Source organism: Stylophora pistillata, chromosome 6 (assembly GCF_964205215.1).
Source record: "Stylophora pistillata chromosome 6, jaStyPist1.2, whole genome shotgun sequence".
In the NCBI taxonomy this organism is placed as follows: domain Eukaryota; kingdom Metazoa; phylum Cnidaria; class Anthozoa; order Scleractinia; family Pocilloporidae; genus Stylophora; species Stylophora pistillata.
This window is the reverse complement of record NC_142524.1, coordinates 14,672,075-14,924,574: the sequence shown is the minus strand read 5'-3', so window position 1 is coordinate 14,924,574 and position 252,500 is coordinate 14,672,075. Positions and strand designations below refer to the sequence as shown.

Genomic DNA, 252,500 nt, shown 5'->3' with positions numbered 1-252,500 from the left:
CACAATCTGAAGTTTCACATGCTTATGACTAGGCCAACTGTGACTTGTCCATCATAACCTGAAGAGACTTTGTATGCAACTCTTATCTAAAATCATCCCTACAAACCTTCACACACTTACTTCTCGTGCATTTATGCACAGGAGTGGTAGCACTGGGGGCACATCATGTGCTACCATTAGTTTTCTTAGAAGCTGTAAATCATAGGCTGGTCCACATCTTGGGTCTAACAATAAGAATGTAGAATCAATTGAGCACATAACTTCTTTGCAGGACCAGATTAAGATGATTCATTTCAAGTCTTTACTTACTCGCTTCTGCACCAACCAGATGATCCACCTCCTCTTCCACTGTTCCTACTGAAAAACATTACACGTCTTTTTTTAACTTAATCCCCATTTCTTCTATTACATTATTTTACAATATTCACGTTCAAAACCTATCATTTGAAATATAATTTGAACTAGGATTGACAAGCCAATATTTGACCTTTAAAATTTGTATATAATTATTGGATTACACTATTACCTTCTACTGCCTGTACAGCCAAAATGTGGCCATCCATTGCCATAGGACAGCATGTGACTACTGACTCTAGGAAATTGAGAACTTAGGGTGAATGATTACAAAGACTATAAACAGCATGAATTGACTAGTTTCAGGTATAAGTTTTGTCTTTGAAGTTATTACAACTCTCATGGTCTTTGCAAGTGGGTATTGCATTCTTAATATCTCTTTGTGCAATATAATTATGCCCATCCCGTTTGTAACTCAACTCCAGAAATAATTACATATTGAACTTCCTTCATCTTTACCATATAGGGTTTCAACAAACATCTCTGCTCTTTTTTGGTCACCTAATTGAAAGGAAAAAAAAAAAAGGAAAACAAGTTCATTAAAGCTGCAAGAGCAATGCTAACCTACACCTTACTTCTCCAGACAGAAAAAGTGTGGAAAGTATACCTACATGTACCTGGTACAATGGGTACTTAATGTACTATTGGTGATGAAGTAAAGATAGGTCTACCAAGTTCCTCATCACTTGCGTTTTCATCTAAAGTAAAAAAAATAGGCAGTTAAGACTGGATATGGCTACTACTATTACATCCCACATCTTTTTGAGTACCCATAGATGGTAACAAATAGTCATATTCATAATAATAAATTAATGATTATATCCTTTCGAATTCTACAGTCACACTCACTCACTCACTCACTCAACCAAGTCAACATTATGGCTTCACCTCCATAGGAGGCAGTGGCCATAAAAATTATTTGAAATCAAATAATATATGGATGGCTATTTTAGGGTCCACCTAAATTAAATATTAACACAAGTTTTTCCGTGTTTGTATACTCTCATCTAAACACCAGTTGACATATTTGCGTTACAGCCCCATTTATTGGTACCAAATCAAGTTTCATTTCTGACTATCCTAGAAGTTATTAATCATAACACATAATGCAATGTACCTTCTGGAGGGTCTACCACAACCACCTCGTTGGGGGCTCTCGCTACCCCTATTCCAACATTTCCAGTTCCTGATGTTGATTGCCCTGTTGTATCAAACATTAAAGAAAAGAACGATCGGGTTGAAAGAAAGTGATTCTCTTGGAAAGTATTCTAGGTTACTCAACATCATCTTTTCACAGAAACTGCAATTACTAATGATAACATCACAGTCAATTAAGCTAAGAACGAATTTCAATCGGTAAGGAATGTTCTCCAATTACCGGTAATTGGCGGGTGCTCGATCGTCTAAGAAAAACCTTTAATGCTTAAATATGATATGAACTTTTCGTTAATAATCACCTGCTGCACCATCTTGATCTTGATTCGTGTTATCTGAAAAAGAGAGAACGACGTTATTAAGTTATGAATTTAAAAGAAACTGAATGATGTAGTTTAGCCGAGTGCAGGTTCAGCACATCATAAATCACTTAAGATCATCTTTTCATGGAAACTGCAATCACTATCAGAAAATCACAATCAATTAAGCAAGGAATGAATTTCAATCACGTCCTTGGCAAGGAGGCAAGGAAAGTTCTACAATTATCGGTATATGGCGGATGCTCGATCGTCTTCGAAAAACCTTTAATGCTCAAATATGATATTGATCTTTTCATTAATTAATAATCCCTACTTCGCCATCCTGATATTGATTCGTGCTATCTGAAAAAGAGAGAACGACGACGTTATTCATTAAATTTAAAAGACACTCTCTGATGTGTAGTTGAGCCGAGTGCAGACATAGTTAAATATGGTGCAGAGTAACATGAGTACTCCTTGAATGAGACAGGTATTCGTAACCATAATTCTACTAGACATGGTTGTTCTTCAGTCCTGTGAATAAACGAGCTTTTCTGAATACACTGTAAAAATGTATTTTCTACGTTGTAAGTAAAAGATCTCTTCAGCACTTGTACCGTGCACGAGTCAAGACTCGATTCAACTCGGGCCAGACCCCGCCCCTTGCGCATCGTCGCTCGCTTGTCATCCTCTCGCGGGTTGAAGCATGAGGTACCGCAACGTGCTCAATCTCCAAACTTCAGCATACTTGTCAAAATTATGTCGGAAAACTTGATTCGAATTTTCCAGTAATCCTCGTTAAAAGTTTATCGGGACTGCTGTTGCGGCTTAGACATGTCTTGTCGTTATGCAAATGTTTTTTTTTCCCTGGGGCCTTTTCTAGCTATGAAGATTACTTGCCCTTTTTGTTAAGAGTTATCTTACCTCGATCTAATCGCATGAACACTCTACAGCGGCTTTTGAACATTGCCTTCATTGTATCCCCGCACATATCATCCCATGTGCCAGCCAGGGTCAACAGGTTAGAACCACTGACAGTTCGATAAAAGAGCAATCTAAAAATAAAAACGGTTAACCGCTATACAATGCATATTTATAGGCCAGAAATCTGTTACTTCCTTTTAACTATTTGTCAGCTTTACTTCGACGCCTCCCTACTATTTAGATGCTGCCTGAAACCATTCAATACGATCTCTTACAGATTAGCTGTACTGGAGTCGTTCGGAAATACCAGCTGGGTGACTCTTCCACTACTTTCCAACACCCGCTGGATGTTGGGACGCGGTACCTCCAGCTGATCGCAGTAGCGTAGCAATATGAAAGAACGTTTCATACTTCTTGATCGTCTTGTCCTGTCCCTCGACATTGCTGCTTGAGTACTTTATCAACAAAAACGGTCGAAATAAATTAAAAATTAAAGAGTCGAAGCCCTTTAAATGTACTCACCGGTAAATGACATGACATTTGAAAACTTACATCTCATAATTGCTAATTAATATTTTTCTCACTTTGACGGCTATCTGGATCCATTGGGATCACATATAGACGTTCCATTGTGAACAATTACCTTTAAATGGGCCGTTTAATAAAATAAAACTGCAATCAGTTTGGATAATAATTATTGTGATCCACATTATTGAATGCATTTTTGATCAAGGAGGGGTCGAGAAACAAGCTCCTTTTAAGGATGCACATCATATAAAATTTGCCACTTTCAAACGAGAACATACGATTGATAGTCTTCATATTTTAATGAATTATGATACACCGTCAGTTGTTTCCGATGAGAATTTTTATAAGTTCAATCCTTCACGTATCAACATTTTTTTTTTCCATCATCGGATGGAATATACGGTCCTCCCTCAATTTTGGTGCATTCCTTATTCACCTGGCTCTTTAATTCGAGTCTCTATTCAACTTTCAACATTTTAGAACACAATTGATTCTCGGATGGTATGGCCAAATGTCAAATTATTCAGCTTCATAGGATCGTGAAAAAGGTGTTTGAAGGGGTGTTTTGTCGCAATTTTGCAACAATTGTCACACTTTGCTATATCTGTCGCACTTTGTAATAACACTTCTCGCAATTTATAATCACACTTGTCACACTTTGTAATGAAAATGCTATTGCACTTTGTTGTAACAGACTATTACATCGCCTGCAGCGCTAGTGGGCAAGATGAAGTGAACCTTGTGTTCTGATTGGCTACCGGAGCGGGCAAGATGAGCCTATCTTGCTCGGTTGGGATTGCCTGCATTGATCTCGCGCATGAAATAAAAAAATAATTATAACTATTTTCGTAATTCTTGGACTATTTCGGCGATGGAAACGCAAAAACTGCTAGGTGATAATCGAAAAAATGCAAACAGAAACGACTTTCGTGTGCTACCAATGGCTTTCTTTCCAGGCTCTTGAATTGAAGTAAGCGGCCGACCATTTAACTTTTCGGGGGAGGGGGGGGGGGGGTGATTTCTGGTCATGAAAAATTTTTTTTCTAGCAATCTGCTGGGCAGGATATTTTTCCATTCTAAATGCTCTGCAGGATATTTTTTCCCTCCTGATTTCTCTGCAGGATTCTTTTTCCTCAAAGAAAAGGGTAATGTGTTTACATATACAAAATGTATTTACATTTACATTGTGGTCATTGCAGCAATAGTTCTAATATAGCTATGTTTTCGGAAAGTAATTCTTTACAATCATTTTATATTAAGTGAAATAAAGTGACGCACCACAGGCAGATGTGAAAACGTTTAGTTTCTTAATTAACAAAATTGATAATGTCAAAAAAACATTTCTGGCACTATGACAATCATAAAACTGTTTCATTTGCTGATAACAGATATAGTTTGCAGTTTTCAGTCATGTTCATCATTGCTGTAAATTTTTATCTTGCAGCACAATTGTTATTCATGAAATATACAGCTACTGTTGATACACCTATCAATGCTTTGCCCCAACAGGGGGAGTGTGGAACTAGGTGGTAAGAACAGACCATCGCACTTTGTAATAAACGAAAAGATGTAGCTCCTTGTGATCACACTTGGTAAATGGTACTACAGGATATAGCCATTCTTATGTATAAGGTAAAGAACAATTTATCTCCTAATTACATATGTAGCCTTTTTCAAATTCCACAACTTAGGTACACACTGCGTAATAATGATTTTGGTATACCTAGATTTAATACTGTCACTTTTGGAAAACATTCGCTTAGATATATGGGACCCAAAATATGGGCAATTGTACCAAGAAATGTAAGAGAACTGACATCCATATCATCTTTTAAATGTAACATACGTAGAATAGACCTTGTTTCTAAATTGACTGATAGTAAATGTGAAAACTGCCTTTTATGTAAGACTTAGGTTAGATTTTAAATTGTACATATATATTGTTTTATTTTTAAATTTCTCAAATTTTTAGGTAGTATTTAGTGTCCCCAGTTAGTGGTTGTATAACTGCTATTTTAGATTTGACACATAAATAAAGGTTGTTGTTGGACAAACTAAGCCTGTCTCGATTGGGTTAGTAAAATTGCCGGAAAGTCCCTCATTGAAATGCCGAAAACTTTCTAAAAAATTGTCCGGCTACCTAAATCTCAAAATTCGCCACATAAATGTTTGATACTTTTATATCAACGTTAAAATAAAACTTTAGTTTTCGTTCATTACAATAACTTTTAACAACAGTCATGAAAAATAGCTTGGAACTTAGACAGAGCTGTTCGCACTGACATGGGCGAAATTGGAATTGGTTCTTGTTGGGGGTGAAACTATTCAATCCTCCTCTTCTGTTTGTAATCTTGGACTGATACTCGATCCCAGTGCTGAAATGGAAGACCACATTAAAAATATTTTCGAAGAATTTCATTTCCATCTAACTGATATCAGTAAGATCAGTACATATTTGGATCGTGAATCTGCTTAAGCAATTATTCATCCTTTTGTGACCACTAACTTGGACTACTCTCTCTACTGCTATTTTATATGGATTACCTAAAGTTCTCTTAAACCTCCTACAGCTAGTGCAAAATAGGGCAGCGCGCATTGTAACATTTACAAAGAAGTTTGAACATATAACTCCCATTTTAATAGATAAAAATAAAGATAAATAGAAATCCCAACATCAGGGTAGTCCCATCAGAACTTAAAGCTCTGCTATCAATAGGAGCCCTGGTGAATAGGGTCCAAAAATAAATATAAAATAATAAAAAGTCTTATTCAATATAATATTACAGAAAATTCTAATTAACGTGACTATTATAAACAACATATCCATGATAAAAAAAGATTGCTTGGCTGTTTAAGTTCTAATCCGAGGCAAATAAAGCAAATTTCCCTGTCTTGTTCTGGTATTATTAGGGTTTGGGTTGGGTTTAGAGGACAATTACCAGAAATACATATATTAACCAGTTTAAAAGTATGTTCGTCTCTTCTCGACTGTAATAACATTTACTGTAAGGCCATTTAAGATCCATTAAAGCTTGACCACTATCCTTAGATTTTGAAACAATTTTTGATGCCCGTCTTTGAAAATTATCCCGAAGTCTGGCATTGCTAACAACTTGGGCGCGGCCAGACAGATAGTTTTCAAATCGGTTCAGTTCTTTGCTTTTGTTTCCAAAATAGCGCAGTTTCCTCAACAAAATAAAATGATCTATTGTGTTGCATGCCTTACGCGAGTCCACAAAAGCCAGTCGTCAGGAACTTTGCTCTGAGACAGTAAAGCATTAATTATTACTGTTAATAGGTTTTGTGACTATTGCAGAAGCGTCCTTTAGAAGTCTTGGTGGAATGTTATCTAAGCCCACTGCTTTGCCTGATTTAAGTCGTCGGCCTTCCGACTGAACAGCAGTTTCAGAACTATCCGTAAACAGAAAAGTAGCGTTCGTAGCTTCTGTTAAAGATATACTTCACGAGAGTTTCGATGCAGCATTTACAAACGATTTGCAAAGGTTGACAGCTGTATTTACGAATGTATTGTTGAAATAATTTGCGATTGAGCTCTTTTCAGTTATTACTTGACCGTCGACTTTGAGTTTTGGAGATGGTTCATTGCTTTCGGAGGGAAGGATTTTCTTAACTGTAGTAATCTAGTAGTGGTAGATACTTTTATTTAGCTAGGGTAATTCCTACAGTTACAAAAACTGATATCCTTAGAGGCCCTTGGAGTTTCACCAAGAAATATATCCAATTTTATCTGCTTTTTTACCAGCTCCTACTCTTTGCGTTCTTGTTCGAATAAGTTTCTCCAGGACCTAAATTATGGAACAGCATACCCGCATCTTTAAGAAAGGCCGATTCCTTGAATTCTTTCAAAAAAGACATATTTAATTCGCCAAGCTATTTTGATTTGTAAATATATTATTTCTGTTTAATTTCCATGTTTATATAATGTAGCTGTTAGATTTTTCAGTGTTTTAGATACATTTTGTGATACTAGAGCAATTAGTGATATAGACGCTATATAGATAAAGTTTATTATTATATTATTATTATTATTATCATTGTTGTTATTATTATTAGTAGTTGATAAATATTCAAGAAATTCGCATAAATTTAAGTTTTCCATGAACGTTGACGTTTCCGCGCTTGATATGTGCTCTAAACCTATATTTTGAGCACAATCTATGTAGAAATAGATTATTATCTCTTAGGTACAGTTAATGCGCCAAGGTTTTCCAAAAATCACCCTCACGTGACATGATCGATCGTTGCTTTTTTCAAGTGTGTGTTGTTGACAGTGTAACCAAAGAGGCGATGAGACTCACCACCTCGTGTTAAGTAGTGAATTGATTGAATATTTTACCCTGAATTTTGTTATCACCCACTTCATTTTTATTTTTGTGCCCTTCACTTCGGCATCTCTAAGTATTTTCACAAGGTCGCCCTCTTTCCTCCTCGCGAACCGAGAACCGGCACTTTTTTACTGAAAATTTTCTTTCGCCACGTACTTCTTTCACTTCGACAAGTTCCTCTTAAAAAATTTCTCCGAGTATGCCAATCTTGGAACTCGGACACTCGTCAGTGTCCATATTTCAGAAATGTGCATTTGTTTCACGAGAGAAATGGTTTAGCCTTCGTGGCGAAGATTGAAAATGACTCTCGACCAATGAGGGCATGAGAATTTCTATGGTTATTGTGAAAAGGCCACAAAAAAAGTGCGAAAATTTTATTTCAAAGAACGACAAAACAAGGGGCTGCAGCTCCGCCTCTCATTTTCGCAGCAGTAGCGGTTTCTTAGCAGTCACAAAATAAGTGGTAAAATACAGCAAATCAAGCATCCGAAGAGCATCAAGATGAATCTCATGGACATTAACAGGCTTACTGATGATCCAGTCCTCAATGTAATAACTTGGCTACAGCGGCAGAACTTGATAGCTAGTCCTCTGAGATGCGTGCCATGCAATAGAGAAATGGAATTAGTAGAGAGAAATCTAGACCACGTAGATGGATATGTGTGGTAAGAATGGACAGTACCAATACTAAACTTTTTTTAAATACCTACTTTCTATCACTGACATACTACTAGGTAGTTTAGCATTGAAATAAGTGATCATCATAAATCGGAATCTTAATGAGTTAGACCCCTGCTTTCCCTTTTCCAAATTTAAGCAAAATGACTAACAATCAATCCTTGTCTATAAATATTTTTCTTTATAAGGAGATGCAAAGGCTGTAGAGGCAAAAAGTTTCTGAGAGAAGGCAGTTTTTTCGCCGAGTTTCCCCGGATTCCTCTGAAAAAACTCCTAATCGTGATCTATCTGTGGAGTCAGCGCGAGTTGCGCTCTAGAGTTTCTTCCATGGTTGGATTGACGGAAAACACCGTTGGACGTGTGTTTGCCACGCTCCGCTTCATTTGTAAGACAGATATAGAAGATAGACCAGTCACCCCATTTGGCGGGCGTGTGTACGTGGTCAAGTGTGACGAAAGTCAATTCGAGCACAAATCGAAGGTGAGAAAGTGCACTGTCATTTTCATTTCAAACGGAGGCCTCTGTTTGAAAACTTAGTTTTGTAGCAAATTCTTGACAACTTTTAAAGGAAATCCATCAATTTCCGGGCTCGCCAAGTCTCATTTATTTATCTGCTTATGGTTTGACAGAGGTTACGCCCCCTTTTAAGATTGCCCCCCTGTAATACGCCCGCCTCTACTAGCTTAGAACATCCCAGAATCAGAGTAGTCTTTAGAATTGCCGCCAAGTATCACACACATCCAACTCTCCGTACGGAAAAATTATTTTACCACGAAATATTAAAAGGGTTTGATCCGCAAGCATTTTTTCCTGCTGCAAGTTATACATATGCTCGCGAGCACAGCTAGGTTGAAGAATTGTCCGTTTTTCTGGCTACCGTGCCCATAATACAAAAACGCCTAACACCCGCCATTAAATCTGGTAAGGAGGGTTTATATGCCAGGAGAGTGCTTTATTTCGCAAGCATCAAATCAAAGTTAATCGTTATTTTGACAAGCATGAGTGCCAATGTAAATCTCCGTTTTAAAAAATTTAATCGTTATAGTATCAAAGAGGTCGCAGGGCCAGCGATGAAGTGTGGGTGTTTGGCTTGATCTCTACGGAACACAGTCCTTGTCGGGGCTACTTTCAAGTTGTGAGGAGAAGAGACCGCCGAACATTGTCCAATATTCTTCAAAGGGTCCTCCTGCTTGGGAGAGTAGTGCACACTGACGACTGGGCTGCGTACAGGAACCTTCATCTGTACGTTCCTAACGTGAACATGCACAGAATAGTTGTCCATCAGAACAACTTCGTTGATCCCGTTACTGGCGTACATACGCAAGAGGCAGAGTCGGCGTGGGCGCGCGTCAAGTACCACGTAAAGAGGGAGAAAGGAATCCGCCAAGGGGACATCCAGGATTTCCTTGACGAACACATGTGGCGAGATTGGCGCGGGCTGGAAGCCGTTTTCGAAAATTTTCTGGCAATAGTACCAACGTACTATACCTTATAAATAATAGCAACTCCATGAAAACTCCAGTATGCCCCTTGAAAAGTGGAAAAACCATCGCTTTTCCTAAACTTGCAACACAGCAAGGGGCAGTTTCCTTTATATATTTACTCAGCGAGGCTAAGCAATCTTGGAATTGTGAACACTTTCCGTACCGACACTTTCGGATTAATTTTTCGCTTTTTTTTTCGCGCACATCGCCTTTAAATGAATAGTTGAAATAAAGTGCATCTCGCGACTTAATAAACTGACATAGCCAGAAGGTGATGATTATTGCCAATGTGACACAAAGTAAGGAATCATTCGTTGAAAGCAAAACGGATGGGTTAGCTCAATGATACTCTGAAAGGCTCGCACTTGCTTAATTAATGGTTTATTTCATCCATTTATTTCTTTTGTGATAATCGATGGGTTTTCACAACTTATTTAAACAATAGCCTATTTTCTGTGACTCCACCCACACAAAGGAAATACTGTTGGCGGTTTTTACATAATTTTGATTTCAGTATCAACAAGATGCGAACAATTATACCCATCAAATGAAATGAAAAGTCCTTTTCGTCGATAGGTAATGGTGGCCCTAATAATTTCTACTTTTATACACTGTAAAGGTTCTAGAGAAAGGAATCGTTTATTCAAAGCGAAACTGATTTCGATAGGTTTGCTCATCCAAACAATAAAGGTTCGCACTCCCTTAGTTAATAGTTGATTTTATCCATTCATTCTTTTCTGACCATTAATATTGGTTCTCACAACTTATTTAAACAATACCCCCCTTCCTGTTAATCCAGCCACACCTAACCGCAAATACTGTCGGCGGTTATCACAATTTTAGATAAGCAATTTTGATTTCAGTAGAAACAGAACTTTATACAACAGAGCGAAGCACTTGTCAAACTTGAAAAGTAGTATTGTGGTAATGAAATCGACAATAACTCAAGAATTAATGTCATTCCAAAATTAAGCAAGGTATAATTCGAAATCTGCAGACGTGCTCTACGTATTCTTGAATGACTTTTTCGACATGATTTTTTAACATAACTTAAATGGTGTAAAATATGCAGACATTGGAGATCTCAGCCTGTGGAAAATGTTTATCTAAACAAAATGCAATCTTCCCATTTATAAGTGCAGTACCAGAAAGTATCTCTTAAAATAATCTTTGTCCCATGAACACTTTTTGTCATTCAATAAGGTGTGGAAATACAACTTTAATATACCTGTTATCAAAGTGCGCGAGTACTTGTCGAGAGTCACTGTGGTTTACTTTCCTATTCGTTGTTGAAGGGAAGTTGTTTCCTGTGAATTTTGATATTCCACCACGTAGGCAGTTTATTCCTTCACACTCCTAACAAAAGCTAGAGAGAGAGAGAGAGAGCCTCCGAGCGAAGAGAAACGACAAGCCATTTTAAACTGACCTGACATGAGTCACCCTCGTTCGATTTTTGACTGCATCGCATTCAGCGATTCTATCAACAACAACATTGACTTTATTTTTTAAAATGAAAGAAATAAAGGCTTTTGTAGCCCGCAGTTAGCAAAGCTATTCTAGGCGGGCTACCTAAACAGACACTGTATAGGCTCTCTCTCTCTCACACACACACACACACACACACACACACACACACACACACACACACACACACACACACACACACACACACACACAGACACACACACGCACGCACGCACACACACGCACACACACCACGCACCAATGAAATGAATAAATAAATGAGCAAATAAAAATAAATAATAAATAATAGTAGTGATAATCATGTTAAAGGTTTTAACTGAGCCAGTCACACAAGGGAGTTTTTAACAGGTCAAAGAGAAAGCTAATCAGTTGAAATACAAATATAAGCTAGAAAGGTCAAGGTAGCGCAAGTCAACATTCATCTCCTCAATTTCAAGAATTTTCAAAAGCAAGTGAGTTAGCTCACGTTTAAAAGGTGCTTTCTTTAGCTTACGAATTTCAGGGGGGATGCCATTCCATATTTTCGCACCAACTCTAGAAAAGTTTGGATATATCAACAAAGTTGAAATGGTAAATTGGCCACCGTAATGATTACAAAAGCTGACGTTTCGAGCGTTAGCCCTTCGTCGGAGCGAATAGAGGAATTGTGGGTTGTGTGTGCTTTTAAAGGCAGAAAATGGAGCTACGTTATTGGTGGGTGCATGGCAACGAGAAAAACATGAATAAATTAGTGGAATGAAAAGCGTTCATTGATCCCTGTGGGATTTAGACTGCCGGTTTGAAAGATGAGCTTTTGTTCAAGATTTTTACGGCTTTCCGTGCCACCTAAGTGCAAGGAAAGACCGCAGATTGCCATATGTTGCTTAGAATGATTGGGTAAATTATAATGTCTAGCGACTGGTTTCGATGTGTCCTTGTCATTCCTTTCCACGTCTCGAAGGTGTTCTCGGAAGACGTCAAAGTTTCAATTGAAGGTAACGGTTTATGCACTAGTGTGTATTACAAACCTACAGACTCGCATAATTACTTGTTATATTCGTCTTCTCATCCATCTCACGTTAAGAATTCCATTCCTTTTTCTCAGTTTCTAAGACTTCGTCGTTTATGTAGTAATGACTCTGATTTTCACCACAAATCAGAGTCAATGTGCCAGTTCTTCGATGAACGTGGTTACCCTGTTTCCGTCGTTCAAGCGGGTTACCACCGCGCTCAACTTATTGATCGACATTCAGCACTACAAACGTCGCATAAGGAAGATTCCGACCGCATTCCATTCACTCTCACGTTTCACCCTCACAACCACTCAGTTAAATCCATCATTCTTAAAAACTTCAAATTACTTCAAAACGATCCAGAGACAGGCACTATCTTTTCGCAGCCTCCGCTCATTTCATTCAAACGCGACAAAAACTTAGGCAATTTTTTGGTCAGAAGTTCTTTTCAGACTAATGAGCAACCAGGCACTTTTAAATGCGCTCGTGCACGATGCAAAACGTGTCCTTTCATTCACAACACTGATAAAATATCGGGACCTAAACGATCCATTAAGATCACCGATCACTTCACGTGCACCTCCGCTAATGTAATCTATTGCATAACTTGCACTTATTGCAAAAAGATATACATCGGCGAAACAGGCAGAAGACTAGGTGACCGATTCCGAGAACACCTTCGAGACGTGGAAAGGAATGACAAGGACACATCGAAACCAGTCGCTAGACATTTTAATTTACCCAATCATTCTAAGCAACATATGGCAATCTGCGGTCTTTCCTTGCACTTAGGTGGCACGGAAAGCCGTAAAAATCTTGAACAAAAGCTCATCTTTCAAACCGGCAGTCTAAATCCCACAGGGATCAATGAACGCTTTTCATTCCACTAATTTATTCATGTTTTTCTCGTTGCCATGCACCCACCAATAACGTAGCTCCATTTTCTGCCTTTAAAAGCACACACAACCCACAATTCCTCTATTCGCTCCGACGAAGGGCTAACACTCGAAACGTCAGCTTTTGTAATCATTACGGTGGCCAATTTACCATTTCAACTTTGTTGATATATCCAAATTATTTCGTTACTCCCACCGACGCAGCCCCAAACAGTTTCTTTCGAAACTATCAGCCTTTATCAACTCTAGAAAAGGAAAACAACTGATGATTTGTTCTCGCCTGTTTTATATAAAAGCTTCCAGCTACTGAGAAACGAGTAGAGTAGGAATGAACCTGTTCAGAGTGAGTAAAAAGTTCAGAAATATTGAGAGGAGCACAGCGACTTTTGATGTCATGTAACAGAGAGGCAACCAATTTGAAGTAAAGCATTTTTATCGGTAGAATTCCCGAACGACTAAAAAGAGGAGCACTGTGAGATGTATAATCGGAAAAGTACATTAGACGAAGAACCCGCTTTTGTAAAATGACGATTTTGTTTAGATGAGTATTCGCGGCTTAGCCCCAAGCAACGAGACCATAGGAAATATACGGTTCAATGAGCGAGCGGTAAATGTTTATAAGAGTAGTGAGCGGTACCAAGTGTCTTAGCCTTGCAGCAATACCGATACCTTTGCTTATTTTCGTGGAAATGTAGTTAATATGATGCTTCCAGGAGAGATTACCGTCAATTAGAACACCTAGGTATTTAACATATGTCTTACGTTCAAGAGATACCAATTGCTCCGAGTTATTATCAAGTTATTATCGAGTTATTATCTATCCCAGCTGAATACCTTTGTAATGTTTGGTAAGTTGAAGTTATTACCATTTGCTGTAAATATTTAACTTGTGACTTGAATGGATATTATAGTTCACGCCATTTTCGGAAGAACATGCCAGCCTGGAGCTATTTTCCTGACCTTACTCCGCCTTCTCTTTTACAGCAAGAATCCCATTCTAGACGCAGAACTAGCAACACCTTGTGGCCATTCCTTTTGTGGTTTCTGCGTGGATATGTTTAAGAAAACAAGCCAAGGGCAATCCAGCACATGCGAGATGTGCCGTCAGCCTGTGACGGCGTTCTACTCAAACCGCCTCGCGAATACCATGCTTGGGATGGTCCATGGGCAGTGCAAGTGCTGCGGAGAGAATATTGCGCTAAACCGGGCCAAAGATCACCTAGAACGGTGTCCGGAGTTAGACTTAAATTGTCAAGAATGCCAAGAAAGCATGAAAAGGAAACAACTAGACGCACACAAAGCGACGTGTCCAATGGTGGAAGTCCTCTGCAAATGTGGCATCAGCTTCAAAAGAAAAGATAAAAAGAAACACGGAGATCTAACTTGTAGTGTTACAGAGGTGCCTTGCCCACTTAAATGTGGACAAAATATCACGAGGAAATTTCAAATAGGACTTTTGGAAGATACGTGAGTTAAGCCTTGTATTTTCGCAAAACTTGCAACGTGATACCAACTTTTTTTTTATCACCTTGTGGTATCAGAAGGGCAGATTCTAATTATGGGTATCTTTTGATTTCTATAATTCCTTTACGTACCTCAGGAGCAATCATATAAAGAGAATATCTTAGCTGATTTCTTTATGTAATCATGATATCGTTATTGTTTTGCCTAATTTCATATAGTTCCCTTCACCACGCTAAAGTATACTTTAAATTATGATGATCCAAAGAGTAACCTATCCTGTTAAAAATTATCCTTAAATGCGCTTACGATGGAATCATATCATCCGATGTTTCCGAGTAACCTGATTGCTTAAAGGTTATGTAACGTATTAATCATTCAACTCTCAAACAGCCTGGTGTTGCAAGCTGTACCAGTAAGAAGCAAAACACGGCATAAGGATGTGAGATGATTAATACTACATGTCATTTTTGACATGGTTTCTTTTTGTTTCAAAAGGAGTTTAATACCATCTCATTCGATTGATTGTGGAGAAAGAGTGTGTATCTGCCCTATGAAAGGTTGCGAAAAGGCAAAACGAAGGAAAAACAAGGAGGAACACATGGAGGGAAATCAAAGAAAACATTTGTCCCTAGTGACCAAGGAACGCCAGAAACTTCTCTGGAACGTCCTCGCTAAGGTCGGTGGATGATAAAATGTGCAGATAAAGGAGGGGTGGGTATCGGCTGTTAGCTTTCTTTTCTTTTTTCTTTTTTCTGTTTGCTCTTAACTTAAAAAAAAGCCATAATTTGGGTTGGAGTTTTTTAATGCAATAGAAATTTGTTTCCTTTAAATGTATCATATATAATTAAACAGTTTCAGAGTTTCAGTCACTTTTAACAAAGCTCGCGTTGCAATAGCCTTCTACGCAGACGTTCTTTGGGCACGTCACGCAATCTTCCTCCCCCACGAACTAAGAAATAAAATAGCTATACTCTTAAGGATCAAGTTTTGCCCCCGTTTCTTTAGAATTCGCTTTTGTAAGCAACGAGCCGTTTCGTTGGCCATTTTTTTTACCATAATAACGTGGTTTTGTGCGTGTCGTTTTCGTCTTTCGCCCACGCCCTAGGCGATCGATGCAATACTGCAAAAAGGCTTAGGGTTTTATTACGAGAACTATAGCCAAAGTACTGGTTTGAAATAATGATAGAAGAATTCATCCATTATTCCATGGTGTAACATGTGGTACATTTTGCTCATCGCTCTAGATTTTCCTCGCCTTTAAGTCTACGGAGCTCGTAAAAATAGTGAGCGCCTGGGAACATACGAAAATCCTTACGAAACTCGCTAGGCACATTACTTTACATTAAATGTTTTTCATATGTTTTATCTCAAAAGTATGTATATTATTTTCTTTTTTCAGGTACCACAAAACATAAAACCAACACCAAATGGAATGGTTACTGCATTCACCTGGACATTACCCGCAGTAAAGCCGAATGCAGTAATGCGCTCTCCAATATTTGAAAAGTGGGAGAGACAGTGGTGTATCCTTGTCGACACCAATGATTGCACTTATCTTCAGTACTCCCAAGGTGCTGATTCAGCGTACGTATCTGTAAGGTAAGTTTCTAAATCTTGACAATGAACATATCAGAGTCAGTTGCTGCTGCAGAGTGGACCCTATGTATCCTAGTTTCATTACTGAGAGCAAATAAACTTCTGTCAGAGGGTGTGGATAAAACGTGGCCTAGGCCATGGCCTACCCTGTGGCCTACCCTATTGCCTAACGTATGGCCTATCGGTAGGCAGATTTTTAAGAACATAAAAATAAAATCAGTAAGAGTCGAACGAATACGCTGGCGTACAAAAGGGTATACTAAGAGGTCACTAAGACGATTTTCAACGTCCGAGGGAACGAAACACTACAAATATCACAGCACTCAACTGTACCGGTAGGTTAAGGGGGAGGGGAGAGAAGGGGCCAATATATTGCGTGGTCGCAAAGGCGTATTTTCCTTCGTAAACCGCCGTTGCCATTTGAAACGGTCAATTTTGCCATTTTGAAACGGTCGTTGTCATTTGTCGAAACAGTCGTTGCCATTTTGTAATGAATGGAAACGACTGTTCCCGGAAATGGCAACGACCGTTTCAAAATGGCAACGGTCGTTTACGAAATAGAAAATTGCGTCGCAGAGGATATGCAAAATGGCGGTCAATTGGTGACATATAGTGGAGTGCTAGTGTAAAAATGTAATCAGGAACGGCGTTATATCGGAGAGCGTATACGGGTAAGAAAAAGCAAACATAACGTGCCAGGCCAATTTTTTAAGTGCCTCTTAAGTGCTGTAGAGTATTGAATTTGCAACGAGCACCCCGGGACACGCACGCATCGCCGTCGTAAACATTTCGCAAACTTTACTTGCTTTTTCCAAAGAAAGGGCCAGTATTGCACTAATTTGAAAGGAGAGCTGATATGATGACGTTTGCCCAAAAGTTGCGTTTAACCGGCTTCTGTTCCTCGATTTCGTTATTCTAGCAGAAGGTTAAGAAATTTTGATAGGAATGTGGCCCCCAAAACAGCAGAAGAAAGTCGTTGGTAGGATAGTACTCAGGAAAACGTTGAAAGGTTCCAGCAATGCTATCCTTTTAAAGATCTGACCACCGGTAGGCCATAGGGTAAGCCACAGGGTAGGCCACGTTTTGTCCACACCCTTTCTCAGAATGATGTTAAGACACCAAGAGAAATGGGCTCCAAACCTTGTTTGTTTGCAAGCAGCAAAAAAGGGACTTTAATGTCTTCCTCTTATCCCTAGAAGATTTTACGTTAATTCTCTTATAACCAGTATCAAATGTGATTGATCGAATGAAAATAAAATTGACATATCCAAAATTTGAACTTCAGGAATTGCAGTTATTTAATTAAAACAGGTTGAGTTTATTATCTGAATATATCAACAAAGTCGAAATGGTAAATTGGCCACCGTTACGATTACGTTACTTTTACCTAATCATTCTAAGCAACACATGGCAATCTGCGGTCTTTCCTTACACTTAGGTAGCACGGAAAGCCAGAAAACTCTTGAACAAAAGCTCATCTTTCAAACCGGCAGTCTAAATCCCACAGGTATCAACGAACGCTTTTCATTCCACTAATTTATTCGTGTTTTTCTCGTTGCCATGTTCCCACCAATCCTGTAACTTTACTGCCTTCAAAAGCACACACAACCCACAATTCCTCTATTCACTCCGACGAAGTGCTAATGCTCGAAACGTCGGCTTTTATAATCATAATGGTGGCCAATTTACCATTTCAACTTTGTTGATATATTCAAATTATTTCGTTGCCCCCACCAACGCAGCCCCAAACAGTCTCCTTAGAAACTTTCAGCCTTTATGAGTTTATTATCAACGACTTGAAAACCTTGATATTGTTGAAGAACATCAGATACATTAGGAGACTTGGGGAGGGAGAGGGCCCCCAACTGACCTTAGTGCCATATTTACGAATACATTTCATTTTTGTCTCTCAAAAAGGGTAACATGTTGTTAGATAATTGCCTGGTAAGCAGAGCAAAATTAGACTTGAGAATACACAATCTCTTACTCCTGATCTGTTTATTCGTAATATATAGATTTAGCCAAGCCTAAAAGCGGAGCTCCCAAGCTCGTAATATTAATGATAACATAAAAGATGTGCGTTTGCCAAAACTCGCCTGAGACACCTCTCCCTTCGTTTTGATAGTCTCCCCTACCCTACCTGTGGAAGCTGAAGGCACGTATGCATGTACGTAAGTACGCTCGGTCAGTCACGTGAAAAACAAACGAAAAGAGGTTAACCATATTCCATGGGTATGGGGGTCTGCCCCACACGTGCTTCGTGCATGTGGGAGCCCTGCTATGAATTAAACTTCACAGTATTAGATAGTGGTTAAGGTATGTGCAACAAATAAAACTGTAGACATAAATTGAAGCGAGGAGCACTGATTTGCCCGAAAATATGCTCAGAATTGGGAGAAATAAGTAGAGCACTTTTGTGCTAAGGGATGGGTGCGGATTTGTGCCCTGGTTTGTTCAAAAGGTGGCTTGTTAGGAATGAGTGTAATCACTTAAATACCCTGTTTTCAAGACAATTAATTGACAGACTATGTCATTAGGAACGTTTCATACACTTGTTCCATTGCCAGGTAACGGCATTTATCTCGTTTATCAACGGTTGTACCTTGAGGAAAGCTGGTGACAAGGCAAGAATTTACATAGTGCCTGTGGTGAAACTGTCAGAAGGCAAGATGGTGAGGCTTGCCAATAAAATGCCTCAAAACACAACACATGCAACAATGAAATTGGAGATGCTAGTACCCGAAATTGTTGAGGATTGAAGAAATTTCATCCTAAAGTTGTAATACTATTTGAATTGAAGCTTGTATACTATTTGAATTGAAGCTTGTATACTATTTGAATTGAAGCTTGTAATACTATTTGAATTAAAGCTTGTAATACTATTTGAATTGAAGCTTGTAATACTATTTGAATTGAATTGAATTGAATTTCTTCACTCCTCAATTTTAGAAAGTGCTACTATAGGAAAATTAATTACCTGATGAGGGAATTTGAAATTTGTGCAATATTAGTTTTTGGCATGCAATTTGATGTGGAATTGGTGAGTCAAGTATGGCTTTTCCTTGAATCATATGGATGAATAACAGTCAATCAGAAGTAAAGAAAACAGCAATGATATGCCTTTTTTTAACCTGAGTGCAAAACAAAAGATGCAAAACAGTATCACTGAGCCTCGTTTTCCACTCACAATGCCACGCTAAATCCCTCGCTTTATGAACCATAAAATGCAAGTTTTTATTGAATTATGCAATTCTATAATGAGACTGCATCCCTCTATGAAATCTTAAAAAAATTGAAAACAAAATATTGAGCTGATGTCAAAAGCCTAACAAAATTTTTGCATCAAATTTAATAAGTAAGATTTGTCTCCAGAATGTGAGCATGATGATTTGGCTGGATTAATTGGCAATACACTAAGCTAATTCATACCTTCCTGACATGATTGAATTTAAAGAGAGGAATGGAAATTATGTGTATTGTAAATAACTGCAAATGTGCTAAACTCAGAAATACTTGTTGATAAAGTCTATATATCACATAGACAGAGACTGAGCTTTTTATCCATAACTGATGTAAAAACTAGGAACTTAAGTCTCCAGAATCAATAAATACATACGAAGAATAGAAGCAAATTTTTAATCTATCATAAAGGTCTCTCATGGTACTCCTATAATTTCAAAGATTGGAAATTTGATTATAGTGGAAAATATGCTAAAGAAGTTGTCAATTTTTTATTTTGATTAATCGTTGTACTTCTTTTTAATGAAATATTTATTCAATACCCATATTGTAATTCACACATCTTTTTAAAGCATTAACTGTTTACCTCTTGCTTATTTTTTAATGACATGAATTTCAGATGTAAGGAGTTTGTTGAGTGTCTTAAAGAATGAGTGGCTCATAGGTTCTTCGGAAGTAGGCACTATGCCTATATTGAGTGTCATCATCTCAATATTAATCTGTAGAAAACATCAAACTCTATTTGTTTATATTGCATGGATAAATTTTTCAAACAAACTGAGTTGTAATGCAAGTGGTAGATCAGTGTTTTATCCAAGTTAAACTTCATTTCCCTTCCTTTCTTCAAAAAAGTGATGAGATATAATATCAATAGTTTGTCTATTTGCATGTATTTTAATGCTTTCAATACAAATATAATCAAAGTGAATGAAGTCCAGGTTTAGCACTAGGCAAAGTGTATTCAATATCTGTAATTTTTTTAATAAATTTCGAATAAACTTTGGAAACTTATTTGCAGTAACCTTTTTAATTACTTACTAGGTTTATTCCAATCTCTTTGCCTTTTTCCTTTAGTTATAGACTGTTGGAATGAGCAGGTTTGCTACTGACAATAGTTATGATCTCAAATCAGTTTCTGTGCTTTTCAATATTACAAACAATGGATTCGAATATGCAACATTTTCATATGCATTTTAAACTATTGTTAACCCTAAACCTTGACCTCTCAACAAATACATGAAAAGTGATTGTATTTAAACCATTGGTCCTAAAATGTGTACCATATTTTCAGGGTTTTATGTTTGATTCACATCTTCAAGGGTCTTAATATATATATCATAAAAGAGTTGTAAATTTCTGGTTTATGTTCGGGCTTCTAATTCATACCTTACAACAAGATCAAAGCCTTCCACTCAGAGATTGCCTTACATTTAGGGGTCTTATAATCAGGGGCTCTTACAATCAGGGGTCTTACAATCAGGGGTTCTTACAATCAGGGGTCTTACAGTCAGGGGTTCTTACCAACGGGGCGAAGCACTTGTCAAACTTGGAAAGTAGTATTTCCGTAATGAAATTGACAGTAACACAAGAATTAACATCATTCCAAAGTTAATCAAAGTTGAATTCAAAATCTGTCGACGTTCTCTACGAATTCTCGGATGACTTATTCGCTCCACATGATTTTTTAAATACCAGCATAGGAAAGGCAAATGTTGTCTTTCCATATATTTTTTATGCAGAGATATATCCGTTGATAAGAGAAAAAAAAAGAATAAATGCTGTGCACTGTAGGAGTTGAACTCACAACCTCTCGCTTTATGGGCTACCAGCTAGTTTTACATTCAGGGGTTCATACAGTCAGGGGTCTTAAAATCAGGGGGTCTTACAGTCAGGGGTTCTTCCAATCAGGGATTCTTACAATCAGGGGTCTTACAATCAGGGGTTCTTACAATCAGGGATTCTTACAATCAGGGGTCTTAAAATCAGGGGTTCTTCCAATCAGGGGTTCTTCCAATCAGGGATTCTTACAATCAGGGGTCTTAAAATCAGGGGTTCTTACAATCAGGGGTTCTTCCAATCAGGGATTCTTACAATCAGGGGTCTTACAATCAGGGGTTCTTACAATCAGGGATTCTTACAATCAGGGGTCTTACAATCAGGGGTTCTTACAATCAGGGATTCTTACAACCAGGGGTCTTACAATCAGGGGTTCTTACAATCAGGGGTCCTACAGTCAGGGGTTTTTACAATCAGGGGTTCTTACAAACAGGGGCTCTTACAATCAGGGGTTCTTAAAATCAGGGGTTCTTACAATCAGGGGTCTTACAGTCAGGGGTTCTTAAAAGCAGGGGTTCTTACAATCAGGGGTCTTAAAATCAGGGGTCTTACAGTCAGGGGTTTTTACAATCAGGGGCTCTTACAAACAGGGGTTCTTACAATCAGGGGTTCTTAAATTCAGGGGTTCTTACAATCAGGGGTCTTACAGTCGGGTTCATAAAAGCAGGGGTTCTTACAATCAGGGGTCTTAAAATCAAGGGTTCTTACAATCAGGGGTCTTACAGTAAGGGGTTCTTACAATCAGGGGTCTTACAGTCAGGGGTTCTTACAATCAGGGCTTCTTACAAGCAGGGGTTCTTACAGTCAGGGGTCTTAAAATCAAGGGGTCTTACAGTCAGGGGTTCTTAAAATCAGGGGTTTTTACAAACAGGGGTTCTTACAATCAGGGGTTCTTACAACAGGCGTTCTTACAAACGGGTTCTGACAATCAGGGGTTCTTAAAATCAGGGGTTCTTACAATCAGGGGTCTTACAGTCAGGGGTTCTTACAATCAGGGGTTCTTACGATCAAGGGTTCTTACAATCAGGGGTTCTTACAATCAGGGCTTCTTACAATCAGGGGTCTTACAAACAGGGGTTCTTACAGTCAGGGGTTCTTACAAGCAGGGGTTCTTACAATCAGGGGTTCTTAAAATCAGGGGTTCTTACAATGAGGGGTCTTACAAACAGGGGTTCTTACAATCAGGGTTTCTTACAATCAGGGGTCTTACAAACAGGGGTTCTTACAATCAGGGGTTCTTAAAATCAGGAGTTCGTACAATCAGGGGTTCTTAAAATCAGGGGTCTTGCATTCAGGGGTTTATATCAGTGTGTTTTATATGAAGGAATGTGCCCAGATGTTGATATTGATCGTTGTTCCTTACGTTCAGGGGTTTATATCCATGTGTCTTACACGAATGGGCTGTGCCCCGATGTTGATATTGATCGTTGGTCCTTACGTTAAGGGGTTTATATCAGTGTGTCTTACACGAATGGGCTGTGCCCAGATGTTAATATTGTTCGTTGTTTCTTACATCCATGGGTTTTAATCAATGTGTATTACATGATGGGCTGTAGGCAGATGTTGCTACTTATCTTAGTATCTTACGGTTAGGGGTCTGTGTTGATCGTAACTCTTTATATACAGGGTGTATTCTATGCCCAGATGTTGATATTGATTAATTGAACTTAAAATGTCACATCTATGTTAAACCTGTGTCCAGTTGTTTATTGCGATGGTAAAATGTTACATCTAGGGATCTGCGCGCAGATGTTGATATCGATCGTCGATCATCGATCGTGAAGGTCAGAACCGTACTTGACATCCAGGGGTTTTATATTTGTACCTCTATGTTGTCGCTATGTAGCGATGATGATTTACATAAGGGGGTTTTGAATAAAATGTCATGGTAGTTTTATATAAGGGTCTGTTCCCAGCTATTGATAATGATCCAATATCTATTCTTAGACAAGTATTTGGTATTGGTATACTGCTTGTTATACTGTGTGTTTATTTCTTTTTATCTTTCATCTTTGTCTAAGATTAAGTATTTAGTGTTGATATGCTGTTTGTATAATAAGGATAAGAATATTTTATGAAGATGCATTTTATACCACAGATAATTAAGCAGTTTTATTATTTGCAATTAACTTACATCTACTACTTGTGTTTTTTAACATGGATATGGAATATTTTTAGTAAACAGTTGTGGTAAAAAAAACTTTCGGCACTCTTCACTTGGAAGAAGCACGCGTCCCACTTGTAAAAGGGTTGTTTACTTTGCGCAATGTTATTAAACGTTTGTTTATTTAGAGAGAAAAAAATTGTTGTTTTGGTGTGTTTATTCCATGTTATCTTTCACTTCAGTCTTAGAATAAGTATTTGATAATGTAGATGCGAATCGCTCATAAGTTATCGGTTGATTGCATTGCATTAAGAACAACAAAAACATTTCGTTAAAAATAATTTTCTCGTTTCAAAGGACTATCCATTTTTAGTTCCACCCATTTCACCAAGATTGTTATTCGATTTGTTACCACAGTTAAACGGGTATCTTTTATTGCACGATCATATACATATAGATCACCTCAGAGGTAAAAATGTTCCACCAATGCACCATTTCCGCGAGGGAATTGAATGATAGACCTGAAATTTTAGATAATATTTTTTCATTGGACTATTCCCGAAATAGTGTTTGATTACACTCGCATTTTCGTGAACATTGAAAGAGGTGGACAAGAACTCGTTGCTGGTCTCTGGTTTTGATTTTATTTTTATTTTTCAAAGGGTTGCACTGGTTCACCTTTGGTTCCGTGAAGAAAATTATTCCAAAGAATAGTTAACTTGATACGGCAGTTACATGATTTAATCAAATTTTGCAACGTTGCACTCATGAGAGAACGAGGCATTAAATTAATTATCAGTTTAAGAGATTACACTTATCAGGTTTCTCAAAGTAAATGATTTCATATGTGGTTTAATTACCGATGTTGTATTAAATTGTACGAGAGCAATCGTTTGCGTCGAAAGAGGGGCAAACGAAATACAGACTTGCCTCATAATTCAATTTTTTTTTTTTTTAAAGTGGTCACTCTCGCTCGGAGTAATGTCTGAAGAGATACCAAGGCGAATGTTAGAATATGTGAAAGCTCATTGCTTCATATCACAAGAACTGTTAATAAACATAAACTTAACGGTAGCTTCATCTTCGTTTTCATATCGTGCTTTAACAAGTTTTAATATTACTTTCACTACAGAATTCTTACCATCCGGAGTGTAATGAGTTTTTTTTAACAATTTTTCACCTGGATATTATTCCTGGAACTAACTTTCTACCTGGACCAACTCCACCAAGACCCATAACTCATTTTGCACGTTTTGTTCAGGAATGCACTTAATGGGCGATTTTCGATATATCAAAATTCTAACATGGCTCTGAGGCAAAACAGAAGAAATTAATTATTCATCTCTCAACTTCGATGTAATTTCTTTTCTTTTATTCCTTCTAGCCTCGGAGCCGTGATTGAATTTTAATGTATCGAAAATAGCCTATTCATCTTTTTCTCGTTTAAAGTGGTCAAACACTCTCGTAGGAATGACTTAGGACATACCAAAACGGTTGTTACAGTGTATACCATTGCATTGCATTGAAGAATTCAACATTCAATACCTAACCCTACGGTTACTTTTAAAAATATCCCTAACAGACTGTAAGTAAATCGGTTCACATGATGCTAGAGTACTTTTTCATCGCACTTTCACGCACCTATTCGTTCCACCCATTCGTTCCACCCATAATTGATGGAGGTTTTTTCTTCTTACAGCTTTAGGGTATACTTATCATTTCTACCTGATAACGAAGAACAAAGAACAATTCAATTTTTTGCGTTTGTCTCGCCGGTGCAGTTAATTGATTTTTCTTTTTCTCAAAATGGTCATACACATACCAAGAAAGTTATTGCGATGTCTAATAATACATTGTGATCCTTCAGCCGTAATTATTGATCTACACATAAGAATATACAATTCCTCATTCAACTATGACAATGTTAGGATCAGGGTTGGTAAAGCACTTTTCGATCATAATTTCATTTTTTGTTCCACGCATAATAAAAAGACTTTTTTGATATCTTTACGTTAATAATTAAATTTTGACCAGGCACAGATGAACGAAGAACCATACTTCTTTTGCACCTCTCACACGACTGTAGCTAATTCACTTTTTAGGTAGTTCGTGTACAATGGTTAGGAGTAGATGAAACATTAACTAGAACTTCGGAAAGTATGCTGTATTGGTATAACGACGTAAGATCCATGACTATTGATCTCGCAGGGACTTTTTGTACTCCTACGAATAGAAGAGAATCCCCCGATGAAGAACTGGAACTTTGCAAAGTGTGCGGTATTTCATTTAAAAGGAATGGTACAACAACATAAACTCGAAGGGACTCTTTATACACCTGAAAAAAGGAAAGAATCTTCCGATGACGAACGTCATCGATCATCCATTTTTATAAAGAATGTTTGTTAAGTTTTTTTTCCTATTTTTTTATACTGTTTGCAAGGATAAGAATAATTTGTGAAGATGCATTTTTTACCATAGATAATTATGCAGTTTTATTTCGTACCATTAATCTTAGATGTAATACTTATTTTAATGTGGATGGAATATATATCGTTGACAGTTATGATAAAAAAACTTTGGGCGCTCTTCACTTGGAGGAAGCACACGTCCCACTTGTAAAAGGATCGTTTACTTTTTGCAATGTTATTGAACGGTTGTTTATTCGGAGAAAAAAATTTTTGTCTTAATGTGTTTATTTCTCTTCCCTTTGCCTGACTCTCATCCCATGCGTGACACCAGGACTCCCGTGACGTCATACCAATGTTGTAGCTTGACATTTCAAGTTTAGGGGTCAGTAGCCACTCCTGTAATATTATTGGTTGAAACCAATAATTGGTTATTACCCATTCCATTGTATATTACTACTGTCACTATTTCGTTCAAGTGTATATACTCGATTGCAAAAACGCCGACCCTTAAAAGCGTAAGCACATTTAAATGATAACCACAATTAGTTGTGTGTGGTATATAGAAGCCATCCATGCTTTCCTGAAGGAAAAGAATTGTAAACAAAGATTTCAATTTAGTGCTTGTGTTTGAGCAGACAAAAATGGAAAAGGGTACAATACAGAGATATAAACACTCGCTTACAAAAACGTTGAAACCTAAGAAGCGTTTAAGATGAACGATGATACCCAATGGCTTTATGGGTCAGATGTGCGTGATAACCAACATTAGTTGCACGTGGTGATTAACGGAAGCCATTTAAACTCTCATGAAAGAAAAGGATCATCATACAAAAAGATTTTACACGAATAATGAGAAAAGTGAATCACTTATTATGCACCTTTATTATAAATCCAACGAAAGCCCTTGATAGAACAAAAAACGAAAAAAAAATCATACATATAGATTAGATATACTGAAAAACTGTTACTATCATACATGTTCCCACCTTTGCACATTAATGACAATTGTGAGATGGCAGAAGAAGTTTGGTTTACTAATTTACATGTATGAGGCAGACACACGGGTTCATGGGCATAATGAGCATATAAAAGGTTGAACAGACACATTAAACACTGCATGGACCTAAGCTTTATTTTATATTTTAGAAAACTCTCTCAAGAATTTCTTTCTCCCGAAATTCTGATTCTCATGGGTGAGGCATCTCTAAGCGATACTAAAAATCGTTTCCAATGGGAAAATTTTCCCGTTTCACTCAAGAGAACTGCATACTGATGTAACGAGATCCGGTTTCTTCACCACCTCAATTTACTTCCATTGGGGGAAAACCAACACTAAACTGCACTAGCTGGACCGCCTAACTATTCAACTAATAGCCATTATTAATAGAAAAAACGCGTTAATTGGGCAGTAGTGTAGCTGTTACTACTGCTAGCAGTTTTCTGTTCTTAATGTTTTAAAATGCTGGCAACATTGTAATGCTCTTTTGATGTATTTCGTGGATTTTTATTTTAAGGTTCCAAAGGAAATTATTTAACATGACTGAGAACAACCCAAGGTATCCCTTAAAATCTTACCACTTTCTCACTAACCCACGCTACTAAGTTTTCTCGCTAATCGCCTTTTGAGCTGTAAACACGATCTAAAAGGGCGCATGGAAAAATTTGACCACACATATGTAAATCATCAGTCCATCAGCACCTTATTTGCATACTCACCCATTCTAAAGAACTAAACCCCAGAAGGTATATGTAAAGAGCTGTTTTAAGCTTAAAGCACTTAAATGGCTTCTTTATCTGTGTGAAGGGCTTGTTTGTTGGTATAAAATTTTCCTTCCTCTTGGTGATCGTCAAAATGACCCTTGATTCTATGAAGCTCGAAGTCGCCGTCTTCGTTGTTGGCAACCCTTTTCTCGGGCGTCACTCGTTTTGAATTGCAGTTTCTGCAACGTTATAAGCCGACAGAATATAAATGTGATTGTTTACATGTTTCCTTTTTCCTAGACCTATACGAAATTCCAAGGCCTTACTTTGTCGGTATCGGTTGGAGTTACATTTTCGACTAGTAATTCATATATTATACAGGTTCAAAAGCATAGACATACGAAAGATAAATCGGAAAAGGGCCAATATGATTATAGTAAGACAGAAGATAATTTAACGTATACAAGTGACAGCAAGGTTGAGGTAAGTATTATCGTCAATTTGCTTCTCTGTTAGTGATCATCATTCAACAATAAGACAGTTTACAATCCTTAAAACATTTTTTCTCGCACGCGATTGTTCAAAAGGCACCATGTGGCCGAATATGCCCCAGCTAAAACTGGGTCAAAAGGTCTCGTTTTACACTGGTGTCAAAGAAGGTGCAAAAGTGGCAAAAGTGAACAAAACTCACCTGCGACATCCCAGAACACAAAGTATGATGATCAATATAGCCCCAGCTGTTGCTCCTCCAATAATGAAATACCGTTTTGATATTTCATGATCAATTTTTGGAGTCTCAGTGAAACTGCTTTCGGTAGAAGAGTCGAGGAATGCAATTGTTAGGCTAACTACTGTCATGTTCAGGGCTTTTTCCAACTTTTCGCGAGATGTCTTGATGACTGTCAACAAAATGTTTTTATCCAGGGCAGAAGCTGAATCAGTAGCAACTCCAGGAGGGAACTGGACGTAGATTGCAACTCGAATCTGAAAAAGATCCGTGGTTCTCTCTGGATAACCTGGAAGAAGGTGAACTTGATCTGATGTGAAAAGGACGTAGTCTAGTGCCCTCCTGAAATCAAAACCAATCAGTTCTTCCTTTAGCTTGAAACAGTCAGAGCACCCATTGAGCCCGGAGAAAGTCATCAAAAAAATTCATCTTATTTTATTCATAATAAAATATATATTTTTTGTCATCTTTCAATAAAACTGAAAGTGCAATTTATGTCCAATTCTGGGCCCAGTTGTTCGAAGGCCGACCAGTGTTAACCCAGTAAAAGTGTAAGCTGTGTTTCTTTATACCTTTCCCTTTTTTTCTTATTTTTAAAATCTCTTCTTTGGATAATTTTCTATATTCTTTTTAAATCATTAAAGCATCAAATTGTAGTCGAAAGGAATTATAGAGAATTTTCTCTTAAAGCTTTCAGACCTTTTGCCCTGGGTTATCTTAAAATAGCTTTGAAGAACCCAATTAAACCAGCGTTAACCAATTATTGGTCAATAGTAAATTTCATGTGTATTTTCTACTTGCGAAGTGTTCATGGTTTCTGGAGCATAAATACGTCTTTTACGGACAAAACGAAATGTACTGAGAAAATTTAGTTATGACTAGGCTTGGTAATGATGTAGTAACCTTTTTCGAAGTCTTGTGGTTATACAGTGTTTGCTTTCCCCACAGAAATTGGTCACAGAATCTGCAACTGCTCCTTTGAAGACTTGCTCCACAGGCAGGGTCCACTAAATAATTGGGAAAGAACAAGGTTTTTATGTGGTCTTTATAAAATACTCACTTTCGAAAAAAACACTTAAATTATATTCTGGGTGTTTTAATTATAATGGTTAATTCGATACGATGCCAACTTAGAGGAGAGAAAAGGTTTTATTCTGCCTTGTTCAAAATAGAAGACTTCTTTATTTCTAAAAACTAGTAATTTTTCAGTATTAACTTTCCTGAAGGCTATTTAACGTGTTTAACCCTTTCAAATTAAATCTATAGTCACAGCCAGACAGGCCTGGAAACGACTTTTCTTCTTTTGCCCTACTTGAAGTTAATTATTGTCATTTAAAACACCAGTTTAGATTCGTGCTTTTCATAAATTTTTCAAACCTCTTCCCCTCTAACCACAAGCAGTAAAATGTACGAGAACAAATGAAGTATCCTCATTGTCTTTCTATGATGTAAAGAATTAAATATGGACGCGAGAAGATACGAAATGTCTCATCTCACTGAAAAATTTTCGCCATTGACATCCTCTGTCTTTATGACTTTAATAATATATTATTCGCGTCACATTCGAGTGAAAGGCATTACCTGAGATAAGTTCATTCCTTTAAATGCGATTATAATCGCTTGACGTTTTTCAATCAAGGACGGGATTCTTGGAGTCGGTGCGGGCGCTGGAGGAGGTGGTTTTTCATCCTTATCAAGGCCTTGAGTAAAAATGAAAATAAGTAAGTGACATAGTCACCAGAGAAGACGAGTCCGCATTCGAAAGTTGAAAGGTGACTCTTGGAATGAAATGATCTGGGCTAGATATATATCCGTCGACTAATTAGAGGAAGTAAGTTTTAAATTTTCTCAACGAATAGTAATTTTAAATTACCAATGCTTCCAAAGAGGTCCTATCCACTTTAGTCCAACTTCTCTTGCGATGTTACTTACACAGCATTCACACCAAAGCTTAAACATTTTTTTAAGCCGCTTTGTTAATAATAATAATAAAATAATAAAAATATTTATATAGCGCATATACTTTTCAGAGCTAAGCGCTTTACAATGCTTCAAAAAGGACTAAAATCATATACGTATATATATAAATTACATTTGTTAAACACTGTTGAAAACTTTTGTCTTCATAGAAGCAACTTTAAACCGATGTTTGTCGACTTTAAATTAAGCACATTGAAAATGCAAGTTAGTTACAACTTGAAACCTATGGAAAATTCGGATTTTAAGTTCTCTGCTTCTGATGTCCAGTTTAACTAAAAATGGTTTGTTGGCGTAAATGGGATTTAAGGTTTTTTTATAAAGTATTAAGTATGTTTTGTAAGGGTGATGTGTATACATACGGTCCCACCTTTGCAAGTATTGTCAATCCAATAGAGTCCCTCTTCACAGACGCATTTGTAAGACCCTTGAGTATTTTCGCAACGCTGTAACGAATCCTGACATTTAAAGGTCCATTCCAAGCACTCGTCTATATCTAAGATGATAAACTAATGTCGGTCAATTGAAACCAAGTAGCCTTACATGTATGTAGGTATGTATGTATGTATGTAGGTAGGTAGGTAGGTAGGTACGTACGTACGTACGTACATAGGTAGATAGGTAGGTAGGCAGGTAGGTTGGTAGGTAGGTAGGTAGGTAGGTAGGTTGGTAGGCAGGTAGGTAGGTAGGTAGGTAGGTAGGTACGTATGTATGTATTTACGAATATTTATACAGGGTAGCCCAGTTTAGCAAATAGCTAGTTTAAATGGGGCCCTGTGAAACAATAGCACCCACCCATCCCACCTCAGGGAAAGACATCCATCACACAGTAATCTTGTGCATGGAAAATTAACGTCTCCTATCCCTAACCCTGCAGGAGACGGGGCCTACGGTTTATACGTCCTTATCCGCGAAGACTAAAATATCTATCCATTTCTTGATAGTATAGAAAGGTAGCAAATTCTCCTCAATTATTTTAAAACGAGTATACTCTAAGGTTTCTCTACGCACGCTTAGCATTTTTTTTGTATAGTTTTTGGAAGTTTTTTATTTGTTGACTGGTGTAAGCTGTTCAGTGTGTTAAGTGTTTTCCTTTTTCGTTTTTCTGGTCATCATTGCCACTTTAATTGTTGCTGTTATTGTTGTTGCTGTTGTTGTTGTTCTCAATCAGCTTATGGAGAATACTTGTCCATCCAAATAATGTAGTCGTTAGTTTTCCGTTCCTATCTTTTTCGTTATGGATAGAAGTAGTATCTTACTCGTTATCCGTGGCTCACACATTGAAACATTGATAATCGACAAATTCCGACGAACGCACCATCATATCTCAAATGGAAAAGCAGGTTAACTCTTATAAACACAGTATCTCTCTTAATCTGTCCGACATTACCAGATTATGTTCCAGTTTAGTTACACTTAGTAAGTTTTATAGAGTGAGAAAGTGATTTACTTACAAGAATTATTTTAATGTGTTAGCCTAGAAAATTTTGTACAGTACAATAAGATTTCACGATTTAGAGGTAAGTTGACTCACTTCAAAGAGCTCCTCTTGGATGGGATGAGAAATTGAAAAATTAAACTGGTAAATAAGTTTCTAAGTATCTTTTTGGCCAGAATTAATGTTATAGAGAAAGAGAGAGAGGGGGGAGGGGAGGGGAAGGAGAGGGGAGGGAGAGAGAGAGAGAGAGAGAGAGAGAGAGAGAGAGAGAGAGAGAGAGAGAGAGAGAGAGAGAGAGAGAGAGGAACAGTAACATTTTTCTCCGTGGTGATGCCCCAATTCCCCCTTTACACTACCTATGCAAGTAACATTATCAGCGTCTAGTCTAAAGCCATCCACACAAGAACATGTATAGCTTCCTTCTGTGTTGCTGCATTTATGGTTACATCTATCCTTGTTCGTTGCACATTCATCAATATCTGATAGGAAAGTGGAGAAAATGTAAGCTGTATTAAAATCACTTGCAACCTTCCAGTCTAACACAAGGCATTAAGACAAAACGATGCCAGTCAAAAACCTTTCATCAGAGAAAGAAAACATAGACTTTAAAAAACGTTTTTCATTGCACAGACAAGGTACTCAAGACACTCTCTTCCTTTTAAATGCTTTTGTAGATCATTTGGTTTCAGATAACTTCTCATTTCCCCTAGTAATACCAAACACAGCCTTCCGTCTTTTCAGGTACTACAAAATGAAAATTTAAAAGCTAAAATCCTTGCTCAAGATTGTGTGATCATGTTTGGCATGTACGCTGGTTAAAGTGATCTAGCCATAAATTTAATTTTAAGTAGAGCTGTTCCAGCCCTCATTACGGAATTGGCCCTGAAGAAAACAAGTTGTACTTTCTGAAAGTACATTTATACTTTACTTATCAGTTTCTGGCCACTCTTTTCAAAAATGCACAGCTTGCAACATGATTTTAAATTTAAGTTAAAAGGATAACGTTTTTGAATGAGAAACACAGTCCGCCGTTATCTTAAACTCGACTGACTATACATTATACGCACCATTGCTCTCTTTCTTTCTTTAAACGAAGTGTCGTGAAATTCAACTGAGGTCGTTCACTCTCTATTAGTATACTTAATGGGCTTCTATAGTTTTTCTGCATGTTTAAACAGTTACACCTACCTTTGCAAGTGTTCCCATCGCCTCCAAGAAGATAGCCTCGTCTACAAGCGCATTGTTGAACTTTGTTTAAACCAAGATAACAGATGTGCTGACAACTATGTTTATCATTCTGACAAGGAGAATCAGCTGAAATTAAATGGTTCATACTAATTATATATATATTTTTTTCATAAAATACATTTTGTGTGACAAAAAATAAAACATGCACAGAATCAAACAATTCGCAAAACATGAGAGAAAGATTATTTTTCGTCTTTTCACAAGCGCGGGACAAAGAAAAAAAATGCTAAGTGACAAAGAGGAATCAAAACCGCAGACCTTCGGAATCTGCGCTCCGATGCTTTCTACCACTGAGCCATAGAGACCCTCTGGTGAGCAAGGGTCACCACGAAGTTTATGTATGACACGCGTCCTGCATACTGCTAGGATCAACAGTTTCGATAGCTTTGCCACTGAGACACAGGGACTCTGTGTTGAGCAAGGGTCAACACGAAGTTCATGTTTCACACGCGTCCTACATACTGCTAGGATCAGCAGTTTCAATAGCTCTATCAATGAGACACAGGGACTCTGTGGTGAGCAAGAGTCACCACGAAGTTCACGTATGACAAGCGTAGGGCATACTGCTAAGAGCAGCAATTTCGATTGCTCTACCACTGAGACACAGGGATTCTGTGGTGGGCAAGAGTCACCACGAAGTTCATGTATGACACGCGTCCTGCATACTGCTAGGATCAGCAGTTTCAATAGCTCTACCACTGAGACACAGGGATTCTGTGGTGAGCAAGAGTCACCACGAAGTTCATGTATGACACGCGTCCTGCATACTGCTAGGATCAGCAGTTTCAATAGCTCTACCACTGAGACACAGGGATTCTGTGGTGAGCAAGAGTCACCACGAAGTTCATGTATGACAAGCGTCCTGCATACTGCTAGGATCAGCAATTTCGATAACGTCGTGTTTTATGAAATTCGCAATGGACCTTGCTCACCAGAGTCTTTGGGAATTTTTTCTTCGTCCCAAGCTCGAGACAGGACGCAAAACATATTTCTCTGTTTTGTTTTCCGAGTTCAAAGTTACCATCTTTCTTATTCTATTTTCACGCAATTATAAACTACGATCAGTAATCATATACCATGAGTATTTGAATGTCCAACACATGCTGTAATTCAACCCCAACTTTGAGTACAGCTAGTTTAAATTAACTTACGTAAACAGTTTTTGGGATTTGAAGGGTCCATTTTGAAGAAATTATCGCAGCTACAGTGGTATCCACCGTTAGTATTTTCGCACTTGTGCATACAGTCGCTGACAGGAATGCATTCATCGACGTCTGATTGGAAAAAAAAAAAAACGTGAATAATGAGATATATCTAAGCGGATGGTACATTTTACTTCAACCAAGCAGTAGTCCACTAAAATAACCACTATGCATTAGAGCTTACTCAGGGATGTAATAAGAAAAAACGTGGGGGTCTAGTGCTTTTTACCATCACATTTCTTCTGGTCAATGTTGAGCAAATATCCTTTTGTACAGTCGCATGTGAACGAGCCTGGTGTGTTAATACAGACTTGACTGCATCCTCCGTTCGAACCAAGTGAACATTCGTCAAAGTCTGAAAAAAAAGGAATAATTATAAGATAATATTCAGTTGTATTATCTGTGAGCTGCACGAGAATAAATTTCTTCAACATCAGAACCTTCGTCTCTACTATATATTTTCGGGTAATGTGATATTATTTCGCAAGTTGGTGGTTTGTTATCGCTGTCAGGATGCTCTGAATTTCTTACCCTTATTTTGAATTGCTGAGAGGCTTTAATGGTTTCACAATTTCGACTTCCTCATATTTAAGTAGCCTGGGGTGGTATTTACTAATTGGAATCGATTCTCGTGAGAAAAGGTCGAGCTGGAATTAGGTCGATGGTGCTGCCATGTATTGTAGCAACACTACACAAACACAGGGTCAAGGTTAGCTGAGTAGTAGACACAATCTTCACGATTTCCTCCTCAAAATTTATTTTCTCTCTTAAAGTTAATTTTTAAATTATTATTTTTCCCCTCGCAAATTTTTTATATTCTTTCAGGTACTTATGCCCTGCTTTTATCTTAAATTTAAGCAGAACTGACGTCTACTTTGAAATTGGACCATGGATATGTTTGCCTCTTCGCAAATACGTATGAATTGAGCTATGATAGCAATCCACTAAAGATGAAACACTCATACCTCGACATTTGGATCCATCTCCTGTGAATCCACTAGGACAAGGTCCACATTTGTAGCCAGATATATTTGCTGGAGGGGGAAGGTCGATGCATTCTACACCGGGGTAGCATGGGTTGAGATTTGCTTCACATGCGTCAAGATCACTTTCGCAGAACGTTCCTGTATACCCATTTAAACAACCACACTCAAGCACATTCATCTTGTTGCTTCCATACGTTGAGTTTTTGTTGCTGGCTGACTGAAGGCAAACGCCATCATTATGACAAGCACAGAGATTAATGATGGGCCTCAAGAATGCTTTTGCTCCCTGATCGTCTGTTACTACGAATTCTAATTCAATCTGCAAAAAAGGAAGCCTTAGTGGGTAAGACGTCCTTTTCTTCGCATAGGAGAGACAGAAACGCAGCCAGACACTATTCCACGAGCCATAGCCACCATGATTTGTAACCATGCAATACGATTAACAAGGGTAATACATATAGTTGAATGCTTTAGCATCGTATGGTAGAATTTTAAATAATGCTGCATTGTAAATAAAGTTAGTATTGCTAGAATGAAAATAAAATAAAGAAACAAAAAAAAACTGGTGATAGTAGTAAGTGGAAACCAATTCGGTTTATAATTAGTGATGACAATAGGACCATATAGAGTCCAGTTCAGTCTGTAATCATACGAGTGATTGACCAAAGCAGATGAACGCAAAGCGGGAGTCCCATTTGTCAATCATGAGTACAATTACAGACCGAATTGGACGACACGAGGTAACGTTACCAATTAATCATAACCATAACAATTTCCGATTTAGAGAAAGACTTGTTGGAGAATTATCTCCCGTTGAGATAATGTGCAAAGTAGAAAAATTCCTCCATTTTGGAAATTCTCTAGTTTTTTAGGATAATTAGTTGTTGCTATGGTTACTGTGATCAGTTCTGCGACAGGTGGATTTAGTGATCTCAGGTGTCTGATTACAGCCAACTGTCCGATTTCATTGTCCGATTACAAATCTACAGAATAATTTGTGAAATATAAAGCAGCTAATGCTCTGATCAGACTTGAGGGAATTGTAATGGTTATGATTATAAAGGTACCAATACTTGGAATGACTAATCACGGAATCATACGATTAAATAAGTGCCCACAAACATAAATTTTCATCTAAATGTATTTTCAGAGGAGAAAATTCGAAATTCAATAAAAGAATACCTGTTCGTTTGTTCCGTTCCACGAAACTGACACAGAGTTGGAAGTGTTCTGTAGAATAGCTGCACGGGGTAGAACGCCGAAAACAGAGAATACCAAGGTGTCGTTGTTTGGGTCTTCTGCAACCACAGTCACACTTATACTCTGATTCACGGTGACGTTAACCTGAGAGAGTCGTGTAACGAACAAGGGTGGGTAATTTTCTGTCAAAAAGAAAAGATGGCATTGGTTCTCTTACGAGATTGTTACATTAAAAGTAAAACTTCGTTAAACTTAATGCTCGGTCTAGTATCAAAACTGGCAGCTAGCAGTTCGTCGGAAAGCCCATTTCGCAAGGTCCTGCACTTGAAATCTTGAACAAGGGAAAAGAGAACTTGAATTCCGGCGACCTTTTGCGCACTCTGAATGAAGTAACTTACTTAGAGAAGATGACTCTTCTTCAAGTGTAGACGACAGTGCTTTTGTGCTTGCACCCATTGAAACATCCTTTGTAGAGGCGGAATCAAATAGGCAGTTGACATCTCCTTGGCAAGCTTCTTCTGCTTGTTTGCGTAAGGTGTCATTTGGGAAGGAAAGATCTTCCAGAAACATTGGGACAAAAGATGTATTTTCGAAAGTTTTCAGGCTCTCTCCTGGTTTGTATGTAAATAGTGTGGACTTGTTGTCTACCTGCCCTATTAAAGAGAAAAGGAAGAAAATTGTCTTTACGACCAATTTTTCATTTTTCTTTCCAATTTAACGATTTCAACAGAGGCCAGACGGATTACCTAACCTACCTTGAACTCCTCGACGGCAGTCAATTGCGACATAAAGAACATTACTGACTCCGTAATCAAATACTGAACTTGTTTGATCATTGCCGGTGCTAATTTGGAAACTTTGAATGCACACTTTCTTAGAACCGGATAACCACGGTAGTGATAGTCAGATTAGAAGTACGTTGGCTTTGATGAAAAAAACTTTAAAACTTGTCTTTTATAGTATAGTGCTTGCCTTTGCCTCACTGACTAAGCTTAAAGTGCGCTGATACTTGGTGCCAAAGCGCAAATTTTCATCAAAGTTTGAATCGCGAAGATACATAAAACTCAATCAAAGTGGTGTAAGTGAACTGTAAGGAAATAATTTTTCAAACAAAGAAGTAATACTAACGTCAACTATGATGGGCACTTTACAAATTACGATAACAGCATTATCAAAACAAATAAACCTTATAACTGTACAAGAAAACTTTACTCACAAAGGAGACCAAAATTGTAATGAATGTCCTTGCTCTTTGCGCTTGAGGGCAAAACGGTCCCATTGGGAGTCAAAAAGTCGTCTTCAGGATCATCATTCCATGTTCCTAGCAGGCCTTTTGTTTGGTTTTTGAAGCTCTTTGGTGCAGCAAGTACAATTGAAAGTGCTCCTGAAACAGCTTTCACTGTGACTGATATTCCCGATGAAAAAACCATTAAGAAGGAGTTGTTGTCAGGTTTGGCAACAGCAACAGAGCCATTGAGTGTAACAGATTCGTTTGAAAGGCTAGTGTAATTAAAGGACTCTCCACCGACTAGCACGCTTATTCCTGTTGACAGAATAAGTCGATAAGGTCTATGAGAAGCAAGCGCGCCAAGAGAACAGTTTATTTTCACTTACTTCGAAGAATTAGTACACGAGCGAAAGTGAAAAGTTGCGATAAAATTGACGAAACCTTCTGATGGCAGAGGATTTGACAATCCATACAAACCATTGCATTGTGTTTAGTTACTGACCTGTATCGTTCAATTCAACCTGAACAACACTAGAATTGCCTTCCTTGGCAGCTGCAGCAGAAAACACTGTCGCTGTTCCATCGCCTTTAGCCAGTTTTGTCCGAGCTTGTAATTGAAATAATCCATTACGAGCATCGGCCATTATGTATTCACCAAGACCATTAAACGTGTAGTTTTTACCATCTAGAGTGACAAAATGAGGGTCACCCCAAAGCCAACCTAAAAGTAGAGAAGTCATCTGAAATATTTTCTTGATTTCAATTATATCTTGATAAAAGCTCCTTGAAGACGAGCAGAATGAGCAGGGACAGTTTTAAGTAAAAGTTGTATGTGTGGCACTCAGTTTATCGATTAAAAGGAATTTAAAACAATAGAAGACTATCCCCAAACACCCATTATTTCGCTGGGAAAAAATGTTCTGATTTCTCCAAGACATTTTGTCATGTTTTAAACTAATTTATGTTCACAAAACCACACACTATATATATCGGCATAGCGTTTTCCCCCAGTAGAAGAAACCTTCAAAGCCATACCAATGGAGTTTGTTATCATAGATTGTCGATAATATCCTTACTCCATTCTGGAACCACATAATCTCCACAATCGTCGGATGGACGCCTCCTGTAATATAGGTCGCACAAGTCTGAGTTGACACAGCACTTTTGATAGCCTCGTACATCGCTTGAGTCGTATTTAGCCCTCAATTCCTTCGTCAACTTGTGGTATCGATGTGCAGAACCTCCTCCATGACTTCCCACAAGCAGAGCACCCCAGCTTTGCCAGTTAGTGGAATAACAACATTCCTGGCCCCAACCAGCTGATGAGGGGAACTGAGCGTAACCACACATTCTCGGCCAGTCTCTCCAATTGACTGTGAACCTTTCGTCCCACCTTGCTTGTCTCAATATACAAGGGCAAGGTTCGAGGTATTCAGTGTAGAATCGAGGATCTGGTTGCGCTTTGAACCAGTCAATGCACTCCTGCCTTGCGCTCAGTTTTCCGAGGGAATCTTCCAGTCTGAAGAACCACTTTCCAACCATGTCAGCGTTGCCTCTTATTCCGTCAATTGTTTCTATGTTGACGGTACCCGATCTAGAAGGTAGACAAATGGGAAAATTTCCCATAGATCAGATTTTCTTCCAGCCATTTAAAGATAAAGTCCTTAGCAGCACAACCTACCGTGGCATGTTATATTTCCTTTCTCCTTTGTCTCCAGCATTCCAACCAACCACAGGCAAACCGCGCGCTTTAGAATAATACCTGTAGTACATTCTGCAATAGACATACAGATAGATATTAGGTTCATCTGATGAAGAGAAACCTGAACACAACTCTTGCACAATTTCATAATTAGTTAAAGGCAGTCGTAGAGGCATTGAGCCATGATAAGACGGCTCATTGAGTGACATTTTATATTAACAGAAGCTTATAACCCTGAAGCGAGGTTGTATGTCCGAGAGCCGAGGTTTACTAGAGTATGAGACTAGAATTTTCTTCATGTGTGGATTGTTTACCTTTAATGATTACTGAATGCGTAATGACTGAAATTGTACCACGGTTCTAACTGGGTATACATTGCAGTTTTCGGAATGCAAACTCCACCATAGTTTAGAGAATCGACAAATTATATTTATAATAGGAAAGAAACCACAAAGTTATTATTTGAAACGCTTTGCACGCTCGGCTAGTTCAATTCATGGCCAAGTTTGATGTTATCTTCAACATTTGGAAACTATTATAGTATTCAAACAACGGGTAATAAACTCTGCAAGCGTGTCAGAGCAGAGCTAAACGTCAAAATTGCTGCAAACTAATGACATTTAACATATGAGAGCTCTTATAGTGAACTCTCAACAGTTGAAGTCAAAGACAGTTATTTCGAGCTCAGGAGGACTTATGAATCACATCAAAGTGCTAGTGCGCAAATAACGCAACTTATGAGTTATTCTCCCTTGGACACCATTTTTCAAGTTAGTCTGAACTAGGTAGACCTCTACACTAAACAAACCTCTGGATGGGAGCAGACCACTGCAGGCCGTTGTTTGGATAATTGTACATTGTGAAGGAGTACACTCCATCTGTGATCAAAACCAACTGAAATGTATTTCCCTATGGATTCAATGCGATGAGTGTTAACCAATAATTGGTATGGTAAGCTAAATTATTCACGCTTTATGAATGGTTCTTACTTATGATCTATTGGAGGACAGACGAGTATATGACGTCACAATTAACAACAGTTTGTTTCTTTATCATATAAAATAAGTAGATTTCATGCTACCTTGATAAGTATAAGAACAGTTGTGAAAAATTCATATTTTAAACGAGTTATCAGAAGGTTAATAGCCTCGAACACAGTATCAAAACTTCTGAGCAAAGATCTGGATTTTCCTTAGAAATCTCTCCACATCAGGAAATCACACTAAGTTGCTTTTCTGTAAAACTTCTTTGTTATTTTACATACTCTTGATTCTCCGTGAAACCAGTTTGCAAAAATTCTAGATAAGGGTATTTTTTTAAAACGTGAATGTACCGCTCTTGCTACAGTCATAGCAAAGCCATGTTAAATGTAGCGTATTGGGAACATGGTAAAGGTACTTTTACTAGTGTTAGTAATATCACTGAAGGATTAGTGAGTGTTGTGAAAGCAATTTAAGCAATTAAGATGATTGTACCAGCTTATTAGATACTTGATCGATGAATAAAGACAGAAAATTGAAAGTAATTGAAGAGTGTGTCTCTCTACCAAATGAATACACAACATTAATACCCGTGGAACGTTTTACCCTTTCGTACTATAAACTATATTTGTACCTGGTTTGCCATATTGACAGGATACTGATACGGACGTAAATTCTTCCACGTTACCACCAGCACCCATGATGCCCTGAAAGCGGTCGGCAAAGGGGTCGACAACAGCTTGTTGGTGTCAGAAGAGGCCCTCTTCAACATAGGAGTAGAACTTGGGTCGGAATCTGAATACACGTGATAGTAGACTTTAGAAAAGCCCTGAATCACAAAAGAATCGTCCGTATCCGTCAAAGACCAATAAGGCGCCAACATTGCCTTTTTCTTTAGCCACCAACGTTCCCCGAAATTGTATGGCCACCACGGAAGCCATTGTGAATCAAATTGCAGCAATCCGTTGCGACAGATCTTAAAGAGAGAATAGGTATGGGTCAGTCGGCACTTGAAGATCGTTTATCGGTTACTTTATTCTTTATGTTTATTTATGTAAATTTACAGGTTTAACTCTTTTCAACTCTCTCTTTTCATTTATTCCTTGATAATAGTGTCATAATGATGAGATCGCCAAAACGTCCGAACATTATAACGTTAGTTTTTACTTGCTTGTATACTTTAATACACACAATTAAGCTCAGAAAAGAATATGACTGTCGAAGAAATCGTGAAAAAGACCTGATAGATTAGATCAAGTATCATTTTGCACACGCAAATGTGCTTTGAACACTTTGAGTTGTTCACAAAATAATCGACGAGTCGAGAAAAACTCAGCTTGTTTTAACTTCATAGAAAAGGTTAACAGAAAAACTTCATATCTTCAAGAAAATGGCAACAGTGCTAGTGACATCACAATCCACAACCATGTTACAGTTTTCAATCAATCAATCAATACTTTATTTACCCACGTAGCGTCAAGGAGCTCGTAGAGCTCATTAAAAATTCATCTGTGCCCCTAAGATTAAGAATCCAAAAAGCCTAATACATACTGTCGAGACCCAATAGACTAGAAATTGCAGTAACTTAAAATTAACATTAAAATTTAAGTTTGTACAATATAATTCAGAGTCACTTGAATACAGGTATAATATGATGAAGTAGCTAAAATTTCAATGTTCGCAATAGTTTCTTAAAAAGGTTGATATCATTGGCCAGTTTCACACTTGTAGGTAATCCAATCCACAGCTGCGCATAGGGTTGTCCACATTATGCTCACAATTTTCACTATTATGGTAATTCTTTATGCTCAAAAAATCTTACTATTATGCTCAAAAAGTTCCACTATTATGCTCAGAATTTTTTCCCCGGATCACTCATTTTTTTACCTAAAATACGATCGCTTGATATGCTTATATGGAGGATTTTATAGACAACATATAGTGTAAGTATTCCCTTTATGTGATCATCTTTGGTCATACTGAAGCATGATGGAGGCTTCAATATAGTCCTCCATAGCACATGCTTGGTTGTCCCGAAAGGAATTTTCTAGCAAGGAGAAGACCCTCTCCGAGGCTGCAGATGACGGTTGGATAAGCAAGATTTTCTTGCATGCTTTTGCCCAACTTGGAATCTCTTGTTCGTGAATCTCCCACCAGGTTAGAACATTAATATAAGGATTGACATCAGTAGCCGCAGCAATGTAAGTTGGTAGTTCCTTTTGGAGGCCATCAATGCATGCATCATTGTTCAAGAAAGGAACTTTCCTTAATTGATCACTTAAAATTGCAGCAGTGGCCTGAATTTCTGCAATTTTGGTTGGGTTGAACAGGCGTGCAGCCTTGAATACTTCAACAGCTGGCTGTAACTGATCTCCATTATTCAAAAATGTCGATGTGAAGTAATCATATGCTGGTTGAATACAGGCCATTGCATAGCCCTCTGACTGTCGCTGAAGAGCAATGTTGCCATTAGCAATGTTTCTTATAACAGCACAGCAGTTTGGGAAGTGTAGATTTCTCATCTCTGCCTCCAACTTTCTTACTATCTGGTATGCTTGCAAGCATAGAGAGCCATCACCTTCAAGCTGATAGGTAGACTGAACAAATGGTTTCATGGCATCGACTGTAATTGCAAACTCGACTTTGAGTGAGGCCAGCTTCTGTTGGTCATTCAATATATCCTGCAGTTTACGTGCAGTCACTTCTGGTATCTGATCTCCTTTGACAAAGGCTATTGTATCACCAAAGAGGTCATGCACTTGCACCATCATCTCATACTTGGACCACCATCTGGTCTCTAAGTAGGAGTTAGGGAACTGTCCAGTTGTTGCTTTGAAAGCATTTCTTGAGCGGGCACTGTGTGCAAAAAGGCCGACCCATGACTTCATGAACTTCTAAAGGTTTGGTGTAGCCATCTTTTCACTAACATGATCAAGAGTATGCCTGAAACAGCCAATGTCCACCAGGTTTGGGTACAAGATCTTGCCCTACTGCTTCATTTTTGACAGATGCACGATCTCTTGCAGCAGCAAGGAGAGAGCTAGGTGGAATGGAAAAGTCTACAGACAGAGTACTTAATAGTTGGTGTGCTAACTCCTCCCCATTCATAGGTTTTGTAACTAAAAGAAGCCGAATCAATTGCTGGTGAACTTTCCATTCAGTAACAAATCGCAAAATAATATTCAGGGCCTTGGCAACATGAGTTGTCCCATCAAAAATGATACTCACATCCCTTCCTTCGATTTCTTCTTTTACTTTCTTCCTTTCATCTTTGGCAATAACATCTATAAAGTCTGAAAGATGTCTACTCGAAGTCAGAGAAAATGCTTCCTCTTCTAGTAACTCCCGAAAGCAGTCAATCTTATGTAATGGAACTCCTGCTTTCATAAATGATCTTACAACCTTAACTGTGTAAACTCTGAGTGCAACAGATAAGCTCTCACCCTTCGGAAGAAACTGATTATCATACTCCTTTAAACTCTTTGCAATGTCTCTCTCCCTTGCTTCCTTCTTTTCAAGGCGTTCTTTTCCAGAAGCATGCTTTGACGATTTCACATGATTCTCTATTAATGTCTTTTTGAGACCAATTTGTTCGCAACAAGCATTGCAAAACGCTTGACCATTTGACTTCGAAACGGTAAAGTTTTCACCTGGAAACTCTGTAACTCTGGCAGAAGCTGTCACATTTTTTGGGTTAGACTTTGATTTAGGTGGATGAAAGCGTTTGCCATGTTTCGGGAGATTGCATTGCACCTTCCTTTTCCTCGCTAAATCTGACGCTGTCGGGGAATTAAGTCTGTTTAGTATTGTGGGTGTAGCTGATGCCTCTCTCGACTCTCGTCCACTAGCACAACTTCATCTGCTGATAGTCCGGATGGTTCACCCAAATAGCCACTGGAAGTTGAAGAACTAGTGTAAGCGGTGGCGTTGCCGTCTTCCGCCATTTAGAAATTGGAATATAAATGAGTCCCAGACTCCAAGTCGCCCCACGTGGCCACGTCCGTTTCCTGTGGTGAAGGGCAGTCTAGGCCCTGGTCTATTGTCACGTATATTTCTCCACAGGAAATCAGGAATCCCAATTTCGAGATTGTACCTAACTCCGATGTATTTATTTATTTTCGATATTTTGACATATTTCTGGGAATTGTTCTTACTATTATGCTGGCATAATACTCGATGCTGATTCCTCACTATTATGCTCAAAATTATGCCAGAATAATGTGGACAACCCTAGCTGCTCACACGTATAAGTGAAAGATTTTTTCATAAAATTTAAATTAGATTTAGGTGCTCACAAATTAATACCGGTTCCTCTCAGATTGTACATTGTTTCCCTAAAACTGAGAAAAATCTCTGATATACTTGGGACCGTCGTTATGAAAACATTTATACAACAGAACAAGGGATTGTCGTGTCCTTCTCTCCTTCCTTCTCGTTGTCAAACGATTTTAGACTACATTAAATTAAATGGAAGAGGATATATACGTACATAAACTTTATAGTGACGCTTGCCAAAGAATTGCATTCCATCGTCCGGAATATCGATCTTGAAACATTGCCACGAGTACTCATACGTGTTTGGGATTTCCGAATCACCGGCGGAAGGACCGTAGGGGTACATGAGTTGCATCGGTACTATTATGAAGAAATTTAAGTAAAGGGTTTTAAAGAACACCATTTTTTCAATAACAATTGTCGCAAACTATCTACCGTTTGAAGAGCCACCAGTTTTCTTTCACACAAATAAAATACTACAAAATAAATGCTACTATGTGATTGCTATTACTACTTGCTAGTTATTCAACAATTAGATTATGACCTGGAGACTTCTATTGTCGGGTGGTTGATGAGGGCGTAACACACACAGAAATCGAAAGCAAATAAATTAATTGTTTGAATATAGATCTACTACCAGCCTAAAACTTAACCGCAACATAGGGTAATGTCCTTTTTTTTTTTTTTCCTTTTTTACAAATGCACACAGTTAGGCCACTCACTTCCCTTGATTTTTATCAAGGGATAGGCAACAGGTGGCCTAGCCAATCGGATTGCTGTGTTTGTGATAGAACGCAATTAGATTTGTGCTTGTCCGTGATAGATGTTGATTGAAGCGAGTAGTCTAGCAGAGTCCAGTTGTAGACAAAATAATTGAATAAACAAAAAGATAAACCTGTCTTTTTAAATTTTGAGAGGCTCTTAGATTTCAATTCGACTATTTTCCCACGATTTTCATGTGCTACACGATAGAAATATTGAGATTAACGTCACCCTTCAAGCATGGAGCCATTAAATACCTTTTTACTTATTTTTAGCCAGGATGTTTGGGGGTATTTTTCCTGATGGGCATGGTCTGTATCGAAAGCTTTAGTCATGGCGAACGAGCTCTTGACGGTCGTGTAAGCTGTGTTTTGCATTTTGAAAACCGCACAATTTTTTCCGTCAGCGTATTCCAATTTTTTCCACTCGTCCATAAAAATTCACGAAAATAGTTTTAAAACAATACAACAAATGTAAATGCTCCGTCGAAAACGCCGTTTACGTTTGAAAGGATGACTAAAACGGATAAAAACAAATTCACCGTTTTCAAACATGGGCGTTGACGGGGCTTCGAACGCAGTATTTGAACTTTTTCGATGCTCTTTGTTAATTCATTATCGTTTCATCTACGTAAAGATCCTTTGAGGGCCAATTGTCATCGCATCATTTCAATGGTAAAAGAAACATTCGTCAACGTTATTGCAATAAATAATACTTTCTTGACTGTGAACTAAACCAATTCTAATTGCATTTTTACCTTCTGCTGTAGGACTCGGTGTATTTGTTGGCTCCCCAGTAGTTTGCACTGAGTCAAGAGAGAGAAAGGAAGTATAATAATAAAAATGAAAAAGATAAATTGAAGAATTCAACTTTTAAATAGTGTTATATTTCACGTCCTAATAGTTTCCCAAGTTTGACATTGCTCCCTCATTCCAAGAAGTTGAGTTTATAAGAAAATAAATCTCATATTTTAATTGCAGTCTCAGCGATATACATATTTATCACACCGCTGGCAGTGCCCATGGGCAATATGAAGCGAATCTTGCGTTCTGATGGGTTAACCGAGCGAGCAAGATGGGCCCATCTTGCCCGCTTAGGATTACCCGCTGCGATCCCGCGCAAGAAAAGAAAATTGCTTGGAGCAGACTTTCAAAGTTCGTAGTTTTTGAACATTTAAAGCGATGGAGTCGCAAAAAGCGGCAGAAGACATTCAAAGCAAAGATAACTCTCTTTGGCAAAGAAGGCTCTCGTTGGTTTTGTTTGCCACAAACACATTGGGCTGGCTTTCTTTCCCGCCTCTTGACAAAATCAAGTCTTCCTTGATTCTTGATAAAGCGAAATCTTTGTGCTTGATAATATATCCCTTACTGACCCAGCTTGTAAGCTCAAGAAGGATGGACATTGGTCTCGTCCCTTTTTTTCATCTTTATGGAACTTGACCTCGTCTCGGTCCATAAAAGCGCAAAGAAAAAACTGGACAAATATCCAAAAATCTTGACTTGACGCGTGGTTTTACATATACATATAAATGTTTGTGGAGGAAAGAAACAAATAAACTACGCTTTCATCCCGACAAGCCTGTTTCGTGGTTGTCCACTCATCAGGCGATTCGATGAGTGGTTGCCATTGATTGTACAACATTGAAAGGGGGAAGGGAGGATATTTTTGCGATAGCGCTCCATTTAAAAAATTTAATTTTTTTTCATAATTCGTTGAAAGTGGCGACATATGTTTGACGTAACAATTAATGTTTCCACGAATAGCAATTGAACCGATTGGAGTCACCTAGATTAAGATCTCCTGAACTGTTAACACTCTTTGGAAACTTACCTACGCCAGTTTCTAGGGTGAACGTTCGACTAATGTAAGTGACGTTTGACTTGGCTGAGAGTAGCACTCTGACAGTATACTCTTTTCTTGGCTGAATGTTATTGATCGATACTTGAGTACCATTTGTCCGTATGACATTCCAATACGTCGATGACTGAGACAACTTGTACAATACAATGTAACCCTTCAATTCACCAACATTTTGCGTCTTTTTCCACTCTAATACGGCTGATGCTGAATTCGTGTTCTCCTCTTTTATCGCTATATCTGGAGTGTGAATGAAAAATCATCAACTCATGCCCAGCCCACTGACCAATGTGCTTCAAGGCTATGGCTGCCATCAAGAAAACTAAACAATAAAGTTAGGTATCATGCAGTTGGATACCGTTTGAAAAAGGAAAAGGAAGGAGAATTCTATGGTATGTACAACATGATTTCAAACTGAGATAGAGGCTACGAATTAACTGCCACTTTCAATCCCCCTAGCCATGTGAGAGCACAGAACTTGCTATGCTGTTGAAGACTCTGAAACACTTTCGAAATATACCTTTTGTTTCAGTGTTTCGGAACGCATGACAATAATTATTTTCATCCATAAAGTAATGTGGAAATTAGATATGAATAAATAATGTAAAATTGGCTCTTAAAATGACGTTTGCGTTAAAAAAAGTTCCCTTGGTTTGCAGAATAATATGTCTATCTCAGGATTTTGAAAGCGATTGCGCCTCTTATCCTTACCAAGATCTATTTCATGTTTCACCAAAAGATATCGAGCGTAGAAGCCCTTTTCCTCTATTCCATTGTCTGAATACAGACGCACTGTAAAGGAACTTTCAGTGAAGGTGACAGCAAATGGAGGCTGCTTTCCACAAAATTTCCATTTTATACTCTGAGATTTGTCGCTCACTTGAATATAATCCGAGCTGCAAGTATTACCAACAAGAACAGAGAAGATTACAACCAAACGGGGCAATTAAAGTAAACTAGATGGACATTTATTCATGACTGTCCTTAAAACTCGAGATTTAGAAGTTTAGCCGCAATTTTGTTCATTGTTTTTAAATTTTGGCTTTTTCTTTAAAATAAAATCTTAACAACTTCAAAGCGGTCTTCGTGCTTACAAACTGGATGACTTACTTCACAAAAAATTTTTTTTTATGAAGGGTACTCTTCATTGGACATGGCCTACCACTTACCAACCTTGGGCACCTTAGGCAGAGGATGTTGTTAGCCTCTCGATTTTTTAGGGAAGAGGTGGCTTTTTCATCCAACGAAATTTAGCTTCTTTTTTTATTTCCCCTACGTTCGTGTTAACCTTGGATTATTACAGCTTTAAGAGCGACTTTCTGTAAACACCACGGATAGGCGTGCAAGATGGAAAAATCGAAATCTCCCAAACTTTGTCACATTAAAGCCCTAGTTTAGAAAATGCAAGATTCAGTTTCTTGCGATTGATATTTTCCAAAAAAAAAATAATTATTTTTAATTTTCACTTCCGAGAGGCCCTTAAACCACCCAAAAATGTGCTCCGCATCCTCGTGTGCTAAAAAGAAACAGAATCAAATACCATGACTATTGCGATATAAGATGATTTTATAACCCTTTCTTTGTATGAAAACGTTGTTGTAATTTCAAAAGATTCCAATCTGAATTTTAATTTTTTTCAAAATTACCCTAATATTAAAACAGTTCATCGCGACCATCAATTTTGCCATTTTTGAACGGCAAAAAACCCCTCCTGATGCATGGCTTTCGTTGTGCAAATGCTGTTCCAGAGAAAGAGCAATCCTTATTCTTTCAATTTATGAAATAAAATTTTGGGGCAATTCAAAGGGCAAGTTTTGAGAACTGAAAACATCAACGGTACTTGCGTGAAATTTACAACTTTTAAACTTGCGGTTGCAATGACGAATACAAACAGTACAAGAGTGAACTTGAACAGCAGTTTAAATACTTCGAGAATTCGATCCTTTTCCACTAGTTCAAAAACTAAACAAATGATTATGACTTCGTAGTGGCAATTGTCTGAAAGGAAAAGCACTTTTATCGCGCGAAATTTAGCCGTAAACCTCTTGACAACACTTCCCGTACCTGCGCATTTGTTTACTGTGAAGCCTGACTTGTACCAGTTATCTAAGTATGAAAAGTATTCATCAAAATGTTCGCATTTCGTCTGAAAAAAATCGTACAAGCAATGATGGAAGAATAGGACAAACATTTACTTACCTCAAATACATATATTGTTGAAAAAGGACCAAAATCCCTCAGCTAAACTAGAATATGTGACATCCTCTTTGACTACACCAAGGTAGGAGTGTGGGGGTGGGGGGTTTGGACTTGGGCTTGGGCTTGGGTCCAAAGCAGACAAAAACATTCCCTAGTTAATCCCGTAATCGCTGAAAAAAAAAGCTGTGTAAGGTTTTCAAAAAAAGAAAACAAACAAAATCAATCTTGAGACAGGAGCCAATCTCCTGTTGGGAATTAAAATAGTGACGCTGATTCATCTTAACGCAACCCTCGTGCGAACAAGAAAACATAGCGCTGAGGTCTTGGTCCTTTTCCTTCTTATGGGTTTTGGCTTATCGATCGTCTAAGATACTTCTGTGAAGTCCCCTGAGGAAAACTAGCACTCAAAGCTGAGCGGATGTGAATAATCTGGAGCTAAAAGACCAAATGAAAATGTAACAAAATGATACAAGTTTCCGCTCCGCAAGTGGATAGTGTTTTTTTTTGGTTGTTGTTTTTGTTGTTTAGGGTTAATTTTCAAGAAGAATAAGTAATAGGTGGTAAAATAGACTGTAGAGCATAAGTATAACTTCAATAAGAGAGAAAGAGTTTCTTTTCTTGTCCACTGTTTTTCTTTTCTTTTAAAAAAAATTCATGCCGTGGACACAGCGTGACCGTGTACTCAACATTTTAAAGCGTCACTCTTCTTTTGAAAATCACTTATTATATGGGCAATGTGAGTTTCTAACGGTCAGAGAAAGTCATATGGACAAGGTCAAAGTATTATACCATGATAAACTACTTTGTGAGGCGAAAAACCAGCCATCCGTGAAGGCTGTGTCAAGTCGATGCCCGGTAGAAAAGCAACGAGGTTTTTTGATTCCCAGCGACAGTACTTAGACGCGAAATTTAAAGTAGGGCAAGCAACAGGAGTGAAACTTTATCCAGTGGATGTTGCACGTGACATGCGTTACGCGCGAAACCAGGGAGGGGAAAAACTGTTCACAGTAACTGAATTTTTGACCGAACAGGAAATTCAGTCATACTTTTAAAGACGAGCCTCTGAACTCCTGCATTCTCATTCGGACGATCCAGGATCTGATCAAGACGAAGATATTATGGCCACTGAAGAGGAAATCGCGTACGAAAATGTTCGCGCAGTTGTGTTAGAGGAGGTGGGCCTAAGGCACCCAATTGTTTTCGAAACTTTCAACTTATGTGACAGGCACAAGGCAGGTAAACTGCGACAGCTAAGTGTTTCCATGCTGCATTCCATTTGCAAACATTTTGACATTGAGGTGATGAACATCAAAGGACGACGCAAAGCTCCTTACTTGTCCGTACTGAAGAACGTCTGGTAGCATGTAGTTGTAGTAACAGTTAGGGTCTATACCAAACAATTAAATGAACATACACTTCTTTTATAAATGGCTAACGGATTGATATTTTTTTGTTTGAATTCAAATTAGCCTCACTAGCCTCGCTTGAGATAATGCATTCTTTTGAATTTTGAACTGGAGAACGAGGCAGAAAGGCTAATTTAAATTTAAACAAAAGAATATCAATCCGGCAGCCATTTATGAAAGTGGTCAATTCCAACAGCAACATTCTTTGATTTTATGTTTCGAAGCAAAAAACTTATAATTGGCATGGAAATACGGCTTAATGCGGGAAATCACGCATTCGACTTTTATCAACTTTGTACGTTCTCACTAAAGTATAGAATATTACGCCTGATGCCAAAATTGTACCTGCCAGGATCATATGCCGGCAAAATCTTTTAGATCCTAGGCTGTCTGGTTTTTAGCTATAAATATTTTTTATTTCATCACGGAGGTTTAAAGTTTTCTTCCCGGGTAATAAGCACCTGATGGGAGGGAGGTTTGGGATTTGGTGAGATGGAAGGATTTTCATTTTATTTATTTATTTATTTTTTAATTTCCAGGAGATCGGCACCTGTCCCAAGATTGTTTGTTTCTTTTTTCTTTTTTCGAAAAGCCTACACAGCTTATTATGGGATTTACCTGGGAATGTTTTTGTCTGCTTTGGACCCAAGTCCAAGCACAAGCCTGAGACCAAAATCCCTCAGCTAAACTAGATTACGTGACATCCTCTTTGATTACAGACCCAGATAAGGGGGTGGGGGTGGGGGTGGGGACTTGGGCTTTCTCTGACCGGCAGAAACTCACATTGCCCACACGATAAGTGATTTTCCAAAGAATAGTGACGCTTTAAAAATGTTGAGTAAACGGTTCTATGCTGCCGTGACGCTGTGTCCACGGCATGAATTTTTTTTAAAAGAAAAGAAAAACAGTGGACAAGAAAAGAAACTCTTTTTCTCTTATTGAAGTTATACTCATGCTCTACAGTCTAGTTTACCACCTATTACTTATACCTCGTGGGAATTAACCTTAAACAACAAAAACAACAACCAAAAAAAAAAAAAACACTATCTATTTACGGAGCGGAAACTTGTGTCATTTTATTACATTTTCATTTGGTCTTTTAGTTCCAGATTATTCACAGCCGCTCAGCCTTGAGTGCCAGTTTTCCTCAGGGGACTTCACAGAAGTATCTCAGACGGTCGATAAGCCAAAACTAGTGGAAAAGGATCGAATTCTGGAATTAAATAAACTGCTGTCCAAGTTCACAGTTGTACTGCTTCTATTCGTCATTGCAATCGCAAGTTCAAAAGTTGTAAATTTCACGTTGATGTCTCAGAACTTGCCCTTTGAATTGCCCCAAAATTTTATTTCATAAATTGAAAGAATAAAGATTGCTCTTTCTCTGGAAAAGCATTTGCACAACGAAAGCCATGTACCAGGAAGGATTTTTTGCAATTGAAAAATGACAAAATTGATAGTCGCGATGAAGCTGTTTTAGAGGGTAATGTTGAAAAAAAATTGAAAATTCAGATTGGAATCTTTTGAAATTATAACAACATCTTCATACAAAGGAAGGGTCATTAAATCATCTTATATCGCAACGGTCATGGTATTTGATTCCGTTTCTTTTCACCACGTGAGGATGCGAAGCACATTTTTCGGTGGTTTTAGGGCCTCTGGGGGGTGAAAATTCCAAAAAATTATTTTTTTGGAAGATATCAATCACAAGAAACTGAATCTTGCATTTCCTGAACTAGTTTCATAAGGGCTTTAATGTGTCGGACAAAGTTTGGAAGATTTCGATTTTTCCATCTTAAACAACAGAACCTTTAACAACAGAAAGTCGCTCTTAAGATTCCTTTGTTTCAAATTGGTAAATCCTTCTTTTTTACTTTTGATGTAACGTTTAGACTATGTAAGCAACTCAGATGATTTTTTCATTCAGTTATTTCTTTCACCTATTTCACGGAGTTTCATGCTCGTTTCGATATATTAAGCAAGTAACCGGCAATAATCTTGTCTTTTCATTTGTAGATCGAGGTGCCCGATCAAAGGAGAAACGACGAATTTCTTTTTTTCTTTTCAATAAAATCTACCTCCACATGAAATTTGTGTGTGTGCTATACAATGGCAGTCTTACAAGTGATTGCCCGTAGAATACGCCCATTATCTGTCACTAAGTATAAAAATTCATTTGCTGTTATGCTGCACAATCTACTACAAGAATTCTTCAGTTTCCATAGAAAATTAGAGATTTTTTAAAATTTTATTTACGTTGTAAAGAAAGGCAAATTCATTTCCTTTTATGACACCTTTGTAACAGCTAACCAAAACTAACGTGCTTTTTCCTTAAGCTTAACGTAATCTTGCCGAATGCCGCACAATGCAAAGGACCGCTAAGCTTTATTATTGATTTTGAAAAATTATTACCAATACTTTTGCGGCAAAACTCGCAGCGGTGCCTCATTGAACAAGCTTAGCTTAAACAATGGTAAAACGCTGTCGCGATTGCTACTCAGAGCCATTCTATTATCGCACTTTCATTGCTCTTCCTTGAAAAAAAATCTGCTGCAGTAAGGTGTCTTCTACAATGCAAGCTTTCAAATTAATGATTACCTGCATGGAGTACCAAAACCTTCTGTATGCAAATGATCGAAGAACAGTATGATCTTCGTTTCCTTCAATTCCATTCCTTGACCTATCACCCAAGTGCAGTTGGCGTTACTTGGATAATTACTGGGGAAGTTAGGACTGGCGAAGTCTGTAACATCGCTGGGTACAATAAACAGGCAACCTAGGCAACAACGGAATATAAAGTTAAACGAAAGTGATTGGAATTTCTTTAGTGTTGGACTCCATGAAATGGGTGGGGAAGGCACAATAAATAGAGACGTTAACGAATTATTCGAGTGAAGAGGAGAGCCTTATTTAAGCAAACAGTGTTAGCAAATGGTTTACCATTTTAACCTCCTCACAAGTGCTGAAACGAATCAGAGTTTTCATATCCCAATTGTTTTTTCACATACCCGTTTTGGGGAAATGTGGTTGACTTTGAAACCCAACACCAGCTCTTGTAAACCCAGCGAGGTAGATTCTGTACAGTGTGAAAACTTTCAGGCCTTTTAGTAGAACGGACGAAACTAGAGGCCCAACAGACATATTGTGATAGCTCTCTTGTGTCCAAGCCTCCTTATACTGAACCAGGTAACCTTGCAGTTCTCCTCGGATGTCAGGTTCATTTATGGGAGACCATGTAAGCCGTATAGTTGTAGAATTTGTCGCGTATGCCGTGATGTTACTTGGTGGCTTTGAAGGAACTACAAATTTAACAAACGATCATCATAAAAAGCTTCATTGAAATAGTACGACCCCCTAGACTTTTACCAACGATCAGCTTAAGCGTAACGTCTTTGGCAATGGTCGAGTTATAGTGCAAACATCGACTGCTACGTGTTAACCCACGTTCTTTGACTGTTAAAATATTGTTATTCCTCACCGTCTTCCTTTGTCCTGAGTACCACAACACCGCTGCTTCCCATTGAAACGGATTCATTACTTTGACTTTTGGATAAGGCAATCATTTGAACCTTGTATTCTGTATAAGGCAAGAGCCTCTGCACCAAAGTTCTGAAGGACGAAGAATTCGCTGCAGCTAGACGTAAGGTACCTTTGATTTCAGTTGCGGTGCAAGCTGCAATGAAGCCGATAATATCCTTCATCGAAAGGGCAAGAGTGTTATCCGGCCATGTCACCAACACTGTTGTAGAGGAGGTACTCTCAGCCGTTATATTCCAGCCTTGTATACGAGGGGCTACATATATATCATAAAACAAAATTGCAACCATAAAGATTGAGTTTAGATATAATAAAGAATAGTTATCATAGACCTTACACGAAGGTCTTGCATTAATGTTTTGGTTGAAATTTACACTCACCTTCGGTTAATGACTTATTAAGTACGTGATATTGGGCCCTGAAACCAGTTGCCAAAGATGTCCAGCGTCGCGAGTGATAACGCAACTGCAAGGAAGGACCCTCCCAAACAATTGTTAATCCGTCCCTTCTGCCACAAATCCTCTCGACGTCCAGTCCTTTATTGATCTCCATGTGAAAACGACTGTAAAAAAAGATCTCTTACATTCCATAACCCATACATCCGTACGCTTTAAAAATGCTCGTAAAAAGCAATTGCAACAAGCAACTCATCTTATCCATAACAATTATTTCAAGCGATTTACAAGTTTTGAAGCTGGTCAGATAAACCTTTTTAGGAGCATATTGAGTTTCTTGAGAAAATACCATTATCCAGTTTTAGAAAATATCGTCTGAGCTTTATCTTTTTGAAGACCTGAATGAGGTGAAAGATGGCTTTTGGAATAAACACATACCTAATGCACGTTTTTAAGCATTGTGTAAACTATCCAACCGCCTTAGTTTTTTTGAGGAAGGGACCCTCTTGTAGTTAAATAGGCTCACACAAGAGTAAAAGATATCTGCTTTCTTGGCCTATGTAACTCCTTACCTGCAGTCCCATGTAAACGGTAAATCCAAGCGTTGAAATGTGAGAAAGAACACTGAGTTATTGTCAGGAGCGGTGTAGTTCCAAATACATTCATCCCGATCGATGTAATGAGGAAACCCGGCACTTGAAATAACTCCAAAGTGACCGGAAAGGAGTTCACCACACACTTAAAATATACATAAATAAATCAAGAAGATCGTTATGGTTTAAATCCCAGTAACCTTTATCTGCAATATTCAAATGCGATGCATCTTTCCATGTCTAAGTAAAGTACGGATAACAATTTTGTGAATAAAATACAACGAATAAGTTTAAGCATAAATAGAGGGAGAAATATAGGGGAAAGGTCTCACTCAAAAGCCAAAACAAATTGTAATTCAACTAAGCATATGAGTCTGAGAAAATTTGCAAAACATTACATACTACTACTACTACTACTACTACTACTACTACTACTACTACTACTACTACTTCTACTACTAATAATAATTATAATAATTATACTAATAACAAGTTTACTCACAAAAAATACTCATCAAATAAAATAATCTAAGCCAGAAATCAAATATATGCAAAAAGCTACGCTTAAACATCGTATAACACGTACATGATAGTAACAATAACAATAATAATGATAATAATAAATATGATAATAATAATAATGATAATAATAATAATAATAATAATAATAATAATAATAATGGTGATGATGATGATGATGATAACAGGTACGTATATACCACATGGGTAAATAGTGCCTCCGCGCGTGCTGGTGGCTTGTTTGGAAGTATTTGGTAAGATTTATTCACCTCCACGCAGCGCGTGAATTGTCTAATTTCAGACCATTGTTTGGCAGAAATAGACAAACCTTTTTGTTATCTGCATGTGGGGTATATACTAAGAACAGTTGTTCCCTCAGTGACGGTGAAAGCGAGGTATATCAGCTACTCCTAGTCACCTTCACTTTAGCAAACAAGTTAATTATAGTAAGAACACTACTGCTATAACTGTAATAATAATAACAGTAACACAAGTAATAAACCGAGGAGATAAAAACATATCGGCGAGACTTGTCTTTGGTTTCGAGACTGTACGAACTAATACTAGCAAAAAGGACATGAATTCTATATGTAAACACCAAAGACTAATGGCATGTATCCCATACGTGTTCTGATCCGATAAGAGCTCCTTGGACCTTCACCCTTAGCTGTAAACGCAGTGACAGCAATGATGTAATCCGTTCCTGGCTCAAAATTAGTCAGGATAACCTGCCGCTGCTCTGGTCCCACAGTAACATTTTTGATTTGCTGGGTCCGGTATTCTTGGTAAAACACTCTGTATCCTCGCAGAAAGCCACCACTATCCTCCTGAGGCAATGCATACCAACTCACAAAAACACTCTGATAATCCAATGCAAAGACCCTGTTGTACGAAGGTCTACGAAAGGGTGCTGTAAAATAATACAATACTTGTTTCTTAGAAGGGCGGATGTAAAAATACCTTAGACAATGTATGCCAAATAATGATTCTTGCTTCCTTGTTGACCAACCTAATACAGGGGTTTTCTCGTTTTCCATAACATGAAGCAACTAGGAGTGCTGGTATTCTCTAAGGTGAGGGAGGAGGGGGGAAGGGGGGCAAGATACCGATTTGAGAACAAACGCGACTTTTAGCTCTGGGGATGATTTAAAATGATCAGCGTCGAGAAGCCAATTACTAGGAGGATAGCACTGCACGACGCAACGAGCACAATTTTTCTATTAAGATTAACCACATTCAATTTGGCGTTTGTAAAATGATAGTGAACAGACAACCACATAACTTGAAAAAAAAAAAAACAAGAAATAATGTTATTGTTTAGGTTAGGGCTCGGAGGAATCTTTCTCGTTGTTTCTTGTTTCTTGTTTCATATGTCCCCGAAAACAATCTTTTTTGTCTGCTTAAAATGTAGAGCTTTTTGCATGGAGTGAAAGCTACATAGAAAATTTTTTTGAAGGTATTTTATCTCCATTGTCCTCTCTATCAAGGTCTTAGAAAGTTGCAAAATTGTCTGTTAAACTGACACCTTGGCTTCCTAGGGAATCAACAAACGCCTCCCATTTAACTAGTTAAGTTTTTAATGTATCATCGTTACCATATAACTAGAAGCCATTCTGAACTTTATGAACACAATTGCAATAGCTCTTATTCCAGTTCTGCGTGCGTGGTTTAGTTGGACTGCGGTTTCCTTATATCAGCGTACGCGAAAGCGAGGCTATTAAGTCAAGCTTTCCGAAGATTATAAGACTTGCGAAGTCAACTATAAGCATGGGCGTCGAAAATGTTAAATTATTTCCAAAATCAGCGTTTTTATCAGCCGTGGAGAAAGTGGAAATATTAGGTGGTAATTTTTAAGTGATTTTACAAGGAAAGGCCGAAGGAATGGCCTTCGTATCGGAAAGGAACTGCCAAAGATGGCTGTGCTCGATTGACAGCTTCGAAACCCGTACTAGCTCAAAGGCGAGTTCATAATATTTTTTTAAATTTTGGCCTTTTTACCCTGGTGACAAATTATTTCAAAATCTTAATGTCTGTGTACCTTTTATTTTAAACAGGGTTATGAACTACATCAAGAACGAATGAGAAGACGATTTTCCGAGAAAAGTGGTAGCACTTAGCTTGGCATGTACACAAGTGAACGGAGCGAACAAAAGAACTACTACCACCGTAGCTGTTACAAGCACTGGTCTTGCTGATTGTCCAGAATGGTCATCACTGGTACATGGGGGAGACAACCTCCCTGTTTGTAGTAGGCAAAACGTTGTCTACTATTTCATCGGAAGAAAAGCTCAAGATGACGAAACAAATGAAGATAATAAGAACGTAAAAAATAAAGCATTTGCCTTATTTAGACATGGTCATGTGCAAAAAATCGAACCAGCTTCAGAAACCGATAGAACACACTTTCGTTGTGAATGTCTGCCTGATAGCTTCCGGTTTTAGTCGTATTCGCTGTTCTCCTCGTGACTTCACAAAGCATATAGGCTCAAAATGGTTGCTGCATAATAATTTTTTTGCTTAAAGTTCTCTCTTCGAATTTTTACCAGGCACTTCTGGAGATGATCTATGTTTGATAGCGGAAACTTCAGCTCGAACAACCAAAGACTATACCGTGTCTAACCATGATGTTTTACCTAAACTTTCACGACGTTTTAACTTTTTATATACTTCTAGTTGTCTTCAGAGGTGCTTGACCCGAGAGCCTCTCTTTCGCGTACGCTAATATAAAAAACCGCTGTTCAACTAAACCAAGCACTCGGATCTGGAATAAGAGCTATTGACAATCCCTTATTTTCTCCGACGCAGGTGTAACCCCTATAGCCATTTAGATAGCCTCTTTCAGTTTTTTAGCTGATAAGGAGCTCAGCGTTTTTACCAAAAAATACCAGCAAAAAGAAATTAGTTACCCTCCCTAAAGTAGCTTTACCCGAAGACAAACAGAAGTAGCTGACCTGAAAATGCGATGGGTCCTTTCCACACCATTTAGTGATATTTCACGAAATAGAACGAAGCATGGATCACGTTTTAGGTGTAATTGAATAGACTGAAAATTACTCACCCCCCTCTGCAGTTTGAATTTCAGCAATTTCGCTGGTTTTCAAGGATAATTTACCACTGATACGATCCTTGAGAAAAGCAACAACTTCTACTTGGTATTTCACGTAGGCTCTCAGTCCACTCACCACTGTGCTCAAGGAAGTAAAATTTGCTTCTTCCTGTACAAGTATGTCCCCCATACCATTTGAAAGCATGCGAACGAAAACTACATAGCCATATATATAAGTGGAGTTTAAGCTGGTGGTACTTAGTGGAGGCCAACTGACACCAATTGCTCTGGAGCTGACGTTACTTATTGTGACATTCCAACCACGTTGATAGACTACTTGAACATTAAATAATAAAAGATTTGATCAGCCAATGGCTCCAATTTCGCTTAATATTGGATATAACGATTAATATCGCCATTTTGAAGTTCAGTTTTATGCTCATATATTGAAATGTGTGGAAAAAAATCGTCATCGACTGTCCGAGGCTCGATAATGACGTCATTCTTAATTTTTTTCTAATTCAGTTACAGTACACTCTTAATTCCTCTGATTCCCCAAATTATTGACCAAACTCCTCCAAAATGTAATTTGTGATAATCCTGATTAGCATAAATTAACTTTTTGCCGGCACGTATCGGAGGACTGGGGGTGGCTGCTGGGTACGCGGAGAGTTATGGGATCGTGGTTTGTAAGTAGAGGTCGTTAGTAGAGCAAGGCATTCTATGGTCAGCCTTCACCGTGTGTAGCTTTTCGTTTTCGTTTTCGTCTTTTGTATAAATTTACAGCGGTACTTGCAAAGTACCTTAAGTAACTATGTGTAAATGTCATTCATAGGATACCCTAAAACCCCAAGGGTGGCACCGCTGCCTTGGTCGGGTCGATGTTTCTCTGTATGGCTGTGCTTCGTTTGGGCATCTAGGCGCGATATTTTGACAGTTGGTTATTTTGTTTTGTCAAAATACCTGTTTACCCCGTCGGGGGCGCGTGCCACGTTTCTTCATCTGCTTTTCCCATCTTATAAGAAGTTTGCATCAAATAAAGCATTTGATTATAAATAACTTACTGGACGTTTAGGTGTAAAATATCGCTGTGAAAATTTACTCGTTTTTCGTATCTTGGCTCTTCCTACGGGCTCTTCAAAATACGGCACATCTCGTTAAAATACTCAGCGATTTTTTAACCCTGACAATCAGATAACTTTTTGCCAAAACTGATTGAAATTGATCCATTTTTAATTCACTTACCATCGGAGCGCGAGTTGTTCATAATAAAATAGTGAGCTTTCAGTAGATAGTTATTACTTCTTTTGTAAATGCGGACTGTCACAAAGCTGTCCAACACCAAAACTGCCGAAGGCACAATTTGATATCTGTCCAGCCACTTTCCTTCCCTCGCACTTCTGATATAGACTTCTGTCCTAGACGTTAACACCAGTGAAAAATGATTACTAAATTTACGCTAAACCACAAAACCAGCAATCTAGCCTGTTAACAAGCTTCAATACAGGAAAGCGTGATCGCAAGAAAAGAAGCGCGCGACATTGACCTAGTCGATGTTTCTAACAAGACGAAAATGTTGACGTCAAATCACGTGAAATCTAGTACTAACATCTTGTCACATGCTTTACATCTACTTACTCGGTTGAGAGGTCTCCATAAACTTTTAATCGCACTAGCTAATCGATATCGAGCTAAATGGGCAATTAAGATCTCAGCCTCGTTTCCATCTTGAAATATAGAGCGCGTGACAAGAAAGCCCTGTATTTGAAATCTATACCACAATTCAACTCTAAGAACTACATCATATTTATCAGGTCGGTATCTGCTCCCTACCTATAAATTAAGAATTACAAGTCTTACCAGTCTTCACCAGGTCGGTATTCTTCAAAAAGAAGAAGGATGCTTGAATTCGCAACCGGAGATCCAATTGACCAAGTACAACGTCTATAATAATAGAACTGGGATCCACTGTTGATACTGAGTTCACCTGATGGCTTATCAAAGTTCTCTCCACACTCTGAAACAAAGAACTTATCGAGTTGGGCCTCTTCCTTATAGTGATGTTTTCTCGGATTTCCCTGAAATCCTGAGGTCAAGGAAACGTGACCTGAAAACTACCAACGATGCCTTTTGCGGTTGTCGCGTGTACTTTTGTTTTTCCGACAACATTTCTGCGTACAGCAGTAAATATACATAGATACTCTCCCACATGTATACCTTCTTGCATACAAAACTTTATTATAACATAGCACACTTGCAAAGCCTACCCATTTCCCCAAGGAGATACTAAGGTAAAGATCTTTGTGTACTGCGCGCCGCATATCCATAACATCACGTGTGCGGTTTCACTTCGGCTGAGAGTTCCTGTCGAGTTTAGCTGCGAGGCTTCAGAACTTTCAAGATTGTTTCTCCGTTCTATTCCAATGGTGTTCTATGGAGGAGTTTGCTTTGAAATCGTATATTTTTCAGAATTTCAACAAAAAGCTACGCTAATTTCTGGTCGTAAATTCTAGTCAATTCCAATTCAAGGAGGGTAAAATCTACTTCACGGGTCTCGTAAAAGCGAGAAGCTCGTAAGTTTTTCGCTTTTTTTTTCGAATGGCTGATATTACCTTTAAGTGTTGATATTTCTAAATATATTTTCTGGGAAATTTCTGGCCGTGATTTCTGGCGATCAACGATTCAAGCATGCTGAATCTACTATGTAGTCTCGTACATGCAAGGAATTCGTTGTTTTTTTCGCTTTTGAGGAGAAAATTGTTAATTCTTTGAATGAAGATTTTATTAGTCGTATTGCTATGTTCTTTATTCATAGTTTTCGGGTAGATCAAGATTACCGGGTTAATTTCATGGCTGGAAGTTAATCTGAAATTTTCAGGATAGCTGTTCTTTTTTAATCATTAGAACCGTCCAATTAAGGAGTAATTTGACGGTTTTTTGACAATTTGACTAAACTGATCCTTAAAGTGCAAAAGCTTGACTGAGCAATGCCTAATTACGACTAACAGGTTATATAATGATTAATTTGTAAGAGGACTACATGCATATAGGGGTTATAGTGGCTGATGATAGGTAAACTTGCGAGATTTAGTACACTTTAGCCTTCAGTTTCATAACCGCCGCCTAGTTAGCCCTATGGATAGTGTGCTGGACTGTTGTGCGGGAGGTCGAAGGTTCGAGCCCCGGACGGACCAATACTCAAGGTCTTAAAATAATTGAGAAGAATTTGCTACCTTTCTAACATCAAGAAATGGTTAGATATTCTAGTCTTCTCGGATAGGGAGGAATAAATGGAGGTCCCGTCTCCTGCTGGGTTTGGGGTAGGAGACGTTAATTTCCCACACACGAGATTACTATATGGTGGATGTCCTCCCCTGGGGTGGGATGAGTTGGTTTACTGGGCCCACAGTAATTGGAGCTAAGCTGTTGCGGTGTCCCCGCCTTGTTGGCGAATCTAATAAATTAAATAATTGAATAAAATCTCGCATTCTGATTGATTAATGACGCGTGGTATTTGGCGTGGAATTGCGAAATGAAAACAAGGCTAAATGATACTGCTTCGCATCACCTGTTTTGCGCTCAGGATGAAAACAAACATTATTGCGTTTCAATTTTTTTTTTCCAAGGAAAATCCATTACCTAAACCGTGAATTCCGCGTTAAACTACACTTGAAACCGATATCACACTCATCGCTACGCGAAATTAGTATCGTGCGATATCAGTATCGTGCGATACCAATATCGTAAGATATCAGTTTTCGCGTGTAATTTTTTACGCGAAATTCCCTCGTCAAGCAATGAATTTTCCTATATATTTTCCCAGCAATCCTGAAAATTAAAACTTGCGAAATTCGGCTGTAAACGTCTGTAAACGATCTGATGTTTACAGACGTTTACTGCTAAGAAAATCATTAAACAGCTGTCAAAGACAGCCTCCCGGGCTCATCTTCAAAATCCTACACACGCGTTCTGGCTATATCATATCATTTTCCTTTAAGTTTCAAAGTCTTCTTCCACTTCAGGTAGACTATCCTTCACTTGAGTTCTTTTTTTTTCGCCGTCGCAAGATTTCATATTGATTGAATATTTCTTTTAAATGTGAAGTGAAGCAGCCTTTACTTCTCCGAAAATCGTCTTCTTTATCAATTAATATGGGGCAATACCAAATTCCTCCACGACTATGGCCTTAATTAGCATGTTACATAATTGGTCTATTAACACTGAATGAAATGGCGCTACCGTAAGAACAATCTTATTTGATTATCAAAAGGCCTTTGATTTTATCGACCATGAAATTCTGATTAGAAAATTGCGTACTAAGTGTAAATTGCCAGTTAGTATTACTAAATGGATAGTTGATTGTCTTTCTGATAGATTACAAAGAATTAAGCTGGCTGCGGAGTGCTTTTCGGAGTGGGGATCTGTGCCCTCCGGTGTACCGCAGGGCACAAAATTGGGCCCATGGTTATCTGTGCTTATGATGAATGACCTCGAAATCGCGTATCCACTATGGAAATACGTTGATGATACAACAGCCTCGGAGATGGTACCAAAAGAGAGTGAAAGTCACGCCCAAAATATAGCAGATTGTGTTATTGAGTGGTCACGAGAAAATAGAGTTCATTATGTTTTTGAATTTTAAATTTAAATTTTAAATTTCTTGGATTGTAAAAATGTGTAATTCAGCCCTTGGGCTGCGAATGCCTTTGAGATTAAACTATCTATCGATCTATCTTATCTTAGTTTCTATCTCCTGCATTCACAGTGGCCACTCAACACATCAAATACAAGCTCTTAGGTAAACTTCTCACATAAGTAGAAAAAAATCCTCTCACCGCCATCTTTGTTTTAAATTTTTGTCTTTTAATCTCGCGCTCCTTTGGCACGTTTCTCTCGCGCGTGACACAAGAGTTATCTGTTCCCCGCGCGAGGAAACTAGTATGAGCCACCTTAAGAGAAATAGCTTTACTGAGCAATGCCCAATTACAACCAACTGGCTATATAATTAATTAGTAAGAGGAATTCATGCATATAGTGGTTATAGTGACTGATGGCAGGCAAATTTGCGAGATTTAGTACACTTTAGCCTGGAGTCGCATAATTGTGTAAAATCTCGCATTCTGATTGGTTAACGAAGCGAGGTATTCAACGTGGAATTGCGAGTTGAAAACGAGGCTTACTGGTACTGTTTGGCATCTCATGTTCGCGCTCAGGATAACAAAAACTATAATGTTGAGGTTTTATTTTTTTCGTATTTATATTCTGTCATGCGATTCAAGGATAGTCCATTATCTGACCCTGAATTCCGTGTTGAATTGTACTGGAAACCGATATCACACTCGTTGCTACGCGATGTCAGTATCGTGCGATATCGGTTTCTGCGTGCAATTTTACGCGAAATTCCCACGTCATGCCATAAATTTTCCTATTTAATTTCCCAGCAATCCTGAAATTAAAACTCGCGTAAAATTCGGCTTCCATATTTTCCAGAAATTGATTACAGGCGAAATTTAGTGAGAAAAAGGTACGACCCCCTTGGTTTTTCATATATTGAAATTTAAATATGGAACATTAAATTTAGAAATCAGATACCTGTTTGAGCATATGTAAAACGTTCCGCACCTTCCCCAACGGATGTACGACCGGTAACTCTGATCTCATATCCTGTAGCATTTTTCAGACCGGTTATAGTTATAGCATCCACGTTAATATTCACACTAATATTCGTGAAGCTGTCGTTTGAATTATAAGGTCTGTAGTACACTGTGTAGCCAAGAAGAATTCCATTTGCCTCTTCGCTAGATATTGAAACCCACCTAATCCAGAGACTGTTGAAACCTTGGCTCCTAGCATACAGCCGTGGAACAGCACTGGGAACTAAGGAAATAGAAAGTAAATGTAATGTGGTTAACAGCAACTTAATGCAACGCACCATGTGTGCCTCACTCCAACCCACCCATTTCCAAAGATTCTGTAGCATGCCCTTTTTTACGTATTTTAGGGAGATGGGGGGAAAGAAAAAAAACACGATTCAATCCTTCTTTCAGATAATTTTATGCCATCGAAATTAGTCTATTGATAGGCAAGATATTATTGTTAACTGCATACAATCGTTTACGGTTATGTAAATACTGCAGCTTCAACCGCATTATTGCTGATCAGGGTTGTAAAACTAAGGGCAGTTACTGACTCACCGCTCTCGAGAGTCTGAACCTCAACAACTGTGCCGCTTTTTGGTGAAATTTTACCAGTCATGTGGTTTCTGAGAAGGGCCAGAACTTTCACTCGGTATTTTGTGTAGGGTCTAAGTCCTCTCACCACCGTACTCAAGAAGGAGGAACTTGTGTTTGAGGAGGAAGCATTTTCCACATTCATCAGAAGTATGTCACTGGTATGAAGTATGTCACTCCATAGCATGTGCAAGGTAGCAACATAACCAAATATGGAGTAGGAATTTGAGCCGTCAGTATTCGACCTAGACCAACTGAGTTCGATCTCTGTGGAGCTAACTTTTACGACTGTTACATTCCATTCAGGTTGGTGAAGAGCTTCAAAGTTAAGAAATACAAAGCAAACTTAATTGACGCTAATGGGTAGAAAGTAGTTCGTGGTGACCCTATTCTCAACAGTACTTACGACAGTGAAAAGCGAAATAAAATAATTTCATCTATTAGTATGTGCATAGAAATGAGCCTCCGGCACAGTTTTTCCTAATGCAGACCTGCCAGCTGATGAATAACAGAATTTCTCGACTAGAATTCCCCAAACTGCTCGCCGAGAAGGAAAGTTGGCTTGTTTTTGCTTCAAGAAAGTTGTAGCGGCAAACGAACTGGATTCTTATTCAAATATTTACTGAAAATTTTCTTTACATGAGAACAAAAATCACCTTTGCTGTTCGCGATTTCAGCTTACATTCGATGGTTTTTGTGGCCAAGTTTGAGCGATTTAAACACTTTCTGTAATTTTTAACGAGGACTCCACGAAAGCTTTAATTAGAGCTTAGGCGATTGAAACAAATTTGTTTGAAGGAAAATGTGTAAAGCGAGTAAACGAAACAGCTGGACGGTGTTTGAATCAGTGCACACGGCTCGGCTTATCGTTATATTTATGTATTTTTTGCTAAGTTCTCGTAGTCGAAAAACATTTCACCAGTTTAAGTTCTATAACTGACCTTCCTAGGCTTAATAATAATGACTGTTATTAATGTTATCATTATTATTATTATTATTAATATTATTATTATTATCTTCATCATCGTGTTCATTATATCATTTTATTATACGGCATAGGCTTGTGGCCGATATAACGCGCGCTCCGATTGGTTAAGAGCGAGATCAGAGCAGAGCATTCTACAGCGGTAATGCCCACGGGCCCATTATGGATTATGCAAATCAGAAAGTTATTAGAAGAACAGCTAGGTTACAGTTTTGAATTACCGATGAGATTGCGCTGGAAGGGACGAAGTAAACAAACAAGAATACATTCACGCTCACATCTAACACAAGAAACCGTAAAAGAATTGCGCTTTAGAAAATTGTCATTGACATGATTACATTTCAGTGAAATTTCCCCTAAATAAGTTTTGTGAAGAGGCCACTTTTGACTCATCAGCCGGTAACTTTGGAGGGCACAACTGAAGAACGACCATAGTTTGCCGTGTCGTATATAAAGCTTAAATCGCTAGGTGGAAAACACCATTCATGGGTCTGTCATGCATCCCTAGCAGAATACCGAAAAAAAATCTAGTAGTCCCAACCATTACCGAAAGTTTAAATTTTTTCATAGTTAGCTTAGTAGTTCTCATCAATGGATTCACCCGCCATTAATCAACCAAGTTTAATCAATTTCCAGGAATATCAGAGGTAGAGACACTCGAGCGGTCTTTAACGGAAACCGCAGCAGCATTTATGACTACTTCATGCAGTTTCAGATTTTCAAAAGACTTGTAAAGTTCAGTTCATCCATAAATCTCCCAGAACGCGGAGATATGTTGTCGAAAGCGAAGGAGAAGATTGAAATATTGTGCACAGTGCATTCCGAAGCATTTTTTCCCAAAAGGCCGGGCGTGTTTGAACTATTTTGAAGCACTTTTCTGTCTTTCTGCATCCACTCCAGTTGATGTCTTGCCTTGAAAATCGGACAAAATTTCTACCGTCAAATTTTGACACGAATTGCTATTTTCAGGCTTTGAGAATCGTTTCTTACCGAGAAAAAATGTGTTACGCTTGACGGATTACGTGATACAGTGGTGTAGTTCCCTGATTGCGTAGTTTTATTGTGGGTTTTATTCGATGAATAAAAAGGAAAAGGCGCGCATCGCCGGATTTAAATTGACGACTTCCGTTAGAATAAAGTTTTCGTTTCTTCAGGTTATAAGCCATATAATAAACACTTAAATAACCTCGACCGTTCGGCCATGAGAGGAAAATCTCAAACTTCAGCCTAGCCGTATTGACCTCGCTATCACTCGGTCATTACGGCAAGGCCTCAGTTTGAAATGTCATATTTCATAAACGAGGGCGAGTGTTTCATCAGGGTTTTCAAACACGAGAAAACTGCTTTTAATGTTATCGAGTGTTTCGGCTTTTTTAGTAGAAGCAGTCACACTTTGCACTGGTGTCCTCAGTTGCAATTTTGGGAAATGGAAGAAGCAGCTATGGAAAGGACTTCCCGGTTTACCACCAAAAAGTTGCAAAGAGGAAATTTCTTTGCTTGAACGTTCAAAGCCTAAAAGTACTCAGTACATAGTAATTTGGTTTTAACAACTAAGTTGATAATGTAAATTGGCCACCGTAAAGAGTTTCAAAGCTGACGTTTCGAGCAATAGCCCTTCGTAAGAGCGAATGGAGGAATTGTGGGTTGGGTGTGTGTTTCTATGCAGAAAGTGGAGCTACGCTATTGGTGGGAACATGGTGACGAGATGATTACATTAGTAGAATGAAAAAAGGTTCGTTGATATGTATGGGATTAAGGTTGCTGATTTGAAAGATATTAATCTTTTGTTCAGAGTTTTAGGGCTTTCCGCGCTATCTAAATGGAAGGAAAGACCGCAGTCTGCTCAGAATGATAAGGTAGTTTAAAGTGTCTGGCGACTGATTTTGATGCGTCCTTTTCATTCCTTTCTACGTCGCGAAGGTGTTCTCGGAATCGGTCACCTAGTCGTCTTCCTCTATCACCAGTGCATACCTTTCTGCAATAAGTGCAAGTTATGCAGTAGATAACATTGGCAGAGGTGCACGTGAAGTGATCATTAATCTTAATGGAGCGTTTGGGTCCCGATATTTTCTCAACGTTGTGAATGAAAGGGCAAGTTTTGCATCGTGCGCGAACGCATTAAAAATTTCGGGTTGGTCATTAGTTTGAAGTGAACTTCTGACCAAAAAGTTGCCTATTTTTTTTTTTGTCGCGTTTGAATGAAGTAAGTGGAGGTTGCGAAAAGATAGTGCCAGTCTCTGGATCGTTTTGAAGTAATTCAAAGTTTTTAAGAATAATGAATTTAACTGCGTGGTTGTGAGGGTGAAATGTGAGAGTGAATGGAATTTTTCTCCTGTGACGTTTGTAGTGCTGACTGTCGATCAATAAGTTGGGCCCGGTGGTGACCCGCTTAAACGAGAGAAACAGGATATTTGAACCCACGACCCTCCGTGATCTAGTCGGATGCTCTAACTACTGAGCTACAGGAGACTCTATGGTGAGCAAGGGTCAATTAGTGGGTATTGACTGGAACTGCATCACGCGGCTACACAGCCAAACATCAGCTAGCGCATAGAAGCTCACTAACAGCATCACGCCGTCACATTAAAGCATCACATGCATTAAAGCATCACATGCAGCCAACCAGCCTCCAAAGTGAGCATGTAAAGATGAAATAAACAATTTTTAAAAATCGAGTTTCCAGATGGGATTTCCGTGATGCGGTTCCAGTTAATACCCACTAATTGACCCTTGCTTACCATAGAGTCTCCTGTAGCTCAGTAGTTAGAGCATCCGACTAGATCACGGAGGGTCGTGGGTTCGAATCCCATCTGGAAACTCGATTTTTAAAAATTGTTATTTCATCTGTACAGAAACAGGATAACCACGTTTTTCGAAAAACTGGCACATTGACTTGTCGAAAAAATCAGAGTTATTATTAGATAAACGACGAAGTCTTAGTACTAAGGAAAGGGAATGGAATATTTGACATGAGATGGATGCGGAGATGAATACAACAAGTAACTATGTGAGTCTGTAGGTTTGTAATACACACTAGTGACTAGTGCATAAGCCATTGCCTTCAATTGAAACTCTGATGTCTAAAAGGAGTAAAGAATTGTCGGAAATTCCTCAGGTATATTTTATAGCCGGGTGAAAGGAATTGACTGCGGTTATAAATTGACTTAGTGCCTCTCTGGTGGAGGAGGTAGCGCTGATACAGTCGTCAATGTAGCGACCGTAGACCGTTGTATTGACCGAAAAATTGGTGTTCGACAAAACATACAAAAAGAGTGGCGTAGCTGGGTTCCGTTTTGGTACCCATGGCTACGCCATTAATTTGTTTGTAATTTGAATTAGTCGGAAGAAAATCGTATGTCTATCTTGAAACAAAATTTCAACATAGACAGGGGTTATTGCGTGATAACTGTCCGAAGATTTTTCACCACATGATGGAGTAGCCAATAGAATTGCGAGGGAATTAATGGGTGGCTTATAAACAGCTATATTTCTTGATAACACTGCTAGATATCTGTAAATATCGTTGACATACTGGCTCATGGTGAGCTTCTCGGCCTTCAAGTTTTCTTATTGACGGTTCGTGTTTCATAATCCCGCAATTTTGTAATAGATGATTTTGATTTTTTATAGCAACAATTATACAACAATCCACAACTCTTACTCTTTTCACTTACCTTCTGGTGTATTGTTCAGCGCAAAATAATGGACCTTTAATCTAAAATAAGAACTGTGCGAGAAAAGACTGACTGTGACATTCCCGCCCAACACCAAAATTGCAAATGGGTCCCCTCCTTGGCAAAGATCCTTGCTTTGTCTCCAGGTCCGTATCGAAGTCCACGAGTTCCTATGTAAAAATGGGAAAATCGTTCAACAGATATATGAATAAAGGCTAAAAGTTTCTAAAGAAACTGTGGTGCTGCGTCGATGGGGATAACAAGGTAATTTGGTTATATCAACTAAGTTGTAGTTGTATACTGGCCACCGTGACAAATAAAAAAGCTGACGTTTCGAGCGTTAGCCCTTCGTCAGAGCGTTAGCCCTTCGCTCTGACGAAGGGCTAACGTTCGAAACGTCAGCTTTTTTTGTTCGTTACGGTGGCCAATTTACAATTTCAACTTAGTTGATATAACCAAATTACAACAGATATATGACAGATTAACCGCCTCCTGGTTAGCTCAATGGATAGAGCGCTGGACTGTTGTGCGGGAGGTCAAGGGTTCGAGCCTCGACCGGACCAACACTCAATGTCTTAAAATTATTGAGAAGAATTTGCTACCTTTCTATAACATCAAGAAATGGTTAGATATTCTAGTCTTCTCGGATAGGGACGAATAAATGGAGGTCCCGTCTCCTGCAGAGTTGGGGTAGGAGACGTTAATTTCCCACACACGAAATTACTGTGTGATGGATGTCCTCCCCTGGGGTGGGATGGGTGGGAAAGACTGAAGATCTGATCGATAGGCTGAAGCGGCTGCCAGAGACGCCTGATATGCTGACGTCTGTTCTCAACCTTACACTGCACCCGTAATTCAGCCTCTGGGCTGCAAGTGGTCAGATATAAACTATATTCATATTCATCAAACGAAATTAATTGATAATATTAACGTAGTTGCCATGTACTTATTACATACTCCAACGCTGTGAAGGACACTAATTCATTTAATTGACTAATTCATCATTTCAGCGCTATAGATAGTTTGATGAATGAAAAAGAGGAAGATACAAAAATAGTCGTTAGAGTGAAAGAACCAATTTAAATACGCTTCTGTTGACATGAAAAAGTGGATGTCATTCTACCTTTTAACTGGATAAACGCGAATCTAGACAAGAACTATCAGACATGGGGTGCTGACGGGCCTCACCTTTTTCCTTCAACAAGTTGCAAACTATTGAATGCAAAACAGCAATTGCAGGAATTCAACAGAAGTTGAAATACAACCCAAGGTCGTTTTAAAAGGCCCGTTGGTGTTTCAAATGCGTCAAACACCTGTTTTTGAAATCTATGCCAATTGACGAATTCAAGAAAAAAATCTCCAGAAAATAAATTTGTTACAGTGCCTCTGAGAATTTAAAGAAAATCATTTGCATGGAGGACATCTAAAACTCTCTCTACTTGACAACACAATTAGTCTTTTCTTACCAGCAATTGACGGTATGATTTTCAAAAACCAGAAGTATGGTGGAGTCCTCAACTGGTGTATAAATCATCCAGTTACAAGTTTTGTAGTATGATGGGCTGCCAGCTTCATCAATTACACCAGTTTTTTCAGTCATCGTACTTCCGCATACTGTTAAGTCGAAAGAGGATAAAACATAGTTGAATTTGAAATCCATCGCTTTTAACAGTGTGACATTGAAAACAGGTCATCACTTCGGAAGTGATGACCTGATTTCAATGCTACACATAATCCTCGAAACGGCGTTTCAAGGGTTTTGGCTTTACAAAAATACAATAGACGACCTTGCGAAAAAACCTATGAAAATGTCCCTCTCCAACCCCCAGCTGCTGAAAAAGGTTTCTTTGTGAATATACGTGGGGTAAATGAGACAGTTAACTAAGAAGCCATGCTATCATAAGTATCATTATCAATATTATTATTATCATTGTTTTAATCATTGTTATCCTTATTATTAGTATAATTATTAGAGCCTGCCCGAGTCAATCTTTTTTTTTACGGAATAAGAGATTAATTTCTTTTTAACTTGTTTCTTTCAATACCAGAGACGAATAATTTTATTTGTCATGACTTACTTTGAAAATACCGGACTCCCTTCAAGAGTTACTGATGGTATCTGAACCACAAGGAATGTATTTGGGAAATCGTTATTAACACTATCATTAAATTTTTTGTTATTTATATGATTCTTAATGTTCTATAGTGCGTAACTCTTCAAATTTTCTGTAAATTATGTACATATTTTAAGAGTTTAATAAAGTTGTTGTTATCATTATCATTAATTATCATTATTATAATCATTATTATTGCCATCATCATTATCATCATTGTTATGACCACTATTATCGTTAATGTCATTAGGATCAATGTTTTGTTTTCTTTTTTCAGTGATAAATCATTATTGTTATCGAAATTGTCATCCTCTCATCATTATGGTCATTATCATCATTCACATCATTTGCATCATTCGTTATCATCACTATTGTTACTACCATCATTATTTATATTTTATTTTATTTTTGGTAGAGAGTCTATCGTGATCATTTCCCTACTCACTCGTCCTGATTTTTTATCTTGAACTTTTATGGAACCACTAACAACGTGCTGGATAGCAAGGAAGATTAACACTTTTTTGTTGATTGAAAATTCTACATTTAGGCTTTGAACTAAAGTTGAAGCTTGCGAATAAGACGACAAACCACTGAGCTAATAGGACGTAACCGAGATAAAAATATAACTATGTACAGTTGACTCTATCTATAAAGGGAACAAAATAAAAATTACCTGACGATGCAACAGCAACAACAGATGATGATGTAGGCCAAATGGCACTTGGTGGATTTGCAAGGCCTAGATTGAAACAGGAAACTTGAACGGTGAGCCTTTGCTTGTCTCATTTTCCTGTGAAGTTGAGCCTTTTGAACGCTATTTGGACAAAGTATCGCTCAGGTTCAAGAATCATTCATCAGCTTTTGAAAGGTGGTTTTTTTCAAATGTTTGTCTTAGGGTAGCTCAAGGTGACGGATGTAAGCAAATTGCTCAAAGTACTCCATCATTTCAAGTTATTTTCGTACCTGAGTTGTGCGAATATCGAGAATTGATTGGCAGTCTCATAGGATTTTCCTTTGGAATAATATATAAATTAAGGGAAATAGTAGTCAAGAATTAAGTCGAGTTATTTTAATGGACAATAAGAGGAAGCGTCTCAGAGGTTTTAAGCAGATTGAAAATAAAAATTATGGCGCTTCCTTCGTTCATCAACGAGGACGTAAACCTTCGCTCAAATAGTATTCTTCCTGGTGGCAACTAGAATTTGTATTTCTATTTATTGCCAAGCAACTGCGAAATAATTTTATATTGTTTTTCTTGCTACGGCAATACTGTTTTAATTGTCCTGTTTTTATTCAATTAAGTTTGCTTTTTTGCGTGAGGTTCTGTAAGAATACGTAACGCCGGTAGCAATTTAGTTTCGCCAGCACGTACGTTGTTTTGGTTAGATAAATTCCATTGCTAGTTGAGTTCAACTAGGTCAGTCGTTTCGTTAGTTTTTTTCTGGCGCTGTGTTGCTAAGGGTTTTATTGTCGGAACTGGTTACGCCGCAAACTGTAAGTTCATTTCTATTCAATTTATATTTTGTCGTTGTTTTTGTCGTTGTCATATTCTGTACTTAGATTTTAGAATAAATAATTTATTTTTTCAGTTCGTGAGCGGGTGGGATTCTACAAATCCTACGATCTGATTGGTTTCGAGAGCAGGCAGTATTTTCCCATCAGGCCTGCTCTCAGCGGGCGGTATCCGTTTCGTGGTGAGTCGTTTTACAGAACATCTCTAGCTTCGTTGCAATTTTTCATAAACATATCTTGTTTTACCGGCTGGGTAGCACTTTTAAGGAAAGACTTCTGTCACGACCTTTTGCCAACAAATAACATCAATTCGCTCCTCTATCTCTCTGTCTTTCAAATCACTTAAGTTTTTCCGCAAAAATTGATTTCGAATTGAATTTGTAGTACTAAATTTTTTTGAAAGATTGAAACGCGGCCTAAAATCAACCATTTGTAATTTAATAATCCTGCACAAAAAGTAACTCAGAAAGTTAAAACGAAAGATATATGCAGGTAACAATTATATTTATCAATGTGACTCTCATTCGTCTTAATACCTGAATTCTCCGAAGTAATTTGTTCGTTTATGAAACGTTGAGCGAAGTTCATTTGAGATCTATGAATGCCCTTTCGCTTATCCTTTGCAAATCCCTTCAATTTGGACATTTCTACCATAAATTTCACAACAGAAACCAAACGAATTCGATGAGTGAAAGTCGCATTAAATCCCCTTGTGTCCAGCTAGAAAAAGCTTCTCATTTGACTTCAGTTTTCGGTGGAAGAAAGACAAGATTTACTTACGCCATTCCAGAAAACAACGAGCGGACTTTCAAAGCTCCAAATTCACTCACGATTTCACTTTCTGTGACATTTAAAACTGATCAGAGGTAAATCTTCGTAGATTAATCGTCGTTGGAAGTAAGATGTCTGAGTGTTTTTTAGCAGAGGATCGTCGGTGTGGTCATTTAACTCGAGTTTATCTGCCATACCAGTACTGTTGTTCATACAAGTGTGCATGCACTTTTTTCCCTCTCCAATTGACAGATGTGAGATTTTGACAGATCCTTTTTAAAAAATGCTTTGAAAGTTAGCTTGGAATCCTTTTAAATAACCTGGCCATTAAGTAAATAAAAATCTTTTTGTAGCCAAGTTCTTTTGGCAAGCATTATTTAAGTGTTAGAAAAAAGTACCAAGTACCAAGACCTTGGGCACAGTTTTTCCCAATACGGACTCCCCCGTCTGGTGGATAACGTATTCTTATTTTCGGTTGAATCTCACACATCTACAAATCTTTGCAACTAAACACACGTCCATCTGGCAAATAAACTATATGTGCATTCGCTTCGTGGAGTTTGGATCGACTTTTTCGAATATCCTTATTATTATACTTGTCATCATGAAAGTGCTTTATAGATAAGTATGTTGTCAGGATAAAGCAAAGACTGATTATGTGTATTAAAGCCAATCGTGAGAACCCTACCTGATATAGATGAAGAAGGCAAAGAGCGAGAGACAAACGTCCATGAAGGCGTCAATTCAGGCAATGATGATGAATGTGACTTTGAAAATGATGACGACGACGACGACGGCGATGCTGAAGAAGACAAGGCTTCTGCAGAGCTTGATGGAGTGATGTCTGATGAAAAAAATAAAACAGCAAGATGCAAGTTACACATCAGAAGGAAATAGATGAGGAGTGCAAGTTTCTAAAGAAACTGGTGCTGCGTCGGTGGGAGTACAGTATTAAAATACAAGTTGGTTTTATCATCTGAGTTGACAATGTAAACTAGCCACCGTAGAGAGCTGATTTTTCGCGTCGGCAGGGTGAATGTCATATTTCCATCAGTTACTGTTAAACATTTTGAACTGCAACTTGTATTTCGGTGTAGCTGGGTCTAGTTTATTCGATTCCAGTTCAAAGAATTTGTTAAATAAGAGGTTACTTTGGGTAAAAACAGAATTGTGACATTGGTTTAGTGAGAATTCGCAGTCTGAGTCCATTACTTCTAGAATTCGCTCATGACAGTCAAATTCAGAAAAATCGAGTCGATACAAGTTTTTCCCCCTTATTATTCCCTCTGCGTTTGGTGGAAGACGAGTGAAAGACAATAGACCTTTCACTTGAATAGTCGGAAACAAGTAGGACATAGATTTACGTCCGTGAGTTCATTCTGCGATATTTTCTGCATTTACCAAGGTCTGCTACTATTTTTATCGCTTTTCGTTTCTGCAAGGCACAAATTGGATCTTTGTATTGTATGTTTCGGTTTGCCGTTAAGATTTGACAAGATAATGAAACTTAGGCTTTTAGTTTGCATTCGCTGGATTGCTTCGATGAGTTAATTTGCCGGAGGTTAATGACCCATTCAAACAATGGTGAACGTGTAGCCCATTGTGCGCCGAAGACTCTTGTTAGAAGGCAAATCATGTTGGCGCCGGAAATGACAAACGAATGTCAGTCAAAGAAAGCTTTACTTTGATTTAACCACTGTAGCCCGCGGGCATCATTAAAACTTTGACAGTGCCCGCCAGCCATGATATTAAAAGGATGATGGAAGAAAATTAACAACTAGATCGAGTTACACATCTAGACGAGTATAATTTTGTGACGTTTCCATCAAGATTCATTTTGGTAATTGTGCCTCGGGAGGGCTATGCGTAGCTTATCTGTACCATCTCTTGTTAAATGAAGCGGATTCATTTATGCAAAGTCTCATACGAGAACAATGCATATGCTCCTCGAGAAACATGGACCGAGGAATCGAATCTATATTTCAACAGTTTTTGTACAATAGATAGAATGCTAAAGGAAATCTGTACTGAATGATAACATACTCTAGTGATAGATTACTCCTATATCAAATCTTTGCCATCGAAAGCTGGATTTGTACTTGACCTAAATGATCTAGTTTAAAGAGCAAACGCTCGCGTGATCGAACTAGCAAGCCCTGTTTCACATTTGACATTTTGGCTGCACCTAAATATTCAAATGCAGTTTTGAAGTGGACATAGATGAAAATTGCGATGCAGAAAACAAGCCCTTGGTAGGAGACGCCGGCTGAAGGCGGTCTTGTCAGCCGGGTATTATTTGAGTTTCCTATATGTTCTTGTGCACGCTTAAAGTTCAGTTCTTTGGTAGGTGTCTTGATGATGCAAAATGTAGTATTGCATTTAAAATGTATAGTGATGTTCACCAGCGTTAGTTCACGAGTCGCGTCCTTTCCATTGCCAATAAACGAGGACCGTGGGGAATCACATTTTTGAATAAGAATGTATATTGCATTCCCGTCAAAACTCAAAACTAAAGATAAGAAGAGTGCTTACTTTGGGACGAACCGTAGATTATCAGAAAAAGTGACAGCATCAGGACCAGCATCTTCATAGAGGTGGCTGTTACTGTTCAAAATGATAAGCATCTGCATTCCTCTGATGACGTAGGATGGGCGCACTAAAAGGGACAGTGTCAAGGTTAGGCCACAGGCCTAAACAACAAGAAAATAGGCTAAGTCCATTTTATTTCAAAACAAGACATTTTTTTCTCTCTTTTAAGGCAAACCGATAACATCCCATACAAACCTTTATAAATATAAAACATTGCGCAACACTGTAAGAGTCACGTCCGCTTTTCTTGTAGTGAGCTTGGGATGCCTGTGGTTAGGCATGTGCATTGAAATACAACAATTCTAAGCTTTGATATATATGCGTTATTAACCAAGCGTGAGGTCAAGGTAGCTGAATATTGGCCCAGTGAAGTCGTGGTACACAAAATGTGCGAAAAAATAACGACGTTTACATCCAGCCATCTTGACCGAACAAGCTTGGTAAATAAAGGATTTCTTATATTGCAAAAAGATTTCGCTTTATTAAGAGCTAAGAATGACTTGTTTACTTAGAGAGCCGGGAAAGAAAGTCGATCATGTTCGTAGCACATTAAAATCACGAGATACGTTTCCGTTTTCCTTGTTTTGACTATCTTCTGCCCTCTTTTGCGTTTCCATCACCGACATTATTCAGAACGTAGTTCAACTTCAATTGTTTTCATGCGCAGGATTAATGCAGGCAATCCTGAGCCCTGTCCGTTCGGGTAGCCAATCAGAACACAGGATTCGCTTCATCGTGCACGGGCGCTGCGACCGATGTAATAAGTAGATTTAACCAAGCCTAAAAGCCGAGCTCCAGTTATTTTAAGTTTTGGTCTTCATTTCGTTGAAAATCCTTGGCACTTCCTGTTACAACTTCGTTCCCAGGGCCTTTTCCCTTAGTTGGGGACCCAACTAAGGGAAAAGGCCCTGGGAACGAAGCTGTGTTAAATATGCTATTCGTTTTCAAGGGGATTTAGGGACCAGTCCGGGTGGAGGAAGGGGAGGGAGGAAAATTGACGGGGACTGGCACCGAGGGACGATATCATGCTCATCAGCGGTATTTTCAAGCAGCTGAAGACCTTTGTCAATGTACCTGATGTTTTGAACGAATTTTTTCAAGGATAAGGAATATATTCTTCTTCAGATACAGTGTACGATGTTAGTGTTAGTTAAATTCATATTCTATTGAGCGTGAATGATGACTTCGGTCAGGGAAAATGAGCCAAAATTAAAGGAAACGATGGTAAACGACTTCGAGTTAAGATATCACCGGTCGATCAAAGGGTTCACATGTGAGTACAGTGAGTGAAATACACACCGGAAACGTATGGGCTTCTTTTTTTTCTTCTGTTGATGTCGCCGATATTCCTGTAACGTGTCAATCTCCTCTGGTAAGCGTAGAAAATTAAAAAAAATTGCCACTTTCAACTCGAGGCTAATCCTGTTATTTTGTAACTTCTCTTTGGACTATTCGCCTTTTTAGGGTCTTCTGAAATACACGGCGTCTTTTCGAGAATTTCTGCTATTTAATTCGGTAAACTGCTGTAACTGCACATAACATCGGTGTCTTTACACCGTCCATGATCTTGACAACTCACACTACTGAAATACGAAATTTGTCTAGCATGTTTCCTTCGCTGCGAAAGTCTGATTCACAGCTGTGACAGACAAGCTTGAAATAGCGTCAGCTTTTGTAATCATTACGGTGGCTAATTTACCATTTCAACTTTGTTGATATATCCAAATCATTTCGTTACTCCCACCGACGCAGCCCCAAACAGTTTCTTTCGAAACTATCAGCCTTTATTCATTTATATGATGAAAGGAAGACTTAGGATTCGACAATGATGTTTTTAGAAACCTACGTGTACAGAAAAAATATCTGAGTTATAGTTGTAAATTACAGAAATTAATTCCAAACATCAATCATGTTTTACCTTTGATTTTAAAAGTTAGTTAATATTGTTATTGGCCTCATTAAAGAGGTTGAAGAGTTTTAAATGGTTGTCTCTCATGAAGGCAAGTAAACGAGTTTGTTGGAAATTGGGATTTGGCAACATTTCAACATGAAATTTAATATGATCTAAAAACAGTGTGCATTCGACCATCTAGTAAGACTTTCACTGGTTTGCTATGACAAAATGTTTACATCTAAGTTTTTTACTCAGGTTATGTATTGAATGCACAGTTTTGTCCATTTTCCCACTAATGCTGTAACAAGCTGGAGCATCTATGTAATATATTTCAACCCAACCATTTTCCACAATTTGTAAACACCATTATGCAATAATTATGCAGGGAGATGGAAAATTTGTGGCATGTATGCCATGCCTGAAATGTTATGTTATGTTATTGAGGATGATGTATATCGGACTTGGCTTGGCAGTTCAATTTTCTTCCCACTCCGGTTGTTGACTTAACTCAATGAGGTTGGGCTGTCAGGGCAAGGGGCTGAGGATTAAAGCAGGCCAACAGAGTTAGAAGTAATTATGAGGAAAGTGACTTTTTATTAAATCTGGAAACTATCATTGTGAAAAGCCATATTTGTGCTAGGTGACTCATTCTTAGTCTTATAAACTAGTTTTAGGAAGGATACAATATTTTATGACATAAACTTGATGTATAGGCTGTGCACAAAACTTTAATTTGACAAAAACTTTATAGCCATATACATGTATATTAATAAACCATTAAAGGGTTAGGGGAGGAACTGACGTGCCAGGCAGCTGCAAGATTTCATTTAATAGTAATGTATCAAGAATGAGTGTGTGTCTCATCATGGGTTCCAAACACTGAGAATAAAATGAAAACAGGAGGCTTTTATTGCTTTTTATTGTTTTGAGGTGTTTGGGCCCCCCTAAAGAAACACAAAGCACAATTTTTTAGGTATAGCTTCTCAAACAATTATTTATTATTATTTATTTATTGAGTCTTGTTGTTTTTTGTTTTGTTAATTAAACAATAGCTGTGTGATACAAATGATTTGAATGGAATGAATGTGTCATTTAGGAGTTATCCAACTTAATTTAGTGGTTATCATATTCATTGTTTTGTGCAACATGGATGAGTCAAGTTCAAGGTTTTGGATGCCCAAAATGTTTGAAGAGGAAAAGGAGCGTGTTATCAATTCTGTTACCAAATCTATGGTTTACAAGAACAAATGGGTTTTACAGATTTTTCGAGAATGGCAAAACTAAAGAACACTCAAGACTGTTTAAAGCTGAAGACATCGGTGTGGATGTGGAAGAGTTGACTGAAAGCAGTTCGGTATTGCAGAGTGTAACTTTGGATGACTGTATGTTGAATTCATTATAAATTCCAAGAACTGCCATAATATGTGAAATACCCAACTATTCTGTTACACTCTTTGAAGGAAATAAAGGTTTTGTTGTTTACATGAGACATTTAGTCGGAATTTATTCATGTCACATGAGTTTGGTAGAATCAGTAGACATTTGGATATTGTATCCAAATTATCAACCAATTTGATACGACATCCAAATATTAAACGATTTTCATTGGGTAACCAAACACATCCGCTCGATTTGGTATACAGTTGTTGATTGGTGGGCTCAAGTTATGAATTATTAATGAGTATGAGACTGAAGTAATTACTATATGTTAAAGTTTTAAAAAGACCTGTTGATAGCTAATAATAGGAGGTCTATGAATAATCAAACAAATGTTTGATTATTCATAGACATCAGCTTGTTGCGGACAGCACGTTTAAATAGCAATATCGCAGGGGCTGTGCCAGTGGTTCCGTGTGGCGTTGTGCTATAGTTACGTAAGAATCCTTGTAGTTTCTTCCTCCAATTTTTCCCATCACCTCTTGAGGCCTTGATACTTTTCTTGAGCGTTTCTACGAATCTTTGAACTTCACCATTGGCCCTAGGCCAGAGCGCTGAGACTTTGCGATGTTTGAAACCAAGCACCTGCGAAAACTTGGCGAAGTCTTCTCCATTGAATGGAGGACCATTATCTGTCTTGACCAACCGATGGTGGCAAACAGCTGATCAAGCTTAGGTATAACAGCGCTAGCGGATGTAGAGGACACTGGTACAACGAATGGAAACCTTGGGAAATCATCAACCGATAGGTGGAGGTTTTCACCATCGACGTAGGCGAAATCAACACTTACTTCATCGAAAGGGTTATTAGGTAATATTGACATTTGAAGCGGTTCTCTGGTGAATACTGCTGTCACAACTTGACATGGTAAGCACGTTTTAATCTTCATTTCGACCATTTTATCCATGTAAGGGAACCACACCTTTTCTCTTAGGAGGGCTTTGGTCTTTACTATGCCCAAGTGACCTTCATGTACAATCCACAATTCGTTCCTGCAGGGTGACAGGTACCACGAGACGATTGGATTTCAGTAGGACGGTGTCTGTACAGGTTAGTTGCTCCTTTATTTGCTCATATCGTGATAGCTCAGAAAGAGACACATTGGGAGGTGCCTTGTGCCAGCAACCGGACTTGACTGCGGCAATAACGGCTTGAAGGATTAGATCCTTTTCAGTTGCCAATTCTATCTCGGAAAGTGTAATAGCCTTTGGTACAGCATTCCTCGCGACATACGCAATATGTTCCTCAGATTCTGTTTCATAGTTCTGAGATTCAGGATCTCCAACTGGGTGTCTGGAAGCCTAGTCGGCTGGGTTAGCAGCGCCTGGGCGATACTCCACAGTGAAGCGAACTGCTGTAACTCCATGAGCCAGCGTTCGATTCTAGCTGATGGTTTAAATACTGGGTTGTTAAACAGAGTAACCAGAGGCTTGTGATCAGTAACGACTTTGAACTCATTACCATAAACAAACAGGTGGAAACGTTTAACCGCCCAGTATATTGATAGAGCTTGTGGATATCTTGCCTGGGCAGGGGTGAGCGGACAACTGGCATAATGCAGCGGCCTTACTGCATTGGTGGACTCATCTTTCTGGGTTAAGACAGCACCTACGCCTATAGGGCATCCATCGAAAAATATGGAGGTTGGTTTTCTGGGATCAAAATATGCGAGCGTAGTCTTGGTTGATTATGCAGCTTTGAGGCGTTCAAACGATGATTGTTCTGCTTCTGTCCACTGCCACTTTAGTCCCTCGCAGGTGAGCTGACGAAGGGGTCTGGTGACTACTGCGAAGTCCTTTATAAACCTTGAGCACAAAGCTGCAGAACTTAGGAAGCTGCGCACTTCTGAGATGCTGGTTGGAAGAACGACATGTTGAGGAGCATTAACTTTTCTTGGATCGGGTGACATCCCCTTTTCGGAAAACACATGACCGAAGAAGAGCATGGTAGGTACTTGAAACTCACATTTTGGCAAATTGATGGTTAGTCCATTTGTGTGGAGCTGGTGAAACACCTGTTTTAGGCGTCGGTCATGATCTTCCTTGTCTACACCACCAATGTAGATATTATCGCTGATATTCTTAACTGCGGGCATACCACAGATTGCATCACTAACCTTCTTTTGGAAGATTTCTGCTGCACACGAGAGATCAAAATTCAAGCGTTTATATCTAAAAAGCCCAACATGGGTTGAAAATGTGGTAAGTGGTCTCGAGTCAGGGTGAAGCGGGATTTGATGATAGCCTTGGTTTAAATCAATCTTGCATAATATTTTGCAACCATTGAGATTAGACACTACATCGTCAATAGTGGGAATGATGTGCCGTTCCCTGACAATGGCTTTGCTTAGGTAACGCATATCAACGCAGATTCTTACTTCATTTGGTTTGTTAGGCTTTGGTACTACAACGATTGGTGATACCCATGGGGTTGGACCTTTGGCACGTTCAATCTTCCTCTAGTTGCTTAGACTTCTTTTCCACTTGCTTTCTAACATGGAATGGGATGCGACGATGCGGTTGAGTCAATAGCTTGACAGATTTATCTATATGTATTTGAACTGGTTCCCCTTTGTATTCACCCATTCCACGAGTTAGGCCAGGATAGTTTTTCAAGAAGTCAGGAGCGTTAGGAGGTAGAGCAGGAGATAGTTGATCAACTGTGTTTATAACCCTTATAAGATTCAATTTCTGTGATGTCATCCAGCTGAGTATAGAGTTTGATGAACCTTTGGCAACATAGAATGTTTCCTCTGATAAACCATAATCGCTTGTAATCTTAGCCTTGAACTTTCCATAAAGATCTAGCGGTTTGGCAGTCATGTATGGATACACCTTAGTGCGGGTAGGTGACAGTTGCGGCTTCTGATTTAGGATATCAAAGTCCTTGAAACTTAAAACATTGACAGTTGCTCCAGAATCAGCTAACACTCGGATGGGTGATTGTAAGATTTTAACTTGAAAGATGGGCTGGGTACCCTGTGGTTCCTGTGAAATGGTGCGAAACGTGTATTCTTTACCGTTGTCACTATCAGCACTTGTCAAGGTAGAAGTTTCATTATCTGGGGACCCTCCGACATCTGCAGACCTATTATGGAAAGTTCAAGGCTGGTATGGTGTTTATTTTTCGAAGATTTCTTTGGGCGTGCAAATCTTGAGCGATTACGGCTGGGCTTGCTGCGGCAAACTTTGGAGAAGTGGTTCGTCTTACCGCAACTCAAACATTCTTTACCTTGAGCGGGGCATTTCCCTTGATGTGGGTAACCCCCGCCACACAAACCACACTTTTTGCTGCGAGGTCTAGATTTTATTTGACCCCGATGGTTCTCCTTTTGTCGATCGTCGCTTACTTTACATCGACCATCGCTCACTGCGTGTGATAACTGTTTTCCCATCTCTGTAGTTTGTTCATCAGCTGTTTCCATGGCGCAAGCGGCCTTGAGAATATTTTCGAGGCTAAGGCTTTGTTCGATGGCTTTACGTCTCAGGCGAAGGGATAAGGTTTCCTGGATAATTGCTGCTTGATCTCCAAATCTGTATCAGCAAATTCACACTTACGGGCAAGCAACTGAAGGCGTGTGAAGAATTCGGTTATGTTTTCACCTGATTTTTGCGTTTCTTGTCAAAAGACATAGACGTGATGATCGACACATTTTTGAGGCTCGAAATACTCAGTAAGCGCTTTGACAGCGGTCTTATATTCGTCGCTTCCTTCTGGCGGTTCTGGAACTGTGAGAGTCTCAAATATATCGCAGGTATCTTCTCCCACATAATGTAATAGCATTGCTTTCTTTTGGGATGCTTGGTTGACATTCATTGCTGCAAACATGTTGTTCAGACGCTTGACATATTTTTCAAAGCGAACGGGTATCGTGTCCCGTGGTTGAAGCTCAAATTCGGGAAAAGAAGGCAGATTAATCGCCATTGTGGTAGCTGCTGAGGGTGCCGTAGCTGCTGCGGTCGCAGAAGCTGTTGAGGACTGTGAAGGTGCTGAGGTCGACGAAGATTCCGTTTCATTCATTGAGCACAAAACTGATTGGTTGGTTTCGGGTCGATTCCACATTTGTAATTCAAGGATTTTTGTCTTCGATTATCGGCATCCCATCCTCGTCGCCATTTGTGATGTTTCTCATTGATTCAGACTCATGATGTATATGATTAAAAAAGATTTAATAAAAGACTAAAAGAATACATCAGCCTCATGGCAACCATGATAGTTTTCGATCCAGAATCCTTAGCGTGTTAATATATACATAGGACGACTTCCGGTAGATGACATAAACAATACAGTAACTATGATGATCATTCTAATTGACACAAACCAATCGCAGAGCCCAAATGATATCTCTTATAATCAATATAGCCACTTCAGTGTGAGGGATTTTTTTTAAGATGATTATGTATCTTCTTCTTATAGGGATCTATTTTTAATATTTATCTTTCACCAGCTGACATCTGAGAGATCAGGACTGTAATGAAAGAGATGTTCAGTGTTTGCATAATTGAGGCTTTATTAAACAAAACCTCCTGCTTACATACAGAACAACATAAATATGGCTGGCTAACAAAAAAAAGGGTCCACTGACAGATGTACACTAACAAGTCTGCTGACATTTGTGCGGGCACTAAACTACACAGGGAGCCTAGTAAACAACATAATAATTAAATTCAAGTGCCAGTTAAATTGTCGCATTGTCACTACAAAGACCGCACTGGTAATTTGCCAAATTTTAGGCAAACCCTACAACTAATGAAATCTTTATTGATTAAAAACATGCAAGGCATTGGAGGAAATAAGCTGGCACAGTTCAAGTTCCATTAAAGTTCTTAAGTTTTCTGTGGTATTTTTTTGTATTAAATGGTGAAGTTTATTAAGTTTCTCTAAATTCCAATGTCTTCCATTCATTTGTTTGTTTGCTTTCCTAGCAGTCTTAACTATGGTTACCAAGAAATGCTATAAATAGGAAGCAAATAAAATGTGTACAGTTAAAAAGGAGATTATGTTATCAGGTACATATAATGAAGAGTATTGCTTGAATGTATCACTGTAATAAGTGCAATTGCCTAGTAAACACTATTCTATTCTTCCACCTTGGAGGAAGCCTTGTGTACACAAAATTTGAAGTTCAGTGCTTTAACTAGCTTTTTGGGTACAAAGAAAGATTAAAAGAGAACAAAAGCAATGTATCAAATAATTTCTTTAAAGACACCTCTAATATGTTAAGTATACACAACCGACATGAAATAGTAAAGCATGGCAAGCATTGGGGCATGATTGTTGATTTGCATTTAAATATTCTAACAGATTATTGTGAGTGTACTTTGCAGGACTGAATTTAATTAAGAACCCAATCAAAGTTTTTAAATCAACGGTTAGAAACTGCTGTAAAATTTACTATTATTGTTTACAGCAAGAATTATGAGAGGGTTTGAAGAGATCACATCCTTCTCTCTGACAGTTTAGAAAACTTGTGTATCTCTGTTTTCAAAGAATAATGTTTCTCATGAAAACTTGAAGTGCCTATGACACTTATTTTTTTCTATTCTACATCAAAATATAATGACTCTTAAACATGTTTTCGCAACATTTGTGGTATTTTGCCCTTTTGTGAATTCTTTATCAAGCTCTATAATCCGCAGATAAAATGTCTGGCCGAGCAAAGAGGGACTGGGCGCCATCACGTCACAGTAGGAATCTTGTGGAGAGAAATATTCTTCATCGAGTCAAGGGTATTCGAAAAACCCCAAGCTACACATTGAAATGCATTTTTTGGCTAAAAAGATTGTAAACAGTAGCTTCCACACTCACTTGGCTTCTTTGATAAAATTGGTGTTACTGCCATTACGTCACGGGTTCTAGTACTCTTTAAAGCGGCCAAAGAGATACGGGGAGCCTAAGTTCGATACAATTTCGGACTTTTATCGCCTCGTAAAATAACAAAGACGCATCAGAATCACCCTTAGATCCTACCAGACACCCTCTACATACTTCTACTTTTATAATTTAATGCTAAAAAATAGGTGTCATAGGCACTTTAAAAATTAGACATTAACTACCACTAACAGGTTTTCCCATCATAAATGTTTCATAAGAACAGATTTTCATCACATTAAGTTCTATTTTATATATTTGAAAGGATAATTATATTTTAATACATATAAATTAAGACAGATAAATGTAGAAGAATGATAAAATAAATTATGACTTCCTATATAATTCAGGTTTTAAATAAGGAAATATGTAATACCTCTTAACAAGAATAAAAGGCCATGCCATTTATGACTGTTCAAACAGTTTATGTAAAAACAAAGATGGAATTTAAGAAAAATACTAAAACATGGCATATCCCTTTACTGACATTGGCTAGCACACACAGATGAGAAAGAGGCTCTAAAAAACAGAGTAATAAATTAAGGGTTCAGGAGAATCACATTCAGGGGCAGATCAAGGGGGAGGATGCAGGGGGTGCGCACCCCCCCCCCCCGAGATGACTTGCGGCTTTCTAAGTGGTATTCTGCACAAAAAAATAATATGTGGTTTATTGGTGTTGAAGTAGAGCAAGAAACGTGGTTGAAGAATTTATGTTAAACGGCGTAAAAATGGTATGTTATTGCCTAGGCAAAAGCCTTCTTCGTATTCGCTATTACAATTTGTTTACGTCCGGTCACCAGTCAGTTACGCCATTCTTTAGTGGTGCACCCTCTCTTCAAAAAATCCTGGATCCGCTCCTGACATTAAGTTCTATTTTGACACTTGCTAACCAAGTCACATTTTCAGTGCTCACTCTGGTAAGTCACTCGAGCTCTGCAAGTTACTCGAGCTAAGTTCAGAAATTTTAATTTTACCTTCCCACACTTGAATTAAAACATAAATTCATCATTTGTAGGCAGTTTAGTGGGGAAATTAAAGGTCAAATGTGACATAAAAAGAAGCGCATTACAACAAAATAAAGCAGAAGGATTTTACGTATTGCATGCTTCTGAATACAGCTATGAAAGGAAGTCTTAGTCTACGTTTTACCGCAGATGTCGGGCGAAGAGAAAGTCGCACCAAATTTTGCAAGGCAATTAATCCTTTTCCCCCCGTTCGAACGAATTGAGTAGGAAGCTTAAAAACATAGGACTACGACCAAACAATGCTGTTCAAACTTTTTTGCAAAGGAAATAATTCCATGAAACCAGCGTGTTTGTTTGTATCACACCTTTGATGGATTCTCACATAACAATAGTCTCAATCGAATTACCGCGACAAACGTACTTGAAACATGAACATCGCTGACTCAACCTCATTTACATTTTAATTTTCGGAAAGGCGATTTATTCAAATGCTAGGGTAAACCACGTATTTTCGACGTAGGAACGAATCTTTTAAATGAATAACAGTAACTGAAGAGTCAATGATAAAAGTTTGCTTAATTTCGCTGCTCGCAATTTTTTCCCCTCAACACCAAGACTGAATTAAATATTCCAAACGCAAGGAAAATAAATAATTTGGCGAATACGAACACTCTGAAATGTTGTTTGAACGATTAGCCGGCGCGGAGGTTCCTAAACGACGATACCAAATAATTTTACTGCAAAGTCATTTAAATTTTGGCCCGAATGAAAACTATGAGTTATAAACCAAGAATCGTATCAAACTAAACATTTCGCATTTCGAATTTTCCTGGGCATCAGCTTGAGAAAAACTCAGATAAGACTCATCTTACCTCCTAGCTTTTCCTCGTCCTTTCTCGGCTCCTTCATAGTTCGCTTTCACCGCATTTACCTTTTTTCAGTCTATTTTCTGGAGCTCTTTCTCTTTCCTTCTCACTTTACTCTCCATCAGACGAAAACCTTTTTCTCAAGTTCTTTCTTGTTTCCCTTCGCTTTCCTTTTACCCGTCTTTCTGCCTCTTTGGTCAAGTCCTTTCTCACTCTCTTTCGCGTCGGTCACGACCCGCTGTATGCTTTGGCTTCTTTTCTCTTCTTCCTGCCTCGGTTCACTTCAACCCAGTCTCCCCAGAGTTGAATTAAAGTAAATTCTTCCTGGCCTGTTGTCATGGCTTTTTCTACCTGTATTGTTACTTTGGAAGATGATATGAAATCGCAAATTACTGAAAAATAATGTTTTCAATGTGTTCTCAATCAGCATGATTTCCCGCTCAAACCAACATACACTGTACCTGGAGAGTGCATTCAGTGCGTACACCTCATCAGGCTGCTCATATATTTTACTAGCGCAAGCGCGCCCGATTTCCAAGTCATACACATAAGTACGTATAATTAATGTATAATTAATGTATAATTAATGCCCAGGAATGGTCGTACGGTCACATAAAAACGAAAGTTTTCGGCTGGATTGGTTACTAATTTTGGAAATAATGATTCTTAGCTGCGCGCGTTGCGAGCTCCGCTATTGTAATCGTCCGCCATCTTGGATTTCATAATTCATCTAGGTATACGGCTTTAAACACATCAGAGCGGATTAGAATACCCCTGTTTAGTGATCGATCAAGTTTCCACTCTCTATATTTTGAACATACGAACCTCTTTACGCGGGTAATTTTAAGTTGTGGACACTGAAGCTGGACAGATTTTATACAGCAACGATGAGAGTTCACTCGCGGCGATAATTTTACTTTTCGTATCTGTTTTGAAGTAAGTTAATTGCGAGAAAACGCTCTTTACAAAGTTATGCCTCTTTCTAACAGAGGCATAACAGAGGACACTAGTGCCTCCGATAATTCGTGACTCGTTTTAATTTTTATCCGTGATGTGTATATGAAAACTTTAAGTAAATTACACCGTGTGACTCTGAACTTGTCTTTTTTGTTTAACATGTAGTTCATCTCTTTTCTCCTAATTATTGTGGCCTTGTTTAATCATGTGAACAGGAGTTGGATGGTGAATGTTGTCATCTTTAGTCATGCATGCGATCCACACCCTTAAAAAATCTTTGAATGAGAGTGCTGTATTTGCTTCATAAAGATAACTACGCAAAATTATTATCCTTTGTTTCAATCCCATGCGGTTACCCATCTTCTCTTCAATCGACAGACCTTTCCATTACTATGTCACTGTGACTTTATCTTTTAGTTACATGCCACTTTTAATTTTCAGGCAGCACCTAGCATCGTCGCAAATTTTGAGTTAAGAGTGTTTTTATTTGCCAAACTGCTCTGTTTTGCGAGGGATCATAAACAAAATCCTTGATTATCCATTGTTGCAAACAATGTCTGTTGCGCTTTTTTTCTCCTGTTTTTAATACTGTTTGTACAGAAAGATGCATTTTGTAACCATTGATAGCTATGCCATTTTATTACATGCCATTAATCTTAGATCTCATACTTCAGTTATGGATAAGGAATTTAAAAAAACTTTAAGCACTGGTCACTTGGAGGAAGCACACGTCCCACCTCTAAAAGGATTGTTTACCTTTTGCAATGTTATTGAATGTTTGTTTATTCAGAGAAAACAATGTTGCCTTGGTGTGTTTATTTCTCTCCGCGTTGCTTGATTTCTCATCCCGCGCGTGATATCGTGACTCTCATGACCTCATTCCAATGTTGTTGCGTGACATTTCAATCTTAGGGGTTAATTTTTTTTTCTCGTTGCCATGCACCCACCAATAACGTAGCTCCATTTTCTGCCTTTAAAAGCACACACAACCCACAATTCCTCTATTCGCTCCGACGAAGGGCTAACGCTCGAAACGTCAGCTTTTGTCATCATTACGGTGGCCAATTTACCATTTCAACTTTGTTGATATATCCAAATTATTAGGGGTTAATTGCTAAGCCTGCAATATGATTGGTACAAATTACTCTTCTCTCATTGGTTACTACCCATTCCACCGCATATTGTTATTATCACTGTTTATTTCAAATGTATACAATCGATTGCAAAAACGCTGACTCCTAAAGAGAGTAAGGTGTTTGAGCAGACAATGATGGAGAAGAGTAAAATTAAAAAATATAATATTGGATTGGATGGATTGCAAAAACGTTAAAACCAAAGAAGCGTATAAGACGAATGATGAGACCCCATGGCTTTATGGGTCGGATGCGCATGATAACCACCATTAATATACAATCTCTTACGTCATACCTACAGACAATAGATTTTATCTATGTAGATGTGACATCATACCTACAGACAATAGTTTTATGAGCTCTTGTCTTTACAAGTGCGACTCAGGAATATGCATAATAAAACAATTGTTGGATTCGGTTTCCCCATAATAGCGATAATTATCAAGGCCTCAGTTTATGTTATCCGTCTCAGCCTTCAGCCTCCGCAGGTAACACAAACCTTGGTCTTGATAGTCATCGCTATCATGCTCAATCTCATCCGATAATTGCTAGTTAGTTGCACTTGGTGAATAACGGAAGCCATGTAAGCTTTCATGAAAGAGACGGATCATCATGCAAAACGATTATACATGAATAATGAGAAAAGTGAGTCACTGATTATGTATCTGTGTAAACATTTCCTATAAGGCCATTTGATTTCATGTTTCATGTTTTTCAGGTGTCAACGACTGTCAACGCTTTTCCAATCGAGTATTGTAATTCCTGTTACAAGACATAAACTTTTGGAACACCCGGCACTAACCAGCAAGGTCCAGCGTTTCTTTAGTTTGTTTGCGTCTGTTCTTTACCTCTTAGATTGGGTTGTAATGATATGACTCTAGACTTAACGTAATAGGCACCTTTATTAAAAATCCATCCAAAGCCCTAGATGCAGCAAAAAGCGGGAAAACACCATCACACACAAAGATTAGACGTACCGAAAAACCATTACTCGTACATGTTCCCACCTTTGCACCTTAATGACAATTGTGAGATGGCAGAAGAAGTTTTGTTTATTAATTTACATTATTTTATGACGCAGACACACGTATTCATGGACAAAATAAGCATATGAAAGGTTGAACAGACAGATTAAACACTGCATTTACCCATGCTTTATCTTAAATTTTAAAAAAATTCTCTGGAGAATTTCCCTCTCATGGGTGAGGTATCTCTAAACGATACGAAATTGGCAAACTTTTCCGTTTCACACCGTAAAACTACCTTAGGTTGATTTGCATACCGATCTAACGAGATCCGTTTTCTCCACTACTCTTATTTCATTTCATTGGGGGGACACCAACACTGACACTTGCACTAACTGGACCGCCTTACCATTCAACTAATATTGTAAGCCATTGTTAGCAGCAAAAATTAGTTAATTGATTAATACAGCAGTTGTTACCACTGTTAGCAGATTTCTGTTCTTAATATCTTTAAATGTTGGCAAGATTGTGATGCTATTTTGATGTATTTTTTGGATATTTAAGGATTAAAGATAGATGACTTAAGATGATTAAGAAGAGCTCAAGGTATCCCTTAAAATCTTACCACTCTCTCTTTAATCCAGTTCATCAAATTTTCTCGCTAATCGCCCGTTGAGCTATAAACACGATCTAGAAGGCTGCATAGAAAAATTCGCTCCGACGAAGGGCTAACGCTCGAAACGTCAGCTTTTGTAATCATTACGGTGGCCAATTTACCATTTCAACTTTTGTTGATATATCCAAATTATTGCATAGAAAAATGTTAGCACATATATGTAAATGATCAGTCCATTATAAACAACTAGACCCCAGAAGATATATGTAAAGAGCTGTTCACGCTCAATACACTTTTTAAATGCCTTCGTTGTCCGTGTCAAGGCCTGGTAGTTGGTTTAACATTTTTTCTTCCTCTTCCTTTCTTCCTCGGATATTGTCAAAATGACCCTTGAATCTATGAAGCTCGACGTCTGCGTCTTCGTTGTAGGCAACCGTTGTCCCTTTCGGCACTTGATTTGAATTGCATTTTCTGAAAGGTTAGAAGAAGACAGAATATAAATATGATTATTTACATGTTATCCTCTTTCCTAGATCTCTACGAAATTCCAAGGCTTTACTTTGTCGGTATCGGGTGGTGTCACATTTTCAACAACTAATTTATGTTCTACAGGTTCAAAAACATAAAAAAACGGAAAAGAGCTGACGTGATTATAGTAAGACAGAAAATAATTTAGCGGAAGGATATAAATGACAGTAAGGTCGAGGTAAGTATTATTGCCAATTTCCTTCTCTGGTGGTGATTTTCATATCACAATAAGATAGCTTACAACCCTTTAAACATTTTTTCTCGCACGCGATTAGTCAAAACGCACCATGTGGCCGAATATGCCCCGGCTAAAATTGGGTCAAAGGGTCTCGTTTTACTCTGGTGTCAAAGAGGGTGCAAAAGTGGCAAAAGTGAACAAAACTCACCTGCGACATCCCAGAACACAAAGTGTGATGATCAATATAGCCCCAGCTGTTGCTCCCCCAATAATGAAATACCGTTTTGGTATTTCTTCATGATTAACTTTCGGAGTCTCTGTAAAACTGCTTTTAGTAGAAGGGTCGAGGAATGCAATTGATAGGCTAACTACTGTCACGTTTAGGGCTTTTTCCAACTTTTCACGTGATGTTTCGATGACTGTCAACAAAATGTTTTTATCCAGGGCAGAAGGAGAATCAGCAGCCACTCCAGGTGGGAACTGGACGTAGATCGCAACTCGAATCTGAAAGATATGCGTGGTTCTCTCTGGATAACCTGGAAGAAGGTGAACTTGATCTGATGTGAAAAGGATGTAGTGTGGTGCCCTCCTGAAATCAAAACCAAAGAGCTATTTATTTAACTTGAAATAGATAGAGCACCCGTTGAGCTTCGCAAAACAAATTCATCTTATGTTAAAAATAAAATATGTTTATATCGTCTTTCAATAAAGCTGAATTCTGTTGTCCTGAGTCCTGGTACTTATCCTTTCGTATGGTTATAAGTTTGTTTTTATTTACATGCAAATTAAACTTATTTTATACGAATGGTTAAGCACAAGGCCTCGTTTTTAAAGAGAGGCCAAAGTTAATTCGGAAATAATCTGGATATATCAACAAAGTTGAAATGGTAAATTAGCCACCGTCACGATTACAAAGGCTGACGTTTCGAGCGTTAGCCCTTCGTCGGAGCGAATAGAGGAATTGAGGGTTATGTGTGCTTTTAAAGGCAGAAAATGGAGCTACGTTATTGGTGGGAACATGACAACGAGAAAAACACGAATAAATTAGTGGAATGAATAGCGTTCGTTGATACCTGTGGGATTTAGACTGCCGGTTTGAAAGATGAGCTTTACCTAATCAATCTAAGCAACATATGGCAATCTGCGGTCTTTCCCTACACTTAGGTAGCACGGAAAGCCGTAAAACTCTTGAACAAAAGCTTTTAAAACGGCAGTCTAAATCCCACAGGTATCAACGAACGGTTTTCATTCCACTAATTTATTCGTGTTTTTCTCGTTGCCATGTTCCCACCAATAACGTAACTCCATTTTCTGCCTTTAAAAGCACACACAAACCACAATTCCTCTATTCACTACGACGAAGGGCTAACACTCGAAACGTTAGCTGTTGTAATCGTTACGGTGGCCAATTTACCATTTCAACTTTGTTGATATTTCCAAATTATTTCGTTACCCCCACCGACGCAGCCCCAAACAGTTTCTTTTGAAACTATCAGCCTTTATTAATTCGGAAATAGCCTAATTAGTTATGACTAGGCTTGGTAATGATGCAGTCACCTTTTTCGAAGTCTTCTGGTTATGCAGTCTCTGCTTTCCCCACAGAAAGTGGTCACAGAATCTGCAACTGCTCCTTTGAAGACTTGCTCTACGGGTAGGGTCCACTAAATAATTGTGAAGCATGAAAGTTTTTTTGTGGTTTATAATATACTCATTAAATCAAATTCTGTGTTTCATAATCATAATGGTTAATTCGATAAGATTCTTCCTTTGAAGAAAAAAAGTTTTTCCGCCCTTTTCAAAATACTAGAGGTTCCTTTTTTGTAAATTTTTTTCACTATTGATTTTCCTGAAGGCTATTCAACGTTTTAAACCTCTCAAATTAAACCTACACTCCTGCACCCAGAACGGCCTCGTAACAACTTTTCTTCTTTTGGCCGGAAAAGTTAATTTTTTCATCCAAACCACTGGCGATAACGGTGATCATTGCAGTTTAAAATCTGGTTTTTCATAAATTCTTCAAACCTCTGTTTATAACTTTGATAATATAATTTTCGTATCACATTCGAATGAAAGGCCCTACCTGAGATAAGTTCAGTCCTTCAAGTGCGATAATAATCGCTTGACGTTTTTCAATTAAGGACGGGATTCTTGGAGTTGGTGCGGGCGGCGGAGGAGGTGGTTTCTCATTCTTATCAAGGCCTTGAGTTAAAATTAAAATAAGTCGGTAACATCATCACCAGGGAGGTCGAGTCGACATTCAAAGCTGAAAGATGACTCTTTGGAATGATCTAGGTTCAGTATGTATCCGCAGGCTAGTTACAGGAAATATATGGAGATAAATTTCCTCAACGAATAATAAATTTATATTACCGAGTGCATCCAAATAGGTCCTATCCACTTTGTTTTAACTTCTCTTGCGATGTCTCAGAAATTTGAGTTACTTATGCAGCACTCACACCGAAGCTTAAACATGTTTTAAAGCTGCTTCGTTAAACACGGTTTAAAATCTTTTTCTTCCTAGAAGATGCTTTAAGCCGATGTTTGTCGAATTCAAATTAGGCACGTTGAAAATAAAAGTTAGTGGCTTCTTGAAACCAATGGAAAAATCCAGTTTTTCAGTTCTCTATTTCTGATTTTCAATCAGTTAAACCTAGTTTAACTAAAAATGTTTTGTTGGTGTAAATGAGGTACAAGCCACACTTCATCATTTTATTAGGGTGATATGAATACGTGCGGTCTCACCTTTGCAGGTATTGTCAATCCAATAGAGTCCCTCTTCACAGACGCATATGTAAGAACCTTGAGTATTTTTGCAACGCTGTGACGAATCCTGACATTTAAAGGTCCATTCCAAGCATTCGTCTATGTCTAAGATGATAAACTAGTGTCGGTCATGTTTTTAAATAGAATAAGAAAAACGGTGAATTTTGAGCTCGGTAAAGAAATAGAAGAAGATGCTGTTCGACTTGTCGAGTGGGACAAACAGCTATTCTATTTACAAACAAGACGCTATCGAAATTACCGATCCTAGCAGTGTTCAGGACAAGTGTCATATTTGAACTTCGTAATGGGCCTTGCTCACCATAAGGTCTCTGTGGTTCAGTGGTAGAGCATCGGAGCGTGGAATTCGAAGGTCTGAGGTTCGATTCCTCATGGTACTCAGAATTTGTTCGTTGACGCTCGTGACGAGACGAACAACATCTTTCTCTAATGTCGGTCAATTAAGACCAAGTGGCCTAAGATACTTTTTAAGTCGTCTCTACGTATGCTTAGCATTTTTGGATATTTCCCTGGACTTTTTTCTTTTCTGGCTGGCCTTAGCAGTTCAGTGCGTCGCTCAATGATTGGCATATCGATAATCGACAACTTCATTGAACGCGCCATTAATTCTCAATTCGAAACGCAAATAAGTTATTATAACCAAAGTGTCTTGGTCAATATGTCCGACATTAGCAGCTTATGTTCCAGTTTAGTCGCACTGTATAGGGTGAGAAAGTGATTTACCCACAAGAATTATTTTAGAATGTGCGAGCCTAGAAATGTTGTACTATACAAGAGAATTTCATGATTAAGAGGTAAGTTGACTTACCTGAAAGAACTCCTCTTGGATGGGATGATAAGTTTAAAAATTAAACTGGTAAATAAGTTACTAAATATCTTTTTAGCCCGAAATGACGTTAGAGAGAAAGAGAGAAAGAGAAAATAGAAGGAACGCTTTCTCTCTAGGATGATGCCTAAATTCTGCCTTTACTCTACCTATGCAAGTAACATTATCAGCGTCCAGTCTAAAGCCGTCCACACAGGAACATGTATAGCTTCCTTCCGTATTGCTGCATTTATGGTTACATCTTTCTTCATTCGTTGCACATTCATCAATATCTAATGGAAAAATGGTGAAAAGGTAAACTGTAGTTGAATCACTTGCAACCCTCCAGTATAACACCCGGCTTTGAGAGTAAACGATGCCAGTCAAAAGCCATACATAAGGGGAGAAAACACAGCATTGCCAGAAATTTGGGACAAAATGGCGCAGGCTGTTCTCGTGTCGCAAGCAAGATGGCGCCGAAACAGTATAAGAAAATGTATGGGAAAAGATTGTTTTTTCAAAATAGCTGTCTAAGGATGGGATATTCTTTCGCTGCGTAGTTGGAAATGCAGCCTGCATCGGTTAAAGCGTCCATCGCTACGAAGAAGAAATATTCAAATTCAAGCCTACCTTTTCCCAAGGTATATGAGTAAACTCATAATGCTGACTCATACAAACCCACACAAACTCTTAAAATCTGCCACGACTTGGGTGTTATAATTCTTTTGTCGCGGGAACAACCTTGTGAAGATTCGCAACTGCGCAGTTCGATATGCATTCTGCAGAAGTTTGTTCAACTAAATCGCTCGTAAACGGTTGAATATGTTGGCCCACATTTTCCTGGAGCCGGGAGACTCTTCGCATTTTCACAGAGCTCAAAAGCCCAATACGCCATTTTTAAATACCCCAATTTTATGAAGGAAGATTACGAAAGATACAAGTCCCTGTAACTGCACAATTTCGCCGCCATTTTCCTTGTTTTTCCGTCTCCTTTGGCTTTCTGGGATAGTAAGGTACCAGGCTTTTCTCTGGCGGGGTTTTACGAAAATAGAAAGTTACGTGTTCACTTCACTTCAACCGCCGCCATACTGAATTGTCTGTAATACGATATACTGCTGACATTTCGTAACGGGCTCGAAATGTCGCCGATTTCTGGTGATGGACTTTAAAAACATTTTTCAGGACATAGACAAGGCACTCCCTCCTTTTAAAATGCTTTTGCCGCTGTCTCTAATGATTAATATCTTAAATCACTGCACGTAGATCATTTGGTGTCAGATATACTTCTCATTTCCCATAGAAAAACCAAACACAGCATTCCTTCTTCTTCAGGTACATACAAATTGAGGGTTTAAAGACTAAAATCTTCTCTCAGGATTGTGCAATTTATTTCTGTCAGGTAAGCTGGTTAAAGTAAACTAGCCGTAAATTTTACTTCAGATAGAGTCGTTCCATTCCTCATCAATTTATTGATCATAAAGAAAGCAAGTTGTACTCTCTGAAAGTACATTGATACTTTATTTACTAGGTTCTGGTCACCCAATTCAAAGATGCATAGCTTACAATATGATTGTAAATTTAGCTTTAGATGGTAACGTTTTTAAACGGGAAACACTATCCGTTGCTATCTTGAACGCGACTGACTGTACAGGCACCGTTGCCACCTCTCTTTCTTTAAACTAACTGCAATAAACTCCAACTTAGGTCGTTCACTCTCTATCAATATAATTCGAGACATTCTATAGTTTTTATGCATCGTATCTTCAAAACACTTGCACCTACCTTTGCAAGTATTTCCATCGCCTGCAAGAAGATAGCCCCGTCTACAAGCACATTGTTGAATTTTGTTTGAACCAAAATAACAGATTTGCTGACAACTATTTTTACCTTTCTGACATGGAGAATCAGCTGAAATGAAATGGTTTATAATATTTATGTATTTTTTTCATAAACTATGTTTTTTTTACTTGAAAAAAAAAAAAAAACACGTACAGAATCCAAATATTCGTACCCATCTATACATTAGAAACATTACTTACGATGGTATCTGACATCATTTACAATGGCCACGTGACTTACATGTACATTTAACAATCATAAAACTAATAGAGAAGCTGGTTAAACATTATAAAACGGAAACTTGCAACACAATATTTACACTACCTAACAGTATTTACTAAGTACAAGATAAAATTAATCACACATCTTAAAAGAATCGCAGTGCAGATCAGGGTAACTTAGGTTACTAGATAAGTTTTTTCACACAATTGTAATTTAAGATTATTTATCGTACATTATCAGCAGCTTCGGGGAAAGCTTTTTTAAATTCACTTACGTAAACAGTTTTTGGGATTCGAGGGGTCCACTTTGAAGAAATTATCACAGCTACAGCGGTATCCACCATTAGTATTTTCACACTTGTGCATACAGTCGCTGACAGGAATGCATTCATTGACGTCTGTTAAAAAAGGTGAATAAAGAGTTATACCTAAACGGATAGGGTTTGTGCGGGTAGATTTTAGTTCTATTACGCAGTGGTCCACTAAAATAACCACTACCCATTATAACTTACTACGCATTAGAGCTTACTCAGAGATGTAGTAAGAGAAAACGTGGTGATTTGGTGCTTTACCATCACATTTCTTCTGGTCAATGTTGAGTAAATATCCTTTTCTACAGTCGCATGTAAACGAGCCTGGTGTGTTGATACAGACTTGACTGCATCCTCCGTTAGACCCAAGTGAACATTCGTCAATGTCTGAGAAAAAGGAATCAGTATTAGCTAATATTGTATTATTTGTGGGCTACAGGAGAATTGTATTTTTTTTCAAGTTAGAACCTTCTTCTCCCTAATATATACTTTCGGGTAATGCAATACTATTTTCTAAGTTGGAGTTTTGCTTTCGCTGTTAAGATTCCTTAAATTTCTTACCCCTAGTTTTTTTCGCAAAGAGGCTTTAGTGGTTACCCAATTTCGACCCTTTCCTATTCAAGTAACCTGGGGTGGTTATTTTACTAACTAGACTCGATTCTCGTTATAAAAAAGTTCGTGTTGGAATCAGGTCGATGGAGTTGTCTTGTATTGTAGCAATACCACAGAAACACAGAGTCAAGGTCAGCTGGTTAGTATACATTATTTCCTTCTCAAAGTTCATGCCCTCTTATATAGTTAATTTTTAAAAGATTGTATAGGTATTTTTTTGCCTCGCAAATTTCTTATTCTTTCGGGTACCTTGATTGATTTGTCCTGCTTTTTCTTACATTTCAGCAGAATTGACTTTTACTCTGAGATTGAACCATGGATATGTTTGCCTCTTCGCAAATACGTATGAACATAGTTAATCGATTATTCCTCTCGATTAACTGTGGTATGAATTGAACTATGGTGGCAATCGTTAAAGTACCCCTGAGATCAAAATTTTCGTACATCATTTTTTTCCATTTTCGTGTTCAGTGTGTCTCCTCCACCAAGTTTGCCAAATTTCAGTTTAGACCGAGCACCAGAAATATCTTTTTTCGGGCCGTTAAATTCACGATTTCGCGTCCGCCATTATTTGATCATGTTCCGGAAGTTGATCGCAGGACTCAGAGGAAGTGACGTCAAAGGCTCAACGCGAAAATCTCAAATGGCAAAATGTCAAGCAAACATAACAGAGTGCTTTACTCTATTCTCACAAAAACTAAACAAAAATGACTGGGCATCGATACGTAATTCAAAGCTGAAGTAACCGTGCAGACCATGCTGCAGGTATTTCTCTGCATCGGAGCCTTGCAAATAGATCAGAGCGGGAAAAACGGGTGCGATTTGTACGACCTCGCCGAGTAAACTTCAATCCTACAGAAATATTTGTGATCTACTCCGAACACTTCTCGGAGGACTTTTTGGAGAGATCTGTGTACTTTGAAGGATCTAGGCGAAGAATTCTGTCGGGTTCAGTGCCTACCGTTCAAGAAGAGAAGGGACAAGAAAAACCGTCCTCAGTGCGATCTCGACGCCGAAAAGCGAAGTCTACGAACCTACACGGATTTTGTCACCTTTACATATGGGCTGATCAATACCCACCTTTAACAACTCTCTGGCAGAATACCTTACACAAAGGAAAGTACTCGGTGAAGATTGTAAATAAGAATGATAAACTAGCCGAATTGAGGATTGAGATTTCTGACCTCAAAGAGCTCACTTTTATACAAAAGAGATGAAAAATATAATTGTATGTTCTGATTCTAAAAAAGCTGGCTTTAATCTCAGCGAAAGCAGAACAAACAGCTTGAAACACAGAGCGTAAAAACACTTTAAAATGTAGGCTTGCAGCCAAAAAACCGAGAAAATGAAAATTTCTTTAAAAACCTGTCAAACTATCAACCATCTGACAGCCAAGTCAGCGTGCTATCAAAGGGTCTCAAATTCATCCCAACGCCCGTGACAAACGAATTCCAAATCAGGCCAACCTTTGCGAGATTTATTCGCAAGACGAATGCGCCTCCGTTACACCTTTCACGGACAAAACAAAGAACCACTTCTGTTTCATATCAAACTGAATGCCATTGGTTCAGTGTTCTATCGCCCTTCAGAGCTACTTGAAAAATTGTCATAACGCCACGTGCAGACTGCATCTAAGCCAAAAAATACTTTGTAACGCAATGAGGTCACGGCTCTAAAAGAGTTAAAACAAACTCTGCTTTAAACCTCACCGAAGCCTCACAACAATAGTCATCATGAATAAGACAGAAAAAACAAAAGAGGTCAAAGTACAACTCAAAAACAGAGTTCACTTTAAACCTCTCAAAGCACCGATAGTAAAAAACACGTAGGAAAGGTTAATGAGGTCATTGACCAAATGCATCGGGGAAAACACATTGATGGCTTAGAAATGGCTTTCACAAACTCCCAATATCTGCCTTCGGATACACAATTAGCCATTGCCGAAAACCATTTTTAATAATCACCCGATCATTTCTCACAAAAAAGGAAAATCCATTACGACAAGCAAAAATACAGTTCGAAGGCGATAAAGCGATGCGACCACAAAAGCCACATGGGGAGTCCGTGCCGTTCTGTGTTTATATCTTTATTCGCATGGCAAAAATTCATCGTTTGTCGGCGCAAAACTATCCACAGAAGCTTCAGATGATTCCTGGGACAATTCACCGTCTGAAAAAGTCGACATTTCCCGACTGACGACGAAACAGTCCTCAAAAAAGTAATATGTCTGATTCTCCATGCAGCGAACAAAGAAAGTTGTGACAAAGCAAAGCATAAGTTTGTTGAGCCTTTGACGTCATGATGACGTTTTTGCGGGCTAGGCTGGAACATGTTTTCAGCAATGGCGGACGATTTTTGGAGAACTTTGAAGCGGTAAAAGTTGGTCGTGGAAGGTTTTTTTTGAGTTTTTAATGGCAAAAAGGGTCTTAACTTGACCCAATTCAACATTGTGTAAACAGTTTAGGCCAAAATAAAATGGTCAATTTTCCTCTCAGGGGCACTTTAAAGACGAAACATTGAAACCTCGACATTTGGATCCATCTCCCGTGAATCCGTTAGGACAGGGTCCACATTTGTAGCCAGATATATTTGCTGGAGGGGGGAGGTCGATGCATTTTACACCGGGGTAGCATGGGTTGAGATTTGCTTCACATGCGTCAAGATCACTTTCGCAGAACGTTCCTGTATACCCATTTAAACAACCACAGTCTAGTACATTCATCGTGTTGCTTTCATGCGTTGAGTTTTTGTTGCTTGCTGACTGAAGGCAAACGCCATCGTTGTGACAAGCACAGAGATTAATGATGGGCCTCAAGAATGCTGTTGCTCCCTGATCGTCTTTTACCACGAATTCTAATTCAATCTGAAAACAGAGACGCCTTAGTAGGTAACACGACATTCTCTTTGGATAAGAAAGACAGAAAGGCAGCCAGAAGCTATGCTATGAGCTATAGCCACAGTTACCAATCAATCATAACCATCAAAGACAAGTAGGAAAATATCTCCCGTAGAGATAATGTCTAAAAAAACAAATCCTATATTCTGGAAATTCCCGAGTATTTTTTTTAGGATAATTGGTTGTTGCTATGGCCATTGGGATCAATTCTGTGATTGGAGGATTTAGCCGAGTGGTGTTAGTATAATTGGCTGCTTTAGCTGTCCGATAATAGGTGTCGAATTATAGCCAATTGTCCGATTTCAAGTAATATATCAAAAACGAGTGCGAGTGTTTCATCATGTATTCCAAACACCGAGAAACAGATGGAAGCACCAGGCCGCAGGCCGAGTGCTTTATTGTTTCGGGGTGTTTGAAACCCCTGATGAAACACGAAACACGAGTTTTTGAGATCACTTCTCCTCAAATGAAACAATAAAAAAATATGCAGTGATACATTTTTTTCCATTGTCCTGCCCGAATGAAAGAACAGTAATTTATGCAGTGATGCAATTTTGCCATGTTCCGTAACATTACGTTAACATACATAGACCACTTTCATAAATGGCTGCCGGATTAATATTCTTTTGTTTAAATTTAAATTAGCTCTACTGGCCTCGTTCTCCACTACAAAATTCAAAAGAATACATTATCTCAAGCGAGGCCAGTAGGGCTAATTTAAATTTAAACAAAAGAATATTTATACGGCAGCCATTTATGAAAGTGGTCTATGCATAATTATCGTTTTGGTGTAGTTGGTGAGTGGCTATGAGTGAAGACAGAGTAGGAAGATTTAGGAAGCCGAAAATGATTAACGAAGAACGCTAGTTAGTCGAAAAAGCTATTCCCTCACACCAAATGTAAGAACAAATGGGCGGTAACAATTTTTGGCGAATGCCAAATTTCTCGGTCGTTTATAGATCCAGCAGCGCCCCTTAAAGACTATGATTTACTCAAGGTCATACAGCTTTCTACCAGCATTGAAGAAATGGATGCAGTAACCTTGAATTACTGGCTTAGCAAGTTTGTGATGGAGGTAGCCAAGAAGTTGGGGGAGAGATATCTAAAGAAGACCGTCTATGAAATAATATTTAGGTCATTTTTGGAAGTTTCGTTAACGATGTATTAATTGTTAAGAATCCTCATGAAAATGCAAGTGTTTGATATTAGATCAAAACCATGTTTCATCTAAGATAAAAATCTTAAGATTTTCATCTGAGTGTTCATTGGTATCAAGGTTCATGCATGTGACCTAAATATGCCTCACTTATGGGCTGTTACACTCATGAGTTTGACTATAACTCTGCAGAATAAGTAGTGAAAATAAAGGCAGCTAATCACATTTGAGGAAATTGTAATGGTCATGACTGTAAGAAATATCAATCGCCGGTATGATTAATTACAGAATCATACGAACGAACAAGTGCCCAGAAAAGTAATTTTGCATCTAAATGTATTTTCAAAGGAAACCATGCGGTATTCAATGACAGAGTACCTGTTGGTTAGTTCCTTTCCACGTAACTGACACAGAGTTGGAGGTGTTTTGTAGAATAGCTGCACGAGGAAGAATGCCAAAAACAGAGAATACCAACGTGTCATTGTTTGGGTCTTCTGCAACCACAGTCACACTAATACTCTGATTCACAGTGACATTAACCTTGGAGAGTTGTGTGATGAACCGTGGTGGATAATTTTCTGTCAAAAATTAGAAGATAGTATTGGTTATTATACAAGACATGTACATTACAATGAAAACTTCGTTGTATACAACGCTTGGCTCGGTATTAAAATATTTTTTGCTTGTGGTGCGTTTGGCAGCTATCAGTTCGTCGGAAGGCCCATTTTGGCCTCTCACACAAGGTGCTGCACTTAAAATCTTGAATAAAGGAAAGAAAACTTGACTTCCAGCGACCTTTCGAGCGATCTAAGTGAGGTAACTTACTTAGAGAAGATGACTCTTTTTCCAGTATAGACGACAGTGCTTTTGTGCTTGCACCCACTGAGACATCCTTTGTAGAGGCGGAATCAAATAGGCAGTTGAGATCTCCTTGGCAAACTTCTTCTGCTTGTTTGCGTAAGGTTTCATTTGGGAAGGAAAGATCTTCCAGAAACATAGGGACGAAAGAGGTATTTTCGAAAGTTTTCAGGCTTTCCCCTGGTTTGTATGTGAATAACGAGGAATTGTTGTCTACCTGCCCTATTAAAGAGAAAAGGAGGAAAGGTGTCAATGTGACCAATTTTTTCTTTTCTAATTTAAGGAATACAACAGGTGCCGGACAGATTACCTAAACTTTCCTTGGACTCCTTGACGGCTATCAATTCCGGCCTAAGATAACGAACGTTACTGACTTCAACTCCAGTAATAAAAGACTGCACTTGTTTGATCGTTTCTCACTTTCTTATGGCTGGATAATTATGGTAGTGATAGGTAGACTAAAAGTACGTTGGGCTCTATGAAAAGCACTAAAAAATTGTCTTGTATAGTATATTGCTTGCTTTGCTTCACTGACTAAGCTTAAAGGGCACTGACGCTTGGTGGCAAAGCGCAGATTTTTGTAAAAGTTTGAATCTCATAGAGGGGGACAAGGGGGGTTCTGAATTACGCAGCACCGCAAACAAAATGGAACAAACACTGCATCACCGCACCACCGTAAGGTTTGAGATTACCACAACACCGCAATGCGAGTTGTTCTTCACCGCAATACCGCATTTAAAAAGGGGTCAACACAGCAACATCGCAAACTCCGATGTTCCCCTCCGCATAGGTAAATAAAACTTACTTAAAATGATATAAGTCAACGGTGAGAAAATCGTTTTCAAACAAAAAAGCAAAGCTAACATCAAATACAATAGTCACCTTACTGATTACATAAAAGCAATTAAAACTTTTAACTGAGTAGGAAAACTTTACTCACAAAGGAGACCAAAATTGTAATGAATGTCCTTGCTGTTCGCATCTGAGGGCAAAATTTCTCCATTGGGCGTCAAAAAGTCGTCTTCAGGATTATCATTCCATGTTCCCAGCAGGCCTTTTGTTTGATTCTTGAAGCTCTTTGGTGCAGCAAGTACAATTGAAAGTACTCCCGAAACAGCTTTCACTGTGACTGACATTCCCGATGGAAAAACCATCAAGAAGGAGTCGTTGTCAGGTTTAGCAACAACAATAGACCCATTAAGTGTCACAGATTCGTTTGAAAGACTAGTGTAATTGAAGGACTCTCCATCAATCAACACGCTTATTCCTGTCGATGAAAGTAGTCGATAAGATCATGCGACGAAGACTCGTATTAAGGGAACAATTAATTTACACTCATTTCCAAGAATTTAGTTGCCTAGGTATGTAAAAAAAGAAAAAAGAAAAAAGACTGGACAGTGAACGTTACGGTAAAATTGGCGAAACTTCCGGATAGAAGATTTTGCAATCCATAAAAACCAGTACATTTTGCTTAGTTACTGACCTGCATCGATCATTTCAACCTGAACAACACTAGAACTGCCTTCCTTCGCGACTGCAGCAGAAAACACTGTCGCTGTTCCATCGCCTTTAGCCAGTTTTGTTCGAGCTTGTAACTGAAAAAATCCATTACGAGCATCGGCCATTATGTATTCACCAAGACCATTAAACGTGTAGTTTTTACCATCCAGAGTGACAAAATGAGGGTCACCCCAGAGCCAACCTAGAAGCAGAAAAATCATCTGAAGTATATTCTTGATATCACTTATATTTTGAAACAAGCAAATTGAAGACGAGAATAATGCCTAGATTGCAAGATTCTACCGAGTGCAAGGACGGTTTCAAGAAAAAGTTATGTGTGTGTGGCACACAAGAGTTTAAAAGATTTAAAAACTATCCCTAAACACCCACTTATTCGAATTCGCTGGAAATAAATATTCTGATTTCTCAAAGACATTTTCCATGGTTAAAACTGATTTACGTTAATAAAACCATAGACTACTGTTGTACTCGCATACATCGCCAAAGCGTATTCCCCTAGTAGAAGAAAGCTTAGAAGCTATACCACGAGGGGCATTTATTTTTACTTTGTTATCACAGATTCTAGATAAAATCCTTACTCCATTCTGGAACCATATAATCTCCACAATCGTCGGAAGGACGTCTTCTGTAATATAAGTCACACAGGTCTGAGTTGACACAGCACTTTTGATAGCCTTGTACGTCGCTTGAGTCGTGTTTAGCCCTTAATTCCTCTGTCCACTTGTGGTATCTATTTGCAGAACCTCCTCCAGGATTTCCCACGAGCAGTGCGCCCCAGCTTTGCCAGTTAGTGGAATAACAACATTCCTGGCCCCACCCATCTGGTGAAGGGAACTGAGCGTAGGCACACATTCTTGGCCAGTCTCTCCAGTTGATTGAGAACCTTTCGTCCCACCATGCTTGTCTCAAGATACAAGGACAAGGTTCGAGGTCTTCAGTGTAGAATCGAGGATCTGGTTGCACTTTGAACCAGTCAATGCACTCTTGTCTTGCGTTTCGTTTTCCAAGGGATTCTTCCAGTCGGAAGAACCACTTCCCAACCATGTCAGCGTTGCCTCTTATTCCATCGATTGTTTCGATGTTTACGGTACCCGATCTAGAAGGTAGACAACAGGGAAATTTACACATAGATCAGAGTGTCTTCCAGCCATTTAAAAGATAGAGTCCTTAGCAGCACAACTTACCGTGGCATGTTATGTTTCCTTTCTTCTTTGTCTCCAGCATTCCAACCAACCACAGGCAAACCACGCGCATTAGAATAATATCGATAGTACATTCTGCAATAGGTGAGGAAAAACCTGAGTCAACTCTTTTACAATTCCATGTTTAAAATAGATGAAAGCAGCTATAGAGCCATTGAGCCATGACAAGGTAGCTAATGGAGTGACACTTTTTTTTATAACCAGAAGCTTATAACCCTGAAGCGATTATGTATATCCGAGAGCCAGGTTTTTTTTTTTAGAACATGAAACTAGCCAATCAAAATTTACTTACTAATATGGAGTTGTTTATCTTAAATTATTCCTGATTCGTAGTGAGTGAAACTTTACCTCGGCACAAATTTAGAATACGTTATGAAATTGCAGTTTTCAGGCTGCAAACTCGAGCATAGTATAGAGAATCGACCAAACATGCATATTTATGAGAGGACACAAACCGCAGTCATTATTTGAAACGTTTTGTACGCGTTGTGAGTTCAACTGACCGCCAGATAGGGTCCTAAGTATATCACAGATTTGTGCTATTCCTACCTCAAGAAAGTGTATTCGCGTTCTACGCATCGGTTGCGATATGGTTTTTCTTGCAGTTTCTCAATGGGAATTTTTAATACTAACTGTGTTGATTTTAACCCAAATCAAGTAGTATGAATGGAATGGGTGTTGCCAATTTTTTTGGACGATTACTCTTTAATTAATCATTTGATATCGGTTTGTCACTGGTAAATATTGCCAAAGACAGTTGGTTTCGGGCTCAAGAGGACTGATGGTACCAATGTGATGGTGCGCAGATAATGCAACTTATAGACAAGCTTATTCTCTCATAGAGACCACCATTTAAGTAAATCTAAACTAGGTAGGCCTCTACTAAGCAAACCTCTGGGTGGGAGCAGACCACTGCAGGCCGTTCTTTGGATAATTGTACATCGTGAAGGAGTACACTCCATTTGTGATCAAGACCAACTGAAACGTATTTCCCTAAAGATTCAATGTGATAAGGGATAAACGAGAACTTATATGGTGAGCTAAGTTATACACGCTTTGTGGTTGGTTCTTACTTACGATCAAAACGATTAGATGACGCAATAATTAACCATATTTATATTAAAGGAGCACTCTTATGAAACCTACCTATAATTTGAAAATTCGAAAAACTCAGTTATTTCATTATAATATGAATTTTTATCGATTAATAAAGCCTTTTCAATAATAATTTTAGTTAAAAGTCACTTCTAGGGCGAGAAATTACGATTAGAAAACCGTCCCGCCATTAATTTATCCAATTTACTTTACTTCATTTCTATTTTTGCTCACTATTTCTATTTCTATTGTTATCTCATTGTCAATCAAATTAGTTCTACATATTTCCGCTGTTACATCATACAGCTATCTATGAAGCATCACCCCAATTCTCTGTTAATTCCCACTGCACCTGAAGAAGGCTGGTTTGGCCAGCCGAAATATAGTTCTCCGTCTTAAAATTTACTTATCTACGTTGTATCGGTCTTGCCTCTATATTTATATTTCATATTCGTTATTTTGGGCCGATCAGATCATCGCTGATCCAACGTACAAGAGTAGGAGTATCGTCCACGGTTGCCTGCTGAACATTTCACTCCCATTGTGACGTAGATTACTCAAATCACTGTTGGCGTCATTTTATATTTATAGGGAAACCTCGTGAAATTTAGTAAAATAGTCTTAGTCTTAGTGATATAAAAGCAATATATACGATCAAAATACTGTTTTTGGAAATTAGCCACGAGGATGGTGCGTCAAATGAGTAATCTACGTCACGCTCAAAACTCGCCCCTGTCTTCTTGAGTCGGGCAATTGATTGCGTAAACTAATGGCGGGTCATTTGACGATCTTTCCGTGTGTCAATTCTAAAAAAAATTCAGAGACGATTAACTAGTGAACATTTCAAGTTTTTATGTAAAAATAATTAGATTTTTCGGGTTTCCAAAGTACAGGGAAGTTTCATAAGAGTGCTCCTTCAGAAACAATTAGATATCATGCTGCGGTGATAAATATTCATATCTGAAACGATTTTATCAGTATAGCTATCAGTATAATTTCTCCATTGGACAGAAGATTACTGGCCTGGAACATATTGACAAAGCTTTCGAGCAAAGATGTAGATCTTTCCATAGAGATCTCTTCACATCAGGAAATCACACAAGTTGCTTTTGTATGAAAGTTCTTCGTTATTTTCGATATTTCCGTTTCTCCGTGAAACCAGTTTGCACAAATTCCTGACAGGGATATTTCTTTTGAAAGGTAAACGCAAAGCTCCTCCCTCAGTCTTAGCAAAGCTATTATAAGACCCGTGGAACGTTTGCCCATTTGTGCTATTAGCTATACTTGTACCTGGTTTGCCATATCGGCAGGATACTGGTACGGACGTAAATTTTTCCACGTTACCACCAGTACCCATGATGCCTCGAAGGCGGTGGGCAAAGGGGTCGACAAGAGTCTCTTGGTGTCTGAAGAGGCCATCTTCAACATACCAGTGGAACGTGGTTCGGAATCTGAATACACGTGATAATAAACCTTTGAAAAGCCCTGAATCACAAAAGAATCGTCGGTATCCATCAAACACCAATAAGGTGCTAACATTGCCTTTTTCTTCAGCCACCAACGTTCCCCGAAATTGTACGGCCACCAGGGAAGCCATTGAGAATCAAACTGCAGCAATCCGTTGCGACAGATCTTAAGGAAAGAATAGGGATGGGTCAGTTGATACTTGAAGATCGTTTACTGTTACTTTATCATTTATGTTCATTTATGTAAATTTACAGGTCTTAACTCTTTTGAACCCTCTCTTTTTATTCATTCCTTGATAATGGCGTCATGATGATGTGGTCGCCGAGACGTTGGAACATTACATCGTTGGTTTTGACTTGCTTGTGTACTTTAAAATTTTTTTTGCGAAACTCGGCTATTTTCTTATGGGCATTGATTCCAATAAGAATCGCTGTGGGAGAGAATTAAAAAAGTTCATTGAACATGTCACTATAATACACGCAACGGAGCTCAGAAAAGAATATGAGTGTTGAAGAAATGGTGAAAAAGACCTGATAGATTAGGTAAAGTATTAGTTTACACGGACAAATATGCTTTGAACACATTGAATTGGGTGCTAACTCCTTAGAACAGGTTAGCAGGGTAACTTTGCATGTTCAAAAAAATGGCAACAGGGCAAGTGACATCACAATCCACAGTCAAGTTACGGTTGTCAGATGATTGTCTGAAGATTTCAGTCTACTTTATTGAAATTGGATGCAAGAGGATATATATACGTACGTAAACTTTGTAGTGACGCTTGCCAAAGAATTGCATTCCATCGTCCGGGATATCGATCTTGAAACATTGCCATGAGTACTCATGCGTGTTTGGGATTTCCGAGTCACCAGCGGAAGGACCGTAGGGGTACATGAGTTGAATTGGCACTATTATGAAGAAATTTAAATAAAGGGGGTTAAAGAACACCATCTCTTAAATCAAATTTGTCGAAAACTATCAAGTGTTTAAAGATCCACCAGTTTTCTTTCACAAAATAAAACCCACAAAAATTATTAAAGAAATACAGCAAATGCAAATACTCTAAAACGCCGTTTTCGTTTGATAGTATGACTAGAACGGATGGAAACAACACATCCATTTTCAAAAATCGGCGTGGACGGGACTTCGAACGCAACCTCTAATCTTTTTCGATGCTCTATGTTAATTCGTTATCGTTTCATGTACATAAAGACCTTTTGAGGGCCAATTGTCACCGTTTCACTTCAATGGAAAAAGAAACATTCATCAACGCCATTGCAATAAATAATACTTTCTTGGCTGTGAACGCAACCAATTCTAATTGCATTTTTACCTTCCGCTGTTGGACTCGGAGTATTAGTTGGCTCCCCCGTAGTTAGTACTGAATCAAGAAAATGAAATGAGGTATAATTAGAAGATGAAAAAGATAAATTTTTGAGAATTCAACTTCTAAATACTGTCATATTTCACGTCGTAATGGTTTCCCTAGCAGCGTTTGATATTGCTCCCTTATTCCAAGAGGTTGAGTTTATTAGAAAAAAATCTCACATTTTCATCGCAGTTTCACCTTAGACATCTTTATTATACTACTGGCAGTGCCCGTGGGCAATATGAAGGGAATCCTGTGTTCTGACGGGTTACCTGAGCGAGCAAGTTGGGCCCTAATTGCCCACTCGAGATTACCTGCTTTGGTCCCGCGCAAGATAAGAGAATTGCTTGGAGCAGACTTTCAACGTTTGTAATATTTAGACAATTTAGGCGAGGGAGTCGCAAAAAGCGGCAGAAGACAGTCAAAGCAAAGAATACTCTCGTTGGCACAGAAGACTCTCGTTGGTTTTTTGTACCAGAAACACACTAAGTTGGCTTTCTTTCCCGCCTCTCGACATAAGCAAGTCATTCTTGATTCTTGATAAAGCGAAATCTTTCTACTTTATGGTAAATCCTTTACTGACCAAGCTTGTAAGGTCAAGATGGTTGGACACTGGTCTGGTCTCTTCTTTGCGTTTTTATGGACCTTGACTTCGTATCGGTCCATAAAAACGCAATTATGGGATGTTATGGAAAACGCCGCAATTATATTTTATTAAGGACCTTAAGATCGAGGTTTTTTAGGCATTTCCCGCGAACCGCGAACGTCAAGAAGGCACGTGACCAGTGCCTTGCCATCAGGTTTGCAGTTTCAGGTTCACGTTTTGTATGGCTGGACCACGCTCTAGAGGTAAGTGATTTACCACAAGGTTTTTTGCACCCAAAACACCAAAATCCCACGTTTGAGAGGAAATACTACTTTTTAGAACTCTTTCGCTTATTAATTATCGAATTCTTTTTCTTAGAAACGTAATTTTGAAGACGATTTCTCAGCTAAAATAGAAGTGAACGAATGAATGAAAACGAACATGGCGACCGGCTATTTGTTGTTAAAACTGCTTTACCGGTCGAATTACTTTGAGGCTAAACAAAAGCCAATTTCCGATGATATGTGAATGCATGAATTCTTATTTTGTTTCCTTAATGGCTCTGATCAAGAAATAAGAAATCGAGGACTTCATTGCTCGACAACGAACCTTCAGAACCACGATCGTCCAGCTGCATAATGTCAAGCGGATCTTTGTAGTCTTGCCTACTTTAAAGATTATCAAAGATTTAGTGTTCTGCTCTCATTAAGTAATCAGTAAAATCCAACAAACACATTAATCCACATATCACCTTCGGGCAGCAGCCATCTTGTTTTTGTACTAACTGAATTTCTCATAACTCATAAGTGCTACCACCCGCGAATCTTAAGTCCCAAATATAGACAGACGGCTAACGTGAAACCGCTAACGGCAAACCGCGCTTTGCCGTTTGCGGTAAGATGGCCAAGCCTCGATCTTAAGGTCTATTTTATGAAAAACGCCGTTTTCCATAATATTCCTATTTTTTCCCCTTTTCCCCTCGTACAACATTTTATTTTGGTGCCATTGATTGTGCAACATTGAATGGGGGAAGGGAGGATATTTTTGCGATTCGCGCTCCATCATAAAATTCAATTTTTTTTGGCTCCGCAAATGCGGATAGCATTTGGGCCGATTGGAGTCAGATCTGGATCAAGGTCTCCTGAACTGTTAAAATTTTATGCAAACTTACCTACGCTAGTTTCTAGGGTGAACGTTTGACTAATGTAGGTGACGTTTGACTTGGCCAAGAGTAGCACTCTGACGGCATATTCTTTTCTTGGCTGAATGTTATTGAGCGATACTTGAGTATCATTTGTCCGTATGACATTCCAATACGTCGACGACTGAGACAACTTGTACAATACAATGTAACCCTTCAATTCACCAACATTTTGCGTCTTTTTCCACTCTAATACAGCTGATGCTGAATTCGTGTTCTCTTCTTTTTTCGCTATATCTGGAGCGTAAATGAAAAATCATGAACTCATGCCCAGCCCACTGACCAATGTGCCTATGGCTGCCATCAAGAAAATTGAACAATGCGGTTAGGTATCACGCAGTTGGATACCGTTTGGAAAAAGAAAAAGAGAGAGTTCTATAATATGTACAGCTTAGATTCAAACTGAGATGGAGGCTATAAATTACCCACCACTTTCCGAGTCTCGTAGCCATGTAACAGTCCAGAGCTCACTATGCTGCTAAAGACTCTTATATACTTTCGAGATATGGGTTCGGTTTCAGTGTTTCGGAACACATGACGATAATTAAATTCATCCAAAATATATGTAAACTTTAAATCTTTAAATGATGTTTGCAGATTGATATGTTTATCTTCTTAAGATTTTGAAAGCGATTGCACTTCTTATCCTTACCAAGATCTATTTCCTGTTTCACCAAAAGATACCGAGCGTAGAAACCCTTTTCCTCTATTCCATTGTCCGAATACAGACGCACTGTAAAAGAACTTTCAGTGATGGTGACAGCAAATGGAGGCTGCTTTCCACAAAATTTCCAATCTATACTTTGAGATTTGTCACTCACTTGAACATAATCCGAGCTGCAAGTATTACCAACAAGAAGAGAGACCATTACAACCAAACGGGGCAATTAAAGTAGACAAGATAGACGAGTATTCGTGACTGTCCTCTAGAACTCGAGATTTCGAAGTCTAGCCGCATTTTTTATTTAGTTTAACAACGTTCATTGTTTACAAATTTTTCATTTTCAAAGAGAAGCGATAAAACTTCAAAGCGGTCATCGTACCTATAAACTGGATGAAATACTTCATAATAATATTTTTTTCAGAAAGGCTTTCCAAGCTTTATCATTAACTTTAAAAATTAATCATCACCAATTTTCTACAAAGCTCGCGGTGGCGTCCCATTTTCACACGATTAGCTTAAAGAATGGTAACTCGTCGCGACTACCACTCAGAACCATTCTATCCCTAATCTCTTATTGCTCTTCGCTCTGGAAAATCTTCTGCTGCAGTAAGGTGTCTTCTACAATGCAACCTTTCAGATTAATGATTACCTGCATGGAGTACCAAAACCTTCTGTATGCAAATTATCGAAGAACAGTATGATCTTCGTTTCATTTAATTCCATTCCTTGACCGATCACCCAAGTACAGTTGGCGTTACTTGGATAATTACTGGGGAAGTTAGGACTGGCGAAGTCTGTGACATCACTGGGCACAAAAAACAGGCAACCTAGACAGCAACAGAAAATATGTTTAAACGAAAGTGATTGGCATTCCATCAATGATGGACTCACCGAAAAGGGTGGGAAGGTTTTAAATTAGAGACGTCAACGAATTATTTAAGGGGAGAGGGAGAGTCTTTTTAAGCAATTGCATGTAACTAGCAAATAGTGTTAAAAAATGGTTTACCACTCACAAATGCTCAAGCGAATCCAAGTATTCATATCCCAATTGTTTTTTCACTTACCCGTTTTGGGAAAATGTGGTCGACTTTGAACCCCAACACCAGCTCTTGTAAACCCAGCGAGGTAGATTCTGTACATTGTGAAAACTTTCAGACCTTTCAATAGCACAGACGAAACTAGAGGCCCAACGGACATATTGTAATAGCTCTCTTGTGTCCAAGCCTCCTTATACTGAACCAGGTAACCTCGCAGTTCTCCTCGGATGTCATGTTTATCTATGGGAGACCATGTAACTCGAATGCTTGTAGAATTTGTCCCTTGTGCTGTGATGTTACTTGGTGGCTTTGAGGGAACTGCAAGTTTAACAAACTACCATCATAAAAGGCTTCATTGAAAGAATACAACCTTCTAGACTTCTACCAACCGACGGCCTAAGTTTAACTTCTCTGGCAACGTTCGACTTATGGTGGAAACATCGACCGCTGCGTGGTCGCCCGCGTTCTTTGAATGTTAAAATATAGTTATTCCTCACCATCTTCCTTTGTCCTAAGTACCACAACACTGCTGCTTCCCATTGAAACGGATCCATTACTTTGACTTTTGGATAAGGCAGTCACTTGAACCCTGTACTCTGTGTAAGGCAAAAGCCTTTGCACCAAAGTTCGGAAGGACGAAGAATTCGCTGCAGCTAGACGTAAAGTATCTTTGATTTCAGTTGCTGTGCAAGCTGTAACGAAGCCGTAAATATCCTTCATCGAAAGGGCAATAGTGACATTTGGCCATGTCACCAACACTGTTGTAGAGGAAGTACTCTCAGCAGTTATATTCCAGCCTTGTATACGAGGGGCTACATATGTATCATAAAACAAAATTGAAACATAAAGCTTGAGCTTACATGTAATAAACAATAGTTATCATAGACCTTACACGAAGGTCTTACATTATGTTTGGTTAAAATTTGTACAGACCTTCGATTAGTGACTTATTAAGTATGTGATATTGGGCCCTGAAACCAGTTGCCAAAGATGTCCGGCGTTGCGAATGATAACGCAGGTGCAAGGAAGGACCCTCCCAAACCACAGTTAATCCGTCTCTTCTGCCACAAATCCTCTCGACGTCTTGTCCTTTATTGATCTCCATGTAAAAACGCCTGTAAAAAAAGATGTTACATTTCATAAGTCATTTGTCGTCATGTTTGAGAACGTGACAATAAGCGTGTCGCACATAGTTGGCCCTATTTAGAAATTTTCAAAGGGTGGTAGAAAGGCAACTTTTTTACCAAGCAACAAAAAAAGGCGCACGAATTGTGAGTCTTTGCTCAACAATCAAAAACCCATATTTCAAAGAGTTTTGGACTCTGATTTCACAATATAATAATTTACTGAGGGCATCCTGGGAAAGGTATACAAAAAATCGAACCAAAACTGAAACTTGGAATCAAAGAATCGTGAATCGAACCAAACGGTCATGATCGCGATTGATCTAGAATTCGATTAATTGTTACACCCCCACCATAAATACACACACTTTTAAAATGCTCGCCAATAACTGCAACAAACAATTCATCCTACCTATAACAAATATTTCAAGCGATTAATAAGTGTTGAAGCTGGTCAGGAAAACTGCATACACCCTGTTTGGAATATACTGAGTTTCTAGAAAAAATGTCATTGTCCAGTTTTGGGTTTTGCTAGAATATAGTTTGATCTTTATCTTTTTCAAGACTATAGCGAGGTGAAAGATGGCTTTTGGACTAAACAATGATGCACGTTTGTAAACATTGTGTGACCCCTCTAACCGGCTTAGTTTTTTTCGAGGAAGGGATATGTTTTGAATTAAATCAGCTCACACAATAGTAAGCGTTGTCTACTTCCTTAGCCTATATACCTCTTTACCTGCAGTTCCATGCAAAAGGTAGCTCGAAGCGTTGAAATGTGAGCAAGAGTACTGAGTTATTGTTAGGAGCGGTGTAGTTCCAAATACATTCACTCCAGCTGATGTAGTGAGGAAACCCGGGACTTGAAATTTCTCCAATGTGACCAGAAATGAGTGCTCCACATACTTTGATATAAATAAAGGAATCAAAAGAAAGTCGTTATGGTCAAATCCCAGTAACCTATATCTGCAATATTCCAATGTGATTTGTGTCTAATGAAAAATACAGATAACAATTCTATGTATAAAATACAACGGATAAGTTTAAACGTGAAGAGAGCGAGAGAGGTACCCAGAGGTCTTCCTCAAACACTTGCACTAATTAGACATGACATCAATGATAATAATGATAATAATAATAGTAATAATAATGATAATAATAATAATAAAAACACGTATAATCATGCAAAAAACTAATTAAATAAAGTTATCTAGCCAGAATCAATTCCATTTTAAAAACCACAGTTCAAAATCGTATAACACGCATGATAATAGCAATAATGATAAAAATGATAATAATGATAATATACGTATATACCACACGGGTAGATAGTCCTTTCTTGTCTGCTGATTGGCTTGTTTGGAGGCGTTTGGCGTTATTCTCCGCCATGCAGCCGATGAGACACAATCGCGCGTGAAATGTCTAATTTCGATCATTTTTTGACAGAAATAAACCAATCTTTTTGTTATCTGTGTACTATATACTAAATCAGTTGTTCAAGTGCCTATGACATGAGTTTTTTTTCCCGGTTTTTCTTAGCTTGATCGGCATATAAAAAACGACTCTAAACTTTCAATCCGGCGGAAACGTTTTCAAACCTGAATTTGTGCGCTTTAAAAAGTACTATTTTGTAGTGAAAATTGTCTTGGGGTCTGGGACCTAGTTCAACCCTTGCGACGGCCATCGTGACGCAATTTTGTGTACACAAAACACCAAGTTGCGGAACGTGTGTGGAGGTGAGAGGCGAGTCATTCATTCACCACAATGTAAATTACTGGGTTACCAGTAATTGTATTAGCTATTAAAGTTTATTTATTTTTTTGAGCGACTGTCACTCTGTTGATTCTATAGATTATAGAATCACTCTTTTTGCCGCACTGTCATCCATGTTGTTTTTGATGGCTGTACACAACTTGACGTCACGAAAGAAAATCGCGTGAAGTTTTGGCCGCGCGGAAGAGGGGACAATTTTGTTCGCAGATAGCGCGTGTTTTGAACTAAAAGAAAGGGGTTTGAAGACATTTCCGCCCGGATTAAAGGTTATAATAGTTTTTTATATGCATCAAGCTAAGAAAAACCGAGAAAAAAGAATTCATGTCATAGGCACTTTAACCTCAGTGTTGGTGGAAGGGAAGCATATTTACTACCAGTCACCCCTACTTTAATATAAAAAAAATTAAGAATAAGAATGATTATAGTTATGCAACAAACAATCAACTAAGGAAATAAAAGCATATCGGCGGGACTTCTTTTCGGTTGTGATTACCGACGCACGTATGTTAGTAAAGAGAAAACCATTTTTTTAACAGTCGGAGATGAAGTTTATATGTAAACATCAATAAATTAATGACATGAGTCGCATACGTGTAGTGATCGAATAAGAGTTTCTTGGACCTTCACCCTTGGCTGTAAATGCAGAGACGTAGATACCATAATTTGTTCTCGGCTCTAAATTAGTCAAGATAACCTGCCGCTCCTCTGATTCCAAGGTAACATTTTTGATTTGGGTTCGGTAGTCTCGGTAAGACACTCTGTATCCTCGCAGAACGCCACCACTATCCTCTTGAGGCAATGCATACCAACTGACAAAAATACTCTGATAATCCAAAGCAAAGACCTTGTTGTACGAAGGTCCACGATAGGGTGCTGTAATACAAGACTTGGTTTCTTAGTAAGGAAGCTGTAAAAATACCTCCGCAATGTATGCTAAATAATGAGGTAAAAAGGTAAATAGTTTTTGACTTTTGAATCAAAGTTTTCATTATTAACTCAACTGATTTCAATGTTCTATATGCCACATCAGTGTTTCACAGATTGAAAACAGGTCTTACTTGGAATCATTGGGCAATTAAAGAAGTGTTATTCTTGGTATCGAGTGCTGTTTGTCAACAGCTTACAGAAAGACCACGACAGAATAATTGGGATCAACATCAAATACGGTATGTTGATTATTATGAAATATCTCTTGCTGTTTTGTGTTTGTTTATTCGATTTTTTTTTTATTAGCGACCACAATTTGGGTACAAGTACAGGATATTTAGTTGTATCTAAGTACGCTTGTCAGCATTTCTGTACAGAGGTACCTATATAGTGAGTATATACAAATATTTCAACAAGCAATAAAATAGATTCTCAAAGCAAAGCCTTTCATGTGGAGCTCAGTACGCTTAGGTTTCTGCAACGCTTGCTCAAGCTCCCAATCAGTTACTTTCATATAGGTCGAGTCTTGCTTCCTAAGTGGCTAACCTAATACAGGGGTTATCCTGTTTCCTATAACTTGAAGCAACTACGAGTGCTGGTATCCTCTAAGGTAAGGGGAGCCAAGATGCCGATTTTGAAAATAAACGTGACGTATAGCTTTGGTAATGACTTCAGGTGATCAGTGGTTTTGGTAGTGGTTTGTTTGGGCTTGGGCTCGGGCTCGGGCTCGGGCTCGGGCTCGGGCTCGGGCTCGGGCTCGGGCTCGGAGGAATTATCTCCGTTGTTTCTGACGTCTTTCAATGTTCCCGAAAGCGCTTTCCTAATTCTTTTTTCGCATAACTTAAATGTAGAGCTTTCTGTAAGGAGTAAAAGTTAGATATTAGATTTATTAGCGAAAGTCTTTTCAGTAATTATCCTCTTCGTTAAAGTCGAAGAAATTTACAAAGTTATCTTTCAAACTAGCACCTTGGCTTCCTAAGGAATAAAAAAACGCCTCCCATTGAGTGTTTAATGCATCACGCTACCATGTTTCAAGACGCCATTCTCAACTTTATGAACACAATCGTTCAGGGGGTAACACTATAGCCGTTTAGATACCCTCCTTCAGCTCCTAGTTGATAAGGAGTTCAGTGTTTCGACCAAAAAAGTATTCGAAAAACGAAACTAATTACCCTACATAAGTATCTTCGGCAGGAGGCAAAGCAGAGGTAACTGACCCGAAAATGTGATCTATCCTTTCCTAGCTACTCAGTGATACTTCACGAAATAGAACTTAGGATACGTCGCTCTCTCGATGTTATTAATAGACTGAAAATTACTCACCCCCTTCTGCAGTTTGAATTTCGACAGTTTCACTCGTTTTCAAGGATATTTTTCCACTCACACGATCCTTGAGGAGAGCAACAGCTTTCACTTGGTACTTCACGTAGGCTCTTAGTCCACTCACCACCGTGCTGAAGGAAGTAGAATTTGCTACTTCCTGCACAAGTATGTCACCAATACCATTCAAACGCATGCGCAAGAAAACCACATAACCGTATATGTAGGTGGAATTTGAGCTGGTGGTACTCAGCGGAGGCCAACTGACACCAATCGCCATGGAGCTGACGTTACTTACCGTCACATTCCAACCACGTTGATATAGAGCTTGAACATTAAATTGTAAAGGGTTTGATCAACCAGTTGCTTAAATTTCGCTTGATTTTAGAAATAACAACTGAAGTGGCCATTTTTAAATTCATTTCAGTTTCATGCTCAGATGTTGAAATGTATGGAAAAAAATCGTTATCAACTGTCCAAAGCTAAATAATGACGTCATTCTTAATGTTTTTCAAATTCAGTTGTATTACTCTCTTAACTTCTCAGATTCCCCAAATTATTGACCAGACTCCTTCAAATTAGCGGGTTCAAAGGTCCCGAATAAACGATATTATTATCCAACAACACTCCTTAGAGTATAAATAACGCCATAGACGAGTACAAACATCACGGGGTATTTGTATTCCGGCGAACCGGTTAGACAGGTTTTCTCGCATCGCGCAAGCGAAGAATTGGATTGAAGTTAGGAAATAAAAATGGCGGACAATTTGAAACATATTTCTGACGACGAAGAGTCGGAATGGCTGGCAAATATAGATCCAAGTTTATTAGATGAATCAAACGAAGAAAAAAAGCTAGACGACCAAGAAATTTCTTCATTTATTGAAGGAAATAGAAACAGCAACGCAACAACACGGTAATTCCGTTCCGCCTCGCATACTTTAGTCACGCATTCTCAGTCAACGAATATCCGCGAAATTCGCCCGCACTGGAATAACAATTTGGCGTGTTGGATAATAAATAACTTATTAGACGTTTTGTTGTGTAGCATCGCTGAGAATTTTTACGAGTTGTGCCGCCGGAAGAAAAATGCAAACAACAAAACGTCTAATAAGATATATTTGTTATCCAAATGCACCAAATAAACTACAAATAACGGGCGAATTGAGTACAAATATCACGCAATATTTGGACAGTTGGTTATTTGAAGTGTAAAAAAACCTGTTTAACTGGTCGGCTGCGCGTGCTACGCCCCTCTATCTACTTTACTTTTCCTGCCCTATAAGGAATGAGCGTAAAGTAAGCAGTTGGATTATAAATAACTTGTTTGACGTTTTGGTGTGCATATTGCTGAGTAAATGTATATGCTGTCTGCGTCTTGACTCGCCTTACGGGCCCGTCAAAATACGGCACAAATCGTAAAAATACTCAGGAATACTTTAACTCTACTTAACTTACCATTGGAGCGTGAGTTGTTCATAATGAAATAGTGAGCTTTCAGTTGATCATAACTATTTCTCCTTTCAAAATAGACTGTCGCATAGCTGTCCAACACCAGAACTGCAAAAGGCACCTTCTGATAGCTGTGCAGCTCCTTTGATTGTCTCGCACTTCCGATGTAAGTCTGGTACCTTAACACCGTGAAAAATGATAAATTATTCTGAAATTTAGGCTAAACTACGAAACCGGCTCATTAGTCTGTTAATTAACAAGCTCCCGCACAGGTAAGCGTAATAGTCTTCTAATCGCTAGAAAACAAGCGTGCGATATTGACCTACTCGATATTTCTAAAAGTTTAGGGCAGAAATGTTGAAGTCAAGTCACGTGAAATTCATTACTATCATCTTGTCATATGCTTCATATCTACTTATTTGGTTGTGAAGTCTCCATCAAATTTTAATCGCATTCGCTTATTCATTACGAGCTAAAGAGTCGATGTAGGTCTTAGCCTCGTTTCCATCTTGAAATATAGAACGCGTGACAAAAAAGCCCTGTATTTTTAAACCTTTACCACAATACTATTCAACTCTAAGAGCTACCGCACATTGATCAGGTTGGTATCCTCACCCTGACTATAGATTAAGAATCTCAAATCTTACCCGTATGTATCACGTTGGTGTTCTTCAAAAACAAGAAGGACGCTGGAATTTACAACCGGAGATTGAATCGTCCAGTAACAGGGATTATAATACCTTCTATAATGATACCAGCTATAATACGGCGCGGATCCTTTGTTGAAACTGAGTTCACCCGATGGCTTATCGAAGTGCTCTGTACAATCTGAAACATAGAACTGATAGAGTTAGGCAATTTTCTCGTTAGTTAGGGATCTCTAACTAAATTAGTAAATGTAAAAATACTGGAAAATACGAAGTTTCGAGCGTTCTACGGTTACTATTAAGTATGTAAAATATTTTTGGTAGGTAAAATTTAAAAATGATTTCTTCTGACGGGAAGAGGTAAGAAAATAGAACTGTTCCTTGATGAATTGAATTTTATTCTTCTTGGTCTAGAGTGTCATTAAAAAGGCGTTAGTAGTCGTTGACACCTGTTGCGGGTAGTCTGCACTAAGTTTGTGAACCAGCTTTCCAGAGTCAGTCTCTGAAGAGTTGATCCGCACATACATGCATATACAGCTGTTTGCAGAAAGGTTGTCGGAAAAAGGCTAAGTGCACACGACAGTCTTGAAAGGTAATCTGGAACAAATAAATATGGACGAAAGGACTAGTAAAATCTACCTCAATGGTCTCGTAAATGCGAAAAATTTAAGAGTTTTTCGCTTTTTTTTCGAACGAATGATATTACTTTTAAGTGTTGATATTTCCTAAAATTATGGTTCAATAGGAGATTTTCGTTTTGAAACTGTACAATCTCAGAATTTTAAAAAATTTCAGCACAATGCTACGCAATTTTCTGGCGATGAATTCTAGAAAACAACGATTCAAGCATGCTGAATCTTCTACGCGGTCTTGTACATGCAAGGCAACCGTTCGCTTTTTGCTTTTGAGCAGAAATTTATAGTAATTTGAATAAAGACTTTCTTGATCGTTTTTGCCCTGTCCTTTATTCATAGTTTTCGCGTAGAACACGGTTACCGCTTTAATTGTATAGTTGGTAGCGAATCCGAAACTGTCAGCATAGCTATTATTTTTTAATTTTTTAAAAACTGTCCAATTATGGGTTAAATTGGATATCTGAAACTATATAAATTGGACGGGTTTAAAACATTAAAGAGAAATAGTTTGACTGAGCAATGCCCAATTACAACTGACTAGCTATATGATTAATTGGAAATTATTAGATTAAAAAAATTCCTCTGACAGCCAGTTTGGACTCGGCCTACGCATCGTCAAATTTTGGCTGTCCACAGAGTTTTTAATCCAATTATTGGATAGCATGTAGTCCTATTACACATACATACACGACACATTTGTGATCAGCAGACTCTTGTTTTTCGAGTACAGCTTGTTTCTTTTTACCACGTTATAAAAGAATTGGTTCATACTTTAGCTCTGCGTATATACAGATATAGATGCACTCGGGAAGTTTGGAGAGCACTCAAGAAGTTAGAGTTAATCTCGGCGGCGCCTCGAGCAACTTTCACAATTCTCTCGTGCTCTCCAAACTTCCGTGTATCCATACCTCGATATACGTTCGATTTCAAATTAGCATGGTGGTGCTGCGGGGCTCCCCTAACATCACACGATCCTAAGCTCAAAACATTTACTGTGCATTATTCTTTCGTAAGAGGGTAGAACTCAAAAGTTTTTTTTTTCAAGAAAAGTTTGTTTCAATATAATTTGTGAGTAAGTTCATTACAGCGAAACCCGTTGCGAAGAGAAGCTTATCTCTCACCTGTAACCATTGTGATTGTCTTTATATTGGTGTGCGAGTAGAAAATAAAATGTTGATAACTTTAAGTTACAAATTAGGCATACATAATAATGCTTCCTATAATCTCTTGTTTTGGGGCATACTAATTTAACTCAGTAAAAATTCGAAAAGAACGTTGATAAGCAGGGTAAGTCAACGAATTTTATGCAGAATAGATCTTCCAAAATAAAATCCATCTCTAAATGTCGTGTCGAGCGGTAAAAAGCTGATGCTTTATGGGTTAATAGATTCAAGGATGATTTGCCAAAGTTTTAACGGTTACTTCCGTCGACTCTTCAGACAGTGTGTTTTTCATCATGTTTATCATCACCGTTTGTGTTTCATCCGCAAATTTTGATATAACTTTAGAGCAAAATTAAAGTTTGAATGCTAAAACAAGTTTTCATTGACATTTCGTAGCAAAATCAAGTAAACATACTCATACACTTTCAGTATGGTCTCATTTGATTGACCTTTCTTCAGATGGATGTGGCCCCTTTGAAATGCTGTTTGTCGTAAAACACCATGTTATCCATATCACTTTAAAATGCACCTTATCCAGTTTCTTCGCTTTTGAGTTCAACTTAAACAACTCAAGTTTCTTTAACTCTGAAACTCCCAAAATCTGATTGTTAATTCTCAGCCCTAGGTGTTACACATTTTCTTGTAGATTAGTTACGAGAATTTGTTGTTAGGTCAAGATAACAACCTCTACCTGATTAGTTTGAGTATTTTCATTACCTGTCTGCAGGACATTGTATGGATATTATAGGGCGAAGTTGCACGTTAATCACTTCTGGGAGTTAAAGATTTAAGACGTGGATGTCTCGAGAGGGTCCTTTACCCTTTTGTAAAAATTCAGTCACGTAAAAATATTTGGCCTTTTCACACATCACATATAATACCCAAAATTCTTACACGTTCACCCAAACTCAAGACAATCACGCTGAATGAATATTTCACTTTTTCTCGTCTTGACCAGATAGGACGTAATGTCAGGCATCTTATTTGTTCAAGAACCACTTGTGGACTGTTTTATGATTTTTGTCGGTCCACATGAAGTCTAGGTACAGTCAGAACCCTGATCAAAATCTAACCACAGCTGTTCGAGAACAATAAGTGCATTTCAAAACAATGAAATACCTGGAAATTCATCACACAAAACAAAATGGTTTCTTATCACGTTTAACTCAGCTGCTTATTGACGTGTCACGCTCAAATGAAAAAGTTCGTTCACGTGGTTATGAACAGATATTATCATAATTAATCGCGCTTCACATAAAAAGTATAGGGGAACATCTTTCGAGTATGACATTCATCAAGTACACAGAAACCTGTTCTGTCGTGTTCCATTCAGTTTTATAAAGGTAGCTTTATTGTGGCAAAAGGTCTCACTTTATGTAAATGAAAGTATAGCAGTCTCGCTTTTAAGTCTATGTCACCGGTTATAGTAGCTGATGACAAGTGTCCTTACTACAGAATTTAGGGAAATAAAAACACAAAAATGTAGTATACTTTGGCCTATGATTTTCCAGCAATCATTAGAATTAACACTCGCGAAATTCGGCTCACGTATTTTCTAGAAATCGATTACAGGCGAAATAAAGTTAGAAAAAGTTGTGATTTTTTAAAATTTTTTCCTATATTGAACTTATTTTGGAACTTCAAGTTTAGAAATGAGATACCTGTTTGAGCATATGTATACCGCTCTGCACCTTCCCCAGCGGATGTACGACCTGTAACTCTGATCTCGTATATTGTAGCCTTCGTCAGACCGGTTATAGTTAATACTCGAGCATTCTCACTAATATTCGTGAAGCTCTCGTTTGAATTATAAGGTCTGTAGTACACTGTGTAGCCCAGAAGAATTCCATTTGCCTCTTCGCTAGAAATTGGACTCCACTGAATCCGAAGACTGCTGGAACCTCGGTGCCATGCAGACAGCCATCGAACAGCACCGGGAACTAAGAAGAGGGAAAGCATATGTAATGTGGTTAACAGTATTGAAGATCCGCTGTGTCAGAAAAAGGAAAAAATACCTGTCCGAATATTCTATCACGGAAGGGGTTTTTCTTTTGCACCTTAACCACCTTTTTGAAAGTGGAGTTTATTTAGTAGCGCATCTCCTACTTGTGACGATGTATTTATTATATATGCATTCGCAGGTCCTAGTATTTATCATACATGCATTCGCAGATCCTAATTTAACCGTATTTTCCAACTTGTAATCGGCCAGTAAGCAAGAGAATTAAATGGAGTTTTTTTTTGACGTAATCTCGTCGTTAGATAGTGTCAAAATTGGTTTGACCACCAATGGCTTATCTTCAATCGTTGCCTGCGCCTCACAAATTCAACACACTATGCGCGGGTGTTGATAATTCGAACAAAAACAGGCATGATTCGTACGTCAAAGGCCTAAAGTCTAAAAACAAAATGCCAACGTTTTTTATGACGTGCTGACTGCCAGCCATGAGTTATCACTTAGTTTCTCGGGGAAGGAGACATAGTAGAGAACGTTGGGATAGGTTTCCACGAGTCAGGTGGCTTTTGAAGGAATTGCCAAATGAATGTGAAATACCTATGAAATACATACGACAAAGAAGAGATTTTCTAAAACATCTCCTTGACTACGAACCAGAGTGGAAAGGAGGCAGCCGGAGTAAAACCTTAGTGACGGAGCGACTAAGAAATGTAGCGTGATCAGCTCTGATGTTAGCACAATGGAAACAAGCTTTAAAGCTCACAGATCTTCCAGGGAATGATCGGTAAGTGTTGCTGCTTTTTATCAAGGCTGGAACAAACCAGAAGATAACTGAATGTGTTTGTATGCCAGTGGTCTAACTCTTAGGATATTTCATTTTCACTTGAGTTATCTAAAGCAATTCCTCGAAAGGAAATTTGTTTTCGAAGACATCAGCGTGAAGACTTCGATTTAAAATTCAGAATTCTGGCAAAAAGGCCAAATAAAAACTTCAGTCTTCTGAAAGAGCACTTTCACCACTTGTGAGTTGCATTAGATTGATGTACCAGACAAAAATGTGACTTCCGCAAGGAAGAGACTTGCTATTTCTCAAGCACTGTTGACAACTAAAGTTTGAATTAACTATAAGGGAGTCGACCAAATCCCAGCAAATGCCCTGATTTTCCATATCAGTTCCATCATGTTCTCCTAAATCTACAAGTTGGCGAAATGTCATCACACTGATCTCATCGTTTATTTCTCAAATTATTTTTGAAGCTACTTCGAGTTGTCTCGCAGAAATATTGTAAGAGGAAGAATGTAAGAGGGTTACAGATTTTTCCGCGGGATCTGAAGGGATTTCTTAATCTTTTTCTTGCCCCGCAAGATATCGAATGGATGGAGGACCTAAAAGAACACATTTTGGCGAGTTCAAAAGTTATTTGTGATACTGGAACTGATAGAATTTTTGAGGTCACGACTCTTTCTCGGGAGAAAATAGCTCATTTGCTTCAAGTCGATGTAACAATACTTCAGAAAAGGCGTCCGAAATTAGGAATTAGTGATAATCTCCAAACAGTAATCGTATTCAATAGTGACATCTCTGATGAAAACTTAGAGTGGAAACTAACAGCAATTGGTATAAGTTCAAGTGGATGATTTTTTACTAGAAACATTCTAAAGAAATATCAGGCCTTTCAGCTTTATAATGTTTGAAGGAGAAAGTCAAGAAGAAAACAAATAGGTCGTTCTGATTTCCTACCTTTGTTTTCCCATTCAACTTTGTGATTTTATTTCAAAAAGGGATGACTCTTGAACAAGGAGAGTTCTTGTTGTGAATGCAGCTAATATCAATGTCCCTGTACCTAAAAGGCCTAATTTTCATGACCCATGCCAATAAGTTACTGCCAAAGCACTACGTAGTGGAACCTATTTCTCCAAAAGGCATGCAATCTAAAGAATTTTACAAATTACCTCATTATGATCAGGTATCTAAACCACAGAATGTCCCCAACTTTTCGCATTTTCAGAAACAAGCTCAGTGGATTAATATGCCACATTTTACATTAATTTACTCACACTGTACGAGGGAAAACTTTTTCGGATGGCTTTTGTCGATTCCCTATGTGGTGGGGGTATGGAATTTTACTGGAATCACACATTTTAACTCGAAAAAGTACATAAACCATGACTTAGTATACAGGTTGTTTTATGGTTGCCTGAAACAAGTACTGCTTAAATGAGCTGATAGTCAAATATCAAGCGGAATAAGGGATGGTATTATTTGATTTGCAAATGTGTGGTGACCTAAAAAATTCTACCTGTTCTAGTATCACATTAACTTTGAACTCGCCAAAATGTGTTCTTTTAGGTCCTTCATCCATTTGATATCTTGCGGGGCAAGAAAAAGATTAATAAATTCCTTCAGATTCTGCAGAAAAATCCTCCTTCACTTCTTCCTCTTACAATATTTTTGCGAGACAATTCGAAATAGCTTCAAGAATTCGTGCACTTCGTCGTGTTCAGTGTGCCATTAGGGAGCTTAAGATACAGACGTTTTTGGGGCGACGGCGACGTAAAAACCCAGGTAGACTGGGTCAGAGGTTGCCGTTTTCGCGCCATAATTTAACTTGTTAAGATTCTGATGACGGCCGGCCTCTGCGACTTCGTCGAGTTTATTTGTTGCGCTTTATAAATTAAGGCTTTTTTGTCGTAGCATGGCTACGATTGAAGAATTCCGCCATCTCCTCGTCCTTTACTATGACGCTAATCTTATTAGCGATGAAGAGTTCTTGGTTTTGTATGAAATGTTTCCGTCTAAAAACCCCAATTTTCCATATGACGAGTATAGTCGCTTTGACTTGGATAACATGAGTGAAGCTGAGTGCAAAGCAGAATTCAGGTTTGACAAGAAGGATCTTCCAGTTCTTGCCGAAGCCTTGCAGATTCCACCATCCTTCAAACTAAGCCAAGGAAGCATAGTAGATGGAATGGAAGGCCTCTGTATGCTTTTGCGACGGCTTGCTTACCCATGCAGATTTGGTGATATGCTGCCTCGTTTTGGCAGTCCAGTACCCGTTCTAAGCATGGCCACAAATCATGTCATTGATTTTCTTTACAATATCCACGGACATCGCCTAACTCGATGGAACAACGCACTGCTAAACCCACCTGCACTAGAAATTTATGCTCGATTAGTTCACGACAAAGGGGCTGCACTTCAGAATTGTTTTGGTTTTGTTGATGGGACTGTACGCCCCATTGCCAGACCTGATCAGCATCAGAGAGTGATGTACTATGGACATAAACGCGTTCACGCCATAAAATTTCAGTCTCTCGTCTTGCCGAATGGATTGATCGCAAATCTTTACGGCCCTGTAGGTAACTATGTTGTTTATCAATACACATATCCTGTAATCCGAAAAGCAAAGCTAGAGGGTAAATATAGTTATAAACATGGTTTTTAAATGGCAGCATTTCTTTAATTTTCTGATAGAGTAAGTATTGCAAGTAACATTTAGACAGAAAACAGATTGCATTTATGAATTGAAGGCAGGGCCATCAACTTTCATATTTTTGTCTTGTCACGCCATCTTTTTTTAATCCGTGCGTGACGAAAAGCAAGAATGTCTGAGCTTGTAGTTGTCTCTGAACTTACATTAATGCTCTAGTATCTTTTTAGAGGGAAAGAGACATGATGCTGGAATGCTGGCAGAATCTGGACTCCTACGAGACTTAGAGCAAAATGCATTTTCCACCACTGGCCAACCTATGTGTATCTATGGAGATCCTGCTTACCCTCTTCGACTGAACCTCCAAGGACCATTCCAAGGAGCAGCTATCACTCCCCAGGTGGAGATGTTTAATTTTTCTATGAGCTCGGTCCGCGTGTTAGTGGAATGGCTGTTTGGTGATATTTTAAACTATTTCAAATTCCTTGATTTTAAAAAGAATCTAAAAATTGGCCTTAGTAGTATTAGTAAAACATATGTTGTATGTGCACTCCTACGAAATGCTCTAACATGTCTCTATGGTAATCAGACCTCAGATTTTTTTGAACTTGACCCTCGAAGCCTCCAGTATTACTTTAGATGAATTAAAAAATCCAGATGACAACAAATATGAAAAGAAAATATATGATTACTATAGTATCAATAGTAAAACTAACTGATATTGGAAAAAATCATTTTCAGTTAGAGCTTGTGTTTGCCCACTGAATCTTGACTCAGAGAAAGCATGAAATGTTAAAATTAAGTAGAATTTGTTGGCAACAACTCAAGTAAATCACAGAAACTGCGGCTTCAACAATTGTTTTTTTTGTTGTTGTCTAATATGCTTTTTACTTTTATGGATTTGATTGAATCCATAGATAAAGTAGATAGAGCAATAATTTTATTTAATATATGGGGTGTACTGTCAAAGATATACAATCTCAAGTGTTACATTTAACAAGGAGTGAAGTATTGCAATTAATATTCACTTTCAAATTTCTGTGTCCATTTAAAATGAATTATTTTACAGTGTTGCACCCCTGAATATTAAAATTAGCCTCTTTGCATGGGTTAATTATAAGACCAAACTCAACCTAAAAATATGTGCACACATGCTGACCTCCGTAAGATAATTGGACACCCTTGCAGCTCTTTCTGTGTGACAGTGTCATTTTATGGTGGCTTGAAAATTAACAAAGGAGAGGAAGAGAAAGGAAAAAGTTGCAGCTTACTATCCTGTAGGACTGTCCAATGCCAATACAACATAAATTATCTTGTTTCAATCATCCAACTACAGTCCCCAAAGTTGGCAGTTATTTTAAAAATTTGCTTTCATAATTGGAATTGGAACCATGACAATGTCTATGAATTCTTACATGACATTAACTCAACACTTTTTAACAACAGCTTGCACATGAGAAATGGAATAAAAAACACAATAAGGAATTTTGTAACAGTACTAATAAGTGCCAACACTGAGCAACTGTTAGTGATTTTCCTTGGGAGTCAACCTCTCAATAAGGCTTAGAAGAACCTGTGATTGCTGTTGCTGCTGGTTTAACATTGACTGCAAAAATTGCAGCTGTTGGGTTTCCTTTCTTTGTTGCTGCTTCTGCTGATCTTCTTGCTGTTGCTGAATCATCCTTAACATTTCCTGCTGCATTGTTGTCTGCTGGGAACCTCTCATCCCTTCTTGTTTTTTCATTTCAATCTCTTTCCTCCGCAAGGCCATCTCTTGTTCTGCTTTCTTTTCCAAGAATCCAATAGCATCACCAGTACTTTTTCTTTTTTTCTTTCTTAAATTTACTTCATCACTTTCCTCAACTAGTTTTTTATTTTGTCCCATAGTCTCCATTGCCTTCAGCCGCATTTCCTCAGCTTTTGCTCTCTCTTGTTGAGCATTTTGCTTTTTGTCTCTAATCGAGGGCTTATTTTTTGCTTCTTCTTCTTTTTCAGACAGCTCCTCCAGCAGAGTGTCTATTTCTCGCACCTCTGGACTAATACCACTTGCTTTTTCTTCCTCCCTATTCTTGTTTTTGAATTTGGCCCTAAAAAGATTGAGCCTATCTCGCAATGACCGTTTGTTGACAATGAATTTGGGATGTGAGAGGCTGTTGAGTCTTGCAGCAATCTCATCCCACACCTTTCCTCTCTCAGGGCTACCCTTTCTTGTTTCATACAGGTCAGATGCTCTGACTTCCCTAAAAAAAAATGTGTCATGCATGTTTGTCCATTCCATTGTGCTGAAAAAAAAGGAGTCGGAGTTAGAATTAATTTGGAAACAAGAATTAAAGACACTTTTCATAGAGCTACATTGTGATCAGAATATCAATGTCCTATGGCTTTAACATCTTCTAACTTGAAATAGGAAATGTACAAACGGCAACAGCTCGTTCTAATATCAATTGGAGTCGTTAGAAGAACTCGGTTCCACTGAGTTAACACCGTTAGACACCTTCAGAGATACTCAACTTACGGGAGCTCCTACACTACCGAAGAAGCCAGCCTTTAACGACATGAAGAAAGTCGGATACGATAAGAACTTTATTTAAGTATATGACGTTTCAGTCCAAGACTACGCACTAAGCTAAGAAAATCTCCATAGATCTGAGGTGTAGGTTTTCGAGGTGCATCTACGAATTGATAAAGGGAATGGCAGCAAGCAAAAATTCCCTTTTATGTTAAGAATTCAAGTACTGTACGCGTACGTGCCCAAAACTTACCTAGACGATTTGGATTTAGCAGTTGCTTCGGTCATTTTAACGTAGAGAAAACAAAAGCTCTCTTAAGTTCGCCGAGACATCGTGTGATGATTTGTGCGAAATGTGATAATGCAATCATTTTAATACAGGTGACAAAATTGGCATTATATTAACAAAAACAAACAAGATCAACTCACGTTTTCACCACAACGGCAACCTCGCTGATCTCACGTCGCCGACGTGAGGGCGACGGTGGGACCGCATGCACAGTTAATCTCGCCCCAATCTTAATCGGTCTCCACGTCGCCGTCGCCCCGAAAACGTCTGTATCTTAAGCTCCCTAATATCTGTAGCACGCCCGACACGAGGGGCTCACAATGCATCATGGAATCGAAAAATAATTCGATCGCAATGCATCATGGAATCAAAAGATAATTCGATCAAAAAATAATTGCAACACATCGGAAGAAAAAATCAGGACTAAAAGCTTTTCTGTATAATGCAAAGAAAACAAAAATTACATACCCAAAAATTAATTGCAGGGCAATATGAGAAATAGAAATTGTAAAATAAATATAAAAAGGGACAAAATTAATCTTAATAAGCACAAAATTAGTTTTGATTGTTTCAAAGTAAATGAATCAATTTTGAACATAACGGGCCTGAATAATTATCAATAGTTTTCAGGTCATCATTACCTTCATGGATTACTAGATCGTTTGAATTTACTCACCACCCTCTTGAGTTGTAATCTCAATGGCTGCACTGCTTTTTAATGAGATTACACCAGTTATCTGATCTCTTACAAGAGCCACAACTTTTACTCGGTACTTTGTGTAGGGTCTAAGGCCTCTCACCACCGTACTCAAGGAGGAACTTGTATTTGTGGAGGGAGCATTTGTCACATTCAGCACAAGTATATCACCAGCATCATACTGCGTCGTCATGTGCACGGTGGCTACATAACTATATATGTGAGTGGAATTTGAGTTGTTGTTATCAAGTCGAGCCCAACTCACTTCGACTGCTTTTGAGCTTACGTTTCTAACTGAAACATTCCAATCATGTCGCTGGTGACCTTAGAATGGAGATATTCAAAGAAAATTTATCAGTTATCTAGGAAAACAATAACTTAAATTTTCTATTCTTGCAACATCTACGAAATCAGATATCAAAATAATTTTTACCTTTCTCTTTAAATCGCGAAAAAAAAAGGACACGTTTACCGATTTGAGTATGTTTTGGTGTGTGCAAAAGGGCTGCTATAGATTATTGATGAAATAATTTAAACTGCTGCAACTTTCCTCAAAACATAAATTTAGCCATCGCTAAATACGAAGGTCTAGCTGAATCAGTTTGTCTTTTCGATTCTGATCGTCAACGTTTAGCTCTCTTGGACGGGGTTCTAGGGAGATCAGAGTTGGTGACCATGACAACTCCTCGTCGAAAAAAATTTCTTTTCTAAAGCTCGAAGGCTTGTTTCATGAACATTCAATAATAGTTAGGTACACGACGAATATAATTTATAGGTGAATCAACATCCGTGCAGTAACCCTGACGTCGAGCCGACTCCATAATGGTTGGTATGTGAACCAGTTAGTCCGACAATGTCACTCATGGATTTCCGATGATCGACTGAACCGATGGAATATTGTTGGATACATAGTTATGATTACGGGCCTTAACAGAGCAATGCTGTTTAACCACCAAAATTGTGTCTAACGTGTTTCAAAAATTCAACAACAGGTGAGGAGTTTTTAAATCCAGCATACAAACTATCCGCCTCGAAAAGAAAGATTTTCTACAAAAAAATAACATCTTTGGTCTCCTAGAAATGCCAGGCATTTGCTCATGAAAATTTCCATTTTATTTTCAGGGTTTCCTAGTTTGGTACCAAATGTTTTTAAAAATAGATTGACATACGACCTACAAAACCTTTTGTAATTCAATAATCATTATCAAAAGTAACTAAGAAATTTAAAAAGAGAGGTATTTGCAGTTCACAATTACATTTATTGATGTACCTTTCATTCATTTAATATCAGACTGAATTCTCCAAAACGATTTGTTCGTTGTAAGACGTTGAGCGAAGGTTTGAGATCTACTATAGATCAACTTTCGCTGATTCTTTGCAAGATCGGGAAATTTGGATATTTCTACCGTACATTTGACAACAGAAGTCGAAGAAATTCGATGACTTCAAGTTGCATTACATCCCCTTGTGTCTAGCTAGAAAAAGCATGTCATTTGACTTCAATTTTTCGGTGGAAAAACGATTTTACAGACGCCATGACAGCAAGCAAACAAGCGACTCTCACAACTTGAAAACATACTTTTGAATTTACTCACAATTTGACTTCCCTTGACATTTGAAACTGAACAGAGGACCACTGGTTTGTAAGTTTTATACTGTTATGTGTTTTACCCTCTTTAAATAAAGTTGATTATTATTATTATTATTATTAACAGAGGTAATTCTTCGCAGACTAATCGTCTTTGGAATATAACAATTCTTTCCGCAAGATCAGTGAAGATGAAAAAGTCACAGTGAAAGTCATTTACCTCGAGTTTACTCGCCTAAACTAATGCTGTTTTTTTTTTTTTTTTAGTGTCCGCGCGCTTATTTTTTTGCTTACTCGCTTTCTAAGTGACAGGTGTCAGATCGTGACAGAAAATGTTTCAATGATTGCTTGGAAGCCTTTTAAATCACCCTTATCAGTGTGCAGATAAAAATGTTTCCAGGAAGCCTCTCTTTATGATTTGCGTTACCTCTGTTTTCTCTACCATGTACTCGCTCAAAAATTTTTCCTTTTATAGAGGATGTGAACTACAGCCCTAAGTTATTCGATTTCTTAGCATTTCGTTAAGTTTAAGAAAAAAATTAAAATGTTTTTCACTATCCTCTCGTCGGTCCGTATTGGGAAAAACTATGCCCTCTGTCTCGAGTACCGCCCTCAACTTACGGCCTCGGGCGGTATCCAAGACCTCGGGCACAGTTTTTCCCAGTACGGACCTTTCGTCTGGTGAATAACATATCATTGTCAGTATAAGCGTATCTCCTCATTTATGTAAGGTTTTTTTAAAGGTGCAAGCTTTGATAGCATCTCCGGGCATAATAGAATGGGTATAGCCATGAAACGAACTAAAATTACAGATGACAATGTCAATTTTTTCGTAGAATTCAGTGTTTGTAAAAATATTTATTTGAAGGACAACAATTTAAACTCAAAGTGATCCAAAAGGTATGAACATTGAATGTACTGCTTGGACATAAAATTCTTTGTCGAAATCTTTCAGGGCCTTATTAAGAAAATGATAATTACACGTTAGAAAACTGAATTGAACAAGACATCTATATATTTTCACTTCTTCAACAAGAGTGTCTTACATAGTTTACCTATGGAGAGCTTCTCCATATAGTTTGCGATTAATGATCCCACAAAGAAGAATTAATACAGTGAATCAACAACCCTTACTTACTCTTTTCACTTACCTTTTGAAGTTGTGCTGTTCAGCACAATAAAATAGGCCTTTAATCTAAAGGAATAACCGTGCGAGATGAGAGCGACTGTGACATTCCTGCCCAATGCCAAAATTGCAAATAGGTCCCTTTCTTGGCAAAGATCCTTCCTTTGTCTCCAAGTCCGTATCGAAGTAAATGAATTCCTATGTAAAGATGGAAAAATTGTCGAACAGATGTATGACAAATCAAAGGCATTACTTTGGCACGTAAGACATCCTCTACATTAGGGGGTGACACTAATTCATTTAATTGACGATGGTTACAAAGTTCATCATTACAGAGTTGTGAGAAGGTCGACGAATGAAAAAAAGGCAAAAAGATAATAATTTAAATAAAAGAGCCATTTTCACCTTTTAGCTGGACTAACGCGCATCTAGACATGAGCTATCCGACATTTGGTGCCGACAGGCTTCACCTCCTTTTTCGTTTAACAATTTAGAAACTACTCAGTGCAAAACGAGAATCGTGGTGATTAACCGAGGTTGAAATGGAATCCAAAAACGTTTTAAAAGATCCACGGGCGTTCCGAATGCGTGAAACGCCTTTTTTGAAATTTCCACGCCAAGTGACGCAGGGATGAACGTCGGCAGTAGAGCAGGAAACATCACGCAACTGATTGGAAAATCATTAACATGGCAATTAAGCTGTATTGGGGCAGTATGTAGCGTAAATTTGCTTGTAAGATCTATTTCCTCGCTGTAACCCATGTAAGAAGCGGCCGTTGATATGCGTATCAGACCAATTTAAGGTTGTCAGTTCCAATAATAATTCAAGTTATCCATACCGTGGTGACGCATTCAGATCACCTCTCTTTAAGGTCGGCATACACGAGGGGACTAGTCCCTGCGACTAGTCCGTGCGACTAGTCCCGGCGACAAGTCTTTGAAGGGTTTACACGAGGGGACCGGTAGCAGGGACTAGTCCCTTAAGGCGTTCACACGAGGGCACTCAATTGCACAAGAACATAGGAAAATTAAGAGGCAAAAGATGTTTCTTAGTCTGGTGCGTTACACGAAAACAATGAAAATTTGGTAACTTTTCATTGTAGCACTATTAAACATCAACGCAAATGAACTGCACTTATTCAGTCGGATTATTCATGCTTTTACGTGTTCCGTTTTTGTTTTGTTTTGTTTTTTATTTTTAAGAGACACAGAGTAAAATAGGGTAAAAATTCCATCAAAACGGCTCCAAGACATCTGTATATGTTTAAAAAACTAGAAATAGTTTTTTATTCTTCAGTTGTAGAAATCTAGAATTCAGGGAAAATTCATAGAAACTGCAATGCTTACAAATACCGGAAGTCACGCATCATACTGACCCGTGATTGGCTTATTTACCGTTTAGTCGCAGGGACTGGTCGCACAAACAGTTCACACGAAGGGACAAACATTTGTTTCATGCGACAAGTCCCTGCGACTGGTCGCACGAATTCAAACCAGTTTGAATTCGTGCGACCAGTCGCAGGGACCAAATTTTGGTCCCTGCGACCACAGAAATGTGTAGTTCACACGAAGGGACTTGTCGCATGAAACTAGTCGCTGGGACTAGTCGCAGGGACCAGTCCCCTCGTGTGCGCCGACCTTTACTTGCAAATTGCCCGGTATATACCGAAGCAAATCCTTATCTTTATTTTGGTAATAAATGTAAAGGAAGAGCGAATGGCAATTAGTTGTAGAAAGCAAGGAAGTGAGCATGATTAAAAAATACAACACAATTAGTTATTTCTTACCAGCAATTGAATGTGTGATGTTCAAAAATCAATAATATGGTGGAATTCTCGACTGGTGAATAAATCGTCCATTCGCAAGATTTGTAGTATGATGGGCTGCCAGCTTCATCAATTACACCAGTTGTTCTGTTCATCCTACCTCCACATACTGTAATTAAAAGTTGTAATACAACGAAAATTAGTTATATTTGAAATCAATTGTTATCGAGGGAAGCACTGAAAACACTGAAAAATCGTCTTGACAACGTTCATCCTCTTCCATCTTTATGAAAATAAAAAAGACTGACCTTGCAAAAATGTAGCATAGTTCTTAATCATTATCAAGCATTAATGACTCATTCCAGACCCCACCTGTTGAAGAAGTTATTACTGACTTCGGCACGAACTCGCGAATTGAAAACAAGAGCTGAGGTTTTCGCTAAAATTTGTACCTTTCGGCATGAATTTGGTCATTTTCACTTTTCCACACAGACCGAAGATGTCCTCGGTCTATCATGAAAAGAGAGAGGATTTGCAAGCATATAACTTTAAGAGAATTTGCGAAGCTTTTTTGACTCTGCATCTCCTACAACTACAACAAAGATCTAGGCCGCGCGAAACAATATGCCCCTGAGCGACCCGGTTCTTGCTGACAAACTTGTTCATTAGATGATATAGAGTATGCTGCCTTTTTGGAGTTCTCACACTGAAAAGCAAGGATACAACTGTAATACAACTTACCCCCACCCCACAAAAAACCCCTGTGGTAAATATTTTAACGGGAAAATTGTTGGTCGCTCTCGTGAGTGAATGAAGCCAACCTTAAGCGTTTGATCGGTGAGGCAACATTAGGCTGCTCGGCGAATTTTCCATCAGACTGATACTATCTGTATAGTAAGCATAGTGTGTGATTAGACTCGAATGTTTTTTTTTTTATGAGCGTAAAACCAAATTTTGTGACGACATAGTAGTTAGAAGATCATTAGCACTTGAGTGGAAAGTCAAGTTTCAAAGTTTAATCGAGAATGAGAGGTCGATGCGTCAGTGCACTCATCACTTACTACTAATAATAGCAGTTTGATGTCAGTTTGCCAACATATCAAGTCGGTTCGCCAATGTCCAGGATCAGTTCACTAGGGGTTAAACTCCACAATATGATGGAAATTCAGAACTCAGGCACTTGGTTGCGGTGCTCGCTCGAGAGCTAAAGACCATCTACCTCTTTACCTGGTCCATTATTGACAAACAACACCGTGTTCTCGGAATTCACGCGCGCTTATCTGCCTTAGTATGTGATTCTTATGCGCACCACAGGATGCGCAGTGTAATAGTGAGCAATTACCTTACTTAAGCAATTATACGCCTGGGATTTTTGGCTCTGAGTTGGCCAAACCGACGGGCTTGAGTAATGCTTGAGCGGCCAACTGTAAACAGGCTTTTATCTAAATAAACATGGCGGACGTTAGCGGGGTGTTTTTGATCACTGCCCGTTGTGCGCTTGTAGTCGCATGAGCTTACCTTTGGAAGAAGATGGTCAATTTTGGCAATTACACGGCTATTTAGCTGTAAATTTGCCAACTTTTTTTCTTAACCTTATCCGTAATAGCTATCTCCCCATAGAAATCCTCATTTTCCATCAGTTGTGAAAGGTAAGATCAGCAACCTTCCACTTATCTACCAGCAATTGAATGAACTTTTAAGCTTCAAAACCTTGACCTCGTAGACCTTTCTTCTGACCTATCCGCTGTTAGCACCTCCATATTAAAAGATAAACAGCATGTATTCCACAGGGAAAATCTGACACAAGGTTTACATTTCCAACAGTCAAATGCCCGTGGGTGCCTGGGGGGTATGTCGATGCTTTGACTTAATCGATGCATACTGACACCGACACCGATTCAACATTTTTTGCGCATCAAACCTAAACAATGAATGTCAATATATACGCGTTATTGACCAAGCATGAGGCAAAGATGGCTGGATATTGGCCGAGCTCTCTTTCTCTGTGTTTGTATGGACTGAGACGAAGTCGAGGTTCATATAAACGCGAAAAAAGGAAGGAGGCTAACATCCAGCCAGCTTGACCGAAGAAGCTTGGTCAACAAAGAATTTATTATAAAGCAAAAATAATGAGATAAAAATCATACACGAATATACCCGCGGAAAATGCAGCAGCGTGTTTCCAGATAATCCGAAAAGCCGGAACGGTGAAATGGCGTAACGGCGAAAAGTGACCTCAGATCCTAAAACATAGAACGGTGGATAATGACCCCAAACCCTAAAACACGGAACAGCGGAAAATGACCCCAAACTGAAAACACAGAACGGCAGAAAATGACCCCAAATCCTAAAACACGGAATAGGGGAGAATAACCCTAAATCCTAAAAGACGGATTACAAGCATCGAATAATGGATGTTGCAACTTATCCGTCAGGGAGTGTTGCGCGCGAACTGTTTTCATTACATCGCTCGAAGCGCCCGTGGGCAAGATGAAGCGGATCCTGTCTTCTGATTGGCTAGCCGAGCGGGCAAGATGGGCATATCTTGCCCGCTCTGGATTGGCCGCATTGATCCCTCGCACTTCAAAAAAAAAGAAAAAAAAGAAAAAAAATTGAATTAGAACTGAGTTCGTAATTCTTGGACAATTTCGGCGATGGTAACGTAAAAAGCGGTAGAAGATCAAGATAGTAAAACCAAAAAAAAAAAAAAAAAAAAAACCAAAAAAAGCAAAGAAACAACTCGTGAATTTGTTGTGCTACAAACGCAGTTGGCTTTCTTGCCCGACTCTCGAAGTAAACAAGTCATTCTTATAAAGCAAAATCTTTTCGCAATATTAACCATGCTCATCCGGTCAAGATGGTTGGATATTAGCCTCGTTCTTTTTTCACATTTTTATGCAAAAACTTAACTCGGCCAATATCCAGCCATCTTGACCTCACGCGTGGTTAATCACGTTTTGTGTACAGAGACACTCAAGCCGCTTGGCATCATGCCTAAGAAGATAACGCGCGTGACTAAAATTAAGTTTTATTGATTTTATTTTTGAGTGGTTCGAATAATAATTAAAATTATACATAAAAGATAGCCGTGTTATCTCGCTGTAAACCTGTTTAATTGCCTTTAGTTATCCTCAATTTTCCAAGAGTTATAATGGCGGCATAAAAAGTCGTTATTCTCAGTATTCCTAAAGGTCCTTTTCTTGTTTTTTTTTGTTTCAGCTCCTCCTTCTTGATTTTGTTACAAAGGTCCGTTAAGTAGGACAGTCTGACAAAGATTTCCGCCATTTTTCGGGTACCGACGCTCGTTTCAGTTCTCCTGAATTTTCTAGGATAAAGAAGCAGGTCTAGGCAAAAGAAACCTCACCACGTTTCTAAGTTCGCTATAAGGTTTTTCTGTCCGAAATATGTAGATAGTCATTTTTCGGTTGATATGCCAAACTAAAACATAATCGCAGCTTCAGTGTCCAAAGCTCTGATATTTTCTACAGGATTTATCTCAAAGTGCAAACTTCCACGTAACCGAAGAGAAGGGCGCAATTTTGTTTTGGCTGCACGAAACTTGGTGCGAGTGAGCCTTTAGACTCATTTTTCGGCTACACTTTGTTGCAAAAGTCCGGCCACAAATGCGGTTTTGAAGTGGATGTAGATGAAAATTTCGAAGCAGGAAGCACTGAAATCTGAGCAGATGACGCGGTAGAACGAGATACTATGTTAATGACTGTTACTGTCTGTACTTGTTCATGCTTGCAGTTCTGTTCTTTTTTAGGTGTCTTGATAATGCAATGTATTTAGTAGTGTATGTAAAACTGATGTAAAGCAATATTTTCCATGGTAAATATACGCGGACGATATCACGTTTTTAGATTAAATAAGACTGTACATAGCGACCCGTCATATACAACGCAAAAAGTAAGAAGATTGCTTACTTTGGGAAGAGGTGCACATCATGGGAAACAACAAAAGCATCAGGAACAGCATCTTCGCAGAACTGGCTGAGGTACTGTTCATCTTTGGTGCTACGACTTTTATGACGCACTGAGTAACACGATCGCTTACAAGCATTGCAATGTTCGATTTGAACAACATTCTGAATGTCAAGCGAAGAAGTCTGGTCTATTGTACAGTTAACACTGAGGCCCTTGCGACCTCCAGCGTTCCAAGCTCACGTCTCGATAGACCACACTGGGTGTTCGTGTTTGATAATTGTTGACATATGACGAACAAAATCTGAAATTTGCTTATCAAAATTACATCTCGGTCTGAATATCTCAATATAGTTGTCAGTAGAGTTGTTCGATTTGAACAACATTCCGAATGTCAAGGGAACAAGTCTGGTCTATTATAAAGTTAACAGGCCTTTGCAACCACAAGCGCCCAAGCTCGATTCTCGATAGACCACACTGTGTGTTCGCGTTTAATAATTGTTGACAAAAGACAAACAAAATCTGAAAACTGCTAATCTAAATTACATCTCGGTCTGATATCTCAATATGGTTACATGTAATGTAAATGGACCCATTTGTGGCATATTTTCGTCTTTAAGAGCCGTTTGAAGCGTATTTTCACAAAATTAATATTGCCGATACAAATTTATCAAATTGATACGCGCTTTCTCTCTTTTGCGCTTTTTACGCGTAGCTGCACCCTCCTCCCGTGGAGAAACGGAAGGGTTCCCGCCCTTCCATTTCTCCACTGGGTGAGGGTGCGGCTTAAGCTACTCTTCCGTAGATTCAGTGTTTAATGGTACATATTCTATATATTTATATGAATAAGTCTGTGAAAAGCGTTTTTACGGATATTCGTGGCCGAAAAATTGCGAGAAGGGAACAATAAAATTTTATCCTGATTGCAATACGCTCAGCATTGTGCACAATACGTTTAGCTTTGTGTGGTAAACACTTGAGTGTTTATCCAGTACCAGCTGTAAATTGCTGCTCGTCTTCAACGTCTTCGACAAAGACCTGTTGACCTTCCGGTATAAATGGCTGAGTCGTCCTCTTTCAAGTCCATCTTTAAGCCCAATTTTATCCTAGAACTTTCGGAAAACTTAAATCTGTTCGAATATGCGAAGAAAAACAGACGCCCTCCAATGGCTTACAAATATGTCATTTGCGAACAATATGGCCATGGAAAATAAATTAGAATTTGCAACAAAAGCAGTGGTAAATACCAATCTAGCTTTGTAAGGTTAGTTTAGGCCCGTGTCGCACTAGAGCTTTTTTCGTTTTTGTAAGCGAAAAATCTGTTAAGAAGTAGCGTAAAATAAGTGCGACTACCAAATTTTAAATCTTCAAAGGAGCCGATGTCCTGCCTCGGAGGCTTCTAAAATTTGGCAAAACAGACAATCTTGTATTTTAAACCACTTAGCTGTCATCTCACATAAGGCATGTCTACATGAATTTAAGCGGGAAAAGTATGCTTAAGTAGGCTCAGTGGCACCTCAATTTAACAAAGTGCTAACGGACTGGGGGAATTGGCTCGTTACATCGAGGGTTCATTATATCGTGGTTCTGTGGCTTACATTTTACTGTAACTTTAGCCGGACTGAAACTGAAGTATCGTTCGTTATATATACCGAGGACATCGTCATATAGAGGTTCGTTAAATCGATGTCCCACTGTAGTTACTTTAGCTCGCGCGATGGCAGGACATAATTCATTTTCCTGTCCATTAGATCCTCAGTTTTTGTTTGAGGGAAACGAGGAATTGAAGCGACGTTTTTATTCGGTCCATGACTCGTACCCTGCGCACGGTCACTGGCGACAGTATCGAGAACAGTCAGCTTTAACGTATAACAAGTTGGCGTCTAGAGTAATCTCCCGGAAGTTCCTATTGGGAAAATGTCTCAAGGACGGTAAGAAAAAAAAAAAATAAAAAATAAATGATCAAGGACGGTTTCGAAAGCGAGCTCTATTTAAGCGGATTCTTCGTCTTCTATGTCTAAAAGCTGATACTAGCCGCATATATAGAAGCCTGCTAATAATGTACTAACAATATCAAAAACGCTACGTTTTTTTACTGAGAAAGAAATGCAAATTCCACCAAAACCCTAAAAACCGCGAAAAAATCTGTTCTCGCCCAGTCATGATTAAGTAGGCATTTTTTTTTTCATCTTTTAATAGGTAGAGATGGGTTTGTGATTGACGTATGTGTCAAGATAGAAAGTTGGAGGAAGTAAAATGCATAGATAAAGCTTTTAGGTGATATAAATTATGAATAGTAAATATATATGGCAGACCTCTTCGTAGACTATTGAAGTTGACCTTTATTTACCTCAGTGAGAAAGACACAGAGTACATTATTTCAACGGTTCAATGTTCAGACTTAAACGCGACAACATAACAAGACATTTATATTTTCAAAGAAATTAAGGGAACATCTGCTGGCACACAAAATTTAAAAGCGGGATTGCACCGTACTGTGGCGTATGAAGTTGCCAAAGTTGCATAATTTTTCATTGCTTTATAGTGGGGACAATGACAGTCTAGGCTTATTTCGAACTTTCGATTTTTCACAGAAAGCAAAGCGCGATACAACTTTTTCATATAATTTTTGAACAAGCCTCAAAAGGGTCCTTTTGCAGCTTTCGGCGGGTTCTCGATATTTATGGTCACTGGGTCTTAACCACCAAAACATAGTGTGGTCTGCTTGTGGTGAGACGTGGTGTTAAGTTAGCGATTTGAACGCGGAACAAAGAATAGTATAGGAAGTAAAATTTGGCCGATTTACAACGCTAAAAAAGAATCCGAAATACATACTAATGTTTTGGATCACATATCAAAACCGCGCGTGGTTTTCGTCTGTCTTCCCATTGGGCATCAAAATTCATGCATATAAACAAAACAAATCAAGCACAATGAAACAATAGTTCAGTTAATTACTGTAAGCGACATTGCCAATTTATTTCCTTTCGTTGACAACAATTTTTACATCGCGATTCGTAAACGAAGAGATATTTAAAAATTAATTTTTCTTGAAGTCTGGAAAATTAAAAAAATATCGATATACTTTCTAGTGGGGGGGCATTCTAATTGTGGTCTTCGATAAAAATCACGGCATCTTGCATTGAACCTTATACCCATAAATACTATAACATCTCCTACCTTTTATCCAAAGCATCCAAAGGATATAATGCTTCGCTTCCCACAGTTTTTCTAAATACCTTCGGATGCCACAGATAATTCCATGAAGGGTTCCTGCTGGATACATCTTCCCTTCACTATTCGAAACCTCCTGGACAAATTTACTCAGCCAGTATTTTAAGTGTTGGTATCCACATTTGCTGTTCTCAACGACTGAACTTTGTATAAATCTCCATACTCTTTAAAAGCGCTACCAACATCACGTACAGGAGCTTAAACTTTTCTATTTATCTGCCATTCGTGAAAACTGTTATCATCATGCCAATTAATATATGTCTATCAATGATGAAAATCCAAAACCTTTGCGTTAAACAACTCGAGCTCAGCTCAATTTCCCTGTGACTTTACTCTATTTACCCACAAAAATTTGAACTTTTGTGAAGTCGAACCAGTTTCGTTTCTCTTCCGCTTCTTTTTATACATTATTTTACCCTCGCTATTTTGAATAACTGACAGGTGTAAACAGACGGTGCTGTACTTCAAACTGTTGAATAATTAAGGGAAGCCGTGTATGTTTCTGTGTCTTTCTTTGAATTGCTCGAAACAGGGCTGCACTGTCTTCAAAATGTTCCATTTACACTAGACTTATCTTCACCGTAGTTGCAGTCGATTAAAATGTTCAGTACATACCAGTAATGGATACATGTCTTTATTTCTTTTCTTTTGTCTTTAAATCCATTTTAATCCAACTCACTCGAAATCGGAAGTTCCACTTTATGGTTCTGAAAGCGGTTTTCGCAGTAATGAACACTATTTAAGCAGTAGTAAAAATAAGGCCTGAAAAATATTAAGGCCAGTGCTTACTGGGCTAACAAGCATGTTTGGTTTTTCATATAATCACAGTTATATATTTACTACTTCACAGGTTTATGACATATCAACGTGATGATCAGCTCCCAGTTAGCTTGTAAACTCTGTTAGTAGAGCACTACACCGGTATCGTAGAGGTCATAAGTTCAAATCCCATACAGGGCTGATTTTTTTTTCACAACTTATTTTCACAACTGCGTAAGTAGTGCTCATTACCGCGAAGTTCACTTTCATGTTCATTTCATAAACCGCAGCTCACATATATGATTTTCACATATTCCCAGTTATTTGCTTCAAGTTACCTCGCAGACAATTTAGAAGACCTGACACTGATTGAAAACGAAAAAATAATAAGATTAAAATAAAAATAAAAAATAAAACTGTGATAATAATAACAATAATAATAATAATAATAATAAACAAAAGTTCCCTCAGGAGTGTACAGAACATGCTCAGTGGTGTGAATTGTAAAACTGCTCTGGATTCTACCACTTTTCGTCTCCCTTAAACTGACTTGTTCTTCCAGAGTTAAGATATTTTTTAAATTAGCGCTGAAAATAAGCAGTCAAAATTTGTAAGATTATTATGGATAGATATGCACGATTTGAATCTCACGTATTTAAGGACCCCTCTGAGATATGCAAAAATGCATTTGAACACCGATAATCCGGAACTCGATTATCCGGACTTCTCGATCTCCGAACTTTTTCTCTGATCCCACTTTCCATGAATATTCATTGTCATGATTACGTTCCGTAGCCATAATTATTCTTTTCAAAACTACAGACTTGAAAAGTAAAGTAAGGCGAATTTGTTTCGCTTTTAAAAAGCAAAAGCCGCGCTCGCACGCGTCGTAATTAATGAAGAACATTCGAATGAAGTCTTGTTAGCTTAGGGTTGCATTGTTGCTGAGTGAAATTTCACGTAAGTTCTATTAGCTCGTTCGGATAATCGTTCTTCTAGCTGAGTCCGGATAATCGAGGTTCAACTGCAGTGATAATAATCATAACTATTCTAGCAACAATCAATGATAACACTTTACCTTGAATTTTTATTCCTTTTTCTAGTTGAGCGCGAGGAAAAAAAACATAAAAGAATTGAGTACATAGAATACAGAAGGAGAAAATTTAAAATTTTCCTATTTTTTTTCCACGGCTCACTGGATGTCAACGAAGACTGAGAAAGAAAAGAACGTAAGTGGGAAAAAAATCAACTCTAGAAATGAACTACATCATAGATACCAGTAAATGCTTTAAAGGATTAGGCAGGAAAATTGTTCTTCAGAAAAGTTTATATCTTCCGTCTTTCTAGTTTTGTCGCTGATTTGAAATATTTGTCTGGAATTCCTTTCAGGGCGATTTGTTTCCTTCGCCAAAGAATCAAGTAAAGTCTACATTTCGTCCAACCTCCTGCCTCGACTATCTACTGAAAGGCGCCTCGAAATGCGGTGTGTACAAGCTCTACGACATTGCTGGCAACAGTTATCCAGCTTACTGTGATCTGAAATCAGAGCCTGGTACCGCTTGGACCTTGGTCATGTTCTGGTCGAACATCTATCGCCTTCAACCTGCTTTCCTGAAGATTCCCTTTCTTCTCAACGCTCCGGTGAACGAGAATTCCTTCTATTGAAATACTTACCGCCTAAGCCTTGCCCGAATTAGGTCGTTGCAGAGTCATTCTACCCACTGGCCAGCCACTTGTAGCTATCCAACGCATGGCGTGGATTTCCGAGACTATCTTCGTGTCAAGTTCAAAGATTTTAAAATTGTTGACTTTCACGGGACTGGAAAATGCATGAAAGTGGAGTAAGTCAACAGTTGCGGGCACATGGGCATGCATCTGACGGCGCGTTTCTGGCAGGCGGCTAACAGTTGGATTTTGCATATCGACAGAAGTCATTCCGGCTGGTAGTTTGTTCCACGGTCTGGGTCGGTGTCAGGCGAAGACAACTTTGGCTTTCACTCGTTAATCAACCCAAAATTTCGCTGCACAGCAGGCCCCCATGCGACAACTCAGTGGTGATTCGAAGCTCATTTGTAGTCTCCCTCGGGAGATTTTAAGAAAAAGGAGGCGGGGAATCTTAAGTCTCGTGAAAACCCCGTAATTTTGATTAAGCAGTTTTGGCATGCATGGAATGTAGGCTCTAGCAAACTGGATTGTCAGATGATAACAATAAAAAAAAACCTATAAAAAATGGAGTGCGTGAGATTGATTTTATTGCGTTAGAATGGATGAATACACATACCCAACAATACTGCCATCTCCTCGATCTCTCTGCGTTGTTTTTTACAATGTAGTTAAAACGTTTGTTTTTCAAAGCAAATAATGTTTCAAAACGTGATAATTGTCGCAAAATTCATCCGATCTTGAGTAACAACGTCAACGATATTTGCTTCTCTGTGTTGTGAAATAAAATATGCTGTTTGATATTTGGCTAGATCGTATTAGGGTTCTTTTCAATACCCAAATGTTGTTTGTACAAGCTCACATTCACTAAGGTGCCCACTTGTGTTAGCGCACGTCAAATGAAGAAAAACATCAGTTTAATTGAGAGCAGCATGTGGATGTCATTCATGAACCTGATATAGGCGCTCTGTGCTCAGTTGTTGCCAATGCACATATCGACACTCAAGGTCTTAAAATAATTTAGAAGAATTTGCTACCTTTCTATGACATAAAGAAATGCTTGGATATTCTAGTCTTCTCGGATAGGGACAAATAAATGGAGGTCCCGTCTCGTGCAGGGCTGGGGTAGGAGACGTTAATTTCCCACACACGAGATTACAGTGAGATGGATGTCCTCCCCTGGGGTGGGATGGGAGGGAAGGTGGACTAGCTCGAATGGTTCGCGTGTTCCCTTTCCCCACTGCAAATTAATGCAGTGAAAATGGAATGAATTAAACTAAAATTAAATTAAATTAAATTAAGACCCCTTCGCTCAGATTAGATTACAAAATTGTTTCCTTTTCTTTCTAAACTATTCGTCTAACTTGTTTACAAACCTCATTCGGCTATCAAATGCGTTGATGTTAAGGCCCGATAAGAAGAGAGGTGGCGTCTAAATATGATGCCAACCCAAGGGAATTGCCTTGGAGAGTTCTCTCAGTGGACAAGAAATTTACAAGTGAACGTTTCTCAAATAGAGAAAATCAGAAAGATTACTATGGATAGATATGTACAATTTGAATCTCACAGCATTAGGAACCCTCTGTGATAAGCGGACTATCAAGAAGCAAAAACAATGATAATAATTATAACTATTTTAATAGCAATAAATGATAACACTTTATCTTGATTTTTTCATTCCTTTTTCCAGTTGGGCGCGAGGTAAAAACCTACAAGAATTGAGTAGATTGAACTCAGAAGGAGTTAGACTTTGGAGAGAAAACGCTTTTTTTTTGTTGCAGGGAGTTGTATGTGAACTTCTTCTGGGGGTTTAGGCTAGCATCCCAATTATAAATTAATGGCAGGCTACACCTTTAAAAACGAAAAATGGAGTATATACGTTTATACAGAGAAAACCATAAGACCAATATCAAGCTGCGCCCTTTAACTAATTAAGCGACATTCCCAATAGTGGATGTAGCAGTACATCGGCTCGGCAATGGGAGTTTTTATACTTCCTCGACAACGGCATCTGAAGAAGCGGAATCCTGAGCTGACTTCGCTGGTTAAGGTGTGCATGGCGGCATCGTTCGATGAACAAGTCGCACCAATAATCTTAACGTCCTGCACATTGAAGCAACGAAAAACATCTGTTTTTTTAGTGAAATTAGTGCCTTTATAAGGGCCAAATGGTAGAAGGAAACTAACAAGTTAAACTACTGCTTTCCATAACGAGAATGGAGTCATTGCTGTTGTCATTGAGGGTAGATGTACTTGTGTCAGGTAAGTACCATTCTGCCCTTCCCTCAAAATTTCAGTATATGAACTAATAAATGTAGTTGACAATGAGCTTCCTTATCAGATAAAGCCTTTTTTCATTGAAATTAAATCAAATACTCCTGCCTGCTTTACAAATGAGCTCTTACAAGAGGAAGAGGAACAGGGAAACAAATCGGAACCCGGGCGTTTGAAAAGATTTCCGTCCGTTTTATTAGCAAAATAAGTTCACGTTTTATCACGAGTGAATTTACTGTGGAAACGTAATCACTGATGTAGATTTAGCATTGCGATGCTTGATAATTCTTGTGATACTCTTGATTAAATTAGAGTACAAGGATAGGTGAAAAAAGGCTGAATTAGTTTAGCTGAAGGGAAGAATCATTGGGCTTTTTTCCATTTATGGCTGGTTGATGAACAGTAAAGATGATTGTATCATTAAAAAAAGAGAAGAAACTTACATGCAGCTCCTTTACAATAACCCTGTCGTTTGCTGAGGCACCTTTGGTAACACCAGTGCTCTGTTCCTCTTTGTAATAACACAAACTGAGGTTTCCAGGCCCTGGCGGGCCGGAAGGTCCCGGTACCCCTTGGGGCCCATAACCGCCTGGAGGTCCGGCAGGGCCCTGGAGCCCTTGGGAGCCATTAAAGCCCTGGTCACCCTTGGGACCAATGGGACCCTGCGATCCATTGATGCCTGGAATGCCAGGAACACCAGGAATGCCAGGTAAACCACTAGGCCATGCTGAGCCAGTCATTCCGCTGATGTTGCTAATCTTGGAGCGAGAAAGAAAAAACAACAAAGTAAAGAGATGATTAACCAATAAATAGATAGTATAAACAAAAAAAATGATAAAAGCAAAAAATCGCATTGTTATCCCTTAACAAATGAATAAAATGAGTGTTTGGAAAATAGTCAAGGAACACCCATATAGAAAAAAAAATGAAAGCTTGTTACATATACCGTCATTCCTCGAAAAGACGCTTTCCAACGAATAAGCGCCCACCATCTGGGCTATAATAAGCGCCCCTCCTACTCCCTTTACTTTCTTTAACGGTAGGGATCAGGGGAGGTCTGGTTCTACTGCCACAATATTTAAGACTTTTTGAGCTTTAGCTACAGCGGAGTCCCTTTATGTTCTGCGCTACCTAACACGAGGCCTCCTCGATTAAGCTCCTTCCTTTCATTAGGCGCCCCTCTAAGATTTTAACGAAGCACCCGGGCGCTTATCCGAGGAAACACTGTAAAAGTATGATAAGGCGTTTTAGTTTTCTTTTAGCTTTGCATTCCTTGTTCGATCTATCTCATTCTGACCTTACTCAGTTCAAGTTACGTTTGAGGACCAATAAAGTTGAAGCCATCACAATTGAGTCACTGAAACTAGATGAACCTATCAGGTGCAAGGTATGTTGATAAGGCATATAATTGTTCCTCACTTATTCACACGAGAAGGCATTGAGAGAACTATTGATGACCTCTTGGGTTTTGTGGGATTGCCAAGCCATTGAAGTAACAGAATAAAAATAGCTTCATATACAACTGTATTGTGGAAATTTAGGAACGTATATTTACCTTTTCCATCAACGATGCATTCAAAAATGTTACTTGTCTTTGCAGTGTGAGAAGTCTACTCTGCATGTCGTCTTTTGTTTCTGAAATCTGAGGCGTGTACGGGAGGAAAAAATAAATTATCAATCGTTTTGTGTGCAGCGTTTACCACTCTTAATACATTATCTTTCAGAGTAACTTTGTTTCTAGATTTAAAAGATGGAGAAAACAAAAATCCTCAATGGAGAAAAAACAATTTTTTTTTAATTGGAACTTAACAGATATGAATCATTATCGTGTCCAAGTATTTTTATTTGGACACCGGACACGCTTAGAGGCCGTTTCTTTCTGAATTTTTTTTTCCAAATCGAAGAAATTTCATCATAAACTATTGTTTTTTCTAATTTCTTGGAAAATAGAAATAAAAGTCTAAGAATGCAATATTTAATCAATTTTCTCATCTTTCTGTTCTCAATTAATCCTCAAGCCTGCAGATTGGCAAAATTTAGGTCTGCTGAGTCCTTGTACATTTTCTGACCATCCCTTCTTGTTAGCTTTTGCTTTGAAACCGCTTTTGAAAAATGCACGAGTACCTCGAGGAACAACTTAGAAATGTTTTTGTAAGACTAGTTTTCAAAAGATTCACACGACAGCTTTCTTAATATCGCAAGTCCAATTTGCTGAATTGTAGCAATGACTTCATTCTGGGTATATATCATCCAGTTCAGTCTTCAAAACCTAATGTTCACTTCACACAGAGACTTCCCAACGTAACTGAGAGCCTTATTAAAAGCAGTAGAAAGAGAGGGGTTAGGGTCATTGAAGTTTGGACCCTGAAACACTACTTATTATATCCGATGAAAATAGAACAAAGTATTTAACAACGAAGATAAAAGCAAAACTATCCTAACACGAATGAATCATGTAAGATAATCATGTAATCCAACGATATCAGTCCCAAATTGTTCAGCGGGTGCTACGAAAGCTAAGACCCCCGAAAACTAAGACCTAAGACCTAACACCTGTCTTAGTTTTCGAGATTACGAAAACTAAGACCCCCTAAAATCGAATATAATCCGTCGAAATATAAAGTCAAATTGTATCCGAAACAAGTCTAATTTGTCAAATTATCTCCTGTCCGATCCTTGCAAACGAGTTTTAGGACAAATTTAACGGTAAATTTAAGGGACTTAGTATTCGAAATTTCTAAAACCTAAGATCCCTCTTAGTTTTCGTAATTACGACCCCCACCAAACCATTCTGTAAAAATTCTACAAAGTCGAAATACGACCGTTCAAAGACTATAATTCATAAAACAACCAAAAACTGCTATCATACGCGTACTAGATGATTCGCTTCTTCAAACAATTTGCACACATATATTAACAGCTTTGTGGCTTAATGAAGAGGATGAAAGCCATACACTACCTACATATAGTCGTACACTGAAAATATGCCTTACCCCTATTGGTCTTTAATTTTGTTGTTTATCCTTTAAATCATAAAATTAACCTTCCGTTGGAGATGCATGTTTTTCTTCAGGTCTTCGCGTCTCTGCGATCAAGATTGCGTTACCTGTGACAGAGCTGAGTAACGTATGCCACGCGGTAGGTTTTGGCGCGGAAACTTGGATTTTGAGTCGTTCGCATGCCTGATCGTCAAGTATGATAGTAGTTTTTGGTTGTTTTACGCATTATAGTCTTTGAACGGTGGTAATTCGACTTTACAGAAAAGAGTGGTTTGGTGAGGGTCATAGTTTTCGTAATTACGAAAACTGAGAGGGGTTCTTAGTTTTCGAAATTACGAAAACTAAGATCCCTGAATTGACCGTTAAATTTGACCTAAAACACGGTGGAAAGGATCGCGCAGGAGATAATTTGACAGATTAGACCTATTTTGGTTACAATTTGACTTTATATTTCGACGGATTCGATTTTAGGGGGTCTTAGTTTTCGTAATCTCGAAAACTAGGACGGGTCTTAGGTTTCGTAATCTCGAAAACTAAGACGGGTCTTAGGTTCTTAGGTCTTAGGTCTTCGTTTTCGAGGGTCTTAGTTTTCGTAACACCCCAAATTGTTAGCCATCTGGCAAACTACAGCAGAAAGAAGCCGGAAATGGCGTAGATGCTGAACAACCACAAATCAAGTCGCTGCGATGTGGGACAAATTCAAGACCACTGAAGGAATTTGTTTGGCGCACATTTGAGGCCGCGAATCAAACTGAACTCAAATATCACCACTGAATTAGCCAAAGAGAAAGACAAAAGTCATAAGGATTTAACATTGTTTTTCAAATTGTCGACCGGGCGATGAACAACAACCTGAAAGTCAGCTTTGTGAAAATGCATACAAAAATGTCGAAGCGGAAAAATCACAGAATCGCTAATCAATCAATCAGTTGAGGTCAACTGGAGATCTAAAGCGATGAACGTGAAGCGAAAACTACTACTTATAGTTTATTGCCTTAGGCATGCAACATTTAAAACAGACCTGGTGACGCGCCAGTAATTATGATATTATCACGATTCAAAATACAGCCGTTCATTGCTGTTCATGTTAATAAGGGAAACAAGGATGTTTGCCCAACTCAAAGATAATAAACTTCAATGCTTTATCTTGACTACCTTAACCAAGCAGTTGAGATATAAGCAGTTAGGAGGCAGCGTGGCCGAGTGGTCAGCGTGTCGGACTCGCAATCCGTCGCTCCCGGGTTCGAGTCCCGCCCTGACCACTATGAGTTCAAATCCTCGGCCATGCTTGTAAATAGCCAACTGGTTTGCCTCCGGCCAGTTGGAATTCTTAACAATGTTATGTTTAATTTGAATTATTTGTTTACAGCAAACTACTGGTAAGCCAGTAATTGTGTTAGCTATTAAAGTTAATTTTTTTTTTTATATATGATTAAAAAAAAAAATCAAACAAAATAATGCTGTCGCTATGAGAAGCGGTTCTTATCCGTGTGGTGGATCAAATATCTCCAGGCTATTTCTAGTCGAAAGTATGGATGTCATATTGAAAGACCCACCATAAGAATATTGTTCTCAGCTTGATTTCCTGCTTTTCGCCATACTGATGACGACGTGACAAATCATCACATTTTTATAGTTTAATAAATAGCTTTGGTAACTGTTGCGAGCCTAACCTTCAACTCGGTGTCTGAGAAGTTCTCTGACATCTTTCGTATGAGTTTGACTTCGTCAATTAAACTTTGTGACTGATTTTCCAGTTTTTCAAGTCGTTGATGTGTAATATTAAGATATCTTTGAGCATTTCCGGGGAAGCTCTCGTCACTCGCAGAGGTATTTCCTCTGGCGGCATCTTTGTTATGCTTATCTTGTGTTTCCTCTTTTTTCATTTCCTGCTTGGTTTCGTTCAGAATTCCCAAGAGGCCGGTCTCATTTTCGCTCACATATTTTCCTACGGAGAGTAATAAAGAACAGAAAAACAGCGCAAAGTAAGGTTAAACATGTTCCATTTAAATTGCATTAGTAATGATAAATTAATTAGAACGGTCAGGGAATGGTGTAATCTGGTTTGGTTTAAATTACCTGTTACAATGAAAACATTTTGGGCACACAGCTGTTCAGATAACTTTTTACCTGTAATTCTTTCTAATCTTTTCCCAATGATCATTGAGATATTTTGGCGAGATCCTGTTGCTATTCTGATCAGTTTTCCCGATTTCTGTTATTTGGTTGATTGCGTGCCGGAAGGATTATTTTCCTTCCCTTAAAAGGAAAGTCCGGCCCTTGATACCAAACTTGGGATTCGGATGATCTCGGCTACTCTTGAAATTAAAGGAGTACCTTTACTCACGGAGTAGATGTTGATAATTTTTAACTCCGATATCAAAAGAAATAATCCGTCACTAAGTGTCATGTCGGTGTTTCGAATAAAATCAGTGCATGAGTAAGGGCCTATCCGCACACTAGCGAAAAAAAATGTCTGACAAATTTTCTGTCATCACCAACACTTTACAAGTGCGCATGGCTTGTCGCGACTTGACAAACTTTGGTCGAAGCGGAAAAATTTTCAAAGGCACCGCCGGCAAAATTTGTCCCGGGTAAAAATCTCGGCAAAATCGGCTAAATAAACAAGACTGTGATAAACACCAATGTGGTAATGAACTGAGTTCACTTTACCAAAGGATTACAGTAATTGTCTTTCGTTAAGAAACTCGCGGATTTTACAAATTCAGACAAATTAAGATGAATCCCGGTAAATGGAGTTTAAATCCTTATGCAAATTAAAGCCGCCACTCTTATGAGCAGGTGGTCAGTGGTCAGTGGTCAGTGGTCCAGTGGTCAGTGCGCTGGACTCTGGGTTAAACGGCCCAGGTTCAAGTCCTGGCTGGGGCTTAACGTTGAGTCCTTAAGCAAGACACTTCACTCACATTGTTTCGTCTTCTCGGATAGGACGTAAAGCCGGAGGTCCCGTCTCTTAAAGGGTAAGGGGTAAGAGACGCTAATTTCCCACGCACGAGATTACTGTGTGCTGGATGTCCTCCCCTGGGGTGGGTTGGGTGGGAAAACAGCAGGTCCACATCAGCTTATACAGTTGCCAATAAATTCAACCTGCTTGAACAAATAAACATGATGATGATGATGATGATGATGATGATGACCTTATGGTGGCGTGATTAACTAGTCGCCACTTTACCAGTCCAACAATGAAGCGGTAGAGGTGGCAAAAGATCCAAAAGTGGTCACTCGAAGCAAAGGGAAACGAAAAGCTTCACTGAATAAATGAAAATGAAATGTAGTATCGGTGTTATTTTTGGCTGTGGACCGAATTTTACAGCTTTGAAAGCTTCGAAACTTTTAGTGCAGTTGCACCAGAGGCGACAAAAAATTGTCCTTGATCTTTCGGTACAATTTTAATTTTGTCTGCTAGTGCGCATGGGCCCTAGCTCCTTTCTGGTGAAGCAGCACCACAGCTACACGCACTTGTGAGGTGCAACTCATGAGGAAGTTGAAAAATAATATAAAAAGTTAAAAAGTTCGTGTGGCTTATTGTAATTTGCAAAACGAAACGGTATTATTTGTCAGGTTGCATATGCAATCCACGGCTAGTGGTGAACTTACCGATTGACTCTTCCGCTCGATGGAGTTTTCAGCCAAACGTTTCCAAATTACTGATTTCTGACCCGCAAATTGTAGATTTTCCATATCGCCAGTTGCAGAATTTGACTCCATTTTACAAATTACAGATTTTGAGTGAATTCCGCAAATAACAGATTTCCTATTTTGCAGTCGAAAATTACAGATGTTGAGTCCATTCGCAGGTTCTAGATTTTCATTTCGTTTCATTTCGAAAATTACAGTAAGTCGATAAACTATGGATGAGCAGATTCATGACTCATTGACTCAGAGGTGAACTCAATACCATTTTAAACAAAAGAGGATCCATTGAAGGGCATGAAAAAATAAAACTTTCGAATATAGCTGGCTTGATACCTTGCTGTGTTGTGTTAACCCTGTGTTCCTGATTGCTTTGTTCTTGGCCAAGAACGCTGGTGATAACCCATATGTTCAGCGTGAGTGAAACGACTGAAATAGCCACAAAAACAATAACCAGCACCCGTAAAGAATTAAGAGCCCTTTGGATTTGGTTGATGAGGTGCAGCTCCGGTTTATCTGTCAGGGAACTCTCCGACCTCCTGTGCGATCCTTGAAGGCCGGTTTCTTCTGGGATGGAGTGCAAATTGCGAAAGGATGGCGTTTTATTTTGTAACTGAAGTGGTAAAATGTCTTCACACTCAGGTAATTCCTCGCTAGTACTCTCTAAAGTTAGAACTTCAGCCGGCTGCACTTTTACGCGTTTGCACCGTAACGCCATTGATGTTATGTGAAATAGGAGCCTTTCTGTATTGACTTTTAATTGAGCAAAAGATCCCCGCGAAAATGTGAATGAGACCGTGTGGTCTAAAATGTTGTTTTCAATTAACACTTCCTATTTGTTTTTATCTTCAATCATCACGAAATTTAAATCTCTCGACGACACACTGACAACGAAAAAGGAGCCTTCCGACTTTGTTTATACTGTAATTTGCTCAAGTCACTAAAATTGAAAATCGAAAATCAGAATCTCGATCTTTTGTGAGAGAGTGAACTTCATATATTAATTTTTTATCACTGAGTACCTGGGAGGAACTTTTGGTACGTAGAGTTATTCAGAAAAAAAAAAAAAAAAAATGGGCCAGTCAATCAAGGACGCAAGCATTGACAACAAAATAGGTTCATAGAATTAGCTTAAAGTTTATAATTAGAAACTTTCACATCTGATTCTTTCTGCTTTCGTGATTGCGTCGTCCTCATTTCGAGTATTTTTTAGACTGGGAAGAGGTTTCTTTTGTGATTGTGTGCGAAAATAAATATGACCTGTGATGTCGTCCTTTCGAGTGGTTTTTACGTTGTTTATTTTCTTAACATGAATATACCGCCACTTCTTCGTGATAATCTTATCACGCGATATCCCTGAAATAAACCGCGTGCTCACGTTAGCAGCGCGTGTAGATACTTAACTACTTACGCGTAGATAAGTTTTGAAATACAGCCCACGCAAATTCGCTGACCTCTTTACATCAAGTCTGTCTATCAGAGAGCTTCAATATCAACTTATCGCAATTCAGCTTTTCCCTATTGAATACTGTTATTTTATAGTAAAACCTATACTTCAATTTGCCTCAACCTATTGTTAGTTCGTTCATTTGTATACTTCGCTTTACGGTAATCGAAGCACACAAGCGTTAGAAAAAAAATGCAATCAAAGACGTTTTTGTTTGAGGGAAGGGATGGTATAGTGGGAGAAACGTGGATACCAGAGATCACAGGAACAGGTAGACCACCCAGCCTCAAGTTCTAGATAGCGGGTGCGTTTGAAAACTTAAAAGCAGATACCTTACAAGAGGAAGTGTGATCGAAGTCAAACGAAATTGTATCTCTTTTTAATATATGTACATTTGATAAAATGCATGACTGAAAGTTTTGAAAACTCCCAAAAACAGATCTATACTTTATTTAGATTCCTTTTCATAGTGCACTAAGGCATGATTAGAACCAATGAATAAAGTATTCTGTACAGTTCATTTTTGTTTAACGTCGTCTTTGAAAGTGTCAGAAATGTGCAAAGGGGGGAGTCTAAACATTCCCAAATGCTCATTATGTAAAAACTTTCGGTATTGCCCTTGTCGATTTCCTGATTCATTCTTTAACTTGAATTTTTGAATCTGAACTTACGATTTGACTAATGTAAATGTTAATGTTTATTCTGGTGTGGGTCCTCATATTGCTTAAAATTCTAGGCGCTTTATCTTTCAATCACGTTTTAACCTTGAATTTACTTAGGCGTTACTTACCACTATGTCCCTTACGTGCACGTCATTAACAGAGTAGATTCCAGCCGGCCCAGTTGCCTCTGCCTTCTTATGAACACAAGAGCTGAGCTTTCCAACCCCCTTTGGACCTGGTAATCCTGAAACACCCGGGGAGCCTCGTGGACCTCTTGTTCCGTTGAAACCCACGATTTCCTGAAAGCACATGGTGTAATGTACTTTTCTATTATCAATTTTAACCGCATCTCGGGGGAGATGATGTTTTCGGGTATGTTTCTGCGTCAAATTAACGCTAAGGTTTCAATGGACAGTTAAACGTTTTTGACAGAGTTCTAATGCAAGGTCCAGTTGTTAAACGGCTGACTAGCACTAACTCAAGGTTGAATTTTAATCCGGTGTTCTTTAATTTTTGTTCAAAAGCCTTTTCGACCAAGTTTCTCTACTCTTTTTAGAACAACCAATCATCAAATTGTAGTCAGAAAGAATTATACCGAATTTGCTTTAAAAGCTTTCAGATCTGAAATCAGATTTCCCACTAACACTGGGTTATCTTAGCCCAGATTTGAACACCCAGCCCATAATTTTCTGCGAAGTGCCAAATAGAAAATTGAGATCTTATTTGTTATCAGCTATACATCATGCGGTATGATATGTAACTGCAGCACCCAACATTTAAGGCCTTCGCATGGTTGATTTATCAATTCGATAAAGGGAAAGTAATAACTGCTCTCGCAGATTTCAAAAAGTTGACATTTCAAGCACTTATGATTAACATCAACAGAAGATTTCATGGAGGGGGGGGGGGGTGGTGGGGGAGGTAAAAATAAGAATAATCCCCCAGCGTGGCAGGAAATTTAGCATAGACTTCAATAAAATTATCATGGGTCACGGAGACAAGTTCTCTTAGTTTACAATCTCTTGTTAGCACATATATCAGACTTTACCTCTAGAGGAATTCTATTTTGATAACTTCTAAAGCGAGTTTGGCAATCATTGTCGCCAGTATACGGCCCACATATTCTGTTGTGTGTTTTTAAAAGAATTGTTCCGGGATTACAGAGATGCACGCACTCTGATTGGTCGACGATTGCTTCATATCTCACTATAACTGCCTCCCACGAGATGATTATGGCAGGGTCGCTAAATTTCAAAGTGGCTGCCTCGCGTTTGGTCAATGAATACGCAGGATCAGGAAATGATAAACGCGATAGGAACAAATAGAATTCTGAAAAGCACAAAAGATGCTACTAAGTTTTGCGTAACTTAGTGAATATGAAATTTTTCTATGTATAGACCTCATAACAACAAAAGTTTTGTCGTTTCTTCGGCATTCAATCAATTTTTAACGGACTTTGGAAGGCTGACGCGCGACGGGAAACCGTCAGGACCGCGCCCTTAGAAAACCAAGCAAATCAACAATCGGCGGAGTCCCTTTATGTGCTGCGCTACTTCAAGAAGGAACCCCCTCCCTCCTCGATTAATAAGCGGTGCTTATTCGGGAAACACTTTAGAAGTCTGATAAAGTCTTCAATTTTTTTTTGTCAGATTTGCACTCCCTATTCGATTAACCTTATTGTGAACTTACTTACACTTGAGGGCCAATAGAGTTGAAGCCATCGCATTTAAGTCAATGAAAAAGGGTAAACTTATCAGGTTGAATATATGTTGTTAGGGCATAACAAGGAGAGAACCCCCGATCATCTCTTGGGTTTTGTGGGGTTGCTAACGTTTAAGCTTTACCTTACCTCAAACTTTTTAGAGACTTAATTGCTTTTATCTTTATGTTATTTAATTCATTTATTTAATCAGTTAATTTGATTATTTTATATATTTACCAGTTAATTAGCTCCGTCATTAATTTGTTAGTATATAGTTTTAATTATTTCTTTATTCTGAAAAGCTCATTTGGAACGAATAAAGTATGTATATATGTATGTAAGCCACTGAATGAGTAGTACTAAAAATACCTTCATGTACAACTGCATTGTGGAAATTTAGGAACGTGAACTTACCTTTTCCATCAACGATGCATTAAAAAATGTTACTTGTTTCTGCGGCGCGAGAAGTCTACTCTGCATGTCATCTTTTGTTTCTGAAATCTGAGGCGTGAACGGTAGGAAAAAATAACTTGAATTATTCAATCGCTTTGTGGTGCAGCGTTCACCACTCTTAACATATTATTTTTCATAGCATTTTTGTTTCTGGACTAAAAAGCAAGGGAAAGCAAAAATTCTAAATGGAGAAAAGACAAAAGTTTAGACGGATATGAACCGCTATCTTGTCCAAGTGTTTTACACTCTTTCTCCGGCCGAGGGCACACGGGCGAATTGCAAATATTTCATCATAATTGATTGTTATCATCGATCTGATTTCTTAAAAAAAATTAAAAATAAAAGTATAAGAATGCAATATATGATCCCACTTTCTCATCTTTCTGTTCTTAATCAACTTCCAAGTCTGCAGTTTGGCGAAACTTAGGTCTGCTGAGTCCTTGTGCATTTTCTGACTGAGCTTTCCTTGTTAGATTTTGCTTTGAAACCGCTTTGAAAAATGCATGAGTAACTCGAGGAGGAACACAGAAATGCTTTTGTTGGATAAGTTTTCAAAAAATTCACGAGACATGCTAGTTTTCTTAATATCGCAAACCCTGTCTGCTGAATTCTAGCTCTTACAATGGTCTTTTAACTCCTAGTTCTTTATAAAGCGTAATTTGGACGATATGCCGATGTTAGTTCTAGAGCGTCCAACACGTGTTCGTACACAAAGCGTTGTTGTTATACTTTCCTGTAATAGTTGAAACCTATAACTTCTACTGACTTAAATGCCCCTTATAAATAATATTCGTGTTTTGTTTCCATGTTCAAAGTCTGACGGTTCTGAATGCGTTTTTTTTAGAATGGAAACGAGCTTTACGTATGAAGACTTCTTAGCTTTACCTACAGGATTCCTGAAAGACCACTTGAGCTTACGAGGTCTTTAGATCACAGGAAAAAAAGTTGAATTAGTCGCCAAAGCCTGTAGTGCACAGGAACTTAAATTCCAATAAAACTGTCTACGTTAGCCCTAGCCATACCAATATTATAGATTAAGGTTATATTAATATTAGACCTAACTATTTTGGAATTATTTATAACCTTACATTAATATTAGTAATATTTAATACTCGTATATATTTAAGAACTCTTTAACTTTGGAACTGTGGACAGTTTATTAATAATTAGTTGGGGCCAAGCCCACGTGCGTTAGCACTTTTATTTTGTAACTTAGGTGGTTTGTTATGAATAAACCCTTTTCAAAACTTACTAAACAGAGATCAGATGCGTCCTCTTTGATTCTTCAACTAATGTATACTCAGCTCTTGAGCACTTTATGCCAAGGTAGACTCTACCCTCACATTTATATATATATATATATATATATATATATATGTATTATTAGACATAGTAATTTGAATATATCAACAAAGTTGAAATGGTAAATTGGCCACCGTAACAATTACAAAAGCTGACGTTTCGAGTGTTAGCCCTTCGTCGGAGCGAACCATTCGCTCCGACGAAGGGCTAACGCTCGAAACGTCAGCTTTTGTAATCGTTACGGTGGCCAATTTACCATTTCAACTTTGTTGATATATCCAAATTATTTCGTTACCCCCACCGACGCAGCCCCAAACAGTTTCTTTCGAAACTATCAGCCTTTATTCATTTATATTATTAGACGTTTTGTTGTGTAGTATCGCTGAGTATTTTTACGAGTTGTGCCGTATTTTGACAAGCCCGTAGGGCGAGTCAAAATACAAATAACGAGTAAAAATACTCAGCAATACTACACAACGAAACGTTTAATAAGTTATTTATTATCCAACACGCCAAACTGTTATTTCAGTGCGGGCGAATTTCGCGGATATTGATTTACGGGGAGTGCGTGACAGAAGTATGCGAATCGGAACGGAATTGGCGCGTTGTCATGTTGCTGTTTCTTTTTTCTTCAATAAATGAAGAAATTTCCCGGTCGTCCAGCATTTTTTCTTCGTTCGATTCATCTAATAAACTTGGATGTAACTTACCAGCCATTCTGACTCTTAGTCGCCGGAAATATGATTCAAATTGTCCGCCATTTTTTTTTCGTAACTACAATTCAATTCTTCGCTTGCGCGATGCGAGAAAACCTGTTTAACCGGTACTCTACAGTACAAATACCGCGTGATATTTGTACTCGTCCATGGCGTTATTTGTACTCTACGAAGTGTAGTTGGATAATAACACGTGGTATTTTGCACTCCAGGGAACCGGTTGGATAGGTTTTCTCGCATCGCCCAAGCGACGAATTGGATTGAAGTTACAAACAAACAAAACAAAACAAAAACAAAACAAAAAAAATAGAAATGGGAGACAATTCAATTTTATTTTTTTTGACGACGAAGAGTCGGAATGGCCGGTGAATATTCATGGACGAGGAAAAGCAGTTAGACGACAGTGAAGTTTCATCATTTATTGAGGAAAATAGAACAGCAACACTACAACGTGCCAATTCCGTTCTGCCTCGCATACTTCTGTTATGCACTACCCGTAAATAAATATCCGCAAAATTCGCTTGCACTGAAATAAAAACTTGGACTGTTGGATAATAAATAGCTTATTAGAAGTTTTGGTGAGTCGTATCGCTGAGTATTTTTACTCGTTACTTGTATTTTGACTCGCCTTACGGGCGACAAAGGAATGATAAGGACGCATCAAAACCAGTCGCTAGACACTTTAATTTACCCAATTATTGTAAATGGCAATCTGCAGTCTTTCCATACATCTAGGCAACACGGAGAGCCGCAAAACTCTTGAACAAAAGTTTATCTTTCAAATCGGCACTCTTAATCCCACAGGTATCAACGAACGCTTTTCATTCCACTAATTTATTTGCGTTTTTCTCGTCGCCATGTTCCCACCAATGGCGTAGCTCCGCTTTCTGCATATAAATCCACATACAACCCACAATTCCTCCATTCGCTCTGACAAAGGGCTAACGCTCGAAACGTCAGCTTTTTTATTCGTTACGGTGGCCAATTTACAGTTTCAACTTAGTTTAAAAAGATATACTGATGTGTTTTTATTCGATGACGTATATGGGGCAATTGACATAAAATGACGATGGAAGCATTATCTAACCAAAAGATTTTGATCTCTCGCTGTAGATCTAAGTTATCCACCCGCTTTTTTTAGATTTTGCATGAAATAAATGTTTTGATACGTCTATCAGCAATCTGCAGACAAGGGGCACATCATGTTTATGTTTCTCAGAGGAAGTCAAACACTCACTGGTTCCCTCCACTTATATCAGATGGATTCGTAAAGCAAACGTGCTATAAGGGGTAAAAATACTGAATTTGCTTACGTTTCTTCCGGGAATCATATTTGATACCTAAGACAAGCGTAAAATGTAAAGTTGAAGTTGCGATCTGTGCTTATGTATGAGCTGCTCGAGATCATAGGACGCCTTGAGTCATCCATATTTATCTCAAGTTCTCACACCAGCAAAATACTCAAATACGCTAAGGTGTAAAAACAAAGAAAAAAAAAAAAACAAGGAAGAAAATTGTAAAAACAATAATTTTAAGTGAGAAGAAGGCAGAGGCAGTTAGTGTAGAGGGGGTACATTTCTTCCCTTTCTTACTTTGATATAAGCTGAATTCTCTCCCTTTTTGAATGAATTTTTTTGCACAACCCGCCCAGTCCAGATGACTCACGTAGATCTTTACTATTCAAGAAGATATTCAGTCATTTTACCTCATTCATAAAATTGCTCGGTCCCAGAATATTGCGTTGTAAACATTTTTCTTAGGTCACTTAGAATTCGCTCTTTTTGAGTTTACATTGTTTTCGTCGTTCATTAGGGTAAGTTCGTTATTCTTTTCGTTTTTCATCAAGTTTAGAATTACAATTGAGTCATGCGAATAGGGTAAATTCTTAAATAATAGCATATATCCTAGAAGTATTTTTCAATAAACTTTGTTTCTGTATCAAAATCATACAGGTTCCAGAATTTCTAACTGATCGCTAGCTAAATTTGTGTAAATTCAAGTAGATGTTGAAAAATCTTTCGACCTTGTTTCTTTCACGATATACAGTTGCTCGTTTCCGCTTCTAATCAGCCAGTTCTAGCAGTTTTTTTTTGTAACGAAAACCTATAGCCTCGAGATTTTTACTGGCCGGGTCCAGGTGGGCCTTGAGTACCAATGTACCCAGATAGTCCAGGAAGGAGTTTAGTATTCTTTTTGCTAGTAAAATTATACCGACACATTGAAGAAAATTTAGAAATGTTTATCCATGTTATTTTGTAAAGTTCAACAGCTTTGGAGTTTTCTTAGGTTCTTTTATGAACTTGAAGAACCTTCTAATAATCCTCTTTCAGTAAGGTCTGTGAGAAAATTCCAATTCAAACTATTTATTTTTTTCTCTGTACCCAATATGTAAGGAGGTGATGTAAATTTACGTTTGACTCCGTCACTTGCTCATCTTGTCTCGCGTTCGGATTTGGTGTCATGCCAGGGCTGGAGGAATCGTTAAAAAGACAGGAACTGGCATCGGGTCCAGGTGGGCCCTGGGTACTATTGTACCCAGATGGTCCACGAAGGCTCTGAACACCAGGTGGTCCAGGTAGTCCAGAGGGCCCTGCAGGACCCTGAGGACCATTATATTCTGGAATTCCGGGAGGACCGGCAGGTCCAATATTAACCTGAAGGCCCTGAACACCAGGTGGTCCAGATGGTCCTGCGGGCCCTGAGTACCAATATATCCTGGAACCCCAGCAGTATCATTGAATCCAGGTGGTCCTATGATGCTCGTACTGCTATTACTGTTTGTCACCTAGACAATTTAAAAACAACAACAATGACAATCACAGTGACAACAACAATGATGGATAACAAGAATAACGATGTTAATGATAATGATACTGAAAATGACGATAAAAATGGAATTTATCATAAAACTTTTCTACATTGCAGGTAATAGATACTTTTTCGACCTCTCGATGGCTGGAACAAGTTTGCTGAATGATGATTATATTACGGAACCAGGAGATCCAAGAAAATTTCCAACAATTTAATTCGAAACCTCCATGGTGAGAATGAATTTTATTTATACTATTTACCATTTTAGGCTGGATTGGAGTAGGTATGATTTTCCTACTTATGCGCAGTTTTGTCAAATATCTCTCTTCACTCCACTCTTCAGGCTGAAACAAAATGAATCACGATTTTTCTTGTTTTACAATGGAAAATCACCTTAATTCAAAATGTCGACTCTTGACTACGTATAATTCCCATTGATAGAAAACAGCTTATTAGGAGACCAGAGCTCCTGGTACCCTGACCCAGAGCATGAGATTACCTTAGCTACACTTCTCTCTTTTCCACAGCTCCCAGTAGCAAAATTCTCTGAAAGGCAGTGGAAGAAATGTGTAATTTCGCCTTAACGTATGGAGCTACCGTTCGGCAAAGAACAAACCGTCAAGAAACAACCATGGCTAGGCATGGAACGATGCCGGAAATTATTTACCAAAGACAGCTTCAGATATCCGAAGACAGAGTCGACTTGGCTTTGTCTGAAGGTTCGGAGTCTCCTGAAGTAAACGAGGATGAAGAGGAAGTTGAACCACGCGAGAGTGACTCCGAGGATGTGGAGGAGGTCCTGAGTACGACTCAAGTACAGACGAAGACGAGGAACCAGAGCATGGAGATTCAAGCTTGACAGACGGTCCACTTTCCTATCAGGAGCCACGATACACTTTGGGCGACAAGCCAGGATCAACAACAGATTTCTAATGTAAAGGAAGATCTTTTAGTTAGCAGTTAAAGATCCTATAAAAAAGTGTGAGAAGGTTTTTTAAAAATTATTTAGCCAACACACAACAGCTCTAGGTGCGTTTTTCACCTTTCCACGTGATATCTAGTAAACGGATTCGGATTTCACAATTTTTTTTTTTAACGGTTTGCCGGATTTGTTATGAAATTATAGCGGATCGGCGGATTTGCATACCCCTATTCACCCCCATACTTTCACCTATTTCTACTCGAAAGTATGGAATTTTCGATGTCATACTGAACGACCCACCATACGATTATTGTTCTCAGCTTGATTTCCTGTTCCCCATCAACGCCTCATCAGCAAATTGCAGTTTTATGGCATTCAGGGAAGCACCCTTACTTGGATTAAATCTTGGCTCACTAGTAGATCTGAAAGTGTCATAATTGATGGCGTGAGTTCAAAATCTGTTGATGTGACTTCAGGGGTACCTCAGGGGACGGTACTTGGTCCATTAATGTTTTTATTATTCATTAACGATATGCAAAATGGGGTAGGATGTACACTAAGATTGTTTGCTGATGATGCTTTATTGTATCATAAAATCACTCATCATGATGACACCTTGGCTTTACAGCGAGACCTAGGCAAGCTAGGCCAATGGGCTAATAGGTGGCAGATGCTGTTCAATCCTTCTAAATGCTACAAAATGTCTGTTTTCCGTAGTAGATCCCCGGTGTTAAAGGCTACACTCTTTACAACCAAACCCTAGTATCTGTTCGACAACATCATTATTTAGGTGTTTTGCTGTCTAGTGATCTGCGGTGGAACACTCATGTGGACAAGATTGCTAAAAAGGGGAACTCTTCACTTGCGTTTGTGAAAAGGAACTTGTATGCCTGCTCTGAAGAAACTAAACGTGCAGCTTATGTATCACTTGTCAGGCCATATTTAGAGTATGCGTCTGCAGTATGGGATCCTTATAGACAGAATCAAGTGGAGAAACTAGAAGCTATCCAAAGTCGCGCAGTGAGATTTATTAAACATGATTATAGTTATAACACTAGCGTGTCCAATTTGAAGAAATCCCTATCTTTGGATTTACTAAGCGAGAGAAGAAAATCCCATCGTTTACAAATTTTCCATAAATCTGTGAACAATAGTATTGATTTGCCTATCCCGTCTTATTATCAATTGTCTATTAGGAAAACTAGAAATTACTCGACGAATTCATTTATTCAACCACCTGTACATCATGACTACTACAAGTATAGTTTCTTTCCGAGAACTATAAGGGACTGGAACTGTTTATCACCTGGAACTAGATCACTTAATTATTAAGCTTTTTGCAGTACAAAATTTTTCTAAGTTTAAGCATAGCTATATTGTTAATTACATATTTTATCTATTTATTATTTTTATTAGCTATGTTTATATTTTTATATTTTTATTCTTTTATCTCTTCTTGATGTGTAATAGCGTTGAAGAGTAATAAAGTAGATGTAGATGTAGATGCTTTTCGCCCTGCTAATGAAGACATGAAAAACCATCACCTTTTTATAGTTTAATATATAGCTTTGGTGACTGCTGTGAGCCTAACCTTCAACGTGGTGTGTGAGAAGTTCTCTGACATCTTTCTTACGAGTTTGACTTCGTCAATTAAACTTCGTGACTGATTTTCCAGTTTTTCAAGTCGTTGATGTGTGATATTAAGATATCTTTGAGCATTTCTGTAGAAGGGCTCGTCACTTGCTGAGGTACTTCCTCTGGCGGCATCTTTGTTATGCTTATCTTGTGTTTCTTCTTCTTTCATTTCCTGCCTGGTTTCGTTCAGAATTCCCAAGAGGCCGGTCTCATTTTCGCTCACATTTTTTCTTACGGAGAGTATTGTGCAAACTAAAGGTTCAAGATGTTCCATTTAACTTGTATTAGTAATGCTAAATTAATTGGAAAGGTCAAGGAATCTGGTTTGGTTTAAAGTACCTGTTAAACTGAAAGCATTTTGGGTACAAAGCCGTACAGATAACTTTTTACCGGTAATTCTTTCTAATTTTTCCTTAATGATCATCGAGATATTTTGGCGAAATCCTGTTGCTTTTCTGAGCAGTTTTCCCGATTTTTGTCATTTGGTTGATTGCGTGCAGGAAGGATTATTTTCTTTCGCTCGAAAGGAAAGTCTGGCCCTTAATACCAAACTTGTTATTCGGATGATCTCGACTTCTCTCGAAAAGAGAACCTTAACTCGCTCAGTAGCTTTTGATAGGTTTTAACTCAGATATCAAGAGTCAGAGGGCTGCGCGGCGAGCAAGCCCAAAACAAACAAAATGAGTGATTAAAGAAGTAATCCTTAACTAATATAAGTCTCACGTCGGTGCTTCGAATAAAATCAGTGCATGAGTAATAAGGGCCTATCCGCATAACTGTCATCACCAACACTTTACAAGTTCAGATGGTTCGTCGCGATTTGACAAATTTGGTGGGAGCGGATAAACTTTGAAACACACCGCCGACAAATTTGTCCCGGGTAAAACTTTGGCAAAATCGACTGAATAAACAAAAACGCAATAAACTTGTCGATCATTTGTCGTAAACGCTAACACTAGTGTGTTAAACTGAGTTCAGTTTACCAAAAGATTGCGGTAAGAGTTTGACTAATGGTCGTGGGTCGTGGTTACAAGTCGTGGGTCGTGGGTGTGGGTGTGGGTAATACATAACAATTAATGGTTAAGAGCTCATATTTAATAATGTTAATAGCACCACTACTAATAATCAATTACTGTTATTTTTGTAGAGGAAAAGGGTTTTTTCGTGATCGTGAAGGGCCATTTGGCTGGTTTTAAACGTGATTTGGTTATATCGCCGTGAACGTTGAATCGCATTTTCTTCATGGAAATTGCGAAATGACTGGCTTTTTTTGCGAAACGTCACTTGAACCGTTGTTATTCTTCTTTTCCACAAATTTATCCTGTAAGCGTCTCAAAACAAGACGTGAAACATGACTGTCATTCGTTACCGTGAAGTAATGCAATACTTCTCGACGAACAATGAAACGTATGTTTCTTGAGTACGTCACATTTCGCAACTCTGCAGAGTCTGGTCATTGTCAGATAAGAAATGAATCGTTTAAAAATTGAAATTATTAGAACCTCTTTACTTATTAATTTAATTATTTCAATAATTCTTCATATCTAGTTTATTTTATGATTTAGAAAACGACCGGGCCAGTTAAATGGACGAAGGAAAATGTTAAGATTGTACTAATGGCGCTGCGCGTTTGTGACGTCACAAAATTTTGACCCCCCCCCAGAGCGATTAGGACAAACAATCAAGCTTCTCGAGTAAAGGAATATGGGCGATGATGCGCCCATCTGTAGTTCAAACGTCTGTAAAGCTCGTATTATAAATCAAAACGACGGTGTTCCTGGCTCAAAGTTCGAGCAAGACCCAGAGAACAATACAAACACACAATCGAAGCGTTGGTTAAAGTGTAGAGGCTTGAAATTAAGCGGGAAACGAGCAGACCTCATCGCACGTGTTCGTGACTGCCTCAAGTCGGGAAAACATTATGTACTTGATTCAAGTGAAATGAGAAAATGGCTTCAGGCGAAGATACTAAAGGAAAGTAAAGTCAATCGCGTGAAAGTTAAGGATCTAACAGTTCAATGTAAAAAGGGGGTTGACGGGCCGCCTACACGACTCCCCAGCGCGTGTTTAGAATAGCCTATTCAAAGTTTGGCTCTCACGAGTATGTCTTTGAGTGATCGCCCTGTTTTGTAAGATACGAGTGGCGGATTTTTGTATAGTTCGCTCAGTACTGGTTGTCTTTCTATCAAATGCCAGTGTCTCATGGGAATTTGCTTTAGGTTTGGCACTGATGGTTGGTATTGTGTAATAAAAGGCAAGATTCGTTAGTTCGTCTTCGGTTTCTGTTGAAGAGCTAGTTTCATGTTTTTGAAATTCACCTCTGAGAGGGTTGTGTTAATGAGGGCCTCTGGGTAACTTCTCTTTCGCAAATGCGCTTTGAAATTTGAATTTTTCTCCTCGAATATTGTTTGAGAGGAATTCTGAGAAGTCTAAGGGCCTCTCCTTTTATTAAGCCTTTCTTAACTCATTGTTGGTGACAGGAACTATAGTGTGTATACTGAAATGTCTCAGTTTGTTTAAAATGAGTACGCACATCAAGGATTGCGTCCTTTTCGAATCGTTCGCCTTTGTAGATGTAGGTGTCCAGGAATGTTGTTTCCTTATCGGAAATTTCAGCCGTAAATTTTATTGTTGGATGATGATTGTTTGCTTTTTCAATGAAACGTTCTATTGTTGCTTTGTTTGTACTCCATAGCGAGATGTCGTCCATGTAACGTTTCCAAACAAGCGGTTTGAAAAGGCTTTTGTCAAGGATTTCAGTGTACAGCACAAATATAAGTATTGTAGTTAACACTATCAACTGAGAAATTCTTTCTAGAACACGCATTTACCCAGCGTTGACAAAGTTCCAAGTCATGCTTCGGCTTTGGGAACGGTATGAAGGCTTTCCGATCGTTTTTAAGCATTTCCTTAAGCGAATCTGGCAATCTTATTGGATATCTTGAGTCATTTTTACATGTACCCCAACAGCAATGCCTAGTTGCAACCATTTTAGAAAGTTAGAGCATTTTTTTATCGAAAATAGTCTTGCTTCTGACACGTTTCGCATACAACTCCTTGTAAAGACTCCGAGTGTTTGTCCTAAACCAGCGGAGGGTCCAAAGATGATATATCTATTTTTAGACCTGGCGCGCAGCGTCATTGGTTCTTCGTTTAATTTCTTGTCACCGATGCCAGTTGTCGTGACCAATTTAACATTGGCTTGCGATTTCCGGTTGTCGATTGTACAGCACACTGGATACCAGGGGGTTTTATATTTTCGTGCCTTGGAAAAACCTTGGAGCCAACATCTCCAGACCTGCAACTTACGTTGCAACGTTGCTATCTATATATCGGCTTATCTTCCAACAGCTCGCTGTTTCACTTCCTTTTTTTGAGTTTGACTAATGGTCGTGGGTCGTGGGTCGTGGGTCGTGGGTCGTGGGTCGTGGGTCGTGGGTCGTGGGTCGTGGGTACAAGCCGTGGGTCGTGGGTGCGGGTGTGGGTGTGGGTGTGGGTAAAAGTCGTGGGTGTGGTTAATACTTAATACTAAAAATAACGATTTAAAATATTAAATATAGTAATACCTAAATTTTATACAACCCTGTCATTCATTAATTTAACTGTTCTTTCTTGTAGTTATTTTATTTTGTTTATTCAATTTACCCTACTTTACATCTATTTTTATCTGTTATCTCACTGTCAATGAAATTAGTTTCAGTTTCGCGACGGGAAGAGAGATAAATCTTGTAATTACATTAAATTAGTTTCACAACACGATAATTCCGGATCTGTCACTAGCGCGATCGCCAACGCGCGTCCATTGGTCGGCTACTCTGGGATTTGATTTTTCCCTTTTTCTGCTTTTTAGGGTAGTTGTCAAGGGAAATCCACAGGACATTCTTTTGTTCTCTTGCGGTTTTCAAGCCCCAGACGATAAAACTTTCCCGAGGTAATTTACTAAGGGAAAAATCGGTCACACTTGCAAATTTGAGTCTCTATAGAGAAACTGTCAACAGGTCAAGTTTCCCTAGGACAAAACCCTGCAGTGTGACCACAGCTAATATCGCGTTTACGGTCCTCCACTGTCGAGTTACCAGTCTGGCAGAGGTTATGTGTGTGCCTTTTGAGTCAGTCGACTTGTGTACAATCAGTTTTCCTTTGTGTATACAGTGTGTAATTACCAGATTTATCTATCATTCTTTTGTCATTGATGTTGTCAGACGAGATCTCGGAATTTCTGTTCCTTGGCCCCTGACTTTAGCCGCAAATATAGAATTCACGAGCGCTGTCGCAATTTTAACCTTATAGTACTTCTACTACATGAAATCATTTTTGGTACAATCGTACAAAGCAACTCAGGTGTCTCGTTAACACAGACCTCGAAAACGCAGACCGCAGACCGCAGACCGCAGACCGCAGACCGCAGACCGCAGACCGCAGACCGCAGACCGCAGACCGCAGACCGCAGACCGCACAGCTCGAAAAACGTGTGCACAGTGTGTAATTACAAGATTTATCTCTCTTCCCTTTGTTATCAACCGAGATCTCGGAATGCGTCGCGAAACCGAAACTAATTTCATTGACAGTGAGACAACAGATAAAAATAGACGTAAAGTTGAGTAAATTGAATAAACAAAATAAAATAACTAGAAGAAAGAACAGTTAAATTAATGAATGACAGGGTTGTACAAAATTTATGTATTATTATATTTAATATTTTAAATGGCTATTTCTATTATTAAGTATTAACCACACCCACGACTTTTACCCACACCCACACCCACACCCACACCCACGACCCACGACTTGTACCCACGACCCACGACCCACGACCATTAGTCAAACTCCATTTTTTTTCCTAGATGCAGGTTAGATGGTACGCGATACGGAGATGACAATTAATAAAGCATTCGGCTCTTTGTCTGAATGCAATTGATCAATACAAGCTTTATTTTCCCTGACCAGCACAGGGATATACTTTTACTTTTGAAACTTCATTTATTCTTAACCGGCACTGAGAGCACAATTTAATTTTAATTCAAGAACACGGCCAATAGCCGTGTTTCTGATCCTCGAAGCTTCTTTCATGTTCTGAAAACGTTGTTCTTTTAAGTTTAACACTTCTCTCTTTTCAGTGTAAGATTATTTTTTTGTGTTGATCAAGCGTTTGACCTGAACAAAACTCCTCAAACTCTTTGGAATAACGGCTGATAATTTCTAAAGAAACTGTTTGGGGCTGCGTCGGTGGGGTAACGAAATAATTTGGATATATAAACAAAGTTGAAATGGTAAATTGGCCACCGTAACGATTACAAAAGCTGACGTTTCGAGCGTTAGCCCTTCGTCGGAGCGAAGGGCTAACGCTCGAAACGTCAGCTTTTGTAATCGTTACGGTGGCCAATTTACCATTTCAACTTTGTTGATATATCCAAATCTTTGGAATAACCCTCATTTTAAGAGATTACATCATCCTGCAAATAATGGCTTTGTCTTTGGTTTCACTTTTCTTTTTGGGTGAAATGAATTAATTCTGTTGGATGAAATCAATGAAATATTAGGCTCACTAAACCGAGCTGATACAATGACAAGGGTTGTATAATATTTATGAATTATTATAATCGATATTTTAAATGGTTATTGCTATTGTTAAGCATTAATCACACCCACGACTTTTACCCACACCCACACCCACGACCCACGACTTGTACCCACGACCCACGACCCACGACCCACGACCCACGACCATTAGTCAAACTGTTACAGTGATTGTGTTTAGTTGCGAAACTCGCAATTTTACAAATTCAGACAAATTAAGATGAATTCTGGTAACTGGAGTTTAAATTCAAATGAAAATTAAAGCCGTCCAACAATGAAGCAGTAGAGGTGGCACAAGATCCGCAAGTGCCCACTCGAAGCAAAGGGAAAGGAAAAGCTTCGTTATCGGTGTTATTTTTAGCTGTTGACCGAATTTTACAGCTTTGACAGCTTCGAAATCTTAAGTGCGGATGCAACAAAGGAGACAAATATTTGTCGACAAAATTTGTCCTTTGATCTTGTCGGGACAATTTTAGTTTTGTCTGCTAGTGCAGATAGACCCCACTACGATTCTTGTTTGTTTTACTTTTATAGTTCTACTTAATTTTAGTCATGAGTTGCTCCTTTCTGGTGAATCAGCACCACAGCTGCATGTACTTGTGAGGTGCAACTCGTGAGGAAGTTCATTGCTTTATAGGAAAAAAACGGCAGTAAAAACATAATATAAAAAAGTCCATCAGGCTTAATGCAATCCACGGCTAGTGGTGCACTTTCCGATTGACTCTACCGCTCGATGGAGTTTTCCGCCGCACTGATTTCTGTTTCCAAAGTTACAGAATTCTGACCAGCAAATTATAGATTTTCCATCTCGCCAGTTTCAGATTTTCGGACTCCATTTCACAAATTACTGATTTCGAGTCAATGCCGCAAATAACAGATTTCCTATTTTGCAAATTCGAAAATTACAGATTTTGACTCTATTTAGCAAGTTACAGATTTTCATTTCGCAAATTACAGTAAGTCGATGAAATATTAACTAGCAGTAACATGACTCACTGGCCCAAAGATCCAAAGATGAACTCAACATCATTTAAAAAAAAGAAAGAACACCATTGAAGGGAATAAAGAATCCATCAGTACAAGGTTTATATTTAAAGGTATATATTCAAGGTATATGTAATAAACGCGAAAAGGTGTCGAGTAACTGACGATCTCTCAGTTTAACTGTAGACGGCTAGTCTTAATGGTAGCTGCTACGGTAGCTTACAATGTATGATTAATAACTATTTAACGTAGAGTATTAATTTGTCATAGCTCGTAGCTTTTTACAATTGAACTATTAAACTAATTGGAAATGTTGCATTTGTTTAATCTTCTGCAATGGCTCCAGCTGGAAAAGCGTGGCGGCCTAATGGTTATGGCGCCCTAGACATCCTACAGGTGTGTGTAAATGGGTGGAGGCGAATTTAAAACGGGGAGGAATCATGTGATGGATTAGCATCCCATCCAGGGAGAGGGGAGAGTACAAATATCTCGTCGCTTAGGCTGTATGGACTACGCAGACTTTAATTAATTCTAATACGTGCATCTCCATGAAGAGTGCCGGTAAGTGTTTTTTTTTCGGGACCCTCAGAGATAAATTTAGTATTAAATTATTTAATAAGTTGTGAATTTACCATTCATTTTTAATCATCAATATTCTTATTTATTTATTTATTTATTTATTAATGTACTTTAATTTTTTAAAATTTATTATTTTTGGTCATTCCGGGAATTCAGGGTATTCCGGTTCCGGTTCCGGTTCTAAATTCCGGCATTCCATATTTTCCAACCTACCGTTAAGTATCCAAGTTTATCAATGTCCAGATGTATGTATGTTGACTCAGCATTAGAATGTTGATTTAAGTCCCAGAAAATTTAATATGTGCCTTTATCTGTACGCAAATGCATCACACATGTTCTGCTTACTCACCAACACTGACAGGATTAAAGACTGCATCCTTCACTTATAGGTGTGATAAAGTTTATGGTGCTACAATCATAGGTGTACGGGCCGGAGGGCTGCAGTTCTCCCCCCCCCCTCCCAAGTTTTGGGCAACTCAGATTTTTTGGGCAGCACGAGAAATCTGGGCAAAACTGGTTTTTAAAGAAGCTTGCATGTGTCTATTTTTTTTCGAAAAGATATTTTCTGTTTCAACCTGAAGTCGGCGTTGTAAATAGGCTCGATTTCCACCGTCTCCCGGGTCCGGTCTTTGATCTTCCCCTTCGGGGGGATGAGTGCGGGCTCATTTTCCCGAACAGCGGCTGGTATTCGAGCCTACGTTGTAAAAGCCAGTTAAATTCACACGAGACAGTGGTTGCCTGGCGCGTAATCAATTTCTGGTTATTTTTGAAGGGGATCATATGTTGATATACATATTTGTAATTTTGTTGTTGTTGGGCACTGTGCAGTCTATGCTGCACTGCACTAGTTAGTGTGGGGAATTTCCAGTCGTGAATTAATTAGAGTCAATTTCGGCATAACTTTCTAGAATCATATTGTAGATTATCCTCTGGAGATTCTCAGAAGATCTGAGTCACGCGCTCGGCAAACACTATCTCGTGTGAATTTAACTGGCTTTACGAAGTCCTTTATGGCGTCAAACCAGCGAATTTCACGCCCGTAGTTTTTCAAAAATTTACGCGACAGTGGAATAAAATACGCACCTTAAATAAGTTTTTTTTGGTGTAAAACTCGCCTTATGCCATATTAGACATGTCGAATCCAGCCCCAAAAAAACGTAAATGGGCCTATCGCCATCGCGTTACCTGTTCCGAATGTAAAAAAGAAATCGTTGCTGAGTACCAAGACGCTCATGCAAGAGCCAAGCATATAGGCAAGAGAGTTGAATTTACTGTTTCTCGTGCGCCAAATCAATCGCAACTAGGTTTCACCGGCGGCGATGAAACAATAAATATGCTTAAATACAGTAAAATCGACGCCGAAGACGTTGGCTCAGATCTTCAGAATGACAACAGCACAGATATAGTGGATTCATTAGATACTGCTCCAGATAAGTCAGAAATCGAGATGATTCAAGTGAATAATGGTGTTCGGCGTGCTCCGGCTCGGTCAGAATTTATGGATGTCGGTGTAACAGGTGAGTCAGTAATCATGGTTAAAGGTAATTCGGATAAGTCAGAGATAATAGCTATGGAAAACTACATAATAGTGGACAATGGTGCTAGTGCTCCGGATACGACAGAAATCGTAGACAATGGTGCTAACTCTGAAATCGTGCATAGTGCTGATCGGGATATGTCCATTTCAGTTGTCATAGATAACAGTGTTCTGGAAAAGTCACGGAAGTCAGTTATCATGGATAAATGGTGCCCTAGATAAGTCAGATATCGTAGATGGTGCGCACAATTCTTCCTTGGATACAAATGTGTATAGTGGTACTTGCCAAAAGTCCTGTGATATGGACGAGGGCCCTCAGCAACCTATCTTGAGGTGCTATGACCAAAAAAAATTCGGCAGTGAATCTTTTTCTAGAGATTTCAATCCAGCCTGGAACAAACGTTATCCATGGCTGAGCTGCAACTGTGAAACAAATACAACGTGCTGCTACCCATGCCAGAAATGCTCAAATGCCCACGATTTCACGTTTGACAATTGGAAGAATATAGAGCGTCTCACTAAACACCACAACAGTGAGAACCATCAAACGGCCATGGCGAAATGGATTGATAGCAGAGCAAATAAAAAGAAAAATACCGTTTTTTCAATACTGAGTAAACTTCAGGAATCACATAAACAATATGTGAAGGAAAATCGCGACTACTTGAAAGTTATCATTGAATGTCTCATGTTCACGGCCCAACAGAACATCGCCCAACGGGGCCACGATGAACAACGTGATAGTTTGAGTAATAGCAGTGATGTAAATAGAGGTAATTTTCTGGAATTAATTCACTTGCGGTGCAAGGACATAGCTTGGCTGAAGGATAAACTTGAAAGCCAGCTTCAGAAGCATGCACAGTGGACATCTCCCGTGATACAAAACGAACTGCTACAAATTATCACCGACCTCACTCGAGAGCGTCTCACAAACAATATGCGAACCAGTATGGTATCATCTTGGACGAAACATCAGACATTAGGAGAACAGAACAAGTTTCACTTTGCCTTAGTTTCGCACTGAATGGAGAGGGGAAAGAAGCATTCATTGGTTTCTACTCCACAAAATCATCCGAAGGCGAAGTACTCTATGAACTGGTGAAATCTGCTATCACTGAACTCAATCTTGATCTCAAGAACATTACGTATGATGCACGATCCTCGCAGTAGATAGCGCTATTTATGCAATAGCGAAAATTAGACCTGAAAAAAATCAGGCCTGTACGGGATTCGAACCACTGACCTCTGCGATACTAGTGCAGCGCTCTACCAATTGAGCTAACAAGCCAACTGGGAGCAGGCCGTTAAGTTGATTCGTAATAAACCCGTGAAAGTGATAAATGAGATACAATGAATATATGAAGTTCATATATTTTGAACTGCGGTATTAGATACGTATGATGCACGATCCTCGCAGTAGATAGCGCTATTTATGCAATAGTGAAAATCAGACCTGAAAAAAATCAGGCCTGTACGGGATTCGAACCACTGACCTTAAAGGTCAACTTAACGGCCTGCTTAACGGCCAACTTAACGGCCTGCTCCCAGTTGGCTTGTTAGCTCAATTGGTAGAGCGCTGCACTAGTATCGCAGAGGTCAGTGGTTCGAATCCCGTACAGGCCTGATTTTTTTCAGATCTGATTTTCGCTATTGCATAAATAGCGCTATCTACTGCGAGGATCGTGCATCATACGTATCTAATACCGCAGTTCAAAATATATGAACTTCATATATTCATTGTATCTCATTTATCACTTTCACGGGTTTATTACGAATCAACTTAACGGCCTGCTCCCAGTTGGCTTGTTAGCTCAATTGGTAGAGCGTTGCACTAGTATCGCAAAGGTCAGTGGTTCGAATCCCGTACAGGCCTGATTTTTTTCAGGTCTGATTTTCGCTATTGCATAAATAGTGCTATCTACTGCGAGGATCGTGCATCATACGTATCTAATACCGCAGTTCAAAATATATGAACTTCATATATTCATTGTATCTCAAGAACATTGTTGGTAAAGCATTTGAAGGGGCGGCTAATATGAACGGCGTACACAAGGGACTCTCAACAAGAATGGAGGAGTGCTCCCCGCTCGGTATCTACGTCCACTGTTATGGACATGTGCTCAACCTCGCCCTTCAGGATACTATGACACAGATTGAACCACTGCGAAACGCTCTGGGAACTATCCAGGCCCTGTACAACTTTTTAGAAGCGAGTCCCAAACGACACGCCTTGTTTAGTGACACAGAAGTACAAGGTGAGGATCTAAAACTGACGCTGAAGGCAATAAGTACAACGCGATGGTCATGCCAGTGGGAAGCCGCAAAGGCCGTACACGGGCAAATGGAGCGGATTGTAAAAGCCCTGCTCACACTGTCTTCAGATAAAGAACCAAAAACCTACTCTGAGAGCAGAGGCTTATTGAACGCCATTTGCGACTTGGAGTTTGTCTTTGGACTGTGTGTACTGAAAGTATTCCTGAGCAACAGTAGTAGTGTGCCGATATCAAACGCCAAACGCAGACACCGGAATCGCACCATCGTATAAACACTTACTATGTGTCCATCGATAAGGTGCTGTCCGAGCTTGAACTCAGGTTTAGCAGAAATGACCAGGAAATACTCTGTGATTCGGGAAATATCTGTTAGAGTGAAACACCAGATAAAGAAAGCTTCTCCTGAGTTGCAAAATTTTTCAAAATCGACGGGGAGATTCCGAAAGCCGAACAAAAGATGTACGCGAGTTTTCGTCGTGTACATGGATTAGGCCACATGACTGTTTCAGAAATGTTGCAGACAATGGACGAGAATTATCTATTTGATATGTTCCCAGAGATTTCTAGTGTTGTACATATCCTTGCAGTGATACATGCTTCATCATGTTCTGCAGAACGATCATTCAGTGGATTGCGCAGATTGAAAACTTACCTCCGCAGCAGCATGGGGCAACAACGTGTTAGTAACATCGCACTTATTAACACTGAATGGGAATATGCCAACTCTGCAGTCGAGAAAGACATGGATCGTATGATTGACATATTTGGCCGTCGAAATGGCAGAGACAGCTAATTTCTTTAAAGTTTTTTTTATATGTACGGAAATTTGGGCAACTTGCGAGAATTTTTTGGGCAAATGGTTCACCGCCCCCCCCCCCCCCCCCGGCAAAAAATTTCCCGTACGCCTCTGGCTACAATGCACAGTTACATATTGTGTTGTTAAATAAATACAACGTTCAGTGGTGGTAGATTTGACATACAATAAATGAATATATCAAATGAGCTTCAATCTCAACTAGCCATGTGGTAGAGTGTAGTGAATAGATAAATAAACAAATAAATAATTTAGCAATGGACATTCCACTGGGTGGCTCTTCTTGTCCACTGTTACCAGATCAAATTGGAATTTGGAATGTTGGTTTTTGTGGAGGGAGGAAAACTGAAGGACCCGGAGAAAACCCCTTGGTGCAAGGACGAGAACCAACAACAAACTAAACCCACGTGTTACGCTAAGGCCAAGAATCGAACCCGGGCCACAGTAGTGGGAGGTGAGTGCTCTCACCATTGTGCCATTCCTGCTCCCCAGTGAAGAAGTCAGCTTGTCCTATTGAATTGAGTGTATGTTTGATGGTCATAGTATTTTGACAGTCTTGGTTATCCATCTTTGACATTTGGCATCTCACAGCTTTGAATGAATTTATGTACTGGAAATGGTCGATGACCACTGAAGGCAAGTACATTGTATGCGTAGATACCTGGTGGTCAATCCCGTGAAAATTATAAAAATGTGCAACTCGAGTCACGGAATAATTATGGCAATATTATTTTTGCAAATGCATTGAAATTTTCTAACTACACACTACACGTACAATGTGAGGTCTGTCAATGAGCACCTGATGTTTTTTGAGCAAAATTAATGTTGAGATCAACATGCTTTTTTTTATTATTTTTTTTATTTTCAAAGGATAAAACAGTGAAAATTGGTAAATATGAAAATCATTTAAGGGGGATGAAAGACTGTTTGTATTAAGCAGGATGATGTAAGGGAAAATATGTGTCACCAGGACAAATGAAACTGTCCATAAAAACAGGTGTCCATATTAAGATATTGCCTGTAAAGCAGGATTCCATTGAATGTGAAACCTATGATGCATACTGTACATGATGTGTACAGTTTACACATCCTGTACAGTATGTGGGTCAAAGAAGGCTGATCACTTAACTTTCGGTATTGTCCATTATTTAAAATCATGGGTTATTTAACATCCCGGAGAGGAAACATGACTAATATGAAGAAATATAATAATTATACAGAGTTAAAACTTAAAACGCATGCTGTTTGATAATGACTTTTTCTTGGTTAGCATCATGAAGGCAATCAGGAGAATTAAATCTTTAAGTTAGTGTTACATGTACATGTATTGGTACATTCAAATCTAGTCTTACAGACAATACAAAGAGCATGCTGTTATGCACAACTGATTCAGTCCCTGAGGATCATTTCCTCTTAATTTAACCCTCTTGAAACAGGGACCTGTTCATATAGACAACAACTACTTTTTTCTTGTGCGACTTGATTACAATTTGCCATACAAGGTAAATTAACCTTTAAAATATTACTGAAAGCATACCAATTGCATGCTCTACATTATTCAATGTATTAAAAGTAAAAACTATTGTTAAAAAGAATATTAAGATGCAACGGATGCATTATTTATAAGCTTTGAGATTGACTGTATTGTGCAATTCCACTTATTTGCAATGTTGACAAGGTGTAAAGCACTTAAACCTGACTCATTTGCATGATCCATTTAATATACACACCATGTCAATACGAACACTTTCCATGATGCTCTCAGGGTGCATAGGAACAGGCTTTGATTGTCATTGATTTAACAATATTTTTTTAATTAACTGTTTCAGTCTCAAGTTCTGAATGTTTATTCTTCTTCCACACATAATTTCCTCTATGTTAGTTTTGAGAACTTGCTGTTACATTGGACAATATTCCCTTGATGATTATTTTGTTTACTGTCATCAATTGTCTATTAGTAATAAATTTTCCAGAGATAATTTCTTGCAATTTAGGACATATGCATATATTATTGACTAGTAACTTTACAGGTTGGTGGAATTATTACTTTTAATATGAAGGTGGGCACAAAATGTCACATAATTTACAAAGCTGTCAGCGACATAAAGATTGGCTTATGGCCACTGTAATAAGTCTCTCGTGTACCTGCAGATTGTACAAGGTGAGGCACATTTGTATAAATGTGATCTATCTGTGTATGGTAGTCAGTAGTGTACTGGTTGATCAACTGTGTGTATCCTCTGTTCACCATTAGAAATGCTTTGAGAGCTTTTTGTTCAGTATCCTACATCAGGTTAATATTGAAATCTCCAAGCAGCAAAGTAGGAATTGTAGATTCCATCAATACTGAGGTCTGAAGATGAGTAAGGGCTTCTATCAACTGTAGAATTTTAACAAGTTTTGAGTGGTATATACCTGCAATGTGGAAATCTGGAACTGGATGGCCAAGAACTATTACTGTAATTTCTACATTATTAACATTGACCCTGTATGGAATTTCAGTACAATTAAGATCATTGTCGATGTACACAGCAGTTCCATAGGATGTTCTTATGTTGGAAAGATTGAAGTCATTTCTGTAAAGAGTAAATCCAGTTAGCACATATGTGTCATCTCTATCTGACATGCAAAGTTGTGTTTCAAAAAAAATATTAACATGAGCTTTTTTAATGTTGTCATCGGCCCACACATCTTGTATATGTAAGTGGAGAGATCTAAGATTATGAAACAAGATTATTTCTGTAAGTAAGTAAGTAAAACCTTTATTTAGACACGATAAGAACTGAAGCTTGTGGGGTCGTGTATAAAATAAAAAGATACATAAACAATGATTGTAATATAGTATAAAATAAGACTTACGTATAAAAATAAGATAATGTTTATATTAATAATTGATAGTATATTACCTAACTAATAAAATCATATACCTAACAATACTTCCTTTTGGTAGGAGGTATCGTTTATAGAATAAATTAGATAAGTCAATGTCCCTGACCAAAGGAAGCTTTTTAATTATCCTTTGAGAAGCTTTTGACACTATACGCGTTACGGCACTCGATTGGCAGGTAATTCCACAAAACTGAACCTCTATATGATATAAACTCTGTTTAGAGTATATCGATAATCTGCAAGGTTGCTGAAGGCTTGAGACTTGCTTCTGTTCTCCGTGTACTCATTTCATTTTTCCCTTTGTCACTGACCTTTATTTTTTTCTCATTCAAATTGAGAACATGCAGTGAAGAACTGTTTCTTACTCTGCTCAAGCCAACATAATGCATATGCTCCCTTGTGGATGTTGGAAAATCAACAACTGCTTCATTTAGTGTATCACTTTGACAACAATGAACAGTTTTGGCAGCAGCAGGTCTAAGTGGAAATTGATGCTGAAGAATTTGTACTTTGCTTTTTTATTGATCTGGAATTGTTTTCTAACTTCTAAAACTGGTGTCCAGTTTTTATTTATGTGTGTGTTGTACAAAGGAGCATATTCTCTGTGCTGCTTTCTGCCTATATCAAAATGTGGAAATGATACCTAAATAATACTTGGTCTTGTGGAATTTCTGCACCCGTTTCGTTAGTCCGTCGGTCACATTAACATTAGAACATTAGTTGTCAAGTGTGGCTGCCCTCGAAAGTCAACTCACATCCCAAGAAGTTTCGTTGTTATTCGCAAGAAAACGAGAAATTTTAATCCTGGGATCTGGCTTAGAACTATAACAACTCTTCTTGAGATAGCAACTTAGTCGCCTTAAAATACACGGATGGGCGAAGGATTACATGGATCTGACTAACATGTCATAACAACAACATGGCGGCAACTAGCACGAGTTCACAAAAAAAGGGGTGTAACCGCTCGCCACAAATTCTCATGTCCTTACTATGGGGCTGCTGTAGTAACATCAAGTCATATTTTGCCTCAGTTGCTACTTATACTCAGTTCTTAATAACCGAGTGGGAGGTCTGTACTGGAGAATCTTGACCGAGGTCGCCAGTACAGACCGCACGCAATGAGGTCTGTACCAGCGACCGAAGTCAAGATTCTCCCATGATGCAGACTGACCTAGCTCGGTTAATAAGATGTTTATTATATGGCTGTGTCTTGTATGCCAATTTCTTATATTCTTTGTAACTTTTTTTTTTTCTAGAGCAGTCTGGCTGCCGGTCCAGATGGGAAAATCTAGACCGCTTCAATATTGATTTCAGCCAATCAAATTCGTGAATTCGGTAGTTCCCAGTCCTTGTGAGCACGCCGGGTCAGCTGTCTCGAAAAAGTCCCCATTACCACGGTCAACTCAGCGGACATTCCCAAAACAAGATGGCGGCTGGGAGAGAATGCTTTTCCCCTGAGCAAATATTATTGAACAAGTTTCTATGGAAAGTGTAGAAATCGTGGAAGGTGAAGGCTTGGAAGTTAGTTTCGCGGATGTTTTGGAGAGGTCGATAAGTGAATCTAATGTTCTACGGCCTTCCATTCCGTATTTTTCGGATTTTAAGGAGGCAGTTTGTCAGTCATTAACGAATGTCTACACGAAGATGTAGAGCTCTTATGTCTTCCATCCCAGCCTGGCCCATGATCTCATCAGAGGTTCTGATGTGGCTAAATAGGATAGGGAGGCGAATGTCCGCAAACCCAAAGGCTTCAAATCCCTGGACCATAGAGGTAAAGCGTGACCTCCCTCAAGAGGTATTTGATATAATGATGAAGTCTGTGCAAGGGGCACCTTCAACATTTGGAGTTTCAGTGGAGGAAAGTACAATAAGATACTGCCAAAGAAATCGTCTCCTCCGTGATTTTTCGAAGTTTTCTGGCTTCCCTAGGAGTGAAGTTGTCAGAAAGCTAAAAAAACCATTTGGGGAAACGTAAAGGCTTTAACGCAGAGGTGCTTGTAAGCAGGGAGAGGCCTTTTGTACTAGCCTATAATCGCAAGCGAAAGCAGGTAACTCTCGCTTGTAATTGTGGCTGTTGGAATGAGTTTGGATACAGTTTTCATGGGTAATAACAAATATAAGGCATCAAATTACCTTCTCTTTTTGATTTAATTGTGAAATATACAAACTATTTTTAAGTGTTTTGATACAATTAACTTGTAGCTGATGTATTTGGTGTTCAGTCAATTGGACCTGTTATAGCACTTATGTAATCCCTGTTTCCCCAGTTAAAAACTAAATATGTTATAGAGCACCTGGAGCAAGCTGATACAAGTTTCTTTACTTCTTCTTGGAGAAGTTTTAAGTCTATTACTCTACTTTAGGGACAGTGACTAACATGACAGCTGTGGCTACTCTGGTCACTCTGCACACACATACAAACCTGCATGTTATCTACTTGTCATTATTTTCTTCACCTAGTTGTATATGTCATCTTATACTGTATTAATTTGAATATAGTGCAAAATAAACTGGGAACTTGCAACTTGGCTGAAGGAGTCATGTACTGTTAACATTTTGTGATAGAATATAGTGACACAAATTCACCACTGCTTTCTAATATCAGTCATATTTTAATATACTAATAACACACAGTAACTGAAGGCACCAGGAATCTGTTATTTCTGAGACATCCACTTTGTAGGGCAATAGCTATGTTACTGTATTGTTATGCTATCATTGACAGTGAAACTATAAACTTTTAATGGCTATTTTTCTGATAGAATACCATTCACATAGAAGATAGAGACTGTAAACCTTAACAAAATTAGTTTTGTGCAGCCTTTCAACTAGGGGTTGAATTGATCACTGTACACAAAACTTTTCAGTCTTTTATAATTACATGTATGTGTTCACTGTTTTCATAGCAACAGCACTGTTATATTTATCATTTTCCTTTAAGCAATCACAAGTGTCTTACTGTAAAGTTAAAAGGAAGTCAAAAACAGGCCTGCACAGACTTCCAGTGTGGTTTTTGTGATTGTGTCACGATATCTAAGCCTTCAAATTATAGTTTTTCTCTTACAGGCATGTCTTTTAGAGATTTACCCCTTTTGTAAGATATGATCAGTGCTTTACAAAGGTCATTTGTGTCTTGCATTAAATCACGGCAAAATATTACAAATTAATTTATTTCCCTTCATTTGTTATACAACTGATTTACTGATTAAAATGCTGAGTTTTCAGTAAATTAAAAAAGGAAACAACAGTTAATTACAATAACTGCATGCTCTAAAAGCACTCTTTTGGTGACTTCATTTATCAGTTCATGTACCTGACTTCACCTTTGTTTGATTGTACTAACACTCTCTGAAACTAGGATAATCCTGCAGCAATTTTTCCTTCTTTCACACTTTTGTGAAACAGTATCATGAGGTGATCACTACATAAACAGCAGCTCTTATCGGTGGGATCAGCTTTATGTAGTCCACAGTAGCAGTTGTTACTGTCATTAAAAACTCTTTGAGGAATGTAAACATTTTTACTAGGAGTGTAAGAACAAGGTTCATGATGCTATTCAGGTAACCAAACCAACATAATAAATTCATGCCTGAAAATTTCAGCTCATCGATGTTGGTATGTCGTGTTTGCACTTAACTTCTGTAAAGCTATATGTTTGGCTTCTCTGCACTCCATTGTTATGGTTAAAAGACCTAAGTTGTCCATATTCATCATGGACCTGCCTGGCATGAGCAGGCACAACATGGCCAATAGTCCAGATAGTGGGATTTACTTAGGTGGGTAACAGTAGTGCATTGGCATGATAGTACTCTTTTGCTAATTGCTGAAGTTGCTCAAGATGAGTATCTTCCACTTCAAATCGATTGATGATTGAGCACAAATCCCTCAATCTTACACCAATATAAGCTAGGGAAAGCAAATTCTGTCTTTGTTTTGGACTGTCATTGTCCTGCCTCAAAAATGTCAGCAACCTTGCAGAGTTGTGACAAAACAACTGTGACTCTTTTCCTGTAAAGCGATACTGCAAATCCCCTTGCTCACCCTGTGTTTCGTCAAACCATTTACAGGCCTTTTTAGCTAGGCGACCAGCCTTCACTTCACATTTAAGTGTAGTGACCAGTCTCTCCGAAGAGGTATCCTTTGGAACCTCTGCAAATGTTTTGCATGTTGATGGTATGTAGGACTTACCCACTGCCTCCTTCTACAGCACTTTGAAAAAATACCCCCAAGCATTATTTTTGAGGTGAAGAGGCTCTACATGAGCTTTATCAATTAATTTACCCACCAAAGGAATATATTCTTGACGGCTCTTTTGACGAGCTATAAAATCAGTAACCTTAGACCTCTCGTTTTTTGTTGACAAAGGTTTTCCCTCCAGTGAGGCCTTACAGCCTTAGCATCTTTAAGTCTATTGGCATACTGCCACGGCTTCCATTTACATGAACGACTGGAGCCAAATGTCCCCCCTAAATCAGTATAGTCTTTTGTACTTACATTTGCAAAAGTTGAAAAGAATGTAGCAGAATTACTAAGCTCTCCACCAAGCATTGCTAACATTTTCATGTCATTAGGAAGCTCTTCAAAATTAAATGACACATGTAAACCATTAATTTCAAATACACATCCCTCTAGATCCCTAATTTGTTTACATACAAAGTTTATGTACCTTTTCACAACAAGGGAGGTCTCCTCTACACTACCCCCAAAGACTAAAAAATTGTCACTACTCGATGCCGCTCTCTTTCCAACATTAAGAAAGCTGATAAGGAATGAACAATCAGATTCATTTTTACCAAAAGGGCATCCATCCCCCCCCCCAAATGCAACGAGAAACCTACCCTCTGTTTCTCTAAACCATTTTAATGCACCTTTGCGTTTCCCCTGCATGTTCAAATTAAATTTTCCTAGTCGTGGCAAATACCCTCTTAAGTCTCTAAAGCACCCATTAATATTCTCATCATCAATGTCTGTAGAGAATTCTTCTTCTTTAAATGGAATAGACCTTTCCCAAATCAATCCTCTTAATTTCATTTACAAGAGAATTGTAAGTAAGAAGTTTTGGTATAGGGCAGTTTGACAATAAACTTGATAGCTGTCTAATCCCCCCCCCCCCCCCCCATTACCCATTACCCCAGATGTATAGTAAGTAGCTATGCTACGCAATACATTATCTTTTGAACATTCAAATTCTGCCAACTGTTCTTTTTTACATTGCTTGATGATATAATTTGTAACCTTGCTGTTAGATAAAATATAATCACCTAGAACACTGGTTTTGCACTTTTTAGATATGATGTGGAAGAGACCATCAAGTGCAGGTCTTTTATTGGAAATTGTTTCTCCATGAATCTTCATGGCAGCTTCAAATGTTCCTTTACATCTATGCTGTAGTGTCTTAGTAGGGACAGTGTCAGTTGGTGGACACACATGAGTCACTATTTACAAAAATGAGACGACTGAATATGCCTTGTTATTTTTTCATAGCTTTCAATTCTGAATTCTCAGATAGAATGGTGTTGTACACTTGAGACAATAGCCACATCTAATACTGTAATCCAGAAAGTATCCTTGCAATATACATATTCAAGATTGCATATTAGAATTATCCAGTATCATAAAGAATACCCTGACTTCTCTTGTTCCCGCCTATAATTATTATTTTCAAACAAACATGACATAACAACATATCTTTATTTCTCCTTCTGGGGTGTGAACTTCTTTTTGTTGACTCTCAGTCAGTCCTTTTTTCTGAAAATATTTCCTAAGCTTAAAAGTCTCCACATTTTACAACTTTAATCTGTTAATAAAATGTCTCAAAAACATTACTGTCAAAACTTGCAGAGCTAAAAGATTCTGTGTTTATGCATGTAGATATATGCTAATTATATTACAAATCTTAAATTGCATGCAGTACTGTGCATTTTCCTTTTAAATTTGGTAATTTGGGTTTGCTTGGGCTTCAACAACAAAAATAAGCACGAAACAGTGTTTACTAGATCAAAACCTGAGTTCTCCTCACCTGCACCACTATTCGTATTATGATTGTCTTGGAAGAATTTCTTATTGGATAGTGTTACAAAGTGAGGCCAATGTGTTTTAATAAAGAGCTGATAAGGGACTAAACAGTGAAACATATAGACTAAATAATCAACGACGGATTTCAAAGACTACCTTTATAATAAGTTAGGGAATCATACAGTAGCGAGAACGGATTCTAGTGGTATTAATTTTTATTTCAACAGAAGGCCGTCATTCTTAATTTCGGCCCCGTGTTTTCCTTATTATCCAGTCTCTGAGCTATTCGCTGGAGTGTTTTCACCTCTTTCGAAAGCTGAGAAAGGCAGTGGCTTTCTCTCTGGCGAACTCCTCCTGCAAGCTTTTCCTTGCCTTGTTGTATTGCCCAACAGCAAAGTGGTTATATTACTTTTGCCGGAGAGGCATATCACTGGTGTTGAAGGTTCGAAAAGTAAGTCTTGATCATTTCAGTACCGGTCTGTTCGTGCACAAGTCTGACACAAACCACTCACAATAAAGCAATATTTCTGAAAAAGTAAAACGAAATCCCCAAAACGAAAAACATACGTTTCCAACCGAAGGTTTGTAGTTTCCATTTTTGCAACACTTGATGTTATGTTCAGAAGAACGAAAAAGCCTTTTGAAGCTGAAGTTTGCCATTTTTAGAGTAGTTCCTCATGGCTCCATGATAAGACAAAAGCGAAGACGAAGGAAAATTCACATATTTAACTTTTGCCGTTGAATTTGGTATCAAAATAAAGCTTGCTCTTCGTAGTTTTGCAGGATAATGCTTTCAATTCATCCCGCGCTTTCCCAAACAGCAACGCGAGCATAAGATATACCATTCCAAACTAGTTTCCAGGGCCATAACTTATGACAACGGCCATATCGCCATCTCTGGTGACATAGCGTGACCAAAAATTGCCGACAGCTGACCCGGCGTGGAGACACAGCCGTATAATAATTGCATGTGAATATAAGCCCACTGTTTTTGTCAGATCATCTGGGATCCTGTCTTTCATTAGTCTATTCAGATCATCAGAAGTATTCCCAATTATAAAGTCCACAGCCTTAATCTGAGCTCTATCAGTTTTAGAGAGAGTGTATAGGGCATTGCTGTGAGCAACTACTGATGCATTTAGAGTAAATAAATGTGTTATGTTCACAAGATAATTTTCATTTTCAGGTGTTAAATTCAAAAGTCTTTGTTTCAAAATGGATTTATCGTCTTCAGAGTGTTTTCCCTCCCTCAAACGATTAAGTAGTCCTGCAAATTGTTTGTCATCTATTTGTCTCATTATTTCTGTCAATTCGAAGAGGGTGAAATATTCTCTCCAAATGTTAGTTGCTAAAGCACTATAGCCAGATTGACAATTTTCAAAAATCCACTTATCATAAACTAGTCTTAGTTGGAAAAGATCTCCAACAGTTATCAAACTTATTCCCCCGAATGGCTCTTTGGTTCCCATTATTTGTTGCAATCGTAACTTAAAAAAGATGAACATACCACTTCCAACCATAGTTGTGCATTTATTTTCAAATTATGTGTTCTGCAAATTTGTGCAAAATGCATCAAAATATAAGGAGGAAGGCTTACCTTTTCTCCCAGATGGTAAAACGTTCATCCTGTGTACTGCATTCATGATATGCGTGATCGATTCCTCGTCGTAAAAACGAACTGATGTATCTGATCGAACAGCTATCTATAGTTGGGACTGTGTCATCGTCCCTTTTAAGACTTTGACGCCCTTTTCTTTCAACTTGATTATTCTTCTGCACATTTACTCTTCATTTGTGAGGTCTGCAGGGGTGTATTTTGATCAAGGATGGAGCGAAAGGAAGGAAAACCAATTTGATAATTTTGGCGTCCGCACATTAACAGACGCCATTTTGATAATTAAGTTGACCTTCATGTGCTCAGGCAAAACTTTCCGCCTCTGTCCTACCCTCTGTATATATGAAAATAAATATACAGAAGACGATAGATTAATAATGAGCTGATGGACAAAATCAAACCTTGTACGGGAGGGAGGGAAAAATACGTTTAATGCATAAATTAGTCCTAAACCTCATCGTATGACTACGTCATACCATGGTAAGTCATACCGTGTACAATGAGTTAAAAAGGAGCCTTCCGACCTTTTTTATACTGTAATTTGCTCAAGTCTGCTAAACTTTATCTCTTCGAAAATCAGAATCTCGATCTTTTGTGAGAGAGTGAACTTCATATAATAGAACTCTTGGTATGTAGCGGTATTAAAAAAATTATAAAATAATATAAAAATAAAATAAAATAAAAATGTGCCAAACAGTCAATCAAGGACGCAAGCATTGATAACAAAATAAGTTCACAGAATGCGCTTAAAGTTTAGCATAAGAAACTTTCATATCTTATTCTTTTCTCCTTTCCGTAGTCCTCATTTCATGTACTTTTTAGACTGGGAAGAGGTTTCTTTTGTGATTGTGCGCGAAATTAAATCTGATCTGTGATGTCGTCCTTTCTAGTGGTTTTTGCGTTGTTTATTTTCTCAACACGAATAATACCGCTGCTTCTTCCTGATAATCTTATCACGCGATATCCCTGAAATAACCTACGTGCTCAAGTTAGCAGCGGGCGTAGATACTTAATTATTTACGCTTAGCTAAGTTTTGAATTGCAACCTACGCAAATTCGCTGACCTCTTTACAACAAGTCTGTCTATCAGAAAGCTTCAATGTCAATTTATCCCAATTCACCTTTTCCCTACTGATTGGTCTTATTTTATATTCAAACCTATACTTTAATTTGCCTCAACCTATTATTGGTTCGTTCATTTGTAGAGTTCTCTTTACGGTAATCGAAGCACACAAGCGTAAGGAAAAAAAAAATGCAATCAAAGATGTTGTTGTTTGAGGGAGGAACGTGGATACCGGAGACCATAGGAGCAGGTAGACCACCTAGCCTCAAGTTTTTGATTGCGGGTGCATTTGAAAACTTAAAAACAGATACGTTACAACAGGAAGTGCGATCAAAGTCAAACGAAATTGTATCTCTTTTTAATAATTACTTCTTAAGAAATGAATATTTACATTTAGCAAAATGCACGATTGACAGTTTTAAAAACTCCTAAGAACAGATCTATACTTTATTTACATTAATTTTCATAGTGCACTAAAGCATGATTATAAAATTATTCGATAAATAAATCCTTAACCCATTTGGTTTCATTAACCAAATTTAGATGTGCAATTTTCAAATACATGTAATTCAGAGTTCTAATCTAATTGCAAATCTATAGATGTTCGTATCTCAGAGAATCCAGTTGCTTATTTAGGTTATACGTGTAAGTGCCTAAAGAATTTTAGAGGTCGGTTATACTACAGAGTCGACTGTATCAAAAGTTCTAATCGAAGAAGGCAACCTGGCATTTTAATTTACAAAGTACGCAGGGGAGCAAATATCAGTAATTCAATTGCCTTTCGCAACCGGTTGTAAGCTGAACAAATATGTTTTATATACAAATATTAACCTGCTGTAAAAACAGCAAACATTTTTTTTTCATGTCCACTCTCATGCTATGTGAAGGGATTGGAGAATCCAATTTTTCCCGCGATATAGTGCTAACAAAAAAATTTTCTTTTTTTTATATACAGCTGTGATTTTGAAGTGTAATAACACTACCTACCTAACATAATTATTCTTAACATGCTACTTGTAATTTTAAAACCAATATTTGTACAATAATCAAATTGTTATTTTGTCGAACTGACGGTTTGAAATACCTTAAGTGATAACATTGCTCGTGCTGAACTGTTAAGGATTTTCTTGTTTAGGCCCTTTAATTGCGTCCAGTGAAGTTAGGACGCATTGGTCATAAACATGTCCTTTAGACAAACTCTCTCAAAGAGAAAACTTTCGTTTATCAAAATAAGTTAAGTCTGTGAGCGATTTTCGAAAGACGCGAAAGAAACGTTCTAACACTCTTAAAAAAAGTGAAGTTTACCGATATTTTGTTGAAAAAAGTCCCATCCTCTTAGCTCAGGAAAATGATTTCTTTAGTCAACAAGATGCAATCAATGATCATTGAATCTACCTATAGGTTTGGGCTTCGTTCAGAAAAGAAATACTTCTACTAACCAGCATCTTTGTGCATGCATGTCATGTATTTTGACTTGTGAAACAAAGCAGTCTTAAATTATTATTACCTGATCCGAGATGAAGCAAATTTTTAGAAGAAAAAAAAGCGTATTTCAAGTCATTATTTTGTCCAGCTAATAATTACGTATATGGTAAAACATCAAAGGTCACATATCCAGTAATCAATTCGGCATGTCATTATTGTCACACCAGTGTTTCGTGATCCTGTGCATCTGCATTGGTAAAAGTATCCTTCGGTTATCTCATTGCTTGAAAGAACATAGTTGAGGGCATCGTTTGATGAACAAACGGCACTGATAATTTTCTTCCCCTAGAAAAAGACAAACACATCAACATATTATTTATAAAAAGTACAATCATCATCATTATAAGGTCCATTAATGCTTTTGTTGGTGTGATCGTCGTTATCGTGTCGCCAGCGCCATCGTCTTCGTAATAATGAGATAAATAAGTAAGTGAATAGAGATAAATAAATATATAAACGAGGAAATGAAAAAACCAATGAATAAACTATTCTGTATAGATCCGTTTTGTTTAATGTTGTCTTTTGCTTTTGTCTTTGAAAGTGTCAGAAATGTGTAAAGGGGGGAGTCTAAGCATTCCCAAACGCTCATTATGTAAACATTTTCGGTATTGTCCTTGTCGATTTCTTGATTCATTCCTTAATATAATATAATATAAATGTTAATGTTTATACTGTTGTGGGTCCTCATATTGTTTAAAATTATGAACGCTTTACTTTTCAATCAAGTTTGACCTTAGATTTCCGTCAGCGTTACTTACCACTACGTCCCTTGCGTCCACGTCATAAATAGAGTGGTTTCCAGGCGACCCATTTACCTCTTTCATCTTATGAACACAAGAGCTGAGGTTTCCATCCCCCCTTGGACCTGGCAAACCTGAAACACCTGGGGAGCCTTGTGGACCTCTTGTTCCGTTAAAACCCCGAGTTCCATTGGATCCTGGTTTTCCCGGAAGTCCAGGTGACCCGGGTACACCACGTGCTCCGTTCCTACCATTAGTGCCATTGAAGCCTCGAGGACCTTGAGGTCCAGTGGATCCTTGTGGGCCTATCGGTCCCGGTATTTTGCTGATGGTTTCCTGAAAGCACATAGCGTAATGTAAGGCCCAGTTATTCGAAGGCTGATTAGCGCTAACTCAGGGTTGAATTTTAATCTGGCGTTGTTTAATTTATGTTCAAAAGGATTTCGACCAAGTTTCTCACTCGTTTTAGAGCAACCAATCATCAAATTGTAGTCAGAAAAATATTTAACGAATTTGCTTTTAAAGCTTTCAGATCTGAAATCAGATTTCACACTAACCCGGGTTATCTCAACTCAACTTTAAAAGCATAAAAGGTACCACTAAGAGAACACATCATATGAATAACCTCCCAGCATGGCTGGAAATTTAACATAGACCTCAATAAAATTATCATAGGTGACGGAGACAAGTTCTCTTAGTTTACAATCTCTTGTTAGCACTTATGTCAGACTTTACCTCTAGAGGAATTCTATTTTATAATTTCCAAAGCGAGTTTGATAATTAATTGTCAATAATATATGGCCCACGTAATCTTTTGTGCGTTTTCAGTAGAATTGTTCCGGGATTATAGAGATGCACGCACTCTGATGGATCGAGAATTGCGTCATATCTCGCTATAATCGCCTCCCACGAGGTGATTATGACAGGGTCGCTAAATTTCAAAATGGCTGCCTTGCGTTTAGTTAATGTTACGCAGAAAATGATAAACGCGATAGGAACAAATAGAATTCTGAAGAGCACAAGAGATGATACCATTTTTTGTTTAAAAGAAAAAAAATTAAATTTTTGCTGTGTATAGTCATATTAAATTTTGTGTTTTCTTCGGCATGTAATCGATTTTAAGGGATTTTGAAGGCTGACGGGAAAACCGTCAGAACCGCGCCCTTAAAAAATCAAGCAAATAAACAACTGTCGGCTGAAGCAGAACTGCTTCTTGTACAATATATTTCATTTAACATTGCGTGGAAATTGGAGATGAGATTGAAGTAAACGTGTTATTTCATCGCGCTATCTTCCACAAGGTGTCTTATAGATATCTCACCAGGAATGTTTAGAACTTGATAGTTTTTTGTGTGGATATCTCGCCGTGATCAAGACTGCCCTTGTAGGAAAAAAGCTAGAGGGCGCCTGTCGAAAATTAGATTTGCAATGCAGTAATACAGAAATAATTAAGTCAATTACGTCTTTTTTGAAATTTTGAATTCTGCTCTGTCTTCCCCTTCGCATAACAACATGGCTGCCACGAAAAAGCTAGCAAACAAAAGCAACTTTCCAATCCTCTCTCGGCCGCATCTGCTTGTTTGATTTTGTCTAGACCATTCACATCACAGGAAACTGTAATTGATAATAAGCTCGTACATCTACATATGTTAGATTGATCTGAGTGCTGCTACTTTTGTTGCATAAATTCTGCCTTAAATCCTAAACATACACACTGGTTGGCCATAGGAAATGATTTGGCAAACCGGAAGCATCTCTCTTACCAGCTTCTTTAGTAGAAACGTCACATTTCGAGACAGTAGACTGATTTTGTCCATGACTTCATCTTGTAGTGGACTTCTTGAGGGTTTAACTCCGGCCGGAAACGTTTCACCTGCAAGCATATGCAGATATATGCACAAATATTTGATGACACTAGATTACGCCATTTACCACTTGTATGCTCAAAGAGTTAACGGTGTAGAGGGACGGAGAAGGGTGATTGGAGAGCGTTCATGGTCTCATGATAATAAATTATGGTAAAGAAAAGATAGAAAAAAACAAAACAAAACAAAACAAACAAACAAACAAACAAAAAAAAAACCAGCAAAAACGATGTTAGTTGAACCACATTCAAAACTTCCCAGTGTGGTTATACCGAGTATCACTGATTGTGATGTATTGTTGAAAGAGGCGTTATCTAAGAAGCCGTGAAGGTACTATTCATCATGATACGTATCTAAAAAGCAACAGATTGGCTTTTATGCTCGCCAAGGTTACCAGGGAGAAAGTCATTTCGATGTACAACGGCAGTTACCAAAAAATGGCGTGTCAGATGTAAGTGGCTGCTATTTCATCTTTCCAACTTCATATTCAATGGGAAAATAAAAAAAACATCTCTAAACTGTCGAGATAATTCATCGCAAAGCAATGGTCACTTGCTAGGAATGAGTTTGTTTTTCCGCACATGTGCCGGCGTATGGCAAAAGAAACCAAAACAAAACAAAACTGACAAGCAAAAAAAACAAAACAAAACAAAACAAAAAACAAAAACAAAAACAAAGAAACAAAGTGAACAAAAGCAAAGGAAAATATTGATTTATCGGTTCGCTAGATATTTAGCTTATATGTTCTGAAATAGGGGATATTCATCGCTTCTTAGCCTAACCCAACGCGAATTAGTTTTTGGCTAATGAATGTAATTAAGGTGCGCTTGCTCTGGTCATTGGCTGAGTAGTCGTACCAAAGGAAAAAAAAACTTCTTGAGGCTTATTGATTATTGCCAAATAAATATAATCAGCCAATACTGGTCTTTCACGGAAAAAAAACCCTTGAGTAATTAAACATCATTCTTGATTATCAAATATTGCCATGTATCATCGTACAGGCCGTTGTACCTCCTGTTTGCTAATGATCTGTGACATAAAACACCTCATAAATATCATCAGCCAATACTGGTCTTTGACCAAAAAAAAAATTAAGTAATTAAACATGATTCTTGATTATGAAATATTGCCATGTATCATCGTACAGGCCGTTGTACCTCATGTTCGCTAATGATTTAAGTGACATAAAACACCTCAGGGATGAAGGTTAGCTACTCCAGAAGACCTCAGACATCTGTAATTTGACGTCAGCCAGAATACCGCCATGTCTAGCGCGTGCTACGCAAGAAATACTTCGTTTCATTTTCCTCCTGCGCATTCCATTTTCTATTCACTCCCCTCCCAATAAAATGACCTTAATGAGCCTCAGCCTTTCAAACAATTCAATCTTTCGTTGAATGAGAGTACAATAACATATACGATTAGATAATTTCCGGTGCAAAGGCCACGACTTATTTCAGTGACTCGCCTTGAAGCAACACTAAGCATGTTCTAAAACTTGTCCTTCAGCTTCGCCGAATTGCGTTTGTCTGAATGTTTGGGTTTTTCCCGCCAAAAAATAATGCACGTTAGATCACATGATTAAAAGCTATTACACGACTGGGTTTTCTGTTACATTTCTCTCTTAATGTAGACCATTTGAGTTCAAGATAACCAACCTGATAAATTGCCTACAGTGGATCCGACAGATACCTTAATCCGTGATTTATCATTTTAATCCGGATTTTATCTTTGCTCCTGTAAATTTTCAGGACAGCAAAGAGGTGTTGACGCTCTTTCTGTTTTCGTCAGATTATAGATCATTTGACTAAGTAGCCTTCGACTTCTAACCATTGAGAAATAAGTGGAGGATCAAGAACTGGTTGAGAGTAAAATGGCTGAAAGGAGGCCAAACTATGTAGCTATGAAGCCGGTATCACGGATTTTTACTGCAAGATTTCCTTTGCCCTCAAAAGTGACAGTCTTAGTCCTAACTTTCAGGTTCGTAATTTATCTGATCTTATCCTCTTTTCAATTGAAGAATGCAATTATAGCCTTGTATTGGGAACAACCGAGCACGAAAAGACAAAAGAAAAATACTGAGAAGGACTGTATTTGAATTTGAAAATAATTCTAACAATGAGAAAAGCAGAAATCATCAGGTTTGAGTAAATGAGGTAATACAAAGCCGAACTGAACAAAATGGCCAACTTCATTCCGTTGTTATTCGATAACAAACTTATACTTGACTTCTTATCAATTTAATTTAATTTAATAACTTCTAGAGCGCTATTTTCATTCAACGATCAACAGCGCTTAACAACTTAGAATACTACAGTAAATTTAAATTTATAAAACTAATTACATGTACATTAATATCAACAATGTATGTTAAAAATAAAAATAATATGGAATATCCATAATAAGGATCTTAATTAGGAATAAGAATCTTAATAAGGAACTTAATTAGTAATACTAATAAAAGTAATTGTCAGACAGAGTACTTTGAGAAAGCCGCACGAAATAAATAAGCTTTCAGCTTACATTTAAAAATGGAAAATGATTGAATATCACGTAATTCAGCTGGCAGAGCATTCCATAAGTACGGGACAGCAGCAGAGAATGATCTGTCTCCCAACGTGGCAAGCATTTTCCCCTTAGGAGGGTCAAGTAATAAACTTTGATTAGATCTAAGATTATATACAGACCTAGGCTTGATGTTAATTAGTTCAATGATATACCTAGGCGCCCATCCATGAATAGCTTTAAATGTTAAAATTATGATCTTAAAATGAACACGATGTTGTACTGGTAACCAATGAAGTTGACAAAGCGCAGGAGAAATATGCGAATACTTACTTAAACTCAGTACAAGTCTAGCCGCAGCATTCTGCACACGTTGCAATTTGGCTATTTGCGACTTAGGAAGGCCATACAAAAGTCCATTACAATAGTCTAAACGACTAGTGATAAAAGCATGAATAAGCGTTAATAACGAATCGCGAGATAAATAATTCTTAATCCTCCTAATATTATGTAGGTGATAAAACGCGGAATTACAAATTTTATTAACGTGCGTTGACATTGACAACTTATTATCAAACCATGCACCGAGATTAATATATGTAATCCTTAATTTTTGTGTTTTGAGCTTGAGAAGGTCATATTACCAATTTGTACTTAGTGTAGTCACATGATTTTACGCGTCTCAGTTGTAAGCATCTTTTAGTCGATAACAATACATTAAGGCTGAAGCATCCTTGCAACATTCTTTGGAAAAAAAGGATGATTCACAAAGTGAGCCGATAGTTTGTTTAATAATTTCAGTGTGAGGTTATTTTGGCGATGCTCCTTCACAGGATATCTCCCGCTGTATTAGACATACCACAGTAAAAATAACTAAATCAGTGTTTCAGCCTGGTAAAAAAAAGAACCTCTGAATTTTACCTATTTCCTGCTTGCAAGATTAAAAAAAGGAAATCTGCCGTACAAAAAAATTCATCGGAATTGAGTATCCTTTATGGAAAGAAAAATTGTTCGGGTAATATTTCCATTTGAATTTCAATCATCTCACCAAATTCTTCACTGCGTGACTGATCACGCGCCTCACTTACCAGCTTAATCTTGATCTAGAAACTGGATTTGCAGTTCCTTCTCATTTTTCTAAATATGGTTGTTGAAAAGCCGGCCCCCCAAAGCGAGTTAAGAAATTAAACGTAGGAAATAAAGAGTTGAACTGTAGTAAATGACGTTGCAATAATGATAAAAGCGAATTACGTTTAGCGGAAAAAGTGGAAAAATAGAAGTTGCTTAATAGTCTTATGTGTGTTACGTAGAGAACAGTAAAATGGAAGCATTGTTTCCTCTTAAAGAACGCGCTCATTGTTGAGGATTTATCTATATACTTATTTTCTTTGTAGTATTCCATGGATTGTTTTCCAATAATTTTTTACCTTTCATCTAAACATAAAGGTCCCTTACCGTTCGTGTGTGTCTTTGAACTTTCGTCATGCGGCCTGGCTTTGCCATTGCTTATAATAGAATTGTAAAAGATAAATCCTGTGAACGCCATTGAGGCTAGTGACATCAATGTTAACATTATCATCCATGCAACAAAGCATTTAATCTTGCGTGAAGACTTCTTGGGAGTGGATCTCTCAAGCACGTCGATGTACATCGGTTCCAAGCGGAAATCCTCCGCCCTGGACTTGCTGTTGTCGGCAGGGCCATACAGACTGCTGCTACTCATCGTGAGGGCCGTAATATTCAGAAAATCTTTCCCTTTTCTGATCGTCGAGTAATAATTTTCTTGAGCAGGAGCGAGGGCCGTGTGAGACCCGTAATCATTTTCAGCTCTTTCTATATACATATTGGCTCATCAAAATTGTGACTGTTATTCGCTCTACTGTGTTGGTTAGCTGGAAAAAGAGTCGCGGGATAGTGTTCTACTCTAATGTACTATGACACTGCTTTCCCGCCCTTTAGGTCAACCAATTGCATGTGTACCGGATGACAGAATGTAAACAAAACATGAGTGGATTTTCTCTCCAACAGGTTTAACAGGCATTTTTATGTCACTTGGCAGGAAAATTATTTTGTGTGTATTTTACCGATGTTCAGAAGAGTTCTCGAGAGGTGAACGGTAAACGGTGAAATCCTTAGCTGACGCCGTTTATTGGAGCCGGCGATATTCTGTAGATGACGAAGCATTCGCCATTTCTACTGGCTCTAGGGATTTCAAAGCTCGTGGTAGTCTTTCGCTTGTAACTTCAACACTGAATTCCTCAGTCACATGACATGGATCATTCCCATGGGTTCTCCTTCGGCTGTGTTTTTTATCTAAATATTTTTGCGAATGTTTAGTTCATTGACCAACGGAAGATTTACAGCCCTTTTTTCTGCTTAGAGGAGCAGCCACTCTGCGTGATGTCTCGCTATTTAAGACATAAAATCGTGTTCTCGAGTCACGCTGTGATAGTTTTTCTCATCGTTTCCTTGAATTTTACGCTTTCTATCAACATTTAATGAAATCATACTAAATTAAACAGAGAGAAATAAACACAACACAAATTTGGACCTCTATTATCCCAAGAACTCCTCTTTGTCGTTACCACTAACCCTTGTTTCTTAATTCTTTCTGTTTTTCAATGTTTTTGAACAAATGAAACAAATGAAGCTTATTAATCGATTCCTTCGAAGGTTCAGTTACGTGCTTACCGTTGAACGGATCAGCAAATAGACATCGTGGGCTCATTACACCTGAATTCCGTTTATTACAAACACGTACCGGGCAAAATCATTGAATGGTCCTTTGGTGAACTTCTGCTCGTGTAGCCGGGTTATAGGGTAAAATTTGAGGCTAACTTAATGCGATAACCACTGAGTTTTTCGGTCACGATCAATGAAGATTGCAAAACACTTGAACTAGACGCTGCCATCCCGTTAAGTCGATTAAAACTCCCAGTAGATCACGGAGGAGCGCGTGAGCGGCAAAAAAGAGTACCGATTTTTGTTTCAAACCTAACATTCTAAATACAAAATTTTTGGAACCACGATCGTACTGTGTAGTTGGATCTAATCCCATTCCGCGAAAGTGTTCACATCCGAGAATCAAAAATCCATTTCCTTGCCACTGTTGACAGATCGCTCAAATAGTTTGTCTGAGGATCTCTGTCAGGGCACATAAACATTTATAGAATATCTGAACAAATGGATGTAGTTTTAATTTGAACTGACTTTTGAAAACAATAGATATATAGTAAGGAAACGTAAATATGAAATTTGAAGCTGGCTTTAACTGTGTTAAATAAACGTTTTGTGCGAATTGAGAATTGGTGCTTCAGCGATTTCTACGATTTCAATTTCTTTTTTTTTATTTAATTCGAACAGACTGAATTTTCTACTGGAAGCTAATCTTTGCTTATCTCTTTAAGCAGCATAATATAAAATGAGAAAGAAAGGTCACGCGTCACAGTTTCAAAAGGTTTCGAGTCGCACGAAAGGGCGGGTGATTCGTTGCAAAATACAGGTTTTTTGAGCACAACATGTTGAGACTAACCCTAACCCACAACATTTCTTTGTTTTACGGTAATCTTGGTGAGAATTTCCTATTTAAAATGATAGTGTCTAATCTAATATTTGTACTGTCTGTACCCTCTGCGACTTCCTTTCCAAGATATTATCGTATTTATCGCTTGGATTGTGTGCTACGTATTTCCCATTACCGAACCCTTCCATGGTAATATAGTCATTTACAAAGGGAAGCTTCATGTTACAACTTATCCTGCTGATTATCTTATGAAATAGGTATAGATTGCCACTTCAACTGGACCCTGCACCTTAGACTCTGGATTCCGGACTATGGACTCAATTTCTTTCCTTTTCTTTGACTTCTGCTTCCTTTTCTTTCACGAAAGTAAGTGGGAGTCACGAACTAAAGTAGAAATGATATTATGTTCAGGAATGTTATAGACTGAAGTAGATAGCAATAACGACAACAGTGTAATGGGCAGTAATGCTTCCTTCTAGATCTGTGATCAGAATGTCATCTTTATTACATCAGTTTCCGAGTGTGTGTTGTAGTACTTCGCTAAGGCGTCATCATACATTTTACTTATCTTCTCTAATTTATTGAGAGCCGGTGACTACCACAGACACTTAAGAATGATACTAGGAGAACACCTCTTCGGTTTCTTACAGCTTTGATACTGAACCAGCCCCTACACAGCCTCCAAAAGTGGCACAAGCCGCTTTAACACCCGTCAAACTTTTTCAAGGCTATTTTAAAAAAAGAAAAAACATTTCGGTTAACAATATGTTATTATTTGAACTGATCTGAAAGCTACGATAAGCCAAAACTCTTCAACACCTCTAAACGAATTGATAAAAGTCAAATCCCTAGTCTTGCTTAACAAACTATCGCGTTGTTTGGTTTTCGTCAATTGAAATTTGATTGCAACGGAGTTTAACGAAAATCTTAAGATACCTTTGCACGCGACACGTTTCGCACGTTTCTCTTCGATTTAGTATCTTAGTACATTGGAGAGATGAAAATATGATTTTTTGGGTCGAGGAATCGCAGTAGATGAAGAACTGAGTCAACAAGGACTAAATTTCGTTAACACTCGAAACTGCGCAAGTGGTACCAGTGGATATGTTCGCTCCTTTCGGCCCCCTTTCGCTTACGGAGATATCTCTCTGTCTCTCTCTGTCTCTCTCTGTCTCTCTCTGTCTCTCTCTGTCTCATTCTCTGTCTCTCTCTCTCTCTGTCTCTCTCTCTGTCTCTCTCTGTCTCTCTCTCTCTCTCTGTCTCTCTCTCTCTCTCTCTCTCTCTCTCTCTCTCTCTCTCTCTCTCTCTCTCTCTCTCCCTCTCTCTCCCTCTCTCTCTCTCCAGTTTAGCTGGTTTAAAGTTGCGTGGTTTTGTTTTTTAGTGTTACCAGTTTCGTTTTACTTCGCTGTTATGTAGATTCTTTTACATTCAGGCTGAATGTCTAATATGGGAGCGAGCGGTGTGAGGTTGAGGTCACTGCTGTTCATACACGCAAGAAAAAGAATTTCATTGGATTGGGTGAAATATCATTAAAGGATTAAGAAGCCTCACGCTAAAAAAAAAAAAAAAAAAAAAAATCTTTGGGGCACGATTCAAATGTTGCATCCTCTGAGACTAACCCAGCATAAAACAGCGGTGAATTAAAATTCTCTTTAGGGTTGAAAATGTATAATATAGTCACAATAACAAAGAGACGAATGGATGGGTATTACAGACTTATACTGACCCGGCATATAAAACAAAGGAGATAAGTGGAAAGGAGAATACTGTGAGACTCCATATTCTGCCGTAACTGACTTTTCTCTGTCTCGAAGTAAAAAGTCAAGTTCCCACAAAGGTTTTTTTGATCCTGTGGCTCCCGCCGACACGATCCTGACAGTTTGTCCGATGCGTGAGGTCTTATTTCCTTGGCCTGCGGTTTGCAGGAAACTATCGATTACAGTTTGAGCACAAGAGCGTTCACGTAGAAAAACGATTACAGTTGGTTCATGATCTGGCCGGTTCTGCCTTTCCATGGGTAGTAATCTACTTGAGACCTACTTGTAACAGTTTTACCCATTATCAAATCACAAAAATATGACGCACCAGTTTAAATTCAATGAGGCAAGAAAGCTTTTAACCCACGTTTGTTTTGGTTTGTATGTTGACCCACTCGAAGCGAAGCCAGACCAAGCTTGTTTTGTTATGAAGAAAACAAACACGATATTACGCTTTCGTGAGCCTCTAAATGAATACAAGAGAGAAAAGTTTGATTCTTAATTTTTCGGTAGGTTTAAGTAAATGTCGAACGCTTTGTGAGGCTAAAAGCAATTATAGTTCGAAGACGGCGCGGCTGCACGTGATTTCCACTGCTCTCTTACTTCATTTTATAAGTGTTTGTTTATTTTGTGGTTTTGTTAAATTTAAACATTTTCCGTCAGGTTGGCGTACGAAATCATCATAGGGATCCCAACTTCCTTTCTAATATAACACGGTTTTTGTTGAGAATTCCTTTCAGGATTTTACCCAATACTTGACCATTGCTTTTATAACCATTTAAATACATCCATAATGGAGGGAATTCCTAGTTAGAACTGAAGCGTAAATCAGTTAAACTTACATCACTTAGGGTATCAGGCATTCGTTTATTTGTATTCCTGCTGCTTTTTGGCCTTTCTCCAGAGTTCTCTAGAGCGCGGTGCCAACTAACAGGTACTCTAATTGAAGGATACATTTCTCGCTCGCGCCATAATTTTATTTTTATTTTGGAATAATTTAAGGATACATTCGCTTTTCGATTTATGGCGTTTAAGATGGCAACAATGCTTTTAGTACCCCCAAAGATTTTGAAACGGTATCGTGCTGTATGTGTTTATCTGATGAAGCTGTTTTTCTTAATCACGCGTTGAAACATTGATTCGTTTATTTACTTACTTCAATTATCTGAAAACTGGGCTCGTGCAGAACAGTTACTATGAATAAGAGTGCAACATCATGACGATAATGCACTTAGCACTCGCTAAGACATGTCAAACGTGTTTCCAAATTCCTTATCGCTTCCTGCTGTAGTGTACTTGAAGGAATTCCTTATACCAGTGTCTTAAACATCCTGTTTTCAATCAACCAAGGGTCACTCTTCTGGTTTGCGTACTATGCCACGCATTTGTTCTTGTTAAAGATTTAATTTCCAATGAATTACATTCAAGTTCTAGCATAGTTTAATTATATTTTATTCCATACATCCTGATGTTACAAACCACATAAGTTCCTGTTTGCATTAAAATCACTTAGGAAGATTGCTCTTTAATTATTATCTTACCATACTTTATTTGTGTTGCAAGTAAACATAGAAAGGGGTGTTAACCACATTGGTATTTCAATCCCTGCGGCCAAAAATAGCTTACTTTCTTGACTAATGAGATTGTAGAGAGATTGATCTTCTATAATTTCATCCAGATCTTACGATAGCTTCAGTTTTTCTTTGCTAATACGTACCTTGAGCAAACCACAACTGTAATGGCAACGAGGACGTGACCAAAATAAAAAAGAAAACAAAAACCGGCTGAAGATTTGTACATTTCTAAGTCGTCCCGTGCAGAAGAGTAGCGTAGAATCTCCATAATTTGCAATTGCGTGGTTTGATAACAGAATCTCGACGGCAATTTATCTAAGCTTCCATCCATTGGAACTCAGCTGATACGCCGCTGAAGTTGAGCAGCGGCGTTGTTTGTGGCGATAAAATAAAAAAATTCTAATTAAAAGTACAAATTCATTTCTTAATCGACATCTTCCTTGGCGTTTTAATCCTGACTGCCTAAGAGGAAATGCACAAAAATAACGATCAAATTGATAATATCGCGGCCACGGTCAAAATGAAATCTACCTTAATTTTCAATTTTTAGGTAGCTATCAACGAGTTTTCAAAGGTTTCGGGTCTTATTTTTAAAAGTACCGCGGATATTCGGAAATATTTGAGAAAATCAATTTCGCGCTCTCCATGGCAAAAAATAGCTGGATAAATTAGCCAAAATGAGCATTCTTAAGAACGTCCTCACGTCTTTGGTGGAAGACATAACATCAAAAAAATAGTAATCCATGTCAAAAGTAGAGGTATTAATCACTTTGTTGATGCCTTAGTTTTGGTTGTAGGTTATACAACCAACGAAAAACGCAATCTTTAATCTGAATATTTTAGTAAGAATTTACACTAATATTAGCATATTGTCGTTGTGTTGACAGACTAAGCATATTTACGGAAAAGCCGAAAATTCTGCTTTTTATTAAAAATTGTTTCGCTAAAATTTACTCTCGTAACGGATATCTTACTTGATAGACATGTAGTCCAGTTACTGTCCAATTACTGATTTCTTTTTCGGAGATTAACGCAAAAGCTCAGTTTAAAAAATATTCGGTCAAAGGTCAAGACTTTTAACTATCATGCGTGACGGCCTGACGCTTCTTAAAGAAGATCAAGTTACATTACGTAACTATGGAAAAACTGTGAAATGAAATTTTTGTAAATCACAAAATACTGCGACTAACTATGTGTCGTTATTACAACCTCTACCAAGCAGCTTTCAGATGAAGTAGGTAAAAACTAAGGAATTTTTATTTTGATTGAGAAGGGGGGATGGGAGTGGGCTTGGCAATCTGACATTTTGGAAGCGAATTTAATAACAAGAAACGTCTTTAACACCCTAAAGAGCACGCGAGTTGCATTTAGCCAACATGGAAAACTGAACTGGAGAGCTCAATAATGTTGACTGGAACATGTTTTTCTTTAAATGATAGATACGTCTGTGGTGTGTTGAGGAGGGGCTGAGGAGGGGTTTCCCCAAGGGTTTCGTTTTGAACGCTGGGGTTATTGTCACAGTTTCGGGCGATTGCTTATTACTTACTCTCAGTATCATCCATTTAACAATTGGTTCATACGTCAGCGTGCGTTCATCGAGATATGAAGCACGCGGGAAGTTTGGAGAGCACGAAAGATGCGTAAGAGTTGCTCGAGGCGTAGCCGAGAGAAACTCTAGCTTCTTGAGTGCTCTCCAAACTTCCCAAGCGCTTCATATCTCGATGAACGCACAGCTGACGTATGAACCAATTGTTTATAACATTTTCAACGCTTTAGTTTATGTATAAAGGGCAGAAATTCCCACTCCTACTCTGTTTATTTTGTTTCGGAAAAGTATTTCGCCATGCTTCAATGATCTTGTCTCAGATTGGTCAAAAAACTGACAGGTGAATTCATACGTGGAAATGAAGCTGGAGTTCCGAAAGGAGATGAAACCGTTGATTGTTTTGTTTCCCCTTTCTCTGGGTTCTTTCTCGGGAGTTAAAAAATCCATTCCCAAAGAAAAAGTAGGCAGATCTTCATCGGCTTGTTCGCTTGTTGCCATGTCTAGTTTAACGTTTTTGCGGAAGTTTTTCCCTTTTTTTAATGAAAAATGCAGAGGTCACTCGCGGGAAAAATTTTTTTTCGCGAGGCATTTGTTTCCTGACGTCACCAGCGTGTACAATGGAAAATTAAAGCACGCTCGCGCTCTTGAATTTGATTGCACAATTTACAAGCTATGTTATAAATACTATTAGTCTCTAAGAGACAGATTCAGCTGTGGCATTGTAATATAAACTCCAAAAATGCTTTGTCCTACGTTCACTACCAAAACAAAGAAGTATCTTAAGGGAGGCAAAAAGACTAATACCAGAGCAGAGTTGAAGAGTTTTTTAAAAATTGCAGCAGCTAATATCACTGGTGAGCACTTCAAAGATTAAGACAGATGGCACCTACATTTCTTCAAAAACTCTTCAATTCGGCTCAGGTATATATATGACTTTTTTACGTTTTTTACGTATTTCTTGTTATTAAACTCGTTTCCAAAATGCCAGATCGCCAAGCCCAATCCCCTCCCCCCTTCTCAATCAAAATAAAAATTCCTTAGCTTTCACCTACTTCTTCTAACAGCTGCTTGGTAGAAGTTGTCCTGACGACACATATAATTAGTCGCAATATTTTGTGATTTACAAAAATTTCATTTCACAGTTTTTCTGTAGTTACGTATTGCAATCTTGAACTTCTTTAAGAAGCGTCACGCCGTCACGCGCTATAGTTAAAAGTCTTGACCTTTCACATCCTCGGAGACTCAGGGGCTGTGAGTCGATTTCAAGTTAGGGCGGAAGAGCCCCTGAGGACATTGTCTTACAAGAATTAGTTCCAAACGGTCGCAGTCGTTCTGGCATCTGATTGGTGCCAGAAAATCTTTGTGTTTCTCTGCCCAATCAGAGTGAACTGTGCTTTCGTGTGTTTTAACACGGACATATACAAGAAGCTCAGTTGCTCGCCATGTTTGTTTAGGCCGTGCGACGGAGCTTTGCTACAGCTAGTCGAGTAAAATTCAACATAAAACTTCTCTGCGTTGCCAGTCCGTGCAAGGGTCTTGTAAAATTCTTGAAGCTGAGAAAATTCTGCAGTGGAAGTGTTTACTCGATTTACAGCGAAGGAGCTCACTTATTCTCTCATCTTTGCCGTGTATATATATATGTATATTTTTTTTTTTGCTATTTTATCTTTAGCTTTTTCGATTACACTTGAATAGACTTCTGGTGTCAAATATTGTTTTGTGCCGGCTTCAGTTTGGCTAGAATTATCAGCTGGATGCTTTATCATGTGTCGTTTCAAGCCAGCCTTACTTTTGCAAATTTTTGGACAAAACTGGCACTCCTTGTTTTCTTCTTGTTCAACCTAAAAAACATTTACATTTACTTAAAAAGAGCATTATTCCTTTTAAGTGAAATGCCCAATTCAAACGAGAAACTCTAAGAAAAAGCATAATAACAGAACGCAAGGAAACTCGATCGGCCATCGATAAGTTTCCAGTCAAAACTCGACTCAATACTAAATTTTTTCACTGAAATAGTGAAATTTCAAAGTTACCTCGTCAGCAGCGTCAGTAAAATGATTTTCTAGGTCGTTGTCTTATTCTAAAAGGCTTAAAATCGCATCAAAGTCGTCGCCCAAGATACGGAGATCACTGAAGTCCGCCATGTTGATTTGAACTGTGTGCACGGTCATGCTTCAGTGACGGTACGTTCAAGTTCGAATGCCCAACAATAGAGGCGTTCTTTGAAGTTCGCCGAGTTTCCTAACCAGTTCCCTCTACTAACTATGCTCGAGGTAAAAGGTTTCAGTTTCAGCACACAATGTAAGAGAAATCGATCAGATTGTCCGTGCCGCACGGGCCACGCAGGTATGTCATGCAACTGGCGCTTACGCATCTTTCTTTGCGCGCCAAAATCTAATCTAGTTGTTTAGGTAAGGCTCAGGGTTTTTTTACGATAATGAATAATCCGGGTGAAATGTTTCAGATCGTTGTCGAGTATGCTCTTCTGGTTTTATCACCATTAAAAGAAAAAGAAATCTTAATGAAGAGTTCATCAAAATATTTGAAGAAGTTTTCAATCAAAAGGTTCTACCAGACGATGGTCTTCCGCGTGCAGTTTAGGACGCTTGTCGCTATAGAATTGAAACATCATGGAAACGTAATTGTAACAAAGAGGCATCGATAAAAATTTCCCGTGGGCAGAGTACCCAAACAAGAAAATCGAATTGTTGCTGTTTCCCAGTTTCCACTAGAGCAACATTTGTCAAGGTATGCACAAATGCAATACAACCTATGTTGAAAAAAAAAGAAAAGCTAAGCGTGGAAACTTTTGTTTATTAGATGTGGGTAGATGACCCTGTACTAAGCTGACATTTACAATAAAGCAAACCCGCCCTTTCCATCCAATATTTCTTGGTCTTTCGTTCTGTTGTCCCCAATGAAGGCAGTATCGATTCCCAATGATCTAAGGTACTTAACTTGATCTTCAACAATCGACAAAAGAGGTGAAATGACAGCGACCAAGGAACTAGAAGAGAATCCGTGGCCTTTCGAGCTCAAGAATTTGAAAACTCCAGGCCGCAGTTGAAAGATTAAATTCTTTCGAAACCCCGTCGGTAACTGTCCGATTACATCTCTCCTTCCCACGATGTTCTCGATAATACGTTTTTGTTCAGATTTTAATTAGCTAACCGGAATCACAGCTAAGCTTCCTCTAAGCGCTTGCCGGAGGTTGTCCACGAACTTAACGTTCTCTGCAACTTTGACCATATTGTGAAAGACTTTGCTGCAAAGCGGAGGTTAGAGTTTGGCGCGCACAGAAAGCTACGTAAGCGTAAGCGTAAGCGCAAGTTGCTCGACATACCTGCGTGGCCCGTGCGACGAAATAACTTCACGGGATTGGCAAAGTTTCAATAACAGCCAATTATACAAAAAATCTAGAAAGATTGCAGCTAACATCTCGTTTAACGTTTAAAAGCGACATATCAACGCCTGCAACCATTTCGTTTTATACGAACCTCGCAAACTTTTAAACACGTTCTCTTGTGATACCTGCGAAAGTATTCAGTATAATTTCCGGTAAGATTTTTGCGGACAATCTGATCGATTTCTCTTACATTGTGTGCTGAGACTGAAACTTTTCACCTCGAGCAGAGCTCCGTTGCACGGCCCAAACAAACATGGCGAGCAACTGAACTTCGTGCCTATCTCCGTCTTCTGAAACACACGAAGGCACCGTCACTCTGATTGGGCAGAAAAACACAAAGATTTTCTGGCACCAATCAGGTGCCAGAACGACCGCGCCCGTTAGTCTTGCAAGACAATGTCCCCAGGGGCTCTTCCACCCTAACTTGAAATCGGCTCACAGCTCCTGGGTCTCCGAAGATGGACCTTTTACCGAATATTTTTGAAAATGAGCTTTTCCGTTAATCTCCGAAAACGAAATCAGTAGTTGGACAGTAACTGGACTACATTTCTATCAGGTAAATTATCCGTCACGGGTGCAAAGCAGAGATTTCGGCTTTTCCGTAATTACACTTAGCAGTAGGGAATTTAAGCAAACCACGACGGCGACGGCAACGAGAACATGGAAAAACAATAGATCTAATTGGAACAACAATAGCCCAGCACATGCGTTTTAAAACTTTGTACATTTCTTAGCCGTCCTTTGCAAAACAACAACGCGAAATCACCAAAATTTGCGTCGTCTGCGAACCGAAACCACGGCGGCAAATTATTTAATTTACATTTGGAACTCAACGCTACTTTTGTGTGTTATGTTGAGTTTGAGGTCTGGCGCCCTATGAGACGGTAAACACTTGCAGCCATTTTCGAAATTCTAACTAACAATAGAAACTCATTTTTTAATCGATGTCTTCCGTGGCGTTGCCGTCGTGACTGCTTAAGTTCCCTATTAATCTCTCGACACAACGGCAATAGGGACCTTAAGCAGTCAGGATGGCAACGCCAAGGAAGACTTCGATTAAAAAATGAATTTCTACTCTTCGGTTAGAATTCCAAAAATCGCTGCAGGAGCTTACTGTCTTATACGGCGCCACAGCTCAACTTCAGCATGACGTCTAAAAGTAGCGTTGAGTTCCAAATGGAAATTAAAATAATTTGTCGTCGCGATTTCGGTTCGCAGACGACGCAAATGTTGGCGATTTCACGTTGTTGTTTTGCATAGGACGGCTAAGAAATGTACAAAGTTTCAAAACGCACGTGCTGAGCTATTTTTCTACCAGTTAGATCTCTTGTTTTTCCACGTCCTCGTTGCCTTCGCCTCGTGGTTGCTTAAGGTCCCTAATATACCAATCATTCACCGGCATTTCTTGGATGAAGAGCACTTGGGCACTCAATGTTTATCTAAAAGTAGATGGTGGCCAACTAGAAAGCCTTCGCTACTTTGACCACCACACAAATTTTTATAATCTGTACTTTATTTATTCTATTTGGTAATCATTTGTTGCAATTTTACTTTTCTATCTATGTTAATTTTATGTAAATAGTGTGAAATAAGGGAACCTTGAACCAATAGCCATAAGATGAACACGATTGGGGAATGGCCACATATCGAAATTTCGGTTTGTAATTAGACGGTAAATCTACATTTAATGAGGCTATTATCAAATCGCCATTAAAGATTGTGTTTTTCGTTGGGAGAAGTATAACCTACAACCAAAAAACAGGAATCAATAAAGTGATTAATACTTCTACCTTTGACGTGGATTATTAATTTTTTATATTAGAGAGCTTTAGATTCGAGTACGAGAACGAGTACGAGTACGAGTTTACTATCGTGCTCACATTGCGCATGCGTAGCTCTCCGTGACACTGTCACGGGAGCGGGAAACTCGTCGTCCGCCGCTCGTCGACAACGAGATTTTGACCAGAAGTCGTCTTCCAGAGAACGAGTTTCGAAAGGTGAGTTTTTTGTATTTTAAATTTATCCTAGTCTTTTTCTAAGTCAGCAAAAGGAAACTTAAAGCCGTATACAGAGGTTTTATCGAATTGAATGGTATTACAAACCCTGATTCCATTCGTTTTTGATACTTTTTGGTCGACCTATTTTCACGAAATTCTGAGGTCTACACACAAAAACAACATATCGCAGTCGAATAAATTTAAATTGAAAAATGAATGAGGGCCTTAAAAGCACTTTCACCCTTTGAAATTTAACCTTGCATGAGAGATACAAATAGTGAATTGTTATGATGTGGTTGACACTTTCCCGACTTCAATTCGTAGCGATGGCGAAACGAGAACTTTTTATTTGGAAAGGAAACACGAAACTATGCTTCTCAGAGAGGTACTGGTCACAAGTACTGACCAGACTTAAAAGAGAGAGGTATATCTTGGACGAAAATCGCCGAACACTGTGATAAAACCTTGAACACTGAAACATTTTATTAGCTTCTCATTAATTATTGTCATATTAATACCATTATATTTAAGAAATGAAAACTAAGGAAGAGTTTGTATGGTAACGTATCTGAATACATTATTTTTACATCTTTTTACAAATGTATATGTAGTTGTATCATAGAAATGTACTGTATTATTATTACAAAGTCAGTTCAGCTATTTTGAAATTAAAAATTATACATATTTACAATTTTGATTTTCTCAAGTAGATTAATTTAGATTTGAAAATTCTTCAGTAAGGAAAAAAAATTGATGGCCATGGATCCACATCCCATATTCATCAATTACCCCTTTCATAGCTAACTATACATAGAAATTTACAAGCAGAAAATATAATTACAATTATAATTTGGTTCAATCCTTCTCTTTTATCTTCTCATCACTTTGCCAAATTGCTTTGCTTAAATGTAGCCATAGTTAATACTAACTATGATGTAGCAAATCAAGAGCTTTAAACCTGAAAATAATCATCTAATGTAGGAGGTTGAACATCAAAATAGGTGCTTGTAGTTGATCCATATAAGCAGGTACATGCATTCCTAAGCAGAGCACACACTGAATACATTACACCCACTGGACTTAATCCAATCTTTAAGTTCGTCTTAAAATCTAGGAAAGCGAAGTATGTTACTATGTTGCTAAACACCCACTCCACAGCTTCCCTGACTTTACTTCATCCTTGAAGATGAATTCTGAGAGGATAGGTGAGGTCGCCATATATACACAGTGGTTGTCCACTGGTATCAAATGAATGCTGCCGAAGGTTATGAAGGAGGCCAGACATTCTTAACATACCAGCATCATGCCTTTTACCCTCTGAAATGAAAATTTATAGAGTAAACATACTTGGATTTATATCAGTAGCTAGTGTTATAACACTCTTGTAGCTGCAGGTAACTGTTGCGTTACAGACTGTGATTTAATTTATATATTTTTTTCTTCAATTTTCCAAGTTAATTGGTTAATAGCCATTTTGATTTAGTAGGGGCTGGGTTATAGATATTTGTGTAAGGATTCAAGGGTAGGCTACATTTAATGAAGCTCTTACCGAGGGGCTGACTACCAAAAATGTTTCCTGAAAGATTTGATCTTTCCAGCCCACTCCTGTAGGTGTTGATACCGTAGATCCTCAAATTAATTAGCGCCCAGGGAGCTTAATTCAATTTTATGAGAAAATGGGCGAGCTTATTCAAGGGGGGGACTTAATTGAGAGGGGGCGCTTATTTAATTTTTCCCAAATGGTGGCCTGACATGACCATTTTTTTAATACATCATCTACACATAAACAAAATTAACTATTTATTGAAATAAAAACTGATCCTAGAGTTTAACTCGCCATTAGTGCAATGTACAGATCTAATACTACATGATGAAAACTCTATGTATCCTTTGCTGTCTCAGTACTCATCCGCAAGATTAGGGGAGGGGAGGGTGCACTTATTTGAGGGGGGTACTTATTTTAAATTTTTGGTCGATGGGAAGGGCACTTATTCGAAGGGATTGCTTATTCGAGGGGGCGCTAATTCGAGGATTTACGGTGGTGACACTTCAATTCAGTTTCAAATTTGGGGGCTTAAATAAGGGGAGGCATTACAGCAGAACGATGCAAATAACCGTATTAGCTTACCAACTGGTCCATACAAATTGGCCATTAAACCATTTGGCGCTACAAATGATTGAACCTTTAGGGCAGGTACCCTTTTGTGCCCTTTGGGTACACGCTGGTTCTCTCCTGGGCGACAAATTGGGCGAACTGTCAAGTCTACAAACCCCTAGCAATTCTCAAGAGCTGTTCCCTTTCCATGGACAGCAAGAGCAAAGTCTTCCAGATGTTGGCTACTCAGCCAGGGTTGATCGAGATCTCTGAGCAAGTATCCATGGTTTGTGTAAATAAAGCTGATCACCTCGTTTAAGATTAAGCTCAGCTCGGGCACTGAACGACCAAAGCAAGGAATCATATCCGAGAGACGACATGGGTAAGAAAAAAGTTTCAATAAAATCAACAGTCCTTTCGTTCCTGAACATACCGTGCTATTGGCACAAGTAAACATTTCTGGAATTGCTAATGCAGGAAGAAGGAGAGGCAATCATGTGATGCCAAGCCTGAGCTCGGCTGCAAACTCTTCAGGAGAAATGGCGTCAAAAACATTGTCAATCCTTTCATACTGCTTGTAAGGGTGTTGCCTTCTCATCGTTGTGATTTCATAAATCGCGAGGAAATCTTCTTCGTCAATCTCTTCGTCTCTAAGGAGGTAAACGGATGCTTCTAGGATAGTTTTTTTTGGCTAAACATGGTGAGATTGTTACAGTAAAACCCTCGCACTCGGATCGATACATTTGTTTACAATCTAAAGTTACAATTTCCGTCAGCACGACTACGAGAACGAGATACTAGTGCCAGATCTCGCGCGGTTAAAACTCGTACTCGTACTCGAATCTAAAGCTCTCTAGTATGTCTTCCACCAAAGAAGTGAGGACGTTCTTGCGAATGCTCAGTTGGCTAATTTATACAGCTATTTTTGGCCACAGCGAGCGCGAAATCGATTTTCTCAAATATTTCCGAAATTCCGCGGTACTTTGAAAAATAAGACCCGAAACCTTTGAAAACTCGTTAATAGCTACCTAAAAATTGAAAATTAAGGTAGATTTCATTTTTAACAGTGGCCGCGATTTGATCGTTATTTCTGTGCATTTCCCCTTAGGTCTATGATGGGTTTACAACTTCACAAGGAGACTGCATTGAGCAACTGTCCATACAGGTAAATTTGTTATCGCGTGGGTCGGCATGTGTTTAATTATTTGCTGTGGTAACAACTTTAAGCAAGCTGAACAGAGAAAGGAATCAGTTTTGAAAATTTCTTCTTTTCACATACTAGTATATTAGTTAAAGTAAAACTGAGTTCCTCAGTAGCAATCGTAAACGCACAAAGACAGATACGACAATTACAGCTGATATCATCGCTTCCCCAGGAGACTTCTCCCAAGAGATTATAACCTTCATATTTCTCGAGCATCCTTTAATCACAATTCTCTGCGTCTTTGCTTACAAACATTCACGGCTTTGTTCATTTGAGGAAGTTTCGTTCCGGCAAATCATAAAGCATAAATTATTACTTTATTATGTTTTCCGCGACGTTTTCCTGATCGATTCTTATTTTTTCTCTTGCCGCAACACAAAATTTCATTACGAAAGTATTCCATCCACTAATCAAGAACAAAATAACACAAACTTTTCGGTTTTTTTATTTATTGTTTTTTCTGACGTAATTCGCGACCTTTACATGCTTTATTTAAATGATCATTCTCATCCAGTACCTAAGGAATTATGTCTTTCAGAGACTGACGAAAGCAGAAGAGATAGCATTTCAATCAAGAGCAAAAACATGGTTAACTCAAGATAGTTCCTGAGATACTGTATTTTTTTTTCATGCTATTTTATATGTATTTGGAAAATCAGTCAGTTTAAGGGAGGACTGCATCAGCTAAGCGAAATGCGAAAATAGACTTACTTATCTAATTCTATTTTGGCTCAAAGCGGCGATTTTCTAATTAAAAACTTTATATATTTATCACTTTCACCTAATCTCAATAACAGACAATGAATGAACGATTATATTTATTCACCGGGGTTAGCTCCACGAAATGGTTTCGACTTTTCTGCGAGTCTGATGTTTAAAAGGTATCGTGCCAAATTCCCAAACATCATATCAGCTTTGGCTAAAATTACTGACAATGGTGCGATAATTATGCAGAGTAAGTTAACCTTCTACCACAAAACTTAAAAGAACAATCAGTAGCAGTGCTACGTTAAAGTGAAAGTAATTGACTGACCCCTTTTTTAACAAATTTGATTAGAAACGAATGTTCACGGCTCATTTCTCGCTGTCCCATTTAAGTTGAGCATTCCCAATAGTGCATGTAGTGATACATGTTTGGCCTTTCTCCAGAGTTCTCTAGAGCGCGGTGCCAACTAACTGGTACTCTAATAGCCCTTTTTACAGTTCCCGGCGCCATATTGAATGTGTAACCGCGCAAACGTGATAGCGAGGTGAGTGTTGAGTCGCGTTGTGAGTTCTAGTGAGAGTTTAGTGAAATGTGGTGGTGCTCTGTCCTTTTCATCAAGATATTTCGACAATGAACTATACTTTCTCTATGCAGGATATTCCTCCTTCTTCTTCGAGGAGAAGAGGAAGACACTGCCGCTTTTTGGTTGTGCTAATAGCTATTATGACAACAGGCAATCCAACAGGTCTGCATTTCTTCTCGTTTCCGAATGACGTCCAGCAGCGAATCAGATGGTGCAATCTCCTGAAGCGCCAGCATGGAAAGGACGGATTCTTCATCACAAAATCAACTTTTTTGTGCTCAGAACATTTCAAAACAGAAGACCGGCGAAAAAAACATGTGCACGTCGCTGGAAATTGGTGAAAGGTTTATAATGTTTGTACGGTTGTTTTGTTGCCTGGATACTGAAAGAAAATGCTGCTTTGATTTTCGGTATTGTAGTGTTTATGCTGAGATATTTTTCTCCTTATTAAAAAGGTGACATTTATATTTCTTTGTGCACTGCGGTCTTATACGATATCAGTGAACTGAATGTAAAATTATAAAATTATAATGTAAAATTAAAATGTAAAATTAAAAATTTATAAAATGATGAGTTTAATTATTATATATATGGGCAGAACCATCTCGATTTAACTAGTCGGTACCGAAAAAAAAAAAACGGAAAATGCCTGCTTAAAGGGTCCCAGTAGCAACTGTGACAACTCAAGAAGAGTCATTTGAAGTTGAACAGGAATTATTTCACCAAGAAGTTAAAGCACCTGTGTCAACTGTCAATGCTGCTTCACCTTCACCAGCTCAAATTTAATGCTCAAATTGATTTAGGTGTAATCTTTCCTTACATTAAGAAATATTAATATTAATGTTGTTAGTACTCAGGGAAAAAAGATGATGTTGGGCTTGTGAAATCAAGATAAGGTACCATTGTACATTTTGTAAATAAGGGAAGTGATTGGCATGACAATAAAACGCCAGTTAAACTATGTCTTTATGGGAAGGAGCTTCAAAATTCTATTTCTTCAAACATAACATTTCGAAGAGCCCATTGACAGTAATTAACATTATTATTCACAGAAAAAAAAATAAACAGTTCTGTACAGTCTAAAATAATCCTAGTTGTTGCATATTGAGCAAACTCTTGCAGCATATTCTTGTGAACGAGTTCTTGTGCTGGAAATAGGAAAGGTTCTTTTAGTTCCGCATAGAGGAGATTAATCCATGTAATGCAGATTCTTGACACCAGGCTTGTGCTGATCCCAAATCTATCAGCAAGATCTTTTACAAATAACCCAGCCTTTAGTCTCATAGGTATGAACAAAAATTCATCCAAGAATGACAGTTTCTTGAAGACCCCGGCTTATTTCTATTATCATCTGTTTGGTATGGCTGACTCTTTTTCGACAATTCTCTCCTTTCCAGTACTACATCTTTGCCAACATTGGTTTAATAAAATTATAGAAGCTTATGAGTGCTCCATAGTTTGGGAATCCAGTATAAAATAGAACCGCAGACTCATCATCTTTAATTTTGCCAATTGAAAACTGGCACGCCAATAAAATATCCCATTTTTCTTTCAAGTCAGCAAATTGTACTTGCAGTAGCTCCATTTCCCGTTGCAGCTTAAGGACATCTGATTGTTACAAGGCTGGTGAAGATGAAGCAGCAATGACAGTTCACACGGCTGCTTAAACTTCTTGGTGAAATAATTCCTGTTCAACTTCAAATGACTCTTCTTGAGTTGTCACAGTTGCTACTGGGACCCTTTAAGCAGGCATTTTCCGTTTTTTTTTTCGGTACTGACTAGTTAAATCGAGATGGTTCTGCCCATATATATAATAATTAAACTCATCATTTTATAAATTTTTAATTTTACATTTTAATTTTACAGTATAATTTTATAATTTTACATTCAGTTCACAGATATCGTATAAGACCACAGTGCACAAAGAAATATAAATGTCACCTTTTGAATAAGGAGAAAAATATCTCAGCATAAACATTACAATACCGAAAATCAAAGCAGCATTTTCTTTCGGTATCCAAGCAACAAAACAACTGTACAAACATTCTCAACCTTTCACCAATTTCCAGCGACGTGCCCACGTTTTTTTCGCATGTCTTCTGTTTTGAAATGTTCTGAGCACAAAAAAGTTGATTTTGTGATGAAGAATCCGTCCTTTCCATGCTGGCGCTTCAGGAGATTGCACCATCTGATTCGCTGCTGGACGTCATTCGGAAACGAGAAGAAATGCAGACCTGTTGGATTGCCTGTTGTCATAATAGCTATTAGCACAACCAAAAAGCGGCAGTGTCTTCCTCTTCTTTTCGAAGAAGAAGGAGGAATATCCTGCGTAGGGAAAGTATAGTTCATTGTCGAAATATCTCGATGAATAGGACAGAGCACCACCACATTTCACTAAACTCTCACTAGAACTCGCAACGCGACTCAACACTAACCTCGCTATCATGTTTGCGTGGTTACACATTCAATATGGCGCTGGGAACTGTAAAATTAAAGGGCTATTGAAGGATACATTTCTCTTTCGTACCATAATTTTATTTTTAGGTTGGAATAAGTCAAGGATACATTCGTTTTTCTATCTATGGCGTTTAAGATTGTAACAGTGCTTTTAGTGCGCCCAAAGGTTTTGAAACTGCATCGTGCTGTATGTGTTTATCTGGTGTAGCTGTATTTCTTAATCACGCGTTGAAATATTAATTCGTTTATTTACTTCAATTATCTGAAAACTGGGCACGTGCAGAACTATAAATAAAAGTGAAACATCATGACGATAAAGCGCTTAGCACCCGGTAAGACTTGTCAAACGTGTTTCCAAGTTCCGTGGCATAAGGTAAAATATGAACTGGACTGGACTAATTTTTGGACCATTTTTTTTTACCCTTTTTTGGACCATTTTTGACCCTTTTTTCGGACCATTTTTTGGACCATTTTATAAGGGGGGAAGCACACCATTAGTACTCAGGGAGGGGTGGATGCAGTCAATAAGTACTGAGGGAGGGGTGGGAGGCAGAGTGTTATTACTCAGGGAGGGTACGAGGTGTTTGTAATTTTGAACACTACTGATTAATGGAGCTTTTACTCGATCGTGCAAGTTATTTTGACTTTTTGTATATCAAAATGTTTGCTCTGGGCCGCGGGCCCACGGCGTTTCTTTAATTTTTTTTGTCATGCGAAAGCGAAACTGCCACGTAAAGACTGGACTTTAATTTTTATTGAAAATATCGCGTTTACGATCCTCCACTGTTAAGTTGCCAGTCTGGCACAGGTTATACGTGTGCCTTTTGAGTCGACTTGTGCACCATGAGTTTTCCTTTGTGTATACAGTATGTAATTACCATAATTACATAATTATGTAATTATGTAATTATCTTCCTTTGTCACTGATGTTATCAGACGAGATCACGGAATTTCCGGTCCTTAGCCCTTGACCTAGCCGCATATAGAATTCCCAAGCGCTATCGCAATTTTAACGTTTATACGTTTACTATATAAAATCATTGTTGGTACAGCCGTACAAAACAACCTTCTCTCGGGTGTCTCGAAAACTTGCGAAAACACAGACCTCGAAAACGCAGACCGCAGACCGCAGACCGCAGACGGCAGACCGCAGACCGCAAACCGCAGACCGCAGACCGCAGACCGCAGACCGCAGACCGCAGACCGCAGACCGCAGACCGCAGACCGCAGACCGCAGACTGCAGACCGCAGACCGCAGACCGCAGACCGCAGACCGCAGACCGCAAACCGCAAACCGCAGACCGAAGACCGGAGACCGCAGACCTCAAAAAGGCAGACCTCGAAAACGCAGACCTCGGAAACGCAAACCTCGAAAAATTTGTTTTCGACATTCGAAGAGAACATTGGTTCACGCGTAGACGTCCAACGTTGAGCGCGGGACAAACCATATATGGCTACCGAAATAGACATTCGCTGTGTACCACATTCCTTGAATGCAAAAATTCAAGTCCCTCGGCGATATCAATCACGTAGCTCCATTTTCCACCTTTAAAAGCACGCACAACCCACAATTCCTCTATTCGCTCCGACGAAGGGCTAACGCTCGAAACGTCAGCTTTTGTAATCGTTACGTTGGCCAATTTACCATTTCAACTTTGTTGATATATCCAAATTATTTCGTTACCCCCACCGACGCAGCCCCAAACAGTTTCTTTCGAAACTATCAGCTTTGATATCAATCACTGCTTTGAGAAAAAGCGGTAAAAAATATTGAAAGGCTTTGCCTGCTTGTATTCAATCGAGGCAAAGCAATATATCGAGATCTAAACCTGAACATCAAGACCGAATGGCAGGAAATCAGAACACTCGTATTCCATCATTATAGCAACCGGTTTAAGACCGATTGAAATAATTTGTACGATCGAGTTAAAGTCTATTAACCAGTAGTGTTTACAATTACAACTACCTCCAACCCTCCCTGAGTAATAACACTCTGCCTCCCACCTCTCCCTCAGTACTTATAGAATGCACCAATCCCTCCCTGAGTACTAATGGTGTGCTTCCCCCCTTATAAAATGGTCCAAAAAGGGCTCCAAAAAAGGGTCCAAAAAATGGTAAAAAAAATGGTCCGAAAACTAGTCCAGTCCAGTCTATATTTTACCCTATGCCAAGTTCCTTATAGCTTCATGATGCAGTGTACTTAGAAGAATTCCTCAGTACTAGTGTCATAAACATCCTGTTTTCATCCTCCAAGGGTCACGCTTCTTGTTTGCGTACTATGCCACGCATTTGTTCTTGTAAAAGATCTTACATTCAAGAATTACATTCAAGTTCTAGCATAGTGTAATTATATTTCATTCCATACATCCTGATGTTACAAATCGCATAAGTTCCTGTTTGGATTAAAATCACTCAGGAAGATTGCTCTGTAATTATTATCTTACCATACTTTATTTGTGTTACCATTAAGCGTAGAAAGAGGTGGAAACCACACTGGTATTCCAATCCATGCGGCCCAAAATAGCACACTTTCTATACTAATGAGATTGATTGAGAGATGTATTTTCCATAATTTAATTCCGATCTTATGACAGCTTCAGTTTTCGTTTGCTAGTAAGTACCTTGAGCAAACCACAACGGCAGTGGCAACGAGGACGTGACCCAAAAGAAAAAGAAAACAAAAACCGGGTGAAGATCCAATGGTTACAACAATAGCTCAGCACGAGCGTTTTAAACCTTTGTTCATTTCTAAGTTGTCCCGTGCAAAACAGCAACGCAAAATCTCCATTATTTGCGTGGTTTGATAACAGAACCGTACGAAAGCCAAATAGTTGCCCTTCAAGTTCATCAAAACAAATCCCACAAAAGTTGGGTTGTCGAGCAACCAGCCCAGCGAAAATCTCAAATTGACCGCCATTTCAACGTCGTTAGAATGCGCGTCCATTAAAACCTGTGCAGTCAAAAGTTCGTTACGACGCGGTCAGCCTGGACACTAGCAAAATTAGGCCCAACGGGTAACCTCACGATATGAATGATTTAGTCAGAAATAAATACCAACCCACAAGTGGAGGGAATATTTTGCTAAATGGCTGGCTGTTTTGCTAAACATTGGCCACAGTTGACAATAGCCATTTAGCAAAATATTCACTCCACGTGTGGGTTGGTATTTAATTCTGACTGAATCATTCATATCGTGGGGCTACCCGTTGGGCCTAATTTTGCTAGTGTCCAGGCTGACCGCGTCGTAACGAACTTTTGACTGCACAGGTTTTGATGGACACGTATGCTAACGACGTTGAAATGGCGGTCAATTTGAGATTTTTGCTGGGCTGGTTGCTCGACAACCCAACTTTTGTGGGATTTGTTTTGATGAACTTGAAGGGCAACTATTTGGCTTTCGTGCTGCCAAGTGTCGATTCAATGGGAAGTATTTAAGTGTGTTTTTCGAGCGATTTTGGCGAGCTTGTGTGAGACAGAGGTTTCCTACCTTCCCTTTTACTTGGTAGTGGTAGGACGTTGAGCTGAAACACAGCAAAACGACCTCAAATTGCGACAAGAACAGCACAGACTACTCTGTATGAAGGTGAGACTTTATTTCTTTTATTATTTCACACAACTTTATATTTACGGAGCTCAAAAGCAAGTCCAACTAAACCACTATACAAGCTCTATAATAATCCACTGTGAAAGAGCCTGTGACAGAGCCTGTGACAGAGCCTGGGCCGCCTATGGAGCACATGCATGTGTAAAAAGTGTTTGCTTTGATAGCAAGATACATGTAAAATTCAATCTTGAGCGAGAGTTGACAGAAGAAAATAGCAGAAAATTCTTTAGACAATATACTTACTCACATTTACAAGTGGTGATCGAAGTTGCAAGAATGCTTTATACTGATTAAGGATTTGCACAGAAATTTGGATTTCACAGATTCTACACTGACTACGTGTAAACTGTACGACCTGAATGACCGAGCAAACAAATCAAGCTTGCATTTAAAATTCAAGTTACAGACATGAAATGCTTTGAGCATATTTTAGGTCAAGTTTAAAATATCAGTGATAATCCAGTTTGTTTATAGCTACTGCTGTTCCTATTTATACATGTAGTTGTTTTGACACTTTCAGAAAACTGAAAGCATGCTTCCCACCTCACCCAAATAACTTTCCTTTGATTGTTTGTAAACTGCTGATGCAGTCTGGCCAAAGTCCCCCGAAAAGTGTTTTGATGCGCATTTGATCATATCCACATGTTAATTTGCACAATATAAATATTAAATTATTATTATTATTATTATTAAAAGCTAGTAAATATAAGAATTAAAATATAACTTGCTCATTGAAGCGTTTTAACAATATGAAAAGTAATACTAATCAACGTTTTGTTGTGTCCAACATCATTCTGAAGTTTGAGATTGTTTATGTTAAATGTCAAGTTGTCATGGTAATTGAAATTAAAGTGTATAGATACATCAAGCAAACTGGAATGTATACGAACTGTTAATATACAAATCGCTAGTGGAAATTAGTGAGAGAGTTGTCCAGTATATTCTTTTGTAATATTTCATTTCGCTTGAGACTAAATTTTATCTTACTGTAAAAGCAAACTCTTCAAATAAGTTTTCACTGATGAAAGAGAATGGTCAACTGCTCGCCTGAGTTTTATTCCAGTCACCTATCAATGAGGTAATGTACATGTAATCATGGTGTGTAATAAATCCCTTATTATAACCTTGATTGCTTCGAAGAAGTTATATTAGCCCTTAGTCTTTGTCCAACAGACTGAGGCAGATTTTATTGTCCCAGTACAACCTTCCCATACATTGTCCCGGGAGGCGGTTCAGCCAACCGCCTCCCAGTTAGCTCAATGTATAGAGCGCTGGACTGTTGTGCGGGAGGTCGAGGGTTTGAGCTCCAGCCGGACCAACACTCAGGGTCTTAAAATAATTGAGAAGAATATGCTACCTTTCTATAACATCAAGAAATGATTAAATATTCTAGTCTTCTCGGATAGGGACCAATAAATGGAGGTCCCGTCTCCTGCAGGGTTAGGGGCAGGAGACGCTAATTTCCCCCGCACGAGATTACTGTGTGATGGATGTCCTCCTGTAGGGTGGGATGAGTGGGTAACAGGACCCTGTTGATACCATTGTTTACTACACTGAAGGGGCTATCTTGTATAAAAATAGATAAATATCTTGTACAAATATAGATGTCTACTTCTACTTCCAATGAGATATATTCCAGTAAAAACCTTATTGTATTACAATCAGGAGCTTAATTAAGGACTAGGCACAGGGCAAATTGACTGCCTGTGAGCCTGAATTTGCTTAGCTGTTTTTTCTAAACCTGGGCTTTGTTGAAAACATGTCCACCCATATGCTTGGGTGAGCCCTTTTTACAGTATGCCCCCCTGCTACAGATCTTAATTAACCCCCTGTGCAATGTTTCTTTTCCCACAGATTTTCATCAGAGAGAAATCAAAATTTCACTAAGACAGTGATTGAGGCAGTGGTGGTTGATTACTGTGGAGTTGATAAGTGTCCCTGGTCCACAGCTGAATTAAGAAGTATGTGCCAGGAACTGAATGTAGCTCAAAGAAACACATCTACACACTTGTCAGGCTGTTCACCAGCTTTTGATAGATATTGCCTTCAATTATTCCACCAGAAATGAGAAACAGTGATACAGTCGACTCCCAATAACTTGAACCTTCAGAGAAAATGCAAAAAGGTTCGCGTTATTGGGAGTTTGAGTTATCAGGAGAATAAACAACATATTCATTTTATACTGATGACAAAATCTGAGTGTTGAGTGATCACATCTGCACAAATTAACATTTGGCTCTTATACATGTACACTGCAGAAGTCCATCTTATTTTTCAAACTAAATTATTGTTCTTGAGTTTTGGCTTCACACCTCTAACTTTTAAGCCCTCTGTTTCTATCTCAATCTGTCTTTATACATGTATTTAAGCCTCTACCCCTAACAACTATTTATGAAATTACATACATAAGGGTCTTAAATCTTCATTAGATGCACCTTATAATGGTATGAATATGAATATAGTTTATATCTGACCACTTGCAGCCCAGAGGCTGAATTACAGGTGCAGTGTAAGGTTGAGAACAGACGTCAGCATATCAGGCGCCTCTGGCACCCGCTCCAGTCTATCAATCTCACCTTCCCACCCATACCACCCCAGGGGAGGACATCCATCACACAGTAATCTTGTGTGTGGGAAATTAACGTCTCCTACCCCAACCCTGCAGGAGATGGGACCTCCATTTATTCGTCCCTATCCGAGAAGACTAGAATATCTAACCATTTCTTGATGTTATAGAAAGGTAGCAAATTCTTCTCAAATATTTTAAGACCTTGAGTGTTGGTCCGGCCGGGGCTCGAACCCTCGACCTTCCGCACAACAGTCCAGCGCTCTATCCATTGAGCTAACTGGGAGGCGGTATGTTACAGTATTCTGAATGAGTAAAGAAAGTAAAGGTGTTACCATTATTAAATGACTGAATCAGTGCTGTTGTATTAAAATTATCATTTCTCTGGATAGGTGCTGCTGCAACCTATTGTAAGAGTTTACATGATTCTTCTACAAGAGCTAAAAAGGGAAGTTAGAGAGACATGGCACCCTCTATAGGAGACAAGGGAGAATGCGAAATGTAAGTTTTTGCTATTATTATCAATAACACCGAAATATTGTTGTGTGAACATAGTATGTTGTGGTTCAATTTGATCCTTGGTTCAAATTTTATTCTCCCTTGATATTGGGTATGGTAACATATTATTGAAACAATTAGAAAAATAAAAATGAACTAAGGATAAAATTTAACCAAAACAAATACACAGTTTACTTTAATTTTAACTTTAGCTAAATGGCACATCTTTTACATGTACCAAAATATAATTCAAAACAGTGACTTATGTGTGGAGTGTTACTCTCTTTTTTAACAAAAGACAACAGGAACGCAAAAATTCAATATTGTGTCTGGAATTGGATTCCCCAACAGGAGGGTGCAACTAGTATCACATGACGATAGCATGGGCTCAGGCCAAGTGGTTTTTCAAAGTTGAGTGCTGACCAGTTAACAGATTTTCATTGGACCGTGGGCTCAAGTATTGTCAAAGTTTATTAGAACAAGACAAAAATGAGGAACTCTGCTTTTACCCTTGGCTAAATCTGTATATTGTATTTAAATGCAAATTTATTAACATTTCTTTTAATTTGGTCTGAGTTTTCTTGTTTGTGGGTGTGAGACAATTGTAACAGTGAATTGTTACTGTGTGAAATGATGGGATGAGAAAATCTTTTTATGCGGAATAAGTATATCAATATACAAATGCAATCATGCTTTATTTATTTTTTTTTTATCTTAAAGCCATGTTTTTTTTTATTATTTGCCCAGAAAATTCAAAGGAGACTTTCTTCTTTGAAAGCCATGCCATGGTCTGTAGAAAAGAAAAAGGAAATAGAGAAGGCAGCTGGCAGCATGGAGTAAACAAGTTCAGATGAATCTGACTGGTCAGATGATGAGAATGGAGAATCACGACTTTCTGGCTTTCTGGTTAAAAGGTTGCCGTGAGAGCGGACTTGTTTAAAAAATGTGAAGAAAACCCTTGATGAAGCCTACCTGGGTAGGCTAGACAAACGAGTAAGACAAAATCTTGCCATCCGAAAGGTCCATCGCCGGCCATCAAAACGTGATCCGCCCACTGAACACCTACAGTGGGCAGTAAGAGAGCTTCCAACCACCACACCTGCAACACCTTCTACCATTGCCAGTCCTGCAATGGCTTCTTCTGGAAGTTCACCCTGCACTAGACCTTCAACCCCCCTAGATCCAGACCAACACATCCCTCCACTAGAACAGACCAACACCACCCTCCAATGGAACCAGACCAACGCCACCCTCCACTGGAATCAGACCAACAACTTCCACTGGTGCCAGACCAACACCACCAAGACCTTCCACTGGTACCTGCAGTCCTAGTACAACACATTCTACTGAAACCAGGCCTGCTGCTCCCTCCACCGGCTCTACATTTACAACTGCAACACCTCTCAGAAGCCGGACTGTGACACCTTTACAGAGCGCCAGGCCTGCAATGCGTAGTAAAAGGCCCCTATAAAAAATGCAGCATCTTTCCTCCAACAAAAAGGAGTAAAAAAAGAACACGTGACAACAGTCACTTGAATATTGACTGAAGTGAAAAACACAAATGCATATTGTACATAAACTTTGATCACTTTTCTTGGTTCCAGTTCAGATTTAGAAGCCATGTTATGGACAACAAACATTAGAGTGTTTGCTGTAAATATTTGGATAAATTTTAAACTTTGTTTTTATGTTTACAGTTGTTTGAAACTTTGTGACCTTTCCTGCTGAATATAAAATTCTGAAATTGCTTTCACACGTTTTTAATTAAAAATTAGAAAACTTTCATAATTCCCAGATCTTGAATTGAATAGTGATGACATTTTTATTATGAAGTTTCTGTACATTAGTTACGGATGTATCATAAATACGTTGAGCAATAAAAAGAGCTGACACCGCTTTGTAACAAAGTAAGTGTTGTTAATGAATTTGAGGAAAGCTTTTTGCCTGACAAGACAAAAAGATATATGAAGTGTTTGATATCTTAATTACTCGCTCCCTTTTTAGACGAAAAGCTCATTACAATTATTCCGTTTCTTCATGAAATGTTAGAGCTCACTCAAGACTAATTTTCTAGCTTCTGTGCATCAACAGCAGGCTAAAATCGAGTTTGGGAGCCTGATACAGCTGAACTTTATGTCAAAGAAAATGCTCTTTAAAGAAGCGTAAATTTACCTTAACAGAACCATTAAACTGCCTCTAAGCTGTTGTTTAAAAGCGGCTTTACGTCACAATTCCGCCAACTTTATGCTAAAGAAAATGCTCTGTAAGGAAGCGTAAATTTACTTTTACAGAACCATTAAACTGCCTTTACGCTGTTGTTTAAAAGCGGCTTTACGTCACAATTCCGCCAACTTCACGTCAATCGTTTTAGTGTTCATTTACGCACCTTTACGCCATTGATTAAAGGTAGCGTAAACGTTGACTTTACGGTTCGTTTACGTGAGCGTAAGGTCGCGTAAATCCAAACTTACGTTGCATTTACGTCGCGTTCAAGCCGACGTAAATTTGCCTTTTCGTGCTGTGAGCTCGACGGCAACTTATCTAAGCTCCCATTCGGAACTCGGCTAATTGCTCATCACATACGTTGCTGAAGTTGAGCAGCGGCGTTGTTTGTGGCGATAAAATTAACACACTCATCTAATCACAAGTTCTAATTAAAGACATAAATTCATTTCTTAATCGAGATCTTCCTTGGCGTTTTCGTCTGACTGTTTAAGGTCTATAATAGGATTAGAACTTTACAAGGCATTCGCCAAGCATTCTTAAGGGTAAACATTTAAGCGCAGAAAGAAGAACCTCTTGGAATGTAAACTTGTCGATATTTCCCTTCGCTCTCGATCGCTTTGTACATGTATCCCCAGGGGATACTGAGTACTACATCTGGAAAATTAATGAATACTTTGGATGAGAACTATCAGATAAAGGACTAATTGAAATTCTTAATAAAGGACGGTTAAAATCTTTAACTTTAGTTTTTTTTAGCCATTTCCGCGCTATGTCATACCGTTGCCCAAAATTAGTAATTTATCGCCGTAAGGAGGAAACACTCCGAGGGGTGATAAAATTGAATTTAAGCAAGCTTAACAGAGAAAGGAATCAATTTCACAAAAATCTTTTTCTCACATACTAGTAGCGCGAGTTTGATTTGAAATCACGCGTATGATTTCAGACCAAAATTGCACGACACGAGGCTCAATTACCACTTTATTACATCCATTTTGAAATCGCCCAAATACAGGACCTGGTCAATTCAAATATTTTACTGATGCAGAACTGAGCCGGTTTTTAGATAAAAGTGGAACCAGAAATGCTTTTACATCTAGTTTTGTATGCAAAACAGAAAGACTTTGACATCATGTGTCAAAAACTCAGTCAAACGTAAAATGATGCGATTTAGAGCAAAACGATGGTGCGATTTGTGAATAAATCGCACCAAATAGAGCCAATCAGATTACAGGAACCACTAGTGATTTCAAAATTGATGTAATAAACTAGTGAAAGTAAACGCGCAAAAACAGATACAACATTTACAGTTGATATCATCGCTATCTTAAATGACTTCCCACAAGACATTTTAACTTTTGTCTTTCTCTTGCATCCTTTAATCACAATTCTCTGCCCTTTTGCTTACAAACTTTCACGGCTTTGTTCATTTGAGGACGTTTCGTTCATGCTTAATCAGCAGATCCGATTAAGCATGAATTATAACTTTATTCTGTTTTCCGCGACATTTTTCTGATTAATCCTTACTTTTTCTCCTATAGCAACACAATATTCCATTATGAAAGCGTTCCATCCGCTTACCTTGGGCAAAATGATGAAGAAAAATTCTGTTTTTTTAATTTTACCTGACGCAATTGTGACCCTCACATGCTTTATTTGAATGATCATTCCCATCCAGTACTACGTAGAGAAGCACGCTGTTTTGGAATTTTCAAAAATATATCTTTCAGAGACTGACTAAGTAGAAGAGATAGCATTTCAGACAAGAGCAGAAACATGGTTGACTCAAGATAGTTCGTTACACACTGTATTTTTTTCTCTGTCATTTTACGTTTATTTGGATAATCAGTTATTTTTAGAGAGGACTGCATCAGCTAAGCGAAACGCGAAAATGGATTTAAACAACTGGCGTCTACTTCAATATATCTCCTTCTATTTTGCCCAAAGCGGCGATTTTCTAATTCAACAAGACAGCGTGCTTGTAATTACCACTTGAATATCGTTAATCAACTATAGATTCAACGATTATTTTGCCGCACGAGGGTCATGATCAGTTTCGACTTTTCTGCGCATCGAGACGTCACATCAGCTATGACTACAAATTACTGACTATGGCAAATTATTTACACAAAGCAAGTAGATTCCTACTTTGACTTTATAATCATTGTCTGACGCCCTTTTTTCACGATTAGCAGCGAATGCTCATGGCTATTTAAGTTGGGCATTCCCAGTAGTGCATGAAGCAATAAATTTTTGCATCTCCACTCCTTAAAGTTTCTTTGCAACTGCATTGGTAGCTTATACTGTATTTAGATTCAGTGCTTGTCAACTGCACAAATTTTGCATCATTACTGTCACAGCTAACACCAAGGAACTTTTTACCCTGCAAAGAAGAGAACAATCTATTTACGTTTCAGTTGCGACAAACGCTTTCATACATCTTGAATTCATTACCTAGGCACTTCGAAGGGTGCCTGAGTTCTCGATAGTCGCCATTGCTGTTGTGGATTTAAAGAACACAGAGTTTCATTCTGTCTGATTTTTTCCTCTAAACGTCCATTCTTGGTTTAGCTAATGCTGTATACCGTATTCCTCGAGTGAGCGCCCGGACGCTTATTCAAAATTTCGGACACTAGGGGGCCTAATCAAGGGTTGGGGGGGGGGGGGGGGGTTCTTATCAAGTATTCCTTTCAACGACCTGTAACTGTATTTTAGCTAAATCTGTAATAGAAAAACAGGAATGACAACATTATCCACGTATACGTAAAGTTAATATTTTTCGTTTGTTTAAGTAAAGGGTAAAGACTTATTTTCTTGAAATATGACAGGGAATAAGCCAAGAAGTCATTGTATGACGACAATGCAATTGGAACTTACAAAGTGAAGCATGTGCATGGCTCATACAGTTTCAAGGTTGCTGGCCACATTTCGATTGATAATGATTGTTATCATTCTTATTCATATGTTTTCTTTAAATTCATCCAAGTAACTTTATGATCGCAGAAACGGTCTAACTGAGCCTGGGAAGTTAACGGCATTTACCAAGAGTGCAGCAATACGACAAGCAATTGAAAAAAAAAATCGATAACGCACATAAGGAAACTTTGCTAGCACATGCAGATAAAAATAAGTGAAAGTGAGTTAACGGAAAGGAAACCATTTTCCTGTACTAACTCCGCTGTGGTTGAAGGTTAAAAAGTTAGAAATAAATTGGCGACAGAAACAGGTATTTTTTGTATCCCTTCTAATTTGAGAAAGTTAGATTCGGGGGGGGGGGGAAGGGCAGCCCTTATTTGATATTTTGGCTGAGGGGGTGAGCGGTTATTTGGGGGAGGGCACTTATTCGAGAGTAGGTGCTTATTGTAGCGTAGGCGCTTATTCGAGGAAATACGGTACTTTCATTTTGTCATGTATCTATCTTCTGCACAAATAACTTTCCAATTTTCTGATTTGACCTCTCCACAAAGGGCACATTTATCCGAGCCCAGGGTGGTTAATTATATATATCAATTAAAATATGCAAATATACATGGTGTGACTTACCTTTGGTTCAGATTTTTGCACGACTTGATTTGCATAGGATGATGGGTTTTGACCAACGCTGGCTAGGTGCTTGTAAGAACAAAGTGTCCAATTGCTGAATCCAGGTCGCCCTGGAAGACCGTTTGTGCCATTGAATCCACGTGGTCCTTTTGGTCCTGGATCTTTGCTTACTTTTATTACCTGAAGCAAAGGAAAATTTTACAATGTTTGTTATCTCTATGGGCATACAATACACACACACTTGTTTTGCATGTCCCATTATTTTCACGTCACTCAACTTACCATTTGCTGTAAACTGGACATGTATTGCTGAACGTCTTTCAGCTTTTCATTGAGGGTAGCATTCATTGATTTTACAATCTCAATGTCGAGCTTTGCCTCATCCTGTTTCTATGGGCGGAAAATAGTAAGAGGAAAATGAGTGAACTTAAGAGTAAACCTAAGAAACAACACCATTCTGTCATCTTTCTATGTAAATAAATGATTGTGTAAGCGCGAGAAATCTCCATGCTCTGAAAAATGGCCTATTTTCTCCTATCAACTGATGTCTGTTATGTACCTGGACGTTATCTGAGATATTACCCCTGTCCGAGCTTGAAATCTTCTCCTCCATTTCACTTATCTGCAATTACATAATGAAAATCTTGTTTTTCTATTTTCATTTTTTAGCTAGCATACCCATGTAAGCGATAAAAAATGGAAAAAGGTCGTACTATTTTTAATTACAATCGTGCGGAAAGGCTTTTGTAGACGTTATTTAATTCCAATAACATAACAACTATGAAAATGACTGTGACCTATCTTCTGAATTGATCGTGTTTACATAACATACTATCTTCTGAATTAATTTGAATCTATCAACAAGGTTGAAATGCTAAATTGGCCACCGTTACGGTTATAAAAGCTGACGTTTCGAGCGTTAGCCCTTCGTCGGAGCCGCGAATGAATTGATCGCGTTTACATAACATACATGACCTACGAATTAAGAAATGAATGTAAGAGCGATCTTCTTGTCCAAGTAATGAAAACTACTTAAGCAGTGATAAAAAATAAGGCCTAAAAAATAAATGAACCCATGACCTCTTCGATACCGATGCCGTGCTTTACCAAATGAGCTAACAAGCTAATTTTGTTGGTTCGTAATAAACCTGTGAAGTGATGAGTAAATGACTGTGAATATCTGCGATATATGTCAGCAACGGATCAAGAAGTGAACATGAGAGCGATCTCAATAATGATAATGGCAGTAGTGAAGGTAGTGATAGTTATGATAATGATGGTGATATAATTTTCCAACCAAACAGAGCAAAACGTTTTGAGCAGATTTTAGGTGAACATGTCAACCATGATTTATACACCCGTTTTCAAAAACGTTGCAATTTGAAAATACAGGAGTATATATTAAAAATCATGTATATATCCTTTCTTTTCTCGTCAAAAAGTTTCTCTTTTTGATGAGAAAAGAAAAGATATGTATTTGATATATATTTTCAAAATTTATATATATTTCCCAATTTGTTCAAACGTTTTTGAACACGGGTGTAGATAAATACAAATATAGTTTATGTCTATATATATGCGTTATTAACCAAGCGTGAGGTCAAGATGGCTGGATATTGGTCGAGTTCTTTTTTGCATTTTCATGGACCGATACGAAGTGGAGGTCCATAAAAATGCGAAAAAAGAACCAGGCCATCTTCACCGAACAAGCTTGGCTAATAAAGGATTTATCATATAGCAAATGACTTGTTTACTTCGAGGGCCTGGAAGAAAGCCAATTGTGTAACACAACAAACTCACGAGAGTCATTTCCGTTTTCTTTGTTTTTACTATATCTTATCGCCACTTACTGCGTTTTCATCGCTGAAATTGTCCAAAAATTTCAAAATTCGAATTCTATTTTTTTCATCCGCGGGATCAATGCAGGCAATCCCGAGCGGGAAAGATGGGCCCATCTTACCTGCTCGGCGGGTAGCCTATCAGAACACAGGATTCGCTTCATCTTGCCCACGGGCGCTGCGAGCGATGTAGTAAATATATATATATATCTATTGAACTTTAAAGTTTTTAAGTTTACCGCGCATTATGCAAATTTTCCTAGTATATAAACGATAGTCACATGAATATTCTTTCATTAAACCCCTGAAGAGTGAAGCGATTCACGAAACAGGCTTGTCGGGAAATGTAGTTACGACCTTTTTTCCTCCCACAATATTTATATATCTATATATATATATATATACATATATATATATTGCATTTTGTAAAAGCATAGTTTTCATGTAGTGTTTCTCTATAATACCCGTTGCATAGATATTATGATACAAAATTATTTTGAAATCATGTATCATAAAACCTTTTGCTTTTGATATTTGTGGCTACAATACTCAAGACCGGTTACGTAATTTTTCCGAACTTAGCTGTGCACAATACACTTTGTGTGATTGGTCAGTATTCTCTTCAGACCTGTGTTTTATCGGGCCATGAAGTCACTGTTTGCCAAGCTTTCTTAGTTCTGTTAGTTTTTGCAAGGCCACCGAGTAAACTCTTGTTGAAGCTGACGGGATGCGAAAAATTTTGGTAAAGGAATATCGATTTGCGAGTTGAATAGCTAAGAGGCAGTTAAACTTCCCAGTAACGCTAGGGAATGTTGTCTTGCGACTTCTCTCCTCTTAGTCCATCACTATTCAGAGAGTCCAGATTTTCTTGAGGTAAGAATTTTCAAAGCCATCAAAATAGGAAAAAAAGTCACGAGGAAAAAAAAACATAAGTGTACTTCAGGTTTGCAAACATTCTGTAAGTGTTACTCCATTATTGCAGAGGCAGAATACTACTCTGACCACAAAAATTTTTGGTTTCCTTGTTCATATTTAAGTACTCTTGAGCACTAAATGATGACCTTCATGTTGCATACCACTTTGTTTCTTCAGTTTTCTGATATCATTTCATTCATTCAGTTCTTGTGGTGGGTCGTTTATTTTCTTTCGGGCGCTTTGACTGGTAAGTCGTGCCTTTTGACGGGCTTATTGAGGATCAACGACTTGACGACGAATAGATGATAAATAAATTTTTCTCTCTGCTTAACGCTAGTTACAATCATGTCTAAAAAAGCTTGTTAATCACTCTGGGTGAAGCTCGTGATTTATAAGCTTTTCTCGTATTCTGCTGACTTTCCACTTGAGTTCATCACGTTAAAACCTGGGAAATTTTGTTCTAACATTTACACAATACTTATTCAAAGCTGACGTAGTGATGAAAATTATGATGAGAGATGGAAAAAGGTGATTATATTAGTGATCGAAGTTTGGCGATGTTTTTTACGACATGAAATACCGATATTAAATATTAAACAGTTTAAGTGTGCTGGGAAAGTGCATTTTAAGTTCGAGGACACTGACAAAGTTTTGTATCTCAAAACAGTGGGAACAAGATAATCTTCGCAGAAAAAAAAGCAACAATCACACTGAGGCAGTTTAGCTCAAATTCAAGGTTTATGTAACCATACTTACCTTTGATTTCAGCCTCTTGAGTTCCTCGGCATACTAAAATAAAAGAGGTTCTCGTGATCAAATAAAATGCGACTCTCAGAATGAATAATTTGCAAAGAATGTTGTGCTGTGGTGTTTGTATTTCAGCTTTGATGTTCCCTGGATCAATATTTTTGATGCCAAATACTTTAAATTTCACCTAATTATCAAGATTATCCTTTTAGCTGGAAGGATGAACTAAGTACTTTTCTCCATGTAAGACAACGCATACATCGGTAAACATTCTTCGCCTGGAGGATACTGGATTTAACTGACATTTTGGCCGAGTAACGAATTGAAGCTTGTATCTCAAGAGTATATCATTGAATAAAAGTAAAAGTCATTAATAAAGCGCATGGTCGTCATAGCTACCCACCACTTTATCAGCAGCGCGTGATTGAATCATGGAGATGTTCTGCTTCATTGCCTTTAGTTCAGCTTCAAACTTCAATTGTGATAGCTTCGAGTCTAAAACGAATGCAGGTTGCGTTTATCATTGACTGAATAGTGAAATGATGAATCCAAAATAGCTGACAATCAAAATTAGGAATAGCATAAGTGAATGGCAAATGACATCCACGGAGTACTAACAATGTCGCTCTGAATAACAATGTTTCAGTTGTTGATGCATTTGTCTTGTCAAGATCGTTGGAGCGTGGGACAAAGAACTTCGGATACCGTGCTCCGAAACTCTACCACAGAGCCGCAGAGACTATACGTTGAGCTCCGCGTGACACGCGTCCTGCAGGTTATAGCACGTTCATGATGAACCTAATGACTTTTTCCTTTCATTTATTGCCGAGTTCAAAATTTGCCATCTTTCTCCTTATATTTTGCCACATAAACTTCAACATTGGCATTAACCTGATACTGGCCGACTCACCACTGAGATTTCTGTTACTCGTAAGGCGGAATCCGCGTAACCAAGTTCACGTGTAACATGCGTTCAGCAAATTGCGTGTCACGTGTCGGGAAATAAAATTCTACCTTGGGTAACCCTACCCTTATTAAGTCTCGCGGCTTCTTAATTTCCCGGAAAGTTAAAGAAAACAGCTTATGATCGTGCATATGTTTGAACAGTCATTTCTTTCCAGGATTCCATAGTTTTCTTTGTAATTGTTCGACTCGTTGATGATTAGTGGTTTGTTTTTTTCCTCATTACATTTGATGAAATGACTCCCACAGAGTTAATAATCATCATTTTAATGTATTTTACTGGGTTTGCCTTTGAATTGTTCGGTTGGCTTAGGAAGCTTTGTTTACCGGTCTCGCGTTTAATCTGCATGACATGCCTGGGCCGAACTAAATATTCATTGCAACTAAATATAAATTGCCACTAAATATCAATTATACACCTTTTGAAAAATTAAAACTTCCATAATCCCCATTGTTTAAATCATCATTTTCTCTCAGAGTCAATTCAGTCTTCATTAGATCAATATTTGCAAGGATAGAGGTTTTTTTTTTTAATCTGCAATGATAACCATTGTGAAGAGGAGGAAGCCCTATTATTCTCTTCTTTCGCACAAATTGGCTTGCTCACCATGCGAACAACTTAATTATCATGCAGTAAGCTATAGTGAAGTAAAATACGCTGAATTTGCAATTCTCCCGGTAGTCTGCTTACCTTGTAAAGGTCCGTCTTTGTTAGACGACACGGCCACATCATTTGTTCTATACATAATCAAGAATAAAGCCAATGCCAAAGTGGCAGCCGCTGTCAAAAAAGCAATGGTAACAACAGCGACCGAAATGCACAGAAGACGACGCACCACAGCAGCTTGTGAATGCAGGGCATAATTTAGAGCTTGAATGGAACTCTCTGTAGTTTCTGTGTGCCTCTCATGTCCACCCAAATGGACTTTATCAAAGCTCTTTGGCGTTGTTGTTATCGCGCAAACAACATCATCGTACGCTCCTGCTTTGGTATCCTTTTGGGCTGATTCCATTTCGAAATAAAAATTTTCTCTTCCACAAGACGATCTATCCATCTTAAGTAGCTAGGTAGCAATGCAATGTGTTTTTCGAATTACAGAAAGATTGTTGGTACTTTCGCACGTAACACTGAAACATAATATCGACTCAAGGCCTCACAACCCCCTGTAACAGATATCATTGACCTCTCAGAGACACTGGGAAATTGGCCAGCGGATGATGATCAGTACAAGAATATTACATTCTCCTTTTATTGGTCAGGATAATCGGGGCCGTTTCGAAAGCTTCAAAAGATGAGGATGTCTTCTACCATAAATATCCCTTGCATGAGAATCGAATATCTTCAAGCCAGGGTTACCTTTACAATAGATAGCAACTGCAGTACACCCTATTGCCAAGACAAAATTGTTTTCAGATATAAGTGATTGAAAGGCTCTATCTAAGGAGGTAAAGTACTGATATCCTTCTATTGTAGCTTCTTGATGAACAGTACCAGTGTAGCTCTCACTGTATTAAAGTTCATAGTCAGTCTCGAACCCATTTAAAAGTGTGGGCAATTCTGTCTGCATTAAAAATGATTGTCTGGTTAACTGAGACAAACTTCAAGGTGAATTCAATTGATTACCAATATTCAGTATCAACGCGAGATCATGAACAGAATTGATTCCTTGTTTGTTATTATAAATCAAAGAGCATAAACTCATTACAACATATTGTTGTCCTGAATTTTGTCCAAATACCAACTCATTAGCTTAGATAGATAGATAGATAGATAGATAGTTTATTAGAATATCGAGCATGGCAGTCCGTAGACTGAATTGCGTACAATTACATAGAACTAGGAATAAATGAGTTCCAAATACAAATTGAAATTATCATAAAACCATAAATGCGAAAAAATCTCTATATATGACTATGTACAAACTAGTCTTAAAAAAAAAATTATGTACACATACTTGGAATAAAAGTGTTCTTAAAACGATTTGTATGTGTACGGGGCATGGCATAAGCCCTGGACTGTCTTAGATTATATCTGTGTTCTCTCTTAGGAGGTAAGACAGGCACGAGTTTGTGATCCGGGCATGACGTAATAGACTCGAAAAGCTTGCTTCACAGAGCCACGCGTCTCGCGTGCAAGGTTGCTAGGTCGAATCTGGCCAAACATTCGAAATATGACGCATAAGGACAAATGATGGAGAGCGCCCTCTTTTGCACTCGTTCAATGTCGTCACTAAGATACTGTGGGAGCGCGCGATGGAAAACTGGCGCACAGTACTCTAAAACAGATCTTATTACGGTGCAATAAAAATTTATAATGTCGCTCAGTGGAACGTTGGCGCTCTTTAGAAGAACAATAAAATCAAGGCACTTGTTCGCTTTCTAAATGCACTCTTAGATATGTTCGTTCCACTTTAAATCTGAGCTAATAGTGACTCCTAGGATTTTAACACTGTTTGATACTGATAGTTCCTTGCCATTAATCACAATTGGTGGAAAATTGTGTGTTCTTTTTAAAGTCAATGCGCATCTCCTTGCATTTATCCGCGTTCTGTTCCATCCTATTTTCGATCGACCACGCCTCAACAGCGGAAACTGCGCTTTGTACATCACTGGTCAAACCTCGCGGTATCGTTTGGGCGATAGTCGTGTCGTCTACATACTTCCAAGTGAGCGCGTCGACCTCAAGATCGTTGATCATTAATAAGAACAACCAGGGACCAAGCTTGGTTCCCTGCGGTACCCCGCCGGGGACTGAGCCCCACTCTGACCTGCAGTCTGATGACAACCTGACACGTTGTTTCCTGTCTGACAGAAAATCCAGCACCCTGACGCGAACCCATCGTGGCATGTCCAAAGCTTCGATCTTTCTGGCCAGCAAATTGTGATCAATAAGATCAAAAGCCTTACGATAGTCAAAAAATACCACTCTAACAGCTGCGCTTGGGGAGTCAGTGGCTTGTGACCAGTTATGTACCATGGAAATCAGAGCGTACAAGGTGGAGGATCTTGGAATACCGCCATATTGGTTCGGATCTATGATCTGCAACACCGCTGAACTGACGTATCTGAGTACCACAAAATCTTCCGCAACCTTAGAGATAGCGGGCGTCAAGGAGATAGGACGCAGGTGCTTAGTAGCATCTACCACGGGTTTTTAATTAGGGAGAGGTACCACGTCCGCAAGCTTCCAAGAGGCGGGAAGCCTTTGTTCTCTAAAGCTCGCGGTCAGTATAGATGTAATAGGCTGTGCGAGAATCACTGCATATTCCCTCAAAAGCCAGTTACCGATGTCATCAGGTCCAGCTGCCTTCCTCGGGTTTAGATTGGTTAGTGTGTGTAGGACATCAATTTTACTTAATTAAAGGCATATCGGAGTCCTCCACTACAGTAGGGACAGCGTATAGGGGTTGGTAATGCTTCATGGGTTCTAAGAACACAGCGTTGATGGCGTTAGCTAGGTCAACGTCACTTAGGCGATCGAAACTGTCCCCGAGCTGAAGGTTGAAAATGAGACTTTCAGGAGATGACGCAGGATTCATGCCGGTGATTCGTTTAACTGCGCTCCACCACTGCGAGGGCTTGATGTTCTTTAAATTATTCACTTATCTTGCATAGTATTTACTGCGAAGTGACTTACGCGTGCGGTTGACGTCATTTCGATATCACCGGTATTGATCCATGTCTTCATTGTGGAAGGCATGTTGACAGAGCTTAATGAGGTTCTTGAAACGCTCAGTAACCCACGGGAGATCATTCAGGTGAAGTCTGACATGTATAACCAGCATTAAGTGGTCGAGACCAATTTTGATGAAATCCGTAAACAGTGCCAATTTAGCCTCGCAGTTAGATGCTTCGCTAACCACTGACCAGTCGATAGACGCGAGGAAACGCCCAAGCTCGGACATGCGACTGGCCCGAGTGTCCCACTTGGAGAGGATCTTCTACTTGGGCCTTCCCTTGGAGCGCGAGTTGTTGGGTGCACGAAGACAACATTGTGATCCGATAAACGAAACGGAGGTAAAATTTGAACGGAATTTTTATCGTACAAATCTGGTTGGTCGGTGAAGACCAAGTCCAGGATCTGATCAGCCCTAGTGGCCTTGTTGACCAATTGCCGCATTCCGAATTGTGCAGCTAAACGATTCAACTTTAGCCGATTGAAATCGCCGCAGAGTAGAATCCCGCAACCTGGGAATACTCCCTCAACAGTAGTCAAGGATGCTGATAGATAGTCCGACAAAGCATTGTCTCTGGCGCTGTCGTTGAAGAACGGATGGTGTATCGTGGCCGTGATGACGCAGGGTGTCCCGCGCGGTAGTCTTTTTGGTCTTAACCACGCCCAAAGAACTTCGTACTCAGGGTCTTGTAAGTAATTAAGAGATCTATACCTGATCGAGTCCACTATATAGAGCCCAATCCCTCCGTGAATGTCCGTGGTGCGGTTTCTAGAAATAAACGAGTAACCGGGAATGTGGAGGTGGTTTCCGCTGATGGTGTCCCTCAGCCACGTTTCGGTAATGAACCCTAAATTTGGTTTGTAGTCCAAGATGGTAGAACGAACTTCGTCGATCTTGGGCGCCAGAGACATTGTGTTTGCAAGCATCAAGCTCATACCAAACATGCTACGCGATTCAATAGGACGATCCGTGATGACTGGAAACGTATTGTCGTCAGTCCGAGAGTTTGAAGTGTTTGTTCCATTCTCGGGCAACACCGGTGGAACGGAAGGGTTGTTTGTTTTGTTGGTTTGAAAGGTGTTACCTTGAATATTTAATAAGCTCGACGAGCGGTTATGCAAATTACTAGATTCGTGATCCAGTGCAGCAATTTGGTCAGAACCCATCGAATCATCTTCATTTGAAGTTGGAGAGACGTTGGCACGGAATTGTCTTGCAGTTCCTAGGCACGATACACTGTTACCTCGCTTTCTGCGACCGCCACGGCAGCCCTGACGTGTGGATTTTATGCGAGTGATACCGTGCTCAGTGAAGCGACGCCACAGGAGTGGACTCAATAAAGCCGGGGAAAACGACGATAACTGTTGAAGTACTGATCTTAAATACGTCAAAGCCATGTTTTTGGGTTTAGACTAGATTTGACACTTAAAATATTAATAAATCTCTCTAAAAAATAGCTTGGCTATATGGTGCCGTTTTTGTTTTGCTAGGGTCAATGTACATTGGAGTAGGACGAGGGTTTTTCTCTGTATCTGAACTCAGTTGAAATTTACAATAGTTTGATGCGTGTGTCTGACTCTTCTAAAGACACATGGGTCTATTACAAGAAAACATTGATAAATACCGATTTGCTCTATACTTCAATTTAATTATCATTTGATATAACCTCACAGAACAATTCAACAAATACTTCTTCTCATGTTGTGGAACTATTTAATCTTACCCTTTTCGTAATGCGCTTACGAACATTCTTTGTAACTCTTCTAACCTTCACATAGCGACGTAGCCCAAAGGACTTCGATACGCTTAGACGAATATGCTTATAACCAAATTCCTTCAGATTTCTGCCCTTCTTCTGAGACGTTTCAGAGTAGCTTCTGGTGTTTTACTGGGTTCTCGATCACGTCTAAATACACGGTTGTGTTTACATGTAAACATAAAATGAGATAGCTTGTTTAATATAGCAGGTTTCGCTTGATATTCCTCGATAGAAGGTTCACTGGTTAAGTATCCCTCGTAAATTGATCTCTCGTAAAGTTCGCGGACCCACCCGTTCCCAAAACGCTCCACAAGTTTTTGTGTGGGTCTACCGTGAACGGTGTGTGACTTTTTATATGTATTGGGTGTAATAGCCATCAAATTTCTTTCGCGTAAATTTCTTTCGTGAAAAAAATTCAGGCCTGTACGGGATTCGAACCACTGACCTCTGCGATACTAGTGCAGCGCTCTACCAATTGAGCTAACAAGCCAACTGGGAGCAGGCCATCAAATTAATTCGACATAAACCCGTAAGATGATAAATCAAACAACAAACATATGAAATACATATATATGAACTGCGGTTATGAAACGTATATGTGCACGATCCTTCGCAGTAAAGCACTATTTAAGCAATAGTGAAAATCAGACCTGAAAAAAATTCAGGCCTGTACGGGATTCGAACCACTGACCTCTGCGATACTAGTGCAGCGCTCTACCAATTGAGCTAACAAGCCAACTGGGAGCAGGCCATCAAATTAATTCGACATAAACCCCTTCGCTTTACTGCGAAGGATCGTGCACATATACATTTCATAACCGCAGTTCATATATATGTATTTCATATGTTTTTTGTTTGATTTATCATCTTACGGGTTTATGTCGAATTAATTTGATGTACCCGTTCGCCGATCGCACAGTAGGTCTGATTTTCACTATTGCTTAAATAGTGCTTTACTGCGAAGGATCGTGCACATATACGTTTCATAAACGCAGTTCATATATATGTATTTCATATGTTTGTTGTTTGATTTATCATCTTACAGGTTTATGTCGAATTAATTAACATAAACCCGTTCGCCGATCGCACAATATGTTGGGTAACAAAAATAAGCCCGGGGAGGGTAGCCAGCGGCCTGCAGTCCAAAAACAATAAATTAGTAAACACATTTCCATTCGATGTTGATTGGTCGATCAAAACGATGCGGTCGTGACAAAACCTCTCGAGGGGACCAGGGGAGCTAACGGGTTTGTTTTTGGACTGTAGGGCGCTGGCTACCCTCGCCGGGCTTATTTTTGTTACCCAACATACTGTGCGATCGGCGAACGGGCCGCGAACGTTTCAAGCAGCCGAATTCGAAATTGGAAAGCCGATCGATCTGGAGATAAAAGCATCGCTAGTGAAAGATCTGTGGGAGGAATTGTGAATCGAGTGAATGGAAAATGGAACTGCAACATCTCTGCTTTGATTTTCTGGAGGAATCAAGACTGGTGGTAATTTTTTGGCGGAATTATTCGCTTCGGGCGACGGACGCTTCTAAAATAGGTTTCCGGCCTTGTCTTTCTTTTAGCAGTTGAAGACCAACATAGCGCTAACTCACCGAAAACGCTTCAAAATGGCCTGAGACGCTCGGAATCAACAAAGAAAACAACAAGGCAATAAGGTAAGCCCATTTTATTTCAAAACAAGACATTTTTTTCTCTCTTTTAAGGCAAACCGATAACATCCCATACAAACCTTTATAAATATGAAACGTTACGCAACACGGTAAGAGTCATGTCCGCTTTTCTGGTAGTGAGCTTGGGCTGCCTGTGGTTGGAATGCCTCCCTTAAAACACAATTTGTTCAAACAGCCGCGTTTTATCCTTTAAACTGGTAACGGATTTCGAATGCAGTGACCCCATCAGCTCTTGTCCTGGTCGGTTCAGAGTGCAAGGGCAATTATATGTTGGCAAATTTAGGAATTGTTGCTGAGTCATTAATGTTGGTTCATCGAACTAACATCTCAAAAAATAAATATCTGTTGGGCATAAATACGAGATGGGCTAGCAGACCTTTAGGCAGTGTCCCACGAATATGTCTAATTTGCTGGAATGTCATATTTTTTTGACTAAGGGATCGGGCAGAAGACTGAAAAACCCGTTTCAAATAATCTCTGGCAAATCGCTTTGGCCCGATAGCTTTCTGATCAAATGTACATTTGTACATTTGTGCTCATGAAAACACACTTTGGCGGATGATTGTTTAGACCTTAAGTTGATACGACTTTCTTCTTACGACGATGAAACCGTAAATTAAAGGTACCGGAACACAGAGAGTATCAAATGAGCATGTTACGCATATTGCAGGTATCTTTTATTTGCGATAAATGTAACAAGCGAGATCTAGAAGTAGCAGTTGCATTTTCCCTTTATATAACTTCCCGGGTTGATCCTGTTATAAGATGATAAAAATACTGTTTCTTCATTTCAGTATACGAAAATTTCTTTCCTCTAGTTACAGGTAAACAGTAACAACATACATCCGATCTTGGAATCGACCAGGAGAGGACTGTGAGCAACTACAAAAAATCGCCGTTGAACGGTAAACTTCGAACAGAAAATTCCTTTGAAAAACATTTCCTTTTTTATGTATGTGGAGGGTTTAACGATAAGTCCCGAGAAATTTCGGAAGATATCAATTCTCCCACAAAGTATAAGAATTAGTTATTAGCTAAAACAATATGATTACACTTCGTTTAATGTTGCCATCCTGAATGGCTGCAGGATAAGTCTAGAATAAGCTTTCAGTATATCGATTGCAAATATGACTTGATATTGCCCCTTACTACGACTGGACACATTTGAAAATATGACCGCGCCAACGACAAAAATATGATATAGAGGGCAATTGTTAATATGTTATACAGCTAGTTCCAGTCTCTACTAATTTCTCTACAGAGAGAAGACTCTCGTTAAACAAATGACTTTATGTTTTTTCCCTTACAAGTGACAGTTCCAGTAGTGGATATAGCAATGCATCTTTGGTTCTCCACTTGAAAGGGTACCGACGCAAAGGCACTTGTAGTTTCTCTTGCCACCTGAGATTATGCTTGATAATTGAACAATTTTTGCGTCATTTGTATCACAGTTTACACCAATAAACGTCCCATTCTGCCGAAAACAAAAAAGGTAATAATACTGACAAAATGATGATGATTTATGATGAAGATAAATGAAGTCAGAGTTTGATATGCGTAGGACTGATTAAACATTTTTTCCTGTTTGTAAATAGGTAAATTCCCTCACAGTAAATGCACAAATATGTAACATTTTATAATGCAAGGGTAGCTGATGGTATAAATGCGCAAAATTCTTCTTTCGACCCCTCCGTCTCGAAACGATGTTATCATTCAGTCACAATATTCAGAAACCCAAAGAAGTTATTTTTGTCCCCACTCCCCCCCCCCCATGCGAGTGTGTCCGTAATCGATTTGTGGCTTACCTTCAATTTCCTGCCACAGTCCACAATCGTTCGACTTAGCATTTGATCGGGTTCCCACAGACAAAAATAGATCACGTTTAACTACGTTGTAGCCACGAGAGTTATTATTATTTTTTTTTTTGTCATTTCTGTCGTTCGTCTTTGTTAATTGTAATTAGCGTAAATAGTTCTCGTCTCGATAGTTCAGTTCTGTATTTATTAGTTTGTATTTTTTCGTGCTGTCAAAATGTAAATTAAGTTTGTCAGCGTTGTTTCATGCAATCGCCTTTGAGTATTGTGTAGCCTTGTTTAGTCTATTGTTTTAGCCTTTTTATCTGCTATATAACATCGTAGTTGTGATTTTCATTCAGTCGTTGTTATTCCGGAGTGCCGTACAGATCTTGTAAGTAGTTACGCTTTCGTTTGTATTTTCCTGTAGTTTCTCGTATTCCTTTCGTTGTATTTTTGTTTCGTTGGGTTTAAGTTCGCATTGTTAATTCTGTATTTTTTCTGTGTGTTATGTACAAGTGAATCGTCGAGATTAAAAGGTACGTATTTCAAACTGTAACGGAGTGTCAGTTACATGCATTCAAAGATCTGTAGTGGATGACATGTTGTCCGGAATTGAAGGTCGGAGAAGACGCCGAGCTCACTCAGAAGAAGCCCTCGAAAGTGTGCGAAAGAAGAATTCGAGGTCAGGGTGTTTATCCAGAGTAACGATGTTGTACCGTGCTACGGAAGTTCTGCTGAGTGATCCAAAAAATGTCGATGAAGTTAAACAGAAGTTACTGGAGATTGATGAAGCTTTTTCTCGCTTCGAACAGGTGCACTACGAATACATCTCAACTTTGGATGGAGATATGGAAGTGTGGGGAAGCGAAGCACGTTATTTCAAGGAACATTTCCGTCGAAAAATGGATTTTGTTTCGGGAATAGAGCGATGGATCCAGGAAGTGGGATTAAACGCTGGAACACGCGAGGAAAATGAGATACCAGTTGAAGACTGTGTAAGTACCGCTAATTCTTCGCAAAGTTCGCATTCATCTAGACTATCTATCAGACAGCTTAAAGCGAATCAGGCAATAGCGCAATTGAAGTTGTACCAGCTGAAGAAAAGGCAAGAATTACTACGTCAGGAAGAAGAAACGAAGCTAGAGTTAGAGCTTTTGGATGTGCAGTTTGAAATTAGGAAAACTGAACTTCAAATAAAGTTACTTCAGGATGAGGAGCTAGTTGATTTAGCCAAGTTACCGAACGTTTTTGAAAATCTGAAGCCGTCTAGGGAAGGAGTTGATGTAGGAGCTGCACATGCGCCTGATCAGGAATATTCTAATTCTCGTGTTGAACGCAACGTTGGTTCTCAAGACCTTCCGTTGCGGCTGAAATCTAATGCGCAGGAGTATAAGAGTTGGTCAGCCGGACCTACAGCCGCCTTTGCACATCCAGAGTCGACAGGTTCTGTTTTGCGTGGAGGAGTTATGGATAGTGTGGCTTTAGCTATGAAGCAAGGATTTGCGTTGCCTAAAAAGAAATTGACAGTGTTTGATGGTGATCCTCTCGAATACTGGAACTTTATCAAATCATTTGAAACCAGTATCGTGAACAATGCAGCCAGTGAAAGCGAGAAACTCATGTACCTTCTTCAGTACACTTCTGGAGCAGCAAACGATACCATCAGATGTTGCTTAGTAATGGATCCATCCCTTGGATATCAAAGAGCAAGAGAACTGCTTCAAGAACGTTTTGGTCACCCCTTCACAATTGCCTCAAAGTACGTAACCAGGTTAACAGAAGGACCCCCTCTGAAACCAGGGGATCGCGCGGGATTGCTTGCCTTTGCAGACAAATTGAAGGACTGTGAACATACGTTAGAATCCATTGGATATCTAGATGAAATAAACAGTGCAGACAACCTAAGAAGAATTGTTCAGAGATTACCATATCATCTCCGCACCAAGTTTGTTGAAGTTGCAGACCAAATCCAGCAAACGGGCCAAAGAACGAACATCAGTCACATCGCTGAATTTGTTAAAGTCAAAGCTAGAGTAGCAAATAACCCCGTGTTCGGTTGTGTGGTGGACATCGCGCGCGACAGATCGGAAAATGAAAGGCGAAAACCTAAGTCGAGGAGTGCTACATTAACTGGAGAACGCGTCAGCACATTTAACACTCAAGAGACCAAATCCGGTGGCAGACAGAGTCTACCCCCTTTTTGCAAGCCAGCTTCTTTCATGAAGTGTCCATCGTGCAATGGTGATCATTCGTTAGCGAGGTGCAGATGTTTCAAGGACAAGAGCTTCGAAGAACGCCTGGAGATAATGAAGAAAGCTCAGCTCTGTTTCAATTGCTTTAAATATGGCCACATAGGAGTTGGATGTTTAGCAAAGGGTGCTTGTGAAGTCCCAGGATGTAAGAGGAGACATTACACCTTACTTCATCCACCATCTCCACCACCAGCAGTGCAAGGTAGCGACAGAGTGGCTGATAAAGGAACTCAAGCTGAAGGCGGTGCCCCGTTTCAAAGTGGACAGACTAATAGTACCTCAGCTGGAGAAGGAAAGGTGTGCCTGAGAGTAGTTCCTGTAAAGGTGCGAAGTCATGATGACGCCAACAAGACCATAGAAACCTATGCCCTTCTAGACGGTGGATCAGACATCTCCTTGTGTGACAAGAAGTTAGCCATGGATCTTGGAGTGCATGGACGCCAGAAAACGTTTTATTTGACAACTCAAGAGAAAGAGGATAGCCCAAGAGTTGGTCACGAATTAAGCCTAGTTGTTGAGCCACTTGATGGAAGTGACAGAGTTGACGTTGTTAGACTTTGGACAGTTGATAAATTGAATGCCTCAGGCCGCAGTATTCCATCAGAACAAGATCTAAAGCAGTGGCCACACCTTAGAGACATCAAGCTGCCAAGTACTAGTGAGAAGGAAGTTCGATTGATTATAGGCACCAACGTCCCTGATGCCTTTTGGGTGTTGGAGGAGAGACGTGGTAACAAGGGAGAGCCATACGCCATACGCACGCCACTTGGCTGGACACTCATGGGCCCTATGCATAAGAACGTTGGCGGAGAATGCCATCTTAACGTTAATTTTGTTGGATCAGCGGAGGCCGTGGGAGAAAAGAATGATTGTCTTATGCACCAGCTAGAAAGGTTCTGGGAAGTGGAGAATTATGGAGTTGTTCCCCAATCCAAGCTTGGCATGTCAGTGGAAGACAAGAGAGCCCTTGAAGTTATGGAACAATCTGTGAAACTTGAGCATGGTCATTACCAAATTGCGCTTCCTTGGAGAAACTACCCACCAGTCTTGCCTTATAATCGCTGCATGGCAGAAAAGAGGCTACTAGCGCTAAAAGGCAGGTTCATGCAAGATGGTGAGCTTCTGAAAAATTACAAGACCACCATGGAACAGTATCTTACCAAAGGTCACGCTTCACGAGTGCCACTTAATGAAATTCATGTAAAGAACAAGCCGATTTGGTATCTACCCCACCACCCAGTGCTGAACAAACCTGGAAAGACTCGAGTGGTTTTTGATTGCGCTGCAAAACATAAAGGAACGTCTCTAAACGATCAGCTCCTTACTGGACCAGATTTGACAAATTCTATCGTTGGTGTGCTAATGAGATTTCGGGAAGAACAAGTCGCGTTGTCTGCTGATATTGAATGTATGTTCCATCAGGTCAGAGTAGTGCCAGGTGACCGAGATGCATTCAGATTCCTCTGGTGGCCAGATGGAGATCTGACCCAAGAACCAGTTGATCATCGTATGGAGGTCCATTTGTTTGGCGCGACCTCGTCTCCAAGTTGTTCTAGCTTCGCGCTAAGAAAGACAGCAGAAGACAACAAAGGTGAATTCTCAGAAGAGATAGTTAAGACTGTCAGAAGGAATTTCTATGTTGATGACTGCCTAAAATCGGTAAAGTCAGCTGAAAATGCTATCGAAGTTGTGTATCAGCTCCGAGAAATGCTCTCCAAAGGCGGATTTCGACTCACAAAGTGGTGGTGCAGCAGTTTGGAAGTTCTGAGTACAGTCCCTCAATCTGAGAGAGATCAACCGGTACTAGACCTTGACCTAGACAAAGACAAGCAACCGATGCAACGCACGTTGGGGCTCCACTGGGACATGGAGAGCGACAAGTTCCTATTTAAGGTTGCTCTTAAAGACAGACCGAACACCCGTCGCGGTATACTTTCCCTGTCAAGTTCCGTTTATGATCCACTTGGTTTCGTTGCGCCAATCATCCTCCCGGCTAAGAAATTGTTACAAGAGCTCTGTAAGCAGAAACTTGGATGGGATGATCCAATCAGCACTAATGATGGTGAAAGGTGGGAGAAGTGGAAGGCTCAGTTGGTCGGTCTCTCTCGGATAACAGTAGACAGATGCGTTAAGCCAACCTGCTTTGGAGACTTGAAGATGGCTGAGTTACACAACTTTGCCGACGCGTCGCAAATCGCATATGGAGCAGTCTCCTATCTCAGATTGGAGGATGTCGAGGAAAGAATCCATTGTGCGTTTCTCATGGGGAAGTCTCGCCTTGCTCACTTGAGACCTATGACTGTGCCAAGGTTGGAACTGTCAGCTGCAGTCTTAGCCATTCAGTTAGATCAGGCCGTTAGAGAAGAGCTGGATATTCCGATTAGCCAATCGACATTTTGGTCGGACTCCACCTGCGTGTTGCAGTACATCAGAAATCAGTCAAAGCGTTGCCATACGTTTGTTGCAAATCGGCTGTCAGTTATACATGAAAATTCAGCACCTCATCAGTGGAGATATGTTAGCTCCGAAGACAACCCAGCAGACGAAGTATCCAGAGGTCTTACGGTGGAAGAAATGAGTACAAGCAGTAAATGGCTGAGTGGTCCCGAGTTTCTGAAGAAAAAAGAAGAGTTCTGGCCGTGTGATCCTACAATTCACCGATCAGGACCTTCAGATGATGATCCAGAAATCAAGCGTGAAACTCATTCTCACAGCCAGTCGTTGACTTGTCATCGAAGCGAAGTTCTCTCCAGGTTGATAGAGTATTACTCATCTTGGGACAGATTACGAAGAGCTGTGGCCTGGCTATTGAGGTTCAGAACGTGGCTCATCGAAAGACACAGTAGCAGATCCATTAACTCCACACCTGAAAGCAGTTTGAAAGAGGGATCCCAGTTCCTGTCCGTGGAAGAATTACAGAACGCAGAACGGGAAGTTATCAAGCATGTACAAAAACTTTCATTTCCGGAAGTCATTCAAGCCATACAGACAATCAGTTCATCGAAACCTTCACGTGGAGTTACCTCCGAGTTAAAGAATCTTAAGATACCAGCTCACATGCGCAAACTTCATCCATTGTTGGATGACACTGGAATTCTAAGAGTTGGAGGAAGACTGGAAAATGCCTTAATCAACTATGACGCAAAACATCCAATTATTCTGCCGTATCGTCATCAGGTAACGGATATGATCATTTCTCAGCACCACAAAAAGGTTGGCCACCTCGGTCAAGAATACGTACTGTCCAGCTTACGACAATTCTATTGGATAATCAAGGGGCGTTCAGCAGTGCGTCGAGTGATTAGTGGCTGTTTCCAGTGTAAGAAACTTGGTGCAGTTCGTGGAGAGCAGTTGATGGCCGACCTACCAAGGGAAAGACTAATGTCAGGAGACCCACCATTCACATACGTAGGCGTGGATTACTTTGGTCCCTTTTATGTACGCCAAGGTCGCTCGAACGTGAAACGTTTCGGGTGTTTGTTTACTTGCCTGGTCGTCAGAGCCGTTCATATAGAGGTCGTGAACTCGCTTGACACTGATTCATTCGTTAATGCGTTACGAAGATTCATTAACTTACGAGGATGTCCAGTTACCGTATACAGTGACAATGGGACGAACTTCCAAGCAGGGGAAAGAGAGTTACGCGAGTCATTGAATGATTTAAATCAAGAATCAATCCACAGTTTTCTTCGTCAGAAGAATATTAGATGGAAATTCAATCCCCCTACAGCCTCACACATGGGTGGGGCCTGGGAGCGTACGATCAGATCTGTGCGCAAGATCCTGAGAGCACTGCTAGGACAACAACTCGTCTCTGAAGAAATGCTCCGAACCTTGATGAGTGAAGTTGAAGGGATCTTAAAAGGCAGACCTTTGACTCCAGTCAGTAGTGACCCGAAGGACCTGGAGCCTCTTACGCCAAACCATCTCCTCTTGTTAAGAGCCAACCCAAATTTGCCTCCTGGAGTCTTCAACAAAGAAGAAATGTACAGCAAGCGACGCTGGCGTCAAGTCCAGTACATGGCCAATTTGTTTTGGAAGCGCTGGTTGAAGGAGTATTTGCCAACCCTCCAAGAGAGAGCAAAATGGACCAAACTCCGCCGTTGCTTAGCGAACGGAGACCTGGTACTAATTGCAGATGACAACATTCATAGAGGAAGATGGCCGTTAGGCCGAGTAACCGAAGTTTTCACGGGAAAAGACGGGAAAGTCCGCTCAGCCAAGGTGCAAACAGCTACCACAATTCTTACAAGACCAGTGACTAAACTGTGTTTCTTAGAGGGAGAAAACAAAGCTTAAAAAGAGAAACTGAACCTGTTGTTAAGAAGAATGCAATGGAATTGAAAATCCATACTGTAAAAGGATAAACTTACTCTCGCGTCCTACAATAGTTACGTTAAGTAATGAAGTGTGGACTTTAGTGGTTCATTAGGGGGGCTATGTAGCCACGAGAGTTATTATTATTTCTTTTTTGTCATTTCTGTCGTTCGTCTTTGTTAATTGTAATTAGCGTAAATAGTTCTCGTCTCGAGAGTTCAGTTCTGTATTTATTAGTTTGTATTTTTTCGTGCTGTCAAAATGTAAATTAAGTTTGTCAGGGTTGTTTCATGCAATCGCCTTTGAGTATTGTGTAGCCTTGTTTAGTCTATTGTTTTAGCCTTTTTATCTGCTATATAACATCGTAGTTGTGATTTTCATTCAGTCGTTGTTATTCCGGAGTGCCGTACAGATCTTGTAAGTAGTTACGCTTTCGTTTGTATTTTCCTGTAGTTTCTCGTATTCCTTTCGTTGTATTTTTGTTTCGTTGGGTTTAAGTTCGCATTGTTAATTCTGTATTTTTTCTGTGTGTTATGTACAAGTGAATCGTCGAGATTAAAAGGTACGTATTTCAAACTGTAACGGAGTGTCAGTTACATACGTATTGACACGTTGTCCAATGAAATGGGGAATTGCAGCAGTTGTTAAAGAACTTGTGAAAAGATCACAAATATTTTGAATATTTTGCCAATTTTAATGCCGCGTTAGCGATATTTTCGGCACTTTGGGTGGGGAGGTGATCTAAATTTTACGTTTAGCCCTGTCACTAAAGTTTCTTGTCTGGCGCAAGGGTTTGGTGTTTTAGAGACAAAATGCCAATAACACCGATTTGTTATTTCTTCTGTATCCAATAGGGAGCTGATCTGTAACTTACATTTGGCTCCGTCACTTGCACTTCTTGTCGAGAGACCGAGCTTGGGCTCATGCCAGTGCTAGCTGAATTCTGGTAAACACAGGAACTGGCCCCGAGTCCAGGTGGGCCATGAGTACCATTGTACCCTGATGGTCCACGAGGGCCCTGAACACCAGGTGGCCCAGATGGTCCTGCGTGGCCCTGAGTACCATTATATCCTGGAAGTCCGGGAGGTCCGGGAGGCCCGGGAGGTCCGGGAGGTCCAATATCACCCTTAGAACTGTTGAATCTCGGTGACCATGTGATCTAAGAGAAACAGAATCCCTTGTTTTTACAAGAAGAAAGATGATTTTTTTTTGGCCAAAAAAAGAAAGTTTGCGAGAAGACAGGTAATAATTTCACTGATACCGAGGAGCATCTGTGACGAAGGATGGCGGGAGGCTTTCGCTGTCGGCTTCCCAACGCGGAATTTTCTGGATCGGCCTGGTAGTTTCTCTAGGAGCTCTTTACACATAGCGCGAAGATCCTTGTAATTTAACCGCATAAGGGAAGGCCACAATCTATGCTACACAGATCAATCGTTTAGAAAGCAAAGGACGAGCGCTTTCAAACTCTTGGGAACTGCAATTGTTTCAATAGTCTCTGATTCACAGCCGAAAATAAAATACATGAATAGGTCTCAGTTCTATGCCGTTAATTAAATGTAGTTTGTTGGCAAGTAAAGGTAGGAAAATTTATGATGGCCTATACTTAACGGAAAGCAAGACATTGTAAACAGTTATAATCTCTTCTGGAAAGTCGTTCCCTGATATAGTTGAAGAAACTGAGAGCTTAATGACGATTACTTTTTTACTTTTTGAATTGGTGGTAAATTGTAATTCGAGTTCGATCTCAGACTACATTGTACTGTTCACGGGTGAACTAAATATTTAGGCCCTTTTTAGATAAGCGGGGCTGATGCAAGTAGAAGATCTACCTCGTCACTAGTTTTGGTATTGGACAATGCACAAGAAACGCATGGAAAGGTTAAGTGACTCTTCGGTGACACGGTCAGTGTTGTAGATTCACTCACATTTTTTAAAATTTGAATAAAAGTGATTTGTCTGGAATTTACCTATCCTTTGAGAAACCAAAAGCATTGCTTAAAAAGGTAAAAAAAAAAAAATTGTTGGCGAGAACATCTTTGTACAGCTATTAGATTATGTCGTACTGAGATTACACTGAGTTTTAATTCACTTCTCCGAAATGCACAAAGTTTACTCTGTTTGAATTAGATTTGTATAGCTGTGCAATCTTGCACATGAGAAAGAATATAAGTTCAGTATCAATAAGTGTGTGAATAAATGACAGGTATAAAGAAAGAAACAGTTTAATGTAAATTAATATAGATAAGTTCAGCTAGATTATAAACCATTAATCGCTAAAGCAATCATCTAAACAAAGTCTATCATCAATGAAATTTCCGCGCTGTCACGTATGTTTAGAACTAAACTTACATTGCATTTCACTTTTTCCAGTTTATTTTCAATCTGTCAAAGAGAAAAGAACTGTTATTAAACCATACAGATGTAATCGGCTTGGTTTAGTTTTAAAGCCAAACACCAGAATAGCTGCTTTCTTAATATCGCCGCCCGAAACTCGAAATAAAAGGGATACATACACAAAACTATGAATAAACACTGAAAAAAACTTGCCTTTGTAACATTTTTCTCCAGATTCTCTAAACCTTTTGAAACCTGCCACAACAGTGAATGGAAGAGTTAACATAGAGAGACTGTGTCGTATTAGGAATAAATTACTTAATTTAAAGAATTTAAATTTTCATGTGCCACAAGAAATGTAAGAAATTCAAAAATGGATTTGCATTGTGGTGAAACCTTTCATACGAGAAAAGGAAAACTTGAATACAGTGAAAATAAAAAGTTTATGCATTATTGAAAATAATCTTTAACTGAATGAGGAAATCCATTTATTGATATCAAAGGAAGTAATTTCAAAATAAACTTTGGAATTGTCATGGATATTCACAGTAAACTTGCTTTGTTTTCCATCTCCTTTTTAATTTGTCAAGACAAAGAGAATAACTTTTAAGCAATACAGAAATTAACTGAGTCGTCCTTCTAAAGCCAAACACACCGATAGTTCCTTCTGATATCGATGCCCTCTCTCCCTCGTCCCCCCCCCTTTCCCTCAAAGTAACAGAAATTGAAGACCATAATCAATCACTGAATGAAAAACTCACCTTGGCAACATTCTGCAGA

At 38.7% G+C, this 252,500-nt stretch overlaps 11 protein-coding genes, 3 long non-coding RNA genes and 7 pseudogenes across 21 annotated transcripts in view; 10 read left to right on the top strand and 11 right to left on the bottom strand.

The window, feature by feature from the left end:
- LOC148728418 (uncharacterized) overlaps window positions 1–469 on the bottom strand; it is a 6,005-nt gene extending 5,536 nt beyond the window's left edge. Inside the window, exons 1-2 of one of the 2 annotated variants that reach the window (XR_015988595.1) lie at window positions 310–469; window positions 121–224 (exon numbers count right to left, since the gene is read on the bottom strand). This is a non-coding gene — a long non-coding RNA (uncharacterized LOC148728418). The remainder of the gene's footprint in view (window positions 1–120; window positions 225–309) is intronic. The other variant, XR_015988594.1, reaches the window with a different exon arrangement.
- Window positions 470–8,107: 7,638 nt separating this feature from the next.
- LOC148728417 (male abnormal protein mab-31-like) lies at window positions 8,108–9,779 on the top strand. The gene is made up of 3 exons (XM_088762479.1): window positions 8,108–8,271; window positions 8,473–8,764; window positions 9,330–9,779. Exons 1-3 carry the CDS (start codon window positions 8,108–8,110, stop codon window positions 9,777–9,779), a joined length of 906 nt encoding a protein of 301 aa, XP_088618605.1.
- Window positions 9,780–16,599: 6,820 nt separating this feature from the next.
- LOC148728416 (uncharacterized) lies at window positions 16,600–20,452 on the top strand. Its single transcript, XR_015989064.1, has 2 exons — window positions 16,600–16,872; window positions 18,769–20,452. It is a non-coding gene; the product is annotated as an uncharacterized LOC148728416 (long non-coding RNA).
- Window positions 20,453–26,652: 6,200 nt separating this feature from the next.
- Window positions 26,653–76,731, bottom strand: LOC111339273 (mucin-like protein). 3 transcript variants are annotated; one of them, XM_022945894.2, is made up of 38 exons: window positions 76,583–76,731; window positions 74,739–74,894; window positions 72,441–72,506; window positions 71,120–71,267; window positions 69,654–69,823; window positions 64,959–65,312; window positions 64,357–64,641; window positions 60,625–60,781; window positions 60,010–60,182; window positions 58,777–59,100; window positions 56,344–56,628; window positions 55,179–55,344; window positions 54,592–54,773; window positions 54,153–54,467; window positions 53,683–53,973; window positions 53,273–53,450; window positions 47,784–47,968; window positions 47,046–47,312; window positions 45,973–46,020; window positions 44,668–44,813; window positions 40,813–41,154; window positions 40,007–40,107; window positions 39,178–39,270; window positions 38,573–39,090; window positions 37,999–38,217; window positions 37,485–37,811; window positions 36,667–36,921; window positions 36,251–36,450; window positions 35,048–35,387; window positions 34,312–34,437; window positions 34,032–34,154; window positions 32,821–32,946; window positions 31,989–32,111; window positions 30,565–30,690; window positions 29,799–29,917; window positions 29,121–29,224; window positions 28,182–28,559; window positions 26,653–27,729 (listed from the first exon to the last, which is right to left on the bottom strand). In XM_022945894.2, the coding sequence occupies exons 1-38, from the start codon at window positions 76,638–76,640 to the stop codon at window positions 27,567–27,569; spliced, it is 7,737 nt and encodes a 2,578-aa protein (XP_022801629.2). In that variant the 5' UTR covers window positions 76,641–76,731; the 3' UTR covers window positions 26,653–27,566. The 3 variants fall into 3 exon arrangements, with proteins under 3 accessions (XP_022801629.2, XP_022801630.2, XP_088618702.1); XM_022945895.2 differs by having other exon boundaries at window positions 58,777–59,097; XM_088762576.1 differs by lacking the exons at window positions 64,357–64,641; window positions 64,959–65,312; window positions 69,654–69,823; window positions 71,120–71,267.
- A 5,687-nt stretch (window positions 76,732–82,418) lies between these two features.
- Window positions 82,419–84,001, bottom strand: LOC148728415 (uncharacterized; annotated as a pseudogene).
- A 6,649-nt stretch (window positions 84,002–90,650) lies between these two features.
- On the bottom strand, window positions 90,651–140,294 carry LOC111339276 (uncharacterized). Of its 2 annotated transcripts, XM_088762577.1 has the most exons (36): window positions 139,996–140,293; window positions 136,091–136,238; window positions 134,329–134,501; window positions 131,569–131,913; window positions 124,368–124,646; window positions 120,909–121,089; window positions 120,268–120,440; window positions 118,813–119,136; window positions 117,154–117,435; window positions 115,529–115,694; window positions 114,602–114,783; window positions 114,166–114,480; window positions 113,696–113,986; window positions 113,281–113,458; window positions 112,620–112,804; window positions 111,938–112,204; window positions 110,145–110,192; window positions 109,574–109,719; window positions 108,638–108,979; window positions 107,145–107,245; window positions 106,235–106,327; window positions 105,629–106,146; window positions 105,013–105,231; window positions 104,470–104,796; window positions 103,497–103,751; window positions 103,050–103,249; window positions 101,143–101,482; window positions 98,269–98,394; window positions 97,972–98,094; window positions 97,419–97,544; window positions 95,807–95,929; window positions 94,793–94,918; window positions 94,131–94,249; window positions 93,608–93,711; window positions 92,259–92,639; window positions 90,651–91,815 (listed from the first exon to the last, which is right to left on the bottom strand). In XM_088762577.1, exons 1-36 carry the CDS (start codon window positions 140,153–140,155, stop codon window positions 91,641–91,643), a joined length of 7,641 nt encoding a protein of 2,546 aa, XP_088618703.1. In that variant the 5' UTR covers window positions 140,156–140,293; the 3' UTR covers window positions 90,651–91,640. The 2 variants fall into 2 exon arrangements, with proteins under 2 accessions (XP_088618703.1, XP_088618704.1); XM_088762578.1 differs by lacking the exons at window positions 90,651–91,815; window positions 93,608–93,711 and having other exon boundaries at window positions 92,260–92,639; window positions 139,996–140,294.
- Window positions 127,360–128,847, top strand: LOC148728414 (uncharacterized). The gene is made up of 2 exons (XM_088762581.1): window positions 127,360–128,023; window positions 128,325–128,847. The coding sequence occupies exons 1-2, from the start codon at window positions 127,360–127,362 to the stop codon at window positions 128,735–128,737; spliced, it is 1,077 nt and encodes a 358-aa protein (XP_088618707.1). The 3' UTR covers window positions 128,738–128,847.
- Window positions 129,013–131,346, bottom strand: LOC111339272 (uncharacterized). Its single transcript, XM_022945893.2, has 2 exons — window positions 130,857–131,346; window positions 129,013–130,376 (listed from the first exon to the last, which is right to left on the bottom strand). Exons 1-2 carry the CDS (start codon window positions 130,889–130,891, stop codon window positions 129,620–129,622), a joined length of 792 nt encoding a protein of 263 aa, XP_022801628.1. The 5' UTR covers window positions 130,892–131,346; the 3' UTR covers window positions 129,013–129,619.
- A 4,727-nt stretch (window positions 140,295–145,021) lies between the features above and the next one.
- LOC111339277 (uncharacterized) lies at window positions 145,022–146,151 on the top strand (annotated as a pseudogene). Its single transcript, XR_016002267.1, has 2 exons — window positions 145,022–145,214; window positions 145,375–146,151. The product of XR_016002267.1 is annotated as an uncharacterized LOC111339277 (transcript).
- Window positions 146,152–147,266: 1,115 nt separating this feature from the next.
- On the bottom strand, window positions 147,267–155,322 carry LOC111339278 (uncharacterized). Of its 2 annotated transcripts, none has more exons than XM_022945900.2 (5): window positions 154,908–155,322; window positions 152,594–152,868; window positions 149,477–149,563; window positions 148,365–148,679; window positions 147,267–147,750 (listed from the first exon to the last, which is right to left on the bottom strand). In XM_022945900.2, exons 1-5 carry the CDS (start codon window positions 155,287–155,289, stop codon window positions 147,571–147,573), a joined length of 1,239 nt encoding a protein of 412 aa, XP_022801635.2. In that variant the 5' UTR covers window positions 155,290–155,322; the 3' UTR covers window positions 147,267–147,570. The 2 variants fall into 2 exon arrangements, with proteins under 2 accessions (XP_022801635.2, XP_088618706.1); XM_088762580.1 differs by lacking the exon at window positions 154,908–155,322 and adding an exon at window positions 153,051–153,286.
- Window positions 155,323–163,688: 8,366 nt separating this feature from the next.
- LOC148728413 (uncharacterized) lies at window positions 163,689–166,088 on the top strand. Its single transcript, XR_015988583.1, has 2 exons — window positions 163,689–163,894; window positions 164,192–166,088. It is a non-coding gene; the product is annotated as an uncharacterized LOC148728413 (long non-coding RNA).
- A 9,363-nt stretch (window positions 166,089–175,451) lies between these two features.
- On the top strand, window positions 175,452–177,443 carry LOC148728412 (zinc finger MYM-type protein 1-like). Its single transcript, XM_088724959.1, has 2 exons — window positions 175,452–175,850; window positions 176,898–177,443. Exons 1-2 carry the CDS (start codon window positions 175,452–175,454, stop codon window positions 177,441–177,443), a joined length of 945 nt encoding a protein of 314 aa, XP_088581085.1.
- A 2,582-nt stretch (window positions 177,444–180,025) lies between these two features.
- LOC148728410 (uncharacterized) lies at window positions 180,026–188,409 on the bottom strand (annotated as a pseudogene).
- LOC148728411 (uncharacterized) lies at window positions 182,301–183,402 on the top strand (annotated as a pseudogene).
- A 1,494-nt stretch (window positions 188,410–189,903) lies between the features above and the next one.
- LOC111340694 (uncharacterized) lies at window positions 189,904–198,667 on the bottom strand. Its single transcript, XM_022947581.2, has 4 exons — window positions 197,618–198,667; window positions 193,556–193,665; window positions 191,811–192,128; window positions 189,904–191,337 (listed from the first exon to the last, which is right to left on the bottom strand). The coding sequence occupies exons 1-4, from the start codon at window positions 198,003–198,005 to the stop codon at window positions 191,167–191,169; spliced, it is 987 nt and encodes a 328-aa protein (XP_022803316.2). The 5' UTR covers window positions 198,006–198,667; the 3' UTR covers window positions 189,904–191,166.
- An 11,756-nt stretch (window positions 198,668–210,423) lies between these two features.
- On the bottom strand, window positions 210,424–213,480 carry LOC148728409 (uncharacterized; annotated as a pseudogene).
- Window positions 213,481–220,280: 6,800 nt separating this feature from the next.
- On the top strand, window positions 220,281–225,589 carry LOC111340695 (uncharacterized; annotated as a pseudogene). Its single transcript, XR_016002448.1, has 4 exons — window positions 220,281–221,692; window positions 222,469–222,575; window positions 223,573–223,681; window positions 224,426–225,589. The product of XR_016002448.1 is annotated as an uncharacterized LOC111340695 (transcript).
- A 60-nt stretch (window positions 225,590–225,649) lies between these two features.
- On the bottom strand, window positions 225,650–235,042 carry LOC111340693 (uncharacterized). Its single transcript, XM_022947579.2, has 7 exons — window positions 234,599–235,042; window positions 233,348–233,439; window positions 232,954–232,986; window positions 230,004–230,066; window positions 229,727–229,834; window positions 229,445–229,624; window positions 225,650–228,284 (listed from the first exon to the last, which is right to left on the bottom strand). The coding sequence occupies exons 1-7, from the start codon at window positions 234,960–234,962 to the stop codon at window positions 228,114–228,116; spliced, it is 1,011 nt and encodes a 336-aa protein (XP_022803314.1). The 5' UTR covers window positions 234,963–235,042; the 3' UTR covers window positions 225,650–228,113.
- Window positions 235,043–241,681: 6,639 nt separating this feature from the next.
- Window positions 241,682–252,500, bottom strand: part of LOC111340692 (uncharacterized) — an 18,367-nt gene continuing 7,548 nt past the window's right edge. Inside the window, exons 8-12 of the mRNA XM_022947578.2 lie at window positions 252,482–252,500; window positions 251,934–251,975; window positions 251,736–251,768; window positions 250,261–250,545; window positions 241,682–242,495 (exon numbers count right to left, since the gene is read on the bottom strand). The exon at window positions 252,482–252,500 is cut by the window's right edge and continues 14 nt beyond it. Of these exons, the coding sequence (XP_022803313.2) occupies window positions 242,325–242,495; window positions 250,261–250,545; window positions 251,736–251,768; window positions 251,934–251,975; window positions 252,482–252,500 (550 nt within the window). The 3' untranslated portion in view covers window positions 241,682–242,324. The remainder of the gene's footprint in view (window positions 242,496–250,260; window positions 250,546–251,735; window positions 251,769–251,933; window positions 251,976–252,481) is intronic.
- Window positions 243,556–245,376, top strand: LOC148728408 (uncharacterized; annotated as a pseudogene).
- LOC148728407 (uncharacterized) lies at window positions 245,365–249,368 on the top strand. Its single transcript, XM_088762951.1, has one exon. It carries the CDS (start codon window positions 245,487–245,489, stop codon window positions 249,366–249,368), a length of 3,882 nt encoding a protein of 1,293 aa, XP_088619077.1. The 5' UTR covers window positions 245,365–245,486.

Excerpts from the sequence above, each read along its gene's own strand:
- LOC111340694 (XM_022947581.2), bottom strand. The coding sequence starts at position 198,005 with ATGTATATAGAAAGAGCTGAAAATGATTACGGGTCTCACACGGCCCTC. Across the intron at positions 193,666-197,617 it reads TTCAAAGACACACACGAACG|GTGAAACGTTTCCGGCCGGA; the intron begins GTAAGGGACCTT and ends ATATGCTTGCAG. Across the intron at positions 191,338-191,810 it reads TGGACGCAAGGGACGTAGTG|GGGAAGAAAATTATCAGTGC; the intron begins GTAAGTAACGCT and ends GTCTTTTTCTAG.
- LOC111340693 (XM_022947579.2), bottom strand. The coding sequence starts at position 234,962 with ATGGATAGATCGTCTTGTGGAAGAGAAAATTTTTATTTCGAAATGGAA. Across the intron at positions 229,835-230,003 it reads ATATCTCAGATAACGTCCAG|AAACAGGATGAGGCAAAGCT; the intron begins GTACATAACAGA and ends TTCCGCCCATAG. Across the intron at positions 228,285-229,444 it reads TGCAAAAATCTGAACCAAAG|GGTAAAAAGTTCCTTGGTGT; the intron begins GTAAGTCACACC and ends TCTTCTTTGCAG.
- LOC111339276 (XM_088762577.1), bottom strand. The coding sequence starts at position 140,155 with ATGTTGTTCAAATCGAACATTGCAATGCTTGTAAGCGATCGTGTTACT. Across the intron at positions 109,720-110,144 it reads TCCGAGTCCAACAGCGGAAG|TGCCAATTCAACTCATGTAC; the intron begins GTAAAAATGCAA and ends TCTTCATAATAG. Across the intron at positions 95,930-97,418 it reads CGATGGAAATACTTGCAAAG|ATATTGATGAATGTGCAACG; the intron begins GTAGGTGCAAGT and ends TTTTTCCATTAG.
- LOC111339272 (XM_022945893.2), bottom strand. The coding sequence starts at position 130,891 with ATGACCGAAGCAACTGCTAAATCCAAATCGTCTAG. Across the intron at positions 130,377-130,856 it reads GCTAAATCCAAATCGTCTAG|CACAATGGAATGGACAAACA; the intron begins GTAAGTTTTGGG and ends CTTTTTTTTCAG.
- LOC148728414 (XM_088762581.1), top strand. The coding sequence starts at position 127,360 with ATGGCTACGATTGAAGAATTCCGCCATCTCCTCGTCCTTTACTATGAC. Across the intron at positions 128,024-128,324 it reads AAATCTTTACGGCCCTGTAG|AGGGAAAGAGACATGATGCT; the intron begins GTAACTATGTTG and ends GTATCTTTTTAG.
- LOC148728417 (XM_088762479.1), top strand. The coding sequence starts at position 8,108 with ATGAATCTCATGGACATTAACAGGCTTACTGATGATCCAGTCCTCAAT. Across the intron at positions 8,272-8,472 it reads CACGTAGATGGATATGTGTG|GAGATGCAAAGGCTGTAGAG; the intron begins GTAAGAATGGAC and ends TTTCTTTATAAG. Across the intron at positions 8,765-9,329 it reads AATTCGAGCACAAATCGAAG|TATCAAAGAGGTCGCAGGGC; the intron begins GTGAGAAAGTGC and ends TAATCGTTATAG.
- LOC111339278 (XM_022945900.2), bottom strand. The coding sequence starts at position 155,289 with ATGGCGTTACGGTGCAAACGCGTAAAAGTGCAGCCGGCTGAAGTTCTA. Across the intron at positions 149,564-152,593 it reads TCTCAGACACCGAGTTGAAG|ATTTCAGAAACAAAAGACGA; the intron begins GTTAGGCTCGCA and ends TACACGCCTCAG. Across the intron at positions 147,751-148,364 it reads TTATTGTAAAGGAGCTGCAT|GACGTTAAGATTATTGGTGC; the intron begins GTAAGTTTCTTC and ends TTCAATGTGCAG.
- LOC111339273 (XM_022945894.2), bottom strand. The coding sequence starts at position 76,640 with ATGAAGATGCTGGTCCTGATGCTGTCACTTTTTCTGATAATCTACGGT. Across the intron at positions 74,895-76,582 it reads AATCTACGGTTCGTCCCAAA|ACATCACTCCATCAAGCTCT; the intron begins GTAAGCACTCTT and ends TTTTTTCATCAG. Across the intron at positions 47,969-53,272 it reads GGTTTTGGTACTCCATGCAG|CTCGGATTATATTCAAGTGA; the intron begins GTAATCATTAAT and ends TAATACTTGCAG.
- LOC148728412 (XM_088724959.1), top strand. The coding sequence starts at position 175,452 with ATGGCGAAATGGATTGATAGCAGAGCAAATAAAAAGAAAAATACCGTT. Across the intron at positions 175,851-176,897 it reads ACAATATGCGAACCAGTATG|AACATTGTTGGTAAAGCATT; the intron begins GTATCATCTTGG and ends TTGTATCTCAAG.
- LOC148728407 (XM_088762951.1), top strand. The coding sequence starts at position 245,487 with ATGGATCTTGGAGTGCATGGACGCCAGAAAACGTTTTATTTGACAACT.